At 47.6% G+C, this 243,793-nt stretch overlaps 9 protein-coding genes and 1 long non-coding RNA gene across 15 annotated transcripts; 3 read left to right on the top strand and 7 right to left on the bottom strand.

Annotated features, from left to right (window-relative positions):
* Positions 1-54,112: 54,112 nt before the first annotated feature.
* Positions 54,113-64,805, bottom strand: MRPL23 (mitochondrial ribosomal protein L23). Of its 3 annotated transcripts, none has more exons than XM_051621561.1 (5): positions 64,705-64,803; positions 64,437-64,559; positions 63,538-63,620; positions 61,941-62,014; positions 54,113-54,475 (listed from the first exon to the last, which is right to left on the bottom strand). In XM_051621561.1, exons 1-5 carry the CDS (start codon positions 64,728-64,730, stop codon positions 54,311-54,313), a joined length of 471 nt encoding a protein of 156 aa, XP_051477521.1. In that variant the 5' UTR covers positions 64,731-64,803; the 3' UTR covers positions 54,113-54,310. The 3 variants fall into 3 exon arrangements, with proteins under 3 accessions (XP_051477521.1, XP_051477523.1, XP_051477522.1); XM_051621562.1 differs by lacking the exon at positions 54,113-54,475 and adding an exon at positions 54,482-56,852 and having other exon boundaries at positions 64,705-64,805; XM_051621563.1 differs by lacking the exons at positions 64,437-64,559; positions 64,705-64,803 and adding an exon at positions 64,152-64,244.
* A 9,861-nt stretch (positions 64,806-74,666) lies between these two features.
* On the bottom strand, positions 74,667-88,343 carry TNNT3 (troponin T3, fast skeletal type; the record flags this gene model as incomplete). Its single annotated transcript, XM_051621564.1, has 10 exons — positions 74,667-75,051; positions 79,830-79,870; positions 80,544-80,634; positions 81,495-81,604; positions 81,808-81,921; positions 82,157-82,234; positions 82,575-82,691; positions 83,475-83,520; positions 84,168-84,186; positions 88,250-88,343. Coding segments are annotated over 10 exons (759 nt in total), but the record flags the coding sequence as incomplete, so codon positions are not given.
* An 8,163-nt stretch (positions 88,344-96,506) lies between these two features.
* On the bottom strand, positions 96,507-106,060 carry LOC127385646 (uncharacterized). The gene is made up of 4 exons (XR_007889717.1): positions 105,855-106,060; positions 100,865-100,899; positions 99,020-99,734; positions 96,507-96,524 (listed from the first exon to the last, which is right to left on the bottom strand). It is a non-coding gene; the product is annotated as an uncharacterized LOC127385646 (long non-coding RNA).
* A 12,707-nt stretch (positions 106,061-118,767) lies between these two features.
* LSP1 (lymphocyte specific protein 1) lies at positions 118,768-172,245 on the bottom strand. 4 transcript variants are annotated; one of them, XM_051621557.1, is made up of 12 exons: positions 157,441-157,543; positions 156,959-157,126; positions 141,772-141,924; positions 138,445-138,534; positions 135,508-135,703; positions 134,880-135,005; positions 131,988-132,031; positions 131,728-131,809; positions 131,206-131,346; positions 130,335-130,415; positions 129,495-129,606; positions 118,768-120,103 (listed from the first exon to the last, which is right to left on the bottom strand). In XM_051621557.1, exons 2-11 carry the CDS (start codon positions 157,015-157,017, stop codon positions 129,520-129,522), a joined length of 1,059 nt encoding a protein of 352 aa, XP_051477517.1. In that variant the 5' UTR covers positions 157,018-157,126; positions 157,441-157,543; the 3' UTR covers positions 118,768-120,103; positions 129,495-129,519. The 4 variants fall into 4 exon arrangements, with proteins under 4 accessions (XP_051477517.1, XP_051477515.1, XP_051477518.1 ...); XM_051621555.1 differs by lacking the exons at positions 156,959-157,126; positions 157,441-157,543 and adding an exon at positions 171,467-172,245; XM_051621558.1 differs by lacking the exon at positions 157,441-157,543 and having other exon boundaries at positions 156,959-157,166.
* A 107-nt stretch (positions 172,246-172,352) lies between these two features.
* TNNI2 (troponin I2, fast skeletal type) lies at positions 172,353-174,309 on the bottom strand. The gene is made up of 5 exons (XM_051621560.1): positions 174,181-174,309; positions 173,753-173,881; positions 173,275-173,364; positions 172,962-173,138; positions 172,353-172,649 (listed from the first exon to the last, which is right to left on the bottom strand). The coding sequence occupies exons 1-5, from the start codon at positions 174,292-174,294 to the stop codon at positions 172,551-172,553; spliced, it is 609 nt and encodes a 202-aa protein (XP_051477520.1). The 5' UTR covers positions 174,295-174,309; the 3' UTR covers positions 172,353-172,550.
* Positions 174,310-181,654: 7,345 nt separating this feature from the next.
* LOC127385361 (uncharacterized) lies at positions 181,655-184,919 on the bottom strand. The gene is made up of 3 exons (XM_051621055.1): positions 184,832-184,919; positions 182,752-182,936; positions 181,655-182,545 (listed from the first exon to the last, which is right to left on the bottom strand). Exons 1-3 carry the CDS (start codon positions 184,917-184,919, stop codon positions 181,694-181,696), a joined length of 1,125 nt encoding a protein of 374 aa, XP_051477015.1. The 3' UTR covers positions 181,655-181,693.
* A 5,314-nt stretch (positions 184,920-190,233) lies between these two features.
* Positions 190,234-194,645, bottom strand: SYT8 (synaptotagmin 8). Its single transcript, XM_051621431.1, has 9 exons — positions 194,605-194,645; positions 192,951-193,085; positions 192,427-192,584; positions 192,192-192,287; positions 191,786-191,953; positions 191,401-191,568; positions 191,119-191,236; positions 190,562-190,695; positions 190,234-190,467 (listed from the first exon to the last, which is right to left on the bottom strand). The coding sequence occupies exons 2-9, from the start codon at positions 193,066-193,068 to the stop codon at positions 190,234-190,236; spliced, it is 1,194 nt and encodes a 397-aa protein (XP_051477391.1). The 5' UTR covers positions 193,069-193,085; positions 194,605-194,645.
* A 2,725-nt stretch (positions 194,646-197,370) lies between these two features.
* On the top strand, positions 197,371-205,286 carry LOC127385801 (cytosolic 5'-nucleotidase 1A-like). Its single transcript, XM_051621921.1, has 7 exons — positions 197,371-197,494; positions 199,150-199,208; positions 199,911-200,078; positions 200,452-200,581; positions 201,137-201,259; positions 202,350-202,528; positions 203,072-205,286. Exons 2-7 carry the CDS (start codon positions 199,164-199,166, stop codon positions 203,372-203,374), a joined length of 948 nt encoding a protein of 315 aa, XP_051477881.1. The 5' UTR covers positions 197,371-197,494; positions 199,150-199,163; the 3' UTR covers positions 203,375-205,286.
* A 7,803-nt stretch (positions 205,287-213,089) lies between these two features.
* Positions 213,090-228,869, top strand: CTSD (cathepsin D). Its single transcript, XM_051621087.1, has 9 exons — positions 213,090-213,299; positions 213,747-213,903; positions 216,119-216,242; positions 217,777-217,895; positions 221,697-221,896; positions 223,019-223,141; positions 224,219-224,363; positions 225,346-225,444; positions 226,104-228,869. The coding sequence occupies exons 1-9, from the start codon at positions 213,229-213,231 to the stop codon at positions 226,263-226,265; spliced, it is 1,200 nt and encodes a 399-aa protein (XP_051477047.1). The 5' UTR covers positions 213,090-213,228; the 3' UTR covers positions 226,266-228,869.
* Positions 228,870-232,780: 3,911 nt separating this feature from the next.
* Positions 232,781-242,171, top strand: IFITM10 (interferon induced transmembrane protein 10). The gene is made up of 4 exons (XM_051621060.1): positions 232,781-232,869; positions 232,990-233,106; positions 234,252-234,666; positions 241,272-242,171. Exons 1-4 carry the CDS (start codon positions 232,781-232,783, stop codon positions 241,419-241,421), a joined length of 771 nt encoding a protein of 256 aa, XP_051477020.1. The 3' UTR covers positions 241,422-242,171.
* Positions 242,172-243,793: the final 1,622 nt, after the last annotated feature.

Consider the following 243,793-nt stretch of genomic DNA (forward strand, 5'->3'; position numbering starts at 1 on the left):
TCACCTCCGTTTCTCTTCAGAGACAAGAATGCAGCATGAAGACGGTTATATTTTCCTTTAAACAATCATCCCTTTTTAGGGAGGGTGGAAGAGAAAGGGGAGGGAGAGTCATTAACAAACTTGGAATTTGGTTACAAGGAAAAATGTGCCTGAAAAGCGACTTTCCAAAGCCAAGAGTTTCATAGGATTCAACAGTTCTTTCAGCACTGTGGGATATACAGCTACGTACTCTCATGGTAACATTCTGCAGGCTCCAGACTCTGCTGCATGAGCAGGCTTTCCGACAACTGATGAGGGTGCTGTCAAGTGTTTAAAACAGGCCACAGTGACTCCTTCCAATGCAGCCTGCAGAGGTGCAGAGCACATCTGCATACTGCGAGGCGGGGAAGAGTGAACTTTGTTTCTTGTATGAAACGAGAAGATAGGAAGACCAAGGGAACAACATGCCGCCTACTCCTTTCTGCATGAAGTGAATACAAGAAGTAATGAAACACAGTGTTGCAGGCTCACCCCTGCCTTCAGCTTCAGTGGGAGAGGATTTCAAACCTTGACCTCAGATGCTTCAGTGGTGATGGATGTACCAGATCCTTGGCAGTACTTTGCAGCACTTTGGCTCATTAGCAACACAGGCACTACCCAGGTGAATCCATGGGAAACCTTAACTAGACTCAATGCAAAAAAAAGAGAAAGAACAAGGGCCCACTTGGGTGCCATTCTGCACATGGAGATGGCACCAGGGATACCCCAGTTAAACACCCAGGTATGGTGGTGAGTCCCATCCATGTCTTCACTGGGTATCCATTTCTTGTAACCAGTCGGAAGAGAATAAGCTGTATATAACCTGGAAAGCCAGCAACATTCTGGACACTTCTGAATGCCACCAGACAACACCAGAAAGCTTTACACATGCCTCGCCAAGCTAAGGCAGCCCTGATCTTTAAGAGCAGCCACCTACGAGCTGCTCTGGCAGCCAAAACTCAGCTCCCAGCCTTCTTACCACAACAGCATCAACCATACTCATTCATTAGGTAGCCCTCCTCTACAAGAAAGGACACCCAACACCATAACAGGGGAAGCTGGAGAGGCTAGGAAATCCTTAGATGCTGGCTCACAGCAGGTTTGAGATACTTTTGCTTCACAATAACAGAGCCAGAGGAACAGGTGTGCAGCTGAAGGTCCTGAGACCCATGTTGGGTGAAAGCAGTAGGTGCCAGGAAGGCAGAGATCCACTGATAAGACAGGCTTACATGTAGTAAGACCTTTGGATATAGCCTTTATCAAGAAATCCCTTTTGGAGGAATAAACATGTTCTGTTCACAGCCTTCACCTAGCAACCTTGGCTCTAACCTCTATGGCCACTCCAAAGCATTCACCTTGGAAGATGTGGCCTTTGACAACCAAAATACGAGACACTTCAGGTTTTATTGCAAGCCCTTCTGCCTTGGAAAGAGCTGATTAAGTTCTCTTTGTGCTCCTGGGCCTGTAAGCTCCAAGACCTCATGTCTGTGGCTTGGTGGTACATAGGTCTGTCTATAGCAGCCACACTCCTTTACCTCGCTCCTACTACCCGCAATCCCAGAGCCCTCTGACTCGTGGCAGACACATTTGGGTTCTTTTTTCCTTCTCCCTCTCTCTTCTTTCCCTTTCATAGTTTGCTTGCTGACATCCAGAAAAGGATTTTTACCTCCCAGAAAACAGACAAGGCAGCCCTCAAGGGCTGCTGGCTGCAAGCAGTGGATGACTTGCCATCCCCATCTTGTGAACCAGTGACACAGCTTGAGATGGTTTTTTTGAGGTTTGGGGACAGGGTGGAAATGAGGCACTGGGATGCCACAGCAGTTGTTTAGACAGTGGGGCAAGGTCTCGCAGGCTGTGCCTGGGAGGCACATGCAAGTCCTCATGGTGGGATTTGGGAGCTGACCAACACCACAGTCACAGGGAGGTTGCCTCTGAATCACAGCCTTCATGGCACCCTCCAGGGCAGTACTACCCTACCTCCTTCCCGGGTCTGCTGGCCAATTTCCTCTCTGACTTTGGGATACATGCAAAAAGGCTAGATCACCATGACCCTGCTCAAAGACGCTGTTAGCTCACCTAGAGGTAAGCCCAGATCTCCCTTCACCATGCTGTAGGAGTTGCCTGGAAGGCACAGGAGCCACACGCTTTGTCTACATCCTACTATTTGACATCTTTAAGCCTTCCAGTTCCAGCTCTGCCCCAGCTTTCACCTCCTCCTACGGTTTCCTGCAAGGTATTGCCAGTTACCCAAGACCAGGGAGCTGTGGGAAAACCAAACATATTCATTTACAAGAAAATTGCCTTTCAGTGTCTTTTTTCTTTTTCTTTTTTCTGGTTATCACTCCAAATTCCCCTTTGTATCAGTTCTGGGGTCACCGTCTGCCTCCTGTGCAGTGCTGAAGTCAGGGGACCCTTCTCACCTCCCAGAAGCTGTTCAACTGGCTCCTCACACCCACATCAGGGAAACTTGTCCAGTTGAGTGGACACAAGTTCAGTATTGGCAGAACTGTCACAAAGGGTGGGTTGCCAAGCTCCATCATGAGTGTCACAGGGACAGGCCACTGTCCTGAAGATCATTCTTTGGTTCTGTTCCATCAAAAGCATATGAGCTGGATGCAGAAGGAGCTCTCCCCTCATTCCAGTGGCAGTTTCATTCCAGTCCCTGCCCTACCCTACTAGAGGAGCACAGGCTGCATGCATGAGAGGCTGTCAGGAGAGGACTGACTCCCCAGCCCTGTGGTATGGGCATCCTTACCACAGGGAGGTTATCCCTCCTAAATGACAACCATCCCCCCCCCAAAAAAAAGTAATTTTTCTCCTGCTTCTCCTCTCCTCTTCCCCCCCCTCCTTCCAGAAACTCTTGGTTTTATCCCACCATGGAATGAAAACAAATGCCCTAAACCGCAACATTTTTCACAAACCGGAATTTCTTGCAGTCTAGCCAGCCTTGGTGGATCAATACCAGGCATTTCTTTCCTCCTCTGCTCTGGCCTTTCCCTTCCAGCCTCCTTCCCCCCCCTTACTCACCGAGGGGAATAAGGGAGCCGGAGGTGTTGAACAGAGGAGTCGGGAACACTCCAGCTCAGTTTCAAAAAGGACAGAAAAAACACTGGCGTCAGCTGGAGCACCAGAGCAGGCACTGAGACCTTGTTTTGGATTTTGCAAAGCAAAGACTGTCCCTGAGGAGAGCTGTCTTTTTTTCTCTCTCTCGTTTTTTTTCTTTCTTTTTTTTCTTTTTTTTAAATGCATGGTTTTGTTTGTAAGTTAAAAGTCTCAGGATTTACAGTCTTTGAAGCATAGTCAGCCTGCCAGATGGAATTAGTCAGTGCCTTTTGGTCAGAAATCCCAAGCAGATGAAGAAGGATGGAAGGACAGTGTTTTTCTCATTTACCAGGAAACCCTCTGTGTTGACCCCCGCAAATTCATCTGGAGAGCTCCTAGGACCCCAAAAGCAGACAGAAGGCAGGACAGCAAGTAAAGGGCCAAACCTTTCACATGGCATAATTCGGTGTGGCACTGCTGAAGTCAATAGCTCCCAAGCAGATTTGTACTGCCCAGATCCAGCCCAGATGTTTTTGCTGGTATTTGCCTGAAGCTGTAAGATGTCAACAGAGTTTCCTCTGCTTAAAAGCAGTGCTGCATTTGGCTCACCTTGCCCCTGACTTATACCATCTTTCTCTCTCTTCCCATCATGGTCTGTCTTGACTCCTTCTACTTATGGACTCCTCAGCACAAGTACTCTCTTGCCCAGATGAACAGCCTCCTACTCCTATGTCCCTGACTGAGTCTTTGCCTTCCTTCACACATACTATCATCTCACATCCAAGGCCAGGAAGCCAAGTGCCATCTTTGAAGTTTTACTGATGTATTTTCTCCTCTCTTCGTCTTTCCCTCTTTCCTGAGCTCACCCTTAACTGCTCCCTGTGTCTCTGCTAAAAGTTTCAGGTCACTCCTCAGGCAGTCCCCTGACAAACTTACACTTAGAGAACATTCACTTATTTCCACATCATCCAAAACACCACCCAAGAGGAGAGTTAGTACAAATTGATCCAAGCATGCAAAGTATGGATGACAGCCCATCACAAAAACAGAGTGACACTATTAAATGTGGGAAGAGCTCATAAGTGTTACATTGGAGCTCGCAGCCTCCTTGAAAGACACCAGTGCTAATCACTCACCAAGACCTCAACTTCATTTCTCATGAGGGACGGAAGGGGCAGAGAGGCTTAATGTGGAGTTTGTGCACTGTAGTGCTATTAAAGTAACCACACAGTGCTTATCAAAGCAGTCATACAGAACTATGCACAGAAACAGTCCATTCTACCTTTGGACTCTCCAAATCTCTCAGTAGCACAGTGGTTACAGCAACAGGGAGGTCCAAGCAGCACATCACTAAAGTGACCATGGTGCTCAAATACTTGAGGAAAGGACTTAAAAAAGAGTGATGGATCTCTGAGCAGTTTTTTTTAACAAGGCAACAGGCAGTATCTCAAGAGCAATAAGCATGAGGCAACAAGCATCTGCAATTAGTACTGGTATATTATCAGCAACTGAACAATCAAAATCAAGGCCAGTTTTTGAAGCTTTCTTCAAAGGCCTTGCAGTCTGCAAAGGCAAAGGTAAATGGAGAAGCATAGAATCGTAGAATGGCTTGGTATTTTGGGCTAAGGTTCTTTCTGAATCTTAAAATCATCTAGTTCCAACCCCCCTGCATGGGCAGGGGCACCTTCCACTAGACCAGGTTGCTCAGAGTCCCATCCTCCCTGGCTTTGAACACTTCCAAGGAAGGGGCAGCAACAGCTTCCCTGGGCAACCTGTGCCAGTGTCTAATATCTAAATGATATCTACCCTCTTTCAGCTTGAAATCATTACCCCTTGTCCTATCACTACAAGCTATCACCACTACCCTTGTAAAAAGTCCCTCCCCATTTTTCCTGTAGCCCCCTGCAGGTACTGGAAGGCCGCTATGAGGCCTCCCTGGAGCCTTCTCTTCTCCAGGCTGAACAATCCCAACTCTCTCATCCTGTCTTCATACAAGAAGTGCTCCAAGGAGAGAGAGGACATAACCATATTGCAGGTGGGTCCTAGCTCCAAGAACACAGGCGGCACACTATCACCCTAGAGAGGTAGCATACCCAAGGGGCAAACAGCACAAGTTTGGGAGAGCATTCAAGCAATGGCTGTGAGACTTAAGGCCTGGCCTGACAAGACTGTGGAAATTACTGCTTCAGGGTTTTGGCTGAGTCAATACAGCATAAAATGACTCCCAAAGGATTAGTACTTCAGATTAATAGGAGCACAAGGAAAGAGACACATGAAGCCCAGCCACCACATGTGATAATTGCAGAGAGGCTAGTGTGCACCAGACTAAGAAGTGCATATGCACTCGCAGACTTGCAGACTGAGCAGGGTGTACCAGTTGCATTAGACTGTGTACTTTGCCAGCTCAACTAGTCAGGTGAAGAGGGATCTTCCTTTCTAATACCAAATAACTGACCAGTGAATTGAGCATACCCTTCCTAGAGACCAGCACCCTTCTTCACAGAAGAGGCACACCAGACGTGTACTGCCATCAAAACTTCCATGTTCCTGAGCAGATGGACATGGACACACAGCAAACCAGAAATCCTAAAGCAGATCTTCTCTTCCCTCATCCCCTGATGACAGTCCCTGTAGAAAAGACTCACCTTGCTAACATGTGAACCAGGATACTGCTTATCTCAAATAAGAAGAGCTCAAAATAGTCACAGAGGCTTATCTACAAAGATAAGATTTTGCCCATCTTGTCTGAACTTTAGTATCAGCTAATCACTGACAAACATCTCCACTGTCATTCTAGCAGCAGGCCATCTGTGGGATAAATGCTGCCTATCTGCAGGGATGAACAGCTTCCAGCTCCTATCACACTCCACAGCAGGTCCCCAGAAGCTGCTGGCACATCCACACAGTAACACTGCCCTGTGATGGCTAAATGCAACTCCAGCCAGACGAACCTCCAGACCACAAAGTCACCTGTACCCCTGAAAGGTAAAAAAAAAAAAGCCAAAGAGCTAGAACCAACTCACAGCCATTGTCAGCACCATTCTTGCTAGTGGCAAACATAATGAAAACCACTAGCAATCAAGATCAGTCAAAGAAAATCAAGCTTATTTCCTCTGCTTAGACTATGTGACAACTCAACAGCTCCATCCACCTGATCCCATTAGCTCTATCTATGAGCCCAAGCTGATGATTCTTCACTTCCTTGCTCCTCACTGGGCTGTCTCTAGGACCCTGTTGTGCCATTGCTCAGGCCCAACTAGTTCTGGATCTCCAAATACTGACTCCAAGGACAAACAACTGTCTTAAGAAACCTCAGTATTTAAAGAAGCAAAAGCAGATTTCCAAAAGAGGCAGCAGCACGCATCTGGCAGCTCAGCTATTTGTACAGGAGTAATCATTGAGGCTCACTCAACTGACCAAGCAGTGCATGCTCAGGATGGCTAGAGCAGAAGCTGGACTCCCACCTTTTGACTACATCCGTGCTGGTCAGAAAGATAAGACATCACAGAGCTTAGCTTCTGGCTTTCACCCACCTCCCACCTCCTCTCCACCCTGCAGCCTCTCAAACAGCCCAGCCCTACCCACACAAGGAGTCCGTGTTTGTACAATGAGGAAAACCATGACTGGGCAGGGTTTGCCCCCACCAGCCAGTGCAAGGGCCCACATGAGCTATGTTTTGCCACTGCAAACAGAAGAGGACCAGGGAGAGCAGTGGTGATATTATTTACTGGAGATCTGGCCCCACTATGTACTATTTTGTGCATATTTAAGGGATGCTGTGAAGCTGCCAACATGGCCCAGGGCTCGGCAGAATATTAGTAACCCTGTTTTAGAGGACGAGGCAACAAAAGAACCTAAGAGAAGTCCAAAACCAGGAAAACAGGCTTGTTTATGAAGCCAAAAAGAGAGTGCAGCATATTCCAAGGCCAAGGTAATTTTTCTTGCAACATTACTTTGCCTTGGCTACCTGGCCACTCTCACATAAACAATGGAGACACACCAAGAAAGGCAGGAGACTTCACAGAGGTTATAAAAATATCACTTGTGTAATTATACTGAATCAAAACTCATGACATTCTGGCTGGAAGGAATTTGTGTGTTTCGCTTCTTGTTTCTTTTTCTCCTCCTTTTTTTCCTCGTAAAAATCTAGATAAACAAAAGCCTAAGGATATTGGATGTTTCCTTGCATATTGTTTTAAAGCAGAAAAAACAACAGCAAGCACCGTGATGAAGACGGGTGCCTGTGATTGGTGCTGTGTAGCCCCTTCTTCCCCTCTATCTGCAGGAGCTGTTCTCATCCTTGCACTGCTCCATGCAACATTCATCCACACGTCCCATTCTAGGACCCAATGAGGTACTATCACCTTGTTAAGTACACCCCTGCTTCTCCCAGAACCCCCAGATTGCTTTGTCAGTGGCCAACTGGCTTTACATACCTCTCTCCTCGGCTTCAGGGGCAATTTGCTTATTGCTGCCTAATAGAAAAACAACTGAAAACAGGAGAAGGGAAAACCCATGCTTTAGACACCCTTGCCTCCCATGACTAGGTCATGAACTCTACCAGGCAGGGACTGTGTGCAGCCCTGCACAAGGACTCCACAGGCCTGTGAGATGGTACTCACAATATCACCCTTGCACACCCACACTCATGATAGCCACTAACACACTTTGTAAAATCCTTTGGATACAAAACATGAGTGTTACCAGCTTTCAAGAATGTTGTGTGTGGCCCTAGAACAGAATGATATAGACTTCAAAAACTGTAAGACTTAACCAACCCAAAAGTATTTGGAGTATTTTCAATCTTTTATTTTTATTTATTTATTTTCACTTGGACCCTTGAGGCTTCATATTTTCAAGTGAAGCTGTTTTCTTCCAGGATCAAGAGAGCTGGAAATGCTAGTTTAAAAAAATAAAAATAAATAGAAAAGCTGAGAATCTCATTCAGCCTCTTGATTCCAGGAGCTCAAATAAAGACCACAAGTCTCAAAAAAAAATCCACAAACATCACAAGCTTCGTGGTGATATTCAACAAGAGATGGCACTGTTCAGAAGCATGAAATGATAATTCCCACCTTGCTGGATCTGGTTTTATTTTCTTTTTCTCACCTCAGCTTCTGTGGTTATTTTTATCTTCTATAGGGTCTCTATTTCTGGGCAAATGAAACTATTTCTTACTATACAGCAGAGGGTGTAAACCTATCTATCTGTTAATTGTTTTAAAATTTCTTTATTCCTGGAAATTCCATGAAAACCAGTGAATCAACAGAGGGGAAAGAAAAACAAAGTAAAGGTCTTAATGAGAAAAGCTGCATCAAAAGTCTTATATTTATCCTTTCTGTTAGTTTGCTACTGCTCAGTTCTTGTGTGTCCCTAGGTGTTCTCCTGAGACAGCAGACGATAGGTATAGGGACAGGGACTGGAAGGCAGGCTCTTAGGAAATTATTAAACCCTGAGAGGGAGGAATCACAGGCTTAGTACCACCTTTGGGGGCTCAAAACAAGACAGTGGCTTTAGTGGGAAATGTCAGGGCTCTCAACCAGCACCATAAATCTTTTTTTTTCCTTTTTATTTTTTTTCTTGTTTTTGCCAGACCATCATAGACAAAGATAAAAAAAATATCAAAAAGCCCCACATTTAGGACAAAGACCTTCCTTTGTTTCTGTCATCACAGCAGCAAAAAATATTTTCTCTTAGAAAAATGGTGATTCCTACCTCCCTTATGGCATTTGCCCTAAAACCAGTTTAAGATCATGCTATGTCACATCAAGGCACAAACCTCCACTGAGAGGGACATAAAGACACACATTTCAGTTGGGTGACTGTGTAGACATATCATCACTGCCTTCTAGAGGTGAAACCAAGAAAAGATAGCAGGGTGACACACTGTCTCCAACTATTCAAATACAAGCAGCTTTAACTGCTCTCAAAAGGTGTTGATCCAACAAAAACATTAAATAGAAGTCAATTGATCCGAGTGGAAAATATTATAGCAGCGAAATAGGCTGCTCCAATAACACTACCTCTACCCACAGGTATGTTTGAAGGGGATGGGAAGAGAACGGAAAAAGAGAAGGTTCTGTGCTGAATATCTGAGAAGTTTAGGCTTGTTTGGGGATAAAGGATTTTTCTACAGAAATCACACCCACCACTAGGGAACTGTGCAAGTCCCAGAGTGCCAGAGACTGATGGGTGATGGAAATATCCACCATGAACTGCTACAAGCAGCCACATTGTGTTCCCTCACTGCAAACTCAAATAAGGGTCATTAACACACAGCAAAATAACAGCCCAGACATTGCTGAATGATGATGGCAGAGCTGTGATGAGTAAAGTCATGCAGGACCATGCCTCGCTGCAAAGTTATCTATGCTCACCAACCTCCAGCCTCTTGCCAGGGGGCAACACTGGGTAAAACAGTCAGTGCAAAAATCTGTGTTGTTCCACAGAGTTTTATGCCTAAGTACTTGGTTTACAGGCTCTGTCACACCAAGGAACAACAAAATAAATGTTGCAACCTGTAGAAGTCCCCCTCTTTATAATACTCTCACACACATACTTGCACAGAGACATCCACTTCAAGCTAGACAACCCCCGGCATATGCCATGTGTTTGCATGAAGGTGACCAAAGCACAGCCCTAAAACAACCTCCTGGATCCACTGGCCAGCAGAGACGGCTAAGAGACGCTTCACGAGAAGTTGAGCTCTGCTTGTGCAGCACAGAAGCACAGCTGCTGTGACAACAGCGTTTTAGCAGGTCAGATCCAAGTCTGAAAAAGAGCCCTCTCTCTTGCCTTGACCCATCCTTTCCTGCAGGGTTAGCAGTTCGTGACAGACTTTGTAGAATGAGACTACAATAGTTGTGCAGCACATCTGCTCTGTTATCTCAAAATGTGGACAGCTCCCACCAGTACAATCCATCCGTTATTTTTACATGGACCAAAATGCACCAATATCCTTCCTTCCCCCTTTAGAAATCCAGCACTGGCCTAGCTCATCATGTCCCTGTTGGACAGCTCAGTCCTGCCAACGATGGTGAGAGATGAAACCAAATCCTGGGGCTCTACAGCCAAAACCTGGTCCCCTTCCAGGTCCCTGAGAAATCCTTTGTGGTCACAGAGACGTCACTGCTGAGGTGGGCTCTACCTCAGACTGAGGAGGTCTGCCTCTGGTTGTTATTAGCTGTACCGAGGATTTGAAGGAAAAGAGGGCATTAAGCCAGCGTCTACTCCAAAATGTAGTGATCCTGTGTTTGAAGAACATGCATCTGGCCTTCATTAATTCTTAAATGGTCCAACGTGGGCAGAGGAACTGGAGAGGGGTGGGAAGGGAGCTAATGCACTGTGCATTGAACAGGGCGGTCACAGCAGACGTTTATGCAATGGGCTCTTTTGTTCTGAACATTTCAGATCAGAGCATGTCTTATCCAGCATGTGGACGTCATAGCACCAGCAGGACTGTGCATGGGCCCAGGCCTGTGTGTGGGACAGACAGCCTACAGTAAGGGCTTGGCCTCAAAATTTCTCATGATGGTCATCACAAATGTTATTACGATAGCCTGGAGGGGCAGGCCAAGAAAGGACACTAGGAATGACAATGAGATGGTCTTTCACCCCACCAGAAGAGGGCACCTGAGTTGAACTTGCTGGAACCCTTCAAGAGCAGATCTCAGAGCATGGGAAGGCTGGAGATATGAGGTGTCAACACTCACCCTTTCTCTCCACATGGCTGGAGACATCACTATCTTTTTCCCATGGCCCTGATAGTAAATGGGTGGTTGAGTAAACACACTACAAAGGTCTGTGTTTCCTTCAGGGGGCAAGAGTATCTCCTTTCTTGAGGACATAGGGGTAGCAGATTGAAAGAGAACTTCAGTCTGGCTCACGAGGATCAGAGTCCATCTGCAAGCATGGCTATGAGTATATATTGAAGGGTGAATCAGCATGTATGAATATTAAGATAGGTGGGTCGCTGAGCACGCAGCTGAATGTGCTTGTGTGGGCAGTAAAGTACATGGCAGAACAAAAGCGTGCAGGCAGCCCATGGAATAAAAAAGTGTTTCAGAAGTGAAAGGACACAGCAGGGCATGGGACTTGCTCAGAGGGACAAGTCAAGACCTCTGCCAACTTTTCTCTCCCCTTAAACCTGGGAAGTCCCATCACTTTGCTGTGGCATGACAGCATACATCTAATGGAGGGGAAGTGGCCAATAGCCTGTATCTTCTAGGTGGCATCAAATGGAGACACTTGCACTGATTTGGAACTCAGAAATGGGCCAGACCTTGGGTTGACCTGACCTCTAAATGAGCAGAACGGGAGCTGCAGGAAATGACACTGTAAACAGGAAGGCATGGGATAAATAAGAGATGGCGAGGAAAGAGTTTTATTTAAAGTGGCAGTTGCTTTTTAGCTCAATTTCCCCCTTTCCACTCAGCTAGAAGTGAAGGCTCCCACCTTTTTCTGCATGCCAGCCAAGACAATATACACCTACCACCTACAATTCTCTCCTAGCCAACGCAAAGCTCGCCGCACACCCCTGCTAACATCACTGCTGAGGCTGTCCAGGAAACTGTGGAGAACATGTCCACATGCTTCAACAACTAGAAGACTGAGTGTGAGGTTTCCAGCCAGCTCCTGCCTTACAGAAGCCAAAGCTGTTATTTGCAACATCACAATGCCTGCTGATCTCCGCCTCCTCAAGGGGAGCCTGGACTAGATGCTGTGCAATCATGCAGTGTAAGACGGTGCTGCCCCTAAGCGCTTAGGGTGGTTAGAAGCTACAAAGCACATCAGAGAGAAGTGACCAACTCCAAGTGATGAAGTGCAGTGGAACAGAGGAGACAAGAGGGAACAAGGCTTGGTGGCTCCAGGACATGAACCTTGCTCAGCATTAGTCCAACCTCAGCTTCTGCAAACTCTAGTCTGTGCCCTTTAGAGTACTACTCTGACCCAGATGGTCTCAGAACAGAAACCAGCCTTCAGCTTCTGCAGCCTGAGGCAGCTCTAATCTTAAGCTACTTTAAACAAAGCAAATCTACATTTAGATATTTGACATCCGCAGTTCCGTTCTCCCACTCCCAGGTCACAAGCACACATATCACCTATTCTGATGCACTAACAAGTGAAAAAAGAAGGGGGAAAGAATCTTTTGGTTAGTATAAGAATTTCTGTTGCATTCTCAGGACTGGATGTTCCCTGCCTAAAATGAGATTTTAGCCCCGCAATTTCTGATCACTCCTGTTGGCAACTGTCTTTCCTTTTATTTGGCTCTCCCCTGATTTCTTCCATTAGGGAAGTGGTGAAGGCTGTGCCCTGCATTTCCAGGGCAAAACACAGAAGTGCTCCAGGACAGTTCCTGTGTAGAAGGGATTTGCCCACCACCAAACACAGTCCTGTTGCAGAAACCCAGTTAAGTAAACAAGCTAAACAAAATACAATTAGGTTTCCTTTGGCCAGCCTGGAACATATGGTATTCGTCAACCAGTCATGTTCCTCTCTCAGTTCTGGCAGGAGATAGGTAACTTGTTCCAAGCACTGAGAAAGCTCCTGGAAAGCCAGCGTGCTGAGCAAACTTTTGGAGGGGGGCTAGCTGGGGATATAATAGCTCACACAGACACAGATTTGACAGCATTTCTTCCACATTGTTCAGCATGGCTCTAGGTTACAATGCCTCTGGCTTTAGTACATTCCTGGTTCCCTGTGGTATTGCATTTGTAAGTCCTCATTTGCTAAGCACACACACTGAGTTCTGGGGTTAAGTAGGCAGACAAAGGTGTGGAAGAAACAGAGGTTCCTGTGGATTTAGGCTCATAAAGAAATCCTAAAAAGACAAATGATGCCAGTGAACAGCTCAGCAAGTGCTTTATTATGTTAACTTTCTAAGGCAGGCTGAAAAAGGCTGCTGCCACCCCAGAGCAGTGAGAATCTCCCAAGCAAGTAAATGGCAATGAGTATCCCAGTGTGATGGAGATCCATTGCTGCAGAAGGGAATAGCCTCTGAATTTGGTCATCAGCCAGAAAACTGTGAGGAGTCTGGCTCTGCACTAGGAATATTCTGCTCTGTTGCAGTTTGCAGAGAAGTTAGCAAAGAGCTGATTCACAAAGAAATGAGTCTGTGTTTTAAGAGAGGGAACTGGAAATGGTGCTGCCATAGAGTAATATTGGAAAAAGAACCTTCCCATCAAATCAGCTATGTCTATGGGGAAAAGGAAGATGATAAAGAACTACTGATTTATTCCAGTAACCACAGAGGCTTCAGACTGGAATTGAGTAGAGTGCTCCCCACTGCACACTTCAGGCCTGCGTGAGAGTTTCAGCTGCTTTTTTGAGTCCACATAGTTCAGCCTCATCATTGCCAGGTTGGGTCTGACATCTCTTGCATAGGTTTGCCTGGTTTGCTATAGCCCTTTTCTCAGCAAGGAAGCCAATTTATTCCCTTCACTGCAGTTACAAGCCAGCACTGCCTCCAAGTTTCTGCAAGTTTCCTTTACCTTCCCATACACAGTCGGCCTTATTGTGTATTTGTTCCTCCCCTATCCCTGCTAACAGACAGCCTGGCTGGCTCAGACTACTGCAGCCTCACCCTAGTTTTCCTTGGGCAGTGAAAAAGTAGTAAATGTGATTGTAAAAAAGACCAAGAGGATTTCTTCTGATTGTTCCTGTGCTACTCGGTCCACCTGTTTGCTGCCACAGTCAGGCTTCCTCCTTATTTTCCTTCCTCCTTTTTCCTGAGGGAGGTAGGGTTGTTCAGCCTGAAGAAGAGAATACCCTGGCAGGGACCTTATAGAAACCTTCCAATACCTGAAAGGAGCCTATAAAAAGGCTGGGGAAGAACTGTTCACAAGGCCATGTAACAACCAGACAAGGGGTAATGGTTTTAAGCTAGAAAAGGGTAGATTTAGGTTGGACATTAGGAAAAATTTCTTTAATATGAGGGTGATGGGTCACTGAAACAGGTTGCCTAAAGAGGCGGTAGAGACCCCATCTCTGGAGACATTCAAGGTCAGGCTTGATGAGACTCTCAGAAATCTGGTCTAGTTTGAGATGTCCCTGCTTATTGTAGAGGGGTTGGACTAGATGATCTTTATAAGGTCCCTTCCAACCCAATATATTCTATGATTCTTTTACCTGCTAGGCACAGTTGCTCTTGTACCTTCATTACAGAAGACCAGGGTATTTCAGCCTTTGTAACACATGGCTCTTCGGTGACATTCTTGACACATCAGTAACATTTCAGAATACCATGACATTTTTTAATCTCTCTATGTAATCCTCTGCTCTTGGTAAGATGCTGCTGCTCTCTCTCTTCGTTTCCAGCTTTTTGACATCCAAGGTCTGGCTCAGGCAATAGGCTTCTCTGTATGTCCCCACTGCATCCATTATAAACCCGCTCGTCAGGTTTACCAGCATTAAGTGCATTGGGAAAGCATTTCCCGCACTTCTGGGTTGCTATTATGAATCAGCAAAACTTGCTGTGATCACCAGCAATGTGCTTTAGTACATCAAGGACTGAAAAGCTTGCCAAAAACCTTTGCATCTGTTTCTACTCCTGGAATACTTAGCCCCATTGAGGTCCCATGTATGCACTCAGTCAGCTCCCCTCTTTCACACACTGGCCTATCAGATGCGTTATTCTTGCTCTACTTTGAGATGAAGAGGAGTGATTCTCCATCAAGGTTAATGGGTGTAGCACACTGCTCACAATCATTTTTGGCCCCAGCTGCACAGCTGTGCTCAGACAAGCCGCCTGTCCTCCGCAGAGAGGGACAAGCTGAGTTTTGCTTTCAGGAAGTGAAGAATCAACTGTGGCTTCATCCTTCGGGGACATCATCCATCACCCAACCAGGAGCTCTGCAGAGCAAGGCAAGAGCACGTCATCATTCCCTCCCCACAACATGGAGCTGAGTGTGCCTTGCTTTTGTTCTTACCCACATCACATAGACTTCAGTGGAGCCTGGTCACTGAGAGCCATTCATCTCTTTTGCTCTCAGGTCCTGCTCAGCCGTACCCAACTGGGCTTTCCTCATCCATCATTACTGGCAATTTAATCTCTCTCTTACTGGGCACTTCCTTCCCAGGCCTTCGAATCAGAGGGGCTTTTTTCCTCTCTCAAAGGAGCTTATAACATTTACTGCACGGTGTTGGAATCTCTGGACTGAACTGACTCATAGTTCAGCAAAATAAGACTGGTTTCATCTTCCTCACAGTAGGAAATTGGACATACTGCAGCTGTCTTTCTGTTCTCCTGTTTAAACTGTCCCATCTTCCTGCAACTCTGTCCTTGGTGGCAGAGTAGCTGAGGCACACGGCTTCCAAAACAGGAGAAAAAATGGCTGGTGCCAAAGGTTGTTTTCAAAGCCATTCAAAACAAGAGGGGACTTCACAAAGTTTCCAATCATTCAGCAGAGTTACAGCATTTGGCTCCTTCCTGCAGTGTCCCAGTATCTCTCATTAACACTGGTTTACTACTGCTCTTCTGGGAGTCAAGAGTGAAATTTCCACTGGCTTCCAGGATGAAGAATGGATCTTTCTAGAGCAAACCCTGTGCAATGTCCATGTGTGTCCTATTCTGGGCTATGTGACTTCACCAGAGACCACAGCAGATGACAGCACCCCTCCGTTGTGCTGCTTTTAGCACTGTACGGCCCCATGCATTATCAAGATAATTTTATAAGCTGGAAAGTATCATGCAATACTTTAAATATCTTCAAAACCATGAAACAGATAAACAATGAAACCAACACCTACAGAGAAATCTCAAAGAGCACAGTTATGTTGCTTACACCTATCCCAATGGTTTCCAACCTGCCACACATCCAGGATTCCTCCCCTTCCCTGTTAGTTCATTGAAGCCATATAATTTTAGGTGAAAGAGCATAGCCCCAAATATTCAGGGCTGCTCATCACGGGTTGCCTGTTGGCATGATCCAGAAAGACACACGATACAAACTGCTCTTTCATGTGGGGATCCACATTTCTCTGCAGCAAGCAAGGTTTGCTTTCAAAGACTGGCATGAGCAAACATATGCCACGTTTATTTGTTTTCTTGTACCAGCATTACTCAGTAGCATGAGCTCCAAGAAAAGCGCTTATATTCTGTGAAAACACCTAAGCAAAAATATTACATTTATGTACACTAAAAGAAGAATTTGAGTGCTAGCCACTTGTAAATGACTGTGCTCACCTCACTTTAAAAACCAGTGCAGCACGCAAGTAAATGTAAGCATAATAAAAAATAATAGGAAACAGACAGGCAATAGAACTGAGAGCAGCAGCCAGCTGGGATCTTCTAACCAGTGACATCAAGGGATTGCTGAGGTAATACCCTGATGGGTTTTAAATTAACTGTAACCACTCAGGAAAAAGATCTAGGCGTCACTGTGGACAGCTCAATGAAAACATCTGCTCCATGCACAGAGGCCATAAAAAAAAAAAGATTTTAAAAAAAAAAAGATTAAAAAAAAAAAAAAGAAACCAAATCAACGACACGTTCATACTTTGAGAAGTGAGCTGCTGAAGCCTGCTCACCCTGTTTCAGAGTGGGGAGAGCAAGAACAGAGGCCAGAGAAGAATGCCAACAATCGTTAGAGGCAGAGAAAGTTTTCCAAGACCATCAGGAGGAGAGATGAAGGTTCAAACAATTCCAAAAAATAGTTTGTGCTAGAAGTGTATAAAATGATGAGTGAGAGAGTGAAGGTTTTCCCATTTTCCCATTCTAACACTAAAGAAATAGTGGCAACCTAAACCACTCCAAGAATACAAGGAGTAATGGATACAAATTGGAGCATAGGAGGTTTAAGGTGAATATCAGAAAAATTTTTTTTACTGTGAGAGTGACAGAGCACTGGAACAGGCTGCCCAGAGAGGTTGTGGAGTCTCCTTCTCTGGAGACATTCAAAACCCGCCTGGACGCCTTCCTGTGTGATGTACTCTAGGTGACCCTGCTCTGGCGGGGGGGTTGGACTACATCATCTTTCGAGGTCCCTTCCAACCCCTATGATTCTATGATTCTATGATTCTGTGATTCTATGAATACTATTACAACAGGAAAAAGAAAGCTCACCAATGTTTTGCAGATTCTCCAGTTAACACCTGGAATTTGCTGCCACAACGTGCCACGCTGAAAGTTAAGCCAATACCCAGAGAGGGATCTTCCATCTCTCACCGTGCTGCCATCACACAAAAATGAGTGATATGTGTAAGTTACATACATGCTTGCTGGCTCAGGTACCTGGGCAGGTACTGAACTCCTGGGACTACCAAGAGACAGAGTAACCAAAGGCAATGAAGAAAGCCAAGTAGGAACCTGATACTGCTAGAAATGTAGGGACAGGCTGAAGAAGAAAAAGACAACTGGAAGAAGAAAATGTGAGACAAGATACTTGTAACAATCTGGATAAAAGGTAAGGGAGGCGTTTTGTGGGGTTTCCTCCCTCACTCTCCACATGAGAGACGGGAAATTAAGATTCTGTTACGCTGCGTCAGAGCATGTACCTCAGTGCTCTGAATAAAAGAAGAGATGGCAAACACTGGCCACAGGTGAATGTTTACAACCACAGTGAGCTGGGCTGCAGACAGACTAATCAAGCCATGACAGAGCTGTCCCCTTCAACACTGCCATGCCACACTCCAAACATGAGCATCCAGGTCCATCCTCTGGCACCACATCCCCGTTGCATCCCAGTTCACTGTTCAAACCTCCAAAATAAACAGGCAACATCTGAAGATCCTGCAGATGGTGAAATTTCAGGCAGTGTTGCATATTTTCAGTCTACAGCTTGATTTAGGCTGACATAGAGACACCAGGGTCAGCACTTGGCCAACAAGAAAGGGCAGCCAGCAGTAGCAGTACACACTTTGAGGAGCATGTGAGAGAAATTGGTTTTTTAGGTTATCCACCATTCAAGAGCCTCAGGGTCTTTGAGTGAGCCTGATGAGTACAGAGCAGGGTGTCTTGCCACCACACAGGGGACCACGATAGGACAGAGCAGCAGCAGGTGCCTGCAACTCAGCAGATACAACTGTTATGGCAAAGTCTGCACATCACTGTGTGGAGTCCTAGCAATAACCTAAGTACAGGAGCCAACAAACCTCTTCAGCTAATGGGCTCTGTATTTGCTATAAGGGTCAGCCTGAGGTACATATGACTCTGACCCACTTTTCAAGAAAAAGAGTACGGGCAAGGGTGCCTGAAACATTCTTGTGGACACTGGAATAGAGCAATTTTTGCTTTGTGCTTAGGGATTTCCCCTAAGTTCTCCCCAGCTGCAGTAACAAGAGAAGTCAGGATGTTACTGTGAACACATGGGAAGCATTAAAGCATGACACTAGGCGGCACTTCGCCCCATCCACATGTATTACAGAGCACAAGGCTGCCTGCTCCTCTGTCCATGCCTGTAGGATGTCCATGGCAGGGCTTTCCTCTGCTTATGCAGGCCTGTCAGTGAGCTTTTTTGCTCCACTGTGCATGCCTAGTGATGTGGATGCCCTCTCAGGAACACCACCACAGGTCTGAACTGGAAACATGTCACCAGGCAAGCCATCATATATATGTATGGTAGTGGATTTACAGCACGTGCACACTGGGCAGTGGTCCAGGTCCTTGACTGAGACCATCCAACCCAGAAGGGATGGCTCTTGTCAGTCTTTCCCATTAGAAAGAGCAGAAGGGTAAGAATTTGTCTTATGGTCCTGGGACAGTGGGACCTTCTTTCTTCCTTTGTGTTCACCTCCACCTGCTCTTCCCCCAAGAAGCACAGAGCCTTGCAATCAGAATAAAAAACAACACAAAACCCCCAAACAACCCCACAGCTACTTCAGCATTGAGCTGCCTGCTGCCAGCTTCCCCTCCCAGCCTGAGAAACAGGAGCCACAGCACAATGACCCACAGCACATATCACTGCCCAAGCCCCTCTCCTCCACACCTCCGACCGCTCATCCCACCTGCCCTTCCTACCTACCACGAGGAACTGGTGGCAGTGAGGCACCTCACCACCAACATACCGTGCACACAACATAATAAAGCAACAGAGTCCAGTGTTAAGCAAGACTGTTATGCTCAGGCAGCATTTCAAAAGGCACAGTACATGCTGTATACTCAGTGCTGTCAGACTCCAAGATTGAATTCTCCAGTGTTTTAGGAAAAAGGTAGGGTGGGAAGAAAGTGTGAGAGAGGGGAACAGACCAAGCTTTGTGGAATTCTTTTTAAGAGTGTATGCATGACTGTATAAAAGGACATTTTTTTCCCTGACCTCAAAAAGACAATATTATTTCACACAGACCTATTTCCAGGAGTGGCCAAGCTATTTCTACATGAACCGGTGCCTGGTTGAGGCAAAGGCTGTGAAGGGGAAACCCTCTCTCCAAGTACGACATGGAAATTCCTTGACCTTAGCTGTGAAGTCAATCCACACACATGCAATGGGCCAATGAAAAAGAAATTAAAATACCAGAGTGGCCAACACAGATGAGGGCAGGTGTGTAAGGGAGAAGACACAGCCTGCTTTTTCCAGGCAAAGGGCCTGACAAAAAAAAGGAGACATGCCAGGCAGGGAAGAGGAGGAAAGCAGAGCAAAAGCAAAGGTATTGAGACATTGGTCAGAAAAGCAAAGACTTAAAAGGCCAGGCAAACACGTTGTGATTCATATCCTACAGCCTGAAGGTAGAAAGGCAGGGTGAACAGGCATGGAAGGCAGAAATAAATATTTGTTTTAGGCTATGCTATCATTTGGTGTGCTTCATAGAAAACATTGAGTGTTCACTATAAGCCTAGACAGAGGTAAATAGGTTCATCATCAATCTAGACCTGGTAACACCAAGCAGTGACTACACCACAGACCTGTACCCTCCTCTAAAGCTGTGTTTGCTTCCTCAGGAAGCCACCAGAGAAAACAGCTCCACAGTGAAACTACTTTTCCTGATGGGCATTGAGGAGATGCCAACCTACTGTCTCCAGTAAGAGTCCCACAGACAAGCCACCACTGGATAAAAAGCTGCACAGCAACAATTGACTGGTGTTAACTTTCCCACTCAAGGGAGACAGAGCCCTTCAGTTTCTTTCTTGGAGGACTGCGTATCTAGAATTCATGCATCCGAGCCCTAAAAAACACTTGTGATCCAGGCTGAACCTTCAGGTTAGGCAAAGTGTGTAATTTTTTCTCCCCGTGGCAGAAAACTGGCACATACCACAGTCCCCCCCATGACTGTGTAACAGGACTAGATATGCTGCACAGCCAGGTCACTCTGTGTGTAGGTGAACTTGCAACACCTCTGTAAATGCACCAGGTGCATAGTTTGCTCTCTCCCTGGGACAGATGTCAGTCAGGAGGGATCTCTCACTGCCAGAATCATTTGTCTTTTTCTTGGCCCACTCCCAAGTTAACTGCAAGGAAGAGGACTGGCTGTAAGGTCTGGGCTACAGACCTTCCAAAACTCCAAGCAATCTGCATGAAGCAGAACAGCAAATGCAAGAAGCTCTAGTGGCATACATAGGTCAATTTAGGTATACACACAAAGACAGGGATACCAACTTTTGTCAGGGATGTGAGCCTCTTCTAAGATCAGCTATGGCTGCAAGCCACAGCTACAAGCTTTATTACAACTGTGCTCCTATTTAGGAGAAGTAAGTAAAAGCAGTTGTACTTCCATCCTTTTTAAAGTCCCAAGAAACTCCACTTAACAAAAAACATTCACCCCTTAGAGAAAAAGTGACATGCACTGCAGGGAACAAAGTTTGCTGGGGCTTATGTACTCTGCAATAAGAATAAAAGCAATCAGATCCAATGAAACTAGGCCTGTGCTCTGGGACATAAAATTGGGTCAAAACCCAGCCCATCTTCAATGAGTTATCACAAACCCCATCAGACCGCTCTGCTGCTCATTAGCTGTAGTTTCAGCACCTTCTGGGTTTCTCAAGTGAAACACAAGCCCTTGAAAAACAAGAGTGACAACCAAGGAATTTGGTTCTTACTCTTTTAAATGCCACAGCTATTTGAGATATATGGCCTTTCCCATTAGGCATCTAAATGCATCATGGATACCAATCCAGTCTCTCCTCTTCTCCCCTGATCACCTGCCTCTCTTCTGCTAAAGTCAAACTTTCCAAGGTCCCCCAGAGCTCCTAGCCTAGGACAGCAACGTATTTATTAGGGTAAAATGAACAGAGCGTGTGTGAATTAGAAAATGAGTCCAGTCTGTTCAACTAGGGTTGGGCAAGCTTGTTTTGCCTAATTTAGAGGCCATTCAAACATTGTGGGTTTAAACATTACTGCACTAGTGTTTCACTTAGGAAAAACTGTGAAGAGAAAAAAAAAAGGGTGAAGAGAAGGGGAAGAAAATCCAATGGAAACATAAATAGCATATAACGTATATAGGGTACCCACTTGTGCCAACACAGACCTTCTAAGCCCTAACAGACTTCCCTTCAGCTAGAAGTTCCCTTTAAAACTTAAAAAAAAAATAATAATCCCAAATCACCATACAGAGGTGGAAGAGGTCAAAAGAGATGGATATATATGCCAAGGACAGCTGGTCCTAAATCCTGACCTGCTTTCATTTACACTTTGAAATCAAGGTCCTGTAGATGAAGAACAGAAAGTTAATTTGCAAAGCTCCAAGCACCTCAAACCGTCTTGGGTGAATCGCAGCAGCCCTCTGTGTCAACAGAACATGCTGGAAACTCTCCATGGATCCTGAGGTTGGTTCATTACACCTCAGCTGCACTGGGTTGAGTGGAGGACTCCCCACAGCCCAGCTATCTGGAGATAATGAGAATAGGTCATTTTATAGAGCTCTTTTTCTTCTGTTGTGTCTTGGTTGCAATAATTTGTGTTAGGTGACAACTAACACATCAGGAGCCCCTTCCTCAGGGTAAATAATTCATTTTGGTGACATCATATCAGTGGCTTCTGATTAAAGAGTAAGGCATTCAGGTTCAAAAGCTAATGCTATCTGAAGGGGCTGCTGGTCTCTTCCCAAACTGCACCTTGAAGGCAGCAGTTAGGAAAGATGTGAGGCATCCTTAAGGCAAGGAGTAAAAACAGAGGACACAAGGTGAAATAAAGAAAAGTGGGTGCCAACAAAGAAACTTAAGGCACTGCAAAGACAAGGTTCTCCTCACCAACCTGAGCCCAGTAAACCACGTCCTCTTTCACACATCTCCATTTCAAAAGCCAAAAAATCCAAAAGAAATGAGGTTGAAGCCCAACTGAGAAGAGTTGCCTACCTCCAGAGGCATCTTCTTTCTCCTCATCCTGAAGGTTGCTTTAGGTAAAAAAGACAAGGAACAAAGAGATTGGGTGAGGGTTGGCTGGCTGTAGACACTGCTTACACACCAGTGGGCAAGATCCAAGGGCAGAGAGCATGGCCTGACTGAGAAGCATTCCCATCACCAGCAATCTGCTGCCCTTACCACAAGATCTGTCAGCCCAGGACAAACCTCCCTCAGGTGATCTAACTCCACATAAAACACCACTCCTTCTGCATCCCCCTTCTTCCCAAAGCTCTTTAAAGCCCCACCACATGGGTGGGTTCATTCCCTGCTCCCATTTAAACCAGGACTACACCTTTCCTAACTAGCAAGTCCCATAAGCTCCACCACTTGGAAGAGACGGATTGTTTTCATCCAGAAACTACCAATGAGATACAACCACCATGTTACATCTTACACCATCCTTTCACCCTGGTTCCAAGCCCTTTGTGCCCAGGGGATGCCTTCAAGGCTGAGGTGTGGTCACACAGACGTCAATGGGGCTGCCCCAGCCCTGCCCTTGTCTGCAGTGCAGAGAAGGTGCCCCAGCCCTGTATGGTGATAAGCCCACAGAGAGGAATCCCTTTTCTCCATACCATCTCTGGCTTCCCCCCCACCTAATCTAGGTTTTTTTCCGGCCTCGTGTATACTTTCCAGCTCGTTTCCTCTTGCGGTTCTCATTTCCCGCTCCTAGGAGGTGAGCTCATGCGTTTCTCAATTACCAGCCAAAGAAAGGGAGAGGGAGAAAGCAATCTTATGGAAACAGATGAAGTCATGCCTCTGTAATGCCATATTACGGCTCATGCTCACAGAGCCACCATGCAGACATCACTGGCCCCCAAGCCTGGCAGGGCAGCTCTGCCTCCCAGTCACTGGCTCAAGTTGTTCTCTTTGCACCAAGGGAAGATGCTCAAGTGACATGTAGGGAGAGCAGAGCACGTTTGTCTTGCTGGCTTTTCCCTCTCGTCCCCCCTCCACCCCAGCTTTCGATCCTCCCGCCCTTTTGTCCACCTCCAGCAATCCCCACGGATCTTTGACTCACTCACAGCACACCACTGAATCAATAGCAAGCCCACGGACCACGTGCAAGGCTCCCAGCGCTGCGCGCTCTGCCTACAGCTACGCGGATGCTGGAGAAGTGACACAAGGGAAATCTAAAGGCAATTAAAAGCATAATACGAGTGGTTGTTTAGAAAAGGTGGTGGGGAGGAGAGAATAAAATTAAAATAAATAAAGGAATGTTTTAATGAGTGCAGCAGTGAAAGCAGGATTAGAGGTGTCTGAATGGCATCTCTGTATTTCCCGTATGGAAGGGAGGGCTGCCCAGTGCAACCAGAGCCAACAAAAAAATTAGCTGGGCCTCAGGCTCAGAGAAACATTTGACTAGAAAGGAAAGAAGGTAATTGCTGCAAATGGAGACTAATTCAGGAAGCAGCCAGCCCTACACGGGGCTGGTTCTCATACCATTAGAGAGCTATGGGTGCTTCATGAACACTTGGTTGAGGGACGGAAAAAAAAGCACAGGGAAACCTTAGGATAAAAACAAAGCAAGACAGAAAGACAACAAATCTTTCCTTCCCATAGTTCCCATGTGCTTAGTGTTTTTCTTGTTAAAAAGGTCCCTGCACACTGCAGGGGGGATGGACTAGATGACCTTTAAAGGTCCTTTCCAACCCTATATATTCTACGATTCTGTGATTCTTTTCTTCCTTTGTTCCTTGCTCCCCAAAGACACTTAGGACCTGCTGAGGGTCCTACTCAGCTTTGCCTTCATCAGTCTGATGACCAAGGAGAGAGCAAACTTAGTGGCCCCCAAAGCACAGACGATACCTCCCCTTTCCCCTGCCCCAGGAGGAGAGCAGGCTGGAAGGTGAGGCACAGGGCACGGAGGATGTGTTTACTCTCATAACACCCCTGTGAGGTGGGGAAGTCATAGTCTCATCTGACAGATGAGGAACAGAGGCAAAGCAAGATTAAAGGATTAGCCCAAGGTCACACAGGAAAAGTTTGTAGCAGAAGTGGAAATTAAGCCCAGGTCTCTTAGTCCAAAATCAGTGCCTTAAGTGCAACAACAGACTTTCCTAGAGTTGGTCAACCTTTTATATTTGATAGTTTGTTTTATTTTCAAACAGAGTATCAGCTTATTTTCTAAACACACATTTTCATAGAAAAGAGAGATGGTGGAGTTCATTTCCTGGGGGGAGGAGCTGCTTAGATCTTATTTATTTCTTTTTAACTTAATTTCTGTATGGTATTAGCATTTCTAATGGGAAAAAAAAATGCTGAAGAAATTTCAAAGCACAGGAATAGGTTTATTTTCATTTATAATTAATCATAGGAAATATTTTCCATTCTCCAAGCAGTTCTGCCTGCTTCTCTTTGCCTTGCAAGGTTTCTAATACCTTTTTGCTATTATTTTTTTATAGACTTCACCAGCTTAGAAAGCCCACAGAGACCTTTGTTGGACAGTGCTACGATTACTAAAACCTCACTGATCAGAAAGGTACTTTACAAATGAATACAGGCAACAGGTCCATGACCTGACACATGTAAGTTGCAGGCAAAGCCTGAGTTAGACCTAAGTTGCTGCAGATCCTGCTCATATGGTCCCTGCCCAGTCAATGCATCCCTCTGCCACTGGCTCTGAAACTCCCTATTTTCTTCCCTTTATTGTGCCACCAAGACGAGTCTTTCCCAAAACACATCTCAACCTTGGCTCCGAAAGCCCCTTGGCAAAGGAAGGCAGTCCCACTCCCCTTCACACACAGCCAGATGAGGTCCACAGAGAAGCAACTACTTGTCCATTATCAACCAGGAGATCAACAGCAGAGACAGAGAAAGAAGATGGGTTTCATTAATACAGAGCATCCCTCCATTTAGACATGAGAAATCCATCCCTCACAGAGACCCCTAGGAACTTACCAATGTACTATCCAAAATGGGAGGATTTTTTACCCAAAGACACTAAGCAGCAAGAAAGCCATATCAAGTGAACGAAATCTCAGGCTGGCATATTTAAAGGTGACTTAAGGATCCCGACACTCAATTCCCATGAAAATATATAGGAATCAGTAGGCAGAAAAGGGCTGATTCATATTCATGCTGACCAAATGGTTAAAATTAGCTACAATCAGTAAAGCATTTTGAAGAAAATGTGGAACACTTATATAAAAACTGAGGGTTGCACAGAAACAAAGATCTCTTTTCTTGTAATTGTGTTTAATGATCTTTGAAGAACAAGAAGACAATCCACAAGAATGACTACCACCATCACATTTGTTCCTGTGACAATGGGGGCATTAGACTGAAACAAAGACTAACATGCTATCCTTACAAGGCAGTTTTCACTCCCAGTGTGCTTCCCCTTTACTTAAAGACTTATTTGCACCGGCAGGCAAACTTCACGTATTAATGAAGTATTTCACCAGCAAAAAAGAAAAGCATGTTATAAACTTACAACCAGTATCAGCACAGCTTATTCCATGTCCTGAAGACACCGAAATACTCACCTACCACACACAAGTGTTTCAGTCCCATCTGCAGCTCCCAGCACAACTGGGCTGTGTTTGGCCCACAGGACATACCCACCACTCTCCTCTGGGCTGAGGAAGGCTAACCTAAGGGCAGAGTTTCAGCACCACTGCAGGTGCTGAAGGCAGGTCTCAGATCTTTTAACTGACCTTCATGCACTGAAGACTGTGCTATGAGCTCCAACAAAAACAGCTTTTGTGACTTATGTCCAAGGGAGAGCAGTTTGTCCCCTCTGGGACACACTCCTTGAAGCTGGCTGACTTCTGCAACAGCCCAGAGCACCCTGAATTGCCAAGTGAAGAGCTTGGTTACACATTTTCACTCACCTGAGCCTGTGCAGCTTAATTAACAGTGGGTGAGAAACTAAATTTACTAGAACCCATGTGCTCACAGGCAGGTGGCATAAGGGCAGGGTCCTTCCATTGGTTGTTGTCTGTTCCCCGTCTGTTCAATGTTTGTTTGCTTCCTGAGGATATGTCAACAAGGAAAAGATGCAGTGAGACCTGAACACACTCACAGGATTGCCTGGGAGAGATCTGAGAGCAGCTGGTCTGGGGACACAGACAGGTGCTATTTTGCAGGCCAGGTCTTGATCTAAGACAGAATTACCTGGAGAAAAACTTCGCAATCCTGGAGCTAGCACTATAAAAGCTGACTGTGGTTTTCACTTCTTTGTCACAAGTTCTGGGTAAGATGAAGTAAATTCCTGGAAATTGAAGGGTTTGGACACTAGAGTTGCAGACTTGGAAAAATACTACTTCTGGCAATGATGATTTATTTATAGTTGCAATTAAGGATAAAAAGGCTCTTCAGAGATGCAATATGAAGTGCAAACAAGGCCAGGCCTAGGAGCCTAAGACTATGGGGATTCCCAAGGCAAAATTAATCAGGGGATTGAGTTGTTTTCTTCTTTCTTTCTTTCTTTCTTTCTTTCTTTCTTTCTTTCTTTCTTTCTTTCTTTCTTTCTTTCTTTCTTTCTTTCTTTCTTTCTTTCTTTCTTTCTTTCTTTCTTTCTTTCTTTCTTTCTTTCTTTCTTTCTTTCTTTCTTTCTTTCTTTCTTTCTTTCTTTCTTTCTTTCTTTCTTTCTTTCTTTCTTTCTTTCTTTCTTTCTTTCTTTCTTTCTTTCTTTCTTTCTTTCTTTCTTTCTTTCTTTCTTTCTTTCTTTCTTTCTTTCTTTTTCTAAATAGTTTTATCTTTGCTTGGCTTTCTGGCCCAGAGCTTTGCAACAACTACACTTCTGGCCCGTTCTCATGGGCTTTGGAGCCAGGTGAAAAACTGGAACTGAGATTGGGGCTGTGTCTTAAATTCACAAGAATGGCTTGTTAGACCCCAGCCAGAAAAGCTGCTCTTACCTTAGCACTGGAGCTGTTCTCTGCTTGGCCACAGTACAGGTATTGATGGCTTTGGACATGGCAGTGGAGGGAAAGAGCAGAGCCAGAAATTACCAACTATACAGAAGAGTAAGCAAGTGCAAGAAGGCAACAAGGAAGCCAAAAATCCTTGCATCTACAAAAAGAAACAGGCAGTGCACAGTAGGATTTTCTCAGTACAGGACTTTCGAGTTACAGCCTACCAGGCTACATACTATTCCAGCTCCTGAAAGAGTGGGTGTGGTGCAAACCCCCACATAACCTTTTGAGATGGAGCTCTGTAGATGTCCCTTCATTTCTCTTAGATCCAGTTTTTGACCCTGTAAATATTGCCTGTTGAATAGAAGATCTGGTTCCAGCTACCATGACGGGGATAACAAAGGAGGTGGGGAACTGCAGAAGAATTCAGACACAAAGACAAGTCAAAGGAGGTGCTCTTTGCTGCCCCAATGGTTAACAACCCCTTCTGATCAAGGGGTCCAAAATAGACCTCCAGGCTGGACAGGACCTCCAATCACTGCAGTAATCAGAAAAGTGGTCAAGCAGATCAAAACTAGGGACAATCTTTCCCCTGGGAAAAGTTTCAGAAAAAGCAGGACAGTTTTACATCAAGAGACAGCAAGGTCACCTCTGTTTATCCACCCCCATTCTGCACTCTCATGCCTCAACATCCCTCTCTGGCCTGGAGTAAGAGCCCAACAGCCTCACAGGTCACTACTATGTGTAAGTGCCTTCAGCTAAAAGCCTACTACAGGTTCTTCCTGCAGTCTGAATTTTCGTTGTTTACTTATAGCATTCCAGACAAGAAGAGGAGGCTGCTATTGGCTGTTTACATATGCTTTCCTCCAAGAGAGGTTTCTTTGTCTGTTATTGTTGCCTGAATTCCACACTGTGACAAGGAGCTGCACTGTCTCTGTGTGACTTTTCATGCAACTTTCTCCCCATGCTGCATCCATGAGACAGTGAAACATGCGTGGACTTCTATCGCTAAGCAGATACAAGAAGCACAGCTAAAACCAGTGGCAGAGGTGCACTACCTCAAATTAAAATGGGGAAGGAGCAGGACTTGATGAACTTTAATTCACAGGATTTAGAGAACTGGCTGAAACAATTAGCAATTACCAATGCCTTTCTTTTTGAGCATGGCTGAGGTGCACAACAGAGAGAACAAAGCAAACTTCATGCCCTAAATTAAGTAAGATCATGGACTGCAGAAGAAAAAGTCAGGTTAGCTATGATTCCCAGAAAAAAGTCTGAAACATAAAGAAATAATGAATAAGTACCACAAACTATTTGTAAGCACAGAAGATAATAAGGCAAAGTTTTAGGCAAACATGGATTTAATCAGAAACAAATTGCATCCAACTAAGCTAATTTCCCTCTGTGACAGGCTGAGTGGATAGCAGAGAGGCCATTGATGTTACATGCCTTCACTTGTAAAGCTTCAGATATCAAATAAATGGTCTCAAAACTTTCACACAGCATGGGAATATCATACTTGGATACAAACTATCAATGGGTCACTGTCAAAATGGAGGGATAAACCCAGTGGAGTTTTGTTGCGTTTGTTATGAGTCCAGCTTGCTTCATAGTTTTCTCTAAGAACCTGGGCCATGAGATAGATCGCATGCTTGTAAAATATGCAGCTGCTATGTAGCTGGGAAGGACTGCCTGAACTCTGATCTTGGCAGTGTGGGGAAAACGTCTGGGAAAAAAAACTGGATCCTGTTCAATAGGGCTAAGGATGGAGAAAAACTGTCCACAGTTCCTCAGAAAATTATAGAGGGACCAGAGGTAGACTGCAAGCTGAACATGAGTCAGCTACATCACACTGCTACAAACAAAGCATAAACGTTGCCCTGGGTTATACAAAAATGAGTCCACCCTGTAAAACCATGTGGAGTAACCCTTCTACTCTGGTCAGCATGGCAAGGCTAGCCAGAGCATCCCTTCTAGTCTCAGATTAGTAAACTTCAGAAAAGTTGTGCACCAATTGGAAACAGTCTGGAGAAAATCTGGAACCTCCAGCATAAGAAGGACATGGAGCTCTTGGAGCATGTCCAGAGGAGGGCCACAAGATGATCAGAGGGCACCTCTCCTACAAAGACAGGCTGAGGGAGTTGGGGTTGTTCAGCCTGGTGAAGAGAAGACTTCAGGAAGACCTCATAGTGGCCTTCCAGTACCTGACAGGGCCTACAGGAAGGTTGGAGAGGGACTTTTTACAAAGGCAGGTAGCAAGAGGACAAGGCATAATGGCTTCAAACTGGAAGAGGGGAGACTTAGATTAAACATCAGGAGGAAATTCTTCACTATGAGGGTGGTGAGACACTGGAACAGGTTGCCCAGGATGCCTCTCCCTGGAAGTGTTCAAGGCCAGGTTGGATGGGGCTTTGAGCTATGATTCTATGAAAACAACAGGGACAACCAAAGGTTTAAAAAAACCTCACCTACAAGGAGAACTTGGAACTAGGTTTGACCATCATAAAAGAGAAACTTAAAAGGAGACATGCCACAACAAGAGTCAGAACCTTGAAAGTCTCACCTGCCTTTCTAAGCACAGGCACTGGACAACCTTCACCTCAGGAAGATGCAAAAGGCAATCAATATGCACTTTAGGAAAGTATGCCATGTGATTGAGGGTGGTCTAGTGGAGACCACAGTGTAAGCAAGAACTTTTGGCCACTGCTTGCAAAAAGCAGAAGCTACTGATGCCCTTTGCCTCTGACAACCCACCCAAAATACGTCACAATGGAAGGCAGACTCTGCATCCTGCAAGAGCAGCCACGCTGGAGTGCGTGTGAAACCTTGATTGGAAGCAGGTTGCTCCTCATCTTTCAGCTCTACTTCTGGCAATGTGTGAGAACTTCCTCATTCCTAGATGGTCTCCTTATCCCAGATGAGGGAGCTGGTGCCTAGGGAAGACCTTTAGTATTAATTACAAAAATGTTTCCACCCCCTCATTGGTCTCTCTTCACTTCACATAAGCATGCAGACAATCTTATTTTACAGCAGGACCCACCAGCTACCCCTTGACTGGCTCTGGCACTGCTATTCAAATGCCTGACTCAATTCCTATCACCATCAAAAGACTTGCATTAATGGAAAGCACTCCACTGATTTCAGTGGGACCTGAACAGGACCCCAAAGAAAGAAAGAACACTGAAATGTGAAAAACCCAGGTCTTCTGCAAGTGATTACTGGATTTGGGAGTAGGGAGAAAATCCTGAATACAAGTGGAAGAGCATTCCACTGGACTAGAATAATGCAGAAGGCACAGCAACACTGAAGCTGCATTGCTCTGTGGGTTTGGGAGTGATCTTCCCTCTTCAGAGGCCCCAAAGAGTGAAGGCAACACGGATGCTTTCCTGGGGAAAGGATGAAATGCTGGTCCCCGGCAGTGCTGCGGGTTCCCGTCCCCAGTTGCAGCGGAAGGAGCACGCCATGCTCCCAGCTGGAGGGAGAGAAGTGTCTCCAAACACGGAGGGAGGGCCGTCTCTGGTGCTTACAAAGCCTAGAGGAGGGTCCAGACGATGAGAACAAAAACCAACAGCTAAAACCCCGTGGAATATGAAAGGGAGAAATAAGTAAAAGCAGATGGAGTTGTGCCACAGAGGGCTCTTCCCTTGCATTCCTGGCATACCAAGAATGGTCACCTCCCCTGCCCAGATTCTGTCCTCACTGAACTGGACAACTCTGCTTTAGCACTGTCTGGTAGCCCTCATCCACAGGGAATGCTAAACCTCATAGGCCCAACACACATATTGCAGACAAATTTTTAACCATCTGCCTTGCTCCAAAGGAGAGCCAGCTGCACTGGGATCCCAGCAAAATAAAAACACAACACAGGTAGAAAACTGAACAGATCACAACCCTTCAAAATTTGATATAACACTTTGAATCTTCATTGTTTATCCAGGCAGGTTCAAACCTGGTTATACATATTCTGGTGTAACCATCAATTTAAATACCACTTAATGCAGAATTTTACCATGATTCAGTTACCTCAGGGCAAAGACCTATCTGAACAGGATCAGTTTGGCCTTTGTCACTTCCTGATTCATCCACAGAGTACTACACAGGGATTTAACTTAGTTCTTTAACAAAACTTTAATTTAACAAGTACAAGTTTGTGTATAGGTCAGTCCTAACCAGTGCTTGGTCTGCACTGGAAAGCTGTCTGCACGTTGCATAGCCTGGCATATGACATCTCAAGCACACACAGACAGCGTCCATACTCTCAATGAGATACTGGTGTCATTTCATAATGGTGAGAAATCATAGCTTTAAAAGCAGCAGCCCAAATAGAGTGGTATAACTTTTTTGCACAAACCATCACACTGTGTCCTGAAAGCAGGAGTCAGCAGTTACTTCTGAACCAAGACAACCATGCAACAGTGACACTGGATTGTTTGTTTTCTGGAAAATGCAACATTTGAGCCAGGCCAATAGAAGTGATGTGGTACCCAAGGCAATTTTACCATTTGTTATAAACGCCAAATTGTCTTTCCAGCAATTGTCCCCCTGTACTCGGCACAGGTGAGGCTGCACCTTGAGTACTCTGTTCAATTTCCAGCCCCTCACTACAAGAAAAACATCAAAGTACTGGAGTGGGTCCAGAGAAGGGTAACAAAGCTGGTGAAAGGTCTAGAGAAAAAGTCTCACAAGGAGTGGCTGAGAGACAGGAGTTGTTTAGTCTGGAGAAAAGGAGGCTGAGGGGAGACCCTACTGCTCTCTGCAACTATCTGAAAGGAGGTTGTAGTGAAGTGGGTGTCAGTCTCTTGTCCTTTTTAACAAGCAATAGGACAAGAGGAAATGGTCTCATATTGTGGCATGGGAGGTTTCAATTGGATATTAGAAGAAACTTCTTCACTGAAAGGATAATTAAACACTGGAATAGGCTGCCCAGGGAGGTGGTTGAATCACCATCCCTGGAGGTCTTTTAAAGACATAGATGTGGTGCTTAGGAACATGGTTTAAGCACTGGACTCAGTAGAGTTAGGTTAACGGCTGGACTTTATGATCTTAAAGGTCTTTTCCAACCAGAACAATTCTGCAATAACTTCCAGTACATTGTAGTTGCTGGCTAATTAGGAGAGATCTTACTGGGCCTGGGCCTTAGGCCTGCTCTGAAGCAGGAAACTAACAGAAGTGGAAAAGACAAACAGGGCTTTGCAGATTCAGAGCTGCAGCAATCAAGGAAAGACTTCACCACCATGAGAAGTCTGGCTGTACTTCACTGACAAGTCTTTGGGAGTCCATGAAGAAGCAAGTGCACTCATAAATGTAAATCCAAGCAAGTCCTTGGCTAGCTGAAGGTGAAGAAGCTCTGCTGTACACTGTACAGCTGAGGATCTACTTCAAAGAGATCATTCCCTGGTCAAATATTTTAAATGCACACACAGTATTTCCAAAGTGTCACCAGTAAAAAGAAAGGCTTGTGAGGGATAAAGATGCAGGTTCAACACAAAACACTAAATGCTCCTGCCTGTATGTTAATCACCTTGCATGGAAATAGAGGCAAAATAATTTTTAGATTTTAGGTGACAATAGCTATATTTCTTCCAATCAGAACTTAAAATATGCATTTTCCAGAATTTCTAGCAAGGACCAATTGGTGTTGTTCCACCATCTTTGGTGATGACCTCCATTAACCATCAATAAATCCAGTGATTTTATGTAGCTCTGTACAGCCTATGCAAGTAGCTGCCCTAGATTTGACCAAAGCTTTCAAAGTAGGCATACAGAGACAGTTCAGGTATGATTTATCACTATCATGTCACTCCCTTCTGATGTTGCTCTCTGCTACACAGATGTGGTGAAGATGAGTCCAGGTGTGTGAAGTCTAGCACATAGACATGTCTGGAAGACTAAGCCAAGAAATGGACAGTCCAGGAGAATCACCTACCATCTTCTGGCCACCAGGGATTCACATGCTCAGCTCACAGGAGCACCAGTGCCTCACAGAGATTCCCTGAGCTGACTCCAAACAACCTGAGACATCCAGCCAGTGTGATGGGGGCCTGTATGGAGAGACTAGATTATTCTGAAGAGCAGGAGAACCACATCTGCATGGTGTGTGGCCAAGCCCAGCCAGCCTCCCAAGCTGCTTGGCTCTGCTGTGGTATCACACTAACACAACCAGATTCCTCCAAGCACTTCATCTACCTTGGGCATCTCCACAGGGCACTGCATCATGCAAAGTAGAGGCACTCAGAGGGACCACAGTCTAAACAGACAGAAAACAGGAAGAGGAACATGGAGTTTCTTGCCTGAGGTTACACTGCTGGTCAGCCACAGAGCCAGGTACTGCACCCAACTTGAGCCTGCTGTCCACTTGACCAAATTCTCAGTCTGCCAGCCAAGAGTGCAATATACAGTCTAAGCAGCTCACACACATACAGTTGCTGGCATTTTGCTTAGGAGGAGGAAGACAATAACAGGCCATCTCAGGATAACACAACAATGTGTATCAGATAATGTTGAGAGGGGCCCAAGCCAAGTGTGCTTTTTAGTTCCTTTCATGGAATTTTCTTGTGTATGCAGGCTTTATTCTGAAGAAGACTTCTGTTTGCCTAGGAGAGGAGACTATTCTACAGACTAATTCCTTTAGAAAAAAAGAATCAGATCACTAGTAATACTTCCTTTTTTTAACAGGAGAGACCAAAAACAAGAAAAGCACAAGATGACAATAAAGTGAAGTAACAGAAATAACGGGAAGAAACTTATCCTTAAGGCTTGCAGATGATCCTTTAATTTGCTCAGCCATGTTCAATTAAAGTATATTTTAATAATGTGGCACTCTTCTGCATCCAGGTTGGCTTGGCCTCGTCAGGGAAGTTCATTTCATGCTTCCCCACTGATAAAGTGAAACTGAAACAGCAACAAATGAGTCTCACCAGTAAGATAAATAATAAGAAAAACAGAAGTGCCTCACCTATAAGACAAACAGCCCTGAGCAGCTTTCATCAGTTTTATGTTTACAGCCAAGATCATATCTTCTGCTCTTTCATCTCAACTGTCTGTTCCCATAGTCAAAATTCAGACCAGAGGCTCACCAGGGAGAGATATGTTAATGGAAAAAAGTACCTTCTTTCTTCTGTGTATAAGAACAGGGTCATTCATTCTGTCATTCACACCATGCTCACTGTTTCCCAGTCTGAAGAGTCCTACTACATGTTTCAGCCCTTTTTTTGGCTCTAAATGTTCTTCCAGCAAGACACACCTTCTGCACAGTAAATGGAAACCTGCAGACAATACCTTTACTTTTATTATCAACCCTTCACCCCTAAATTGTATGTTTTACAAACACTGATCAAAACCTACTTATCTAGTTCCTCTCTTTCATATCATTCCATCACTCAAGCTATTTAATCCTATTCATCATGCTCGTCAACTATCCCTTAACTTTTTATAACTTAGCAATCATGTACTATTTTCAGTCTCATCACATTCTCCCCCTATACCTCAAAAATTGGTACACCTTAGTATCACAGACTATTTCAAGTTTCAAAGTACCTCTGGAAATCATCTAGTCCCACCTCCTGGTCAAAGCAGGGCCAACTCAGAACAGGTTGGTCTGGGTCTTGTCCATTGAAGTTCTGAATATCCCCAAGGATATTGATCTCACAACACCTGTGGGCTCGTAATCATGTGTTCCACATACTTAAACTGATGGTGGTTGGTCTTTTTTTCCTAATATATAATAGGAATGGCCCTAACTGGAACTCCTGTCCATTGCCAGCCCTATCACTGTCCATCTTTGACTCAAACAGCCTGGTTTTCCAGGTACCCAGGTATTGGGTACTTCTAACGAGTATAACTGATCACACAGCAATTCCAATATAAACTGAAAACAAAGGTTGAACTTTGTCTAGGAAATGAGAGCAGTTCATTCCACATCAATACTTTTCATTACTTTTAGCAAAGGAAAGCTGATTGCTGGAAGGACGGTGCAAAAGAATTCCTAACCAAAAGTCAGTGCTAAGTTTTTGAAATTTGTCCCTACATACATGCATTGTGTAGCAGACCCCTTTTTACTTGCAAAAGCAACAACAAAAAATCTCTCTCAGAAATATCATTTGGTACTCAAGGAATGCTTGGTGTAAATTAAGGACGATATTGAGTAATGTTTAAGTCATGCTTGAAGTGCAAAATTTAATTTAACTTTAATTAGAGAGGCATCACAAAAGCTCTTACTATGATTTTATAGGCCACAGAGATCAGATAAAATACTCAAGTTATGCTGAAAGGAGCAGAAAAGTTGAAAAACAGATTACACAGAGGATGATTCAGCAGATCACACTCTGCTAATTTGTGTGTTATCATCCTACTTTACCTGATCCAGGAATGACTACTCTTTAGGGATCCCAGGTACTGGCTGCAATGCTACTGCACAGAAGAGCTTTAAAAGCACTGTTGCCTGGCCTGTTTGAGAGGAGCTGGGGCATGTTATGCCAACTCTGCTAGGCTGTTACACTAAGTATGATCAAATACCTTTCCAGCTACAGCAGCATCAGCTTTGCTATAGTTTAAGACTGTTGGTACACATGCCTTGTTTTTTCTCTCCACAAAACACTAGCCACACTTGCATTAGCATAATTACACAAATATGGACACATAGTCCTCCATAGGCATCATGATGAGCCAATTTCCAGTAATAATGCAGCAGATCAACCAGCAGAGTGTAAGCATGTGAGTGTAAAACAATCAAGGTGGTCCTCCAACATGTAGAGGCAGAACTCCAGCAACTGCAGCCAAGGGAAAGATCCAGTAATTATACCACAATGCACTGTCTGGATTGTTTTACTCAGATTAGAAAATATTATTACTGCTTAGAAACAGAAAGCTGGGCCCACAGGGACACAGCCACAGGTATGACATCACTGGTGACCCCCAGAACATGTGTGTTAGAGGGAGACAAGGTTCCACCATTTTTCATTTCTTCTGCCACGTATGGCAATAACTCATCTCTTAACTCCGGCTGAAGACACACAATTTTATGGGAACCACAAATCAAGGCCCTGCATGTTTTAAAAGGCTGACAGGATTACTTTTTTAAATAAGATTTCTTCTTTGATTAAATAGTTTTATTTTGAAAAAGCGGGTGGAGAGAACTATCATGTTTGCATCAAAACAGATAAGTAGTCACAGCAGGTCCTACAATAATAGTTGACAGTTGTGCACTTTTTTTTTGCATGTGTTGCAAGAATAACTGGAGAATAGGAAAAAAAAATAAAGGTAAAAGAAAAAGAAAGCAGATAAACATAGAGTAAGACACAGAAAACAGGAGAAAAAGTATATTACAGAACATACAAGTCAGAGGAAATATTGGACAGCCAGAGAAATGGCATCATGCAATACTGGCAGCAGTCTACAAGTGTTTGCAGCACTGTTGTACCAGTAGGTGTAATAGTGACCTAATTAGGCCAGATGACAATAGGAAACCATACCTTGGACAGGGCCCATTAAAAATAGAGAGGTTTATGTTGCACAGGCCTATTCTGGAGTTCTTGAGAAGTCAAGCAGCCAATTAGTCTCTCCCTGGCTCCTGGGCTCCAAGTGGCACTGAACAACATGCAATAGGAGGGCTGAAACAAAATTAAGGTATTCAAAAGGGAAAAATGGTGAAGACAGACAGAAAGACAGAAAGACAGACAGACAGACAGACAGACAGACAGAAAGACAGACAGACAGAAAGACAGACAGAAAGACAGAAAGACAGAAGCAAGCCTTCTGGAAAAACAGAGGTTTAGACAAGTCTTTCCTGAAGATCTGCCTATTTGTGCAAATCAAGAGGAAGTCAAGGCCTTAAATACCCAACTTGTAATAGTAAGGCTTCAGCCTCTGAGAAGAGTCTTATGACTTGCACCTGGAACAATCAGAGAAAAGTACCCTGGTAAGGTGATTAGCAGTCAGCCAGCCTAATACAAACTCTGTGACTGTCAGACAATGCTCACACGCTACTGACATGATAGAAATCAAAAAATATGCCAAAGAGAAAAGCAAGGAGGCAATAAGGCACAGGGAACACTAAGCTAGAGGCCACTGAAACAACACCAGGAGCAGGCAGGAGGTGTGAAAGATCAGAACAGTATGCGGTTTTGGAAAGTGCCTGCAGACATAGGATTTTGGACCGGGGGGACAAAAGGTCCACAGAAAGCTGAGCTGCAGCCAAAACCAAATGCCTGCCAGCCTGAAACACAGGCCAGGATAACAGAATCATTGAATAATTTCAGTTGGAAAAGACCTTTAAGATCAAGTCCAACCTTTAACCCTACTCTACCACGTTCACCCTTAAACCATACCCCCAAGCACCACATCTATGTGACTTTTCAACTCATCTAGGGATGCTGACTCAACCACCTCTCTGGACAGTCTGTTCCAATGCCTGACAACCCTTTCAAAAGAACAACAATTTTCTAATGTCCAGCCTAAACCTCCCCTGATGTAGCTTTAGGCCATTCCCTCTTGTCCTATCACTGTTTACTGGTGAGAAGAGACCAGCACCTACCTTTCTACAATGTCCTTTCAGGTAGTTGTAGAGAATGATGAGGTCTCCCTTCAGCCTCCTTTTCTTCACACTAAATACCCCCAGTTCCTTCAGCTGCTCCTCATAAGACTTGTTCTCAAGTCCTTTCGCCAGCTCTGTTGCTCTTCTCTGCACCTGCTCCAGCACCTTGATATCTTTCTTGTAAGGAGGGGCCCAAAACTGAACAGAGTACTCAAGGTGCATCCTCACCAGTGAGGAGTACAGGGCAGGATCAGCTCCCTAGACCTGCTTGAAATACTGTTTCTAATATAAGCCAGGATGCTTTTGGCCTTTTTGGCCACCTGGGCACACTGCTGGCTCATATTCAGCCACTTGTTGATCAGCACCCTGAGGTCCCTTTCTGCCAAGCAGCTTTTCAGCCACTCTTCCCCCAGCCTGTAATGTTGTACGGAGCTGTTGTGGATATCAGCCCATTTCCCTCTTGTTGCTGTACAAAGATATCCAAGCCAAGGAAGTACCAAGAACCATAGTGCTATTCAGATACAGAAGCCTGCAGGCAAAAGAAGATTAAAAGCTCTGACAATGCTCACCAAAGACAGACATGAAATATATCAGGGAAAGGGCAAGCTTGAGTGGGTTGGAAAGAAGTTCTTTGATATTAATGCCCCACAAGATACTACATTAAGAGGGGGAATTATCCACAGGCAAAATCAGGGAATAACAGATTAAAATCTTTCCCTTTATGGCAAGTAAGGACAGACTACTGGTAGCAGTATGTCGTGGTTTGGGCCTAACACCACAACAAAGAACCAGCCACGTGGCCACTCCCTCAACTCCCTGCCCACACACATCCATGCACTAGGATGGGGAGGACAAAGGCCAACTAGAAGCCCATGGCTTAAGACAAGGACAAGAAGAGGTCACTCACCATTTACAGTCTCAAAGCACTCAACTTGAGGAAAAATACTTCAGTTTCCACTAATCCGATCTTCCCCCTCATTCTTTCTCAACAACGTCGGGATCTTCACCCCGGCGCTGCTTTCAGCTCTCCAGCACAGCTCTTTCTTCTGCTTGTTCTCTGCTCAGGTCTTATATGAATTATTTCATAGGTTAATCATGGAGGCACATCTATTGTCTTTCTAAGGACTCAGCCTTGGCCATCTGAGCTGGAGGAACTTTCAGTAGCCTCTTACAGGTGCCACTCCTGGGGCCCCATCTCCTGCTACCAAAACCATGCCAGAACCAAACCAGCACACAATAGTAATACTAGTATGTAATATGAAGAGTCTGGACAGAAACATGTGTGAGGGGATACAAGTAATTTATTGTGCATATAGGTCCAACCTGCAGAATTATGTCCACTATCTTTACTTGGAAGAAGCCAACTACAAGGTTAAGAAACTGCAGAGCATTATCATAGCAGGAAGGACAAAAACTGCATCCAGTTCTGGGCTCCCCAGTTCAAGAGAGACAGGGAACTACTATAAAAGAGTCCAGTAGATGGCAACAATCATGCTTGGGGGATTGGAACATCTCTCTGATGAGGAAAGGCTGAGAGAGCTGGGACTCTTTAGCCTGGAGAAGAAAAGGCTGAAGGGAGACCTTGTTAACATCTGTAAGTATCTAAAGGGTGGGTGCAAGAAGGATGGAGCCAGACTCTCTTCAGTAGTTCCCAATGACAGGATGAGGGGCAACAGGCACAAGCTAGAACATAGGAAGTTCCATTAAAATATGAGGAAAAACTTCTTAACAGTGAGGGTGACAGAGCACTGGAACAGTCTGCCCAGTGAGGTTGTGGAGTCTCCTTCTCTGAACATGCTCAAGGCAGGCCTGGATGCAGTCCTGAGTAATGTGCTCTAGGCAATCCTGCTTTAGCAGGGGAGTTGGACTGGATGATCTCTAGAGGTCCCTTCCAACTCTGACAATTCCATGATTCTGTGAAAAACTGTTGGATATTTTCCTTCTGTTATTCCTCCTTTCTCATCACGTGCCTTTGCAATTACTGCTTGCTCAGTTGCAGAATTCCCAGCAAGTGCTGGCAGCAGTGTCGATTGGGAGGCTTATTCCCACAAAGCTTTGCTTTGGAAGACACTAGTCTATCCCCATGCTGGAATTGCCATGTCCCTTTCCACAAAGAGAAGAAGTTATGCATGTGTTGTGGTCCAAGATCAACGGGGCTAGAAAACTCAAGTTGAATCCCGGATCGCCCCTTCTCCTCAATTAGAGGAGGAATAGCCCCAAATTGGCTGGTTTTACTTTCCCAGTGGGTTCATCCCTAGCTTGGGCCCAGCTGGCTACACTGGGTGTGTCCCTAGAACACAAAACTCTGCCCAGATGGGCGTGCACCAGCACAAACACAGAGATTATGTGTTTAAAATACCACTTTAACAGTTTTCAAAGAGTCTGTGGGGGGAAACAGCATATGCAAATGTACCCGGTCGGTAAAGAGAAAGACAGACTGTTATAGCTGGGGGTAGAGAGAGCCCTACACCTATCCCATATAGGGTCGACGAGGTGCGTGTGTGTGTGGCCGATTACTTTTGCCTGGGGAAGAGAGTGCAGGAAAATAAAAGGTTTCTCAGTTAGTCTTACAGTTCCCAGCTTAGAAACACTGACAGGAGTAACAGCGATGGCTGCCTCGGGAGCACGGCTCTGCCTGCTGGGCCTTTGGGGTTGCTGCAGTGGTTTGGAGCCCAGGGGACAGCAGGGACATGGCTGGAGCTGTGGCTGGAGCTCAGGAGCGCGGCTGCCAGGGCAGGAGCTTCGGCTGGAGCTCGGAACTGCTGCTGCAAGGGCTGGAGCTGTGGCTGGGCATGGGAAGTGCGGCTGCCAGCGCTGGAGCTGTGGCTGGAAGTGCTGGAGCTGTGGCTGGAGCTCAGGAGCACGGCTGCAAGGGCTGGAGCTGTGGCTGGAGCTCAGGAGCGCGGCTGCAAGGGCTGGAGCTGTGGCTGGAGCTCGGGAGCGCAGCTGCCAGGGCTGGAGCTGTGGCTGGAGCTCGGGAGCGTGGCTGGAAGTGCTGGAGCTGTGGCTGGGCCTGGGGAGCACGGCTGCAAGGGCTGCTTTAGGAGCACGTGATGACAAAGTGATTTGGGGAGCGAGCAGTGATCCCAGCTTTTTCAGGGTGCTCCAGCTCCCTTCTTCCGTTTCTTTGGCTTAGTTTGTGTAGCTCCTGGACGAGCAGGGTCCACGAGAAAAAGCAGAAACAAGTTCCTTTTTCCAGCCACACAAGGCTCTCTTTTATCTGGTGTCCCATTCCTCTTTCCTCTGTCTTCCTTTTTTTCTCTTTTATATCAGCAGCAGCAGCGGACAACATGGCCCTTAACGACCACTCTTCTTGTCCGCTCAGCTCCCAGTCCCAAGGTGGGTTCCTGCAAGGGCTGGGTCCTGGCTGCAAACACAGCAAGGTGGGGCTGTCCCTGTCCTTCATTGTGTGAGCCCCCGCCCACAGCCCCCTCCCCGCAGACGTATCTCTTGTGGAGGCCGGTTCTGCACAGCATGTTCAGCACGTTTCCTTGGCAAATTAAAGTCTGCACATTTTGCCACCAAAACAGGTACTAAGGCACCAGATGCTATCGTGCACCACAGTCAGAAGTCAGTGCTTTGATCCATCTCGCCCATTTCCTATCCTATTGCAACATTCTGCACTCCATGATGCCTTCCTCCCGTGACCACATAACCCATTTTCTGCTTGGTTACACACTGTGCTCTTACATCCCCTATCTGCTTGCTTAGATGAGAAACCAGTTATTTAAAACAATCCACTGAAATAAATAGACAAATTGCTCATGTAACTCAAGAGATCTGACTAGTAAAAAAGAACTAAAATCTCTAGAGAGAGGCACACGTCAGAAAGGTCACGTTTCTTAACCAGCTTTTTTCCTGGGATCAGAAAGTAAGGTTGTGAAACATATCAGAATTCTGTTTTCCTGTTTCCTTTCCACAGTTTGTGTCTGAGGGCTTAATTTTTATTGGGATGGTGTTGCAAACAAGCCAGCCAGGGGCTTCAGGAAATGTCTCTATCCCCGATCCTTCACAAGTGAGTCCAAATATTCTCCAGTTGGTCTTTGGAAATTATCTGGTGCAAAGAGGCTCTAACTCTGATGCAGACATGGTTAAAAGCTGTAAGAAGCTCCCTAGGCTGGTGTGGCACCTACAGGCTTAATGTATTTACATTAATCAAGCTTCAATCAAAGGCTTATTGGAACTCTCAGTTGGTGTGCCTGCATTACAAATAGCAATAGAGATTTGTGAGAAGGTTTAGTCAAGGCCTTAGCATAACTTGCAGCTACAGTACAAAAATACATAAACCATATAAGGTTACATACTTCATTAAATGTTAGCAATACACTTAAAACTAAAACTACGGCATGTACTTTATATACAATTTTGATTGTCTATAATCTGTGTCAACACAGCTGTGCTACAGACCTCCTAAGTCACTGTTAGAAGTCCATCTGCTTCACTGAATTGTGTCTAGTTTTCAAATAATGGCAATTTCTTTAACATTTTATGATTCCCGACTGTGAAAACTGCCTCTTGCGTGAGCCAGTGTCAAAATCTGACTAATGTTGCAAACTGTGTGGTGCAATGTGATTTTGTTGGCAGTTGGAGAAACATAAAAATGTTAAGACACTTCACAAAAGTTTCAAGGAGTCACTGAATAAAGCTTTTAATCTCAAGTAGCACGTACTTCATTACATCAGCATTTTTCAAGGAATGTTCCTATTGTCAATGAAAATTAGCTCCAAGAATTTGAAAGCATGAAGGGAACCAAAATCCCAGAATTACGGCTTTTGTGTCAAGCATTCTGTAAAAAAACAGACTTCTGAAAAGCTGGATCTTTCACTTCACAAACACAAGCTTTTACTATGCCAATAAGGCCAAAGTAGATAATCTCTACAGGAAGATTTCTGATAGCTCTGAGTTAGAGAAACGTCATTGCGCCCATCTGTTTTGCTCTATACTAGAACCATGGAAACTTCAATGGAAAAGAGAGAACAGGACTGGGTTTGGGGCCTTAGCTCCCAGGCTAGACTCCCTACATGCTCTACAACAGTAAGTGTTCAAAATGGTGCACAGGTTTTTTTTTTGTACTCTCCTCAAAATAAGCTGCTATCCAAGTTATTAAGGAGATTTAGCCATACAGAAACTTTGAAGAGCTGGTGATAAGTTATTTCTAAGTGGAAAGAACACAAATATCAAAATTTCAAATCAAAATAATATTTCATAACTTAGTGACTGACAAGCACACTGACCAGTTTTTTTCTCTGCTGACTTTATTCAACTGTTACCATTTGCTTTCAGAATAGTCTATCTCAAATCAAACCTGGTTTTCCCAAGGGTTGCAGCTTGCCTTACAGAAAAGCATTTCTCCATAACAAGAACTTTAAATACCAGTCATGTAAGACAAGCGGCCATGTAGCTGCCATCCTTACAGGTACCCTTTATATTACAAACTAAACAAATCTAACCTGTTTGCAGACTCAGCAGTGGCTGTGGACATTTGTCCTGCCTTCTGTCTGAGCATTAGCCAGTGCTGTAGGTGTGCTGTCAGAGACAGTCTGTTGTACAAGTTGCTGTATGCTTTTTGGATTTCACTCTGTTTCTTACAGGAAGCCCAGACATTTATACTTTCAGTAGACATCTCAGTAATTATTTCAAGTAAAATGAATAATATCTGGCCAGCTCACTGCTCAACTAAGGGAACTAAGAAAAGTGATGCGAGTGAGTCAGCAGCTAGGTCTATTGCTCATGAGTGGATAGTAAGTTTATGTTTGAGATCAGTGTAACACATACCCAGAGGTCTGTTTTCCTGTGCCACGTGCATATTGGACTAATAATTACTAAAAAGGCTTTTCTCCTGGCCAAGAACTAACCCTCTCCTCTTGGTGTGAAGGGCCAAGACCATGCTAAAAGGGCTTCACAGCTTGGGAGGTAGGGATACATAGGGACCATCACTCACAGAGCATCTCTGAGAAGAGGGTGTTTCAGTCACCTCTCTGTTTTCTCCCTGTTTCCTTGTCCTAAGGAGAAAGGCTCAATTGCTTCATCCTCTCAATGCAGAACAACTCCCCCTACCATGGCCCTCCACGTTTCTCCCTGGAAAAAGAGGGGTAAAGCAGCCAGAGCAGAGGCCTTCTTCTCCACCCACCTGACTCAGTGGTTGGAGACATCCTAGCCTCCAAGCTGTGCTGTGACCAACCTTGTGCTCAGAGTAGGAAAGCAGAGGTAGCTACTCAGGCTTGCTTCATGCCAATACAGCCTGCCGCTACATCTGCTTTGTTGCACCCTGATTGCTTTGCTGAATGCACACAGAGCCAAACTAGACCATTAAAAAGGACAGACCATTAAAAAGGGATAACTGAGGGAAGAAACAATTTAAATGTCCACTTCTGCTCTTCTACTTTGTCCACTCGTCCCTCCCATGGGAATAAATCTGTCTGCAATTTCCTTAACACTGACACTCTGGATACCCAAGGCAAACATCTCCTAGTCAGCTGGGGAGATCCCTGTACGGCTGCTGCTGTGCATGGGGAAAACACCAAGCACCCAAATCAATCGCAAGCCATAAAGCCACTTCACCAAAAGGCTTTGGCAGTTCTCAGAAGACAATGTACTTGGAGTAACTGGAAAGACCTTGACCTGGATGCAATAGCCCAGTGGTACTGCTCAGGCTGGGATCAGAGAAAGGCAGAGGCAGCACTCCAAGAGGGCTGCGCTGTGAGCCAAGATACACACTGAGACTTGGGACCTGTTTTAATTATTGTTTCATTTCTTTCACTGCTCAGGAACATGTAACAAGCTGAAATGTGCGTTGTGCCTGTAAACATTTACTTTCTTTTGGTCTTGTGCAATGCTGTGCCTCACTCTCTTGGATGATGCCTGGAATGCAAGAATAGCCATAACACATCCATCGTACAACTGTGGACTCAACTGTTTGTCTCCAACAGTGACCAGCACAAGCTGCTTTGAAGGAAGTTGCTCGAAACCCCACATTGGGCAACTGTGGATTACATTGCCTCAGAGGGAAGCTTCTTCCCTCTGCTTTGTGAGTTGTGTTTGAATTCTGCCCTAAAAATCAGGAAAGTCTGCCTGTCCATCTAATACTTATCTTTTTCCCATGCCAATTCATGCATTCAGAGTGCTTTCCACTTGGGCATTTGCCAGTTTCTTTGGGTGGTGTGCTACACAGGGCTGCAAAGGTCAATCATACCCTGTATGGAGGACTTTGCACAGTGGGGCTGCGGTTGCTGTAAGCTGGATGGCACACAGACATCTGAGTCAGTGTCAGCACACTCTTTGCAGATCACAGACACACTCTGGCCCTTTGTACCCACAGCCTGTGAGCACAAGGCACTGGGGATCCTGTCCCTCTCACTTACAATGGTCATTTTTTAACAAGGCAAGTGAAGGGGCATGCACACCATCAAAAATTTATTATCTTCTCCAGGCCTTCAGCAGAGAAATTATCTCACAATTTGGCAAACCTCACCAGATGCACAAGGCTAGCTGGGGTAACAAGGAAGAGTTGGCTAGCCTGGGACCGTGCGGCCTCTCCGACCCCTCCGGCAAGGCCGTCTGCCTTGCTTGGAAAAGGAAGGGAACCTTTGCTCTGAAGGAGCATCTGCAGGACTGAAACCAATAAAAGCCAGCTGTGAAAAATGAAAAGGGAGGGGAAGGCAGGGAAATACTGATTATTATGACTAGGAAAAACAGTATTAAAAAAAAAAAAAGGAAAAGAAAAAACTGATCCCATATGGGAGGCAAATGAAATACAAATGCAAAACAGGCCATTACGCAGTGTCTGTTGTAAGGCTGCCACATGGGGGGCTCTGTTCATGTGTCAAGATGTAGTGTCCCTGGGACCTCTGGAGATGCCCCTCTGCTCTGTGGCAGGATTAGAGTTACCTTGGAGCATCCTGGGCTGTGACCAGCACTGGGGCAGTTGATTAGACAGCCTCTACAGGATGACCAAAAAGTTATTCCACTCCCTCTGCAGATGCACACAGAGAATAACCTCAGGTCTGCCAGACTTAATCATCCCACTAACCCTTTTCTGCCTCAGCCACTTATTCCAGGCAATTTTGCAGCTGGCCCCTTGCTGCTTTTGAGGTAAGGTATTGTCCTCCTCCACTTCCAGAGGTTGACCCACACAGCTGCCCTTTTGTTATTCTCCTTCTTACTCCACAGTTCTCCTTCTTCAGCAGATCATCTCCATCACCTGCTCCATCTGCCTACCCAACGTGTGCCCTTCAAGCTGTACCTGAGCTACAGCCAAGCCCCTGCAGCAAGCCTCTCTGGGGCAAAATGTCTTCAGCAACAAGGAGGCTTTTGGGGTGCAGACAGCAAGCACAGTCCAAGCTCAGTCCCTCCCAGGAGGAAGGGAAATGCCCACTCTGTAACAGTTATACCCTAAGGCTCACTCAAGATGTGACTGGACCAACAGGGCTGAATGTCAGGTCTCGTTCCCTTCTCAGCTGTTCTCCTGCTGCTCTCAAAGCACAAGGAGTCAGTAGAATGGGGGCTCATTTGGTGATGGTGGTGATAATCATTCTTCCACAGAAGGAAAAACTGGAGGACAGCAACATGACTTCCCACGTCTGTAGGCTGTGCTCCCCAGAGATAAACGTTTTTCCAGATCTCAAGGGACAGATGGTTAAAGGGTGGGTGGCTCATTCTGCCCTGCTATTGTGATTCTGTCAAAGATTCACAATATTTAGTTCTTTCTTTTTTAAGAGGCTCCTGCCCATATATGAGTCTCAGTGTCTATGTAAAAGACAAAGTAATTTCATGCATACTATAACAGAGAGAAAACATCCAAAAATCTGAACTTCAGAGTTCAAACCACAGAAAGAGAAAAGAATCCCTTCAAGAAAATCCATAGGAAACCCTCCCATTAAAAGCCAGCCTCACTTTTTTGGAGTTCAGCTCAGCTATAGTAAAATCCTTGTACCTGCTTATGTGAGGGCTTGAGGCACTTCAGCCACGGACACTGATCCCAAGCCTGGCTTCTTCACCCACCCAGTGCCAGGGCAACTTGGACCTGTTTTTTGAGAATTATCTCTCTGATGTCTGGATTTGGGGGAGAAGCAGGAAGAGAGGGGGCCCTAAAGACACTCCACTTTGCAGTACAAGCATGTTCCACAACACGCCCAGGGCCACAGCCAAATGCACTAGACCACAAGCACTCCCAGATCCTACTCCAGAGTCTTCATAATTCCTTCTCTGAAGCCAAGAAAAACAGAGCAAACAGAAAACAAGTTACAGTGGACAAGCAGGAGTATTTGTCCCTTACTACAATGGCCTTAAGGAATTAGAGAGGTAGGGTTGATGAACCTTTAATTACTTGTGCAATAACAACCTCTGTTTCCAGCATTCCTTGGCAGGCAAGAAGAGGCTGAAGCAGTCAGGGACCTGTTATGCTCTCTGCTCCACAGGCTTGAAATCGATACGAAGGCCCCTCACCCAGCTGGTCACAAGTTTCAAGACACATTCCACACAGAGGTTGTTTATAGCTATTAAAATCAGTGAAAAGAAAATACAATAAAAATAAACAGCTCTTTTTCTAAGGAGTTGTTACTGAACTCTACAGCTAAGGTATTCAAAGCTCTCATACTTCTTTTTCCAGATAGTTAAGAGTGATTAAATAAAAGCAAATTATTAGACCAGCCTTCAGGCTCAGTATATCGATATTTTGTGTCACGTGTCATCCTCTACCATAGACTGAAGAAGAGGGGGCACTTCTCACTAAGGACCCCTAGATGTAACAAAGACAAGTGAGGAGCTGAGGAGAGTGATCATCCTTAATTTCTACCACACAAAATGAAGGCAGAAAGAGAGATTAAGGAATTGAATACAGTCTGGAAGTAAATTTCACTCTCCTGATTCTCAAGCCACAGAAGTGACCCTTCTTCTGGGAGGAAAATCATGACGTTCACAACTGACAGCTGAAGAATGCAGAAGGTGCTCTACCTTCCCACAAGGTCTAACACACATCTAGATGTACTGTACCTGCAACAGTTGCCCAACTTGCCAACTTTCCCAAGCTCCATCTCATCTGGGATTCTGCAACATGACAGAGGCTGACCCAGAGGTCACAAAAAGAAACCCTGCAACAGACAGCTTGCAGGCTATTTTGCTTCCTTATTTCCTAAGTCTCTTCCTATCCCCACCTCCATCTACTGGAGTCAGCTTGTGTCTTGACGCATATGGCACTGATGACTTCCCAAAACTCTTGTTCTTTTAATGTTACCATTAGCTCTTTGATATCTTGGTTATCCACAGAAATAGCCCCTGTGTCTGCATCCAAAGTTCTTGGCCCAGATATTTTGTGGCAAAGAATTGCACAACACTAATCTAACCCAACGTCAAGTGAAAATATTTCTGAGTTAGTTTATATCTTGCTCTCTTTTTTGTTTAACTGACAGTCCCCACTCACACATATGGTAAATTTAGGGAGGTGCTTCTGGGTAGCCTGTCTCTAATCATGTTGCCTCTCACTTCTCTCTTCTCCAGAATTAATATTTACAGGCTTTTTAATCTCTTTTCAAAAGAGGTCCTTTTCTGTTTCCTTAACTACAATCATAGCTGGCTCCTGAACACCCTCTACTCATTTCGTAAGACATAAGAAAGATCTGGCTGGACAAAACTGCTTCATCCACTGAGATGCCAGCAAGCACAAGTAATGCAAATCTCCACTTCCCCTCCTTCTGCTGGATCACCAATCAGGTCACAATCACTATTAAGCCCAGCTGGAGAAACCAAAGCATTCAGAAGTTGACTGAGTCATCTAAAGCAACAAAGATCAGCAGCAGCAGGCTGCCACACAGCTCTGGCAAAGACCCTTTAAAACACTAGATCCCTGGAACGAAGGGCTTGCACTGGCTCATCCATGAGAGCACCTTAATGGCATGAATGAATTCACCCCTAACTTCAGGGCCAGTTCATTCAGAAGGGTTAATGGGGAGAGAGGTGGGAGACAGCAGCGCCACCTCTGGTTTGAAAGCAACCTACCAGAAGAGATCCCACTGGCAAAGTGGGGGACAATGTGGTATTAAGACAGCTACTCAGAGTGTCAACATCAACTCTTAGGGCTTCTCAGGCCTCCTCACCTTCACCCTGTAGAAATTTGCCTGATCAGCCCATAATAGCAGGACCCATCTTTGAATTCCATCGCCAGCTATGTCTGTATAAGCAGTAGCAACACAGACCCAAGATGTATGGGGCAAAGAAGCAAAAGAGCCCACAAATGCTTTCAGTTCTGTTTCAAAGGCTTGGAAGTTCCTCCTCTTCTCTTCCCCTAGACCCTTCCATAAAAGCTTTGCATGCAGAGTAGTGTCTCTTGGGTCCCTCATTCTCTTGAGCAAAGTAAACAGACCTCCCGTGTAGTGACAAATGAACAACAAACAGAGGAGGAAGAAGAAAAAAAAATCTTGCTGCCAACTTGGAGATTTTTTTTCCCAGCATGTTTTTCTAAAAAAAAAAAATAAAATGTGCAAGCTATGCCCCAAGGGTGACCCTGCACAAAGTTTTCTGGCAGCTCCAATGTCCTCCATTCCCCCCTCACATCACCACAGACACCCCATCTTTCCCCATGCTCTTCCCTGACATACACATGCACATACAGAGCCCTAAGAATCCTGGCACCCAGACGGCTTTTTCTTTTTCAAGCATGCCAAAACAAGCTAAGCTCCTAAATCCCTTTTAGAATCTAGCCTTGTGTGGAAATCTGTTTGCCTCAATCGTGTGTTTATTTTCTTTTGTTTTCAGGTTGGTTAGCCCAAGGGCAAATGTTGTTCCTAGCACCAGTTTTGGGGTTGGGTGGTTGGTTTTTTTTGGTATTTATCTTTCAATCAAGTGTTCCTCCTTGCAAGGATAAACAGGATGTTTAGAGACTCTGGGTATGACGACCAGTCTTTGACAGCTGTTGTGACACACCACACACTGGGTTTGCCATGTGTGCAAGCACTGGCACAGCTCAATCTGCAGCAGGCTCTCATCATTTGAGGAGATGGACTATATGACCTAAGAATACTTTGCCAGGTCTGTTTTCAGCACAGACTCACGGGGGAATATGCCACACCATCCAGAATGCTCCCTGGCCTCTCTCTCCACTTACAACAGGAACACCTGCCCATCCCAAAGTAATTCCCTTTCTAGCCAGCTCATTTCACTTGCTTAGCTACACTAAACCATGCTCTGCCTCAGAGAAATTTTTCTTTTCCAGGTACATAGAGACAGACAACAGTCAAAATACTTTTAAACCACAGTGATTCAACAGAGGGAGTTTCCCAAGCCTTTTTTCAGAAAGGGAGTTTTCCAAGCCTTGAATCACTGACATTGGTCTGACTTCTGAATCAAGAACTTTGGAAAATGAAGTGTAGATAGCAGTAACTGAGGACTAGGTCCCAACCAAGACCTGCCTACCTGGAATACTGTGTGTAGCCTCAAGGTGCTCTGTAAACTCCCAGTCACCAGAGAATAAGATTCTCAAAAATTTTAATCACTTTTCATTTGCAACATTTACTAACAGCTGAAGGCAGGAAAGGTTAAGAGACTGATAATTAGTTCTGCCTTATAATTAAAATGAGTTAGTTTTGCACCAGGCCCTAGCTAGCTACTGTGTTCTCCGGCCACTAAGTGTCTGTGGAGTATCTCCTGAATCCTGCAAACTGGGCGTGTCCACAACAGCAGCACACACTTTGATAAGCACATTTAAAAATAATTAAATTATCTCTGAACAGCTGTAAATCACTCTGAAAGAAATGGCTCAGCCAGGCTGTCATCTTAGCTCGTCTAAAACCTTTCACTTTTGAAGAAAATAATTACCCCTCTTCTCCACAAGCACAATTCCTAAACAGCAGTGCTCAGTTTTCCCCATTACAACTGCTTTAAGAAATTCACAGGACAGTGACAACGTGTTGCTGACTTTCACAATGTTTGGGCACAGTTTATCCAAGGAAACTTACTTCATCCTGCAATGCTTGTCAAGTTCAAGCCTTAAAAATCCATTCCAGGTAACATTCAACCGCAACCTTCTGGACTGCACACAAACTACAGCATGAAACTTTATGGTCTGTGTTATTCAGAAGGTCAAGAGGGATTATCACAATATTCCTTTTTAGCTGTGGTACCTATGAGCCTTGGCATACAAGCCACCCTGGAAAACCATTCTCAGACTACTGTTTTAAATTGGACTCTGAGCGGTCCTTGAGCTCTACTTCAGGAGTTATAAAGATAACTGGTTTACAGTTTTCAGTTCTGCTAGCAAAAATAGCACTGGCTTTCTGTACCTTGCTCTGTTTCACAAACTAAGCAGACATCCTCTATCAAACCTTTAGTGCTCCCTGCAAGCTATTCCACAAACATGCCAGAGCTGAAGAAGCAATAGCCTGTCCTACAACCTAAAAATTCAAATAAGTAAAATAATTTTCCTGAAAAAAAACCCAAAACTTTGATATAATTGGGATAACCTGGAAGGACTGGGCACTCCCCAGTGATTAAGACATTTTCCACAGCAGGATGGCCTTGGACAGAGGAAGCAAAATTTTCCTACTGCCTTTCCTTTGCACAGAACAGGAATATTTACTAAATCAGTTAGAATATGCCTTTTCTGGAATCCACCACAAGGTTATACTTACTTCTTTCCTATAATTTATTTTATTTAGCCTTCTTTCTTTGCTTAATCATCAGTAGACTGACAAACAGGGAATAATGCACAGGATCATAAAACTGGCCACTGGTGTGCAGGCAGTACTTAATCTTTGACATAGTGTGGCTTACACACAGGAGCAGCAGCTACTGCAACTTTGTGTCTAACCACATACCAACTGAGCTGCACTATATGCCTGTCTGCTTCAAGGGAACTCTGAAGACAAAGTATTTGCACTCTCGAAGGTCACATAGCAAGGCTCAGGTGACAGCTGGTTATGAGACACCATAATTTTGTCACCTTCAGACATCCACATTCTTATGTGATCTACTGCAACCAACAAGGAACCTGTTTATAACACCCAAGCAAGCAGGACTTCCAACACAAAACTCATTTCAAAGCCATAATGTTAGGAAAACCATTGTACACGGTCACTTTACTGTCTCTGCAGTTGTACTTTGGCTTGTTTTAAAAAATAGTAAATACAAGTGAACAAAAAAGAAATAGCACATTCCCTCTGAAGTGTACTGGTGTTACTGGGACAAAGCTCATCATAGCTGGATGCCTTTCTTCACCAGAGTGGCTGACGCAGCCAGTTGCGCATCTGCAGACCGTTCCAGCGCATTACTCTCTTTGGGGCATTGCACGTGTTCAGGGGGGAAAGAACCTGCCTCCAACATCTCCCTTGCACATCAGCAGCTGCAGAGCCGTGCACGCCAAGTGCGGGACGTGGCTTCTCCTGTACCACAGCAAACATCAGCCTCTTCAACTGAGTCATTATTTTCATCTTTGGAAAAGTTATTCATACGTATATTTAAATCCTTGGCCTGCAGGTATGACTGCTGACATAGCCAAGGACAGCTTGACACTTCTGACAGCAGGGCTAGATGTGACCTCACAGGATCTGCCAATCCCTTGCATCACACAAAATAAACATCAGGATGCGCTGGAAGGAGAACCATTTAGTGAAAAAAACCCACACCATTCTGAGTTCTCATCCTCCTTTGCTGTACTTCTCTCCGGTACATTATATAACCTCTCCCTTCATATTCAAGTATCATCTCTGTTATCTTCCAGCCTGTAGAGTTTGGGGGATGGGATTTGTGAAGCACCAGATTGTATTAAGCACTGACACTTCCACAGAAAGATCCTTGCATCTAGACAAATTCAGTCATCCTACTTTAAAACTGCAGGCCAGCTCCTGATTTAACCTGGAGTTTCACATGTCACTACAAAACTCTGGAAGTGCTGGCTTTGCAGATATGCCAAGCATAAGAAGTGTTTTCAGCAAACTCAGTATTTTTCCACATCTACTATGGTGACTCTGCTGGCAGGCTGGGAGTAGCAAATCCTCCCTTACCTCCCTCGCTCTCAGAGCATCTCCCAGTTTAAGCACCAGCTACCTTAGATCATCATGCACAATCCCCCTTGGAGAATGGACAAAGAGGTGGGGAGGGAGACCCACCAGGGTCCCCTTGGAAAATGTACAAAGAAAGGGGGAGTGGGAAAGTCACCAGGGTCATAACCAACAAATCACAGAAGGAGATGGGCTGTCGTGCAGAAGGGAAGTAGCAGGGGGAAAGAGGCGACTAATGAGCAGAAGGGGGTGCGTAAAATTCTACTTGGATTGCCTCTCTTGGGAACAGCTGTTTCCTTATAAACATCTTGCTAGCTGTCCAAACAAGAAGTTCAGACACAGAACAATAAAGGAGAGCACCCGGGTAGAAGCATGTGAGGCATGGGCTCATTCACTACCCTGCCAGTTGCTCCAAGTGGCAGAATTCAAAAGCTGAGGAAATGTAAACCATACGTTTAACCTTGCATATGCTGGTGTTACAGCCAATGGCCTGCAGAAACACATCCTTCTCCATCTGTGGTGAAGTCCTTCCTAGTCCTCCTTTACCCCTCACTGTTTCTAACACACCAGCAGAGCACATTACTTGACAAAGCAAAAGAGGAAATACCCTCATCAAAACAAGCACAAACAGCAGCAGAGCCAAGAAATTAAAAACCTGAATGTGACAGCCCTGAAAACCTGACGCTGACCTGGCATCAGCAACTTGGAAGTAGAGCGAGTTGCAGCAGAAAAAGTAAAAAGAGTCTTCTTGTTAGTCCTGAGCACAAAACAGCCTACACTGGCTGAAGTATTTCTATGCCAGTACAACTGTGTCCACATGGGACTCTTGCCAGCACTGCAAGGTAGGTAGCTGTGGGCAGGAGAAGGAATACTAGCACAGCCACGCCAGTGAACATTCCTAGGGCAGGCTAGCCAAAAGCAGGAAATTACCTGCACTGCACAACAGCAAGCAGAGGCTGTGCACCACTTCTGTTCATTCCTTGATGCTTCTGGGGATCAAACGCATGCACACCTGGTCACAAGCCTATCCAGTAAAGCCTGTTTCCAAAGTGCCACCATTTACAAAGGGGGGCAATCAGATCACACACACATATCCAGGAAAGGGGGGGTCAAATTGCAAGGAAGGAAATTCACAGGATAGTAGGACACCATAACTGACAAGGGAGCACTATGTCCTGAGCCTACAATCTAGTTATCTACACTTTCATGTCCACCTCTGACTGATCTATCTTGACTTTTACATGTTCTAGTCAATGCAAACTAGTTACACTGGGAAATCAAATGCCTCCTACTTCTACTCAAAACAACCCACAGAGGCAGGAAGAAAGTAAGCAAGCACAATGACAATCAGTCAGAAACAAGAAGCAATTACACATTTTAGAAACAGTCCACAAGTTCAAAGGAAAGATCTGATGCAGACATATTTATTTTACCTTTTTATTTCTTTAGGGACATTTTGTCGTAGTTGTGCACAAACAACCAGAAAAAAGACACTCTAGCAAGGGCTGCTCAGGAATAAACATTCAGTCATTACAAGAAGGGAGGACTGCAAGTTCTGCTGATCAAAATCCCTCTGAGCCTAAAGAAACGCAGCTGGCTTGTTGCATCAAAGTCCAAACCAATCAGGGACTCCACCTCGTCTGGGGTCACCTTTCTCCCTCTGCTTCTCTTTCTCCATATATTTATTCCTGAAGTCATCAAAAGAGTGAGTTTCTGTGTCTTGTTCTTTCTCTGGAAATAGGTTGGGAAACTGAAAGGTTTGTCCTTGGCCCTAAAGAGAAAACAAATGGTCAGAGAGACATTCCAGCCTTTCTGCAGTACCTATGATGCATATACTTACAATGAAAGACCACCCTGAAGCTTCAGCTCAGGTAAAATGGTACCTCTTACCTCCCAGGATCTCTTTCCACTCCTGTCCTCAAGACTCACATATATCCTTCCCCCCCCAAAAAAAGCCTCTGCTCTTTTGTGTGCTAATGAAGACACTGACATATTTTTTTACAGATGAATGGTTAGGAGATGGACAACTTTTCAAAGACTTTGAACCAGCTCAAAGATGTTGTATGAGTCATACACTAACAGCAAGATGAGCAAAATAAGAGATTTTGTTAAAGTAACACCACCAGGAAAACACATGGAGGAGCAGGCATTCATTATGTTAACACTCAGGATATGGGTAGTGGTTATAGTTGTTTAGATTGCAGCTAAGGATAAGAGAGAACAGTCCGAGCAGCTGTTACTGTAGGGTGCAAAGTGGAAATACAGAATAACAGGTATTAGAGGTCTCTTATCAACAGGAATAAAGACTATAGTGTAAAACAATTACAGTGGGAACAATTTGTCTAATACATCATTGACAAGATTAAAGAGATTACATCTGCATTAGTCATTCTGCCTAACAGACAAGTCATTTTACTATAAAACATCATCATCAGATCTATGTCTCCCACTTGGAAAATAAACATTTGTTTGGTCTCTCATTTTTATGTAACAGCAGGAAACCATTAATCTGTGGAAATGTTCTATCCCATTAACATTATCTACTCACTTTTTAGTGGCACGTGCACTAAGCACAACTTCATTAAATGCAAAAAGACCAGCCCTTCCATTCCATATGGGACTTTGCATAATAAAACTCATAACCGATAGCTCATAACTCTGAAACTACTCTCCAAAATGCTTACAAACCTTACCATACATTAACTTCTTTGGCAGCATACCACATACAGAAATCTCAACAAAGCCATTTAATTGCTTCAGATGAAACCTGGTTTGTTTTTTTCAGATTAGCCATTCTTTACATTTGTCCAATTAATATAATCACACAAGAGGCCCTATTATGGAATGGTCCCACAATGGACAAAAAAAGGAGCCTTCCACAATACAGCTACCTACACTACATTTTGGGATCACAAACGTGACAATTAAAACAAATAAATCCACAACCATGCCCCTGACCCAGCTGAATGCGCACTATGTTTCATTTAGCCATATACACTCAACTTGCTAATTTACAGGTGTGAAAGAATTTCAATCTCAAGCATACACTTTGGAAAGAAAAAGCATTACTTATCCCAGTTGAGCTTAACAAGACTAGAATCTAGGAAATACCAACTCATACCCATCAATGCTCCTGATGTTTTCATACTGCATATTTCTTAGGGGTTTCCTAAGAGCCTGACCATACTACAAAAACAAGAAGCAAGCTGCTGTGTACATTGCTCTGTCCTCAATTCTAGCCTGGATAAGATCAACTGGAACAAATCAAGGTTTTCCTTTCCACTGTGTACACTCCATGCTTTCAACTCTTTTGTACCTTTAAATTACCAGCAGGTATGCTTATAATAGCTGTCCTATGACAGTTGAAGCATAGTTCCATTTCAAGGCACATAAACTGGCCTTATGAATGTCCTTGAGCAATCCCAAAGCCTACTGAAACTCTTCCTGTAGCAGGATCAGCAGCAACCACCCTTGAGGCCAAGCACTGCCCAAGATTTCAGCACACTGAATCACTTGGAAAATAATTTGTTTATATTACAAAAAATTACTATGCTTTAATTGCACTGCAGGTGGGTCATTCAGCCTTGTGGTACCTATAGAACAGACACAGCCAATTGTAAGGGTTCATCTGCCCTGGAGTGGAAGCCATTTTAATTAAACAAATCCAAAAACAATTCAGGCTAACATGATAGGCATACCACCTACACTGAAAATTTGAGAACTATTTATAATGGTAACAGTGTAGTAAGGGACTGTTCTTGTTATGCAGCACTTCCATTCTGGTATCCTTCCAACACCAATGTACTTCCCTTATTGGAGAATGAAGGAAAGTTGTCCCTAAAGCACACTAACAAGATCCACGGTAATTCACTAAGCATTGCAAAACAGTTATTATTTTAAAGGGGGGTGGAACAAAAAAAATATATGCACAGAGCATGTAGTGAAACCAGACAAACCTTTTAGTCATTTGAAGACTGGAGAAAGTCAAATATTAAGCTGAAAATGTCAATCTGTATCTGGAGTCTTCTAATAAATCAAAATCAGCGTAGACAACTTGGTTCTTTCCAGCTCTTGTTTTGTGAAGAAATTCTGATTTTGGCTGGCAGCCAGACATGATTCAAAACAGCCAAGACATTACACCCTGAGAACTGAAGGTTGATAAATCTTAAGTAACAATACTATGCAGTAATACTGCACTGTAAGACTTTGAAGTGATGAAAGCTGTATGAAAAATAGCTGTTGTGCATGCTCACTCAGTAGCTAGTTTTGAGAAGAAGCTTGTATCCTGGGTATTTCAAAATTTAAAAAATACCAAAAGGCATCAACTTACATAAAGGATTGTGAGTCTGTCCAGGCATGTTTACGTTCAGTGCATCTTCCACACAATGCCAAAGGCTACTGAGTTTCAAGCTCATACCAAAGAAACTGAGAGATTGTCACTCCTTTATGCAATGCTGGTTTTTCTTACACTTTTTCTTTGTAAAAGTTTTCCCTTCTGTACAGAAACCACATGACAACCATACGATAAATGCATTCTCAGAATGAAATCCTAACTGAAAAAAAGCAAACTAAATTTCTATCAGGTTCAACAGGGTTTTATCTGGTTTGCAAAATGCTAGAACATGAAATGTTGGCCTATTCAAGCAGAAAACAAAACTTTGGCCTACATCTAAACCTTTCATTTGTTCACAGTTTTACCTTTTGCAAGCCATTTAAACAAGGTCATCCTTTTAATCACTGTATTATTGAAATTCACATAAGCTGAAATGGGTTCTAAAAAGGCTACGGTTTGGTTCTCCGTTAAAACTTCTGTCAGCATAATTACCTTAGTTAGAAGGACAGAGAAAGAGGGAAAATAGAACATCTTTCTACCTGACATAGTTGTGCTAAAAGAAAAGCCTGTATAAAAGACAGGCACTGGCAAAAAAAAAAAAAAAAAATTGCTTGGAACTAGATGCTGTTCTGCCAGCATAAAAACTTTTTCACCAATATGAGGTGATATACTCTGGAGTTTGTCAGGAGGAGCTCTACCATCACACACTCTTGTATCTAAGTAAGCCCTTACAATGTTCAAAAAAGAAGAAAAAAACAGACAAAGCAAGTCAGAGGCAGCATTAACACACCTAAAAAATAAAGGCAACGTGATGATTTTACACAGTGCTGTTCTCAATTTAGGGTCTTCCCAGAGGCCTCCCCTGTTTCCTACAAATTCTAGGACTATGTAAAAGTGAGATGTGTAGTCCAGTGTTTAGACTACAGAAGTGGGAGCCATTACATTTCTACTCCTGCACAACTCTAATCCTTGCTTCAGCATTACCCAAATTTAATACTTACAGACAAGCTCTTATGAGTATTCATTTCTTAAATGCTAACAACCTTCAAGACAGAAAAAAAGACCTAGGAATCAAAAATGCATTCTCCCCTTAGATTTCAAGTCTATTTTGTTAGAAAGACTGAAAGCACATCTTGCTCTCTACATCTGAAGAAAGAGTTATCACATCGAGTGGTACAAATTGCCTCCACTCATTTTAATGAGAGGTTAAGTGACTGTAATTAGGCCTATGAAGTCAAGTGTTAGCCTTTCCACTGCTAAGCCTCATGTCAGAAAATTACTGGAAGGATTATCCGGCACAAACTCACTTAGACTTCTCTGACCTTTGCATCCCTTGAAAAGTTTAGGAAGGGAAGGTCAGCACAGATATCATGATGTGGGAATGACGCAGCAAACACTGATCATGTAAACAACTGTGAGATCTTCTGATTATTTAGATCACTGAAGTACTTACTACTGTCCTTCAGAATTACGAGAAAAGTGATGTTTATAGTATTGTTAGCTAAAAAATGTTGGACTCCCAGCAGCACGGGACTCAATCCAGCAGTAGCAGAAAATGCTAAAAAGTTTAATAACCCAGTGCATTTGAACAATTCTCCCACTATTGCAGTGGCAAAATCTGATGTTAAATTGTATGGCAAAACAGCACAGAAAGCAGCTTAAAAAATGAACATAGGAATGACAACGTACGTGCATCCAAGTTTCCTCTGAATTAACTACATGTCAAAAGAAAACTGCTGTCACATTGGAAGTGCAAGTGGGTTAATGATTATGAATGTACCAGACACTGTGAACAGGGTTTGAGGATAAAACATTTGTAAAAACGTTCCCACCGATGCCATCATTCACGCAACTAAATAGGTGTTAGTCCTAATGTTGACAAGGTCAGACTTCTTTTTACAGCCATATCCATTAGATTTCTCAAAACAGGTTTAATTAAAAATAGGTCAAGATTCCAGAGGCTTGTCTACAGTTATGCTCCCACGGGTGCCAACACCTGTTGAGCTAAATGAGTAAGAGCACTGAAGGAGGAGGAGGGGATGCTGTTGGTCTTTTTAACTTCCCTGATGTTGATGCAACTGTAAAGTTACACACTGGCTTTCTCTTCTTTTTTTTTTTTCTTTCAATAACATTAAGATAATTATAACTGCACTGGAGTAAGGAGAAAGGTTGCTGTCTAACATTCATTTTATCTACTCCTCAAAGATATATAGCTTTATTTTTAATTAAAAAATAAAACCAGTGTAAAAAGGTAGCACTCGATACCCAGAGCTCTAAGTCTCTAACTTAAACCTTTCTCACCACATTCTAAAAGGGAAAAAGAGGCAGGCAGGCTCTGGAATGGCAAGATATTGTTGATCCACAGCCTTCTATGATTTGAGATATTTTTTCAGTGTGAAAATATTATGCTTGGACAGATCATGTATTTGTCCAGTTACAGCCTGAGAATAAAGTAAACAGCTCTGAATCTCCAAGAAATAGTATTTGGAAAAGAAAGGACAACAATTCTTACATGTGGAATAGCTGGGGCATTAATCAGACACCTAAGGGTATGTTGACTATGACTTCACATACCTCCCGGCTTTGAGACCCTTGCAATAAGTTAATGGAAATGTATGTTATGCAGGGACGCATAAGGTGATGTTTTATGAAGCAGAGAAGCATAACTGGTCATGAGATTTTAGACAATTTCATTCAGGTAAACCACACCGCAGTCATGCTGGAAAGAGGCATACTTCCACCTAGTGGGGAAGAAAAAGATCAACCCAAGACCTTCCAAAAACACATCCTTGTTTTTCCAGTCATAAGCAGTTTCAGCTTGAAACTGGATTAATGAGAGAAAACACAGCTGGTAAAAATGGTGGGAAAGCCCAACTACTCTGACTCAGGGCAGATGCAAACTAATTTTCATTAAAATAAAGATTTTACAGTGGTTAACCGAGGCCTTCCTAAGTTAGGCAGATATTAACAATGGACAGCATGGGGCCTGTTATAGCCTGAATCACATTATGAGTGGTAACTAAGGCAAAACCTTCAGTTTCAGAAATTACACTGGGTTTCAGGCCTCAGCCACTGTTTAAAGCTGGTGTGAACACAGAACTGGAAGCTGTCTGAGACACCAGAGCTAGCAACAAAAAGCAAAGGAAAAAAAGGAAAACGAGAAAAAAAAGGAAAGGAAAACCTAAATGTTAAAGGCATTAACACACACCAACAATAGAAAAAAAGACAGCAAAGAGACTACAAATGAGGTGAGGGGAAAATGCATGGACAAAGCTTCACTGATGAGTTTAGTATACAGTCAGGACTCTGTCACTCAGGGTGAAGTACACCACCAAAAGGTGGTCCCCTAATCCTGTTTATGCTTGGCTTTCTTTAAAAAAATCAGGTGATACTATAGTACAAGGGAATGCAGTAAGGGACACTTGCTGTCTTATGTGCCAAGACCTCCAGTACCACAGGACTCTGGTGCAGGCTAATTTGCCCAGCAGACAAAAGAAGAGGCTGGAGGAATGGCCAGTTAACTGCTGTCCAACTGTCTCCAGTACCAAGCTAGTTTGGTAACTCAGCTCTCCACCACAGAGCTGCCCTTATGGTAAGGGCAACTATCCTAGGTTCAGAGGTTTGATGTGAAATAAATGCACAAAGGCACTACCTTAAATGAGTGACTTGCTCCACAGAACAGTAGCATTTTGCTTCCCACTCCTTCCCCTGAGTATCTATGTAAACTACCTTCTTCTCAATTCAGCAGACAAAAGAAACAAGACTGCATTAAATACAGTCAAATAACATTTGAGAACTGACCACAGTTTGCTAAAGATCTGTGTCTGCTTCCATCTTGGGTAACAAGTCTCTAAAAACAAGTCACTAGCCATGACAATGGAAAGTGTTTGCTAAGGAACAACACTCAGAGGCACCAACTTGTAAGACACATCACTCCTGGAATTCTGTACTTTATACTGTTCTTTTAAAAGGTATGGGCTGTCTAGAAAACAACAATCTCCTCACTTTTCTTCCCACTCTCCTTCTCAGAAGGGGCTCAGAGAAAAACTAAGCCCATTTATATTTTGAAAAATTAAAAAAAAAAACATCAGATTTCCCATTGTTTGACCTCAAATCCATACTCATATTCTTATGTAGTCTTTAAGATCACACAGCATTCCCCTCACACTGAATCCTTGTCCCAGGATGGAGTAACACTGAGGTTGTGCTGCCAACAGCAATTTTGAGCTTACGATTTTACAACCATAAACAGCATTCCTTTAATATAATTTTGGTATGTGAAGGGCTTTTCTGTCACTGGTTGCCCTTCTCTTTTACAAAGAGACAGGTGACCTCAAGAGAAGTCTTAACTATAATATGCTCCTGTTACAGAAGAAATTCGTAAGAACATGAAGCTCCTTTTCCACTGGGCAACCAACATACGTTTCAGAACCCAGTTAAGCCACAAAGTATGCTCATTAGACATGACTAAAAGGTCTCCAAGGAATATGCCTAGTCTGCTTTGAAATCCAAAAGAGCTTTGATAGGAAGTTCTTTACCCTTACAATATATTCTTTCTCTTACTGGACTTTTCAGCAATCAACCACACAAGTAGTGAACCTTCAGCACAGAGTACAGGGTCAGCTGCAACTCACTGTCAAAACAGCACCATATGACATCAGACCATGACTTACATACAGATATCAAACAAATGAAGGACTTGAAAACTAAATTTGTTTGAATTTGATTTTTAGAGTAACTCATTTAAGTATCTCTATACATCCCAGAATGTATTAAAGAAAATGTCATTATTAGAGGATTGGCAGAAATATTCAGCCAACTAGACAATTCACTGAACATTACTGCTAGCTTGGCTGGTTAATGGTCCTTTCCTCTTTCCCCACAAGTACCTGTATTAACTCACCAGTTGTACATAGGCGACCTTGTAATCTGGCTTTTTCACTCTCTGATTCTTGTGATTCCTCTTGTTATTTGCACCTGCAGAAATGAAGAGAGTCCCACTTTTTACTTCCCAGGACTTCCAAGCTCCTCAAAGCAAGGCCAAGCTGAAGGGAGGACTTTACTAGTTCTCATTTATTGTTAAGAGGAATACTCTTTCTTCAGCACCAACACAGTATCACAGTTATTAAAATGTACTGAAACTGGTAGACACTACTCTCTTCATTTACAAGGAGGGAGCTGAGGCATCAGCAGACTCAGGTTGCTGAGAGCCATTGTGCCTTCATGCCACACAAAGTCTGCAAAGAAGCAAGGAGGTAACTGTCCTCCGAACATCAACAACTTCAAGAAAACCAGGAAGAAATTACCACTAAAGACAAGCATGCATATTTTTCAGTGCTATTTGGAACTCCATGTGCTTGGTATTCGAGACTTTATTTAATTCTGTTTTATACGTAAGCATTTTACAGATGGTCTGATTTCTTTTTCTTCTTTTATATGCTCTGAGTTTTACAACCTTATTTTGAAGCTTTTTCTTTCATTCTCCATTTTTCACTATTACAGCTCTTTTTCCCTTCTTCTTTAAAATCATTCCTACTCTTTACCACTATATACACATCTACAAATTTCTTTGCTAGAGTCACCGCATGAAAAAAGAAAAACCTAGCTTTCACAGACATCCTAACCAACAAGTCACTCTTGATTTGATTAATGCACCGCCTGATGATCAGAACAGTAAATAACATCAAAATCATACTCCTGACTTTGCACTGCATCCAAACTGCAGTCAGAAAAGCTCTGGGGAAGGAAGCATTCATATGTAAGGCAACCTTCTATAAATTTAGCTGATTTCACATAGAGATGGGTCCTTTTGCTTCAAGTCAGAGTTCAGTATAATTTAAACTACCAATGTTTTTTTCTTTTTCTCTTGGGTTGGTTTCATGTTGTTTGGTTTTTTGTAGGACTGGCACAGGGGAGAAACACCACGAGTGGAAGCATACAAGTCTGTAGCAGAAACATGGTAACAACAGGTGATAAAAAATTCAAAGTTTGCCAAAATGTTTCGATGTTTTTCTGACATTATCTTCTGGTCTAATAAGAGTATTTTTGCTCTACAGACTCCACCATAGTTGACAGACTACAGAAGCTCTGGCCATAACACCTTCTCCGTGTGCAGGCCAGGTAATCTCAACTCACATATATATTTTTTAAAAGGGTATTAGTGAAATTAAGTCTATCTCTTAATTTTATTGATACACACAAAGTAGTTCCTTCTAAAGTGAGACACTCTTGAAAAAGAGGTACCAACTACAAAGCATCCAGCACAAGCTAAATAACTGTCAAGATGATAAGGCTTTTTTAATTCAGATTTTTAAAACTCAACTTGTGTCATAATCTAATCAGAGGATTAAAATATGAAGTGATGCATATTCATCTGAAGGGAAAAATCAACAACTAAGCACCTGTTTGCTGAAAGCTAATGGATCTTTTGAGACCAAAAGCCTCTTCTGGCTATGTGGGGATGCTACACTCATCCCTCTGGATTACTCCACTGCACTTACCATACTGTATCCTTGTTCTCACAGCAGCTACTGGCACGTTGTATATTTTTTCAAGGTAATTCTTGATATCCACTTTTGTCATTCTACGCAATGCAAAAACATTTTGGGGAAAGAAAGAAGGAAAAGTATAAATGTTCAAATAAAATAAAACAAAGCCAGAGTATTTATAGACTTTTTGATACTCTAAAATAAGTAAGCCTTCTCCTTTCAACCAAAGTAACTGTACAGCACAAAACCATAAATTCAACATAAGTCACACACTGCTACAGCAATTCATTACCATAAACTGTACAATGACAAATATTTTATGCTCTGTAGACTCAACAGTCAAAAACTCAGATATACACTGCATTCAGCAAGAGTGGGTAGGCCAAGGATTGTTTCCCATCTTCTAAATAGCATTTTCTAATCTCTCCAGGACTTGCCATAGGTTTGTGGGCTTCAGTATGTGCAACCAGACCAGCCAGGATGAGACTGCCCTGGCAAACACCTGTACATCACCCCGTTTTCTCTGAACCGTTTTCATAAGCACGTCCTGCTTCCTAAGCCTGTCCCACGGAAGCCTGAGCCCCAGTAACACTCAGGAAGAGCAGCCAAGCAAACCTGGTACTCACCTCAGCGCCCCCGCAGCCCTCTGAAAGGCCTCCCTGACGCAGAAGCCACTTTCCCCAGCCCAAAGGGCGCTACCTGGCACCTCGCCTTCCCACCCCTCGGCTCAGCAGGGCAGCCCCGAGGGCAGTGGCAGGAGCAGGCGCGGGGCGCTGCCAGGCCGGGGCCCCCCGCACCCCGGCGCTGCGCTGGGCCCCTTCCGCCGCAGGGCAGGCTGCCGAGCCCTGCCGAGCCGTGCCGAGCCCTGCTGAGCCGTGCCGAGCCCCGTTCTCCTCCCGCCCCGCACTCACTCCATGGAGACGCGGAACTGGACGGTGTCCTCGGGCTGCGGCACGCCGGGCCGCACCGCCAGCATGAAGAAGTTGGGCCGGAAGATCCGCAGCTGGGGGCCACCCAGCTGGAACAGCGGGTACCTGCGGGGAAACGACGCCGCTGACTGACTTACCTACCGACACGCACACCCCCCGAGCCCGCCCCGACCCGACCCGAGCCCGCCCGCCCCGGCCCGACCCGAGCCCGCCCGCCCCGGCCCGACCCGGCCCGGCCCGGCCCGCTCACACGGCCTTCCTGGCGCGCGTCGCCATGGCCGCGGCCCGGCCCGGAAGCAGCGCGGCCAGCGCAGCTCCCGCAGGGGCGGAGGAGGCAGCGCTCGCCCCCTCCCGGCGCGGAGGAGCGGGGACCCTCGCCCTGGCGGCCCCTCCTCCCCTTGCCCCCTCCTCCCCCTGCCCCTTCCTCCCCACTGCCCCCTCCTCCCGCTGTCCCCCGCAGCCAAAGCCCACCCCAGGGTCCACCTTCCCTCTGGGCCCGCTGGGAGGGGACACAGCCTTGGGCTACGGGAGACTTCCTCAGTGGGAGAAGCACCTGCAAAATGGCACCTCAGTGGGAATTTGCGGCCTTCGCTGCCTTTTGCACAGTCTTTTCCTCACGGTTACAGGAGGGTAGTGATTCTCCTGCTCTGCTCCGTGCTGGTGCTGCATCCAGCTCAGGGGTCCCCAGCACAAGGCAGACATGGGCCTGTTAGAGCAGGTCCACGAAAACGGTGGGAGGGCTGGGACACCTGTCGTGTGAGGAAAGGTGTGAGCTGGGGTTCTTCACCCTGGAGAAGACAAGGGTCTGGAGAAGTCTTATTGCAGCCTTTCAATATACAAAGGGAGCTTACAAGAATGACAGACTTTTTACAATGCCTATAGTGACAAGATGAGGGACAACAGCTTTCAACTGAAGTATGGTAGATTTAGACTGGTGTCGCGGGCCGGTACCAAGAGCTACCGGCTGTCAGGATATTTTTGCAACTTCCCCCCCCCCCAATGTGGAGAGGTTTATGAATGAGCCCTGAGTGTGGGATCGTTTCTTAGAGGGTAGATTAAAGTACCCCCCCCACCACGCTCAGAAATTGTTACTGAGACCAATGTTTAGTTTGTAAATTAATCAGTTTATTAAGGGATAATACACACTAAGGGATCAAGGTTCAGGAGAGATGTAAACCAATGGAGTGAAAGGGCAGGAGTTGAGCCCTGTAAGAAAGTAAAAGTATGTGTGTGTGTGTGTGTGTCTGTATATTTACCTTCCTTCCTTAATTTGATCGTCAGAAGTGCTGGCAGGCTCAGTTGGAGATCTGCAAGGGGGCCGGCGTCCCAGTAACCGGGGTGACCCCTTCCTGCTACTGGCAGGCAAGGCTCCGGTCCCGTGGCAAGTGGCAGACGCAGGCTGGGCTGGCTTCTTTGGTCCGATTCGGTCCGGGCTAGGCAGGCAGAGTTCCAGGGAGCGGGCACGACCCCCGCGGAGCGAGCACAGGCGGCGCCCCCCTTTCTCTCCGTCCCTCCGAGCGCGGGAGTGGCGTCCAAGCAGGTCCAGGTGCTGCAGCGGGGTCTGTCCAGAGCAGGCAGAGACGGCGAGCAGAGTCCTAAAAACCCCGCAGATTTTTCTCTTTCTTCTTTTTTATAGACCAAAGACCATTGTTCCAAAAAGGTACCACTGTCTGAATTAGCCAATCACCATTGGCCATGTATATTTATGTTTTTAATCTATTGTTTTTTCTTCTGCCAGTCATCATAACCTTTATGTTGTTCCTTTGCTATGCCCCTATCTCGCAGGGCAAGAGGCCTGCTCATTCTGTCCTTGAGTGAAAGCGTCACTCCTGTTTTGCTGGCTTGAAAGGCATCTTTTGTTTAGTCTTATGTGGGGTAAAGAAGATAGGGCGTTCCCCACATCTCACCCCGTGGCTTTTAAGACAGCAATTATGTAGTGTCTTTACTGTCCATGAATATGTATGTGTGAATCAGGCTCTTGTCCATACCCTTTCCTCACATTAGATTTCTCCCCTCTTCGGGCGTAAAAACAAAAATAAATATAAAAAAACAAACAAACAAACAAAAAACAAATAAAATACAATAGTCCATAATGACAAGCAAGGGAACAATTCCCAAACAAAATATACAATTATACAACTTCAATAAAACACCAATGATATATATATAAAAATATATATATATATATATACATACAACAATGTACAAACAAGTTCAAACACGTGTAAAGGCTCCCTCTTCCCTCTCTACCCCCCCCCCCCCCAGCTGCAAACAGTTCCGAAGAATTCCAGTCTGCCGGTGGAGAGAAGCAGTGAGTGGTGAAGATTAGGAGAGCTTAAGTCTGAGAGTCGTGAATGGACGGAGTTCTCCTCAGACGTTAGCCATGGTAGGAAGAAAAAAAAAAAAAAGGAAAAAAAAAAAAAGAGCAGGAATTTGGCTGTCCGTTTGTTTCAGCCTCCTACAAGGAGTCATAAATTTCTCTGAAGTGTTTGAGCCGGCAAAATAAAAACGTTACCTTGAGGATCCAGTAGTTAGGAAAACATTTCTTTCTTATCAGTCTTATTTAAAAAGAGTAAAAGTAAAAGAAATAGAATAATTGCATTTATTATAATATATACTTAATTTTCAATTTTATTAAAAAGAAAAAGGAAGCAAATTACTTGGAAGATTCCCAAATTGAAACAAATTCTTAATATTTCATTGAGTTCTGTAGCAGTATTTTTAAGTATTTCCATCTAATACAATACATTGCAAACAACAACAATTCAAAGGTGAGTATAAATATGGAAGGAGACATTGTTATAGAGCACCTTGTTTAGACCATGGGGTGATCAGTCCCACAGCGGTCACAAAGTAACTCCTCCGGTGTTCAGTAACAGGTTGATCAGGCCTGGTACTGTCATCGGGATGTCTCTGGCTTTTATGCTGTTACAATTTGCAATGTATTAACTAACACCACTAGTACAGGTATGCAGAAATAACTGATTTTCCTAAAGGAGATATCGTCTTACTCAACATGGATTATCCAATTTGTACTGATTTTATGTTGTCTGTCATTTAAATCAGTTGCAACCCACATATTTGAATTCACCGGTGTCTGTAAAGTAAGTTTGACCTTACCAACGTTTGGCAAGTTTGCCAAAACAGTTTGTCCAGGGTGGAGAGGAGTTTTAGATTTGTTATGAGGTCTTCTGTGCTTGTCACCATCCTGAGTAGGTGATGTAGGGAAAAAAGCATTTAGGCGAGGGCACCCATTCACCCCCCACCTATTGTTTACAGTAGAGACTGCATATCTCAATCTTTCATCCCATCTGGAATCCTGTGGACGAATGAGACTTTTAATTAATCCATTAGTACGTTCTACTAACCCGTTAGCTTGTGGGTAGTATGGGACATGAAATGTCCATTTGATACCTTCTCTTTTGGCCCACTGTTGTACTAGGTATGATGTGAAATGAGTTCCATTGTCAGATTGAATATTTGTGGGTTTAGGGAGAACCCCAAATACCTTTTCCAAAAAAATGAACTGTGTTTTCCCCATTTGCTTTAGAAACAGCTTCAGCACAGGTTAATCCTGATACTACCTCCACAATCACAATGATATATTGTTTATTTCCAGATTTGTGGAAGGGACCGATGTAGTCCACCTGCCATGTGGACCACAGGGGTTTTTCTTCCCTGATATGCAAATGATCAGATGTCAGTGGATGTTCCCCAAGTCTGATTTTGGAAAGATCACATGAAGAGATGACTGTTTTACACTGCTCACGGGTGACAGGCCATCCACGGGCTTGTGCCTCTTTATATAAATCAAAGATTCCCGAATGGCCTCTTTTACAGTGGAGCCATTCTAATAATTTTTTCCATTCCTGGTTTTCTCCTTCTGTGATAGCTAATCGGATTTCTTTCACATTAATTCTAGCTAGTTCATCAACATAGTTATTCCACTTACTAGCTTCATTTTTCAAATTAGCCTGGTGAGAAGGAATCCACCCTACATGAAAATTAGGGTTCCTTTTGGCAATTTTCAATATTTGTTGCCATTTCTCTTTACGCCAAACCAGCACCCCGTTAATTTCCCAATTATTCTTTTCCCAGAAAGTTATCCACTCTACACAGCCTTTGAAGACTGCAAATGAATCTGTGTAAATGTATACTGTGTCCTTGGAGGCTCTTTCTTTTACAAAAACATTGAGAACAGCATTCAGCTCCCCCACTTGGGCACTGCCCTTGTCATGATTTATTATTTGCTCGCCTGTGGAGGGTTTAATTGCAGCAGATTTAAACAACCAGGTTTTTCCTTCTCTTTGTGAGGAAGCATCTGTAAACCACGCATTAACCATTTCACTTTTGTATTCCGGGGCTTCTTTAATAGGACTGGGAGTTTTCATTGTTAAACCTTTCTCATCTGTCGATTCAATTTGTTCCTGAATCTTTAATTGTTTGTCCGGACCTTCTTCAAGTTTGAAAAGGCCAGAATAGTACTCAATTTGGCTGTACCACTTCCTAATTGTACCCTTCTGGGATATTCCTTCAGGAGGGGCTTTTCCTGACAGCACTTGGTTAACTACTTTGAAAGGGCCTTGAAGAATTACCCTTTGTTTTTTAATGATTTTGCTGACTTCTGTCAGTGCTGTGCACACAGTTAACAAACCTTTCTCCAGAATGGAATATCGCTTTTCTGAATCCTTAAATGATTGAGAATAAAAACCAATCGGTCGAGTACTCCCTTTAGGCCCTCGTTGCCAAAAGTGATAGGACAAGACGCTGGTTGAGAACCCCCATTCTATTATTATTGGATCTTCTGGGTGAAGAGGTCCCAGAGTTTGGAAAGTCTGTGCTTCCAATAATAATAATTCAAGGGCCTCATCATGAGATTTATTCCATTCCCAGTGGTGATTCTTTTTCAGTAAATCATAAAGAGGACGTGCTATGATAGATAAATCCGGGATATGCTTTCTCCAGTACTGAAGGGTTCCTAGTATTTCCTGCAATTCCTTTTTATTAGAGGGCATCTTTATTTCTTTCAGGTGGGACAAAGTATCAGAAGGAATATTCCAGGTTCCCCCTTTCCACTTTATTCCCAGAAATTTTGCTTCTTGGGAAGGTGGTTGTCTCTTTTCCTCTGGGATTTCTATGTACATGTCAATTAGATGCTTAATTATAGCATCATAAACTACTTTTACCTCCTTCTCACTTTGGCCCCCTATCAGAACATCATCTATGTACTGATAGACTTTGACATTGGTGTTATTCTTGATTTCTGGAATGTTTTCTAGTTCACACGCAAGTGCGTGATGGGCCAGTGTGGATGAATGCTTATATCCTTGAGGCAGCCTTGTGAAAGTGTACTGCACCCCTTCCCAAGTGAAGGCAAAATATTTTTGGTCCTCAGGATCAATAGGGATTTGGAAAAACATATCCTTTATATCCAGCGAGGCCAGCACTGGGTGTGCTGCTTCCTGGATTTCTAATACCAAATCAGCGATGTTAGGTACAGCAGCTGTGAGTGTGTCTGTATTGGCATTCAGTTTCGTGTAATCAACAGTCATCCTCCATTTACCATTTGGTTTTCTTACAGGCCAGATTGGGGAGTTAAATGGTGAATGACAGGGCACAATAATGCCTTTTTGTTTTAAATCAGCAATTACTTCTCTAATGCCTTCCTTTGCAGCAATTGGAATTGGATATTGTTTACATTTGCTATCCTGCTTTGTGGCAGGCGCAGAGCACACTTTAACAACCTTATCTTTGGTGTGGATGTGCCAAAATTCCAGTAACGGCCTTCTTCATCTCTCCACCCTCGGCCCGTGAGAACATCCATTCCTAACAAATTGAACGGAATGTCACCCACAATCATTTTAACCGGAATCGGTTTTACTTCTCCTGGTAGATTCAAAGTGACTTTAGCTGTTTTTTGTAAAGCAGAGTTGCCAAATGCTCCACTTACATATATTGGCTTTAAAGATGGTTTAATACCACATTGTTCAGCTACATCAGCTTTCAGCGTGGAGATTTGTGCTCCTGTGTCTACCACAAATGTTACAGGATAACACCTTGGCCCAACAGCACAGGTAAGTTCTAAGTCCCCACTTTTATTTTGAACTAACCTTAACACATTTTGCCAATCTTTTGGAGGACTGCAAGTTTTAGGGCCTGATTGATTACTGTTTGTTTGCCAATAATTTTCAGTTCCTGTATCAAAATCCTGTCTTTTTCCCCTCCTTCGCTGTCTTTTAGCTTTTCCTTTCTTTGCAGTAGGAGGGGTATTTAGTTTCCCGAACTATTGGGTCTTTCTCTCGAATTAGAACGTGAGTTAGACCTTCCAGATTGATTTTCTCTTGAATTAAACCTCGCATCAGGCCTTCCAGACCAGGCTTCTACTAGGTCTTTCAGGTGCTGATAAGAATAATTCTGGGAGAAAAGCCTCGGTGGGATACCTATATGCCTGGCTTCCTCCTTAAGCTTAGCGTACGGCCCCTTATCCTTTTGTGATGAATCACTTTGATTTGGGGGGTGTCGGTTTCTGTATGTGCTATTTGGATTTCTGTTTTGTTTGCCTCTATTCACAACCATCCGGTCACCCCGTGACTTCTCTTGTTGCTTAGGAGGAGGAGGGTTCCGGGGTGGCCTAGCAGCCACATCAGCATATGAAGATCGAGTGGCTTGTCTGACCGCAGAAGGCTTGCGGGGTTTTCCAGAGATATCTATACCGTACTCCTTACTGTAATTAGTCAGTTCTCTGGCCAACTCAGACCATGTTTTGTTTTGTATGGTTCCATTTTTTATTTTTTCTTTCATTTGGATGACTACCCCTTGAAGTTGTGTAGGGAGTCCCCTGATTAGAGCATTCAGTCTTTCGGGTTTCACTCGAAGTTTCATAGGACCCCTGTCACCTGCTACTAATCTATGTTCATGAATCATTTGAATTACAGCAGCCTTTCGGATGTTTGCCATAAGATTAGAGTTTTCCCCACTCAGTGTCAATGGCTCTCCTCTGGCAAGGAGATTACTTGAGCCAACACAATAAGCTGCACGCTGAGTTAGACTCCAGGGGTGTGAATCATCATCAGTTGTTAGAATGATTCCGGGTCCCCAGTAATCGTCAGCTTCTTCCTCAGTTAACATGATACGGTCTCCTCCAGTGAGGGACACTCTCATTACATATTCAGCTTCTGTCTCAGATGGGAGCCTGCTGTATTGTTTTCTAATATTTGTCAATTCCATTGGAGTGTAAGGTATTTCTTTAGTTACTACCTCCTTTGTCATCTCATCCCCAAAACTACATGGAGAAAATGAATGGATTGAAATGTCTTCCTCCCTAGCAGAAAATTGATCATATTTTTCTTCCAGGGCATGTATTCTTTTAGTAAGGAGTTCACACAGCACCCTTATCTCAGCTGCTGAGCTCTCCCGCTTGCTATCGGCCGGAGAGGAGGAAGGGAGCAGCTGCGCAGGGGCTTGTTGCTTTTTTGATTTTGAAAGGGAAGGGTTAATTATTTCTACAGTATCATTAAAAGATAAATGCTTTTTAACCGACTGATCAGATAGAGGTACCTGCAACGAACTTGCAGGCTTGTATTTCTCCATTGTCTCATAGCAATGGTGAAGCTCATGGTTTTCACTATCTGACTTTGAGGAATTTGAGGAGTTCCAGGCATCCCCAAAGTCCTCCTCCCTTAAAGGGGAAGCATCTTTCTGCTCTAACTGCTTTCGCAGTTGTTCAATCTCTAGTTGTAGTCCCTCATTTTCTTGTTGCAGCCCCTCATTTTCTCGTTGCAGCCCCTCATTTTCTCGTTGCAGCCTTGCAACCCCTTTTTCAAAACGTCGTTGCAGCCCTTTAACCTCTTGCTGCAGCTCTGTAACCTCATGCTGTTGCATTTCTCTATCCTGCCACGCAATCGTGGCCAGAATAAAGAAACAGCGAGCATTAATATAGTCTGGCCCGTATTTCTTATTCTTGATACCCATTTTTATTTCTCCAGGAAAAGGGAAATCCTTATCCAGATTTATAATGTTATCTGCTATGATATGGAAATCTCCCTTCATATAGTATTCATGAGCCCACATAAATTCTTCAAAGGTTGGAATGTATTGGTGCTTTTTAAGGTGGTCCCAAAAGGGTTGTACAAACACATATTTGCGCAGTTGTTCCTCAAATATAGAAGATGCTGGAACCGACCCGTCCTGAACCTCGGTATTTTCTGCATAAGCGGCCTCAGTATTGATATTTTCACTGCTCATTTTGATACCAATTAGATTAGTTTGACTTTGTTAATTAGCAATTGAGAGTGTGGTATGGGGCTCCAAAAGACCCTCAATATCCCCTTCTGACACCAAAAAAGTCGCGGGCCGGTACCAAGAGCTACCGGCTGTCAGGATATTTTTGCGACTTCCCCCCCCCCCCAATGTGGAGAGGTTTATGAATGAGCCCTGAGTGTGGGATCGTTTCTTAGAGGGTAGATTAAAGTACCCCCCCCACCACGCTCAGAAATTGTTACTGAGACCAATGTTTAGTTTGTAAATTAATCAGTTTATTAAGGGATAATACACACTAAGGGATCAAGGTTCAGGAGAGGTGTAAACCAATGGAGTGAAAGGGTAGGAGTTGAGCCCTGTAAGAAAGTAAAAGTATGTGTGTGTGTGTGTGTGTCTGTATATTTACCTTCCTTCCATAATTTGATCGTCAGAAGTGCTGGCAGGCTCAGTTGGAGATCTGCAAGGGGGCCGGCGTCCCAGTAACCGGGGTGACCCCTTCCTGCTACTGGCAGGCAAGGCTCCGGTCCCGTGGCAAGTGGCAGACGCAGGCTGGGCTGGCTTCTTTGGTCCGATTCGGTCCGGGCTAGGCAGGCAGAGTTCCAGGGAGCGGGCACGACCCCCGTGGAGTGAGCACAGGCGGCGCCCCCCTTTCTCTCCGTTCCTCCGAGCGCGGGAGTGGCGTCCAAGCAGGTCCAGGTGCTGCAGCGGGGTCTGTCCAGAGCAGGCAGAGACGGCGAGCAGAGTCCTAAAAACCCCGCAGATTTTTCTCTTTCTTCTTTTTTATAGACCAAAGACCATTGTTCCAAAAAGGTACCACTGTCTGAATTAGCCAATCACCATTGGCCATGTATATTTATGTTTTTAATCTATTGTTTTTTCTTCTGCCAGTCATCATAACCTTTATGTTGTTCCTTTGCTATGCCCCTATCTCGCAGGGCAAGAGGCCTGCTCATTCTGTCCTTGAGTGAAAGCGTCACTCCTGTTTTGCTGGCTTGAAAGGCATCTTTTGTTTAGTCTTATGTGGGGTAAAGAAGATAGGGCGTTCCCCACAACTGGACATAGGGAAGGAGCCTTCTATGATGAGGATGGTGGGACACTGGATCAAGTTCCCAGAGAAGCTGTGGATGCACCCATCACACTGAAAATGTTCAAGGTCTGGTTGGACGGGGCTTTGAACAACCTGATCTATAGAAAGTTATTCCTGCTCACAGCGGGGGAGTTGGACTAGATGATCTTTGAAGGTCTCTTCCCACCTAAATGACTCTTACGAATCGATGACACTGCAGCATGTACTAACAGAGAGCCAGAGTGTGAGCGTAAGCCCCAGAACAGCTAGAAGTTTGGAAACACAGGGAAGAACCACTATCCCTGGTGGTCTTTCCTCCAACAGGGTGCATTTCAAGGGTTGGCAAAGAGACCAGGCCCTACAAAATAGCTCACATCCCAAATTTAGGAACATCTTTTTGTGTTTTGACATCCACACTGAATTAACCAAGTAATTCACACTTCCGTTTTGGGCTTTGACATTATATGTAGAATAACTGCATCAAGAAACATTTAATTGAAATATTTGAAAGAATCATTCTCTATAGTGCATGTGACTTACCTGCTTGTTAGAAATGCTGTGTGCTGAAAAGTACCATTTCTATGGATTTGTTCCTTTATTCCCAATTCTTTTATTTCTGTCATCCCGCAGCCTTTAAGTAAATTTAAACTACTTTTGACTCCCAGATTTTGAGCTCCCACAGAACAGAGCTGGCTTTTGTTACCTGCTTGTGTGATGGCTGTAAAACAGGACTCTGACCCTGGGTCTTTGTTGATGACATTGAACCTCATTCCCAGGTGTAGAGCTGGATCAAATTGTATGAAATAAGGATTTGGACCAACTCCCAAATCCTTACAAAATGGTATGCCATTAAAAATAGTATGAAACACCACTCCAGAGAGCTGTCATTGGAGAAGGTACTGGTTGTGCTTTATTTACAAAATCCAGAGATTTGTACACAGCAATCTACAGGACAGCATCGGGCTGATATTGGCACAATGAAGGACATGCTCAGCAGGAATTGAAGATGCCAGCAAGGAGTTTCACAGGGAACCTGTTTCCTTTTGACTGAGGAAGCCACCAGACCCCTCCAGAAAGAAAAAGAAGAAAAGCAGCAGCAATAGCCAACCCAGGCTGATGTTGTGATTTTTGTTATCGTTGAGATGTGGGAACACAAGAGAAGAAGAAGGAAGGGAGACCAGCAGGGTTTTGGCATGCCACTAAAAGCCATCCTGCCTGGTTCTTTACTTCCAGCGCCCGCCAACCTTGCCCTTGGCTCCTGCCTTCTTGCTGCTACAATGCAAAAGGAAAGAAAAAGACGTCACCATAATAGAAGCAGTAGGGCTCTGTGACCGCTGCACATTTCTGACTCTCAGATTTGGATTGATCTGCTTTCACTTCTCACATGTTGGGGCACATCTGCCATAGAGGCACATCCTGAGAAAAATAGTGTCGATATTGTGGAAACAGGTTCCTCCTCAGACTCTTAGTGAAAGGCCAGGATGTGCATGCCTGAAAGAAGGAGGTGGACCCATCCAGATTTCTGCATTATCAGGACAGAAGTCTCAAAATGGCACAGCCTTGATGTTTCCTGAATTCAAATCTGCCATGATCTGGATTTTAGGATTTAGGGCTGTTTCTGGAGAAAATTTCCTCATTGTCCTGGAGCTCTGGTCAAATTCTCCAGACATTTTAGCCATCTAGTTGTAGAGGCAAAAAGATGAGCAATAATTTAAATATGACTAAGAATTGCTTTATTCTAGCAAAGGCAGAGTGGCTTCTGCCTTATATCCTGAGAGCAAGAGTGTGCAAAACAGTCAAAACAACTTTTTAGGCCTTGTATCAGTATCCACATCTTGCTCAGGGTGTGTGAGGCAGTCCAGCTATACTCCCCAGGCAAAGCACCTGAGGCAAACTCTCTCCAGTGTCTTTTGGCACACAAGAAGGGCAATCCTACATGCAAGCTACTTACCTTCTGACTGATAAGCAGGTGTGCCTGGTGCCAGAGAGGGGCCAGGCATGTAGTTAGTTGGGTTAGATTCTGCATCCACTCCCGTAGACAGCACCTTGGATTTTGAGGCTTGGCACACCACCAAACCTTTCACACACATGATTATGAGGCTGCTTCTTGAACGAGAGCACATGCAAACTGGAGGCAGCTCTTTGACATAAGAGAGCCTGGGGTTGGGGGCCAAGCACAAGATGGTGGGGCCTTTCTACGAACAGAGAGGCTTTCTTCAGAACCACTGGTTCATGCAGGGAGCAGAAAACAATGTGGACAACACATCTGGGGAGGTTTTTGTGATCCTGCCCCACAGATTGGTTGGAGAGCACTGGCCGTATTTACGGAAGGTTGTAGCACAGTGACACAGACATACACATTGGATACTTTACCTTTTGGCTAAGGTGGACTTAGCCTATTCGAAAAATTGACCTTTTACACATGAGAGAGTAGAGTGTTTTCTGCTCATCTTAAATTGATCTCGGTGTCCCTTTTGCCAGCCTTTCCACAGATTTAAGACCCAATAACAGAACTGTGTAGATCTTACAACGAAGGCAGTCTTTTTATCTCCATAAGCACCAGTGGTGTTTGATGTTATGCCTAACCTTTAGAGTGTGCTTAAGGTGATAATTGAAGTCTAAAGCAAAGGGATCACTTGATCCTGGTATAAGACATTAGCAGACTTTGCTTTGGAATGATACAGTCTAGTGTGGATAGAAATTTAAGTACACAGAAATCTCACAAGCTGTGGGCTTCTCAGTGCAATCTTTTTAAGTGATGTCCTGAGAAAGTATCATGTCTTTTGGGGGAACAAACGTGCAGTAATGGTACTGCCTGTTGTGGGCGGTGTGATAGTGCCCCCCCACATGAGCAGCAACACCCAGACATACCATGGCTTCCTTCTGCAGCAGCACATTCTGCTGAGGTTTATCAGCCTACAGCTCTGTACAGAAAATTCCACAGGAATGTCAAGCCTTATGTTTGGCGTCTACAGACAAGTGAGCCCTCAGTGTTACATTCATCTGATAAGGCTGGGTGGCTTGAGGAAGTGGGAAGGCAGTATCTGGTCACTACTATCATGCAAAGATGTCACCAAAGACCACCACTTCATTCCTGACATGACTTTGCTGAGAAGATAGAGAAGCACAGTGAAAATCAAATCCTACCACTGCAGAGCTCCCCTCCCTTGCCTCCCTGCAGCTTCTTCTCTGTGTCTGTTAGTTTTCTACATGTCCTAGCCCCCAGGCTTTGTCTAGCCCTGGTCTCTCATAGGTTCACTGAAAACACCTAGAATTGTTAGAGATATGACTCGAAAAATCTAATTAAATAGAAGTCTTGTGGGGAAGGAAGAAAAGATGATGAGTGAGGAGCACTCACAACAGTAATCCCATGATGTTAGTCTTATTACACAACATTCCTTATAATCTTAGCAACCACTTGTTTACCCTTTGTAAACAAGGGCTGTATTCCCTGAAGTATTCAAAGCACCTCCATCAGGTGTTTGAAAACCCCAGCAATAAGCAGATGGAAATTTTGCAGACGTGGTATGAAGAAACACTATTTTTTCTTGTTAGCTGTTATGTTCACTTCAGTTTCCCCTTCATTTTCTCCATATGAGGCAGGATGGGAGCTGCCCTTCCATCTCTAGCCTCATTTCATTGCAACAAGAAAATGTCGGTGTTGAGGCTGAAGCAACTACTTTGAACACTGGGAAGATATCCCCAAGCCAGGAGCTAGGAAGGGGATATAGGTACTTACTGCTTCTGAGCCTGATCGATCCGGTTCCTGAGGGTGACAATCTGCAAATAACATACATGACCAGGGTTTTTAGAGATAAAGAAACCTTTTTCTCTCAAAGAGAGAGGAGTTTTACCTGCTGAAGTGCTGGAAGCAGTTGCCTGTGGTAGGGATTAATTCTTCCTTTGAATTAAAAACTCACCCTTGCTTGAAGGAGAGAAATGTTGCTCCTTGACAATAAATCTGCAAGCCAATTTCACATGTCAAGGGGAAGAAGACCTAGAATTTTATAACCCTTAATAGAAGAGTTCCCATGTATACAAATTAATCTCCTATGAACTCACATATCAAACTGCAGGCAAGTGAAGTGGAATGAACATCACCCTGGCCAACTGAAAAGCTCTTGCATAGCCTCATCCAGCTCAGTGTGTCAACCTCACCTTCTCACTCTTTCCCTACTCCTACACATTCAGAAGCGTATAAGCTCAAGCAGCTTTGGTGGACTTTGGATGAGGACCTCAAGAATGGAAAATGGATCACACATTCTGATGGAGTACCTTTGCTGGTTGGGAGAGGAGTTGGTTAAGAGCTTGCAGCAGTCACCACCTTCCCAGCCATCTACTAAGAGAAGAAAACTTCCAAAGGGGCTGAAGAATAAAATACTAAAGAAGAGCTTGAGCAACCACAGAGGAAAAGGTTGGGGTTCTGAACATCTTCCCATGCTCTGTTGATGACTGGAAGCTACTAGAGAGTCACAAAAAAACAGAGCATCTGTTTAGCCTTAGGTAAACTGCATATTTCAACCTGATGCATGGAGAAGCAAACACCTACCTTGCACAGGATGAGAACCTTGTGCCTGACTTAGGAACTCAGTCAGGGCCCATAGGCCTGAACTCGCTACTGAAATCCTGGGACTCAGAAAGTGGACAAGCCCACAGGAACTAAGGTGTGATAGTGAGCCTGCTTTTGTCCCTTCACCATCTCATTTGTAGCCAAGTCAAGGTTCTACCTAGTCTTCCTGGGGTGGAAAAATGCTCTTGCTAAGATGTATGCTTTCCTTCTGCTTCTGGTGTAATTCAAAGTTCTCTAATGTTTCTGTGGGTCCAAGAACTGATGACCCAACCTGTGAATATTTAAAGAGGCACTTGACATTCCCCACATGCAAAACAAGAAAAAAATGTTGGACATTGAGGTTGGCCCAACAGCCAGTGTTTCCTGGCTCATGTCTTTCCGTGGCAAACAGAAGCAAAATAAGAGACTGAAACATTAGCAGGAACAGGACAACACAAGGAAGGAAAGGTAAGCAGATCAGCTTATTTTGTACTTACTCATGGAAGTTTTAATATCTGCAGCAAGAGTTTAAATTATTTTTTGCAATCAAGTATTTTTCCCAAGTGTGGAGGAGAACCAGCTGTCTTCAATTTGACCCAAGGACTTAAGACTTACCTTCACTGATAACCTTGTGATAGTGACTGTAACACTCTCCAATGAAGCACCAAAGAGCAACACACTAGAGCTAAAGAACAGCTCCACTCCTGTGTGTCCCAGTTCCTTCCTTTGTCTCTCCCTTGTATCCTTGCTTGTGTCTCCTCCATTCCCTTTGCTGTTTTCAGTTACCTTCCTCCTCACTTTTTTCCTCTTATCATCTTCCCTTTTTTATTCCACTTTTCTTCTCCCAACCCAGCTTTGCATTTTCCATCTATTTTGCTCATTCTTTGTACTTTCTCTCCCTGCTTTTCAGCAGCAGCCAACCATCTCTTTGTTTATGCAGAGGTTTCACTACTATAGCATGTACATCTCCCTTGGCACTGCCTTAATTCCTATTATTCCACACCCAGTTGACCTGTTATCCTTCACCCAGCGCTCTCTAATATTTTGGATCTGGATAAGCATGTGGCCAGAAGATGGAGAATCTTTCCAAACTCCATGCCATTCCTTTCTGTGAAGTCCAAGCTACTACACATGCATCCTTAAGGTTCTACATGTATCCCAGGTGCATCAGGGTGACTGATCCATGCACATAATACCAGAGGTTTGGATATGGAATTATTTTAGACATGGTCTGAGTTGATTCCATGCTCTGTCCTTTAGCCATGTCCCTGTTGGACCCCAACTCTTTTTCTAAATTACTCCCTTGTCTCTTTTTGAAGAATGGAAGGAGAGAGAAAAAGGAAGTGAAAGGAGAGACACAGGATCCATTTTTCTCTTTTCTCTCTTCCCTTGGAGCCAAGTGCCAGTTTCTGCCTGGCACCTGCCCTCTGACCATGCGGCAGGCTCATGCATTTGGTAGCCTTTGCTGCTGCTGTTACACAGGCAAGTTCATTGTACTTACAACTTGGAAAGCTCCTGCAGCCTGCAACGCATTGTTAAAATCTAAGAGAGATTGAGATAGTTACATTGGTGTTGCTCATTCCCTGTCAGCATGTGTCTATGTGATTGGGAATGAAAAGGAGAGTGAGACAGAGAGAGATCCAGTAGGATTTCTCAGGCACTAAAACCTGACACAGGTGAACACAGCCCTATCCTGTGACTTTGAAGGAAACACGTCCATTTTCTGTCACCATATGACAGCTCAGTGAGATGCACCTGTCTGGAGATAGTTTTCAGTGACTCCAGAGAGCACAGTCCACACGGAATCTGTCTGGGATATGAATAAAACTTACAACGCTCTAGTGTGAAACAAAAAAACAAGTTTAAATATATCACTTTGCAATGGAGATGAGTGAATCGAGTTACTCATTTTTCAGGCCACAGTTACCTATACATAAACACAGATGTGTTTGGGCAGAGGGTGGAGACTCAGTTTTCTGTTGGGATCCATGGGCACTGAAAACCTTGAGAGTGGTATATTCAATTTCAGCCTTAAATGTGAAATCCAGTCTTATATGTATGTTAGGGGAATGCAGTTCCAACTGTCTTACTGCTTCAATATTTAAAAAGGCATTAGAGACTCAAATGATGTCACCATGTGGCTTTTGCCGGAGGACTCTCAGAGATTTTTACATTCTGGACTCAGTGTGATTAGCAAAATGGCTTTTCAACTCACCTCATATTTTTTCCTTTTGATCTGCTCTGTAAAGTCATACTTTTCAGTCTCCAGCTGGTATAACCAGTCCCACAGTTCTTTAGCCTTGTCCCTGTGTGTTTGTGGGGAAAGGAAGATGGGAAAAAAACATCATATAAAGTATTTTCTACTGTTTCCACATCACTAGTAATGAGGCTTTTTACATTTTATTTAATGCAGTTCACACATCTTGCTTCAAACTCTTTCCATCCTCTGAAAGCTGCTTACTCTTTTCAAGGTCACATTTTTCTCACCTTCTCACCCGAGAACCTTTTAGACTTGCACTTTTGCATGTGTCACACACTAACATATTTCCTACAGATTTAATTTTCCCCTTAACTCTTAATGAAAGTAGAGAGTCTAGAGGAATCAGAGAAGAAGGAAGGAGCACTCTGGAGGCTGCCCAAATGAATGGTGTTACTGCCATAGCAGTAACATCTGTCTCAGGGCTGACATGAGACAACCTCCTCTTTCAATCGTGTAAACTCCAACATGTCTAGTCCAGACTATCATGTGATGACTGCTGTGCACCAGAGCACTCAGCTGCCAGGCCTCCAGCCTCCATGGAGATCCATACTTACACCTTAGCAGCCCATCTCACCCCTGAAAATGCTACAGATACCAATCTGTAGTTTGCTCAACTAATCTCAGAGCTGGATTTAAAATTTGCACTGGTCCCATAAATGACTAATCCTAATTAGCAGGTGAATTTAATGGAGCCATGCCAGGAACATGGCTGGCTGGCTACCAAACCATTTCAACAGTTCCCCACAGCCCCATTTCCCTTACATTCTCCAGATCAAGAAAGGGCACAACTAAACATTGTCCTGTGAAGAATTTCAAGGAAGGCTCTCTCCTCTACCTCATTTTCTCACTAGATGAGACTTGAGATTTCAGTGGATTACATTAGGCAAGTTAGGATAAGCATGTTACCTCAGCTTGTCTTCACTAAGGTGGTCGATGTTCAAGGGCTTGCGCCTCTCTGCCAGGACCTTCTTCTTCGTCTCTCTAGCTGTTTGCTTCTTCCCTCTCTTCTGATCAGCCTATTTTCAGAACATCAATTAACATCAGACTGCAGACATTCAGGCCGAATGAAACTATTTCAGTGGCAGAACATGTAAGACAAGTTGCTAGGGATCCAGAAGAAGAAAAGGTGAGCTGTTTTCTCAGCTTGTAGTAAAGATTGTTTCCAGTCCACCCCATGGTTTAATACTTCTGTATTTCTTCCACAGATCCATGATTTTACCTTAGCCAGATAGCTGCTGTATGTGGCACCCATGGAGGACAGAGCCTTCTTCTTCTTGAGGTCATCCTCAGCTTTTCTCTTGGCATCTTCCTCCTCTCTCCGTGCCTTTTCCTCCTGTGAAGTGTGACACATAATTTACTACAGCATCCTCAGCAGCCAGCGTCAGTGCAGGGAGTGTGATCAGATAAGCATTTTGAGAATTGGCAACTCCTGCTTCCTTCTCTTGCTTTAACAGGGTCGTCATTTATTTTCTGAGCTGAGACAGACATAACCTGTATCTCTTTTTCTGTCTGTAGAGATGTCTTCCAATCTGATGCTGAGACAAGGAGAGAGATTTAAAGCCACTTACCGCAAGCCTGGCCTGACGCTCCTTCTCCTTCTCAGCTCGGATTCTCTGTTGCTCTGCTCTTTCAGCTCTGCGCTTCTCCTGAAAGAAGCAGTGGCACGGGCTTTCAGTCATCATTATGGCCTTATCTACATCCAGTATTAACACCCCACTACCAAGAGCTTTGGTTTGTAGAGAGTGAGCCAACTACTCCCTTGCCAGAACATGCAGAAGGGTCTCGTACAATTCCCATATGGAAAACAAGAGATTGAGAGAGGATACAAATGTGGGAAGAAGGTATTTAGTGGTGACTTGAGCAGTCACTTCTGTACATTGTAATACAGCTTTCTGCCCAAATCCAACTGTGGACTATTGGATTTGACTTCTCATCTACAGAGAATCTCTCGATTTACTATGGGGAAATGGCAGTACAAGGACTCACAATCCTCTCCTTGAGGGCAACCAGCTCTTCCTCTTCCTTTCTTCTGGCTTCAAAGTGGCTATCAATCAAGGCCTGCAGTTCAATCAGGTCTTTGTTCTGCCTTTTCTTTTGGATGTCCTAGAAAAGCAGGAAAATGCATTAAGCTAGCCCATATTACTCTAGGAACATGCCCTGAACATTTCCAGCACCCTGCCTACACAGAGAAACAAAAGCAGAAGTGCCTGCAGATATCCACGGAATTCTAGGGAACTGGCTGTTGTTGAGACAGTCAGTGAATCATCTAGGTGACAGTCAGGAGCCCAGAAAGGAACAAAATCCACATCTCCTACACCATATTTTATCCATAGCTTTGCTTAGCTGCCTCTTCTTCACTTAGGGATATGAATCTTACTGAGAAAATGGTTTTTGGGCAAAGAAGGTATTTCTGTGGAGATTTTTCAACACCAGAGTTTCTTCTTTTTTCTATCAATTTTCTAGGAAGGTATTTGGATCTCTATTGTTAAAATTCTGCTGTCATTTTAGGTAGTGTTTCTTAGCAATAGATGAGTATAGTCCTGCTTTGTTTCAACCTGCAACTTTCAATCCATTTACAACAATGGGACAGGGGATCTGAAAGCTCCTAAAACACTTACTTTCTCCTTTCTTCATATATTGGCTTCAAAGGCTCAAGGAGGAAAAAACTAAATACATGAATTAACATTTTAGCTTAGTCACATTAGCAACAAATGGATCCAGAGAGTTTCAAGGAGCAGAGAGTAACCTTTCACTGAGAAGAGCCTGCAAAACATCCATACTTTTGTCCTTGACTTTATCCTCAGAAGTATCCAATAGAGGAAAAGTTATTTAGGTTTGCACACGTGTATGGCCTGAGTACAGACAGTCAGTCTCAGAAATACTTACATCAAAATCTACTTTCTCACCCTCTGGTATTTTAGGAGCAGTTAGTCTGCAGAGAGTCAAAAACAAAAAGAACAAAAAAAGAGTATTTTAATCTTAAAGATCAGGTAGCTCTTCAAATAGCATGTCCAGACCTTATCTGCTCTGAAGAATGATGATGACAAGAAGAAATATTGCTGGAGATACAGAGGGGTGAAACAGCAAATCACTGGAAAACTATTCCAGAATAGCACTAAGGACCATTGTCCTTTGTGAGAGCTCATGCAGGACAGGGAGTTACCCCTAAAAACTCTTTTCACTCCCAAAGCCTGTGGTCATTCCCCACCACACAGAAAGACATTGTCCAGTGAGGCTGTCAGCGCGGTGCTGCGAACTCCTTTCTGGGCAGCTGGCAGAAAGGGAAGGAAGGAGCACCCATAACTTGGGGTATTGTGAGATGACTGTGTCTTGGACAGTTTGTGAGTCCTCTGACTCTATCAGTAGCTGGTCTTCAGACCCTGACCAGTAACTATTGCTAAGGCATTCTCAGGCAGAAGCAGACATCCTGGAAAGGCATACAAGAACAGCTGGATGTCACACAAGGGAGGATTGAATAAAGGCTTCTAGTGGCAATTTGCCTAATAGACAATCTAAAGGCTTCTGCTAGATCAGGAAAATGATCCCACGGTTTTGAAACTCCCTGCCCGTCGTACTTACTTGATTCTGGGCTTCTCCTCTTTGTTTGGTAACATGGCACAAAAGAGGAAGGGAAAAAGAGGGAGAAAAGTTAGAACAATAGAGATCATGCAGCTGCTAAAGTAAAAGGAGGGAAGGGAAATTCAATCTTAAGGGAAACATCCCAGATAAATTGGTTAAATTTCAAGCACTTACAAAAGAAATACACACACTCACACACCCCTTTTTTTCTAGGAGTGAATCTGCTTTTACCACTGAAACAGAATTTGGCAGAAAAAAATTAACAGACTGTATAAAAGTCCCAAACATAGCATCTGGAAGGCAATTGTTTCATGTAAATGCTAAATTATTTTTCTCAAACCATCCTGACCAAAGCTCTAAGTAGGACAGCTGGGCTGGAGGGTAGAAGAAAATGTTGCCTATTTCAGTCACTACTTCTTTTGCTAAAGTAACCTGAATTTACAGTCGTGTCAATGATATCTGTGTTTCACCAGTTTTGCTCAAATGCCTCCCATGGAGGCCAGAGGGGAAAAAGCTTCACGACACATTTTCTCCAGGTTTACTGACTCCCAAGGTAGCTTGAAGCACATGTCCCTGAGATGCCTTGGTGCCCTGGGAAAGACTTATTTTTCTGCACTGTTCCTCAAAACCAGCTTGGAAAGGTTATCCTCTCTTAGCAAGCATCTTCTTCCAAGGTACATGCAAAGTTCCCATGGGTTTTAACAGCAATGCTCTTTGCATCTCCAGGAGACGTATAATGCCCTTACAAGCAGGCTAGACCATGACAGAGCTGTCAGCTTTGGCCCCCTGGCAGTCAGAAGTGTTCCCCTACAACAAGTGACACCTTTCCCTGGCTCTCAGAAATGGGCTGTCTTAGGAGTTACTTGCTTAATATTTGTGCCTGTGATCAATTCCCCTCTCTGCTATGCACTTCAGTTCTTAACTCTAGTGTAACTGCAGTGAGTTCAGCACTGTTATTCTCACTAAAGGAAGGAAATTAAAACTGTGGGGTTTTTGGCCCCATCTCACAAGGACCCAGGTTGACTTTCATAACCACGTTTGAAATTTTAGGGATGCTGATGGATGCTACAGTCCAAGACTGCCTGTGTTGGTTCAGTGGAATGAACTGAGGTAAAAAGCTCACAGCCTGCCGAATCTGTCAAAAAACAACCTGCTTTGTAAAGTAAAAGTAAAAACAGCCTCCCTCAGGAGTGGGTGCACAAGCCCTGCTATCCATATCATGATACAGAAAGCTTTTATATTTATATTTTTTCAAATGCTGATTTGCATCCAGATGGTTTGGAACTGATGGAGGAAATTAGCAATAGCAAATGGAACAGAGCAGGATAAAATTAAATGGAACATTATATGAGGGGAAAAAAATAGCAAAATCTGTTACTGAAAAATATTTAGTGGAGACATCACTTAGAAGGATGATGAATAATTTTAAAAAATCATGAAGCAGCTGGAAATGGGTTTTTGAGATAAGTAAGAGAAAAGTTATGAAAGATCAGAAACCAGCTTTTCCTTTCTCTCACACTTTCTCATACCAGTTTCAGTAATGAAATTTACATGAACACTGCCTACCAAAACGTATCTCAGCTGAAGCCTTGAGGTGCTACAGCAATGCTAATAAAATAAGCAGCATGTAATTAGAAAAGTATTCTAGAGCACTCGCATAAAGGAAGCCACAAATTGCTCCTGAAGAAAACTAACATTAGCCAACAGTGTACTTCTGTATTTCTCCAGGTATTTGTTTCAGTTGTTTTGTTTTCAAATAGCCAGTGAGCTTCTTAACACATTAGCTAACTCATTGTTTTTTATCTGGAGAGTGGAAGAGTAATCACGATTAACCAGTCTATCAGGGATGTTATTCACACAGGATTTCCTTTCCCAGTGACATACCCAAATTATTTTGAGAAACATTCCTGTTAAACTTAAATGTGCCAGTTAGTGACATTTCAAAGGGGAAGGAGGAGGGTGGGAAGTAGAAATGAAATGACTAGTTTTGTTTGTTGACCTTGGTTGCCAGGATTGACACCTGTCTGTCAATAACTGTGAATTTGGTTTCAGCTGCTACCAATCAGTATTTTAAACTTAATTAAACCAACAAACAATTGGAATAATAATAAAAAGGTTAGTTTTTCTTGAAATATGAAATTTTAGTTAGAATATTTAAAGGTACCTCCATAAAAACAGAACATTGGGTAACAAAGAAATAGGAATTTTTATTAAAAGACAAACAGTAATAAATCTGTCTTTTGCAGTGCATGACCTAGCATGGTACATACTGTATGCACCAAAAGCAGCCCAGGATTGTGATTTATTTTGAAATGCCCCTTCTTTCAAGACACCAAATCAAGGAACTGGGCCAAAATTTGTTGACAAGCAGGAATCATTATAGGAAATTCCTGTTCCTGTGGTGGATTTTGACTGACATTCTGGTCATTCTGCTTATGAACCATGGGGCTATGACAAAATCCCCACATACAACCCTGCCAAAAGAAGGCAAGAGCCACTGGAAATCCAAGTTCACTGCCCTGGAGATGAGAAATACTCTGAGTTTCTGGTTTCCAAAAAGGCTAGCTAGCACAGGGAGAACCCACACGACCGTAAATACAACCTTACTTTCTCCTGCCCACTCTATGAAATGTTCACACATTGCTCCCCTTTTCTGTGAATCCATCTGAACTGTCTTCATTCAGAAATCCCTAAACACCCTCCATTAGTCCCACTTTTCAGAAGTAACATCTCAAGCTCACAGTGTGTCCTTGAAAAAAAAAGTAAAAAAAAAAAGAAGTCAAGATGCTATTAAAAATAAAAGGAAAAAGAGAAAAAGGAGGAGAGAACAAGGCTCAGAAAGGTCCTCAGGATTATTTCCCTAAATAAGAAAAAAACCTGAAAGTGAGCAAGAAAATGAAAACAAGTGAACAAATCTATGAAAACAGAACTAGAAAACACAGAAAATGCAGGTTGGCTTCAAGTGGCATTGGGCTTTGTCTTTGGAAACAGCTGGCCAGGTGTTCTAGGGGCTGAGACAGTCAGAATACAATGAAGCTACTTCAAAGGCCTATAAAAGTCATGAGAGTCTTTCTGTACATTTGAGCTGGTTTTGAACTTGGCCCAGGGGCTTTAAGTGATTTGCCCTCATGCAAGAGGAAAATTGACACACACATTTAAGATTTGGTCCTCTGAGTCTTGTCCTCACTCATGTGCTAAAGTGTCCACTCAACTACCTACTATGAGCACATCTGTTGTGAACACTGTCTTAAGCCAATGGCTCACCCCACCAGTATGAATAAATCTATGCACATACTTGATGTTTAGTACAATTTTAAGTGCATGGCTGAAGCAGAAATTTAAATATCTGTTGATTCAGGCCTGGAGACCATGACCTTCTAAAGGTTGGGTGAGGCAGGCATGTCTGTGTACAGCTCAGCTCCAATTTTAGGCCTGCCACTGGGATTTAAGAGATACTTTCCTTTCTGGCTAAAAGACAAATCCAGAGCAAGCTTCTAGAGCTTGATTTTCACCATGTGCTATCCTAATGAGAGTGTAGAGGCTTCTCAACACAGCAGTGAGATGCTCCAACCCGCGCCCAAGGGTGATTGGATATACACAGTAAGCAATTCTTTGCGGCAGAGATGCTTTGGCCCAGTTCCTGAGTTTAGAATCAAATGAGGAACAAAAACAAATACGGGGAGGAAGACATTAGAAAGATGACTGTTGTCCTAAGACAACACTGAGCTACTATCATTGTATTCGCCTTCTTCATCAGCTGTAGGTTGAAGGATAAAAGCAAAAGAGAAAAAGCACAGTAGTCAATCCACAACAAGCACTGTTGTCTTAAAAGCAACTGTCCCCACTCTGTCCCTGCTATGCTGGGAACCTCAGACTCTCTGGAGATTGAATAAGAAGAAACACCTTTTGGTGATTTGATTTGGCAAACATACAGCCCTTTTCTTCATGTTCATCCAAAGCCATCCAAAGAGACCGATTCCCTCCCACGCTCTCTTTGCTCTTGAACAAGTTCACTGTTTTTAACGCTGTTTCCCCATCACTGAAAGAGAAAAAAAGTGAAAGTCTGTAGGTGCATCACATACCTTCCTCAGGGGCTTCCTCTGCTGGTGTTGTGGTACAAGCAGTGTTGGGAAGACAGGAAATTGGAAAAAAGAAACAAACAAGAAACAGAACAGATATTTAAAGTTCTTGGACACCTGAGAGACTAGGGAATGCATGAAGGGGGGGGAAAAAATAAAGGAATTAGTGAATTAAAGCAAGGAAAAAAGGTATCTGGAGAGGCTGTCAGGAGTTAACAATGCTGTAAGGTTAAAGTAGTAGTAAGCATGGAGATTAAAGGAGAAAAGGGCTGCAAGTGATCGTTGTGGTTAATATTTTTTTCTCATGTTTTGTTCTCTTCAACCAACCCAAGACTCCTGTTCTCGGCTCGTGCTGTCACTGTCTCTCTCTCACACAGACACGCACACACTTGCATTGCAGCTAGCTGGAATACATCAGAAGTCATGTCACATACCTGGCTCTTGAGCTTCAGGTGTGAAGTGTCATGGAACAAGGTGCAATGGAAAATAAGAGAATGAGAAACCTGTTATTTCACACACCAAAAAAACTTTTGAACCAAAGGAGAGGAGGCGCAGATAGGAAAAGGGGACAGGAGGACCAAGTTAAAGAGTAAACCTGAGATAAAAGAAATTAATTATATTTGAAATAGCATATAAAAGAAGTCACAGGACAGGAAAGGAATTCAGTCAGGTGAAAGCGGCAGATTTACAATAATACTGCAATGCTTAAAAAAAAAGAGCATTATATGCCACGAGGTACAAACTGACAGCATGGTGTACCAAGGCTTATCTTGATTTGAAATATGCCATGAACACAACACTCCCAAAGCATTATTAGAGCCATCCTTTCCTATAGCAGTATCTCAGACACTTAAACACAATGTGGTTCAGAAACCTACTGAAATACCTACTGTAACTCAACAATGTGCAGCTGACTTCCAAAGAAGATCAGTTCTTTTTTCTAGATCTATGGCTAAAGGCCATTTTGTTCCTTGAAGACAACTTGGATGTAAATAGAAGTCTAATGTTGTTCTTCGTATCCATTTGCAATGAAGAATTACAAATGGTTACTTCATAGGAAGAAAATGTTCATTAAAAGTCTCTGCAGGTCTACATTTCATTCTTCTGGGGTTTTTGGCAAAACAAGAATCAATCAGCAATGTGGATTTGTGGAGCAGATTTTGCTTTTTAGTCATACACACACTACTGAATATTTTGCAACACAAGCATGAAAATAATGCAAAATCTCACAGTATTTATATTCCCTGTATACAGTCAATGGGTCAAATTCTGTCCTGAGATTTGAAACTAAGATTTCACTATAGGAAGAAACATTCATTTTCCCATCACAGTCCATAATTTAACCCATTTCACAAGGACACTTTCTGCTGAGCTGCTCTTTCACAATCATGTATATGTTCCCCTAGTTGTTAGTAAAATTTTCATGCAAGAGGTAAGTTTCTTCCTACTCAGTGCTGAATACATTTTAATGAGAAAAAAACCCCAACAAACTATCAATAAAACAACCCCAAAGGCATGCAAATTAAAAGCTATCATTGATAGATAGGTTGTATCTCCTGTCACCTTGCATTCGCTTCCCACACACACTGTCCCACCAGCCAGACACTGGGGAGTTTAGAAGTTAAATCACATACCTTGAGGGGGGGCTTCATTTAGTAGGAAGTGTCAGGGGAAAAACATAGGGAAGGAAGATAAAAGAATTAGAAATAAGTTATTCAGGAGGGGATCACCTCAAACTTTGGTAAGATTGGGTTGAAGACTAGGTTATAGGAATTGAGTGTTAATGAGTGGAAAAGGAGAGTAATTACAGTGGAGCATGAAGTAGACAGGGAGGGAATGCCATAAAAATGAAAGATAAAAGGAATTTGGATGCTGATGAATTGCAACAATTTAAATCATGCAAATATATAAACAGTGGGCAATTGTAGCGGTGCTGGTGATGCTTAAATTTGAAAGGAAACACGCCCAAGGAGAGAGTTTTGCAAGTGTGCAGTGTAACTTGTGTCTCAGCTATGCACGTGGCCTCCTAGCTGTTGGAGCAGCTGTGAGGATACTGCAAGGAAAGAAGGCTTTGAACGTATTTCTTCATTGGCATCTGAAGCTCCACCATCTCAGATCCTCCACTGGCAAACGTGAGGCTTAGTTAGCTCTGCAGAACTAGAAATATTCCCATCTACACATGGCTTGTCTCTGCTGCAAACAAGTAGAAACCGCTCGAGCCTGCGTGCCAGGATCCTGCTGCAGGTGACACCTGCGAGCAGAAGCAGCTTGTGTTTCTGTAGCTCAGGTTCCTGCTCTCTGCCCTGGCTGCAGCAGAGTCACAGCCCTGAAAGTTTTCAGGGGGACTAAAATGTTTCCTCTAAGCTTAGAAGGTGACTTTCCAGTTACAAACAGCAATTATCCTTGTTCAGTAGGGAAAATTAATTTTAGGGAATCATAAAAATAGATTGATTCTTCATGACTTTGGTTTTCTTCAACATCTTCAAATTCCTATGTACAGGAATGGTTCAGATTAATGCATAGGAATTTGGATGTCACATGCATGTGCTTGGTTAGGTGGAAAGTGTCAGCAAAGAAAAATAAAGGAATTAGAGCAAGAATCATACAACAGCAACAACTCTGAAGTTGTGCAGGCCAAGGCTGTGACTTCGAAGATGGATCAGACAAAGACAGTATTAATAACAGAGAAACTAATAATAATACAATTACTTGAAAAGCTGGGATGGTCTCCCTCTCACATAAAAGTTTTCTTTTAAGTTTGTTCTATTTACCTCTTCTTTATAAACTTTCTTTTTGTTATGCTTTATGTTACTGAGGGAAAAGAAAATATGGGGAGACTGTAGGTTTGGCTTTATTGTTAATCAGATTACACTACTACCTGGTGTTTTGCACAAATTTCAAGCACATATGAATGGTAAAGCTTGAGACCAACACTCAAGTAGTGAGTAGCAATTCAATATATACCGGGGGAAAGAGATACAGAGGCAGACAAAGCAGCTGGAATGGTAGCAATGAACTTTAACTTGTGCAAACCAAGGTCAGAAAAACCCTAGGAGCAAGTAACAGACAGTAATGAATATCATTAAAAGGAAAAGAGAAGGATATGAGATGAGAAGCAGCAAGGACAGGAGGGAAATGAGAGGCAGCACACAGATGAATGTTGAAGTGTTAAGTCATGCAAAAATCAATCAGACAGCTTTCACCTCACTCACTCCAATCCTAGTGAAAGTACTGATCTCCTGTAAGCTAAGAAGCTGTTCTCCCTCTGTCGACAGCAGACTGAAATAGCTGGGATGGGAAGCTGCTGAGGTATGACTGCTTTAATAAAGCTACTCCAAATGGCACAGAATAATTTTCACAGACCATTTAGAGGACACTGCAAGTTCATCCTCTGCTTTTCTAGATCATAAACATTATAACATTCCCATGTGCAGTATAAGGATGGCTCTGACTCCAGTGTCTATAATTACAGCTTATATGTTGGGATATTTGTTTACAAAAATGTTACTACCTTTTTCATGCAACAGTTAGCTCTTATCTTCATTATTATGCATCACAGAGTAGAGGAAATTATTACTGGTGGAAAGTGTAAGGAAGCTGAAAGTTACAGTTTGACATTAATATTTGATTTTTATTTGCTGTCTTCCACCATCTTTGAATTCCTGAGTATAATTTTAGAGTTACTTGTACAATTTTCCAACAGAAACTGTAGTTTCAATTAAATTTCAGTATTTCAAAAGTCATGTAGATTTAGCTAAGATTTGTGTTAAAAAACAGATGCACTTTAACAACCATTAAAGGTTGCATAGATATTAACATCTTTAGAACAAAACTTTCATTTTTTGCCATGTAAAAATCTGTTATTGCAGATTTGTTCTTGCATTACACTATATATACTCCACATAATCAATAAAATAAATGTCTCAGAGACATCTAAAACAGAATTTTCATTCAAAATTTGGAAATCTTCCATAAAGAAAAGAAAAAAAATGTTGGAACAAAATGTTTTGTTTCCAGTAAATAAAAAAATAATTTTCATCAGCTGCCAAACAAGGTTGTTCCTCCTTTTTTCTTTTTTTGTTGTTGCTTTAAAAAGTTTCCATGTTGTCCCAATTCAGAACATGACCCAATTGTAAAATTGCCAAGTGCAATTGAATTTCCAGCACACAATAACCCTTCAGATTGACGCAGAGGAATTCAGAAGTCACATACCTGGTTCATGGACTTCTTTAAGAGGGAGGTAGCAGGGAAGGAGATGCAAAGAAAGATAAGAGAATTAGAGCAAGAAACAAAGGATGATTAAAAAAAAAAAACACCTTACAATATTTTTAGCCAGTGTGAAGGGGTTAAAGGGATAAAAACCATTAATAAGATTAAAAGATGAATAGAGGGCATATATGGATGTCAATCGTGGATAGGAAGGACAGGGGGTGTTGGGAGATAAAAGGTGCAGATGACTGACATATCTATTCATTAAGTTATAAATCAAGTGCCATCAGTAGCCTTTGGTTGATGAGTGTATTTACTTGTATCTAAATCAAGTCCATTACCCGTAAGTTTGCATGCACAAAAAGGGTATGGACAACCTGTTCTTATTTATGTGCATAAAAATCCCAGCCTCTGCAGAAATCAATGGGCGTGGAGGAGCTGGCATTGATTTTCTTAAGGCCCAGGATTTCCCCAGTGGTGTGTAGGACTGCACCCGAGGTGGGAAGGTGATTGCAAGCACGTTACTGCTGTCCAACCTGCGGTGTAAAGTATCCAATGAAAGCCTAGCTGGGCATGCAGAGAAGAGAGGGCAGAAGGGCAATCGAAAGGTAAATGGGTTTGGGCTGGCAGGCTGATGCTTCAGTAAGCATGTCCTACTATTTTTCTAATCACACAGGTTGTCTTACTAAATCTGGACTTTAATTCACATTATAAAATCAAGCAAAAATGCAACCCTGCTACCCCATTTTTGCATAATGTGCATTAACCCAGAAAAACATCACTAGTTATGGGAAAAGCATGCAGCTACATTTTTTCTTTGACTTGGCATTTTCTAGAAACACATTGCAGTCAAAATATCAAAAATATAAGTCCAATCCTTAGACCAACAGAAAACTAGGTATGACACAGTGTCACTTGTTGCTTATGACTTCAGATGCAAATCTGTCCACACCAGCAGACATTGCTGCCAGAGCCAGTTTTGTCTCTGTGCAGTGGCAGGGGAACAGGAGGAAGAGGCACACCTGACAAGGGACATAGCATTGCCACAGGCCATGGCTGTCCCACCTCCAGCCCTGGGGCATGATCTAGAGGAAATGCTTTTGGGACCACTCTTTCCATATCAACTGGCATCTGTACCCATAGTTTAGTTAGAGAAATCAGAGTGCTGGGGAATATATAAGCCGTGCCTAGCCTGTGCTTCTGGCATTGCCTTCAAAACCGCAGTTAGTACTGATTACTCATCATGCTGCTTATCCTACAAGAATGAAGCAGCCATTGATGAGCATGCAGAGGATGGTTTTGCATCCTCTCCTCTTCAGCTACCTCCAGAATTCCTGCACACACTACCACTTTGGACAGAAACAGAGGAATTTGCAGGTCATGGCACATACTTTCCTCATGAGCTTTAGCAGGTGAGAAGAGCCAGAGAGCAAAATGCAAAGGAAGGCAAGAGCATTAGAAATATCAGGACAGCCTTTCACTCATACAAAGGGGAGGGGGAGGGAAAACCTGAGAGTATATTGCAAGGAAATAAAATTAACATGGATATGAAAAGGACTACTAGAAGTGAGGGCACAAATGGTCTGAGATATTAATTACATAAAGCTGATTTAAGTGGCCATGACATTTGTCTTGTACGCATATTCCTTCAGTCCTGCATAAAGCCAGGAGCAGCATGCCATTTTACAGCCCTGATGCTCGCCCAAGTGGATTTACAACCGGAGGCCAGCACGTTTTTGGTGGCACATGGCTGCTCGTACTACCATGAGACAATGGCCTAGACACTCCATTGCATGAAGAAGTAAACCATCTTTAATCATCTGCAAAGCTAAAGCATCGAAAAGACCACCAGTTGCTTTAAACAATGGGGTTCAAGCTGGAAAAAAAGGCATGTGGAAAGGCTATGGTAAGAACATCAGCCCAGTAAAGGAGGGCAGATCCTCTCTGCAGCTGCAATGTCAACAGCTGCTGTAGCAGCAGACTGATTGTGGGCATATCTACACATTGTCCAGAGCCCCAAGCTGCTCTGAATGGTCCAAAATAAGCCTCCCAGGGAGACCCAAGCAGTCTCGGAGAAAAAGCTTTTCAATATTCATCCTTTTAAGAGGTTTACATTTCCCAGCAGTTTTCATACAATCTTTTTTTTTCATGCAACAGTTACCACATAGCATCACAGGTGCATTCAGTGTCAAGACAGAACATAGAGGAAAAGAGTACAAAAGCCAAAATTGTGGAGAGCTTTATTCTGTATTAATATGCCTATCTTTAACTGCTGTTTCCTTTTACCATCTTATGGCTTACTGGCTAAAGCAGAGCTTACTCTGAAAGATGGGAAATCAGGACTCATGACACATACCTTCCTCCTGAGCTTCTTTAGGTGGGAAGAGCCACAGGACAGGATGCAAAGGAACATTAGGAGAAACACATTATTACATGGGCTGATATTACATAGGCTGAATGTTCTGTTAAGTCAGAGGGAAAAGTTTCATCCCAGTAAAGGATGGAGTAATGCCCAGAAGGGAAAGGGATTTGAGGCATGTAAAAGGAACAGGGAAAAATCTAACAATAAGCTCAAATAGCACATGCTGAAATTTCCCTCTAATTCCAGTTTTATAAGATCAACCTCCTGCCATTGCCCAGATGGGCTTTATGGCAAGCTCTGCACATGGCAGGAGAGGCTGGGTTACCACCAAGCCAACATCTGCTGGACCTTTCACCGAGACCATTCCCATATGTTAGCTTGTGGCAGGGCCAGTCATTGAAGAAAGGAGGAAAGCAAAGACAACAGAAGAAACAAAATGAAGTAACTGGGTGCTGCTACTCTCACCACCCCTAAATACCCCATCACCATCAAGGAGATGGTAGGAGCAATACAGAAGGCAATGACACATACCTGCTTCTTGAGCTTTGTCAGGCAGGACGTGGTAGGGAGCAAGAGCAATGAGATGGAAAATGAGAACAGTTAGATTATAGGGGATATGAATGCAACAGGGGCTCTAAAAAACACAAGAGGCATGAAATTGAGAAACACAGGAGATGAAACAGAGAAACAGAGGAGATGAAACAGAGGAACAGAGGAGGAGATGAAATGGAGACAAGCAACCAAAGCACGCACAGGTACAAGAAATGTAAAACCTTCAGGATCTGGATGCTGTAAAAACCCTGCAAACCACTCAGAGTGGGTGTCCCACACTGTTATAAATAGGTTTGCACTTGTTTCAAGTGTGGCTGGAGCACAAAGCTTTGCAAATGCAGAACCAACACACCCTTTGGCTCCTTCTACCTGGAGCACTACATCCCAAACCTCTCAAGTGCAAAGGGTGGGTTTCTGTTCTATCCTCTCATCTGTCCTGCCTGTCCTACTTTTCAAATGCCACGTGCAGTGCAGGGAGCCTGCTGGGGTTACTGAGCATCTACAGGGATATAATTAATAAAATCTGAAGTATTATTGTTCATATCATATATAATAATATATATTATAGTCTATAAACATATATCCCTTGTACTATATATAATATTACATATAATATGTAATATTACCATCTATAGACTTACATATATGATATACTCTCTATTATATTAGGTACTGTAGAATATGTACTATGTAACATATGGCTACACAGATATCTTACCACAGATGGATTTTTATTTCAAAATCCATCCACTCATTATCTGTCAAGCTACATAGAAGAAACCAGTTGACATCTGATGGAAACCCTTCTAGCCAGATCCCAGCAATTCCACAACAGGTGTTACAAACATCCAGGGCTAAAAACCAGCCTTGGAGCCTGCTGTGGCTTGGATGAGGGGCTGGTATCCTTATTTCCCCTGCTGTTCCCTCCCTGAAAGGGAGCAGAGGTGTCAGCAGAGATACACGAGGCTACGGGCACCATGTGCAAAGGACAAGAAAAGCCCTGTGCTTGCAGATCATCTGTCCCAGCATCTTCCTCTTGCCTCTTGTTTTCTTCTACTACCTTGCAAAGTGGAGGTGCACAGCAGCTCCAAGCCCTGCTGTGCGGGTAGAGGGGGGCTGAGAAACTGGTGCACATACCTTCTTCTTGAACCTCTTCTGCAGGTGGAAAACAGCAGCAAAGGGAACAGGAGGAGAAAATTAAAACAAGAATTATCTTTTTGGAACATTCTTGAGGTTTGCCATGCTCCCAGGCCATTATGGAGAAGAATACACAATGATGGAATTACAGGGTGAGAAAGAATTAAAAATAACATGTTTTTATGAGCATATTATGGGGTTATACATGTTACTGAAATATGGGAATGTGACCACAAGTGAAAAACACATTAAAAAAGGCATCCACTATTTTATTCTTTATTAGAGCTGGCTGAAATTTCCTAAAACTGACTTTTGGTGAAGGCAAAACAAAAAATAAAATTGCCACATTTGTTTTAAATCTTTTTCTGAAATGGTGATATTTTTTTGCCAACATAAATCTATTTTTGAAATTTCAAAGAAATTCATTGCTGAATTTCAACAGGTGGATATAAACTTTGCAGGGTGTTGTCTTCCCTTTTTAAAAAAATCTAAACTTTTGGTGTGAAAGAAAAGGACTTGACACTGTTGTGACCAAAAAAAGGCCAGTAGTTCAGTAAGAATGGTAGGCCAAAATAAATACATGTATTTGTTTTCATATGCATATATGCATATACACATACATGTATATGTATTTATTTAAAAATTATATATGTGTATTTGATATATATTGTTTTATATATTTTTGTTTGTTTTTTTTAAACAAAACATCAGGTCAAATTTCCTACCAGCTCAATAAGTTACATCAATGTCTGTTATTGCATTGATGTCTGTGGCTCAGGACCACATCCCGGCCACTGGGAGTGAACCATTTGCTCTGGATTTCTTCACACACATTCTTCCTCTACAATGAGAGAGAAAGAAAGCAAGAGCCATGTCACATACCTTCTTCCTGAGCTTCAGGTGGCAAGTGTCATGGAACATGAAGCAACAGCAAGCAGGAAAATGAAAATAGAAAACTGTTAGAGAATGGTATTGGGGTGAGCTCAGGCCTGGGGAAAAAATGTGGTTAGAAAGTGATGGAGAGAAGTTATATGGAAAGGAAATTGATGACTTGGGAAGATAACACAAAGGTCAAGCAAAAGTGGACAGTGAGAAGATACACCTCAGAGGAGATTGTCATGCAGATTAATTAGGAAGTTACCTGCCTATTAATTTCATATTAATCATTAAATTCTTGAAACCCAAAAGGAAACAGTTAAGAAGGGAAGGAGAAAGAAAAGAAGAAATGCTTCTCCTTTCAGGAAGACTTGTCTGTAGGCTTAACACCCTTTGCTTGCTCTTTGGACATTTGACAAGGCATGAAGGATGGAGCATGAATACTACCTTCACCTCCCTGGCTCTGCCCCTTCAGGCAGGACTACAAACACGTTGATGACTGAAGGCACCTCTGCAACCCATGTGGCATCACTACTTTTCTTTTTTTGAGCCCTTTATCCCCTTGCAAGCAGTACTGGGGAATTACAGACATAAGGCAGAGGGGAGACTTCCTCTCCTCAGGGGAGGAACTACTCTGGGCACGCCCACAATCACATCTCTGTTACCACCACCACTGATGAGAATTAACCAGTTGCAGCAATTTGGGGAAATCTGTGGCGAAAAAACCCCAACAACACACTCAACTGCTGTATATAAAATCCTTAAGCTGGACATTTCTGCACAGGGGCAAGTCTCTGTCTCAGAGCTGGCCTCATACCCTTCACATGCAAATATTCCACCTCCCAGTGAAGGGTTTTGCTCTTGACCCCTTAGAAGCTCTCTTGGATACCAAGGGCAAATTCTGGGAGAAATCCCAGAGTTTGGCCTTCACCTCTGTCCCAGACATCTTGGGAAAACGGAGGATGACAACCAGCAGCTACACTTGTCTGAACTAAAGCCAGTCTGTTTAAAGTGCCCAGCAAAGACACCCATACATCTTCAAAATCTTCCTCTCCTTGCTGCCTACAAAAGCTGAAACAACTCAGGTGAGAAGGGCTTTTCATGCTCCATCTTTCCAGATCTGCGCTCTGTCTCTCACAGCTTGTCAAATCACCTTTTGCCAGCTAAAAGCACATTTAAACAATTAATCTTCGCCAGTCGGTTCTCTCCTTCACCTTTTCCAGGCTTTGACAGGGCCTTGTTGGGTGCTCCGCAGGAGCTGGGCAACCTGCTCTTCTTTTCAGTTTCAAAGTTTAAACTCAAGACGTGGCCATGGCCCAAATGAGGATGGTAGGATATGACCAATGATACGATGTGTGGGCTCTGTGCCAGTTCCTGTTCTGAAACGCTCTGAGTTTACAGCCATTCCCTGCAGCTCACACAAATACTGAGTGTAACCATAACATGAAGGCTCAGGCACATCACGGCCCCAACTTGGGTGGTTTTTTGGTTCCCTATTGATTAATTGATCAAGTGTTTCAGATCACCTTTAGTGGCAAGCGCCAAAGAGAAGGGTGAAACACAGACAAGGAAAAAGCAGGACCAAGAATCAAAGAAATATAAATTACATTCCCAGGTGGTTTTGGGTTTTTTTTTACCTTCTTCTTCGTATTCCTCTGCATTGAAACAGGGGAGGGGGGAAAAAAAGCAGACAAATCAACCATCAGCCTTGACATGTTGGCAGGACATTACCCATGGCAGAGCCCTGTGCACTCACAGGGATGCCGAGCAAGATGGCCTCTGAGAGGACACTTCCCATTCAGCAAGTAAAAGAGCAAATAAAATGACTTTGAGAAAAAAGAGGAAGTATAGAAGGGGAGGAGGTCACTATCATTTTTTTTTTTTTCCTTGGGCAATGGGAACTCAGGCATATATGCAGGTTAGAAGGAAATAGGTGACAGAGGGACCCTTTAAGTAAAAAAAAAAACAAAACAGCAAAGAAAACAAACTTGTACATTTCTGTATCGATTTTTTTGTATATATTGTGGGTTTCTATGTTTTTTTTAAAAAACGAAATATTTAAAAGCGGCAAAATAATTGCCAGCAGATGGCAGTGCCCCTACAAAAACCAGCAGCGATCCCCACAATCACGGCATCAGTTTGGGGCTACAAGTAGTGGAAAATCAGCGGAAGCTGGTGACAGTCAGAGTCACATGCAAAAAAAAAAAGATATTTCAGATGTGCCTAACCGGATCAGCAATTGCTGTTAAAATATCAACAATGGGCAGAAAGGAAAAGACAGACAGAGCCAGCAAATGCTGCAGGTTTGCACAGAAGCAGAGATGGATTCAAGACTTACCCTCTCCTTGTTCCCTGCAAGAGAGGAAAAAAGATTATAGAAAGTAGATAAATATTTGTTCCACTTCATATTGTCACCAGGCTTTAAATCACATACTGAAGCAGCAGAATGCACTATAGAAGTCTGTTGTTTCTTCTCTCCCCCATTCTTCCTTTGCTCTTCTAGCAGCCATTTGGTTTCAAGACTAATAAAGTGAGTGGGTTTAGATTTTATTTTAAATATTGCTCCTCATTCTGGTGGTACATATGGCTCCATGCCCAGGAATAATCCTACTGCCACGGGGCTTTAACATGACACCTATACATAAGCACTGTACTGATGAAGCTGGACCTCAGCCCTGGTGTGCCAGGCAAGCCAGTCAATGGCCCACACCAACCCAGATGTGCTACAGGCTCCCTGAACCTTAGACTGTCTAATAAAAATTTTGGATAAGCCAGCTGATGCTCAATATTTATCCTGTGGCTGCAGCAACATCAGTGTTGTGGTCTGTTCCCATTCCTTGCCCCCACTTGCTTCTCCTGCTCTACCATCACCTCGCATGAAACTCAAAGCCCAGAGCAGCCCTTGGGCCAGACCCTAATCAAGGAACATGTTAGTTAGAGATTGCTTGAAAAAGGTGCCAAATCTCATCTTGGGAAACTTTTTTTTTTTTTTTTTTTTTTTAAACAGCAGGCAGGACAAAATTACACAGGTTGAGCTGAGCCTGCCTCGTAGCAGAGGAGGGGACCAAGTGACCATTGCAGGTCTGTCCATGACACCTCTGATCCCATGATTGCCCTACATCCCTGTACCTACTGATGCATAAATGTCAAATCATCCCGCTCTGTTTGGTCATATCATTCTAGATTTCAAGTGTGTGTTTAATTCCCCCTCCTCCAGGTGTAGTGCCATGGCCACTGAGGACAGGCTGAGCTGGGTGGAGGTATTTGGAGGGCATCCCCTGTTGGACAGGGAGGGTGTCAGCTGAACTTTCATGAACCCTTTGACATCCAAAATCCAAGATGCTTCTTCCCCACTGCCTCGGGGTGCTTTGGACCATGCATCGAGTAGTACCCAGCCTCTCCTCCTGATGGGGATACCCTCCCTCCTCTGCATGAAGCCAAGCTGAACAGATGAACATGCAGGCGGCTTTCTCTCTACTCACACTTCCTCGGTATCAGACATGTTTGCAGTGAGTTCCTAAACAAAAGATGAAAAGAAGAAGAAGAAAAATTGTGTTATTCCTGGGAGTGCCTCTTAGAAAATGCCAAGGCAGGAGCAGATGGGCATTTGAGGACAAAAAAAGACAGGCACCTGCTTTCCCATGCAGCAGCCAATCCCCCCCCAACACTGCCATTTTGGGAGCAGCACAGACCTTTGCCAGCAGGTCAGAGGAGAAGAAGAGGGGAAGAGGGAAAGATCATCTGGAAAGACATGCACTGTCAACATGGCTTTAAGTTACAAATGCTCCAAAGTTCAGGGAGATGGGTGTCCTCATGCACCCATCTAACATTTCCAGCACTCCAGAAAGATCAGAGAATTTTTTCCTTCTGTTACACTACTGCAAGTGGGAAGGTGCCAGCTCCAAAGATTTAATCAGAGCTAAAAAAACCAGAGTAACTTCAATTTACAATCTACGCAGAGATAATTACTTTTTGCCAGCACCCAAAAGTGCCTTAAGTAGTAATGTCTGGCTTATTCAGCTGATGAATGAATGAACTGTTGATTAGTTTAGGATAAGAACTCACCAAATGCCTGGTTAGGCAATTCCTATTGATATAACCAGGTGTATTAATCACAACCAATCCTTGCACTGTGGGGCAGAAGGGAACCCACCCCTGGCATTGTCACGGCTGGCATTTCTGCACAGCCAAAGTGGGGCTGCATGGAGACCACAGCCTGCAGAGAGCTGCAGCTGGGGGAGTGCAAGGGCTGGGTACAGCCACTCTGCTGGTCTTTGCCAGACCCCCTGTGTGTATGGGAGCCTCAGCCATGGTCAGAGGGAGCAGTGCTGCTCTTTGGGGAGCATCATGGTAATAGCACACACTGCACCAGGTTCAGTGATGGCAGTGATGCAATGCTATGGCTCACCTAAAAGCATCAGCTGCCCTGAGGCAAGGGGGAGGAGGTGGGGAAGGGACCCCAAAACTTCCTCCAAATCCACAGCGGGTCTTAAATTAGAAAGCCAGGCTCCTCCTCACTGGGAAACTCTAACTGTGACTTTCATGACTTCATTACTCAGCTGATATATGAGAGACATCTTGAAGGAGCAGGTGGGCTGACTTAAGTTCAAAAGGAACAACTGCAGCTCAGCAGCTTTCTATTTCAGAGGAAGGCAATAATTCCATAGGCTCCAACCCTGCCCTATAAGGGATCCTCTCCATTCCCCAGCAATGACCTTGCACACCACACGTTAACACCAAAAGGATTTAAAACCCTTATGTTCTAAGCAATGATAAACAGCCAGCATTTTTATTCTTCTAGTTCCTTATTTATCCTCCTCATCAAATTCAGCATTGCACTGGAAGTAGTGCCAGCAATGGCTGTGTTATGACCTGATGAGTAGCTGGACAGAAGTATAATCCACTGCTAGGACACATGAGATTTGTGTTTTGTGATCTCTTGGTCCCAGGCTGCTTTTAACTTGGTAGCTGTGATTGCCCACTTCTCAAGTACAACAGCCACCCCAAGGAGTACTCTGGGGACTCAAACCCCACTAGGCAGGAGGAATCTGGGAGAATTTTCATGTTTTGGAGGAATTTCAGCTTTTCAAAATGCGTATCTGCTGCATCAATCCCTACTGATTTTTCTGTTAGTTATTTGGATGCTACAACACCTCTGGTCTCTCTCCCCTGGTCTTTTTTATCTAGATTGTCAAATCTTCAGGATAGACTTCCACTTGCTATCTGCACAGTAGCTAGCAGTATCATAGGTTTACAATCTCATTTCAGCCTCTAAAAAATTATTCAAGCTATTAGCAGTAACACTTGACATTATGTTGGTTTATGCAGTGGGGCAGCAGAGCTTCTGGCAAAAGCCCACAGAGGGAACCTACCAGATGGCCAGTTTTTGGCTATTTCCAAAATGCATGATCTCTAAAGGCTCAAAGCAATGGCACAGATTTTGCCTTTAATTTATAAACCCAGGTTTTCTCCTTCCAAAGGTGGAGGGGAGGGGAAAAAAAAAAAAAAAAGAAAAAAAAAAAAAAAGAGGACTTTTAAAGATCTATGGGCTAAATTCTTCTTCCCTCTCATTCCAGTGACAAGAGGAGCAATACTGCTCAATATTGGAGAAGAAATCAGCTCAAGAGCCCTGGGTGTGCACACAGAGAGCAGACATCTGTTTGCTGTAGGTTAGGCATGCAATGCAGCGCATGCTGATCTTTCCAAGGCAATTGAAGTCAATGGGAGTCTTTGCAATCAGGATTTCCATTAACAGTTAGTGGAATGAGCTCATCTAGTCTCTAATTTAGCTCTAAGGACCTCTTGCTGAGGGTTGTCACATAGACCATTCCCCTACACTCTTCCATATTTGTTTATCCAAGCGCTAGAATGCGAATGGGATTTTGCCTGGCATCTGGCTCTGTGCTATAAAAGCCAAGCAAGAATGCCAGCACCCCTGATACCATAATATCCCAACCCTGAGGGGTTTTCTGGGCCCTGGATAAAATGAGTTAATAACAAATGCATTGGCAGACTGTGCAGAGATGAGCTAGATGCAGAAACCCCATAGGCTAGGGAAAAGGGGACAAAAAAGTCCAGGGGGAATTGCATATTTCAGCCCTGCAAGGGGCCAAGTTTGGTCACTTTGTCAGGAGATGTCATTTAAGGCTGTAGCTGACTGATACTGCCCTGGCTGGAAAATCAAGGTTTTGCCTCAAGAACAAGATGTCTGTCCCCTTTGTGCCATTCAAAAGCCATCTGGTCCCTTCAAACCGGGGCAAAACATAGACCATCAGAAGAACAGCCACCTGAGATGAGAAAGGCTCTTGGATGCCCAACACTGCTGTCCACTTAACTAAGTCTGTCATCAGAGCAGCCAACAAAACCAAACTGTGTTTGCCTCCAAAAGGCAATAAAGCAAGCAGTCTGCTAAGAGCAGTATATTTTGCTATAAGGATTACATTCCATGAATGCAAGGGAAAGTCTCCAGCTGGCTTGGGATTATCCTTTGGTGGAAATTACTTTATGCACAGTAAATGCAGCCTAAGAATAAGGCTGTTAGCACCTTAAGGCAATAATAGGGTTTTGTTTGTACCATGGCAGAAAAATGGGCTCTGGTCTTGACTGAGGTTTAAGGGTGTAATAAAATCAATTAGTTAATACTGCCCACCATTTAGAAGGAAATCAAAACACACAGGAAACTTCTGTCAGACCTAAAACTTCCTACCTGCTCCCACTCCTTAAAGGTGAAAGCAAAGGTTATTTTCTGTATTTTGCTCAAGCTAAGCAGGTCACAACTGGAAGGACAAATACCCCAATCCTTATTAGCCCCAAGTCAGCAGGAACACCACATCCCTTTTGGCCCCAAATGCTCCTGCCCTTGGCTGAAAGAACAGAGCCAGCACATCCCAAGAAGACTCTTAGCAGCTGAGAATGCACCCGGGAGGGGGAATGGGCTGCCATGCACCTCCAGGCTATCCCTGGAAATAACCCGCCTGTCAGTCATCCCCTCCCAAGCCAGGCCATACAAGGGAGGCAAGGTAGAAAGAGCCAAAAGAGAAGGGGACAAAAGTGGCCATGCTCAGGGAATGGGACCTTGCAGGGACAGCTGTCAGGCGAGGACTAGGGGTAGGAGCTACCAAGCACCACACAGCCACTGTTTCCCAGCAGGAGCTGCTGCAAACCTACTGCATCCATCTTTTTACATATATACATATATAAACAAAAACTTTATGTCTTACATATCTCTATTAAAAATATAAATATATTCATACACATTTCTATATTAAAAGCATATGCTTATACTTTTAAAAAGGTATGTTCCTTCCATCCTTCTCCATCCTCCCATTGTTTCTGAACTGCTGGGTAGTTTCCAGCAGGAAGCATTTCTCTCCCCAGGGGCTGGAAAGAAAAGTGCCCACCCCAGTGCTGCTGCAGCAACAGGGTAGCAGGACCCAAGTGCTGCTGCATGCTCCACCAGCAAAAAAACAAAATCCCCATTCCCTGCCCCAAAATGTGCCCTTTACTCTTGTCTTTGGGTTTTTAAGATCTGTCAGATCCCTGCATGTGGTTTGCTAGGAACGAGGCTGAGACAGAGAACTAAAAGGCAACAACCATGTTTAGCTCATAGTCCCTGCCTTTCCCCTCTTCTTGTGCCCACAAGGGACATCTGCCTGCCCCAGTAATCACCTACAGCCTGGATGGAGCTCCCCCACACCAGCCACATGCCTCCCATCCAAATCATTGGCATCAAAGCCACCCATGCTGGTGACACTCCTGCTTTTGGAGGGTACCCCCCACTTTGCCAGTGAAGAGCTCTGCCCCACCGGGCAGCCACAGGCTGGTGAGGATTATGCCCCCACACAGGGGGGGAATCACCCACACTAGGTGGTCAGGCCAGCAAAGAGCAGGGGTTTGAAGCCAGGCATACAGGGAGCACCCCATCACCCCTCTCAGTTTAACCCACTTCTCCTGCCCCTCTGTGCATATGGGGGGATTCTCATTTTCAGAGGAAGGGAACAGTTTTCCATGGCCACATTTGTGTTTATAAAGTCTCCCTAGAGCACCACACTCCACAGCCCTCCTCATCAGCTCCCTAATGGTTCTGCCCTTCGTCCAGCCTGTCTCTGCCATTTCTTTCTCCAGCTGACAGAAGACAGGAGATCAGCATTTCCCTCCAGCTGCTGGATTGTGTTTTCCAAAATGCCCTGTGAGATGCCACTTTGTTTCTTCATTCCCAGCCCCAGGCCTTGGTTTGGGAAGAGTATTTTCTCTCGCTGCTGATCCTTGAGAGTTCAGAGCACTTGAATCTCTGCAAGTGACATGAGCCTCACACAATGCCCAGAAAAAGTAAGGAAGGAAAAGTGCTTTTTCCTTAGGATCCTGAATCCTGTGGACCCCAGCTCTCCTCTGGGGCTTCTTTATTCAAACCAAGCCTCAATTCCTCTGCAGTTTTACCCCCCAGCAGCTCACCTCACCAGCATTCCCACTTACCTGGGCGGAGTGGAGAGAAGCAGAGAGCTCCCTGCTGAAGGAGACAGGCAGGCTGAGATCTGCAAGCGTCCCGAGGTGATGCAGCTCTCAATTTATAGTGACATTTGATCGTCTGGAGAAGCCGATTGGCACCAGACCCCCTGTGCTGGGCAGGGAAAGGAAGGGAGCAGGGGGAGTTGGAGATGGAGGAGGGAGCAAGGGAAAGGGGAAAAAAGGTCATACCATGTATAGGAGCAGCTGGAGAAACTGCACAGATGATGCTAAGATGGGAGGGACATGTTTGGAGGGGAAAAAAAAAAAAACCAAAAAGCAACACCTCCAGGGCTTATGTTTCTATATTTACAACCACACCAGGCAGGCAGAGCTCAAAGAGGGGTATCTGAGGCAAATGCACCTCAGAAAGAAATTTCACGAGCGCTGCAGCTCCATGGTGTGTGGTCACTGCTTAAAACCTGGTTGTGGCACCCTGGCTCTTGCAATCGCAGCACCCACAGAGGCCTCTGCCCTTCCAGCCAGACAGGAGCTCTTCCCTGCTGCCCTCTGCGTGCAAATGGCTTTGACTGTGCTGCAGAATTAGAGCCTGTGAAGGGCTTGGAGACTTTCTGCCATCCGATGCTCCTTGAAACAACCGGTCATGAGGCATAAGAATTCAAAAGCACATAGCACATGTGTCATATGTGTTCGTGTGTGGGTGCTGTGTGGCCTGCACTTGCCTCTTGCTAAGACTATCAGAGCTCTGCTATGCATCAAGAATTGAGGAAGCCTGGAACAAAAAGCAGGAGAGCAAGAACGCAGCCTTAGAGCTTGTCTGACCTCAAGCCACACTCAGAGCCATTCTTAGCATGATAAGAAAGCATTATTTAAGAAAGGACATCTTAGAGTGGGCAAACCCCCAATACCTGGACCTAGGATCCACCTAGGATCCCCTAGGTGCCTGAAAGGGTTTTGCCAGCAGAGCACCCTCTGCAGTTGCACGGCTATGCAGACAGACGATTGCCGTGCCTCAGACAACCCCCTGGCTCACGGTTTCTGTTTCACTAAACTTTACAGGCTTCAGCTCTTCATCCCCTCCCTCCCACCCCCTCTCTCCTTGGCAGGGCTCCCCGGCGGTGCAGAGCGTGCCCTCCGGTGTGCCTGGGAGCTCCCGCACCCCCCTCCTCCCAGCCTGTAGGGACAGAGAAAACCTTGAGGAGCTGCAGGGCAGGCGATATTTTTGGCCGAGGTCGCAGATTGATCCCTGCCCATTCTTTCCCTGCCACTTGCAGGAAAGAGTCCCCAGCCGAGGATGTGGAGACAAGCTTTTAAAGCTGTGGAGCAGGAATACAGCGGTGCAGCCTCCCATTCACCAGGTAACATGCATGAGCCAAAATTCTCCCTCCAGCTTGTGTGTTCCCTGGCTGCCTGGCAGCTTACCCCCTTGCCTCTCTCCCCTACCCCAGCTTGAGCCAATCACTTTTGTCAGTTGGGAGGGGGACAGTGCCTCCATCCTCAGCACCCTGCCTTTGGCTGCCTTGAGTTTGCTGGGTAGGGGTGCAGAGGTGGGCCCCCCATGCTGCCAAGGAGAGTGGCACATGCAAGGGGACATGCAGTCAAACCAGGTATTGTAGCCTCTGCTCCCTCAGCCCAGGTCAGCCCAAAGTGCTAGTGCAGCAAACCTGCCTTCACGCTCTGTTTTCAGTGCCATCAAGCATTTTTGCTCTCTTCCCCCAGCTTGTTTTCCTTAGGCACTGCACCAGCTGGGCATGTCTCCAAGAAATACTGTATTTGCCCAAATGGGCAGCAGAGTAGGGGGGTGTGGGAGGGGAGTCCCCCAGCTGTTTCTCCTTTTATATTTGCCACGGAGCCAGTTTGGCAATGCTATTCACCAGTCCCCTTGGCCTGTCTGCCAGGTTTAAACTATTTCTAATTCTGATGGGGCATTGTCAGTCAGGTCTCCCACAGCAAGGATTGGATCAATCAGTTAAAAAGGAAAAGTGGGTGTATGCAAGCCCATAAGGAGCCTGGGCTTACACCGTGGCAGCTCTCAGCAGATGTGGAGCTGAACACTCCTCTGGTCCTGTCTGGCTTGCTTGTTTGCTGCCAGCCAGTTGGCAGGAGCAATGTGAGCATCTTGCAGGGTTGAACAGCCACTGCCAGAGCAGTGCTACTTCTGCACCAGTGGCAGGAAAGCACTCCATATTACTCAAATTCCCCTCCAAGCATCTTGGCAAATTATATTGATGCAGGCTACAGGAGGGACAGGTAACCAGATGTTTTTACCTGCAGCAGATCTATTTTCAAGTAGATGAGATGCCATCATTGCTCCCTGCAGCACCCTCTTAGTTCATGTACATGTGTCAGTTCAGTTCCTGATATGGACACATTGGGCAACAGCTCCAGACAATGTCTGTCTTTACATTATGCCTCATGTCCATGCTCTGGGAAACATCACCACCACCTGGGCTTATGGCCCATCTGCTTAGTATTGTCCCAAAGGAAGTCTGTGCATCCTATGGGCTGCCTCCATCAGAGTGCTCATGTCCATGTCACGCCTCTTGTCTACAGTCTTAGCATCATCCTCTTCCCACAAGATTGAGAGGATCTGTTCCACCCCTCTGGAAGAGGGTTTATCCAATGCACACGTCCTCCATTTGCTCTGCTATCATCTGGTGCAAAACCAAGGCTCATTCCCCCCAGTCCATTTTATGTTTGCATTTTCTTTGCTTTGTGGATCTCCCTGTCTGCTTCAACATGCAACTATAGCACTCCCATGTCTTTGTTTCATGCTTTAGCCACACACCCTATGCTTTTCATACACACCCTACACCTAGTCCTTATTTCATCTCTTGATGCCATTGCACAACACTTTCATTCATAGCCTGCAATATTTTGTCATCAGCTTTACCTTTCTTTACTGAAGATGGTCCTGCTGTAGTATATATATTTTTTGATGACTTTACATTATCTCTGTGTCAGTAACAAGGTGCACTTGGACTTGCCTTTTTGCTGCTGCAGTGCAGCCACACCCACCTAGAGAGCAAGCAAAGCACCACTAACTACCTCGTGCTCTCCACTGATCATTTAGAAGACAGTACCAAGGCCAAAGAGACAATGCATGCAGGTCACAAACATGAACTATGCAGGTCACAAACATGAACTAAGGTCTCAAACTGCATAAACTCCCTCCACCTGCAGACCTCCAGCCAGAGCCTGGAGGGCATTTAAAGTGACAGCAGCTTCATCTGGGAGAGGATAAAGCAAACCAGTGTTCCTCCTTGAAACAGAATTAGAGGCTGAGACATAGACCTAGAGAAGTTTCCACTAGGTATCCTACCCCAGTATCACATTCTTTTTTGGTAGGTAGGAGCCCCCAAACTAGTTATTTGAGATGTGCCACAGGAATATACAGCATAGCAGGGCCACTTGCAGGGGAGCTGAAATCAGCTCTTCTGATCTTTTCTGGTTGTTGGCTGACCTATTGCAGCAGCTAGTGCACTCAGCAGGACATGCCTTTGAATAGAGTGTTCACACATTACCCCCAATAATTTTACAATTTGCATAAAGATGGGCACTTTGGCCAAATGCTTGCTTTTAAATAAATAAATAAATAAATGTATATATGTATATAAAATACCCTCACCCCTTGTGATTATTGTACACCAGTCAGTGGGCAGCATTTCCAAGGTACTCTGCCTCCTGTGGCTGGATGGTGCCCAGCCAGTGAGCTGAGAAAAGTCCTCTAAAAGTGTATCTAAAACCTCTACAGCCCTGAAAGTCTGAAATCCCACCTGCAGCTTCACATTTATTACAGACTACAGAGTTTGTAAATCAAATCAGCTACATCCTTCCCATAAAACAGGTGCTCTTTTACAAGCCAGGAGACACCTAAATCTTGAAAAGAAACATTATCTATCCTTTATTCACCAACTCTGATGAACACTGAGCAAACTGATGCAATATGGAAGCAGATGTTGCTTTGGCATGGAAGTTGGGCCTCCTGAGGTCCTAACTCATCCATGACTCTGCAGTTACAGGGGAACTTGTGCTGGCACCTTCTTTCATCCAAAAATGGTTATATTATCCAAAGTGAAATTGCATGCCAGGAAAATGTGTTTTCCTTGAGTTGTTCCATTATTCACAGTCTGAATGTTTCTACTTCTTTTTCCCCATTCTCTGAAGTCACATTTGAATGCTTTCAAAGCAACTTTTTATTTTGCATGATACAGCTATTCTGGTTTTGATGTATTTGTCCACTTACACAGATATCAGCACTGAAACACTTGAAGAATCTGAAACCACTCAAATGGGCTGAGCCAAAACCAGGCTTCCTCCTCAGCTCCTCTAATACGCCCTCTTAGCATTTAGGCTTGGGATGTTGGTGCTTGGCTTGTCTCTCCATCCCCAAACTAGGAGGGACCTGGTGCAGCGATGCCCCTCTTGCAACAGCCACTCAGATACAGGGGAGAGCAAGAATGGACCAGGTGTGGGTTCACCTGCCTGAATCCTGGAGGGTGTCTTTGGAACCTCAGGGTACCAACACCTTCTCCTGATAGGGCTCCGTGACATCTCAGAGGTTCAGGGGCATAGCAAGGAGGGAAAAGGGCCACAAAATATCTTTCTGTTATTATCTAATGACCAAATTACTTAATTACCTTATTACCAAATTACCTAGGTAGGCCTCCATCCAGCTTCCCAATACTTGCTCTTCTCCTTGCATCTGGAGAGAAGGAGCATGTGGAGGACTCTAGTGTGTTGTTCCTTCTGTGAAATTCAGTCAGCAGTAGAATCTGCCCCTCTCTTAACCCCTCTTAGAATGTAAGAGGAGAAACTCTACACATTTGCACAAGAAGTGGGGAGGGATCTGAACACCTCCTACTTCAGCATCAGATGCAAACATGCCAGCCTGGTGTGTCATTCAGGCAGTGCCTGTTGCAATACACTCACGAGGCTGATGCAGGTTTGGTAGTAACAGAGCAGGATACAACGTGTCCTTGGGCATTTGTAAATTAGGATAAAATTTTCTTATCCGTAATGATTTTTTTCTGACTTTCACAGAGTGTTATGGGTTGGAAGGGACCTCTGGAGACCATCAAGTCCAACTGCCCTGCCAGAGCAGGACCACCACAGAATCTAAGGCAGGTTAGGTTCCAGTTAGGTTGCTGCAGTTGTCATCATAGTATCATAGAATCAAAGTTGGAAAAGACCTTCAAGATCATCAAGTCCAACTGTCTGCCCTACAATCCCTAACCACTAAACCTTCTCCCAAAACACCATGTCCACCTGTTTTTTTAACACCTCCACCACCTCCCTGGGCAGCCTGTTCCAATGCCTCAGCACTCTTTCTGTGAAGAAGTTTTTCCAAATATCCCATCTGAACTTCCCTTTGTGCAACTTGACCCCATTTTCTCTTGCCCTATCGCTGGTCACCAGGGAGAAGAGGCCAACACCCGCCTCACTACAACCTCCTCTCAGGCAGTTGTAGAGAGCAGTGAGGTCTCCCCTCAGCCTCCTCTTCTCCAGGCTGAACAGCCCCAGCTCCCTCAGCCTCTCCTCATAAGACCTGTTCTCCAGACCCCTAATCAGCCTAGCTGCCCTTCTCTGCACCCTCTCCAGCACCTCAATGTCCTTCCTGTACTGTAGTGCCCAGAACTGCACACAGTGCTCGAGGTGCAGCCTCACCAAGGCCAAGTACAGGGGCAGGATCACCTCCTTGGTCCTGCTGGTCACACTATTCCTGATGCAGGCCAGGACACTCTTGGCCTTCTTGGCCACACTGCTGGCTCATGTTCAGCTGGCTGTCAATCAACACCCCAGGTCCCTTTCTACTGAGCAGCTCTCCAGCCACTCCTCCCCTCACTCTATCCCCTCATCCAAGTCATCCATAAAGATGTTAACCAGGAGCAGCCCGAGCACTGAGCCCCGGGGAACACCACTCCTGACCTGCCCTAACTGGATTTAACTCCATTCAACACAACTCTTTGGACCCAGCCATCCAACCCATTTTTTATCCAGTGAAGCGTGTGCACATCCAAGCCAGCAGCAGCCAGCTTTTCAAGGAGAATGCTGTGGGAAACCTTGTCAAAGGCCTTGCTAAAGTCAAGGCAGACAACATCCACAGGCTTTCCCTTGTCCAATAAGCAGGTCACCCTGTCATAGAAGGAGATGAGGTTAATCAAACAGGACCTGCCCTTCATGAGCCCATGCTGACTGGGCCTGACCACCTGGTTGTTCTGCATGCACTGCATAATGGTACTCAGGATGATCTGCTTCATCAGCTTCCCTGGTACTGAAGTCAGACTAACAGGCCTGTAATTTCCTGGATCATCCTTCCATCCCTTCTTGTATATGGGGGCTACATTGGCTGACTTCCAGTCTGCTGGTACCTGCCCAGTCAGCCAGGACTGATGGTAAATGATAGAAAGAGGCTTGGTGGGCACCCCCACCAGCTCTTTCAGCACCCTTGGGTACATCCCATCTGACCCCACAGATTTGTGCTCATTGTTGTGGTGCAGCAGGTCACTGACCATCTCCTCCTGGATTGTGGGGGGATCGTTCTGCTCTGGTCCCTGTCCTCTAGCTTAGGGAGTTGGATTCCCTCAACATGACTGGTCCTGTTATTAAAGACTGGGGCAAATAAGTCAGCCTTTTCCTCATAATCAGTCACCATGTTTCCTCCTGCATCTAATAGGGGATGGAGGGTCTCCCTGGTCTTTCTTTTGTTGTTAATATATTTATAGAATCTTTTCTTGTTGTTCTTTACCATGGAGTTCAGATTAATTTCCAGCTGGGTGTGGGACCTTCTAATTCCCTCCCTGCAGAGTCTCTCAGCATTTTTGTAGTCATCCTGAGTGGCCCGCCCCTTCTTCCAAAGACCATAGATACTCTTTTTCTCCCTGAGCACCAGCCAAAGCTCCCTGTTTTGCCAGGCTTGTCTTCTATGCCACTGGCTCACCTTGCAGCACATGGGGATGGCCTGCTCCTGAGCCTTCAATACTTCCTCCTTGAAGAGCGTCCAGCCTTCCTGGATTCCTATACCCTTCAGAACTGATTCCCAAGGAATTCTGGCAATCAGACTACTGAACAAGATAAAGTTTGCCCTTTGGAAGTCTCAAAGACTATGGGAGTTTTGAGTTGTTCAAGTCATCAGTCAAAGAGGAATTAATTGCATTAGGGTATCTGCATGAAAAACTGAGCCCCTACCCCTCAATCCTTTCACAGGTCAGTGCTGCTCTGAGGAATGTTTCCTGCAGGGCCAAGCATGGTCTCATCAGCCATGAGGGAGACAGAGAGAGAGAAGGGAAATGGAGAGATCGCCTCTGACACCAACCCAAAGATGCATCTGCATCCCTTATTCCATAGGAACTGGCCTCCTCAGACAGGCCACAACTCTGATGGATGTGGGAAATGCTTTGCTATCTTCATCTATGACAGAGTGACTGAGAATCAGATTAGAGCCCCATCACCACGCAGGGCCGATGAGCAACAAGGCTTAGCAGGGTGGTACTGGAAAAGAAGAAAGAATTTGCCTTCAGAGTTGGCTTTCTGGGGTAGCTCACTTGCCAAAAGCCAGCTGGACCAGACCAGGTTTAACCTGGGTGTAAAGCTGCTTTGGAAACCTCCAGAGAGACTGCTCTTGCATACCCCCATCTGCCTGTGAGCACATTTAACCTACCAGCTGTCTTGGCACCCACACTAAAAGGCTCCTGAAAATCTGTGAAAAAGCAAAGCCCAAACTGGGATGGCTGCTGAAAAAGGGGATGAGACGCCAAGAGGTGCTAAAAACTGCATGGTGTTTGAGCAGCTCACACATTCGGTGAAGCCCGGTATTGGTCCCATTCTTACCTCTTACTTTGGCAGTCCCAGCCCCAGTCTTCAAATCCAACTGCCTGCAAACCCCCAACCAAAATTCACCAAACTCATCAAACTCCCTCTGCTCCCAGCACAGCGTTTTCCACGCTTGCATGCTCCACATCCCTCGCCAGGAACAAGCAGAGATGGAGCCAGAAATTGCCCTCATCCTCTCCAGGGATGGCAGCAATCAAAGCACAGCTCCAGATTTGCATTTTGCAACCCTGACTTTTGCAAAACAGTAAATCTGACTGGCAGACTTGAAAAGGTTCCAGCTGGTTTAATTGCCTGGATCTACTCTGCTAGAATATCTGTCTTGGCAACATCACCATCATCTGCCCTTCACCTCTCCAGTACTTTAGATGCTGGACATTGCAGGGGCAAAGCTGGGAGTGTGCAATGGTGTTACTCGATCACCCTTCTTCATGCTAATTTTAGTTGATGGAACTTTTAATGCTTTTTTTTTAATTTATTTTTGAGAAAACTCTTGTACTAATTAGCTAGTGGAAATACTTCTTTCCATCTGATGCTTTGAACTTATCTACAGGGCTCTAAAAATCACAAGAAAACGACACTGAAATTTTCTCAAAGGAACCAGTAGATGCTATAAACCAAACCAAGTAACACAATGCACCCAAGATGCCAGTGATTGCAGATGGAAACAAATTACACATCAGTAAGTACTCAGTTTCATCTTTCTTCAGTCAATTTTGATTCCTGATTTTTGTGGTAGACTGTTGATCCATCGCTCATCTGTTTGCTTTGGGAGATGAGTTTGCTCCATCTGTTTGAGGCATTTAAGACACAATCCCTGAGGGATTCAGGAGAAATCTCTCTAAAGATAAGGGATCAGGCTGGATAACCTGAGACATAGCCAGGGGCTCATACACAGACTATTTACACCTAGATGGACACAACAGACAGTGAGTGCAAAGCCTGTACAGCAGGATGTGGGCCAGGACTGGTCTCTGAACCTGCTGTTTTGGGCTGTCCCCAGCGAAGATGAACAAGGCAGGAGAGCAGCTGAGGTGCTCACAGCAGCCAGAACAGCCTTTCCACAACTTTGGGGAAGAACTACTCTGAAAACTTGATGCTTTCATGCTTTAAAATGCTTCCTGATACCAATACCAACAATATTTTCCCCTTAGTTTACTCCTTTGTTTTTCCCATCACCCTGAAAAGCTCCAAGCCCATTACACTTTTTTCTCTTTATTTGAGGGATGAAGACTGTGTGTCTTTTGCATTGCTAAATTATTAGAGTTATTGTGAAGAGATTAAGCTTCTTTCTGAAATTTATTATCTAAATAAAATTGTTCCACTCCAGAACCCTTAGGGGACACAATGCAAAAATCACAGAGAAATCACTTGTGGTCTGTTTCATTATCATTCTCAGGATCCTTGTAACAGGCCCATATGAAGCAAATACAAGCTCCAGTTGTACTTCTTGTCACTGTCAGATCCAACTTTTTACCTGCTTTAAAATGTGTGAAGATATGTATACATATATATGTACACACACACACCAGCAGTAGCAAAAGTGTGTTGAGCTGGCAAGAGTTAACAACAGACCAACCTCAGAGCCTCGTTCAGTAATTTATCAGCTGCCACCTCATTATTTATAGCTGTTCCACTCTTCAAGCTTGTTTATTTTCCTTCCCTAAGGTGGTGGTGGCAGGAGGGGAAGCTCTGACATTCAGACCCAGGTGTCTCCAAGCCTGACCTTTCATTCAAAGAGCAGAAACATCAGACACATTTCAGGGAAGAAAGTCATTTGGCAACTTTAGACTCTCATGTCCACCAGCTCACTGGAGGCTCAGTGCAGAGCTGCAAGCAAGGGTTGATCAGATCTGTTAACTACCCAGCTCATGTACATGAAGATAGTAATAAAAATGAGCCTATAATTATTCTATACCTGAAAAAAGAACCAGAGTCTAGCCCCCAATCACAAGGTACAAGTGCTATACAAAGACATTAAAGATATAACATTCAAAATGGACTTGAGTTTTCCAATAGCTAAGTTTTCCCCAAATGTATATAATGCTGGTTTATCAAGAGCAGGAAACAAGGCATTGCAATGGTCCTGGGCCATGTTTTTCAACCTCGTCTCTCATCCACTCATATAGAATCATCAATTAAAGCTTGTCAGAAAAAAGCAGTCCTGAAGCTTGCTACAGAAAGACAAAAAGCCTGTAAGTCCCACAAGGATTTATTTAAGAGTAAATGCTGTACAAAATGACATTCCATTTCTGCATAATCTAAACAACCAGGACAGGAAAAGAAGAAATTGGAAAGAAGCAACACCTTGAGTTGTGCCTCAAGGTCAGAGCACTGAGAGCCCACGTGGGAATTAATGTCCAGCTCTTCAGGCACCACTGACTTGCTAAGGGGATGGTAATTTGGGACAGCATAGCAGCACAAAGAAGACAGGTAGCCAAGAGACACAGGACCAGAAAAGCATTGCTTTTCTCCACCAGTCCTGCAGCAATACACTCTCAATGCCTCAGTTTATCCTTGTTACAACAGTCAAAGAATCATAGAACCATTCAGGTTGGAAAAGACCCTTGGGATCACTGAGTCCAACCATCATCCCTACTCTACAAAGTTCTTCCTTAAACCATATCCACCAACACCACATCCAAATCACCCTTAAACACATCCAGGGATGGTGACTCAACCACCTCCCTGGGCAGCCTACTCCAGTGTCTAACCACTCTTGTTGTAAATTTTTTTTTCCTAATGTCCAGTCTAAACCTCCCCTGTTGCAGCTTGAAGCCCTTCTCTCTTGTTCTGTCGCTAACTACCTGTGAAAAGAGACTAGCACCCACCTCTCTACAACGACCTTTCAGGTAGTTGTAGAGACTGATGAGGTCTCCCCTCAGCCTCCTCTTCCTCAAACTAAACATTCCCAGCTCCTTCAAGCATTCTTCATAAGATTTATTCTCTAGGCCCTTCACCAGCTTTGTTGCCCTCCTCTGTACTCACTCCAACACCTCGATATCTCTCTTGAATTGAGATGCCCCAAACTGGACACAATACTCCAGGTGTGGCCTCACCAGTGCTGAGGACAGGGGGACAATCACCTCTCTACTTCTGCTGGTCACACCATTTCTAATACAAGCCAGGATGCCATTGGACTTCTTGGCCATCTGGGCACACTGCTGGCTCATGTTCAGCCGCTTATCAATTAGAACCCCCAGGACCTCTTCTGCCAGACAGCTCTCCAGCCACACTTCCCTGAGGCTGGAGTGTTGCCTGGGGTTGTTGTGGCCCAAGTGGAGGACCCAAGACTTGGCCTTGTTGAAGCCCAGACCTTCAGTTAAGATCTTATCATGAGTCTCACAGATGCCACCACTGCAAAAAAATGAGTTAATATTGTGAAAAAAGGATGTCAGAAAGACAATGAACAGTTAGCTACTGAATAAGACCAGGCCAGTAACTGCTGTCAAGAGGCACAACCTGCTCTTTTACTCAGATGAGCACGAGTGCCCAGGAGCACTCTTCACATCCCTAGGAGAGAAGAGGTCCCCAGGACAAGCAGCCACTCAGTAAAGCTGGCAGGAGGCTGGCTTTGCAAAGGCTGCAGCATAACCACCATGCACAGTGGTTTCTCCACAGCAAATTTGCCAGCAGGAGCTGTTCATTTTAGAGAGCGATGACCAGAAGCATTACACAGCTGCCATATTTTCATCTGAAGTAAGTAACAAAACCAGCCACAATGCCCCATGCTTGCTGCTGAAGGGAGAAATGAGCCTTCGTACCCTCTGGCCATTGTCCAAGCTACACATTCAGAGAATCCAGGCTGCAGCATCTTTTTTTTTTTTTCCCCCCATCCACCACATGCACACCATGTTACTTTGGAAGGAGAAGCAGAGCTTTGTAAAGTTAATTGTGGAAAAATTTCCCCAGGCAGAAAGTTTCCCCTGTAGCTCATAAAGAGCTACACACAACTGCTCCAAGCCAGGTCTTTCCTGGTTCCTCACCACCACTAGAGTGCTCTAGTCTCCTTGGAGAGCTTCCACATAACCTGCTCGCTTCTGAGCTGCAGCCAGAACTTGGCACTTGTTTCTGTCAAAACTGTATCTAGGTCCACATGGGCTTTAAGTGGAGAAAATATGCTCTGCAAATTAACCCCCCTTAGAGAAATAATCTCACACAAGCTGCCTTTGGGTCCTTTTCTGCACTTTCCAAGCTGATAGAGCACAGGAACAGTACCAGAGGCACACCAGGACATCTCTATACACCCCATTGCTACTGCTCCGGCCTCTCTTGAAAATCCCAATCCAGCAGACTAAGGGCTGAAGCGAGGAAGGTAGAGTCAGAGGTGTCCATGCTGTCCAGTGCTCTCTGAGGAACACAGACGCCTTGAATTCCTTCTTGCAGGAGGAGCTGAAGCAGAGGATGGAGAGCACAAGGGTATCAATGAGGAGAAAGATGGCAGCAAGTGATATCTGAAAACCTTCCTCTTCCTAACACTTTAGGAAAGCATAGGTAAGGATAGGACAAACTATTTGCTGTCTCTACTTTATAGAAGTGCTCAGAAGATCATCTACAGATGATATTTTCATTTTTTTTTCATTGGTTTTTCATTGGAGGTTCCAGATGGGGTAGTCAGCTCATTAGAGTGCTGGGTTCCTATCCAAACAGCTACATACACTGACCTCATCTCAGCTGTTGAAGCAGCTTATAGAGGATTTTTTTTTTATATATAGCTGACCACTAATGATTTTGATCAAAGGCTGTGATGCTGCTTGGGTCTATTAGCTATGGAACTAAGCCCTCTGCTTCTCCTAGCTGATCACTCCATAGGAAGTCTTCCACATGCTGCTCCATCTCATCCAAACACCAGTCATTCTCATTTTAGAGTTAATTACCCCTGATAACAATGATGAATGTAGCAAGATGACAGAGTGGTCCTAAATGGGACAGGCACATGAAGAGCCCCTTTCCTGCATGCATCAAGCTACTTTTCTTATGACTCAGCCTGATGTTTCTTCTCCTCCACCTTCTACTCAAGCAGAGAGCTGCAAGGTCTTGGAAATTAGCTTTGCTGCAGGAACTCATATCAACAAAATCCTCAGAGATACCATTGTTACATCTTCCTCAAATTTTATTAAATGCTTACAAAAAAAAAAATCCAGAACGCAGTAAATTTAAGCAAAAAGCAAACTGAGGCAGGAAAAGAGAGAAGTTGCTCTCACTCCAAAAGGACAAAAACAAGTTGCAAAATTATCTTGACATGGGAAGAGCATAGGAATGAGACTTTAAAGAAAGGATGAGGGACATGTTAACACCATGAAGTATGAAGATGTGGGAGAGCTCAGAAACAGCCCTGGGAGCCAGTTTACAGATCTCAGGTCCAAGATCAGAGTGCCATGCTTTAAGAGCTCAGTTTCCCCATGTTCACAGCAATCCCTGATCTCCCCAAAAACTCATTACAATGCATTTTTACCAAGACAGCTTCCAGCATAAGAGAAGCAGCCATTTCCCAGATATCCTGTCCACCTCCAGGAGCCTAGCAGGCAGGTTATCAGCATGCCCACCACCTCTGACATTCAGAAGCGTTTCAGTCATTGGCACTTAGGGCCACAAGTGAGAGAACAAGCAAACCCCTTTCCCAAAGAAGGGAGATAATGCCAGTGATCAGCACTCCTTACCTGGGAAAGGAGACCTCCCACCCATGTTAAACAGGGAGAGGAAGGAAGCAGCTGAGGCAAAGCTGTTATTGCCACTGACACACAGAAAAGTGGCAGGAATATCTTGGCGAGTGCGTAACTGTGATTAAAGGATGATCTGGGAACTAAAGAAAAACAGTTGAATGTGATTTGGTGTACACAGTAGATGGAAGTCCCTCAAAGTAGATGTTGTAGAGGGACAGAGGCTGCATTGTAAACAGGGGAAGACTTTACCCATAGCTGGTATCAACAAGGTAACAAGTCCTTGCAGACCCCTCATGCTCAGGATCTGCTTATTGCCCTCCTTTCAAACACTGATCCTTTCACCAGGTTTCTGCTGAGCTCTCTCTCTGCCACCACCCAGCCACTAAGAGCCACGCAAGTAGAAATTCATCATGTAGCAAAAGCCCTGACAGCTCAGCAGGGCAGTAGACCCCTCTCTTCCAACACTTGAGAAAGAAGAGAGGGAACAGAGCCACAGGCTCCCATCTCCATAGCAGAGCCAGATAAAAAGTTAAAAAAGCCAAGAAGTCATGTAGAAGGTTAAAACAGGAATGGGTTTTGCCAGCTGATCTATTTCCTTTCATCCAACTGGAGGAAGCATGGGGTATGGCTCACACCCTGAGGGGGTCAGGTTGTACCCAAGCAGACTGACATCAGGCAGGAGGAGAGAAACATCCTTCAATTATCTTCTGTGAAGCAGAGGAAATAGTAGCATTGAGTGCTGCATTGAGCCAGGACCATCCTCAGCTGCAAGACAAAAAAAACAAGTTTATGCATATTGTTTGGCCTATCATGAGCAATACCCAAGGCTGTACAGGGGCATCATCTAATCTACCAATAACAGGTGGTCTTCTCCCACCCATTTCCAAAAACCCTGTGAATCAGCCCATAAAGCTTGAGAGATACAGGACAGCCAATGTGTTACATGCTCATGACAGAGGTGCTGGGGGCTGCACACCTGGCAGACGTCACCACTGCCAAGGCAAAGGGAAAGATATGCTCCTGCCCAGCCATCTCCTCATGAGGAGGAGATCAGCAGGTTTCTTTCAAGCCCAAGAAAGCCACTAAAGCAGAGAGTGTATTTCTACAGCCTCCAGCAGCCACAGCTCTCTGCCTGGGACCATCTGTAGCGGTATCGGGTTCCTGCAGCTCTCGATCTGCTCTGTGACAGCTGGTGCAGCCAAGGAACTCTAGCACACAAACGACTTTTCCAGGGTGTGATAAATTACACTCTCCCCACCATTCCCAGTTTGGGGTTGATTGCAGATGGAGCAGAATCCAGGAGAACAGTTGAGGTCCAAGAGGGGGTGACCCACAGGCACTCAACCAGAAGCAGAGAAACTTAACCCTTTGAAAGCCTCTTGACTCAGCTTTTAGCTCAATTTCCTTCCAGCTTATGGCAAGCCCACCCAAGTTTCTCAGGCAGTGTTTTCCCAATTGTTTCTGGGTTTTCAGCTCTAGCCTTTCTACTGGCAAAAACACAAGTCCATTTGTCCTTTGCTTCATTACACATCAAGGAGCAAGACACTCACAAATCTTGCTTGTTGCAGAATTTCTCCTGAACACACAAAGCTTTGAAAGAGACTCAAACTAAGCCAAGCATGACAGGGAAGGCAAATAAATTAAAAGCTGATATCCTTTCACAGTCTCTTAGCATCTCGCTGCCTCACCAGTCAAACACAGACTCCAGCACAGTCACATAGTGTGATGGTACCACCCACAAGGTTTCCAAGACCCACAGCACAGCAGGTTTCACATCAGATGGGATGCTGAGATAGTAGCAAGAGTGATTTTTAAGAGCACAGACTATTTTAAAAGACCACAAATCTTGAGGTTATGTGGTACAGAACAGCCTTTAACTTTGGGAACAGAGGGCAAGTTTTCTTGGTGCGTGGAGATTATATTTAATCTTCCCAGTCCATCAACCCCCATGCCCTTCTCAGTAACATCTGACAGCTCACAGCAAATCCCAGGCAAGATCCTGCTCTGGCCCATGTGGGAAGCTGCATTTTGCAGCCATCCATAGGACAAGGAAAACACTCAAAGGGCTGATCAGTAGTTGGGAAGTTCACTGCCCTGCCTCTTTAGTATTCTCAATACAACAAACCTGAAGCAGGTCCAGCTTATGATTCTGTCTTATCAGTGCTGCTAGACCACAGCTCATCTTGTAGTACAGGCTGTCTGTGGGACCACATTAAACAGGAGCAGATTAAATCATTCCACAATCCTAACATCAGATGCATGTACTCGTTCACCCTGCAGCAGATAAAAATCACCCAAGCAATTACCAGTTCCTATACAAACAGAACCAGAGTAGAGTTGCACAAGAGCAAGTATGCACCTCTCCAACTGAGGCATTTTATCTTTCTGAACCAGGAGAACCTAGAATACCCACAGGTCTGGGGAAAAGAGCAAGTATATGATGAATGGTCTCTCAGCCTTTTTTTTTTTTTTTTTTTGGGGGGGGGGGGGGTGGGGGCAGTGTGGACTTGTTTCTAGGAGTAGCTCTTGGAATAGAGCACGTCCTAATCCCAAACTTTTGCCTAAGGCATGAAGCTAATAAACCACTGGGAATGACCAACAGTTGTCACTCCCAGCTGGTACAAATCCCCTCCAAGCCCCTCTCCAAAGCAGTGGGAAGTTTCCATTCCCTGCAGCCAAAATAAATGCGTCAGTTGATAGCAGTGTAGCACTTGCTAGACACTGCCCAGACTCTGCTCAGCACAGCCTCTGCTCTGGAAGACAGCTTGTTCACCATGGTGAGGGCTGGACCTTGAAGGCTTTGTGCCCCACATGCCACGTCTTCAGTGCTTCCGTTTGCTGCTGCATTTTTATGTTTGTGGAACAATCACCCTTCTCTCCCTAGTCCACAACCAGCTTTGGCAGCTACCCCACCTGCTTGCTTGGTACAGACCAGCTTCCCAACCCAGTGCTAAGAGCAGTGCTGCAAGCCCAACACTAGGAACTCAAGTGCAAGTAACTGTTCTGCAATTGTGAGAGTTTTATTCAAAATCATTTTCTGGCACAGCAGGTATTATCCTACCCACCCACATTAACCAGAGTGAGTTGGGAGCCACAAGAAACTGAGAAAAGCACAGGCAATAGCCCCTCTGGGCAAGTCTGACATCACCCCACTTCCTTGCTTCAGGATGCTCAGTTGCATCCAGCACCAAGGATAAAAGGGCTCAGTGATTTCAGTCTCATTTAATAGCAAAGCTCCACAGCTCTGTGCTGAATGGCAGCCAAGGCAGAGTCAGATTTCTTTTAGGGGGCTGCCAAAGTGTCATGGCAGGTCAGAGGCTGGATGCTTGATGTTCCTCAGACTTTCTCTTCCTGAGGAAGAGATGAACTGAGAGCAGTTTCATCTTTCTACACCCAACACAGACCCCTAGCTCAACTGAAGGAAATCTGGCTGGTGCTCGTCAGAAAGAAGAGATGATGGTGATTTAGCAACACAGAGCAGTAAAAGCAGCTGTACATCCTCCCAGGAGCAGCACAGTGTTGGCCAAAAGGGGTTCAGATGCAATTGCTATTGGAGATAAGACCCAACTCATACCACAACCCATTTCTGTTTCACTGAAGGATGAGTGATACAGGGAGGACAGTGGCAATGCTCCCCAAGAGCAAACCAGGTTTTATCTTAGTAGAGTACAGGAAGAGAAGGTTCCCACTGTGCCTCATGCAGCAAAGAGCCACCAGTCAGAGTCAGTATTGTGACAAAGCACTTTCTCTTCAGATAAATGCAGCTTTTAAGTTTCACAAGGATGTTTTTCTGCCAGCTGAAATCGATCAAGGCCAGTGTTGACTTTGACTCACCCAATACATGTAGATTATGGCTGTTCTGTTGTACATAATATTGTATTAGAGTATTAATAACTGGAATTTGAAATGCCAGCTAACATTCCTGATTTGGCCTCTGGAGAATGTTTTGAAGTTTCAGAATTTCAGACCCGCTCTGTCTCTCTTGACATCTTCTTCTAAATCCTGTTAGGACTTGCCAAGACATGAACATCTAGGGTCCCAAAGAGCTCTCACTGGATTTTGCACTAATGCCAGGAGCAGGAGGGGCTCCAGGTTTGGCAATAGAGCTTCCTCCCAGTACATCTCTTGCCTGCCACATCACCTTCAAGACTGGCTAAGGCTACCTTGAGAGACTAACAAAACAAAGACTGATGCTCTTTTCCCACAATACTGGCTCCATGCTCAGCTTTTGGAGAGAGGAAGAGGAGGCCTTATGTATGAACACTTCAACACCTAGCACAGGGCTAAACCCACACCAACTCTAAGCTTTGTGTTTTCTTTCAGGAGATGACAATGCTGGTAACAGTAACATCCTCCATCCAGCCTGCTCCTATCCGCCACCACCTTTCTCCCCCTCCCACCCTACCAAAACCTGGGAAGGACAATCTGCGGCTCCAGCGGCTGCTGAAAAAGGCAGCCAAGAAAAATGCTGTCCTAGCTTCAGAGCAAGCCAAGTCCTTTCGGTCCAGCCTCTCACCTGTGAATGAGGCCAGCTCTGATCTAGAGCACGACGAAGGCGCTCCCCCAGCAGAGACCCCTGACACCACAGCAGCCCCCTCCACCAGCCTCCTGACCCACCTCTCTGTCAAGCCCGTCACCCACCGTGTCCCCTCCCCTTTCCGGAAGAGCAAGCCTTTCACGCTGAAGGTCACGGAGCAGAGGCGCATTGCCGAACACCTCAGGCTCACAGCCTCCCCAGCCATGCCCATGCTACACAAGCCCAGTGGTCCCAAGACTCCACAGCAGCCTGAAGGTATGGACACTGACCTTTCTTCTCCAGGTGACCCTTCTATATTTGTTGTTCCTCAGCCTCCTCCTTCCAGTATGCCCAGTAAAGAAAGGGCACCAGAGGTTACCTATGTCACCAAGGTGCACACTTATTTCCACAGTGTCAAGCCACCCAGGGCTAAAACACCCATATCAGATCAGATCCAAGTAACCACCAGCCATGAGGACAAAAGGCCTTCTTCTCCATTAGCTGAAATAAGCTACTCTGAACCATCTCCAGGGCAGAAACTCACCCCACTCAATGACAGTAAGGCCACAGTTCCCACACTGGAGCCTCCGCTCCTTTCTCCTGCAGAGGCAGAGCCTCCTAAGGAACCCAAGTCTGCTCCTGATGCAGAGTCCATCAGAGCCCCTTCACCCAAGCCCAGCACCTCTGATGCCCACACCAGTAAGCCTATGACCCATGGAAATGACACAGAAATATCTGTATCAAAGACAGCTTCTGAATTACCTGAGCAAGATGGCAACATCCTAAAAACATCGACACCCAGCACTCCTTGGAGGCAAGCACACCCTGACACAGCAATGCCAGCACAAGCTGACAGTATGTGGGCCACCTCTACAGACAGCGAGGCAGAACATGTCATTCAACCACATATGACCCCCAGTTTATCAAACACCAACCCTCCCCACAAAGCTGAGCCAGAACTACCACCACCAGTGGAAGCAGCAAGACCTCCTGGAGCAAATGCTGGTGGCTGGCAACGCCTCAGAAAACATTTGATTGTGCAGCCAGAAGCACCCAACTTCCCAGAGCCCAAACCAAAAGAGCTGGGACAGGAGGAAGGGAGCAAGGAAAACAATGGCTCTCAAGCAATCACCAGTCAAGACTGCATGCTGTTTAAATCAAGGGCCACAAGAATGTGGGATGCTATTTTATATCAGGTGACAATCAACAAAGGGGAGAAGCAGCAAGCAGAAGAGAAGAAGCTGCATAAGGAGGAAAGCTGCTCTCTTCCCCGCCGCTTACCCATCCTTCTACACAAGCCACGCTTTGATGCCCGGAAACTGAAGGAGCTGGCTGCCAAACCCATCACAAAGATCACCACCGTGTTTGAGGTGGGAAGGTTTAGACCAAAAGTGGCTGAAGAACACACCAAGAGCTTTAACAGAACAGCATCAGGATGGTCAGTCAACTGAAGCCAGGCTGCTTCACCAGGCCCGCATCTCTGGAGTTTCCTACAGGGTCCCAAGCAGGAGAATCTATGCAGAGGTCTACTGCCCAACAGAGCCAAGTGTAAGGAAACAAAATTAAATAAAACCCCTCCAAGGCAGCAGCCTCATGCTGTGGGTTTAAGGATTACTCTCCATATGTCTATAAGCTTAAACGCATAACACCCCACATCCACAGATCACGAGCCAGGAAAACAAACATGCACTTGTTCTAAAAAAAGCCAATAACAAACACTGTGTGGAGCAACATGGGGAAGAGAAGGGATGCACAGAGTGAAGAGGACAAATTGCCTGTAGAAAAAGCCCAGTTTACAGGAAGATAATGGAATCTGAATTTATTTTATTGTGTTTATTTAAGACCAAAAGAAATCCTAGAAATAAACAAAGCCATTGCACATGAGACCACATGAATGAAAGTGGGTTGCTCCACATCTCTAGAGATTCTTAGAAACTGAACTCAAAGAGAGTACACATCATCTCTAGCTTCTCCACTGAAAGTACTGTGGAGGGCACCTCACACCCCTTACTGGGAACAAGGTGGAATTTCATCCTATCACTCAAGGCACTGACAAGGGACAGCAGAAGATATCCAAGCTGCTTACACATGGCAGTTTCCCTGCCTAAAAACTGGACATTACCATCTGATGTCCTCCTAGGTCAGTCTACTAAATCATAGCCCACAGAATGCTAACCTTATTGCAGTTATCAAATTTTGTTATGTATTTTACAGTGCATTTTAAATACTGTTTGGGGATAGTGCTTTCATGATAACCAGTAAAAGCCTTCTCCAGCATGTGGGCATCCAACTGTGTATTTAACAAGAAGCTGTTTGCTCCTGCTAGCCACATGTAGTCCCATTTTCAGAGGCAACATAATGGTTGCATACCTACTGGTGCCTGATGTCCTGAAAAAAAAAAAAAGAGTACTTAAAATCAAGTCCACGATTCTGTCCATCCGGAGAGACAACTGTGCTTTCCAGCATTAGTCACCCTTTGCATCTCCATCACCACCAAGCTTATAAGCATGAAAGCTGGAGATCAGCTATTTCTGCTGCTCAAGGGACTTTGTCATATGCTGGGATATTCCTACAGCTAATGTAGGATTGCTATGTTTAGTCCAAATAGGAAATTTGATACACAACTCTTTACGTTTTCTTTGTGTGCAAAGGATATGGAGCCGACCAAGATTTCCCCAAGCCAAGCTGCAAACAGACTTGGAAACAAAACCAAAAGTCCCATTTGCCTTTTTGAAGTGTTCCAATTTTGTAATGATGCAATCAGGAGAGCTCAGTTATAATCAAACCATCACTGAAGTTTTCATTTTGCTGGTCTTATCCTCTCTCTTGTAACCCCTTCTCTATTTCAAGGGAAAAAAAAAAAAAAATAAGAAGAATAATCCAAGTGTCTAAAGCTTGGATTTCTCTGATCTCAGTTTTCCAGGAAAGAGCTGAGAAGAGGTAGGTTGGAAATTAGTGGATCCCAGGTAAGCCTTTGCAGGAAAATTCAACATACTCCAGGAGAAGGCTATGAAGATCCATGCAGCAATACAAAGACAAAAGTGCAGCTTAAAACATGTAGAATGTCTAATGCAGATAAAGATGGCCTTACCACTTCATGATGAAGTGGCACCTTACTGTAATGCAGATAGTTGGATGCTCATGCATAGGAGTCTTCAAGATTCACAGCAGTCACAAGATTCACAGCATTAGGGTGAAGCAGAAGAGCCAATATTGATTAAACCTGGGAGACTAAATTAATCTGGCCAGGGAAGATGGTTTCAGAAGCAATTGTACTTTAATCCACTTTGTCCTGCAGCAAGGACAACCACCCAGGACAAACCAGCGACTCACACACGGTGATGAGGAAAGCCTTATGTCCTGCATCTGCTGGTCTTCACACTGGCCTGCATCCACAGCCCAGCCCCACTGCACAGGGACACAGGATGAAGAATTGTCATGGGGAGAGTGAAGCCCACAGTGGGAAGCAGAGGAAGGCAAGCCTGGCTGCATGGTTTAGCCTTTCTGCCCCAAGACTGAAGGGCAGAGGTATACATCAAGCATGGCAAGTCCTTCAGAGACAAACTTGGCACAAGAGCATTGCAGAGGAGAGAAGAAATGCCTGGAGGCAAGAGAAGATTTCTACCAGCAGTTGGGAGCCATTGCAGCATGTCCCAGCTTGAGGCACCATGCTGAGTGAGGGAAGGGGAATGCTGCTGAAGACAGAGCTTGGTTATTGTCCAATGTCCAACAGCCTCCAGCAGTTGGTAAGAGCCTAAATTGCCGCTTACAGAAAACCTCTTGCCCCACAGCCTGCTCAGAGATCCTGCAGCTCGGGAAGGGTGAGGAGGAAAAAAACACTACCTGTGCTTAAGCAATGAGAAAGCTGATAAGGTGGTGTTGAGCAAGTGACACAGGGGTGAGCCAGAAGGGTTTGGGAGCAAAAAAGCAATCACAAAACATCCTGAAGTAGGGAAAAGGTTGAACGTAGTTCAGGGGGGTGGCGAGGAACTGGAAAGCAGGGACCTGTCAGCATACAGAACAGCCAAGATCCTCCAAGAACAGAAACAAGGCAAGATCCTCCAAGGTATCAGTCATTTTGCTATTCAGTCAAAAGAAACCTCCCTTGTGAATGAGCCCACAGGGAAACAGCGCTGTGCAGTGGTTCTTTGGAGTGGTAGGTGGATCCTAGAGGACATTCTGTGACAGTCACTGGCCCTTCACAAAAGGATGCTGGAAGAAAGATCAGAGATGAAGGCACTTCGCTTCAAGCTGCTTGCAGACTCCCAGGTCTCCCTTTGTTTGCCCAGGTAGGGCAAAAAAAACTGTGGATAACCTAGCAAAACCTGTTTCCTATAAAAAACTGATGCTCAGTAGGATCCCAACTGGTGCATCAAAACAACCTTTAGGGGAAAGAAGAGGACTGATTAAAGAGGAGACCTTAAAATAGGTTTCTGGAAATCACAGGCAGAGATTAAAATTGAGGATATAAGTCCAGTGGGTTCATCCGTGTTTACATCTAAAAAACATAGCTTTGGGCAGGCTTGGGTTTCTACTGCTACCCATCTCAAAGTGGCACTCAAGAGAGCTTCTCTTATAAATGAGCACCATGAAAGAGAAAAAAAACCCAAATCCACAGAACAATATGCTGCACTCAAAAGCCAGGTCCTTGAGGGGAAAAACAAACAAGCAACAACAACAAAAAAGAAGAAACACAGCCCCTAGAAGAATTCAGAAACAAAAGGTGTATTGTAGCAGACAGAGCTATTTATAAACTTGGTTATGAAATAAAGCTTTTTTTTATAGCAGGAAAAAAAAAACAGAAACAAATGAATGAGCTTATTTTCACCCCGACAACTTCCTCTCTTCTCACAGTGCCAGATGCTGCCTGGTTGGATCCAACCAGTTATCACCTCCGTCTATGCCATTCCTCCTTATTGCTGCTACCCTGTACTATCAGCCACTCATGGTAACACCAGGATATCTATTACATAAACACAATACAAGCACAAGATCCAAAGACAGTTTCAAGAGGGCACAAACAGCAACTCAACTCAGCCTTCCCACTGACTACACGTTAGAGGACAGTCCCTTCTGCTCTTTTGGTCTACCCAACACAGCAGATGTTCATGTCTGCCCTACTACAGACCTATTAGGGACTGGTTCCAAGAGGTTACTGAAATAATTTAAAGTTTTTTTACCCTGATTAAATCAATAAATTGGGGAATTAGACCTGAGAAGTATGTGAATTTCAGCAGTACATCAGTTCCCATGCTCAGCCAGAATGACCTCCAGCTATCTACTTCTCCTTGCAACATAAGAGAGCATAAGAAAAAATAGCAAATAGATTGTTCTTCAAACTAGCAAAGGCAAACACATCTTCACCCAAATGGCAGTAGCTAAGGGACTTATTCTGCAGATTAAACTAACACAAGTGCCCAGTTTCCTAGCAGCATCTGAAAGTCAAAGACCCAAGTAAATCTCCACCATACATCCACTCCCTCCCAGCTCAGAAAGTCAGGTGTTTGCCCAGCAGCAAGGCTCCAGCTGTTACCTCCAGTACCTTCCAACTCACCCAAAGTGTAGCTGGCAGAAACAGCCCCAATGTCTCACCAGAACAGCATGATTTTGTTACACAGTGCAAGGTCATACCTCACCTACCTGATTAATGAGTTCTCCAGACCTGCTATTGCTCTGCAGCATCCTCTAGCAACACCTTCTTGTACTGGCCATGGCCTGTTGCAACAAATTTATACTTTTTGCCAGGAGTGGACTGAGAGGGAAGAGAAAGAAACAGCCTGAGCATGTTTTCTCCCTTAAATAGACAGTCAAGATAAAACAACTGAAGCCAGAGAAGCATCTGATACAGTTATCTATTATCCCAGGGGACTTGGAGACGGCCTACTCTCTACTCCCTTCCTGTCCTTTCCCCCTCAACTTTTTGCACAGACTGACCACCAGTTTTTGTAAGTGTAAGGTAACACAGCAAGGGTGAGATGTGTGGTAGGAAAGGGAAGATGCAATGCCAGGCATAACGAGGGAGGGCTCCTCCCAGAGGAGCCCCAAGCCAGGGTTGGTTGCACCCATGGCAAGAGCCAGTTTCATTTACCACATACTGGCAGCAGTACTGATCCAGGAACAAACAAGGTATTTCAGTCTTCCTCTCCCAGCCTAGACAGTTTGAGCAGCAGCTGCTTGCTGCATTTTAATAGGCATTCCCACAAATGTATCAGTAGGCACAAGATCCCAAACATTGATACTGTCTTAGATTCAGTTCCACTTAACTTTGCATGTTTTACTCTCCAGACTAAGAAAGCAAAGTAACTCACATCTGCAGTACAATTTTTGCCTTGAAGTCTGAGGCTCCCAACCCACAGCCTGAGAACAACATACTATGCAAGAGCCCTTTTCATCTTCTCAGTACTTCCAAACCCAGCTAAGAGCTCTTTTCTTTTTCACAGCAGAGGAAGTGCTTTCATACTCACACAGATACTAACTCACCTTGATGTTGGTCTCAGGTTTGGGATTGCCCTTCTGTTCCCAAAGGCTTCTTTTACTCACAATGTCTCCAGCCACAATATCCTGGGAAGATTATGTTCTCATTACCCTTCACTGCTACCACTGCTGAACACACCTTTGTTCACATCCCTTTCAAACCCACATATCCCATCTCCTTTTTCTTTCCAATATCACATCGCATGACATACGACAGCTGCAGCTAAAACCCTCGACTCTGAAAATATCTTCCTATTCCACGTAGATCCCATATTTTCCTCTTTCTCACTCTCTTCAACTAGAGCTTGGATCCGAAATACAATGTGTGTGTTTTCCTAAGTCTAACTATTTAAAACATACTAACATGAAGGCTTTTTTATATGGAAGGTATTCTGCTCACATAAACACAGGCTTGCAACCTGTGTGTTAAACAATCAGCTTCACTGACAATGACCAGAAAGTGAAATTAAGTGCAATACATAATACTCTCAGCATTTTGCCATTTTACAAAATTTATCACCTTAGTACAAGATCCAGCTTTGTGCTCAACAACTGGAGCTCAGTCCTAGCCCCTGCAGAACACAGACATTTTCCACACCAGCTCAATCTATCCCCATTTCAATGCAAGGCTTCAATCAGTATCAGAGGCATCCCCAGCTGTACCACCATGAAACAATTTAGGACCCTAGCACAGATGAAGCAAATCCCTGAGGTCTTGGCATTGTATGCTGGTGAAGGAGATGGAATCTCTAACACAGATGCCTTTAGATCTGGTGGGCACCACCAATGAGCTATCTCAACAGGCTTACAGGAGTACATCCCACAGGTCAGCCCCTCTCCCCACGCATGAGCAAGGCAGGTCCCATCAGTGCCATACCTTACAGGATGAGGACTTTACAGCAGACTGAGCTGCCACCTCTCCAGTCTCCCAGAGGCTTTTTGTGCTGGCTACCATCATGCTTGTGGTGGGAAGGTCCAGAGAGGGCTGTCGGACAGGTTTTGGAGCCTTTGTGGATGTCTGGAAATACATGGAGGAAGACCACTGTTAGGGAGCGTGAGCTTTCTTCCCCTGCCCCCCCCCCCCCACCTCTGGTAATTGGAGGTTCTGGAGGATGACGGGTTATAAAAGGAGACTTGTAGGGTCTTTCTAGTTTCTGCTAGATGCTCCCACCCTTTAAGCAAGGAACATGAGGAAACAAGGATGGGGCAGGTTGCTAAAGAAACCTACTTTATGCCATAAAGGGAGATAGAGTCAGGAGAAAGGGCTGCTCCCATCCAAGGGGAGATGACTCGGTTGTCACCTCCCAGATAATGAGGCTAAGAGGTCTGGTAGGAGAGCAACACTTGGCAAAGAGGGCTTCTGGGAGAATGGGGACAGACAGACAGTACAGCAGCCCACCTCAATAGCCTGTGTGTACTGTTCCAGCCTATCATCGATCTTGGACACAGGGAGGGGAGGCTGGGTCTTCTTTATGCTGTTACTGGAGAAGTAAGGAGAGCGTTAAGGTGATCCCACACTACCTCAGGCAGAAGGAAGGACTTTGAGGGCCACAGGCAGCCTGTCGCTTCTGTCCATACCCAAAGCAGGGTCCTCTGGCATCCTCCATTTGGAGGAAGGGACCTGCTTTACCCCAAGGCCCACACCAACCCTAGAGATACCTTTTCTTTATTGAGCGGTTCAGTGACTCGGTCCTGTCTGTGATCTAAAGTAGGAGAGAAAAGATAATTACTGTTGTACATGGACCTCAGATGAATGTAGATCACCTTGGCTGACCATAGTTCAAACATTTCTCTTCCCTGCTCCCTCACCCAGAGCTTGGTTAGAAATGCCTCACTCAGTTCCATGTTCTCACACCGAGCAACCCTCTTCCTTGTCCTTTCCAAGGCAGCTGAGCAGAATCCCAACCAAAAGCACTAGTGCACAGTAGCAGCCCAAACAGTTTCAAGGGCAAGCCAAAAACATGCAGCTTAACTGACAGCTGAAACAGTAACCAATAGCATTTTCCCTGCTCAAGGTATCTTTCTCAGACACAAGAAAGTGACAAGTGTGGAAAAACAAGGGGGGAAACTAGAGGTGCTGCCAGCCACATCTGCACAAGAGGAGCCAAGCACAGAAGGAGCACAAGCATGAGTTCCATTGCAGCCAACCTGCACCAAAGAAACACAAAGACAGAGCAAGTCAGCACGTGGAGCTACCAGCTAGGCAGCCCTTATGGGCAAGTCATCAGAAAAGAGCATTTTGCACAAGAGGCTCCTGTGCAAGACAGGAACGCAAGCAAACACTTCATAACCACTGAATAAAGGAAAGCTGAAATGTTGCTAAACTCACAGCTTTTTCATGCCCCAGAAAGCAAGAACACAGACAAAAATCACTTTCAAGTCAAAAGAGGGAGGGAGGCACTTCTTAACAGCAGCTCCTAGAGAGCAGCAACCAAGTAACAAGGAGTCTTCTCCCTATGTATACTGCTCCTCATGCCATGGGAAACATCACCTACCAAGTCAGCAGATAAAAAACAGCACTAAGTGCTCATTTTAAGACACTTTCAGGATGCTGGTGCTAAATTTTACCTAAGCAGAAGACAAGACAGTGTCACAGAGAGGACAGATTTAACAGCTGCACCCTAAAGCACAAGGCCCATTAAGAGGAGACCACAGCCACCAACAAACAGTGCAACCCTGGCTAAGGGAGGTGCACTAGGGAGAGTCCCTCTGCAGAGTCCCAGCACAGCAGTGTGACAGGTATCCCTCCAGCAGCAGGAATCAAGGGGTTTGGTGGTACTGGTGGAAGAAATGGTGCTGGAGGAACTGGTGCCTGCCCAAGCCCTGACTTCAGGGATTGGGTTGCCCTTCCCTCTGGGACACTGATGGGCAGGCTAGAACCTCATGGAGTGTTAACAGCACCCGAAAAGGGAATCAGGTAGATGCCTGCCCATGACTCAGCTTTTCAACAAGTAGATAAGATATCAATAGGAAAAACCTTGCCAACCCTGCCAGAGAGATGCTGTGCAGACCACCCATAGGTGCAAACCACCCACAGGTGCTTCCAAAAGGTCAGAAATTAGCATCAAGTTAAACATAGAAGGGCCTAAAAAGAAGACATAGGTGACAATAGATCTCAGCATGACAATCTAGGTGGGAACAAACTTCTAAGCTATTTGAAGATCACCTCTGCCCTGTAGGGCAATTCCTTGCAGTGAGTCATGCATTTCTCTAGTCTCAAAGCACTTTCTAAAGGCCAGAAGAAGCCACCATTGCTCACTTAGCAAACCTCAAAACTTAGAACCCACAAGCAGCCTGAGACAAAACCAGGGTTGGTGCAAGGCTTCTCCCTGCCACCAGACATCCATTTCAGCCCCCAGGCCACACTGGCCCTCTGAACCCCAACCACCCCATCACACTGCACCCCAACATCTGCCTGCCCCAGATGTGCATCTGGCCTCCACGAGCCACAGCTGTCAGGGGAGCTCACTGCTCACTGTAGAGGCAACGTTTCTGCTAAGCAATCCCATGCCAAAACACCTTCTTGGTAGTCAGTGTGTTTCATTCTGAGTGTTCACATAAAGCCCTGCTAGCTGGGGTGTAAAGAGCCCCCATCCTGTGGCAACATCCCAAGTTCACATTTTTCTTGAACAGCTTCACATTCAGCTTTGTGAGCTGGTGAGCTCTGACATCACCACAGAGACTGTATTTCTCAATCTTTCCCTTGAGTAACCATAACAGCAGCAGTTAAGTTCAGGTCAGCAAGCTATACATGTTTTAGGGTTGTAATAATGACAATTTCAGCACTGGAAGTGTGTCCCACATTTCCTCACTGGTCCCACTCCAGGGATATGCTTTGGCCACCCCCACACCACTTTTCAAATCTAACACTAGCACGTGGCCTGCATCCAAACCCACCCTTTCTCTTTTGTATGTTTTTTTTAAAGATTTCTCCATAAACAGCAAGAATCTGATGGTTGTAGATGATGAAACCTTCCTCTTGTGAACTATTCACATCCGGGAAATATTGGCTAAGAAGCAAATAGCACAGATACAAATGCCAAAAAAATAAAGATAATACCCATAGCAGGTTAAGAGGGTGCCCAGGCTCCTCATCATGTCCCTCACTGCTATGATCAACAAGTTTAGGGCTTACATGATAAAAAGCCATCTGCTACAGAAACCACTTCTTTGAAGCTATTGTATTTAATAGCACATGCACAAAAGTGAAGATTTGTAACAGATGCAACAGAAGTCACAACATGCAAGTCACAGGTGGTGTTAAAAATGGATGTTTCACAAGAGCATCGATGCAGACAGATGTGATTGGGAAGTACATAATGCTTCCATTACAGCCTCCAACAACTCCAACAGGCAAAGCAGGAGTAGAGGAGGCTGACAAGGAAGATGAAGGAAACAGATCAAGTGATTTATCTCAGCCTGTAGCAGGAGTGGGATAATAGGATTCACACCCTATGTTACTACAAGCTCTGGGTCATCTTTCCTCACCACTAATTAGGTGCTCTATTGTGATAGATGCCACTGCCCCCGAGGGGCCCCAGGAATACAGACCTTGGTGGAGCATCCTGCCATGTGGTCAGAGCACAGCTCCTCCTCTACCAGGCTGGCAGGGCTTGGGGCCTTCTGGCGTTTCTCTGGTGTTTGTTCTTCTTCTTCATTTCTCCTTCGCTTCTTTTCCTGAGTGCAGAAAATTAACAAGCCAGGGAGTGAGCTGGTCAAAATGCAACCAAAGGGATTTTCCTCCTGTCTCCCAGGCTTCCTGCTTTACACTAAACAAACACATGAGCATAGAAACTTTGAATTCATATCACCTAATTTTGAAAGATCCAGGAAGAAGCTCATGTGTTGATTTGGGGAAAAAAAAAAATACTAAAGATTTTAGCAGCTCAACCACCCCAACAGACCAACACACCACTCAAGTTCCAGCTTTGTCTCTTGTTTAACAGGAATTATACCTCATCAGAAGAGCAAAGAAAGAAAACCTCAGCTGGGAGAAATGCAGGATTTAGAGATACATCAAGCCGAAGTGCTCCAAAGGTGCATTAAAGTATGGGGAGAGGAAAACAAGGAGCAACATTTCAATTTGAGTTCTGAAGAGCTAGCCACTGCCCACAAAACCACAGGAGAAATAATAGCACTTTCCCTCTCAGCATTTCAAGGACATGACTGGTGATCCCACCTCTTGCTTGGCTCTCTCCTCATCCTCCTGCTCTTGGACCTGTTCTTCCTCTCGGCTCAGCCTTTCCTCCTCCTCAGTAACAACATTTTCCTCCCGAATCTCCTCCAGGCTTTCCTGATCCAGTTCGATCTGCTCCAGTTTGACTTCGGCTTCCCTCACGCCACCGTCCTCTTCTTCATATGACTGTTGTGGAAACCTAGAGGTAGGGGAGAGAGGTCAAAGAAGCAAATCATGTTATTATGAGCCTACAGACACCATCAGGTGCCTCAGACCTCTAGAAATCCTGTTTTACCGCTACACCAAGCCTACAGCTTGCTATGTGTTTTACACCAGGGTTCACAGCACTTCCATTGGTCCCATACAGTTCCAGGCATCCAGACGTAACAGCAGTCACATCACACCCCCAAAACTCTGAATATCAAGGATATAAATCAATTAAGAGTTGTGGCAGAGCTGAAGGCATCTGCACCTTTCCAGCCTCACCACAGGCAAGACACACAGGACAACAGAAATCAGACAGACTTCAGCACGGGGTCCTGACCTCTGCTCAGGAAAGACAGGCAGAAAGGACATTGTCACCATGATGTGGTGCTGGCTCAATTCCTTGCTCTGCTACAGCCAAAATCCCAGGGCAACCAGCATGTTCTGTGATCCTGGTGCACAAACACAGATCTGACACTCCCCATGGTTCACAGCATCAACTTAACATGGAGCACCAAATACAGGTTTAAAACAAGACAACAGGGTTTGTACAAGAGGATTCCTTCAGGTCTCCAAGGCTGCAGGGAGGAGGCCCAGGGGTGTTTTAAGTCATTAGCTTTGCAAAAGCAGAGGAGCCCTTACCTTTGGGCACAAAGTTGATGGGAGCACGTAACCCCAGAGTTCTTCCTGGCTCACAGCTGTGCACCAAGATGTTATTGCCATCTTATTTTCCCTGGCCAGAGAACAGATTTCTCCTCCCACCCATTTCTTAGAAAATCACCTGGCCTGCAACAGCAAGGCTAGAGAGCTGGCTAGAGGGCAGCTGCCAGAGTGCAAGGCTGACTCACTAGTTCTGCCTGAGCAGCCAGCACAAAAACACACAAAAACCTCCTCAAGCAATGCTTTTCCACCCACATCTCTGCTGCTGGGAAGGCAGCTCACAGGACAGCCACTGTCCAGCCCTCCCAACCTACCACAAAGGGAAAAAGCTGATGCATATACTGGCTCACTTGGCTTGCCACTAATCCTGCCAAAACACCACAGTTACCCACAGCTAATGGGTTCTGAAGGTTTTATAGCCCAGGTAACTAGTTTCTTTTAACCAGGATGCCAGCAGTGCCTCTAGCTAAAGTGTCAAGCTCATATTAAAACTTTAGGCCACCAGATATGATGCAGTCTGTAGGATGCCTTTCGCTCCACAGCCCTTTTGTATAGGAGACAGTCAGTCTGACCCAGCTTCCACCCTCCTGCATGCCACTGATAGCTGTGGGGGCACAGATGTCCCCCACAAAGCAGGGAAACAGAACCAAAAAGAAAACATGCCTCAGCACCAAAGCCCTCAGGGGATGCACAAGCTGTTTTAGCTCCATACAAAGGGGAGAGCAATCACTCCCACCCCCTCAGTTAAGTCATTATCTAAATGCATTCAAAAAACCAGAATTTGCTCCATATTCAGCTAAACAGGAGAGAGGGGAGCTAGCTACAGCACTGCTTGTCCCAGCATGGGATATCCCAGCCAGATACACAGCCTACCTGGGCTCACACCACACTCCAAGCCTGTCCTTTGAGTGAGGCAGGTAAGCAAGGAGGAAAGGAAAAGCTGCTCAAGGGACTTTAAAGGGCACTACCAGCCACTAGCAGGTGGTCCCAGCTTTTGTGAAAAGCCTGCTCCCGGCAAGCACCACCCTCCTCTGATGGCTTTCACCTGTTAGGGGTGCCACTGCCTCTGCTCAGCACCCTCCTGCCCTACTACAGAATAAACACTAGCATCACATAAAAATCAAAGGAGCAATTTCTAGAGAGGATAACGCTCTCAGTTAATTCTCTTTTGAAGGCCAAAAGAGAATAGCAGTAGCCTTTCTCTCTGGACAAGCCCTTTGAAAGGGGTGTGTAAAAAGAGGCAGCAAGCTGAAATGCAGATGGGGATGATTTCTAATTCCTTGCAAAGATGTGATAAGCAGTGCTTTGGTGAGGTGCTTGAGTGGTGCTTGTGGGGTCAAGGCTGGGAAGATATAGCTTGCAGAGTGGTCTAGCTACAGCGTTTGGGAAAAAGTAAGAAAGAGGAGAGCTCTGTTTGTTAAGTAGTAAATATTGAACTTGGGCATTTTTTCAGTCTCGTGGGTAATGAAGAGGCTGTGTTATCACAGGGTAACATCCCCTATAAAGTCAAGCTGCCAAGAGAGCTGAGTCACAGCATTGACATGCAGGTAGAAGGTGTCCAAGGGAAGTGGTTAATGCAGGAGTTTGGTTCAGCTCAGCAATGGGAGAGTGATAGGAGATAGGGATTATACAGCTGGCCCACAAGCACGTCTAAGGGCTTTTTGCTGCCTGTTTTCCACCACTGAAGGAGTCACACACAAGGTGGGCTGGAGTCATAACACCCACTATGCTGCCATGAGCCAGAAAGCAGCAATAACTTCGAACTTTTTAGGCTGGCCTGGATTATGTTAAGACGCCATTTCAGTCCCTGCAGCAGCTCAGGTGGCTTAAATCCACTGTTGCCACTCCTCCAGATGCAGGCATCTTGGCAGACTGCCATTGCTTGGAGCGCAAAACTCAATCCAAACATCCCTGCAGTCCGAGGCAGTCCCTGAGCCTGTTCCTCCCCACCAGCCCAAATGGCAGGCCGAGAGCACCTGTCCCAGCAGCACAGGACCCATCCTGCCCCTCCTTGGGGACCATCCTCTTGCTGCGCACACTGGTCCCCTCCCCTTCTTACAACTGTGTCCTACCCACCTCTGTTTGCGCTGCTCAAGCTTCTGGGACCAGTCACTGAACCCCTCATCCTCCTCCAGCTCTGAAGTCCCGGATGGCTTAAAGTCATAGCTGAAACACAGCAAGAAGGAAAATCAGAATGAGATGCAAAAAACCCCAAACCTGGCCTGAAAAAAACCCAGCCTCATACTGTCCTTCTCTCCTCCCAGTTATTGTATCTTCTGTCTTCTCACTGCTCCCAACTCCCACTTGAAGCCTTATCCTCCCTTACAGAAAAGATGCCTTTTCCAAATGCTGAGGAGCACCCTGGCGCAAAGGGATCACTGCAAGATGGAGAGCAAGAAGGAGCAGCAGCTCCATGTCTCTGGCAGGAGCATCCTGTTGCCTGCTTGGTCTCTGGGGCCACATGCAGACAAGCAAAAGACAAGCAGTGCATCAAAACCAAAATATCCATGGTATTCTTCTGCACCAGAGCTGGCCCTACTTTGTCTGGACCAGAGGTTTTTCAAACTCAGTTGCTGCTTGTCCTGTGCTTGCTTATACACAGCCCCATAGAAAAAAAAAATCAGCAGGAATCAACCTAAACAGACTGCTGGATGAGGAAGGCATGAAGACCCAAATATTAGAACACTGGCTCAAGTTCTAGCTTGGATCCTCACATGTCCCTGCAGCTCTGAGCCTGTCACATGCACTTGCATGACTCTGGATCCCCACCTGTGAACACCCAAGTGCTGTTTGGAGCTGCAGCCCTCCGAGACCACACAGTTGCCAGGATCAGATGTAGGTTGGCCATATACTGGGACTGTTGGGTTTTTTTCCTGTTTCTGTCCTTGCATTTGCAAGGAGAATCACCCCTCAGCAAGTGGTTCTAAGTGGGCAGCCATGTTGCAAGCACTGGCCTGAGGATGTGGCTTGAGAGATGTTTTTTGGATGCAGGGCAGTCGTGTCATCTGGGAATGTCAATTAGGATGTGGGGCCCACAGATTAGTTTAAAACTCAGGGATTCAAAATACATAATAACTGTGAGTCTTTTCTTTGCCTATCTGGGCTCTTAGGAAGTGTCAGGAGATGCTTAGCCTCCTCTGTGATCTCAGTGGCTTGAAACATGGGTAATTTGTCTGAGATTCAGGAGTCTCATATTAAACTGACTGCAGGAGCTGAGGGTTTGCAAAAAACACATGCCCTTACCAGGGTCACCAGAGAGGGTGGTAGCCAGGAGTGCACACCAAAAATGGCTGCTCAGCCACAAGATTGACCAGAGCCCAGCTCCTGCCTCTCTTCAGCATCCCCTTCCACTGCTGAGTGTGATAATGTGTTGGTCTAAGACATCACAGCCCAGACTGGGTTATTTTCCACTGTGTGTGTAGCAGCAACTTATGAATGCCCCAGGACAACACTCCGGAATTCAATGCAGAGCCAGGACCATGGCAGAATCACTCTGATGTTTGTGGCCCTGGCCACAAACGTGTGCTCAGGCTATCAGAAAAGCTCCCAGGGAAACAAGGGAGATTGGCCAAACACTGTTTGAAAACTGGTTGCTTTTCTGTGCCCCTCTGCAAACCTGGCCCCTGTGGAAGAAATGGGCCAGCATAGCCCTGTCAACCTAAGCTGATGCCCATCCCTCTGGTTCCCAAGGCTACATGTATCTTCTCTGAAGACCCGCTGTTCTGGGGGTTATTTATGTTTGGGTTTTTTTTAGTGGGGAAAGGGAGGAGAAGAGTTTCACTCTGTCCTCTTGGTGCAAGAAAATGCTGAGGGTGAGTTTGCACAAACAGGAGTGACATGGATGGGGTAAGTCCTTGTGCAGGAAGAGACAAGGGAAGGAGGGAGCAATGTTTTACACAAGAGAGGAAAGCTTTTAAGAAGATTAATAGCCAGGACTGAGCCTGGCTGCATGAGCAAGCCCAGGTGGCTGTCAGCAGCTGCAGAAGAAACCAGAGGATGGACAGAGAAGAAGCATCCTTCCCAGTGAAGCCTGGTAAAGCAAACTCAAGCATTGTAGAGCAGGGAGCAAAACCCCCTCATTCTAGGAGTTCTTGTCATTACCCCCTTGGTGATACTCCGTTTAATTTTGGCACCGCTAACAGTCCCATGGGGTCAGCAGCTTCTCTGTGCCTTTGTCCACAGGACTGGAGCCTGCAATCAGGGTTACTGGGGCTGCCACATGCTGCCCTGTGCCTGAGACCACTCACAGAATCTCCTGCTAAAGCAGATCTTGTTGACTGTTTTAAAGACTTTTGAGAATTATTTTCCAGACTCTGTGTGAAGGGGAGTTTGGAAAAGCTAACAATTATTAGTACTTTCCAGATCTTCTGTTTGCTTTCAGAGCAGACTGCAGTGGGTTTGCCTGTAGAGCATCACAGGGTGTATTGCCACAAAATATTTTGAAGCATCTTTGCAATGCTTTTAGAAAAAAAAAAAAGGTCTGGGTAGTTTTGAAAGTATCTGAGAAAAAAAACTGATCTTTTCCTAAAAATAGAATTTTATAGGTTTTACTATTTTTTTCAGTAAAATGAAGGTGTTGCTTCTCTCTGATTGTAATCCCAGATCCTGCCACCACTTTCCCATTGTGTTTAATATATTTAGGAATAAGTTCAACACAGAAGTAGTGGGAAGACTGGAATCTTTAAGACAGAGTTAGGGTGACACAGAGTGGAGACTGGTTTTTGTGGCAGCCCCAGTGCTGCACAGCACCTGGGCTGCTGAACTGTGGACACCGGGAGGCTGCAGTGAGATGCTGAGGTGGAACACTGGGGACAAGACTGGTCTTGCTATCCCTCCTCCTCTGACAGCAGATAGCTCAGCATCTCCAGAAATGCCTTCTGAGCTATGTTCATTTAGGACCTGCATCAAGTTAACTTTAACTCTTGGAGCTGTGAAATGTACTGAAGTACACTACTGCTGTACACCACTGCTGTGACCTGACCAGGTTAAGCATCATCCTCAGGCACATGTCTGTCTCTGCACATATCAGGAATTTCCATTACTTTCAGCATAGGATGATTCACGAGCTGGGATTTAACCAAGCACTGAATCCCTGGCAATGGGGACTGCGCCGGAGCTCAGCCTTACCCAAGCTGTCCTAATTTAAACTTGCAGGGCAGTAAAATGTCCAGCCTCCAGCCAAAGGGAAAAAGCGCAAAGCAAGGATTCTGGCTTTTTTTGCCTGAACTAGAAACATGCTGTTTGTTAGCCTGGGTGAAATCCCCCAGTGCAAATCTGTTAAGGAACTTACCCACCTTCCCAAACCACCCCCAACAAAAGAGACACATGCTCCATGGATGCAGGAAGGGTTTGGTGCAAGGACAAAGTGTGTCACTGAAGTATTTATCTGTGGGCATTTCTTACTGGTTTTCCTGTGATGGACCCACACTCTCCGAGCAGGATCCAGTGCCATTTAAGCCCTCTTCTGCCTGGGACCTCAGCTGCTTCTCCCGCTCCCGCCGCCGCCGCTCTCTTGCTGCCTCCTCCTCATCTTCCACGCTCCACTGTGCTGTCAGCCTGCCAAGCCAGAGGGAAAAAACCATCCTTAACACCATCAGGCCCTGCAAAACCTGGCAATACCCACTCTTGAGGTGCCTGGGCTCCCCCTCAGCAAGTAAGATATTCCTGCAGAGGAGTGCTCCCACCATGAAGAGTGGTGGTCCTTGAAGCAGCATCCCTGCCTCCATCAGCACAGCTCCACAGCGGGACCTACCAGTGTGCAAGGATAAGGTGGGGCACATAGACTGGGAGAGAGGTGGAGGACAGCCTTTCCCACCTACATGAGGAAGATGTGGTGCGTATCCCCTTCCTCCCAGACTATCCACCTCCCTGCAGGCTGGAAGTCCTCTGAGATGCACCATTCCCTGCAAAGCAGGTTTGCACCCCAGGGGGAGGTGTAAAGGATCTTGCAATGCTGCAAGAAATCCACAGCTCCATCTCAAGCTTTGACCCACAGAGGGTGAGATCTGCACCCTGGGAGTGAGTTTCCTTAAGCAGTTGAGCTGCTTCTGCCTGACCAGGTGCAGAAGGACCAGCAGTGGAAGGTAGCAGCTGTGTCCCAGTCTGCCCTGCTGAGCTTCCTTCCTCACTTGCAGAGGAAAAAACACTGCCCTGATTTCTCCCAGGCATCTCAGCTGCTGGATATTAACAGTTCTGTCAGCAGAATGGCCTCTCACATCCCCAAGGAAGTGATAAGGCAGCTGCCACATTCCTCCTCCAGTGATAACGTTGGTCTCCAGGCAGGATTGGCTCCAGCTTCACCACTGGCGGCACCAGCTGAGATGCAGGCGCCACGGTGTCAGGGTCACCACTAACCCAAAGGGCCTGCAATGGCAGCTGGGGCAGGGCAGGGCATATCTGGGTCACAGCATCTGGGACTGATGCCAGGGCAGATGCTGGAGCGGGTGCTGGGGCAGGTGCTCCCTCACCCCATTCAGCCCTGGCTCAGCCAGGTCCAAAACAGATCATGAGGGCTGTTTTGCCTGGCATTTGCCAGCCTATTTACAGAGATCCTCTTGTGCAAGGCGCTCACACGGGAGCTGGGAAGGGGATCTCCCACCAGCCGCAGGACCCAGCCTGAGCTGTCCCTCTGCCCCGTTTGGGCACACCCTGAGGACTGCAGCCCCTACAGGATGAACATGAGCAGCAGATACAGTGTGACAACAGTTCAAGAGCTTGTAGAAAGGAAAAGAAAAACAATGACACAAAGAAAAATGCCTTAGTTGAGACTTGTTTCAGCCCAGTTTGAGTGAACGAGGGGCAGGTTTCAGCTGACCCCAGAAGTGCCACTCGGCCAGCCTGCCTGGCTTTGCCCACAACCTGGAATATGAACTACACAAGAAGGTTTCACTTCATCAGGGGCCTCACTGAGATTGTTCTCACTTGAGGTTCAGGACAGATCCCACTCCTCCCAGAAAAGGAAAGGAAAAAAAAAAGAATTAACTGAGACACTTTGTTCAAGAAAAACTTAGCTTTTCTAAGTACACTACAAACCTTTCCAGGGGAGATCTGCTCAGAGCCTATTGTATTCCGTGGCACCACAGGACCGCAGAGCTTAGCCCTGGTAGCATCTCTTCACAGAGTGGTCCCACTGCCATGCTGGCAGGAAGCTGGGAGTGCTCCCACATTCCTGCCCTCCCAAACTCCCATCTCCTCCAAGAACGCAGAGCCAGAATGTGGACCCGGATGGAGACAGGACATCCGTCCCCACTGAGCCCACAGGGTAGCAGGAAAAGCACATCCCGGACTTGGGCCAAGAGACTGCTCCACTGCCATGTAATAATTATTGCCTGCCTTATTTTGAGTGAGGTCTTTCTGCGAGCAGCAAATTCAGCCACTCTTTCCCCTTCCCCCCTCTGCTCCCCCTTGCCACCTCACTCTCCATGAGGAACAGAGCAGACCCAGACTAGAGTCCAGGCTCCCCTCTTTCCATCCCTACTCGTCCCACACTCCTATTTATTGTTTTCCCTCAGGTTCCCATAGAAACCCTTGTCTGTGGGCCTGGCAGGAAGCCACCATGTTGTTGTGTATTTATTTTTTTTTAATATATAAATGAAGTCATTCATTAAACTCTGCCATGATCTCTCCTCCTTGTGTGACAGCTCCAGACAGTCTCTGATTCAGAAAGGTTCTTAACCCCTGCTTGCCCAGATCACCCCTGTTCGAAGATGCGAGCTCCACATCTGTGCCAGAATGAATTAGATTTAAATCTAATTCCCTTGCCATCTCCTCCAGCTCCTCAGGAAGGCCCTGCTGAGGCTTGGCCAGATACCTTGGGGAGCCCAGAAGGGGTCCCCTCCAAACTACACAAGCTTACCACAGTGCAAGAGCAATGCTGGTTGGCAGCCCTCTCCCCTTCCCAGTTGGATGTGACTAACTCTCTCCCCATGACCTCACCGGCTTGCTATTCTGTCCCTGCATCATCCAAACAGGCTGAGGACAGCACGGGGTGGGGGGGGGGGAACATTCTGGGGAGAAGAATTTATCTGCAAAAGCAGGGAAATCTCTTCCCCATATTCCTTTGCTGCAGAGCAAACCAGCCTCTGAGCTGCCACTCTGGGACACAGCTCAGACACCCTGGGAGCTCTATACCTGCTCCTCTCAGGAACAAGGGCTGTGGGTAAAGCCCCCACTGAGCTCCCACTCACCCTGGGTTCAGAAATATCACCACCCTTCAGCAAACACTTAAGACCAGTTTATTAGCAGATTCAGAGATCTCTCTCATGTGCAAACAGGCTGGGGGCACAGCCTCCAGGGTTTCATAAGAGGTGCTTTGGGGTTCAGCAGTCACACTAACAAGCAGAGGGAAGAGAACTACTCTTTTTGGACTGATCTACTAGCAGCACAAATATTTGTCTCCAGTGAAAACCAAACAACAACCAAAAAAAACCAAATACATGAGAAACTAAACTTTGTCAAAGTCCTTGCTTTTGGGTCAGCTACTAGCATTTGTTGGACCACAAACCGAATGTGCCATTTCAATTTGGACAAGCCCAAGCCTTCCTAAGTGTGAGGAGGCGGTCAGCTGGTAAATTGCCTTTCAAAGCAAAAAAAGTGGAAAGATTTAATTTCCAAACGGTTCCATTTTCTAAGAAGGGGCCGCAGTCTCCATTTGCTCTAATTGCTTGCAATCACATTCGGTAACTCAACATGCTCAGCCCACAGCAGTATTGCACAACCATCTTTCCCATCTCTAGAAATAATTACTCAGTGCTTCAGGAACAGGCTGATACTGTGTACCTCTGCCTTCACCTCTTCACCTTCTTTTTGGGAAGAGACAGACTCATAAGTGTCGGTGGGACTGAGAGCTCTCTGTTTCACTCAACACAGTACAGGGAAATGGAAAGCAGGAAGACTTGAAGATTGAAGAGTTGCAAGATGAGCTACAGCTACAATCCTGTACCCAGTCACCTGCCTGAATAGAAAGGTTTTCCTGCAAGGTGAAAAGAAATTAATCTTCTCACAAAAACATAAGGGGGACTGGAGGAGGAAGGGAGGGTGCAGAGATTGCTTGCAAGCCATGGGCAAGGCTTGCTCCATCAAGACCTCATCATGTGGCCAGGTCATTTCTCTTACGCAGTCCCTACATCTCTGCCAACAGATTTTGGAGGTCTTGGTTTGGGGCAAAACACTCTTTTTGAAAGGAGTTTATCCCTTTCTGAGAGAGGTCTAGAAAAGGGCTGAAAGCACCTCAGTTCAGCTTTGGCCCCAGAGCCACAGCTTGCCAAGCGTCTGGGATGCTCGGACTTCTGCTCTGACCAGGACTGGTTGCCCATTTCAGATCCAGCTCTTGACTTCACCTCCCTCCAGACCCATGGCTAAGAGAGAGGTTTTATTTCCATTTGCCCAACAAAACACCTTTTCCTCCCACAGAACAACGATACAGGCTACACTGTTCCCCCCAGCCTTGGACACCCACTCCAGACAAGCCAGCATTGCTGGAAAGGTCACGTTTCCTTTGAGCAATTCCTCACCAGCACTTGAGAAGTTTACAATATTCAGGCAAGGGAAACTTCTGGCACCACATGAGCTGTGTTTAAGGGAAACACTGCAGACTTGGGTAGTCTTTCACACAGCCAATGGCTCAAAGGAAGCTTTGCTGGCCCAAACCCAAACTTGAGCACTAAAGCTAATTCCAGAAAGGAAAACGAAATGCCTCCCAGAGGCTTTGGACTTTGCAGACCTGTGCCAGAAAAACCCAGGAACCCTCTACCAGCACACTAGACATTCCTGCCTCCTGAGCTTGATAGGGTATTGGGCCAGGACGGTGTTGACTTTGGTCACTGATTGTGTTGGGTAGGCTGCCCTCTCTTCCCCCTTCACAGGGGAAGAGGTTTTGCAAAGAGGGCTTAGGAGGAGCCATGCACAACACCTGGCGTGAAGGCTGCTGTTTTCCCGAGGGCATATAGCCCATTGACCCAGTGCAAATCCTACTACCATCAAGTTTAAAGCTCCCATCACTTGCAAAGGCAACAGAGTCTACCACTGCTGAAAGTATCTAGAGATATTTGCAAGCAATGGGGCTGCATAAACTAAAGAACTGGGAACAGTACCCTGTATCAACTAGCCATCCTGTTGGCCTCTCTGTTGAGGCTGGGGGAAATAAAGATACCAGAAACCTGTGCAAGGGACAGGGAAGTCCCACGTAATCCATCACAGCCTTGTCACAGTGCCAGATACAGTATTGGTGCCTTGCTGCCCATCGGGGAGAGAGACCCCTCAGGGTAATTCTCTCTCACTGCCATCCAGCAACCAAAATTGGCTGAGCAACATAAACCAGAATATGGCCTAAGACAAGAGCATCATGCAGCTGAGCAGAGCTGCTGGGCTTTATTTTGTATTGTATTTATCACCCTGATGTGCAGCTCACCCCCTCACATGAAACAGAAGAGGACAGTCTCCAAAGGCTACAACGAAGCAACTCCCTCACCCACTTCACCTAACACAAACAAATCAATCACTTATTAATCTTTTATAAATGCCATACCATGGATTTGTGTGACTGAGTCAAGTATGCTAAAATAGCCAGATAATGCCTGCCTCTGCTCGTGTCATTCAGGACAAGCTGGCATCAGGCCTCTGCAAAATTCATGGCTAAGGATGCTTGCATGCAACACATGGTCATGCTGACATGGCTAAGTTTCTCTCCTTCCCTGCAAGCCACATGTTCCCTGGCTCAAAGCAGTGTCCCAGGAGATGCTTCACACTGCAGGCACCAGTGCTGGTCATCAGAGTGCTCAGCATCTCCACCCTTTCCAAAGATCCCTCTAACACCCAGGCTTACCTCCACCTATCAATACACCTTAAGAAACCTGTCCCTAAGACTAAGGGCTTGTCCAAGGTCATCACAAAGCCAGGAAGATGTAGAGAATGGAGCACAAGTCCAGGTGGCATCCCAACTCCCTGATTACCGCTCTGCCAAGAGGCTGCTGCTGAATGCCAGCAACCATGGCTGGAGACACCAGGAACATGGGGTGAAAAAGCCTCTACAGTACAGCCATCACCAAGCTAGAGAGCAGCCAATGGTTATGCCTCTTGATAGAGGAATTTCTGTGACTTAGGAGTAATGTGGCTTGATAGCAAAGACTACAGCTGGGTAATCATCCCATTGGATAAGGACGAGGGTGTGGATAGCAGTACGATATAGGGAGACAAGAAAAAGAAATAAAATTTAAAATTATTATGTCACAGCCTGGAGTTTATTGCAGCCTGGTCTCAGGGGAGATGGTTATCCTAGCTCTGAAAGATAAGCTTGCCAGTCAAAGGCAGCCAGAGAGACACAAGCCTCTCCCTCCCATACATTCATGCAATTCCACAGCTGCATTGCTCTGTTCAGAGTCCAGGCTACAGAGTTTAAGAAAAGGCACGGGGGGAGAAAAAAAATATGCATATATGCTTCACCTTCAACCTTTTTCTCATACCAAACTTCCCCACCCATAGCTGTGCTGCCTCAGCCATGTCTCCCTGTTCTTCCTATAAATCATAACCATCCTTCAAGATGTGAAGAGCAGGGTGAAGCCACTTCACACCCAGGGGCAGCTGCAGAGCCTGTCCCCACCAACCTGCTGGTGCCAAGGCATGTGGAAGGGCATCACGCCTGCAGCCATAAGGGCGCATCAAGCAACTCTTGCATAAAAGCAACTCTTTTTTAGATTAATCCTGGGTTTTCTCCACAAAAGCATACCCTATTTCTGGCCAAAGAAAGATGTGCAGATGTGCAGCCATGCATCCACATGTGCCAGGTATAAAATTCTGCCTGCTTTAGCCTTCATTAAATTCCCTGCAAAGATTGACCTGTCACTGCAGTGTGATGGGTAGGGAAAGCCCTGAGCTGGTAATTTATAGCTTCCACAAGCACAATGAGAGACATTTGAGAAAGCTGGTGGCAAATGGTAGGAGCACACCTTGGAGGAGGATATAGGCAAGACTGGTCTTTCAGCATGAGCCTTGTCTGTCCCCCTGCATCTCACAGGACAGCAGCTTCCGAAAAGCACAGGGGATGGTCTGCACTTCCAGATGCCACGGGTGATCACAGGCCACTCGTAGAGGCATGAGGCAGCTGATTGGAACGACTGCTTCTTTTTATTGTTAGTGGTTTTATTCATGGCAGACAGAATCCCAACGAATCCTTTACAAGATGATGGATTGCACCCCCAAGACCGTGGGTCCTTAGCATGGAGATAGGCTGCTGCAGTAATGTATTAACATCACCGGTCAGGAATTTGGCAGGGGGGAGGAAAGGGCTGGAGTTCGAGCACTCCCAGCGCTCCACGGTATTCAGGAGGTGTGAGAAATTGGTGCCGTGTACGACCCTGAACCACAGCCCTTTCTCACGGTATCTTCATCTCAGCCCTAAGGTTCAAAGAACTGGAGGTTTTTCTCCTGAAGAGCAGGAAGGCTGGTTTCTGTTTTTGCAAGGGATAAGCATGCCTGAGGAGAAAATTAAGACTTGTCCAAGAGGCTGGGACTGGCTTACCCAGCTTTTGCACCTTATTTTTCCTCTCTCTCAGAGGGAAGCAAGCCCATGTAGCCTCCCTGCCTTGGCTGCAGCCAGCCAGCATCCTCCTTGATAGACTCAGGCTGGAAAACAAGGAGGTGAGCAATAGCCTCAGCCCTGCTTAAAGCCCAGGATTAAGAGTGAGATTCCTACCAGGCATGCTGCTTTTTGTAGCACTGCTGGCTTGACCACAAATCCATTTTGCAGTCCTCGGGGTGACACAGTCTCCCCAGTCCCCGCAGCCCCCAGCAGCAGGAGGGAGTTTGCTACCCAGGCACTGGCAGGAAGCAGTAAGGAAGCCGTGGGAATGTGCTCCTCTGCTCCCTGGGAATGTTGAGCCATTCTTCATTTATGGCCATGGCTGATGAGTTGTGCTGCAACAGGAACAGGAGGCAGCAGCAAGCCTTCAGTCCCCGCTGCGCTAAGACAGCATGTCTTCATGAGAAAAAACACTCTTTGCCCCAGAATACTGATTGCAATTCCCATGCATGCAAATGAGTGAAGTCATACTGACGGCAAAATAAGAAGGGGAAAAAAAATATAGTCTGGAAGCTGAAAATTTGTTCTCACACACCACTCCAGCTGCAAAGCCTCTGACCCCAGTATCCCCAGCCAGTACCCTTTCTAGCTGAACCATGCTTAGACACATGATTGTGTCTCACCAGAGCATGTGGATAACCTGCAGCTAATGCCCCAAGGGGCTCAGGGACTCCTTACAGTTCCCCAAAATTTCCATGAGTTCAAGTTCAGGCCCTAAATATTCAATTCCTTGAGAGCAGGTAGAAGTCAGAGAAAAGCAAGTTTAAAAGCAAACAAAACCAATCAGTTGGCTTCTGGGGAAAGTCAACAGTAGGTGGAGTGGAGGGTTTACCACCTTTGGAAGAAGGGACAGGCAAATCAAGAGGAGTACAGAGATCTTGTGAGGTCATACAGAGAGAAAATGAGGAAGGCAAAAGCCCAGCTGGAGCTCAACTTGGCCACTGACATAATGGACAATAAAAAAAGTTTTCATAAATGCATTGACAATAAAAAGAGAACCAGGGACAATCTCCATCCCTTCCTGGATGCAGGGCGTCATTGCAACCAAGGATGAGGAAAAGGCTGAGATACTTAATGCCTTCTTTGCCTCCATCTTCAATAGTGAGATCAGCTACTCCCAGGGTGTTCAGCCTCCTGAGCTGGGAGGTATGGACAGAGAGCAGAACAACCCCCCCATAATCCAGGCAGAAGTAGTTAATGATCTGCTTCTGCACCTGGACATGCATAAGTCCATGGAGCTGTAAGGGATTCACTCAAGAGTACTGAGGGAGCTGGTGGGGAGCTCGCTGAGCCTCTCTCCATCATTTATCAACAATCATGGTCAACAGGGGAGGTCCCAGATGACTGGAGGGTGGCTAATGTGACACCCATCTACAAGAAGGGCTGGAAGGAGGATCTGGAGAACTAGAGGCCTGTCAACCTGACCTCAGTACCAGGAAAGAACATGGAGAGGCTTATCCTGAGTGAGCTCTCATGGCAAGTGCAGGCAGTCAGGGGATCAGGGCCAGCCAGCAGGGGTTTATGAAAGCGAGGTCATGCTTGATCAACCTGATCTCTTTCTATGACCACGTGACCCAACTACTGGATGACGGGAAGGCTGTGGGCATTGTCTACCTGGACTTTGGTAAGGCCTTTGACATCATCTCCCACAGCATTCTCCTGGAAAAGCTGGTGAATCATGGCATAGACAAGTGTACTCTTCAGTGGGTAAAAAACTGGCTGGATGGCCGGGCCCAGAGAGTTGTGGTAAATGGGGTCAAATCCAGCTGGCAGCCAATCACCAGTGGTGTCCCTCAGGGCTCAGTGTTGGGGCCAGTCTTGTTCAACATCTTCATCAGTGATCTGGATGAGGGCATTGAGTGCACCCTCAGTAAGTTTGCAGACAGCACCAAACTGGGTGGGAGTGTTGATCTGCTTGAGGGCAGGAAGGCTCTGCAGAGGGACCTGGACAGGCTGGATCGATGGGCCAAGGTCAAGTGTATGAAGTTCAATAAGGCCAAATGTCAGGTCCTGCATTTTGTTCACAACAACCCCAGGCAACACTACAGGCTTTGGGAAGAGTGGCTGAAGAGCTGCCCAGCAGAAAAGGAGCTGGGGTTGCTGGTGGACTGACAGCTTAACATGAACCAGCAGTGTGCCCAGGTGGCCAAGAAGGCCAACAGCATCCTGGCCTGCATCAGGAAGAGTGTGGCCAGCAGGAGTAGACAGGTGATCGTGCCCCTGTACTCAGCACTGGTGAGGCCACACCTTGAGCACTGCGTGCAGTTCTGGGCCCCTCACTACAGGAAGGACACTGAGGGGCTGGAGTGTGTCCAGAGAAGAGCCACCAAGTTGGTGAAGGGTCTAGAGAACAAGTCATATGAGGAGTGGCTGAGGGAATCAGGGATATTTACTTTGGAGAAGAGGAGGCTGAGGGGAGACTTCACTGCCCTCTACAACTATCTGAAATGAGGCAGGTGTTGGCCTCTTCTCCCAAGTGAGTAATAACAGGACCAGAGGAAATGGCCTGAAGTTGCAGCAGAGGAGGTTTAGATTGGACATTAGGAAGAATTTATGTACTGAAAGAGTGGTCAGGCACTGGAACAGCCTGTCCAGGGAGGTGGTGGAGTCACCAGTCTTGGAGATATTCAAGAAACGTGTAGATGCAGAACTTCAGGGCATGCTCTAGTGGCCCATAACGTAGGTTCGGTGTTTGTGGTTGTGTGGGGTTTTTTTTTTGGTTGTTTGCTGGTTTGGTTTTGGGTTTGGGTTTTTTTTATCGTTGGACTCCATGATCTCAGAGGTCCTTTCCAACCATGACCATTCTGTGACTCTGCGAGTGCTCCTGACGAAAAAAGTCCCAGGGCTGTGAAAATCTGGGAATAGATCCACAGGGTACTCAGAGGGGATGGATGTGTCACTGCCACGAGAGAAAGATGAGCTGTCCTCCTTGGAGTGAAAGCAAAGGGCAGGATTCCCACAAGGCACTCAGGGATGCAGTGCCCACCACACACCAGCTTGGCCCCTTAACCCATCTTGCTCCACAGCTCAGCAGGGCTGCAAGGCCTGGGTCCCTCATAGCTTGCAAAATGCAGTGACATCACTCTGCAAGCAGCTGGCATAACCAAACCACGCTGGAACATGGAAAGCCCCCAGGCATACCTCACCAGCACCAGGCAATCAGTCTAGCCCAAAAGGCTTTCCTAGCTGCTCCTCCCCGCCAGCCGCATCTGGTCACCTCTCCCTTCTCATCTGCCCTCTGCTCATGGGGCTTGCAAAGGTGCCCTGGCCTTGGCAATGGGATGCAGAGGGATAAAACAAATGGTCACCAATAAAAACATCAAAATGTTTCAGGATTAGGGAAGGGGAGCATTGTGGTGGGTAAGCCCTGCAGGGATCAGCAACTCCTCATGAAAGGCTGAGGTGGCATTGCAAAGTATGAATTGCATGATGAAGGCCCCGTGTTCCCTGCTATCCTCATGCCAGCATCCTTCCCTCCTCTCCTCAGGCAGCAGCAGTGCTACTGGCTCACTCCTACATGTTTATCTCCCCCATCTTCCCCTAAAGAGCTTCCCATTTGAGGCAACCTTTCCTCACTCCTCATACCTATCCACAACACAGGGACACGGATAAAGAGGTGCTGTAGCAGCTCTTGGAGGCAGTAGTCGCTACCCCCCAGGCAATAAACCATGCCCAGACCATGTCTTGTCATTAACCACCCCCAAAAAATTCATCCTGCCCCTTCAAACCACCACCCAGCCCTCCTAGGCATGTCAAGCTTCTTGTTCCCAGCTCAGCACTCAGGAGGTCAAGACAGAAATACTGGAGTAGCATCTTCCCTGCTGAGAAACATCCTGGCAAACTCCAGGAAGCATTGCACACAGGCAGAAAGGAAGGCATCCCATGGAGGTTCACCATCAAAGTAAACATTACACTTAGACATACACCAAAATTCAAGGAGTTCAGGGAATTTTAAAGCTACCCCTAATGCTGGGGGGACTCTGAGCATGGCCGGGGTGTTGCTCAATGATGCAGCAGCATGTTTCAGGGAGAAAGAAGGGGCTGTGCAGCTGCCTTGCACAGGCACCAGGACCACAAGTGCTGGCACTGGCTGGTAGCAGAAAGCATCTCACCACGTCTGGCATGCCAAAACACAGGGGCATGCAAGGATGATTTCACATCTCACAGTTTGGCTTCCTATGTTAATGACTCCACAGAAGATAAAGAAGCAAAAGTTCCATCCTCCAAAGGAAATAATTAGGTTTACCACCCAATCTAATATTCTGACTCATTTTCTTCCCCCACGCTTTTTCACCCTCAAGATTCAGTCCCCCTTCTCCACAGCATTATTTGCACTTCAGACTCCATGGCACTGCAAAGACATGTAATTACAGACACTCATTTATTTGTTGCCTGTGCAGCAGCCACACTTTGGGCCGTCTGTTCTGGGCCAGGTCCCCTGTTGTGCCAGGAAGCATGCAAGCAGCAAGCTTGGAAACTGCCCTTTCTCCCCAAGAACAGATCACAGATCATTTCCTAGCGACACACGGGATTCACCCACATGCTGGATAAAAAACAAACCAGCTGAGACAAAAGCAGCAGCTCTTCTAATGCATATCCATCCATGCTCACACTTCACCCCACAGCTGCCCACCCCAGACAGGCACCAAAAGCTCAGCCATGGGGAGGCAACCACAGCAAGCCACTGCTGTGCTTAGTGGGAGCTGTGTCAACCAAGAGGCCTGATAATCCAGTTTCAAGGAGAGGCACAGCTGATTTACACAGAGGCTGATTTGTAGGTTAATTAAACAGCCATATTCTTTTGTGAAACACTCGAGGCTCAATAGACTGAGAGTAAAATTCCAGCAGGAGCAGATAACAAACTGAATGAATCAACATGACACGGGCTGGATCCCTATCTTATTTATAGGAATTAATTAGAAGGATAAGGAAAAATAGACCATGATAACACGATAAATTGTCTCATGTTTGGAGAGGACTTTAAAAAACACAAAGTCTTGTGGGCACATGTGAGGGATCACTCCTGTTAACATGTAACAAAGGAAGAAATCTTTCCAAAGAGATATTCTGATAGAGAGACTATGCAGGACGAGGGGAGTGCCCAGGCACTCCAGGCAAATGAAGTAGATAACCCTGTAATTGCTCATTCTTCCCTATGCCTTTCCTAGGTAATTACTCAGCCCCTTGTGCTCTTTGGTCTAAGGTACAACCCTGGGCTCTTTTCAGCCTCCAGCCTTACTGATGTAAAGGGCACATTCCTTCAAAGCCAACAGTGTCCCACTGCTGGCAGCCAGCAAGGAACAGTGAAGGATGTTTCCCAAAGTACTGATTCAGTGCTTCAGCCTGCGATGTCTCTGACATGGCCCACTGCTCTTAAGCACACCCACCCACCCTGGAACCCTGCACGTGAAACCCTGTCAGCACAGTCCTTGGAAAAGCCATTTCATGCAAATTTGGTTCCTGGGACCAATACTTAGAGATGGCAGCCAGGCACTCCTGCTCTGTACACAGACATGGGTCACTTTGTCTGATATGCTGGGGTTTTGTCTTAAGCACAAGGCTGGATGTTTAAGCACTGGGACTCAGCTCTTCAATCCAAAATGCACAAGACTTTGACACTGGTTTCAGCTCAAGATGTCTTAACAAGGCCATAGAACAGCCTGACAAGCAACTCCCTTGGCTAAGCAATGCTCAGAGAAGGTAATTCCCTGGTTATGGGTGTTAATGCTCTGCAGCAGAAGTGGCCAGGTTGGTCTTGGCATCACACTGAAATCCTTGGTGCTGGTGAGCAGGGCTCTGAGCAGCCATTTTCACTCTTCTGCTCCAGGTCACTGATGCACTTGGGCACATCAGAAGAGCCTAGGACTTTTGCAGTGTAACCACTCTGTCTGTGGTCAGCTTGGGACAGGTAAAGACAGAGCACTGCAGTCTTGACAGCAGTATATCTTCAAGCCAGGAGCCTCAAGCCATCTACCAACTGAAGGAGCTTGTGACTGCACCCAGGCTGGCAGGGCTTGCAGAGCCAGCCCTATAGTCAGGCTTAGGAAGGAAACTGCTCTCGGAGAAAATACAACTGCAAAACAGGCTGTGATGTGCATGAAGCAGATGCTGTCTATTCTCCTGCTGACTCCTGTGAGCATTAGTGGGGTTATTTGGGTGCAAACCATAGAAGAAATCCCTCATACATCTTCACACCCCACCTCCCTCGTTGTCTGTAAGCGGGACTGGAAAACACCACCACAAAACCAGACCTCGGCTAAATTAAGCCTAACCCACGCAGGACAAATGCCATCCCAAAGTTCCTCTGGCAAAAGCCCCTGTGAGTCTCTAGGCCACCAACCTTATCCACAGCAGGAGGAACTTGGAAATACCATTAAAGAGAGGAAAACAACTCTGGCTTGAGCCATGCCAAGAATAGCTCTTTGAACACCCCTTTTCTGTGTATGAGGCACATGTGCCTCCCCTCCTATCTGCCATCCTGCAAAACAAGTTGCCATGCAGCTGTAAGCAGGTGACTCCAGCCCCTGTTCATTTGCCTGGCCCTCCTCAGTACAAGCTGTCTCCAAATCTGAGCCCATCCTTGCCTACTGCACACCCACATGGAGGTTTCTGCACCCCTCATGAGCCAAGCCCTGTTCTAAACCAGGGATCAGTAACCAAGATCCTAGTCCCTCTGGGCTGAGGCCAGGGAAAGAGAGCAATGGGCTACACAGGAGATGAAGAGAGCGGAGGCAGCTCCTCCTCTCTGCTTGTTATCCCAGGGGTCTGTGCACCCAGTTGGAGCTTTTCTACATCCAGAATGGGCCCCAGGAGAAGGCAAGAGGGACCGCATGTCTGTAGGAGCCAGTTTCCCTTCCAAGGCATGAAACTCATCCAAGGAGCGAAGTTTAGAGGCTGCATTACCAGCCAGGGAAATCCCAGGCTGACTGGAAGATGCCTGTCCAAATAAAACCCATGACCCCACCTCGACATCTTCTACATGCAAGCTGAAGAAAAGCAGGTATTGGCAAGCACAACGGAGCAGAGAGGTGCCCAAGACACAGGATATAAGTCCAGCACACTCAAGTTCCATCTCTCAGCCATCCAGCTCCTCAATTAAATACAAAGAAGTGAGGAGCACTTCTCTTCTTCCTGGTCAGATGCATCAGCATGGCACAGAATACGGTCCCCCAATATCAGCAGCCAGAGGAGGGTCTTGGAGACCCATAGAGGAAAGCAGCATTTCCAGCCCTCACTGAAAAGCAGTATTTCCATCCCCCAGGGAAAAGCAGAGTGACCACATGGAAGGGAATCCCAGCGCCAGCAGACAATGTCGCCATCCTCCCCAGCTCAGCCCCGGCTGACAAATGGGAATAAACCCAACTGAACTGTGCACCCCCCAGCCCTGACAATCATACTCCAGGAGAAAGGTTCAAAGCACTACTGCCATGAATTAAATCCAAACAGCAATGTCAGCTCACAGCCCAGGGAGGACCTGGCCCTGTACCGATTTCTGAATTGAAAATGAACATCACAGCATGCCCAGAGTACATTTCCCACCAAATAAAAAAAATAAAATAAAACAATGTAAAAAAAAAAAAATTACTTCTTTTAGGCAGAAGCCTTCAGTGCTCAAGGGACACAAAAAGACACCTATTGAGACATCCCTCGCATGGGAGGGGGGGAAATGGGAATGGAAATCAGCCGGCTCAGGTGAATGTCACAGCACAGTTGCGCTCAGTTATTTCAGTCGCGTGCTCCTGGAAAAGCCATCAGTAAGTTAAAATCTGCTTTTCTCATGCTTCTTTTGAGGACGAGGGGGGTATCTGTTTCCCTGCCTTCCAACGTATCGCGTCTGCTGGAGAACCGGAGTGAGAAAAGAAATTCAGCTGATTTAAAGGGACACGAAGATGGTTGATCCGGAATAAATTCCCTTTCTCCTCCCGGGTTCCCAGACCCGCCACCCGCGGGCAGAGGCGCGGCCCCGGGGTAGCAGCCACCCGGAGCCGGCTCCCCCCGCGGCAGGTGGGCTCTCACCTGATGAGATTCTGCAGGCCCTGCTTGCTGGAGTTCCTCCTCAGGATCGCGCTGGTCATGGTGGCCGCGGCAGAGCGGCGGGCAGGGTCCCGGCAGCCGCCCCTTCCCCAGCGCCGCAGGCAGCTGCCCGCCCGCCCGGCTGCGCGCTCCCGCGTCCCCCCTCTCCGCCTTCAGGAAGTTCTGCAGCTGGTTTCCTTTTGTTTCTGCTATCCCCCCTCCCCACCCCACCGCTCCACACCCCCGACTTGTCTCCTCCACCTCCTCCTCCCCCTCCGCCCCGTGGAAGTGTCACGGCAGAACCTCCCGGAGCGCAGCCGGCGGCGGGTCCGGCCGCACAAAGCCCTGCGCTCCCCGGCAACGGGGACTTCTCCCTCTTCTGCTTTCACCCTCTTCTCTCCCTCCTTTATCTTCTCCAGTCCCCTCCTCCTTCTCTTGTTCAATCCCTCCCCCCATATTTCTCCCCCTCCCCGCCTTTTTTCTACCTTTACCACTGCTTTCCTGATTAGACAAAGCAAACTTGGGAGCAGAAACCCGGGCTGGCAACTTGCGCTCAGGGAGCTGTAAATCACTCCTGGTCTGTCCGGAGCAGAGGTCTTCCACGAAGAGCTCACTTCCACGTGGTCTAGGGCACTGGGCTGAAGCCCTGGACAGGCCAAGCTGCATGCAGCCTGCTCTGCTCTCAGTCCCACCCCCCAACACTGTCCCCTGCCTCAGTTACCCCAGCCATCAAATTGAGAGCAAGAGCAAAAAAAGAAAAACCTGGCTTGTCTCCATGAAACTGTGACACTTCAAGAGGTTATAGAAGTGCATGAGTGTCTGATGAGGGCTAACATCATTGCCACCTGCTAAAACAAAATGCCATCTGCCATGCATTCAGATGGGTGCTACCATGGGAGCAGTTTTGAGGAAAAAAAAGTCTTTTTTCCCTAACCTGTATCTTCTGGTCCACATGTACCTTTTTTAGGGAAGAGATCTTCTGCTATGTGGGAGGAGTTATGATGGGACTACCGTGCTTACAACCTCACCTTCCTTCTGCTTTCAGTCCCTCTTACTGCATTTACACTATTCCTTTCAATCACTTCTGCAGAAGTGTTTCTCATCACCTTGTAAATTGAAATGGGGAAGTTGCCCATGAAATGCACCCAGTAAGAAGGAAGTGCACTAAAGCCAGATCAGAAGGAAGTGCTTACCCTCCTCCCCATTGTTGCTTCATTTCATATATTTACTAAGGATTTCCTAGGTGAGCAGGAACAACAAAATACCACTAAGCACAGACATCATATTGTCCTCACTCTGTAGGCTGCTTAGATGCTGTCATGCTGCATTTTTTCCTGTCTAAATTTGGTAAGAAGATGCAAGTGGTCCACCACAAAAGCTATCGGTTTGCTCAAAAAGAGCCTGTCCCAGCCCTGCGATACTTGCAGGAGTAATTAGGTTTAAGCATGTGAACACTCCTGTTGACTTCACCAGAATTGCCCACAGTCTTGAAATTAACTATTCACCTATAGGGTTCTCTTTCTTTATGGAGAGAATCAGTCCAAGCCTGTCAGTGATTCCCATAGTCTGAGCCAGCCAAGGATGCAAAACAGAGGAGCTTCAGCAGGCAGAGACACAGCTAGCAGCCATGGGCCAGCAACAACTGAGGGCTGAATAAAATAATAGCAGCGTTCTTATTTCAGGCAGAGATGCTGGGCAATCCACAGGGAGCTGAGGAGGGGCAGGGAGGAATGCAACCACTGCCACCAGGAGAAAGCAGGAGGCTGCTGGGTGTGGGGAGGTGAAGAGGCGATAGCACACCACTGGCTACTGGAGGCAATATCCTGTGTGTAAAGGGGCAGGAGGAGAAGCTGTTGATTCCCCCAGCAAGAGCCTTGCCTTGACACCAGAGTTTGTCTCCTAGAGGATGCCATTATGAGTTCCTCATCTTGCAAGCACTTGTCAGACTTCTACCCCAAGCCCAAGACTGCCTGCCTCTCAGAGACAGGGGTCTTCAAAGAACAGGGGGGGTAAAAACACCGCTGGGTGACAAAATCCAGAACCAGAGAGAGTCTGCAATATGAGCTCTCACTGGTCTAGGGTGCTAAGATCAACTGGGAACACCAGAAGTGAAGCAGTGAGGAAAGGGGTCCCTGTATCACAGCAAGCTGAACTCTGCATTGCTCCTGGGGAGAGAAATTCCCAATACTGAGCTCTGCCTGGAAAATCCTCTTGTCTTCACAAGGTGGCTGTGCTACTCCACCTCTGGGGAAGGTCTCCTGCCTTTTCCCCTGGCTCTCATCTTTAAGACAGACAGCAGATAAAAGAAAACTTATCCTCCCTCTGACATCAACAGGGTCCTGCAGGACCACAGGAAGAGGAGTGCAGCACAGGATCCTCTTTCTAAACTCACGGCTCACCAGAAGGAGGGAACTGTGCAACACTGATGGGGTCACTATCCCCATCTCTGTGGGGCAGAGAGCACTGAAACCCACTATTCAAAAGCACAAAGGCTGGGCTTAAGGGACCACAGAGAAAGAGCAGTGCAGGAGAAATCCCACACCGTCACTCCATAAAACAGAAGCACCTTCTGTCCCCTTCCCTCCCTCGCTTGCTGCCAAGCCCAGGTGCATCAGGCTGACTCACACCATGTGTCCAAGAACAGTAAGGTCAGCATCAGTCCCACAGCTGCATGTATACTTTCACAGAAACAAACCTCCTGGTCCCACCAGGAAGTGGGTAGGAGTACAGCGGACACAGGAAGAAAAACAAACAATTCATTAATCTGTTATTTTTTAGCATGGTTTAAGCTAGAAGAACCACCATAAGTCCCTGCAGCAAAACTACACCCTGCTATATGAGCAAGGATGCCTGGAGCACCTAGATACATACTGCAGGACATCAGAGAGCTTCCCAGAGCTCTCCCCTGCAGCAGGGGAAGCAGAGAAGGTGAGGGGCCGGGTGGGAGGGAGTTTGGCTCCAGGGCTGAGGGAAGGAGGGCGGGAGTCCCAGAGAGATAGGGCTGCACCAGTTCCCGTCAATTACACAATCACTCTGCTATGTAGGACTAGTTGCAAAATCAGTCAGAGGCTAACACATGGTCCAGGAAAAAAAGAAACAGAAAGACTCCAGTCCTGCTATCAAAGAAATGCAGCCCAAGCAACTTTCTCCAATATTACTGGGATGCAAAGAGCTGTCAGAATAAGCCTCAATGTACAGTCATTTTGAGGACCAGTCCTTTAAAGGTGCCATAAACCATCAGCATGGTTTCCAGAGGTCCATGCCTGCATGTCAGTGGTGGGATCCCACCCAGAGAAGGTGTTCTTGCAGAAACAGCCTTGCCTCGTCAGCAAGGACTGAGCTGCCCTATCTCAGCAGGAGATCCTGCATTTCCACCAGCTAGCCTGCAAGGGTGATGGATCAGATGGGGGTCTCTTTGTTTTGCCTTTGAAGTGGTGCATCCTTCTCTCTGCCATCCCACACCTTTCACCATAGCCCGACACCTCCCCAACCCCTCTTCATCCTGCACATGCACACACCACTTTGAAACCAGCCTGGCAGACACCAGCACTTGCCCAGCCCCCTGGGAATCCCAGTTCAGTGAGAGGGGCACATGTGTTGGTATGTTAGCTGTGTAGATGGTGTGGTTTACATGTTAGCATGATGGATAGGGTCTGCCCATCTCACCTTCATCCTAGCTCTCAGTTAGCTCAGTCCAATTTATTATGCCAGCACTCATTTTTGGGCAGCCAAATACAGACGCCAAAACTGGCAGCCAGAGATAATCCCAAGGAAACAGAGTGTCCAGCAGCCAAAAGCAGCACGTTGTCTTCTTCACACCAGTACAGCTCCAGAAGTGTGCTGTCAGGAAGGCAGGGCATCTCAGAGAAGGCTCTGCAGAGATCTTACAGCAGCCTTCTAGTATCTGAAGGGGCCTACAAGAAAGCTGGAGAGGGTCTTTTTACAATGGCAGGGAGTGACAGGACAAGAGGTAATGGCTTAAAACTGGAAGAGGGTAGATTTAGGTTAGACACCAGGAAGAAATTCTTCACAATGAGGTGGTGAGACACTGGCACAGGTTGCTCAGGAAAGCTGTAGATGCTCCTGTCCTGAAGTGTTCAAGGGCAGGTTGGATGGGGTTCTGAGCAACCTGGTCTAGTGGGAAGTGTCCCTGCCCATGCAGGAGGAATGGAACTAGGTTATCTTTAGGGTCCTTTCCAATCCAAACAATTTTATGATTCTATGATCTGTGCAATTAGCTCAGGGTGCAGGGGAAGAAGTCCAATCCAAACAATGCTTCCCGAAAAGGCTATCTCTGCCCTGGCCATGAGTCAGGAGGGGACATCAAGCCAATGTGTGACCCCATGGGAGGAGGTGCTGTAGGCGGGAGCTGTCTTGGCTCAGACCTTTTTCCTGGCCCATGCACTCAAAAAAAGCACCATGAAGAACATGTATAATTGTGGGCTGGGTCCAAAGAGTCAAAAAACACTGTGTCATACTAAGCCTGAAGTACTTGGCTTGGAATCAGTGATTACTTTCTTCCTATGACATCCAACAAGGCAGAAATGAGAGGGAGAGGAAGCCAGGCCTAGGAGTATCCCTCTTCCTCTGCTCCACTGCTGCTCTTCACCCTTGTGCAGAGTGGAAGAGGGACCCTCCCTGTGGGACACTTCACAGGTACTCCTATAAACCCAAAATCCCAAGAGTTTGTTTCATCTCCCAGTGAGAGTGGAGACACAAGTTTACAAGCCTTGAAAGAAAAGATGCTTTTGATCCAGGGGTGATATAAACAGGGACAAGGCTAATAAAAAGGATGAGGGGACTGAGGGATAAAGAACCAAAAGGAACATCGAAAGTTGGATTCAAAAAAAGGGGAGAAGGGAAGCAAAGAGAAGTGTGTGAGCATTAACCAGGCAGCCCAGAACAGTTAAAGGAGATCAGAGCCCCTCTTGCACTACATGCTGTGCAAACAGAGAGAGATACCACCTGAGCCACTGTGGTGGGCTACCACTTGGTTTTTACAAACCAGGGTCAAGGACAAGTGACCCAGCCAAGCCCTGGAGAAGTGCAGCACATCAAGCCAGCATGGTTACTGCAGTGCGGACAGTATCTATATACTAGGTTAAATGAACAAAGACATTGGGAAAGAGACAGGAAGACAAAACAATGGCTGCAGATAAGACACTCCCAACCCAACCAGGAGGGTCATTACAAGACAAGAGATTGGCTCCATCTCTTTGGGATGCCTCTCCACCCAGAGCCAAAATACTTCAGGACAAAATACTTCAGCCAGGATGAATAAGCCATAAGCAACTGCTGCCAAGAAGATGTCCCCCCACTGGCAGACACTGTAGGAAATGTCAAAAAAAGGCCTTCTTACAGCATCACATTGTCTTGTCACTAATTTTTGCTCACTGAGGTTTGGAAAGCTGCTGAATAAATTTAAACAATGAATGTCCATTTAAAATAAATGAAGTGGCCTTTGCTTTGGCTAGGTGGGTTAGATGAACAGTGGACACCAAAGACACCTTCAAACACCTCACGTTTCACGTAAGAGGGCCACAACCTGCAATAGACGCACCACCTTCTTTCACCAAGTGGCATCTGTGTGATGTGTTCAAGTTTCACCCAAAGCCAAGCAACACATTTTGATGATAGGCTTGTAGGATAGTACTCCTGTGTGAGTACAGCCCTGTGCCCAAGTCATGCTGCTCAGCTGACCAGCACAGCTTTCAAAAAATCAAATACAGCTCCTCCCTGATATAAACTTATTCACTCCTCTGCACTAGCTCTAGGCTGTGATGTAGCACCACATCATGCAACACATGCAGTTTTAGCAACCACTAATATCTGCCTCTCACTGCCAGACTGGTTGCTCCAGCTGGAGTCAGGGTAGTCTAATGGATAAAAAGGAACCCCCAAGCATCATCTGACATCATTTGACAGTTCCTGCTTCCAAGCTATACCCTCATTTCAAGCTGTACCTTGTCTTGAGGAAAGGCATCTATCTCAGCCTGCTAATATTCACCCGTGCCTCTCTCACTGAGCTGGGCAAAAGGTGGGAGCTGTTATGAAAGGGCAGGCAAAAATATCATAGTGAATCCAAAAAGCCTGAAGACCGATGTATGGCTCCATCCGAGGGGAGGATACTCATTCATGCTCCAAAGTAAGGCCCAATGAAAAGTTAAGATGAGCCTTTCTGCACAAAGGGTAGCTAAGGCTGTATGGAGGAAAATGGCAATGGGACCAGAGAAGCAGGAGCAGAGTCAAATGCCACCCAAGGAGGGAGAAGCCCCGCCAGAGCAGGGCTGCACAGCCTGTATATCACATTAGTCTGTTCTTGAGCACAGCTCAGCTCAGCCACACTGCTGTCAACTCCTGTTATGTGAAGCTAAGTGACAACTGCAAGGAAGCACTTATTTTAAGAGGAACTAATTATTGCCATCCATTTTATTTGGGAGAACTTTGTCCCTCCCAAACGGTTGGCAGTCATGATTGTTTGGGGTCTGTCAAGAGTTCAGGGTTTGTCAATGATAATGGCTCTGGAGCAAGCTTTCACTGGAAAGGAAACTGCTTTTGCAGCAGAAAACCACATGCATGCAGAAGCACAGAAGAAATCATTTTTTCCAGCTGTCTGCCAAGGACTTGATAAAAGGCACTGCTCATACTGTCTGTTTGGCTGCAACAAGCAAAGGTACCTAGAGCTGGGAGAGAGGCTTCTTGGTAATGCAGAATCAGTCCCTAGCAAAGGTTCTATTTTCAAAATGAGCATGTAAGGAACAGAACCGAAGACCTGCAGCTGGTGCAAACTGGCACAGCTTTATGGTAGACAGTGGGATAGTGCTGGCAAAAGCATTTGGGCCTACATATCTGTGCAATAGCAAGAGAAATCCAAATAAACTGAGCCCCAGATAAACTGAACCCCAGATAAACCTAGTCATACTCATTTCAGATCAGGTGCTCCCAGGTGGCTCCAAGTTTTTAGACCACGGGGTGCAAGTCACCAATCAAGCTAATAATAGAAGCCCACTGACTGCCATTCCCATTAATTAATAAATCCAGCTGGGTTTGCTTGTGTGTTTTCCTATTTAGCCATGTATTCCTTGGATGGTTATCAGACACACCAGGCTTATGTGAACTATCCCTGCAAATTTGAGATACAGTGAACTGAAGTAGCTCCAGGACTTAATACTCACTCCATATGACTCAAGGTGGAGTTATCAGCATCATCTCTGCTGCCAGCCCAAGCAGCCCATCCCAGGAGTGACTTGTTTGAAGCAGCAAAAACCAGAAGATATTTCATCCTGCCTTACTACAAATTCTCCTGCAGAGGATGGGGGTTGCCAGTTCCTTTGCTCAGGCACTCCACCAGCAGCAGTGGAGCCCCCATAAAGCTGCTACAGACCTGCCCCTGAGAAAGACAACTCTGAGTGCTGACACCTGGGATTAAGACACTCCAGTGGCTGCCTCACACATCTGGTCTGTGTTAGGACTGATACACTGGCAAAGAAAACACACACTGCTCCAAGCAGGGATGGTTAACCCACTCGTGACTGAGCCTCTGTGGAGCACCTGGCCAGGCTGAGGACTGTGAAATACCTGGCCAAGCCTCAGCAGAACTCAGCTCAAATCTCAGCAGTGGCCTGTGCTTCCTAGGTGAAATCAGGGAGCAATTCAGGTGCCTAAATGTAGGTGTCGAGTGCCACTGAGGATGCCTCAGGTTATGCAAGATATCTGCCAAAGCCTGGCAGCTGTTACATGGCTTCAATAGGAAATTGCCTCTTCTGGGTGGAGGAGTGCTATGGTTAGGGCATCTCTTTTCTTTCCAAAATATCTCAACCTCAGTTGTCTGGCCTTGCAGCAGAGACAACCTGTCCTCTTTGCTCTGAGACAGCAGGCCATTGGAATAGCCACACAGCACCCACCACAATGACACCCTGGACCTTGGTTTGGAACTGTAGGTACTGCTCTAGTACTGATCATATTGCAGTCCATGAGGACAGCTGCCTTCCCAACATGTGCAGCACCTACTAGAACATATTTTTGACCCATATACCAGATGACCATGATCTAGTGCACAACCTGGGTAAAGAGGTCCTTTAGTCCCTATAATACAAATACACCCTTATGCCTTCCCTGTCCCCTCATTGATGTACATTGTCAAGGTTTCTCCTTATGAAAGGTTTGAGGCAAACCCACCCCATGAGAACCCATTCCTCAGGCACTTGGTTTCAAAGGATGCCAAAGCACCTCCTCTGTGAGTCCAAAGACCCAGCCTGATTATGAACTTGTTAGATTCCTATTGAGGGCACAGGAACTGCATTTACTGGTCAAAGCTCCTGCAGAAGTTGGGTGTTGCTTTGGGCAGAGCAGAGCCCTCCCTTGCCTGCACTGGGTGAGCAGGCATCATCCTTCCCAGACAGGTTCATGTGGCCAGACTGTACCAGGAGGGCTGCATATGGAGGATGAAGTGAGAGCAGCAGACCCTTGTGGTGAGGACCACAGCAGGTTTACACTGTCAGTTGGAGACAGATTACAGTCCCAGGAGCCTGGCAGCTACCAATCCCTGCTGGAGCCTGGGCAACAACTTTCTTTGGGCCAAGATCACCTGAAAGAAAAAACGGTGCCCAATGAAAACACATGAGGCCTCAGAGCACCTCCCAGCCAGGATGTCTGCCCAAATGTGAGTCAGTGTTCAATGGAGGCAGCAGCCAGGGTGGATGGGTGCCTAGCTGGGAGCAAGCCCAGATCTGGGGAGAGCAGCAAGAAGCTGCCCAGACACCACACAGACCCCACAGCCAGGCAAGCGGGTCACAGAAGTGATGGATGCAAAGAGGAGATGCAGGCAGAACATTGGCCAAGGCTGGATTTCGGGTATGTGTGGAGGACAGAGCAGAGGGGCCCAGGATCCTGAGGCCATGTCAAGGTTAACCACTTCACTGCAATGGACCCAGCCATGATGTCCTCTCTACCCTTCCACTTACTGCTAGAAAAAGAACTTTCAGATTTTGGGAAAGGCCTGAAACTCCCTTAAGCAGTACACTTGTAGGGTGTACCCACAAGTTCAGGGAGGATGCCTAGACCAGAGGAGATGGAAAAAAGTCTTTCTTTTCTCCCTCCTTCCTTCCACGCATTTTGTGCACCTCTAAGCTTAACTCAGCTGTGCACATGGAGCAAAACTCATCCTGTCTCAGCTGCAATAAACATGGAAAAGCCCATGCAGATGAACTGTGGGCACCACAGCTGCAAACAAACCTTGAGCTCTCCCAGTCTCCATCCCAAAGCCAGGACACCACCCTGTCCCAAAGTACTCTGACAGCCGCTCTCCCCTGGGGACATTTCCACCCTGGGGGTTGCCCACCTACTCCATGCAAATAGTAAAGTCCTGCCATGCCCCAAAACTCTGCCTGGACATCTCCACTTTCCTCATTGCCACAGGCTGGTCGGTACTGTCAGACAAATCAGGCTGGGCAGAGCTCGCCCCCTCGTGGGGGTGCAGCCAGGAGGTGCCCAGGCCCTCCACAGCCAGAGGGGTTGGGTGCCCCAGGGGTGCAGGCTGGGCTGTGCCTCCGCCGCCTCTTCCTCCAGAGGAGCAGGAGCCCCAGCACCAACTTAACCAGCAGAAGTGCTTTTTCACCCCAGCAATGCTGGCCTGGCAAAACTTCTTCACTATATCCCCCAGAATGGTTCCTGGGAGAGCCAGCCCAGCCTTCCTCACAGCAAGGTCTATCCAATATCCAGGGGCAAAGGGATTCCCACAGGCTTCAGAGCCAGACTTCACCCCAAGAGTTTTAAAACAGCCAGCCCTCCTGCCAGCACAGAGTGGCTTAAAAGAAGTAAAATTCAAATAATTTTCAAATCCTCTACTTGAACACATGCCTCCAAACCTACAGCTTTACATTGCAAGATGAGTTCTGAGGTAAAGCAAGGCAGGTTTGCTTGTTGTTGGGGGGTTTTTGTTTGTTTGCTTTGTGTTGGGTTTGGTTTTTTTTTCAAGGAGAAAGGGGCAGTGAAGGCACCTGATACCTCCCTATAATTACAAACAGTTCCTTATCCTTAATACCACTGCTAGGGCACCTATATCCAATCTGGAACTGCTGAAGTATTGCCCAGCTTCATTAAATTATCCATCTGGTGCTCCCCTGCTCATTTCCCTACTATTTTTCCACTTTAATGAGCCCAGCTGGGTCAAATTGACCAGTTACTCCTAAACAGGGATCAGCCATCCCTCCCTCCCCTAAGGAATCCAGTGTGCCAAGGGGTCCAAAGATTCTCCATGTATCAGTTTTCACAGACAACCTCCTTCCAGTCATGGGTATACTTAGCAACAGCAGTCATCCTAGCAAGGACCCTCAAGACTCCTCTAAGGATCTGGAGAATTCAAGACAGCTGGGGATAGACATAGCAAAGAAAAGCCTGGGGCTTGCTAGCACAGCACAGCCTCTTCTCAAGTGGTGACCATACATGGGCTGCCAAGGGCTCCTGGTGGCTCATGTGGTGGGAAGCCCCAGAAGGAAAGAGATGGGGCAATTTGGGAGAAACCATTCTCTCACCTCAGATCCCATAGGTGAGAGAAACCTGCCTTGTGAGCCATGGTGCTGCTCAGGTGCAAATATCCTGCAGAGCACAGCCCAAGCTGTAGGGACATGCACAGCAATGGGTGTAGTAACTAAGGTCAGACACTGCCTGAAGTCTCCAGAGCTCTACAGAGAGTGCTCTGAATAACACACCCAATGCATATTCATAGAATCATAGAATGGTTTGGGTTGAAAAGAACCCTAAAGATCATCTTGTTTCAACCATGCATGAGTAGGGACACCTCCAGCTAGACCAGGTTGCTCAGAGCCCCATCCAACCTGGTCTTGAACACCTCCAGGGAGGGGGCATTCACAGCTTCCTTGGGCAACCTGTGCCAGTGTCTCACCACCCTTACAGTGAAGAATTTCATCCTTATGTGTGCTGGTTTTGTTTGATGGGTTTTTTTGTAGTGGGGGAGAGGCCCCACGGGTGGCTCTGGTGAGAAGCTCCAAAACCAACTAGCCAAGGAACCATTAGAAAGACAATGGATGCACCACTGTGATTAACATACAAAAGAAATTATAGAAGACCTGAGCAGAGTCAGCAGCTGGGAAAGAGCTGAGCTGGAGAGCCATAGGGTGCTGAGGTGAAGATCCCATGATTGGTGAGGAAGAAGGGGAAAAAGGTGCCCAAGCAGAAGTTCCCTGCAGCCCACAGGGAGATGGCAGCTGTACTCCTGCATTCATGGAGGAACGTGGTGGAACATTCCCTGAAGGTGCCAGGAGGGTTGAATATGGATTTGCTGCCAGTGGACTGATTATACAGCTTTGGAAGACCCTGGTGCCAGGGGAGGTGACTGTTCCCGAAGCACCTGTGACTCTGTGGGAAGCCCAGGCTGGAGCAGCTCTGGACCTCATGGGAAGGACTCATGAAGGAGAGGTTCATGGAGGACTCTCTCCCATGGGAGGAACTCCATGAGGAAGAGGGAAGGACTGTAAGGAATCCTTCTTCCTGAGGAGGAAGAAGCAGCAGGAACCACCAGCCTGTGAGCTGACTCTAAACCCCATCCCCTGTCCCCTGTGCCGCTGGGGGGAAGGAGGGAGAGAAACCGGGAACAAAGTGATTTGGGCCCGGGAAGAAGGGAGGGGTGGGGGTAACATATGTAAGCTCTGCTCTTTGTGTTGTCTGTGTCCTGTGTGTTTGATTAGTGTGAAATTAAATTATTACTTTTCCCCAAGCTGAGTCTGTTTTGCCCGGGACCTTAATCAGTGAAGGACCTTCCTTGTCCTTTGTCTCAACCCGTGATCTTCTAGTTGGCCCAGTGGGGAGAGGGGGAGTTGAGTGAGTGGCCACATGGCTGGTTCTTTGTTGTCCTGTTAGGCCCAAATGATGACAAACGTCTAACCTAAATCTACCCTCTTCCAGGTTAAAAACATTACTACTTGTCCTATCACTGCCCTCTCTGGTGAGAAGCCCCTCCCCAGCTTTCCTGTAGCCCCTTCAGGTACTGGAAGGCCGGCATAAAGTCTCCTTGGAACCTTCTCTTCTCCAGGCTGAACAGCCCTAACTCTCTCAGCCTGTCTTCATAGGAGAGGTGCTCCAGCCTTCTCATTGTCTTCGTGGCTCTCCTCTGGGCTTGCTCCAACAGCTCTATGTTCTTTCTGTATTGAGGACTCCAGAACTGGACCCAGTACTGCAGGTGGGGTCTCACAAGTGTGGAGTAGAGAGGAAGAATCATCTCTCTTGACCTGCTGGCCACGTATTGGGTTATCTAGCCCCAGTGAAAGGCAGGCTTCCCTCACACCTCAGGCTCCCAGCATCCCACTTTCAAGGCAGGAGGGTTGGCTCCTTCATCCTGCACCATGTTGTCCCATCAGGACAGGATGACCCAAGCAGCCACCTCCCCAGAGCTCACCCCAGCTTCCCACTTCTTTTGGAAAGACTTGACATCATGCTTACACCACAGAAATTTTCTATATAGCACTTCCAGTTCACGGAAGAGAGCATAACATCAGTTTGGTTTAGGTGATGTTACACTGGTGTCAGGAAGACTTTGCCAACATGTCCCCATTAGTATGGGGAAACAGAGTATGTTATGTCCAAATTAGGATTTCTAGGACATTTTCTAATACAAGCTCCTCTTCTATATGCACTGGGCACAGGGAAATAGGTAAGTTTCATTGTCTAAGCAAACCCACCACCTTTTTTCTCCCCATATCTCCTCACTATGCTTTTATGCTTGGGAGCCTTGGGATTTACTTTCCTGGCAGCTCCATCACAAGACTCACTGCTCACATCTCCAGCATGCCTTAAGCTGTCTTAGGAGCACTGTCCTGACTCCATCCATACACAGATCAGCTTGAAAAGAGCTTTGTCCTCAAGGAGGGGAGATCAGAGAACTGAGCTAGCCACAGGGTGAGAAAAGGTAACCCCAAACAGCAAGAAAATGCTTCCTTCCTCCATTTTGTGAGGGTAAATCACCAGATCCCAGCAAACACTTAAATAGCACAAGTAAAAGCAGGAGAAGCTAAGAGCTGCACATGAAACTATTACACAAGTTGGAGGGAAAGAAATTCTCCATTTTTTTTTAAACAAAAAGGAAGTTACTTTCGCTTGCTACTTCTTTCCACCAAGTTTCATATGTCATTACAATTCTAAAATGCAGCTAGGCAAGAATGCGTTCAGCATTCATATACACATTTTTTTAAACACATTTCGGAAGGCTGCAATGCTTGAGGTGGTACAGAACAGACCCTTCCAGACAGCCTCTTATTTTGCTGAAACTCCAGCAAGAAACAGAAAAGAGAACAAGCTGACCCTGCCTCACCAGCAACCACCACCGCCGCCTGGCCCTGGCTGTGCAGATATACCTGCACCTGCAGCAGCAAAAGGGGACAGGAAGGCTCAGTTGCCTTGGGCTGCCCCTTGCATCTGCTCCTTGCTCCTGCAAGTTGAGCTGAGCCTGCAGCAGAGGCATGGCCAGCCTGGAGCGATGATGGGAATCCCACAGAGCAGGCTCAGAAATCCCCGTGCTCCCCCAGCAGCCAAGGCTTCCCCTTTGTTTCAGCAGTCATACACAGAGCCTTCCAGTGCCTTTTGAAGCTTGCAGTCAAGTCTTCAGCCAAAGCTAATTGCTGTCAGATGTCAGGCAAAACGCTTACTGCAACCATTGGTGCATTAGTGACAGGAGATGACACACCCTTCTCCTCTCATTGTCACTCAAGGTTTGTTGGGTTTTTTTCCTATCAGCATTAACTGGCTTTCAGAAGCCTTGGGGAGAAATGCTAATGCAAGCTTTGAAGCTGGAGGTGAAAAATCAGGCAATCCCCAAAGCTCCTGGATGCTCAGCCTGAATCCAGTCCAAATCTGAGCACTTCTGGGTGATATAATTTGGCTGAGCTTATCTCTATCTGCCTCCACCACAAGCAGATGTGGTCACTGCTACTCTTCTGTCTCCTTTTAACCCCACAGAAAGCTGTCCATGTTGGAGCAAAAAGACCCCAAATTTTACAATCTCTACTGATAAAACAACAAAGCAGAGTGGAGGCACAGGTAGATGCATAACCTTACAGCAACTAGCTTGACACATTTGCAGGTTAATGTACTTAGAGGCAAGAAATCAGATGCGCCCAGCAATTGCTGCAAGGAGAGGGAACAGCTGATCTCCACCCACTGGTCCTAAAGATGGGTCTGATTTCAACTGCGGAGCAGACCCAGGTTGCCAGACCCCTTGCTGAGGTTGCCTGCTGTTGGAGCTGTGGTTCCCCACTTGATCAAAACCCCCTTCCAAAGTCTTTGAAGTTCAAAGATGAGACCTTTAGGAAGTCTTAATTCTCTCCCTAGCTGGAGGAGCTTGTCAAAACTATATCAGAGCATCTGACCCATTCCAGCCTCATGGGTCATCATCATTTTAGCCGCACACCCTCTTTTCCCACCATCACCCCTCCCAGCCTCACAGTTTGCTGCGACTGGAAGGCAGCTGTGGCATTGGGGCACCCAGTCCCCAGGCCTCACCTCTCGCTCTCCCCAGAGGATTCATCTCCCACGGGGTTTATGCCTTCAGCACTCTCCTGGCACCCCTCTGAGTCTGACATCTTCTCTCCTGGCCGGCTCGGTGGCCCCACAGCCAGCTCGCTGCACGGGCGCTGCCTTTCCTGTGCTCGGCAGAAGTGAGCTGGGCCGGAAACTTCATGGGCTGAGGGTTTGGGGGGATGGGAGAGGGGCAGAGGGAATGCAAATTTGGGGTGGTTGTTGTTGGTTTTTTTTTCAGTTGTTTTGGGTTTTTTTAACTTTGGAATATTTTAAAGTTTTGCATCTGCCAGCAGCTCAAAACTGGACAGTGCTAGGGTAATTCAAAGGGAAAGCAGGGAGCACCGATATCCCCCCCCCATGGTGGGGAGAGGAGTGACCTGCTACTCCCCCATCTGCCCATGCAGCTTTGGGACAGCCCGCATCTCTGAACTGCAGCACCCTACTGGGGTACCAGGGTGCTGCTGCAGGAGCTGCCGAGGTTGTCCCGACTTCACATCTCTCAAAGGCTGCTGGAGCCAAAGGGTCTGCTTCTGCCCTGCAGCTGTCACCTCTCATGTGCCTTCACAGCTCTGCTTCTTCCCTATGGCTCCCCGCTGTTGCCACCATTGGTGGAGGTTCTACAGCTCCTCCTGGGGCTTCAGCTCTTATCTCTTCACCACTGGTGAAGGACATGGCTAACAGCCAGTGGTACAGGCTGGCAGGAGGATGGCATGGCCTCAGCCTCTCCTCCCTGCAATGAGGGGGATAGGCATACCCAGCTACATGGAGAGACCAACAGCAGAAATGTTCCCCCATCCCCATCCCTGCAACACAGACCCTGCCAAAGCCTCCCCATCCCAACCAGGACACCCACAGCAGGGGTAGACCCTTCTGGCACCATGGCATGGGTTGGGTTATTGCCCCCCAGGCAGGCAACACCCGCCTCTCCCACCAAAGCTTTATTTACACCACTGCTGCCCAGGTGCAGCTCTTCGCAAAACCAGAGAAACAGCACCCAGTCAGTGCCCTTGGGCCCGGGGGAGACAGCAGGGACAGAAGAGAGTGGAGGACGGGTGTAGAGAGGTGCTTAGGACTCGCCAGCCTCAAACATCTTCTTCCTGCCCTCCATGCCAGACTTCTCCTCGATGTTCTTCCTCCAGTCACCAACATCACGGAGGTCCTTCTCCTGGGGGAGGGATTGAGGTGTGGGTACAAGCAGTGCCCCCCATGGTAAGAACCCACCCAGGTGATGCCCTTCACCTATTCATTCATGGAAAACCCCATGTCAGTTAGAGAAACTGAGTTCCACCCATACATGTACATATTTTTGGCTGCTCCCTCCTTTTTCAACATCAGAGATGCCAGAGGAGGAAATATGAAGCAGGAAGAACATTATGGAGGAAGGTTCACCCTTAACTCTGTCTATCACACCAGGAGGTGTAAGCCTGAAAAATGGGGGCTGAGTTCTGTATGGGTACAGGGGAGAGGGAAGGAGTACCTTCTCAGTATCCTCCTTCTTGACTTGCTTCAGGTTGGCTCGGAGGTCCATGCAGACCTTGTGCTTGGAGCCCAGCAGGGCCCGCAGCATCGCGTCAGCAGACATGCGCACCCTGCGCAGCGGCGGCCTCTTGAACTTGCCCCGAAGGTCAAAGAGCTTCTGGCTCAAGTCTTCCAGCTATTGGGAGAGGAAATGGGGGGGGGCAGGGAAGAGAGAAAGAAGGGCATGGCTTTCATGAGACAGACCCAAGTGGCACAGAGAGGTATGAAGAGGCTGGAGACTCCCTTAAGGGTTAGCTCTGGCATAAACTCACCTCCTTGCTCGTCTTCTGTAGCTTCACCTCTGTGTCATACCTCTCCTCATCCACTGACTCTATCTTGGCATGAAGCTTTTTGCACAGCTCCTGGGAGAAAAAGTAGAGAGAGATATTGACTGCCAGAACCCACACATCTAATTCCTCTCTACTGACCTCTCTGACACAAAGACCTCAGTCCAGAATACCAGATTGTGTCAAAACTAGATAGCTAATGGTGGCTCACAGGCAAGCTCCTGGTCTCCATGACAATGTCTTCATGCTAATGCTGCCTCAACACATCATTAGCAATGCAGCTTTCCTGCTAGCCAGACCTCTTTCTTTTGCAGATTCCCCAGCTGTCTCTCAAGCAAATTCCACATCCAGTCAGGTCCAGAGCACCCACAAGATGGGAAGAACCATCTAGATTCACCAGGCTGACTGAGGGAGCCAAATGCCTTCTGTTCCAGCACAGTGAAAGCATTAAAGAAGTCTCTACCTGAAGTTCTTGCATGGATCCTGGGATTGACAGAGGAGGGCAATGCTCTGCCAGGTAGTTTTGCTTTTCCACTTCTTTAGCAGCTGCTTCTTTTTCTATTTCAGTGACAGCAAGCTGGAGCATAGCACTCTGGAAAGCAGCAGGAGGATGTTCAGCATGGAGCAGAGGCAAGGAAAGAGGGCAAGGGGTTTGATAAAGGAGGGAGAGCCCTAATGCCGAGGCAGCTTGGGGAGCTTCCCATCAACACCAGGGCCTCCAAGCAATGGGTACTGGTGGACATCCAGTAAGGAGTGGGGAAGGGTGTGGGAGGCTCCCAAGTGGTTCAGTATAGCCTCTTCCAGGAGGGAGAGTGCCAAGACCTGGCTGACTCAAAATGGGAGACAGGACAGTCAGGACACACCTCACCAAGCCCCAGCAGTGCCACATACCTTCAGGTGCTGCCGACGGGCAGTGGCTGCCCTCCTTTTTTTCTGCAAGAGGGAGGAATGAGAGAGAAGCAAATTATCAGGCACCCATTCCCCTTTCCATTCCCCCTTCCCCATACAACCCCACAGTCTGCCAAGGACCTGCAGCCACGCCAGGGAGTTGGTCCCAGCCCAGGATGTGTGGCTTGACACACAGTTGGTCCTCAAACCAGCAGCACTCAAAAAAGAGGTCCCCTGCTGCTCCCAGCCTTGCCAACCTCAGGTAGCTAAGACCTTCTAAGTGCCTCAGGAAAAGATAATGATGATTATGAAGATGGGCAAAAAAAAAACAACTTCAAACTTGGCTCCTTGGGACTTTTAGCTTTTTCTCTAATTTCCTTTTCACTCAGATGTGTGTTTTGCTTTGCACTCAACCACTCTGATGCCCGTGGGCACTCCAGAACTGTGAGGTGTCTTTCTGAGCAGTCACTAGCACACATGGTGAGAAGGATGGCCAGGCAGGTGAAAACACAAAGGCTGAATAATTTCTGGAGCTGGAAGACCCAGTGCAGGTGATGCTGAAGGTGATGCTGTGAGAGACAGAGACTCCTTTTGCAACTCTTCTCCAGCCTGGCAGCTACAGGTATTTTGATATGCTGTGATAGGGCAGTGAGGAGGCAGGTCCAGGGCATGGTGGGTTAATCATCGCTGGAGGACAGGCACAACCATGGGGTCTGCAGGCCTGGAGGCTGCTCTTGCCACAGGAGGGCCACGAGGCTGTGGCTGCAAGATAAAAACTAGCTCTGGGATGCCAGGTGAGCCTGGGAGACCAAGCCTGCCCTTCTGCACCAGTGACATGCTGGAACGGCAGCGACAGGTCTCCTATTATAAAAATATAAAAGAAGTCACAGCCTTGATGTGCTGCTGCACTGCAGCTCTTTCCTTAGCATTTTGCCCAGAAGACCAAGTAAGGCTGAGTGTAGCTGGGGCAAGGGAAGCACACCCAGACATCTGATGTGCTGTGGTGATGGAGGAAGAAAGCAGTGTTGGGTGTGTGTCTGTGATGCACAGGGGAGGAAGTGGATAAAGATCTGCAGAGCTAAATGTAACAAAATCTGACTTGTTTTACATACGCAAATGGTGCTAAGGCACCCCTGTCAGGGCTGAAGGATTCTAGAGGGGAAAAGCACTCAGAGATGCTGCATACCATTAACCAGAAGGATTTTGTTCATATAACTCTGGCTGTGGGCCACACGAGAGTGGATCCCTTGAGGACTGTTAGCCCAGGGCTTATTCTCCCTCTGACAATTGGTACCTGGGACAGAGTGCCCTCCCAGCCTTTCCTGGGCATGAATAAAGGCATCTGTTAGATATTATAACCTCATTGTGGAGTTTCTGTATGTCCCTGAAATCCTCATTTCTTCTGGTGAGGACAAGCTTGAGCTTGTGGTGCTCTGGACATGTGGAGAGGTGCCAAGTACAGATGCAAAAATAAAAGATGGAGCAACTTGCTAAGAGGAGATACAGAATGACAAAGCCATGCACAATTCTTCCACACCTTCCTTTGTGTTTCCTCAGCCACCCCCAGGCTTCAAGGCCAGCCCCTGTTCCAGCACAGCTAGAAGCCTGGAAGAACTTGATAAGGACGCAATCTCCACCCTGCTCACACTGCCCTGGATGCAGGGCTCACCAGATTGCCTTCTAGAAGCCATCTGACTGTGTTCGATGGGCAGAAAAAAAGCGTCTAGGTGTGGGGATGGACAAGAGGCTGCTCAGCCAAGGGCTGGGTGGTGGATGGGTGAAGGACAGGTGATGGAGGAGAGACGGCTCTGGACCACCGCCTTCCCAGCACCATCTCGTGGCCGGCTGGGGAAATAGGAAAGGAGGGAAGAGAGCATCTAACTCCAAGCCAGGAGGCAGAAAAGACCTTGAAAAGGGATTTTTTTTCTACTTCCCATCTTTACCAGAAGCAGTTAGGAAGAAGGCCCTACTATGAACCTTTCCCTCCACACACCCCACCCCGCCCACCCAATCCCCCCTTCCCTTCCTGCCACCCAGCCACTGCTTTTCCTAAGGAGGAACAGTGAAGCCAGGACTGATGTCATGAGCATTGCTAAAGGAAAAACCCCAGCAAAACACACTTACCTCTTCACTGTTCAGGATGAGCAGATGGACAAGAAAGGGAAGGAAGAGAAAGGGGAGGAAAAGGCAGTTAGCATCCTCATCAGAAACAAGCAGAGGAACCTTAACATGTAAAAAGTTGGCGATTGAACAAAAGCTTTTAAATGCCAACAAAATATTAAAGACAGAAAAATGGGAACTTACTCAGACATCTTGCTTTAGGTAGTTCTAAGCCTGCAATGAAAACCAAGGAAAAAAAGGTTCATCATTATTCGTGCTGGTGGTGACTTTCTTGGGTTTAAAAACAGTGATAGATTCCTCTAGGGAAAAAAGAACTAGAAGAAGATGGAGGAGGGGGTGGGGGGAAAAGAGGAACAGGTTTGCTCTCAGTCCCCAACTTCTCTACATTTTCATCATAGGAGGAAGTGGCTGCAGTTTGTGATTGAGAGCCAAATATTTGTCTCCTCACAGCCACACAAGCCTCAGCATCAGGGGCTTCTGGCCCAGCACCATTTGGTTTGGTCACAAAGAGAGATTTGTGGCAATAGCTCCTGCAGGCATGTTTCTTGCTTGACCCCCAGGAAACCATTTTATGCAACGAAGAAAAAAAGAGGGAAAAGTTATTTTTAGTGTACTGCTTCACTCTGCCATGCAGTCTTGCCCCGCTTCATGAACAACAAATATTCCAAAGCCTGAGGGTTAGAACACCCTGGGAACAGAGTGAGGCAGCAATCTCAGGTGACAAGGAAGGACTTCAGAGGATGCTGCTGCCAGTATGCGCATCCATTTTGTGGGGCAGGGGAACCTGTCTCAACAACCTTAGCACAGATGATGTAGAACGAGCTTTAAAGTTATTATTTGATTGGTAAAGGACAAAGAGTTTCTCCAAGCAATTTCTTGCATTTCCTTTAAGTGGAAAATTTACAGGGACAATGCAGCATGTTAGGGAAGAGATGGAAGAGCACCTTTGTTTTGCTGTAAATTATTTTCCTGTATATATAATTTTACTTTTCTAGCAGAGCAATATCTCTCACTTGTCTCTCCTAATCAAAGGAGGCTGGAGTGTTGGCCGAGCCCAAAACTAGTCCTTGCAGAATAGGCAAGCCTTTGAGATGCAGTCATCTGCAGATCTGGGAGGGTTTGTCAGGAGATGAAGCGTTAACAGGGGCTCATGCCCGAGGAAGAGGCACAGCTTGCAGGGCCAAGGAAATTTTATCCTGGAAAATGTGCAGGCCCATCACATTATTCTGAGGTGGGGGAGGGGAGGAAAGTGCTTCTAAAAATGGCCAGGGAGCTGCAGAAGGAGCTGCAGCTGTCTCCTCCAACAGCAGCCTTTCCCCTGTGCCAGCCCCCGTGACTTGGGAGGTCGGGGCGAAGCAAAAGCCACCACAGGTGGCTGGGTTACAGCTGAGGGACAGGGAGGCTGAGGAACAGCAGCTATTTTTACTTGAATCCCTGCCCCACACACACCCACTTTGGTCGCAGAATTGCTGCAAGCACTGAAGAAGCAAGGGGACAACACCAGGCTGTGGCTTGTTGCCTGCAACGTGGGCTCTAAGTCACCTGTTCTTGGCTGGGGGACACAGTCCATTTGGATGTCATCCTTGTCTGAGGGTGTTTTGGGGGGGAGGAAGGCACCGCAAAGACCGGGTTGGGCATAAGTAGGGAGCACCACCAAGTTACCACAGGCAAGGATCCCATGTCCTGTGGCCCAGGGGAGGTTAGTGTTTGGGAGCCCACGGCTCTGCTTGCCCTTGCCAATAAAGCCAGAAAGAAAAACCAGCCAAGAGAAGGGAAGGTATGAAACCAAAGAGAAAGAAGGTCCCTGGAAAAGACAAGCTTTCCAAAGCATGGACCCTCTCCCGCAGGCAAAGGATGGAGGAGGTTTTATTAGCACCCCTGTTTCTCCCAGCAGGTCACCCCACCTGGCATTTATCTCCATAAAACTCAGGTAGTCCATCTGCTTCCCATCACCCTATAAGAACAAGCTGGGTCAGTAAGAGACATGCAAAACGGCTCACCCAAGTCTGGAGGAGAAAACCAGAGAGTGCTGCTGGCCGGACAGGACGGACTGGCGAGCCGCAGGCAGCTGGCTGAGTAAGGAGGTATAAAAGGGCTTCTCGGGTGGCTCAGCAGAAAATCCACCTTCTCTTTAAGGGCATGGAGACTTTCTCAGACCAATGATGTGCAAGAGTCCCTTGTGTACCTCCCTTGGCTGGGGCAGGCCAGGCAGGCAGGCCCGGAGGAGAGGGCAGCCCCTGGGGAGGGGGAGGGCATCTTCTACCCATGGGATGGGGAAGCAGAGCCAACCCGAAGGAGCCAGGAGGCTTTTCCTCAGGAGTGCCGAGGAGGGAGCCTTACTCCCCCTCTTCCTCCCATCAACCTGTGCCAGAGATACAGCTTCAAGGTTGTGAGGAGCCCAGACTCCCTGCACACATCCATCTGCATGGCCTCTAATAAAACTTCCTGTTGGAAGCATTAAGTGGCTTTTCCATGGACAAAGGCACAGCTCTCTTAAGCTTCAATGGCTTGGGAGTAGCTCTGCCCTTTGGGAATGGAGATGGGAAAGAGCCTGCAGCCTCCAGCCCACTGCCAATAGCATGTGCAAGATCAATCCATGGCTAGCATGCTCTTTTAACCTCACCACATAGGAAGCATTTGCAGCTCCTCCCCATTTCAACACAACTAAGGTTTTTTAAAAAGGAAACCTGTGGAGCCACTGCTGGCAGCCTCGAGGCTCGCTGCAGTGCAAGGGCTGGGGAGAGGCAGCAGAGCATGGGGGGGCAACCCCCCCCCCTCCCCCATCTGCTGTCAGATGTCTCAGATCTGTATCTCCACGGGTCCGAGGCAGAGGCAGGTGGAAATGTAGCTGAAAATATTCACCATCCCCAATCCCAGCACGTGTGTGTGTAGGGGATCCCATGGAGACAGAAGTCCAAACAGCTCCTGTCCGCCTCCCCCAGCCCAGGCGCTGCCTCCCCTTTAAGCCAGGGTTTTTTAGACTGATTCAGACATGGCCCTGACAATATTTTCCAGGCACCACTCCGAGGTTATATGGATAGCAACAAATCTGCTGCTGCAGGCCTCCTGTTTCACCACCTTTAGCATGGTAGAAGTAATGCTGCAGATGCTGGTGAAGGAAGAGCAAGTCCTTGAGACAGGGCTGGTTGGCCCCATAACAAGTGGAGAAGGGAGAAGCCCTCAGTGCAGGCAAGGCTGGGAACACTCAGGATTTATTCCTCTGAAATGCAGATGGTAGATGGCTTGGGTAACGATTATCGCAGTGTCAATGTATGCTGATGTGTATATCTGACCTACCCTTTGCAGTCCCCAGTGTGACTCCTCAGCAGAGGTTTTGGCTGGTTCTGCCCCCAGCTGGGCTCCCCTACAATGGCTGTGGGTCAGCACCTGGTGAAGGAGCCAGGCTTGGGAACAGCTGTAAATATGACAGCGCCATCCAACCCTCCTCCTCACTCACCTCCTGCACATCCATGTCCCCAGGGTGATGAGCTCTAATGGAGACAGGGATCTACAGCTCCAGGCAGACCTAGTAAATAGGGAGGTTAAACTCCAGCATCTTCTCCCCCCAGGAGCATCCCTTGCTGCAGCTGCTGAGGAAGACTCATTGGCAGAGGCACCACTGCACCCAGCACCCATCTCCCATCTGGAGATGTCTGGCAGGAGGAATGCCTGCTTGTCCCAGCTGAAGCCAGTTTCTCAGAAAACAAAAAAAAACCAACCAGACCAAAGCAAGCACACTTGCAGACAGACAGTAGCCACCCTCAACAGCCAACAGCAGAAATCACCCAGTCAGGGACAGCTTAGCAGCTTCACTTCTCCTCAGTCCCAACTCACAAGCCACGGTTGACTCCAGAGTTAAAAGGACTCTTTATTATTCTTGCAAAGTCTCTACAGCTGTTTTCTTTAGCTCCCTATGCAGCTATGCACATTCCAGCCACTGCTGGCCCACTGCTGCTCCAAAGAGTAACTCAGCTCTTGGTGGAGGGATAAAAACTGGGTTATCCATTCAAAAATTACCCACACCCAAAGAATCTCCTTCAGTCCTGTAAAATTAAGGCTTTCTGAACTTCCTGGAGTTCAGGCATGGAGCACAGCAAAAGAGATCAGCTCTCAGTTCAAGGCTTTGGATTATCACCTTGTGATAGGGAAGTGTTGGCCTGAAATAGTTGAATAAAGAAATAAAAAAAAATAAGTCCCATAAGCAAAATTTTAGCTAAAACATGTGTGTTTGTAGGATATGGAAAAAGTGGACAGTGAGGTGTGGTAATAGGGTGAGCAGAAGTTCTAGCCTCCAAGTCTGCATAAGGCTTTCTTTAGAGATGTCTTGCACAGAGGTTAAGCTGTAGAGCAGCATTCCCAAAAAAACAAAGAGGCTCCAGGCCTAGAATGTCATGAGGAAGAAACCCAGTGAGGACCAGGAAGAACAGAAAAATTAACATGTCTCTAAGTAGGAGCTATGGTTAACACCGAGAAAGACAGAAGTAGCAGTTTAAGTGTTTGAGTGATAAATGAACCAGTTCCTTGCAGAAAAACTCAAGCAAGACATAAGGAAGCTCCAGACAAGTCCTTCAGAGAGGTGCTCAGCTCTGTGAATATGAAGTATAAGTGGGGGCATTGCACAGGGGCCAGAAGTGGACACACCATTCACACATGGGTACCTTTCCTGTGAAGCAGATGACCTTGTTCCCTTCTCTTGTTTCCCTCCACTCATTTGTGAGGGATGGGCCATGAGTATGGCTCACCATTTCCAGAGCACTTTCACCAGCCTGCAAGGCCAGACACAGAGAAGGTTCTACAGGAGGTTCTGCTCTGTGCTTTAGAGAGACTCAGGTATGGCACCTCTGGGCCAGGCTAACCACCACATATTGGAAGGACTAGGCTGATGAATCCATGCAAGCTGTGCCTCATGGCATCTCCTACATCGTTACACCTTGCCTCCTCTTCAACATCCTACAAGCATAGAGTGGACAGGCACTACGGAATAACATGACACTACATCTTATTTTCAAGGATGACACTGTTAGCAAAAAAAAAAAAAGCCACCGGCTGAGCAGCAATTGAGCTCATGGTAAAAGCTCAGGCAGGACTCCTGAGCTAACTAGTGCCTGACTTCCCTTTGCTTTCCCAAGATCACATCAGAACTAAACAAAGCACGTTCTGCCCAGAACACTCCCTCTCCCTCCAGTGTATCCCTAGAAGAGCTCCCCATGTTCTATTTTAGATGACACCAGCCACGAGGAACTGCTACAAAGGCAGGCCATGGCTTTCCATCTGTGACAGTGCTGTCTTACCTCCTCCACAGCTACAGTCACCTCATTCACTCCCAAGATGGAGTTAAAGCTTTTGGCTTTTCCTCTTCAGAACCACTGCCAAACAACACAACCACCCTGTCTATTTAGCTCCATGCCATCTTCCTTGACAGGGAGTGCTTCAGGCACGTGATGTTGATGCCTCCAGGCTGCAGGGACATCTCCAAACCCACCAGGAGGTCCTGATGACACTCCTGGATGTTCAGTGGGTACCGTGCCCTCACAAACTCATAGGCTGCCAGCAGCCTCATGCTGTGCTTGACCATCAGGTATTGAATGACGCAAGTAGGACCTAGAGAGTAACCATCCCTGCAGTGGATGAGGACACGCTTCCCTTTCTCCAGTGAGGCTTCAATGCACTCGTTGATGTCCCGGAAGCAGGGTTGTCCCATTTTGTGGTGATCCCCACGGAGTGGAGCCTGAATGTCGACTTTGAGGCGTGACCAGCTGTGCCTGAACCCTCCCCTTCGGCACGTGCAGGGGATGATGCTCAGGCTGTGGTCGCTGGGCAGGCTGCTCATGTCAATGATGCTGTCGATGCTGTTGGTGCAGAGCGCCTGCCCGCTGTAGGCAGCGTTGAGGTTCCCCAGATAGATGCAGTCAGTTATCCGAGCGATGATGGGTCCCGTGAAGGGGAAGCAGGCAGGCTCTCCTGGTTTTGGACAAGTGGGCTCCTCACGATGTGGGTTCTTCTTCCAGCTCCCCCTGAGGGATTTCTTGGAGCTGGCATGGGGCAGGAGGCTGGAATTGAGCTTGGAGCCCCATGATGGCAGCGAGAAGACAGAGAAGCAGCTGGAGAGCTTGGCCTTGGATGGGGAGTCCACTGAACAGGGCAGGGGAGCAGCAGGGGTGGGACTAGATCTGAGGGCACAAGAATGGGATGCCCATGCCAGGGACCCCATGCTATGGGCTGTCCCTCCACTCTCAGCCTCTTCTATCTGCCAAAAAAAATGGACAGAACTGGTGAAACCAGAGTAACTCAGCTCTCCAGCTGCATGAGCAAGGAAGCAGGAGCTGGCAGCTGTCTTTGCACATGGTAGCACTTGGAGACACTAGAGGCCCTGAGGACATCGTACACAACGAGTCCTAATACCCAGCTATCCTGTTCCACTGGGACAGGCACAAACACACCATAAAGGCTCACCTGGACCTGCAGACAGCTTCGCCAGTCCTGGGGTGCCGACTTGCTGGAGTGGTCATCCCCTTCTGTGGAAGGCACTAAGCAGAGTGACTGGTGTGTCCTGCCGAGCTGCACAGCTATGGACACCACATCCCCACCCTTCTCTTTGTGTGCTTCACTTTCACTCATCACCAAGTTTGGACAAGAGCCTGTAGGAATAAAACAACTCCATGTGGACACGCACAAGTTGTCACATGCAGGTGCTTTCGATATAAACACAGGCTTTGAAGAGAAACAAGGTGTTTTAATGATCCCTTTCACTCCAGAGGGACACACTTTGGTGTGGGCTGCTGGAGGGGTTTGCAACCGAAGGGGTGAAAAGCAGCGGCAGGTTGAGGGCAAATAATAGAAAACCCCCCTGGATTAAGGGCCCTCAGTCCACAGAAGCATCTGGGAGTTTCAGTCTCCAGGAATGGAGAGGCTGTGTTCATAGCCAGGGTTAGGATCACTCAGCCTTGGGCACAGATCTAACTCCTCACAGGAGCTTTTCCCACTTCCACACAGGACACTTGGACCAGAAAGTGCTTCAGATCCTACCAAAACCCAGTGCTTTCTCCATGGCCCAGGCTGCACTGGGAGGGCCTCTGGAAAGCAAACAGCCAATACTTCTGCCCAGGCCTTCAGCAGCTGAGGTGATCCCTCCAGAATTCCCACCAAGCCTGCCCCTGGATAGTATTACTGCAGTGACCTGACACCTGATCACAGTCTTCCATGTGCCTGCATGTCCTCAAACCCTGCTAAAGACCAGGACATGATCCAGAAAATGTCTGGAGAACAGGCTGAGACCTCTGTGTGCTCAGATGACTACAGCTGCAACATGTCTTTCCTCTCAAAAGACCCTTCAGCCCTCCAGGCTCTCCGTGCTGAAATTAGTTTTTAAAAAGTGTCCATAGGGCTAAAAAAAAAAAAAAAAAAAGGAATAAAGCACAAAGCTCTCCTCTCCCCAAGGTCAGTGACTGCCCTACAAACTGGTGGCCACATATGGAATCATTCTCCAGAAATTATCCATTTCAAGCTCACTTGCTTTTTTTATAAAAAAAGCTGGGAGCTGCAAAGTCCCTCAGCAGCTTCACCTACCTACCTGCACAACACTGAGAGTGTGCCATGGGAGAATACATCTGAAAGGCAATGGGCCTCTGGAAGGTCTTCTGAAGGTGCTTTGCCATCAGATCTGGGAAGGAAGGGCTGAGCTCAGACTAGGAGAGGGCTGAGCCAGAAAAACTCAAACCCCAACCCTGCTGAGCATTTTTCAACACCATCCCCCATGCTGCTTACTTCAGGGTGCATCTCAGACAGGAGTCTTCCCCTATGGAGCCAGAACTGAGTTTAGCACGATGTCAGGGGTGGTGTGAGATGAGTGCAACAAAAGCAGAGAGACTTTCAGAGGATTTTGTTTCTGGCCTTTGCAGATGTGAACACATCCTTTGTCACATTCACAGTAAAGGTCCCCACTAGTTTTTTACAACACCAAGGCCAACTGGGCCCTTCATGACATCTTTCATGCCAAAATTCAGGCTCCTATGTCAAAACTGCTCTGACTTTTAAGTTAAAAGGAAAACGCTCTCTATCCAGGGCAAACTCAGCTGCTGACTGGGCAGAAGCCTTCAGCTGAGCCAGCCACCTCCTTCACAGGTGATGAGCAGAACTGGCTCTTCCAAGGGAGCAATTCATCTCATCCTAAACAAACTATGAATGTGCCTGTTTTCCACTGAGAGCTTGTTGTCCCAGATAACTGCCTCAGACATGGACATCTTGAACATCCATGTTTATAGGCAGGGTGATGAAACACTTGTTTGCAAATCTACCATCTTTCTAGGCTCTGCTCACAGAACTTAAGATATGGGTTGGTGTGTTTGCCAGTCAAGACCTCATTTCAGCTCAGTTGAACTCCTTATTCCTAACTGACTTTGCGATTGTTTCCATTTAAATTGAACTGCAGTAAGTGCCCACAGGGGTTTAATCACCTTTGTGTGAAGTTAGCAAGGCTGAGAAATCCCCATCTTGTTGACATGCAGCAGGTCATCACAGAGGGGCATCCACTCACCTGTAATGCCAATTTTCCTGGGGAGGCACCTTTTGCCCAGCAACGTGACAGCGATGAAATCCTTGTGCTGCTTCTCCCCTGGCTCCATCCTGCCAAGACCTGAAATACAGAGAAATCTAAGGTTTGTGGATTTTCTAGGTCTGCCCACCGAGTTCAAATGGAAGGAGCCATCAGGGAGCATCTTGGGGCACTGTTATCAGCCCTGCTCCTTGGACAGGACTGTTTGGGGCAGGAGGCTACAACCCCACGAGGGAAACCCTCCTCCGTTTCTACCCACGGCAGTGAAAGTTGCACTAGCGTGTAAAGTGGCCCTAAAAACACCATGTCACCAGTCTGATCCAAAGGCAAAACAAGCCCAGTCCGGAGCAGGAACAGTCCTAGATGTGAGACCTCCAGCAGCAGCTGGGGCAGGGGCAAGGGGGCAGAGAAAAGGTTGCAAAGAGGTAGAGGCAGGGGAAAGGAGGTGGGGGAAAGGGAGCAGAAAAAAAGGGGGGGAAAGGTAAGAAAAATGGTTAAGGAAAGGAGAGAAGACTACAGCTCATTGCCTCTCTCTGAGAAACCGAAAGTGACATCCACAGCGCACTGGGCCAAGAGGAAACAGCCACCCCGCGAGGCAGCAGCCCACCAGCTCGGAGCCCCCTCCCGCTCCCAGCTCCAGCACAAAGCCCCCGTCCCCTCCCTTCCCGTGCACCTCCCCCAGAGACCCCAGCACCCAGGCACAACCTCTCCCCTCTGCCCCTTTCCCACCGGTGCCCAGCAGGGACGGGCTTTCCCGGCACCCCTTCCCGGCACCCCCCGTTCCCTCCGGAGTTTCCCAGAGGCCACTTGGCCGCCCGCAGCCGCCCCTCCCACCCTGCATCGCGCAGGACCCTTCGGCAAAGTTCCTTTCCCCCGCCCCGCGGTGCTTCCCGGCGGCGAGGGCAGCGAGGGAGCGCCGGGGGCTGCCCCTGTGTCCCCGGGCAGCGCTCCCCGGGAGCGGGCAGCGGGCTGGGCAAGCGGGGAGACGGAGTTTCAGTTAGATGCCGTATCTGGAGTATTGTGTCCAGTTCTGGGCCCCTCCGTTCAAGAAGGACAGGGGACTGCTTGAAAGAGTCCAGCGCAGAGCCACAAAAATGATGAAGGGAGTGGAACATCTCCCTTGTGAGGAAAGGCTGAGGGAGCTGGGTCTGTTTAGCTGGAGAAAAGGAGACTGAGGGGTGACCTCATCAGTGTTTACAAATATGTTAAGGGGAAGTGTCAGGATGATGGAGCCAGGCTTTTTTCAGTGATGTCTAGTGATAGGACAAAGGGCAGTGGGTGCAAACTGGAACATAGGAGGTTCCATGTAAATATCAGAAAAAACTTTGCTGTGAGAGTGACAGCCCAGAGAGGTTGTGGAGTCTCCTTGGCTGGAGACATTCAAAACCTGCCTGGACGCCTTCCTGTGTGATGTGCTCTAGGTGACCCTGCTCTGGCAGGGGGGTTGGACTAGATGATCTTTCGAGGTCCCTTCCAACCTCTAAGATTCTGTGATTCTGTGAAGCGTGGCCCCGGGCAGGCGGCAGGGCGAGGTTGGCTGTAGCTCCCGCCTCTCGCCTCGCCTCCCCCTGCTCCGGCTTGGGGTACCGGCTTTTCCCCCCTCCAGCTGGCGACCCTTGCTCGGGGCCTCCATCCGTCGTTGCCCGTTCTCCTCTTTTTGGACCCATGCTCCTTTGCCAGAGCTTGGAACAAGAGCCGAGCATCCCAGCGCTTTGCCTCTGGAGTTGGAGTCTGGAGGCACCCTGGTCTCACTTCCCCACCTCCTGCAGCGCTGGAAAAGAAATTGCTGCAAACCTGCATAAGAATCTGCAAATGCAGGAGCTGGGACTTTTAAAAAGAAATTGTTGCATGGCAAAGTACACATTTTGCCATGAAATAGCGAGACATTATGATGCTACTTATTGAATATTTATCAAATGGGTATGCTTGCTCCTTGTGAGAAAAGCTTAGACACTCTCCAGCTCTCAAAAACTGTAAGACTAGCCAAAAAATCTGTGGCTGGAGGACAGCCAAGCACATACCCAGGCTGAATGATGCCAGCCCGTAATAGTTTTTGTCTCACAGCAGATGACTGGCAACAAGCATATAAGCAGCTCAGCCTTCTCCTGGTGTGGCTCTCCTGTTTGATTTCCAGAAGTGCATGAATAAATACTGTAAAAATCACTGAATGAGGGAAAAATTCACTTTGGGAGGGACTTCTGGAGGTCAGAAGTCTTGGATCTGGATGTAAATAATTGAGATTATGAATCTTAATAATACCAAGTACCTCTATTTTATGTACTTCTTGTCTCCTGTAACAGACCTCAGCCTGGCCCAAGCCCTGCTCTTTTGTCTTGCCACAAAACCTTCAAAGCTAGTTGTAATTAAATGCAGAGGGACTGCTCCTTCTGTGAAGCAGAGGAATAAACTCCCTATTTGCTGCCCGGGTACAATGGACTGGGCAGACTGGCTTTGGACACCTGCTTTTGTCCCCTTCAAGCCACCTTTTGCCCCTATGGTGCAGGAACAGGCACAAGCTGGCTCCTTCCACCCAGAAAAAGCTACCTGGACACCCCCAGCATTGCCACACGTGTGTCAGCCAGCTCTGTGGCAATGGGAACAGGCTTTCACCACAGCATCACAGCTTTCTCTCCCAGTCACGCACATTCCATCTCCAGAAGCAGAAATCTTGGCTGGTGAAGCTCTTACAGAGGCCACAGACCAGATGACACAGACCCAGTTTGAAGCACGTACCGGCCCTGCCCTCTAGATGCAGACAGGGGAAATCAGCACAGACACAAACTGAGGGGGATTGGTTTCCCCCTCGTTGACTTCTCGCATCTTCCACCAGGGGAATCATCCTGCTATGGGCCCACGGGAAGCACCAGTCAGGCAAGAGATGCTCAGACGTTTCACCTTCGCAGATGAGGGGCAACTGGCCTTGTCAAGGCCAAAAAGAGCATGAAAACTACATGTTTGCATAAGAGACAGGGCTGTCCTCCTTCCATGAACAAGCTCCCAAGAGGGCTGCATTCACTTTGGGTGAAATAAGCCACAAAATGAAGCCCAGCTCCACCAGATCTGCTTCAAACAGCTACCAGCATATTCAAAAAGGATCCTGTAGGATCAGGAGGAGATCACTTAAAGCGTTGCTGAAAGACCATGAGGCAAATTTTGAAGGAAAAGCAAAGATGGAGGAAGAAAGCAGCCTTGGTGGTGCATTAAAAACTGGAGCTGGATGGACATCATCCACACCCACTTGCCTCTCCCTCTTGAGCAAACAAATCAGTTTGCTGTGTTATGTAGCACAAAGGCTCAGCCCAAGCTGGCTGGAGCTGGCCCACATGGGTACTTGCTTCCTGGTTCCCCAGCTTTGCCCCAAAAAGCACCACAGGCTTCCTGCACCAGCTCTGCTCATCCAGGACTGTGCCTGTGATACAGGTCTGAGTGGGGCCAAAGCTGGAGAGAGGAGCAGTGGTATTGGGAATAAAGTTTCTCAAGGAGGGAATGTCCCTGGACCTTCTTCAGTCACATCTGTTTTGCTACTTAAAATGCATGTGTTTTCATGCCTGGCTTCATAAATTATGCAGTGAACCTCAATGCCATGACTTCAAAAAAGGAACACACATACACACTGTTTCCCCCTCCTTCCCCAGACATCCAGAAGTCCTTCTGGGTCCTGCATGGTTCTATGTCACCACACAGTCTTACCAAAAAACAACTTGGAGATGGATTTGGGACCTCAAACCAAACTAAGAGATGTTCCCTCCCGCACAGCCCATTCCAACCTGATTTAAAGCTAAGATTGAAGGTTGAGACTTTAAAGCATCCCATTACAAGTCTTTTCTCAGGTGACTGATTTCTTCCTCCATCTCATTAGCAGCCTTCAGCAGATGCTATTTCCCCAGCACTTGACTTGTTAAAGCCATCTTGAAACTACCCTGTCATTTCTCCCCTCATCACGTCCACGGCGAAGCCTGGAGAATATTTTTCAGGAAGCAGATGCAGCAGCTTTTTATAGTTAAGCCTAGATCATTAATCTCTATGAAGAGTTTTCATAATCTTCCTCAGCTTCACCATGTTTGTTTAACTCTCAGATGGTCGCTCTGTGCAGCTCTGAGTAATTGCAGATTAACTGCTTTTCAATATTAATGTCTCTTCATTAACATGCCAGGCTCTCTCCCCTCCAGAGCCCAGGCAATAGCTATTATTATTATATTCTCCTTTTGTCTTTTGGTCAAAAATACAATTATATGAGCCCAAATCTTCCATGTTCTGTGGCTGCTTTGTAGCAGAAGTATTTCAGAGCAAGGTCAATTCTATCCTCTAGCCAAATGCAGAGAGCTTCCTCACATAGATGGCTCAGAGGAGCTGCTCCTAAGCCACCCCAAACTGCAGTGTACTCAAGGACAGGTAGGGATAGTGGCACCTCACCTATGTCCTCACCCTTCTCTTTACTTATGTACCTCCATCCCAAGGCCCCATGAAGCAGGGCAGGGCAGGACACATGGCCACAGAAACCTCCCAGATCACATGAAACCTGCCCAGAAGTGACGTGAGGGCTGCAACCCAGCCTTCATCAGAGTTGTGTGATCTGATCATGGCATGAAAGTGAGAGCCTCAGTCCCTCCACCCTGGCAGCACGTCAAAGTGCCAGGGGGGCAAACCTTGCTGCACCAGCACAGTAGAACCACACAGGGTGGATGGAGCCAACACTGGATTTCATCATCTGCATGGTCTGTGGGGATGGTCACTGGTAAGTCCCATCCTCTGAGTGACACGTTGGGGTGCACAAGTCAGCACAGACTGGGAATGGGCTAAGAGTGAAGCAAAATCAGCCATAGACAACCAGTGGCTGATTTTGCTGTCTCATTTAGACTCTAACCAGGACACATATCATGTTTATAATAGAGGCACAGGAGAGGTAGCCAACACCTTCCTCACCAGCTCATCCTCTTTCTCTCCTCTCAAGCCTCAGGCTGCTTCCAGATCTTGGTGTCATTTAAAAGTCTCCCCAGGACACATAAGAACTTCCTAGGAACTCACCCTCTGCAGATTTACACACAACCAAAGAAAATGCCCACCCCAAACTGCTGGCACATTAATTCTCTGCTTTAAAAATATCAACAGACTCAGTGTTTTTGCATGAGTTTGAAGCTCTGTGTATTTGTCCCCTCGGCCCACGAGTGGCTAGGATGAGCTGTCCTCTCCAGCATCCTCTGCTCTACATCCAGCCTTGCTCTGAGTTGCCAAATCAGGCATTACACCAGCAGCCAGATCATCTCTTGGCCAAAAAGAGCACCCAGTCCCCTATCTGCCAACAATGAGCTGGATCGACATGCTAGTTGCTTCTGAGCAGAAGCCACTCATCCCTCTGCAAGCCCTCAAGTCCTTGAGCCCCCAAACTATCTGGAGGGCAAGGGCAGCTTGAGGTGGGACTTCAGCCCCAGGGTTTTGTCGACCACATCCGGGGGCTGCAGGCTGTGCCACTGTGCGAGGGGCCGGCGTGGGTTGGACAGCATGTCAGACCAGTGCCGCAGCTGGTTGCCTGTAGCCCGGCAGCCCAGGAAGAGTTTGCCAATGGGCTCATTCTTGGTCACTCTGTCATGATCCCAGACGGAGATGACCACATCCACGTTCTGGGGTGGTGGAAAACAAGAAAGAAGAGGGTCAGCAGGAAGGGGCTTGCTGCACTGGGGACCCACTCTGCACTGGTGCTGCAGGGAAACCCACCTGGATCTGATTGAAAGGCACTTCAAAAACAAACTCCTCGTTGAAGTAAGGGCTTAAGGTGTTTTTCTTTATGCTTGTCATCTTCTTCTTCCATTTCTTCCTGTTCAGGATGAGATGCACCTTAACAAAAGGATCTGAGGAGAGAAAGGACATGGCTGGCACAAGTGACAATTTTCACTGAGGAGCTCAGCCACAAAACAGATTCCCTGGGCCATTCCCAAGCAGAGCAAGGCATCCTGCTTGTCACTCCCCATGGTGAATATCTACCCTTCTTTTTCTTGTCAGCCACCCCAGAGATCACTTCCTCCTGCATCCTCCTTCCACAAGCTGCCTATATCATCCAGCCATGACACCTCCTCCTGGGAGATATCTCCAGTTCTGCCCAAAGCTGGAGTATCTCTGCTGGGGAAGCTAGGAGCTGGCCACAGGCTAGGTATGGTGGTGGAACGCAGAAGCAGGTCTCTGCACCGAGAGCTTTCAAGGCTTTGCAGCTCTGGGTGCCATTGTCAAGGCCTGAGCAGGGATAGGGAGATCTGAGCATGAGCAGCCCTGCTGACCTGAGAGCCCATGGGAGTCCATCCGCTTCAGCTTCCTGGCTTCCAGGATAAGCACTGTTAGCTTGCTGGTGCTGGGGACGTAGCGCAGAGAGAAGCAGATTTCACCCAGCTGCTCTTCCTGATGGAGAGATGCCAGCAGTGAGCACCAGGCAAAGGAGTCAGCTCACCTGGGGATGGAGCACCAGGCTGGAACCCAAAGGGCTTCTTCTTGGGGTGGTGACAAGCAAAGCAAAAGCAACAGTGCATGCCTCCTGGCAGAGTTTCCCTCCCACAAGGACCAACCTCCACTTTACTGGCTGCCACAAGATCGCTCCACTGCTCAATGACATGCTGCAGGCTGACACTAGCCAGGGGTAGGCGGACCTCGCCAATGATGTCATGCTTGGTGAAGCGGTTGAAGTCATAGATCTGCATCACCAGTGTGGATTCAGGCACCTCTGCCTGGGGTACCTGCAGAAGAGGATCCAAAAGATCAGACTCACTCCTTGGTGGCCACCCAGCCCGATGGGATGGAGTAGCAGATGCAACAACAGGTCTTTCTCTCTGGTACTTCCCCATTCTGGTGGCAAAGGCATCTCCCTGCCTGTAAAGGCTTGTGTCTGGGGAGCAGTGGCCAGGCAACCATGTTGGCAGGACCATAAAACTATCATCAGCTGTAGTTTCCTACCTGGAAAGTAAAGCTCTCATTGAAGACAGGATTCAAGGTCTTGCGGTAAACCTTGGTCTCATACTTCTTCTTCACATCAGACGTCAAGTAGACAATCACGTACGGATCGGATGTGCCTCCGCTATCCATAGCCTTCAGCTCAGCTGCCTGCTTCACACCGACTTTCAGCTTAAAAGGAGTGATGCACAAGGTCACCAGGTGGAAGAGGATGGGGCCAGATGACCAGGGACTCAGTGGGAAGCAAGGGAATGCAGCAGGGAGGATGCTTCCATGCCACATGGGCAAGACAGGCAGTGGGGGGAGGGGGAAGTGCAAGAGGGTATGGTCCACCTCAGTGGGCAGCAAAGAGGGACCATGCAAGAGCAAAGCCTTTTCCCTGCTGTGCTGTGGCCATGAGCATCCCCACCTCCTGCACACGGAAGTTGTATTCCAGGGAATACTGCAGCTTTCCTCTTCCTGTCTGCCCCACATCCTGCTCTAGGTCCTCCATCTCGGGCTGGACCTGCAGCAGAAAGCAGCACTACTGTCGTGACATGCTCAGCCACATCCCTGGCTGTTCTGTGCTCTCCCAAAACCAGGCAGCACGACAGCAAACCTCTCAGGCAGGAGGGAGGTGGGGGAGAGAGGTAAGCAGGACATACCAGGCTGGCCGTGGTAGAGCCACTGACAGCATGCAAGCTGACTCTCTCCTTCTTCTTGGGCTTCTTCTTGCCACAGCAGCACCTGATGATGCAGATGAGGAAGAGGAGGAGGAGAACAGCCACTGCCACAGCCACAGCGATGAGTGCCCATTTGGGTACTGGTGCAATGTTCAGAGAGTGGAGATGGACAGAAGAGTTCAACCCAAGCAAAAACATGCAGAGTGCATTTAAACCCCTTTCTAGTGCTTCAGCATTAAGGAGTGGTACTTTCAAAATTGGCCCTATAATCCTGGACAGGTCCCATGCAGAGAGACTGCAGCTGGAGACCATGGCCCAAACAGGCAGCAAGGATGCCCTGCACTCCCTGAGTGGTGCAGTACCGCTCTGCAGCATCCCCAGCCCAACAGACCCCACTGGAAAAAGGGATTTGAATGGAGGAGAAATGGAAACGAAGCCTCATAGTCTGGCATCCCCCCCTTGGATAACAGAGCCCAAGAGAGTGGGGCAATCACAGCCCTACTCACGTGGAATCCGGCTAAGCCAGCTGCCCAGGAAGCCCTGCCGAGCCGTGGTGGTGACAGCCGCGGGGCTGCTGGTGAGTGGGGAGCCTGTCACCCTGTCTTTCCTGGCTGCCACTGCCATGGCTAAGCTGAAGTGACCTGGGGATGCAAGCAAAAGCAACAGGGTAGGGATTTCCTTTCCAGTAGTAGGTGTGCTGACAGTGGCCTAGGACTTTAATAGAGCAACACAATTAAAACATAGAGCCCAGAGTAAGTATTTAGGGCTTGGCCACTTGGGCAATGAAGTGTGAAATGAAGCTGGAGGGAGCCCCAGGCAGGAAGGGCTCTGCGCCAGCCAGCCCCTTGCCTATGGGCTTTTCATTTGGATCGTTGCAAACCTGCCTTCAGAAAGGGGAGGGAGTGGGGGAATGGATTAGGGAGTTTTCCCTTGTTTTTGCAAAGAGGAATAACTTGGTTGTAGGGGGGGGAAAAACAAGAGCTTTTTCTTCCTTGCTCCTCCCTGACCAGGGAGCTGACCTCAGCAAGGGTTTGCTCAGCCCCAGGCAAGCCCCACCTTTAGCTAACACAATTTTTCGGCTATTTTTCCCCCTGTCTCAGGGCTGAGGAGCAGGAGGGTTTGCTCCTGGGCTTGCAGTGCGACTGGTGCCCATACTGCAGGTGGCAGTGGTGCTGTCAGGCTGGGCTCACGCCGGCTCAAACTTTGCATAATCCCGACCCTGACAGGCTTAAGGCAACACTGACAAGCTTAAGCGACGGCTTCAAATTTAAAGCAGAATGGTTTTTCATTACTGCTGTCCCCATAGCAAGGCTCTTATTCTAGCATGAACGCTTCCTCATAGCCAAAACGTCCTTCTTGCCTCCTTTCAGGTGAGGGGCAGCAGCAGGAGAGGTGTGCCAGGAGCAGGGCTGCACGGCGCTGGCGCGGTGACGGAGGCTGGCGGGTATGTGCCTGTTTGCCTTGGCTGCCCCAGCCGCCTGTCCCACGTCCGAGACTGCTCCTGCCTCGCTCTGCCTTCCCTCTGCCCACAGTGAACCCACAGTGCAGGGCCATGGCTCCTTGCACGGGGAACCTCCTGGGTGAAACCACCTCTGTGCCTCCCTCTGCTGAGCCTACAAAGCCAGCAAGAGCCTTTAATTCCAACAGTGGGGTTTGCCACGTGTGGGAATACAGATGGAAGAATATGGGAATTGCTGTCATCCCTGTGTCATCATCGCTGGGGCAATGAGGTGCAGGTTAAGTGACTTGCCCAGGACCACCTGCAGCTTTAATGACAAGTTTCTCCTGTCACCACACATGGAAATTGGTGGCTGGTGACATGTCTATGATATTATGGAGGTGCTGGACTGCGGCTTTGGGCTGTAGCGGTGGATTAGGTGAATGAGTGAATTAGCACCTTTTTGCTGCCAGAGCTCTATGAGCTGTATCACATTCATCTGACATTGGCCATGGTTTAAAAAGGAACCTCACCCATGGGGTGACCTGAGCTGCTGTTCTGGGGACAATGGGGGCAGCCCTGCTGCAGTCTGGCAGAGGCAGCACAGCCTCAGTAGGCTTTGCAGGAAGCATTGGAGCATCCCTGCTCCTGGAAAAGGGGCTGGGGCAGCCCTGTTTCTCACTCCCACCTTGTACTGACCAGCCTCCCGAAACTGGACTTACCGATGCGTCTCCTTCCAAGCCTCAGTCTGCCTTTCCAATGGTGTGGGCTTCTGGTCCAGCCGTGCGTGGCAGGGACATCCTGCAGGGTGAGACGGGGCCCTGGCAGGCACAGAGCCGAGGGGGCAGCAGGGACAGTGGCTGCACAGCACAGCTGAAACAGGAAAGTCTGCTTTGCCAGCCCAGGAACCAGGCGGCCCCAGCAGCTCTGCTGGCCCCACCTTGCCACTGACCAAAGCAGTGCTCGCGCAGGCAGAAAGCAAGCAGGGAACTCCCTTGCCGTACCAGGAAGCAAAACCTGCCCTCCTGCCTGCAGGAAGCCAGCAGGCATCACTGCCCAGTTCTGTGCCCTAGCAAACTCACTTCTTCAAGTTATCTCTGCAGCAATGCTGGGTTGGACTGTGTGGCTGCAGGCACTTAGTACAAGGGGACAAAAACCTGCAAGGGGGTGGATACTTGCAAGTTAGCAGGTCCACGGCTGCATCTATTTCTGGTAAGCTCTGCACCCAGGGAGCCCAGCTCATTGGCCTGCAGGGCCATGTGGTGGTTTGATGCACCATGTGAGGGCCTGGGAAATGTGTGCAGTGTGGGGATGAACAGGGATGCTGAGCTCCAACATGGCAGGGAGGACAGATCAGGTGGAGGGCCACTGCTTGGGTGGCTCCATTCTCTACTGCCAACAGGAGCAGCACTGGGAGCATGGCCAGGAACAATTTCACCGGCATCCCTGTCACATTATATTTATGTTTGCACACTTCTTCCCTTGCTGACAATTCAGCAAAGTCAGCCCAAATTTTGCTTTGTCATTGCAGAAGTTTGGGGTGGAAGCAGGGAGTGATGCCACAGGTGCCTGATGGCTGACACTGATGTAAGGTGAGAGGGCCCAGAAAACAGACCCGTCCCAGCTCTGCCCAGCCTCTCCAGCTCATAGGCCCTGTCAGATTTTCCTGTGGCCACTGAGACACTGCTACATCAAGGCATGGTGCCCAGCCATGTGGGAGGTGCTGGGGCTGCCTCTCAGCCACCTGAAACACAGCCCCACTGCAAATGGCCTGCGCTCCTGCTGCTCAAAGGAAAAGCATCGCTTCCAGGCACAGGAGATGCCACACGAATGATGCTGCAGGAAATTCAGGCGAGGGTACATAGAAACCAAAACACTTTTCAGTGTTTTCAGTCTGAACTGGAAGTCCCACAGCGTGCACAGGAGAAATACATAGCAGGGGCAGGGGGAAAAGGGAACATGCTCAACAAAATCTCTCAGGGAAAGGGGGTTTGCGCACACATGCTAAAGGCTGATCTCATCGACCAAGTGGAGATCAGGGATGAGTGGTGTTCCTCAAGGGTTGGTAGCGCGACTTGCGCTGTTTAACATCTTTGTTGGTGACATGGACAGTGGGCCTGAGTGCACCCTCAGCAAGTTTGCTGATGACACCAAGCTGTGTGGTGCACTAGACACAGACACAGTGGAGGGCAGGGATGCCATCCAGAGGGACCTTGACAGTCTTGAGAGGTGGGCCTGTGCAAACCACATGAAGTTCAACAAGGCCAAGCGCAAGGTCCTGCGCATTGGGTTGGGACAATCCTAAGCACAAATACAGACTGGGTGGAGAAACGATCGAGAACAGCCCTGAGGAGGACTTGGGAGGTGTTAGTTGAGGAGAAGCTCAACATGAGCCAGCGATGTGCACTTGCAGCCCAAAGTCAACCGTGCCCTAGGCTGTATCAAAAGAAGTGTGGCCAGCAAGTCAAGGGAGGTGATTCTTCCCCTCTACTCTGCCCTCGTGAGACCCCACCTGGAGTGCTGTGTCCAGTTCTGGGGCACCCAACTTAAGGAGGACATGGAGCTGTTGGAGTGAGTCCACAGGAGGGCCATGGAGATGATCAGAGGACTCGAGCACCACTTCTATGAAGACAGACTGAGAGAGCTGGGGTTGTTCAGTCTGGAGAAGGCTTCAAGGAGACATTACAGCAGCCTTCCAGTACCTGAAGGCCTACAGGAAAGCTGGAGAGGAACTTTTTACAAGGGCATGTAGTGATAGGACAAGGGGTAATGGCTTTAAACTGGAAGAGGCTAGATTTAGGTTAGACATTAGAAAGAAATTCTTTAGTGTGAGGGTGGTGAGACACCAGCACAGGTTGCCCAGAGGAGCTGTGGATGCCCCCTCCCTGGCAGCGTTCAAGGCCAGGTTGGATGGAGCTTTGAGCAACCTGGCCTAGTGGAAAGTGTCCCTGCCCATGCAGAGGGGTTGGAGCTAGATGATCTTTAAGGTCCCTTCCAGTCCAAACCGTTCTGTGATTCTATTCTATCAGTAGCTCCCTTGGCAGGAGCCAGGCTGGTGGGGCTGCGGGTCTGGGCCCTCCTCCAGCAGTGGGGCAGGGACATGCCCCTGTGGGCAAGGGAAAACCTGCAGGCTGGAAGCCACCCCTCAGTGTCAGCCCCCTGCCCCCAGCTCTCGCTGTCGGGCAGAACGGGTGTGCTGGAACCCGCTGCGGGCCCGGGCCCGCGCCCCGCGCGCCCTGCGGCCGCTCCTCCACACGTTCCGGAGGCCCGAGCTGCCGCCGTACTCCAGCATCAGGAAACGAGAGGTGTGTGCATATATATGTTAATGCCTGTCTAAAAACGTGTATCTGTAAACACCCCAGCTCCAGCAGAAAGCGCGGCTGTAGCGCTTGCGGGGGAAGCGCGGCGGGCGGGCGCCCGCAGCGGGCCGGGCCCTCTCGCCCTCGGGCCTGCGCGGCGCCGGCTGCCAGGCCCAGCGTGGGCCGGGCCCCGCCAGCCCGCGCGGCCGCCCGCAGCTCCCAGCCCCGCCGGACGGGGAAATACAAGCGGCAGCGGCTGAGGGAGGGCGCGGGTGCCGGCGCTGGACGGGCTGCGCCGGGGAGCAGCGCTGCGGTGAGTGCGGGCTGCCCGCAGGGGGGAGCTGACGCCGCTGCGGGGGAGGTGCGGGGACCGGCCGGGGCCTCTGAAACGCTTTCCTGCCTCCCGGCATCGTGTCCGTGGGGGGCGGCTGGCAGCGGAAACGTGTGAACAGCGCTGCCGTTGTCAGAGGCCGGTGGGCGGAAAGGAGAAGGGAGGAAGCGGGTTTACAGCACTTGGAAGGGCAGAGCAGGAGTGAGAGGTGTTCCCCTTCCCGGAGGGGCTGCTGAGCGCTGTGGCCTCCCCTCGATGCATTTCCGCTTTTAGAAAGGTGCTTCGGCCAGGGGAAAGCTCCTGCCTCGGCCGCCGCCTTCTGCCCTGCTCTGCGGGAGCAGACCCCTTCCCAGCATGAGTTCTGGGTGAAAGAAACGGGGGGATGCTCAGCATCCCCTGGCTTTCCCGGCGGAAGGGCTTTCCACCCGGGGGGCAGCTGGGGGGGCCCTCATGCAAGCATTGGACCCCCGTGGCAAGGCTCCAGCCCACAGGGCTGGCGTCGGCCGAGTGCATTTCCCACCAGCCCAGGCAACACTTTGCACAGCCCCTGAATAATAAAAATGAATTCAAGAAAATCTGGGCAAAAGAAAGGTCGCCCTAGAGACCCTGACTTGCCCTTCGTACTTCATGTTGGCTTTGGTCTGTGCGTGCACAGCCCCCCAGCTAAGTAATCAGGTAGGGCATGAACTGGTAAAGGAGGTTTAACCTCCCTGCCGTTCCCAACACGTGTGCAGAGGCATCGTTGCTGCCTCTGCAATCCAGAGAAACCCCGCAGCATGCTCGTAGGAGCTGCTGGGTGGAAGCAACCCCTGTGGGATGCCCCTTGGTGGGAATGGGAACAGTTCCCACCCCTCAGGCTGAATCCTAAATGTCCACTTCTAACACTGACTAGTGCATAGAAATTAAAGAGTACAGGGTGGAGGTTACAGAAACCACAGGACCTGGATGCACAAAAATAAATGTGATTTCTTGTTCAGCTGCTAGGCACAGGCACACCATGTAACCCCCCCATGACTTTCATCTGCCAGACCTAACTAGGGCTGTGGAGGGGCAGACCAGCCCCCTCAGCACCATCCTGTCGTGCCCTCACCACACATCTGGACTTACTCAGTCCTTTTACAGCTGCAAATGAGCTGCTCACACAATGAACTTGCTTATTTGTGGACACAAATTTGCCATTCAAGCAAAAAAAAGTAGTAAGAGAGGCAGTATGGATGTGAACTAGAAGCTTACCCATAAGATCTGACCTAATTTTGGCTTTTTAGACCAAATCAGTCAACCAACCGCAGTTAAAATGCATAAAGGCAGACTTATTTTGTTGGGAAAATGGTTCCACAACCACTTTAAGCAGTTCCTCCAGAGAAAAATATTCTTTGGATTGGGGGGCTGGGGGTGTGTTATGTGTGTGTGTATCTGATCTGTGGTTGGAAAGCCACAGATGAAAAGCTTTTTCATCATATTTAATTGGAACTATTAGACCAGGTTTTCTCAGGGCACAGCTGTTGTCAGGAGAAACAGGTTCATTTGGGCTGCTCCACTTGGTGGATAGGATGTACCCTGTCTCTTTTCCACTCTTCCCTCTCTCTAGATTAGCTATATTATAGTGTATCAGTTTAATTGGACATTTTCTCTTTGAGGCTGAAAGTTGAAGATGGCAGAGCCTGAAAGCACAGTCATAAACACAGACGTGGAACAGGTAAAAGGTTGTTCATTACAAAATGCACATCCTGTATTTCTCAAGCAAGTTTTGAAATGCCACCACAGGATAGGATACACCACAACCTGGAGGTGTGGTGACCTGATTTGCTCATGCCTAAGTTTCAGCAGAAGTGGCCTGTCCGAGGGCTGCTGGGCACCTGGTCTCATTGAGGTCCACGCAATTTCCACATGGGATGAGGTTGCAGAGCTGAACCTCCAGTTACATGGGCAGGAATGGGTACATTGGCTCACAAATTTTGGAGTCATCAGGGAGAAAGCAGCAGCTTCTGTACATAGAGAGTTTATTAGACTCTCTAGAACAGATACAAATGAAGGGTAAAACCATGAGTATGTGTAGACAAACCCAGCAGTGCCCCACTCAGCACAGAAAGACAACCATGGCTGTGCTGTGCCCACAAACATCAAAATTATGAAGCAATGCCCTCTGGTATGTACTGTCCTCAGAGCTTGTGGCACTTACCAGACAGGTTAGGATTTCACAACTGCATACCCCATCCTTGGTGGCCTGAAAATTAAGATTTGGCTTAGTACCTCTTCTCCAAAGGCCCTCTGGCATCAAGAACCATGGGTGGTGCCTCCAGTGCCTAACCTCACCACCCTTGTCAGTAGAATTCACTGCTCACCCCAAAGGTGAGCTTCTTTGCTTTCCCCCAACCCCTCTTTCCTCCCTGTCCTGCAGAAAGACCCTAGTGAGGCACTGGTCATTGCAGTGACCACCAGAGCCATCTTCAACCTGGAAAAGGAGCACAAGCTTTACTTGGAGAAGGGCAAGGAGGAGTACACAAGGCACCAGCAGGCCAACCAGGACACACCCCTGTCACCAGGCACAGCTTTTGCCTTCATCCAGGTGAGCCCCTCACCTGGCCAGGTTCATGTGCATTCATAGAATGGGGTGCAAACTCAGTTTTCCAAACTTTAGGTCTCAGCTGTCATCATGGGGTGCAGATGTGCCTGTTCTGGCCTCTTGGCGTTGTTGCCGGGCATCAAGACCTGTGGTCCTCACCAGTCGCACATGTGAACCTCCTCCCTGCTGGGCTGTCCTGCTCCCTGCCTCCCTAGTCATGGCTTTTGCAGGATGGTTGCTCTGCCTGGCTCTCCATAACATGCTAGCCTTGCCATAGCTGATAGATGCAGCGAAACACTAACCTTGCAATTGCGAAAGAGCCCTGGCAACACCATTTGTCATGCCCCTCCAAGAAGGTCTCATCTGCTCCTTGCAGGCAGCGCAGTATGTGAATGAGAAGATCCTGGAGAGGAGCCCAGTGGAGAAGGACCTCTTTGACATCCTGGTGCTCTCCAACAACAGCCCAGAGAGCGGCATGCGCATCATCAACAGCACCAAGCACTACGGTAAGGGGGACCCCATCCCTGGGGGTGCCCACGTCTCCCTGGGATGCTGCAAAGGCACCACAGTGGAGAATCAGTAGCAGATACAGAGCCAGGGGATACACAAGAAGGGGTTATTTTGTAAACAGGCCCAATTCCTGTTGGCCTCATGCAGCTTGCTCAGTGTGCCAGAGCATACCCAGCATACAGGCTCCCTGGCAGACCCTGGCTCCCTTCAGCCACATCCTTTGCACCAGGGGGTCTGGCAGCATTTTCCACAGCCTGGGCATCCTCAGCTACTGAAGAAACAGAGTTCTTAAAAAACTAAATCCCAGGCCAACAGTCAGGAGTGGTCATTTAAGGGAGGGGTGAAGGGAATATTTAACTGCACTCTGTGGTTTTGTAGGAACAGCAGGGTAAGAAGATGCAGCAAGAACATGGGGAGGCTCCCCACACAGCACTGGGAAATAATTTGCTCCAAGCTCTGCATCAAATTACACTGAGATCCAGGGAGGGAAGGGGGGCTGCAATGACATTGTTACCCAATAACAGACTTTGCTCACATTCCCTGACCTGAAGGCTTGAAGATCTCCAAGTTCTGCTTTGTCAGCAATGAGGACTCCACGCAGTACCTGAAGTCCCACAATGTCAAGCTCTTCCTTTCAGCTGACAGGACAGATGTCTGCAATGCCCTCCGGAGAGGTGCGTTCTCCCCTCCATCCCACATCCCCAAACCCATATTTTTTCCCAAACAGTTTAGTGCCAGGAGGTAATTCTAGAGCATGTGCTCTCACAGAGCCAAGGGGGCAAAATGACACATTGATTATCAGCATAGTCCTGAACAGTTCAGTCTTCTGTCCCCACCAGTAGTCTGCAAACACCAGGGTTTCTTAGATGCCTTCACAAGTTACTAAATGCTTTATGCATAATTCTGGCCATAGCTCTGCCATGGGCTGGTCATTCCCTGCCTGACATTGAAGCCTTTTAACCAAAGATGCTGCCCATTGCTGCTCCCTGGACCAATGAGAGTGCATCAGCAATTCCCAGTGCTTTGTGATGATGTCATAGAAACTTGCTTTTTCTCTCTTGATCTATGCAGAGTTACCATGTGCTCAGTGATAGATACAAGTACATGCTTGGCCTGGATTGGAGGGAGTACAGTACTAATGGGGTTAATTGCCTCCTTATTAATTTGTTTGGGTGTAAGTACACTAGCTATCCAAGGTCCTTCAAGGTCAGCAGCAAGCCATCTGCAGCCTGGGCTTTCCTTCACTACGCAGCACATTCCTGGGCTGTCCTTGAAGAGCATCCTTGCTCTGAAAAGTGTCTCATCCAGGGGCCTGGGTCCATGGATGAGGGCAGGCAGGGAGGAGCTTATAGGAGGCGACCTGTAACTAAACCAATAATCCAAATCAAGTGGAAGTGCCAGTCCCTATTACTCACAGCAAGGTGTGCTAAATCTGGACATTAAAGCCAGGCTTGGCAGGGTGAGTGAGTACCAGGATGACTGCTCATGCCTACACAACCACCCATCCTCTCTTAGCAGACCTCAGTATCTCTCCAGATAGCAATCTGATCAGCAGCACTTTCTTGTCCATCCCCATCCCATGGGGTGATAACATAGACCTAGAAAAGCTGGCCTGACCCCCACAGAAAGCCCCTGGGCTTGGAGACCCCAACATTTGCTGTGTGGGACAGGGCTGTGGCAGACGCACAGGGAGGAGCTTGCCATGCACTGGTTGCTCCCAGGATGGGGTGTGCCTCCTGAGCAACACCTTGCTCTGTCTTTCAGGAGTCTCAGCAGCACTCGTCTTCCAGCAGGAGGTGGAGGCCCCCAGCACCCCACTCCGTGTGGTGTTCGACGGGGACGCCGTGCTCTTCTCCGATGAGACAGACCAGGTCTTCCAGAAGCAGGGGCTGGAAGGGGCAGTGCAGTACGAGCAGGCAATGGAGGCTGTGCCCATGGGAGAGGTGAGCAAGCCACCCCACTTTGATGTGCATCCACAGGCTCTGCACCCACCGTGAGCATCTCTCCTGCTAGGGCTTTGCCATAAGCAGGTAGAAAAGCACAAATCCTTTAAGATTCCCTTTGCATCCACCACTCAGTCCCTAGCATAGGTCTGATCTGGAGTCCCACAGGTGATGGATCTGGCCTGATGTCTGCTATAAGTGAGCATCAGCTCCCAAATATCCATGGTTGTGGTTACCTCCAGTGTCACCTTTTGTAGGCTAGGAGTTCTTCCTGTGCAAGTCCCTGCAGGACTTGGACTCAGAGGCGCTGCTTGCTTGGATGTATGTTCCTGGTCACTTTGGGACTAGGATGAACACCACAATGGTCACCTTCCTCCCAGGCATGCCAGTGCACAGGCCCAGAACTGCCCAGTCCTGCACCACACAGGTGTCCAGGTGCTCTTCAGAGCCCTGAGAAACCCTGGAAGAGGAACAAGTGGCTTGTACAGGCAGAGATCCCTCCCCATTTCCCATCTGCTCCTAAATGTCTTGCTGTGTTTCCAGGGTCCCTTGAAGGCTTTTGCCATGCACCTTGGGAAGATGCGCAAGAAGTTCAGCCAGGAGGAATCCCCCATCCGCACCTACCTGGTGACCGCCCGCAGCGGCCGGGACATGGGCATCCGAGCCATCAAGACGCTCCGGGAATGGGGTCTGGCCATTGATGAGGCTTTTTTCATGGATGGAGCTCCCAAGGGCCCCATCCTTGCCCAGATCCAGCCCCACATTTTCTTTGACGACAGCCTTCATAACATCCAGGGAGCTCAAGACATGGGTGTACCCTCTGCCTGGGTCCCTTCCTGCTGCTGATGGGCTGTAGGCCAGCAGACCTTTCTCCCAGCAGCACAGAGGACTGGGACATTTGAAGGCCAACCTTCTATTGGGGAGGGAAGGATTTCCTGACCTGCAGCAAGCAAATTTCCCCTTCAGGAAAAGTAGGAAAGGCACTGCATGAGAGCACAGACTACCAGGCAAGACTTGATGCTCATTTCTGCTCCTAATACACAGTCTCACAGGTCTTAGGATAAAGCCAAAAAATGCAGCTACTCCAGAAAGAAAGGACATCTTTGCTGTGGCATTGAGGGCCATTGCCTACATACCCAGTGGGACCCAGGGACTTTTCTGCAGAGAAACAAATGAAGCTATTGCTCCACACATGAGCTGAAGTATGAAACCAAGCACTAAAAATGTTAGCTTTGGCTGTGCTCAGACAGTCTCCAAGATCTATTCCCAGGACCTCTGTCCAAAGGAAGCCCTTAAGACCTTACCTCAGCAGACACATTCAGCTTGGTTTCCTGAGGAGACTGATGCGCTAGCAAGTCATTCAGGCAGCTCCAACCAAACTCAGCAGAGGGAGAAAGACTTCAAAGTTGTAGAAAACCTACAAGCGTTTTAGAAATGGGTAACCAGGTTGAAGAAAGAAAGCACAAGCAGTTTCCCCTTGCAGAAGATAATATAGCACAAGTCACCTTTCTTTAGGAATGCAGACTGCTCACAAAGTATCCTTAGGAGACCCAGACCTGTAAGACACTCAGCCCCTGGAGCTGCAAGACATGGGCTGCAACCCAGGTCCATCCAGCAGACAGAGCTACCATGTAGCTCTGATCACAGAATGACAGAATCTCAGGGGTTGGAAGGGACCTCGAAAGATCATCTAGTCCAACCCCCCTGCCAGAGCAGGGCCACCTAGACTACATCACACAAGAACTTGTCCAGGCGGGTTTTGAATGTCCCCAGCAGAGGAGACTCCACAACCTCTCTGGGCAGCCTGTTCCAGTGCTCTGTCACTCTCACAGTAAAGAAGTTCTTCCTGATACTGACGTGGAACCTCCTATGGTCCAGTTTGCACCCATTGTCCCTTGTCCTATCACTGGACATCACTGAAAAAAGCCTGGCTCCATCCTCCTGACACTCACCCTTAATGTATTTGTAAACATTGATGAGGTTTCCCCCTCAGTCTCCTCCAAGCTAAAGAGACTCAGCTTCCTCAGCCTTTCTTCATAAGGGAGATGTTCTACTCCCTTAATCATCTTCGTGGCTCTGTGCTGGACTCTTATCAAGCAGTCCCCTGTCCTTCTTGAACTGAGGGGCCCACACCTGATGTCTCACCAGGAGAGAGGACTGGAGGTGGGCTGCCTGCAGTACAAGCCATATAGGGCCCTGGGGTGCAGACCAGCACCCTAGGGACTAGGGCAGGACTGATTGCCCAAGTCTGAGCTTAAATGGGTCTTCAGGACTGGGTGGAGGACATGGGTGGGGGGTCCCAGGTGCAGCTGCTTAGGGCAGATGGGCTCTGCGGGTGTGCTCAGGACCCTGCCTGGCACAAAGCCACTTGGTGTGCAGGAATGCTTCTCTGGCAATTTGGTCTATGCTTCTAATTTTCCTGGGGAGGAAGAGGCCCCCAGGATTCATTTGCAGGTTTCTTTTCCAAGAGCTGCACGTGAGCAGTTGCCACTAGAGGCCACTGTGCTCCCTGGGGACACAGCACCCCAAATCCTTGGGAGCTTCCCAGAACAACCTCATAAAAAACACAGATTAGCTGCTGAGGGCAATGCTTGCTGAGTGGCAACGGAATTGTGGACGGAGGAGGCGAAGATGATGGTGGTTTAGGTTTTTTTTAATCTCAGTGTGACCAGAAGGTATTTTTTTAAAGGCTTCACAAGTGTTGCTCTCACCAGTGTTGTTTTGCCCCCAGTAAATGAAAAAATAAACATCTCTGTGTGATCTCTTGTCTCTCACAACCATGTTCACTGGGACACGAGGAGGACTAGAATAACTCCGTGCCCCTTTATGGACATTCAGTTCTTTTATCCATTCTTAGGCATGTGCATCAAGGTGGGTTAAATACACAATAAACCTTCAGTGGGCTTTGGATTAGGCCTCTGAACATCTTGAATCCGTGTCCCCAAGTCCACTCTCCCCTTCCTGCTACCCTGGGCTTGCGGACTCTTCACATCTCGCCCTAGCAAGGGAAGCTGCTGGCCCCACTGTGCCACCAGCTCCAGGCCTGTCCCTGCCACCATGGCATGTGGATTCAAACTTTGGCTGCCAGGGTAGGGCAGGCATGCCTGTGTGCAGGGCTTTGGTAGGAAAAACATAGAGCCCAGCAGGGTTTTGGCACTGGCAGTCTGGCTTCCAACCCTTTTGCTAAATGCGAATGCTGAATAGATGTCTTGAGGTAGCAACAACAGCTACTCATCATTTGCTAATAATGCTAAGCACCAGTCAGCCTCAATCACTGAGCAAACATTAATTATGGGATGTTCAAAACATGCTGGTGAACAGGTACAGATGTTTGTCCCACTTTTATGCAGGTCAGATACTACTGGACTCAGCGTGGGGATCCAAGTACCCATCTCCAGCTCCACTCACCATGCAGAGCCAGCTGCTGCAGTGGCAGCTGGTGGTGGGGACATGGACCCAGCATTGGTGGCAGTGGTGGTCCCGGACATCCTCTGCTGCTCCTGCCGATTGCTTTTGCTGATGCCTGGACCACACCAGCAGGAGCTTGGTCAACACGAGGGAAAGGGGAAATGAGCTGAGTCAAGGGCGGTGGGAACAGGCCCACGTGAGCCATTGCAGGGCGCAAGTTGCTGAGGCAGGGGGAAGACACCACGTGCCTTCCTCCAGCACTGTCAGCATGGCAGGGGATGACAGGGCGAAACATGCCCAAAATGGGAAAAAAGGAAGGAAGCACAGGGTTTGTGGGGTTGCATCATATGGGGCCAAGTGCAGCTGCTTTGGGCCATGGCTCAAAGGTGTAGCATCAAAACTGCCTCTTATTGCCCTACTCCAAAAACAACATCAAAACCTGCCTCTTTGTGCTGTGTTCCAAAGATGTAGCATCAAAAACACTCTCCAGCAAGGACTGCTGCAGCTCCACACCCTGCTGCAAGGGCAAACTTCTTTTTATTTTAAAGACATCTGTAATAAATTCATTAATGTTTGGGATGCTCCTCAGGTCTTGGCTTTCTGAGGCATCTTAAATTTCCCTCCCTCGAGGGCCTGCTGGTGCCCAGGGGTCTCCTGCTGCTGCTACAGCTCAGAGGAGGTTTAGCTGCTGGGGATGGTTGTGGGATGCTTCTCTGATACCCATCTCAGGCTTTGGGAGCTAGGGCAAGACAGGAGCAGGTCACACCACCATGCCACCCACAGGGACAGACTCTCTTTGGGCCCTGCCGGGTTTTACATCTTTCCATTCTGGGAAAAGTAATAAAGGGGTGCAAAGGGGGTTCCAAGGACATGCACTTGGCTCTGGCCGAAGCTGCCTGGAGTCAGGGTCCACCTTGCCTGATGCTGACCCACCACTGCTTGAGACATGCCCAGGACAGCCTCTCGATGCGGGGAGGGAAGCAGGCAATGCCCCTACTCCACTCTGCTGCTGCCTCCTCCACCAAGCCCAGCTCTGCCGCCGGTGCCAAACAAGTGGCTCTTGTTTCGAGGGGGAGCGCGTGACATCAGGGATCAGAGGCTGTGGCTGCCTTGTCCTGAGGAGCCTGCAAGAGAACTTTCCCCAGGAGCATGCCCCTAATCCCCTACTTATTGCACCAGTGCATTTAGTGTTGCAACACTAAAAACCCCCAGCTTAGCACTATGAGACAGAAAGGAATTTTTCATGAAACTGATGCTGCAGGGAGGGAAGATTAGCAGCTAACAGGGATCTGCATTAGCAATGTCTGAGCAGTTCAGCTTTACTGACTTCTGGCTGCAATGGGAGAGGATGATGGAGGCTGCAGGACCCGTGTGCAGCTGTGGTGTCCACCAGGGATGCTCCCACATCTTCCACCCATAACCTACAAAGACATATGACCACAAGCACAGGGAAGAGTATCTCCACATTTTTTACCTAACCCTAAGCCATACAAGTGACAGAGCTCCTTGGGAAGCACTCAGGGGTCCCCAGCCTGACAAGCTGACATGCCAATTCCCATGCTGCAAATAATTATAAACCAGGTGTTTTCCGTGGAGAAGCTCAGAGAGCAGGTGTGCAAAGCTGCAGACTGTGTTTGCCAAGGTGCTTAAATATGGTTTCAAGATCTTAACCCCAGACAGGCACATTGCTGGCTGTGGCAGCAAGTAAAGCCAGTGCTTAGGAGAAAGGCAAAAATAAATAGGTGGGAATTATGAGCCTTTATGGACATACTCAAACAGCAACACCTTTTCCAGGAGCTTGGGACTGATTCACCACAAAGGATCTGGGTGTTTGGTACCACTCCAAAGAAACACTTTGCCGTTTTAAGTCAATCTTTGGGTTGCTACGGGGTGTTGATCCTTGTCTTTCTGAGCCCACCTTCCTCCCAGGACCAGAAGGCTCAATTGCTTTGTTGCTTTGACACATGGAGAAGATGTAATTGCATAAATTACAGTCATCTTGACAAAGGAAATAATTAATCAGCACCTAGTGCTGGCAAAGAAAATGAGATTGATGGCATGCTTGAATGGGGCTGGAGGTATATCTCTGCATTGTACATGGAGATCCAACCAGTGAGATGATAGCCCCTACGAAAGGGGTTGCTCAAAGTGGGTGACAAGGTGAGTTGGGTCTCGGTGCTCCCTATCACATCCTGGCGTGGGAGGTGATGAATCGATGCCATCACCGCCACTAACCACCTCATCTCGTCAGCCACTGGTCACGCTGCCTGCTATCAGTGCCTGCCGGGGTTGTTGTTGCCTGTACACATGCACAACCCTAGCAATTTCAGCCTGCTGCAAAATAACTCGAGTGAGGCAAACACCACGAGATCCCTGCCCCAGGGAGCAGACAGGGCTGGCAGCCAAGGTGAGGCCGGTCTCCTCCTCCCCATCAAGGTGGATGCCAGTCATGTCCCCAGCCACAGGGGGGGACAGGCTGGGGGATGTGGAGGGGCATGCGACTCTGAGCAGGGCCAGATGCAGGCAGGTGGTGTGGGGGTGGCAAGGATTTGGGCAGGGCCACAGAGCATGTGGGATGCAGGGATGGGTGATGCAGAGTTTGGCAGCAGCCTGACAATGCCCAGCGGTGTACAAGTAAACCCTAGTGAAGACGACAGCACAGCTCATACAGCTCATAGGCTTAAAGACCATAAGCATTTTGCTGCATAAAACCTTTGGGTTTTTTTTTACTACCTAGAGGAAAGACTGGAAGAGCAAGGTATGATGGAGAAGGACCACTGGGCTGAAAGCACCCCATCCTCAAAACTGCTGCAAACAGCCCTAATGAGGATGGAGCTGCACTCAGGGCTCCTGCCATGACATTGGGCCACTTGTGAGCCATCCTCTCCTGCCATCAGGATCAGGGTTTGCGGCATGAGAGACACCAAGGGAACAATTACCACCCAGCTTAAGCCCTTTGCAACTCCACTTAGCATGTCCTCAAGGTCACTGCAGCCCATGCTGGCTGCTGGCCAGCTCTGCCTCCAAACCAGCCCTAGCCAGCTGGCACTAACAGACCAGGCATTGCCACCACCCATGATGCCCAGCACAACTCCCCCAGGGCCTGCAGCAGACTGGATGAATCCCTTTGCCGTGCTCAGTGCAACTCCTCCCCTGCTCCTGGGTTTCCCATTAGCCAGAGCTCCTATTAAAGCACCTTCAGGTTTGGTTTTGTGGGTGTCACCCAGAAAAAGGGTGTAATTTGGGATGAGCCAGTGCAACTGGAAAATGCACCCTCGTCTTGCAAACTGTACCTTGATTTAGGAAACAGCACTGGGAGGGGCTGAGGCCCTGGCATCTTGCCGGGAAAAAGTTACCACTGCTTTGCTCAGGGGCTCGGGGCTGGTGAATCAGGCTCTGCTAATTACCTGCATCCAGCAGTTTCAGACCAGCACCAGGACCTGAGTCGGAGTCTGCGTGTTTGCAACCAGTCTTGCCTGGGCTTGTGTGCCTGTAGGCTCTGCTCTGCTCAAACCAAGGAGCAGTTCTCTTTTTTTTCCTTTAGGAACAAACTGCAAAATCCCAAACACATTTTGCTGAATGTGAAGATGTTCATCCTGTAGAAATCCCACTTGCAGCTTTGCATTGAACACCTCTTGGCCAAAAAATAATTGGTGTTTCTGAACTGAAGCTTTCCTTGCCCTTTAGGTCATTGCAGTTTGGGGCACTGGCTGCCACTGTGATACATCAATTAAAAAAAAAAATCAAAACCAACACCAAAACTTGGAGGAAAGAGTGAAGGCAAATGCACAGCAAAATATAAGTAGAGAGAGGCTGCCATAACATCCCTGCCAGAGTGCTGCCAGACTGCAGGTGGGGAGCTGCAAGAGCCCCCCAGAAAACAGTGTTTGAAACTAAATGGCGTCAGGTCTCCACATAGCAAAGGGCAGGTGGTACATCCTGCCCTCACCCACAGAGGGTGGGTGACACTGGGGTGGACTGGGGTGACTCCCAGGGCTGGGACTGGGGTGCACCTTCCCCAGGGGAGCTACCAAGGCTGAGTCATCCAACTCCCCCCTCTTGGGAATCCTCTCCAGCAGGGATCAAGGTTGTGAAAGCACAGCCCACTCCCAGGGGCGCGTCATCTCACACCCATGACTGTGGATGCCAGGGACAGCACTCCAGCTCACCCTCTGGGGCCAGGGGGATGTGGTGGGGCAGGACAAGCAAGGAAAGGGGTTCATCCACCATGCCAAAAGTAGGAGTGAGAGAGACAGGTCCCTCGGCTGCCTCTCACACGTATCTCTGCCTGCTCCAGATGCTTCAGCTATGGCACTCTGGGTCTTGCTCCACAAACAGGAAAAAATGTGTAAAAACCCCTGAGCCCGGGCTCATACACATCTATCTTTTGAAGATAACATGGTGCAGCTCTCACAGTCCCAGCCTATAAATACCCAGACATGCTCCTAGCTCCTGGTTAAACACCACTGCACCTCTCAAGGGCTAGACATCAGGGCAAACATTGCACAGAGGGGCTGAGGGAGCCCAAATGCAGAAATCCTGGGTCCTTGCTGGGGCCGCTGGGCTCCCAACATGCAGAAACAGTAGTGTCAGCCCCAAAGCCACCAGTGGTAAGTGCTGGAGTCAAATGAAGCACTCTGGGGATAAGCCCACCATCCCTACCCATCCTGTTAGCACCCAGGAGAGGATCAGTATTGTAACATTCCCTGATTCAGCCCTGTCCTCCCTTTTTCCCAATAAGCAATTGGGAAGTGCCTGGACTCACCAGTGTGAGGGATGCATAAACCACTTCAGAGAAGCACATCTAAAAGCAGCAACTTTCTCGTGTTGGCATGAGAGCAGCTCCAGATGCAGACTCAAGCTCTGCAACCATGAAGTCCAAGCAAAGGGTTGTTCATAACAGCTTTGCTAACAGCAAAGCTTGCCCTTAATCCCTTGGAACTTAAAAGAACAGACATAGTTTGGGTCCAGACTGCTTGAACCTGCTGAAAGACTTTGGTTTGCAGTGCGCGATAGTATGGGACTAACAAGACATGCCTTCCTCACCAGCCCAGCTTTGCACGCCAGAGCCTACACTTTAGCCACAGGATGCTAGGAGAGACTAGCTGGACTGGAAACACGGAGAAGCTGCCTCAGGTGCACCAGCTCAGGGGCCAGGTGCATGTTGTCTGGCCAGCTACAGTTTCCCCAACCACTTCAAAGAGGAGAGGGGAGGGCGTGGTACCTCACCATCTCCGCCACAGGCTCTGGGAAGGCCTGAAAGAGTGTAGAGGATCGCCAGGCCTGGCGTCAGGACTATCCTTTTATCTGCAAAGCACATTTGCAAAGGGGTTTAGGACCCTTGGAGAGCATGGTTTTGCTTGAGTGGGACCACAGTCAGGTTAGTTTATGTCTGACCTACTCCCACCCACAGGCACTCAGTGCTGGGGCTGCCACACCCAGGGGGACAAGAGGAGGATACCCCCGAGCTGGAGCCCACAGCAACAGTGATGCCTCTGGGGTCAGGCTGCAGATGCTGGGACCCACTGCACGTCAGCCCCTTGCCCAAAAAGAGACACGTGGGGTTTTGCTGAGTCATGCAGTGCCATGGGGCCGGGAGGTTTTGCTGACTCAGGGTCAGTGGTACTTGCCTTGACCACATGCCCGCGGGGCAGGAGGGAAGCGAAGGCTGGCCAGCCTCCAAGGAGGCACCGCCAAGCCTGGCCAAAATAACGGGACCTGGTGGGCTCAGCCAGTGCCTCCAGCCATCGCTCCAGAAAAGCTTGTCCTGGTCAGTGCAGTGCCCCATGGAGAGGCAGCATGGGATTTGGACAGTTGTTGGGACAAGACACAGCCTAGGGCAGAAGTACCTCCTAAAAAACCTCGGCACAGACCACATCTGGGGGGCAGCGGGCACAGACCTAAGGCAGCATGTTGCTGCGTGAGGCCCTGGGAGGATGGAAGAGACTCAAGGAGAGAGGATGGGGAGAAGATGGCATGAGTGAGGTGCCACCAACATGACACAGTGATTTTTCAGAAGTTGCATGAACATGAAGGAGGCTGGTGAGGGACAGAGACCCTACCACAAAGCCAGGGATTCCCCACCCCAGCAGTGCCCGGCTCACCCCACAGGCCACTGAACTCCTGCCCTCAAGGCTGGGCACAGGCAGGAGCAGAAAATACCCCTGATCCCCAGGACATGGAAGGGAAAGCATCTGTAAATCTGATTTTATGTTTGTTGTTGTGGTTTTTTTTCCAGCTGGTCTTGTGGCCCTGTAAGAGCTTGATCAGGGAGAACAGAACAGAGATGAGCTCCATCGGTCACCTCCCAAGCTAGCAGGGTGGCACCTCTGAGCCCGGCCATGACACCCCGAGGGTGGCAAAGAGTCTGCTTTGGTGCACCCCGATGCTCAGGCCTGCATCCTGCTGGGGGGAACCTCAGGCTCTGCTGGTGGCCACTGGCCCCCCACGGCTCTGCCCAGCACCAGCACCATCCTCAGCGGCTGTAGGTGGCCTGTTACAACCACAGTGGCATTTCGGGGGGGGGGCACATCTGGCTTGGCATTCCCCAGCACCTCCCAAACAAGCTGTGGTCCAGGATGTGCCCGTCTCTCCCAGAAAACCACAGCCCAGATGGGTAAGGCCCCCTTCAAACCGAGAATGTCCTTGGGCCAGAGAGGAGAATGGGGCTGGGGGCTGCAAAACTAAACCCTGCGGGCCACAGTGGGTGGGTGCCCGAGGTCCGTGAGCAGCCACCGGCTTCTGGCAGGCGGAGTTCTTGCCATGCGGGGCTGGGGGGCCGGCCTGCACTCAGCAGGGTTTCGGGGGGCTGCTGGCTTGGGGGTGTCCCCCCACCTGCCCAGAGAAAAGCCTGAAAAGCGAACAAAACCACCAAGGAAAAGGAAGTTCAGAGGCGGCAAAAGCGGGCACGGCGGCCAGCCGGGCACCTCGTGATGCGTTTAGTGGTGTTTATTCCCCTTTTCCTGGAGGCTGAGTCACGGGCCGAGGCGCCGGGGGTCAGGCCCGCGGCCGGGGGGTGGGCGTGGGGAGGCACCGTGGCGCGGGGCGGCACCGTGGGGCGGGGCGGCACCCCGGCCCCGCACCCCGCACCCCGGCCCCGCACCCCGGGCCCGCCCCGGCTCGCCCTCACGTGACGCCGCCGGTGCAATTTTAGCCCGTCAGCTGACTCGAAAAATCCCTGGAGAGGGGCCGCCGCGCCTACAAAAGCAGGGAAGGCGGCCGGGAGCAGCGTCGCGGCCTCCCCTGCAGCGGCGGGACCCTCCGGCCTCCCTCCTCCTGCCGCCATCGCCGCCATGGGCTCCCGCGGCCGCCTCCTCCTCCTGCTGCTGCTCGCCCTGGCGGGGCCCTGCGCGGCCCTCATCAGGTGAGGCGGGGGCGCTGCGGGGTCTTGCCGAGCCCCCGGGACGGGCTGGGGATGGGGGGAAACACGGGCCGCAGGCTGCCGGTGCTGCTGCTGCGGTGGCGCCTCCGGGCTGCTCCCTCAGACACCCTCCCGACGGTGCTGCCGCGGAGGTGAGAACGGCTGGACCCCCCAGGTGGGGATTCGGGGCCTCGGCCCTGCCTGGAGGGAGGGGTTTTGCCCCGGCTGCTCTCATTGATGGTGGTTTTTGGTGGCCTTCAAGCCGCCATCCCCCCCCACACACACCCTCCCCTCCCCCCATACTCCGGCTTTGGGAAGAATGCTGCCAGGAGTGGCACAGCAAGGGGGCTGTTAGGTCCTCTGGCTGCAGTGGAGCCATGCTGCCTCCCTCCTTGCGATCCCATCCCCCAAGCCCCCATTAACAGGTGGGTGGCCTCCCTCTTGTCGCAGGATCCCCCTGACCAAGTTTCCCTCCATGCGGCGAGTCCTGAACGAGGTGGGGAGTGAGATCCCGGACATGAATGCCATCACCAACCTCATCAAGTTCAAGCTGGGCTTCAGTGACCTGGCTGAGCCCACTCCAGAGATCCTGAAGAACTACATGGATGTAAGTAAGCCCACCTTGCTGACTAGGCCCCAGCATGATGGGGCACACATCCCAGGGGGGTGGTAAGATGTGCCAACCTTGCCGTCCAGGAAGGTGAAGGAGGAAGAGATGTTGATTCCCTAGGAGAGATTCATGCACCCCCACAGCTTGATGGGTGGTTGCCAAATGTTGCTTCCTTCATTGTTAAACTAAAAATAAAACTAAAAATAAAATTAAAAATATTTTAAAAACAAAAGTAATAATAATAACAACCCACTGCAACTTGAGCAGGGGCTTTGCAGCTTCTGTGGCCTGTTTCCCCTTTGTCACTGATTAACAATTTTAAATAGAGGCTCCCTAGCTTGTGTGGTTCCTAAGCACCTTTTTCCGTGTTTGGGTTCCACTTTCTGCAAGACAGGGGCACAAAAATCATGCTCCACTCCTTGGGGCATTGGAACATAAACGAGAGAGCACAGGGCAGGAAGAGAGGGCTTGGACTGGGCACCAGTTTGCTATGGAACTGGGGATACAGGATCCTTCCTCTTGCTGTTCTTCATCTTCTGCGTGGCCTTGGGGAAAAGCTACCCTGCACCTTCTCAGCAGCTTAGGGAGCAAAGGGACCTTCATGATGGAAGCAGCAATAAAAGGAGAAGCCAGATAAAGCATGTTAGGTTTGCCCTTGCCCAGTTCTTGAACATGTGGGGCTTCCTGTTTCTGGGTTCTCTTCTGGGTACACTTGTGGCTTTTGGTGAGCGGGATGTGAGTGCTGGCTAGCAGAGTAAAGGTGGTGCCAGATATCTGGACATTAATTCAGGATATTCCCCTCTGCTCCCCTTCTTGTTACCTAGCCAGCACCATCCTGCCAGGGCTGTGCTGGGAAGGGCCACCGGTGTTTAAATTGTCAGTGCCAAAAGCTGGGGTGCCGGTAGTTGTGCCATAGTGTTGCCTCTTGTGCCTGTGGCTCAGGCTGCTGCTCAGGGAAGGACTCGGTGCCCTTGTCACAGGGGGACCAGCCCAACCTGCAGCAGGAGATAAGGGACCACTAGGTCCTGCCTGGCCAACAATGTTCTTGCTGCCTGAGGAGCTGTTAGTAGAAAAGGCACAACCTTCCTTAGACTGCCTGTACGGTCCCCACCAGCCCTTGGGACCCCTCGTGGGTCTACGTGTGTGACTTACAGGGCCCCTTTACCAGAGGTTAATTTTCAAGCTCCAGCAATAATTACAAAATCTCTGGAAGCAAGTGCTGCCTCCCAATTATGGCTAATTGCAATGGATTATTAATTACTCTGTGAGCAATCCCAGTAAAATAAGCGCACAGGAGGTGAACAGCTTTGGTAATCCTGTTTTCTTCCCCTCTCCCTTCCCCCCTTAATTAAGTACATGGGGGGTCTTGGAAAGGCCACTGGCTGACTTCCCTCGCTAGCAGACTTGTCTCCAGGGCTCTGATCCAGCTGCTTGCCAAGCACAATACAGCTTTCTGTGCTTTGGGAGGGCCGGGTAGAACAGGTCTGTCTGGGATCTGTCAAGCATTCCCCATTCATCCTCTTCCCTCTGGATAGAGAGATGCCCTAAAAACATCTCAGCCACTCAGGTTTCTTCCAGTCCCAGCAGAGGTGTGCTCACAGGGTAGAGATGTATCCGTAGAGAGGTATACCTGTGCTACAGGGACTTCTCCCAGACTCTCACCTCACAGCCCTTAAATATGTCTCTGGCAATGCTGCTGAAGTCCTTTTCTTTTGACATACACAACTGAGCATTTGTTTATTCCTCTCCAACCCATGGGCTCGCCAGCTCCCACTGAAAGCCCCAGTGACTTCACCCTCACCTGCAATGGGCAGAGCTCCTGCTTGCTGCTACCTGGCCAGTTTCAACTTTTCAATATTGCAAGCAATTTGTCTGGCTTCCTCCTGTCTCTTCCCTATAGTGAACTGCATGCCAGCCTGCAGGCCTTCTCCTTTCTTTTCTGCCCTGTCTCCCTGCCCCGAAAGTCCTCCCCCGCAAGTGCCCATCCTGTTTCTCCTCCCCGATTTATCCTTTTGCCACCCACTGAAAGGAGGTGTGGACAACAAAGGGGAGCCTCCCTTCCAGGGAACAAGTCCATCACTGCCAAAAATGAGAGAAGAGCAGTCTAGATAAGGAGCTGGTGCCCTTTTTCAGTCCTAAGAGATGTTTTTGTCTTTGATCCCTGCGTTTAGCCAGCCACCTCTGCTCACAGCTCCCTTCTCCTCCTTTGCAGGCCCAGTATTATGGTGAGATCGGCATTGGGACCCCCCCACAGACGTTCACTGTGGTCTTTGACACTGGCTCCTCCAACCTCTGGGTGCCATCTGTGCACTGTCACCTCTTGGACATTGCCTGCAGTAAGTGTCACTAGTGACAGCCAAGGCTCAGCAGCTTCTATTTCCCTGCAAAATGCAGATCCTGGCATTGCAAGAGGAGAAACTGAGGCAACAGCATGAAAGAGCTTGCCAGAGGCTGGTGGGATTTTTAGAACCAGAGTTAGAAGTGGGATCCCAGCCTCCTGTATATGGCCTTCACTACTCCTTTCCTGGTTTTTTTCCCTCTGCATTGCCCACGCACAGCTTCAGGCCTTCCCCAACAGCCTTGACCATGCAGCCAAGGAGCAGCATCACAGGTTGTGATGTTTCTTCCCCAGTTATAGGCTGACACTGCTATTTGCCCCATTGCGCAAGGCTGGTAAAAAAAATTTCAACCTCTTGCCAGATCTGATACAAACTGTCCTAGTTTCTGGTTTATTGCTGTGTGGAGCATGTGTGTGCATGTTTATGGATTCATAATTAACAAGAGCCAGGTAGACATGATGAGATAACATCCTGGGGATTACACATTTTTTTTCTCTGTGGCATTCCTATGGAAGTTGGAGATGTCAACTCTGTCTATGGCAAAATGCCATTTAAAAGCCTCTGGCTGTGCTGCTTAAGCAGAGCAGAGAAACCTGTGGAGCCAAAAAACACAACCATGAAAGGTGGCCCATAGTGCTCGTTGGGGGTAGGGAGGAAATTTGGGCTTCTTATACAGCCCTCTAGTGCGCAGAGAGATGGACCTTCTTGCATGTGAAATGAGATTTAGGACACCAGTAGAGGGGTGAGGTCTAGGCCTGATTTGTCCTGGGGATCTCTAACAGGCAGCTGATTTCCCAAGGCAGCGATGTGGGACTTGCTGGACCTGAAGGACTCATTTTACAAGCATTCAATGAGTCTAACCTCCTGCCAGGTTGGGATCCAGACTGCTCTGCCAGGGAAGTCCCAGTATAGCATGTTAGTTTCTGTAGGGCTCAGCTGATTTGTCCTCATCTGCTGTCTGCCTCACTCAATAAGCAGCCGTGGAGCTGTGCTGATTGAGCTTGCCACGTGCTGCTGCCCAACTCGTGACTCAGGAGGAATCTGCCCAGCCATAGAACCTTACAGTTCCCAACCCTTCCAAGGGGAAAAGCAGCTTGGACTAGGGCAAAGCCCTTCTTCTCTGCAAATAAAATAATATTTTGAGCCCTCTCTATGCAAAAACAATAACCATTCATGCCCAGAGCTGGCTGTATTTAAAGCCACCTTGCTTCTCCGTGGCATGAGGGGGAAGTTTTGCTTTGCTGTCTAATGGACTCTGACACACCAGCCACGTAGCCTCTAGGCTCTTAATACCTGGTGGCCAAATCCGATTTAACAGCCAAATTGGATCTACCTACCTAATTCCCCAGACATTAGAAATGCTTTATTAAGAAGTCTGGGCTTGGCAAGTGCTGGTTTCAGGCTCATCTTCACATTGTTGAGTTTTTGTATGGATGAGACATGCAGTGTGGAGTTAGGCAACATGAGGGGGAGCCCTCAGAATCAAGGAGCACTGATGTATCTTTCCATGTGTCCCCCTCTCTGGCTGCAGTGCTGCACCACAAGTACGATTCCTCCAAGTCCAGCACCTACGTGGAGAACGGTACCGAGTTTGCCATCCACTATGGGACGGGGAGCCTCTCTGGGTACCTCAGCCAGGACACTGTCACGGTGAGTAACAACTGCCCTTGCCCTGAGCTGCCCTGGCATGCTTTCAGCAGGGTGCTCTAAGCTATTTGATTTCAACAAGTTGTGCGTCTCCAGTGTCCTATTCCTATCAACTATGCTTCAGCACCATGTTTCCAAGTGCTTTGGTACAAGGTGGTTGTGATCACTAAGAACGTAATGTTGACCAAGACAGGCAGAGAAGGGGAAAGGTATTAATCAGCAGGCTAGGAGTGTGTACCACATGCATGGTGCCCTGCAAACATGGTCTCTGGCCATCCCTCCAACCCTCTTCCCCCTGACCCCAGAAATTTTCCAGCCCAAGCACACGTCAGCACCACTGTGCAGATTGCTGGTGATGCCCATCTGGTTCCTGGCTGATACCCATGCTGTAGTAGAAGGGCAGCTGCTCAGATACCCCCATCCTGGTCTGGTGATGAGAACAGTGCTTAGGTTTGCAAAGGTTGTGTAATGCCTATGGAGGGTTCCCCAACATCATTCAGGGCCCAGCTCGAGGTAGTCGAAATTGCTGGTGATTGCTTCCCATCATGTCCTGTTAAGTGAGCAAAGGCTGAGCTGTCTGTCCTGCAGAGGGTGAGCACCTTTCACGACTGCCTCCCACGTATAGATGCTTGTGAGAGTTTTCCAGCTGCTGAACATCACTGGCACGTATGCTAACAGATTACTTGGTCTCCTGGCAAATGATAAGGTCATATGTTTGCTTCATGGGGGGAAGTGAGTTGGCAAAGCTTTGAATAAACACATAAATCAGGGGAGTTGGGATTTTCCATGTTAGGTTCAGCTGGAAAGTATTGACTTACGCATTTAATTGGGATCAAAAGAAAAATATCCAAGAATAGCTCGAAGTGGGTAGCTCATGCAAGGGGCACTCTTTAGCCTCTTTTCCTTCCTTATGGCAGGAAAATTTCAGGCTTGCTTGGAAGCACCGTACCGTTGCCTCTGTGCTGGATCCAAACATGCTGTCAGGTCAGGCTGGGTGCAGGACCCTCTTTTGGGGTGGGGGCTTTTTGTTGTGCCATTGCACATCATTGTGTCCTCTGCCTCCTGCACCCACTGAGCTTCGGGACTGTTTCAGTTTCGTTTAATGCCATTTATTTCCTGCATCCCTCGGTTTGCTTAGAAGCACCCCACCTTCCTGCTGCTCTTGCCAAATGCAGGCACCCAGCATGTAGCATTAATGGGTTCTCTTACATTAGATTTGCAAAATACAGATGGAGCTGGCAGAAGTGTCTGCATTCATCCCAGTAATGGAGCAGGGCAGTGAAGCAAACAGTGAACTTCTATTGTCCTGTGAAAAAGTGTGGGCTGGTTTAGGCACTTTCTGGCTTAATGCAGAGGCTGAAGTGAGTCAGAAGGGAATGTGGAATGTGCAGCTTTTTATTTTTTGTTGTTGTTTCTTTGTAATTATGACCCTAAAACCTGCCTTTCTGGCAGCTCAGAGGAAGGATTTTGTGGCTGAGGTTGTTCAGGAAGTGGGGATGGCTCTTGACAGCAAGCATGGCTTGTAGCATGTAGTTTCAGTCTGGGAGGAAGAAAGGTACATCTCTTGCATGGAGCCTGAGCTGTGTCACACTTGCAGTACACAGAAGAGGGGTGCAACTCAGAGGGTTAAGGACCTTCAGCTTGGCCACCAAGATTCATCCTTTGATGCGCAGCATCCCGTAGGCAAGCTCCAAGTTGGGTGTAGTCTGGAAATAGACATTGAAACAGCCTTCAGAGTGACCCTCTCTGTTCCAGCTGTCCCAATGGGTAGAAGCAGCCACAGAAGCCTCTGATAGTACTGACATCAGAATGAAAAATGCTGGTTAGCAGGTGGTCCAGAGTCCTTCAGCCCTGAATTATTTTTCTTTTTTGAGTGACAAACTCATGTTGAACATTCTCTCTCTTTCTGCAAAGGAGCAGTGCCTCAGTGCACCACACACCTTGGTGCTGCTCACATTCCAAAGAGCAGCAGGTTCAGCCAGCCCTCTACTGCTCAGGCATCTCAGCCCTTTACCACAGCCTGACCTTGGGATGTCCTTCAAGGACAGCAGAGGAATCGTCACTGGCCACAGTGCAGAAGGTCTCTCCTGGGGCTGCTGTGCAGGTACAAGATGCAGGAGATGCCACTCCCTGCCTCTCCCATGTGTTGCTGCAGAGGGGGTCCCTGAGCCCTGTGCCACGGAGGCTGGGTGCGGTTCTGGGTGCTGACACCTGTCTGCCAAGTGCTGGAGGGTGGCCACCACACAGCAATCCACTAGTAGTGTTTTTTTGGTCATTCCATGTCTGGATGAGAGCCAGCCAAGGGATCGAGAGAGACAAAGGATCTGTCACTTGGTGCCAGGGCTCTGCTAAAGATGCTTTTGAGTTTGTCCTGCTGAGGACCAAGCACAGGCAGGGTCTGCAGAGACCCCCACCTCAGGGCAGATACCTGCCTCCCTCTTGGGATGTGCAACTGGGCACAAACCTGGTGCTCAGTTTTATCAGTCTGTTGCATTTTTATTTTTAAGTGGAAGCTTCATTGAACTTTCTGAGCTGCTGCAGGATGAGCTGTGCTGAGTGGTAGAGCTGTGGCTTTCATAAACCTGCAGCAAACAGCTGTGGCTGCTCCCCATGTGCTGCGTTGCTGTGAGCTGTTTAGTCCCACATTCTGCCCCATGGCTTTTAGCTTTTGCAAGGCTCGATCACCCTTTTCTAGCACGAGCCTTTGATACCATTAAAGCCAAGCTGCCCATCCTAGCCCTGCACTGTCTAACCCTGGGGGGATATTAGTAATTTACATGGATCGTTATCTGCCATCAGGTAGGAGAGGCCAGCCTTTTAGTCCAGCCTGATTCACTACAGGGCTGCTAGGTGCAGGCTGAGAAGCCTGAATTTGCCTAGGATGCTAAAATTGTCCATGGTTAGCCAGAAGCTTGGAAACCTCCTGAACTGCTAAAGTCAGGAGCCAGCAGACATGTTCTGCTCCCTGTCAGCAGAGCCATCCTGCTTTCTGCGATCCCCTTTCTGAGGATCTGCACTTGCGGGGCGTTTTAGCTTTCCAGTGGGGAATGCCAGTCCTTCTTGTGGCTGGCAGGAGAGGTGACCTTTGCATTCATAGTTCTCTGCTTGTTATTTTCATGCTTCAGGCTCAACCTCACTTTCCTGATGGGGTCTTCTCCCATCCCATGGAAGGTGTTTCCAGGCTAGACAGTCATCTGGGGGATGCAATGATATCCTGAGGATGTTTCTTAGGTAGGGCAGATCACAGGGGTCATTGGCAGAGGTGTAGGGATTTGTGCTCCCAGCTGGGCTTGAGTGCAGCACCCAAGGAGGTAGGACACAGAGATGACTTAGAATACATCTAGGTTGGGGAAGAGGATTAAAGGCCCAGCATAAGAGCCTTTCAGACTGAAAAGAAAGGATGAAGTAGGCAATAGGGAAAGGGATATGGGGGTGACAAAATGATACAAGGCCCTCTGTGCAAAGAGAAGGTGCAAAATGGCATGGCCAGTGCTGGGACCCAGCAAAAGGCTGAAAGTGCTGAAGGAGATGGGCAAAGAGTAAAGGGGGGTTCCTGCCTGTAGGGGTGTGCTGGTCTTTGCAGGGGCTCAGGAGGTGCCACTGTGCAGCCAGAGTGGCCTGCCCCACCCGTGAGGAGAGTGGCACCAGGGTATCTGGTTTCTGCAGCTGCTTTCTAATGCAACGGTGAAAGCAGGCAGGAGTGTGGCAGCACATTGAAGGATAGTTCTACAGCCAGTGTTCACTAAGATCCTGGTCCCATAAGTCAGTTTTCTTTATAATCTTTTCCCTCCCCATCTCGCTCAGCTTGGTGACTTGAAAATCCAGAACCAGATCTTCGCGGAGGCCGTGAAGCAGCCAGGCATCACGTTCATTGCTGCCAAGTTTGATGGCATCCTGGGCATGGCATTCCCGAGGATTTCTGTGGACCACGTCACCCCTTTCTTTGATAACATCATGAACCAGAAGCTGATAGAGAAAAATATCTTCTCCTTCTACCTGAACAGGTAGTGTTTGGTTTGGTGTCACACCTCTGGCAAGCCCACCCAAGCATTTCTTTGTGCTCCCAGCAGCACCTCTCGCTCGGTGCCAGTTTATGCCCTTGCCAGCATTACTGAGGAGATCTCAGCAAAGTCTCCTTGCTGGAGCAGTCAGGCCAAAAATCTCTTCTGTTTACTGCTTTGAAGTAAGAAGGGAAGAAATGCAGTCATTTTACTGATAAAAAGCTGGGTAGATTTGCTACCAGATTTCTTAACTCATGTAGAGAAAGAGGATGTATCCAGAGGAAAGAGAAATAAAAATAAACAGGGTTGTGATCATAAGATCATAAGAGATTGCACCCTGCTAGTGCAGTCCCTGTTAGGTGGGTAAACACAGCTGCAGTCTTGGCAAAACCCAGAAGCCATGTGGCCACCACTGTGTCCAGTCATGAGCAACCATGCCCACCACCAGTCATTGCTAATGTTGGGGCTAACACTTCCTCAACACCTGGGAAAACCTCCTGTGTGACTCCTTGGACCTACCGACCCACTGCTGTTCTCCTCAGGACACCCCATCCTCCTCCAGGCACCACAGGGGAGACTCTGAACTATGTCAGCCCAAAAAGTAGCACACCAGGAGCAGGGAGGGCAGAGAGCACTGCTGCTGGCAGCTCAAGCACCAGCCCTCCCCCATCCCTGTGTTTCTTCCCATCTGCTCAGCAGCAAGTTTTTAGCTGACAGTAACCTTGAGGATTTGGCTCAGAGGCCACTGGCTGGTGTGGAGTCAGGTGCAGATAACCTAATGCTTCATCAGCTGTGTCCCCCCTGCACATGTGCTTCTTACAGTCTGATTATTTGGGGGATCCCTGCACCAGTGCTCAGTTCCTCTTTGCTGTCTAAGTGTCCATGTGAAAGCACGAGGCAAAAAACTGCAGATGTTTTCCTTGGGCCAAAACGTTCTCATTTCCCCACCCCAGCATATCTCATAGTATCTGTCCTTGCACTGATACATTTTAGCACAATGTAAGTCTCTGTCTCCACTGTTGCTAATGCTGTGCTTCACCCCAAGCATGTGTTCTGGGGGCACACAGAGGGGTTTGTTCTCACCCTGCCCCTAACATTCATGGGTTTGGGTTTGTTTTTTTCCAGAGACCCCACCGCTCAGCCTGGTGGTGAGCTGCTCCTGGGAGGGACTGATCCCAAATATTACAGTGGTGACCTCAGCTGGGTCAATGTCACACGCAAGGCCTATTGGCAGATCCACATGGATGGGTAAGTCTCCCTTCCACCTAACTACATGTGTGGGGACACGTGCAGACAGTTCGCACTCAGGGTTGGGTTAAAGCCATCATTAAAAGGGAATCATCCTCTATCCCTGCAACACATCCATGCCAAAAAAAAGGCAGATTAAAATCCCACGGTAAGGCTGGGTCATTTGTTGCTGAAAGGGGAGGAGAGGCAGAGAACAGTAGCAGATGTTCTGCAAAATCCTTCCCTCTTGTTTACAGTTTGGCCCTTGAAAATGCCTGCTACACCCTTGCAAAGTGGGGAAAAAAGCTTGCGTATCCTCCTTGCAGGCAGGGTGAGCCTCACAGATTAAAACTTGGTGTTGCTCAGCTCTCAGTGAGGCTTGAGCTGTGTGTCTCACTTGCAGAAAGCTCCAGAGGAGCAGGATGAGGCCCCAGGAAGCCAGCCCTTGACTGAAGGGCATGGTGCTGCAATCAGTGCACATTGTTGGAGGCAGAGGGGAGGAGAGCGGGCTGAGCTGCCTGCCCATCAGCCCTGCAGTCTATTCTGAGCTCTCCCACGTGATGGGAACTTAAAAGCAGCCTGTGATCAGAGTGTGTCCTTATCCCGGGGACCACATCCCTCCCCAGTGCAGGGTTTCAATTCTCATCTTCCCCCAGCCCTGCTGTGTTGGCAAAGTGTGGCAGACCCTAGTCTGGAAGGCTTTGTCTGTCTGTGCAGCTGTGAAATGCAATGCAGGTGAGGAAGCCTAACCAGCTTCCCTGGCCCACAACTCCCTCTGCCATCAAACTGCCCATTTAACCCTTTTTGCAGTAGAAGGGTCCACAGGCAGCAGTCTGGGCTGCCTACAGAAATGCAGTAACCCACCAAGGCACTCGCTCTACTGGGAGCAGGTGAGTGCCCTGCAGGGAGCCAGGGGGTCTGTGCACTAAGTTGGTGCTGCATCAGGATTTCTGAGTGCCTGTCCTTCCTGGCTGTCTGTCACAGCCCTCCCTTGCATGCCGATGTGCTGCCCAGGCTCAGCTCTTCAGTTCTTTGCCTGCTCCTGCCTTCACTGGGAGGCTTCTAAAGGTTGTCTTCTGTCTGGTCATCTCTTCCCAGGTTGGATGTTGCCAATGGCCTGACTCTGTGCAAAGGGGGCTGTGAGGCCATTGTGGACACAGGAACATCACTCATCACTGGCCCCACCAAGGAAGTAAAGGAGCTGCAGAAGGCCATTGGTGCAAAACCACTCATCAAAGGCCAGGTGAGGCTGGGCTGGGGAAGCAGGAGTCCTTGATCATTGTGGCATCTGCGCTGATGCCCTGCTTTGCACCCAGATGCTTCTAGATACCTGTGTTCAGTTCCCTCGGCTCTCGGTTCCCAGCCTGTGTTCCTGGAAAAGCCCTGGCATAGCAGGGATCCCTCCATCTTTTGACCCTGGGTAGTGCTCAACACCCTGCTCATACTCTCAGTAAAGAGCACAAGTGCTCATGCTCTCAGTAGAGAGTCCAGTGAACTTAGGATGCTTTTGGTCATCTCTGCCACCCATCTTGGGAGGCAGAGAAGGGGTGCAAGTTGCAGTGGAGGGCAAGGATTCATATTCATGTAAGTCCAGAGGCACTTCAGATATATTTCATTCAAATGACAGCCCTTCCCTATCAAGTTTTTAACCGTTTTAACAAATCTCACAAGGTCATCTCTTCTCCCTGAAAGTGTGGAGGAGCAGGGATTATAAGAATCCTCTAGGAAGTATGCTCTGCTCTGAAACACCTCTGAGATTATGTGAGCACTTGTAGGCTTTTTATGCAGTATGGGCAAAACCCACACTGCAGCAACAACTGGCTTAGACCTGCCACCTTTCCCAAGACTTGCCGCTGTTAATTAAACCAGCTTTGTCCATTCACCACACTGTGAGTCCCAGTCTGTGCCTCTAGGCTGTATTAAGCCATGTCTCCCTCTCCTGTGGCAGAAGTACCCTGCTGTGTCAGGTGTAGGACTCAGCAGAGCCAAAAGCTGAACCCAGCATCCTTTGGCTCCATCCCTAAAACTCTCTGGCTCCTCAGCTTGCAGCCCTGGGCAGGAAGCAGTCCACTTAGGCAGCTTGAGCCTCTTTTGCACCCTGAGATAAGCAGTTCTTAAGGAAGACCCCAGTAAAGGTGTGGTTGTGTCTGAGGTCAGACCATGCCCTTTCCTGACAGTGTGGGAGCTGCAATCTAAATTTGAAACCTTTACTGTTTCTGTTTCAGTATGTGATTGCCTGTGATCAGGTGCCATCTCTGCCTGTCGTCACACTAACACTAGGAGGGAAGCCCTACCAACTGACTGGAGAGCAGTATGTCTTCAAGGTGCGTCCAGGCAGCATTTGCAAGCCCTACACTTCTGCACCAGGGCCTAACTTTTGCCTTCTTCAGTCAAATGTCAACTACAACATCCAAAATGCAAGAGCAGCAAAAGCAAGGCTGGAGCTGGCACTTGAGGAAAAAGTCTGAAAGGCTGGGGTGACAGGGTGGTGGCACTGGCTGATGAAGCTAGGCCACCTCACCCAAGTCCTGCAGGTGCAAACCCCCTGCATAATGCTCATGAGGGATAGCAGGGTAGGAGAAAAAGGGCAAGCCATTGCACTGCTTTCTACAAACATTTTGCACTTTCCTGCTGTAAAAAACAAAGCCACAAGGCCAGTCTTGTCATGGCAAAGGCCACTAGGCTGGCATTTAAGCCATCAGAATCAAACTTGCAGGGACAGCCTTGTGCAGAATTTCAACAACTGATCTAATTCAGAGTTGTGTGGGCTGAGAGGCTTATGGGTACATGCAGCATAAGGGAGGGTGGGAATCTGGGTTTGGGGCTGTGAGAGCAGAAAGTTGGGAATTACTTCTGCAAGCTATGGATCTCAGACTGGGAGAGGCTGAAGCTCAACTGGTCGTGGCAGGTATTATTGCTGAGCCTGTGAGGTTGAGGGAATGGGAGGACCTCCTTGGACTGAAGCTGTTACTCTTCTTTCCAGGTTACTGTGTCAGGAGAGACCATCTGCATGAGCGGTTTTTCAGGCCTGGACATCCCACCTCCAGGGGGCCCTCTCTGGATCCTGGGAGATGTCTTCATTGGCCCCTACTACACCGTCTTTGATCGTGATAATGACTCTGTTGGCTTTGCCAAATGCGTCTAAGCGCCTAACCCCACTGCCTCTCCCACACGCACTTACACACATGCACAGGAGCTGTAGAGAAAGATTACCAGGATTAGAAACCCAATGAGTGGAAAGGAAAGAAAAGAAAAAGAAATGGAGCTAAGTTTAAAATTACATGGAAAATAGTCCTTAGTGCCCTGCTAGCTACTTGTTCCCCTCTGTTGCATAGGTGGTGCTGGGAGGACTCTAGCTGACAACTCCAGCTGGAGTGGCCCCTTGCTCTACTCCTAGGTCTTTGTCTTTAAGAATTATTCTCAGAAGTGAACAAGACCCTCTTGTGTCTCCTAGCTCTGGTCTCCTTCCTGAGGGGACAGCTGGCTTGAGACAGTTCTTGGCACCTCTGTTCCTGCAGAGAGGTTGTGCAACTGCTCTTGGGTTTGGGCTTCTAGTCTCGGGGAGAGGGTCAGGGAAGGCTGCCCAGCACATTATTTACTTCTTGCTTTTTCTCTGCTGAAGTGGGTGAGTGAGATGTGGGGGAGAGTCTGTCTTTTTCACCCCTCCACAATGGGTTGAGGCAGCTACCACTCGGTCATTTCTCAATGGATTTGTGCTGGCTTGGTCCTAGGAGAGCATGTCCCAGGCTGGAACAATGGGGGATTGCCTAAGGGTTGAGTTGCAGAGCCCCAGGGCTTTGGTGGTGTGTTTTTGTGTTGCAGTGGCACTAGTGGGAGAGCTGGAGGCATGATGTTGGTGTGCCTGACAAGGCATAGGGAGGCTCCAGCCAGTGGGACTCCAGGGAGTGAGAATATAAAGGGGTCAGGATAGCATTTAATAGAGGTCACATCAGTTCATGGCCAAGAAGGCCTAGCTTTTTTGCTGAGTAAAGTCACGTGACAGGTTCTCTCGAGTTCGGTGAACTTCTTCCAGGTTCCCCAAACCACCAATCTTCCCAGCTTCATCTGTAGCCAGTGAGTTGACAGTAATGTTTCCTAAAGCAATTAAGTGATCTACAAGCTGAAATCATGCTGATAAAATCTGTAGGTGTTTGTCAGCCATGTAAGGCCTTTTGGAAGCATTCACAGTATCTTTAACTTCTCACAACTCAAGAGACAGTTGGCAGAGCCAGCAAGTTTCCCAAGCTGGAGGATGCCATGGCAGATGCTGGACTTGTATTCACTTCCCTGCTGCCCTGTCCTGAAATCCAACTCCCTTTAACACCTTCCTTATCTGCTTTCCACCTTACTAACTCTGGTGAGAGCTGCTCAGGTTCGCTCTGTGTTGCACAGTCCTGCTTCAGAGAGGTTGTAGCTGATTTAGCTGTGCTCACAGGTTGTCCCGCAAAGCCAAGGTCTGCACATGTGGAGCTGCTCACTTCAATGGGCTGATCTCAGTAGGCAAACACTGGTGGAGCTGGGAGGGTGATAAAATGAGGTTTAAGCAGTACTGGAAGGCAGAAGGGAGTCTGCCAAGAACCCCAACCTATGCTGAGGATAAATGACTCTTTGCTTTCCCAGTACATTGGATGAGGTCCTGAAGTTAGGGAGTGGCAGCAGGTAGGGGGCAAACCTGAGGGTGATAAGAAGACCAGATCAGCACCAACTGTGACACAGACCAGACAAAGCAGATGGTAAAATCCTGGCTCCCCAAAATTCTCTGATAATCCTGCCAGCAGGTACCAGAAAGATCCTCAGTCAGTGGATGAATAGATGGTTATGCCCTGTGAAATGCATATATATCATCCCCAGAGTTGAATTTGCCACAATCATCACAGGCGTATGTGGGAGGGAGGTCCCAAGGTGAGCTGTGGGAGGACAGTGAGCACGTAGCCTCACACTTCAGAGGGGTTTGGCCTGAGCAGTGGGGACAGGCCTGGGGGCACTTCTTGTGAATGTATTGTCCCTGCAACTCTGGATGTGATAAATGCTACTCCCAAAGCTTGCTTCTTCCTGCTTGTAGTCTTCACCTACAACCCTGCATCTGGACACCCAAGGACATCTGTTGTAGACTGGCAAGAGAACAGCTTGTTACAAAAAAAAATAAATCAGTAGGTATTCCCAAAATGAGCAGATATTTTAGCACCACTCCGGAGAGACCTGGTTTCACACAAGTTCAAGTGCCCAGAGCTCCTTCAAGTCCCACTGCACTGTTTCCCAGCAGCAGGATTTCTCCAGCACTGTGAGACAGAGACAGCCTCTCAAGTACCCTCTAACCAGACCTGATGCGAAGGGGAAGTCTGACATGGAGCTGGCGGTGGGTTTTGGACATTTTTTGGCATCAGACTTAAGTGGGAGCAGCCCCACAACATGCCATCAGGCTGTGGTTCTGCTTGGTGTGCAATGCCTTATGCCGACCATGTCATAGCCTCTGTGGTAACCCAAGGCTGGGCTGATGCCTGTCCTCAGGCAGGCAGGAGTCTGGGGAAAAAGCACAGCCCGAAATGATGCCCTGAGTGATGTACTTTAGGATAAGCTGGAGGAGCAGGTCATCATAGTCTTCCCTGAATGGATCTCCTCCCCTTTTTCTTTTACTTACATTTTTAAACCAAACTCTTAATGGTGTGACTGGGGTTTTTTAAATCTAATTTGCTGTTGGAATTCCTGTCTCATAGAAAATTGACATGAAAATACAGTATTTCCCCCCTTAGGTCTGAGAGTGGTCTTTCCTCAAGCAGTTTGAGATGCCAGACTCTTTCTTGGTGTGTAGAGACTGTGTGTCCTTGTCCTGTTGAGTCAATATGTCTAGTCACCCACTCGGGTAAACCCATACATGCTTCAGAAGGGCTCCTTCCCTTCTTTCTGAGAAGGAGACATGCAGACATGCTGGTGTTGGTTGGATTTGTCTTTTTTTAGTATATGAACTTGAGCTCTTCATGATGACATAGCAGTGTCACCTGCCTGATCCAACAACACTGGGGTGGCTGGCACTCCCAGCATCTCTCCTAACCTACAGCCTTCTCCTGGGGTCACATCTCCCTGTCTGAGTATTGCCAAGGGTAGTCCTCCTGCAGGATACTCATGCTGTCCCCTGGGCCAGCTAGAGCAAGCTTGTGTTTCGCTTGGGGCATAGAGTGGTCCTGTAGCAGCTAAAGTGGGACTCTAGTTTCTAAATCCAGCCTAAAACCCACTAGGATATGGAGTTTATGCTCCCAAGACCTGGTGATGAGGAGCATGGGCATTTTTTTCAAAATACAGGCTACTGCCTGGCTATGCAATTTTTGGTCCTGGTGCTGCGGTACAGAAGGCAGAGACTCTGATGCAGAATGAAGGCCCCGTGTGCCAGGTAGAAGATAAGAGCTAATCCCTACTTTGAAAAAAAGCATCATCTACATAAGCTAAATGGATGCAGCCACGTCCCATCCCATTTTCTGAGCACAGATCTAAGCACACAGAGAACCTGATGTCCCCACTGGCACATGCTGAACCTCTGTCCCCCAGGATGCCTTAATATCCTGATCAGCTGTTCTCCAATGTTAAAGAGATGGATTTAGCCCAAAAGGGCTGGCTTGGTCCTGAAAACCAGTCATGCAGCACACCGGTCCTCAATAGCTCAGGGGGAGAACAAGTCATCTGCTGCCAAATATTGACGGGAATGCGAGTGCATTGTTCCTGCTGGGGGGACTGTGTGAGCTTTTAATCGTGCTGTGACTACTGAACGTTACGTCTCAATGGGGCAGTCACAGGCTTGCCCCTGAGAAGCCAAGAGCCAGGATTGTCCACCCCTGCTTTTCCAGCAGGGAACAGAGCACACCCCAACCCGTGAGCCACCTGCACCTGGCCCCACGTTATCTTGCCCAGCAAATACCCAAATTTACACCAGCCACCCCATTTACTGCACTGTCTCTGCAGAACTCCATGCACATGACAATTTGATAACTCACTCTATTAAATGTCTCCACTGATGCAAAGAAGATAAAATTTTTCATTATATGTCCCCTTGAGTGGTAGGGTGCTTGGCCCTGACCCTCAGAGCCGTCTTCATGGGTCTGTTCCTTCTTCAACCAACTGTTTAGGTCTTGGCTTCAAGTCCACTCAGACAAGGATCTGCCCAAGGAGAGGGAGGATGAGACCCCTTGTTTATGGAGACAACTTCTTCATTTGGTGGCTCAGCACTTTGTTGCTTTGGGAAACTATTTTTACCCACCATCAATGACGAATAACATTGTTTTGGGGGGGTGGTGGCTTTTTTTTCTTTTTTTCCGCTCTTTCTTGGATTTATTTTTAGGTTCCTTTGGGAGGGAGAAGAAGTGGAGTGCAAATTGAAAGCTTAGAGGACAGGAGACAGAGATCAAGGGAGAGCAGGGAGATGGGATTTAGTTCTCTAAACCTCTGGCCACCTTACTGCTTATGGGGCTTAACAATGCATTGAGGAAATTTATAGGGGGAACAGGAAAGAGCATTCAGGAGGTTATGGGCTTTCTCCTTCAGAGAAATGCAGGGGAAGGTCATGCTAATATTCTTCCAGAGAGCTGGAGTAGGATTTGAGATTGGGAGACTTTCTCATGGGTCTTACAGCACTTGATTGTGCTACAGCCCACCTATCTTCAACACAATTACGAGACAACTGCTTTGGGGCAGGAAACATCTTTCACTTCTGCTCATCCAATGCTTAGCAATGCAGGCCTTGATGCCATAGTAATCCAGGTAATTATTCATGCTCACCCCATCTTTTATTTGAAAGGAAAATGGTCCTAGACCTTATAGTTGAGGGCTTGCATTCATGACCTTAAAAGATTCCCAGAAAATAGGCATGTTAAAATAATGCAGAATGCTGAGGGATTTTTATTCCTTGTGTCTTTTTTAAGCTAGTTCCCTAGTTCTGAAGGGTCATAATGAATGGTTTTTGAACTAGTGATGCTGCATATATGCCATTGTGGTCCACCTTCATAAGCTTCTCAGTGCTCACTTTTAGCATTGAGAAAGATGATGAATTACCAACCCAAAGACCCAAAAGTGCTCTGCCAACCATAGGGTCAGCCTGGCACCTGGAGAAGAGAAAAAGCAGCCATCCAACCTCCCTGACCTTTCAATCCTATTCACACCAGGGAATGCACCCACCTCTCTTGATCCCACATACCCCTACACCACCCTGCTGCCTCCTCTTACCCTCTCTTGCCTCCTCTTCCCCCCTGTTTGACTTTTTTATCTGCTCGCTCTCCATCCCTACTTGTCATTAAGGAGAGGAACAGTCACACCTACGCAACTTTCTCCCGACAAATGCAGGCTCATCCATAGCTCCCACAGCAGACAGCAATGTGCATCCAAGGGGTTTAATTGCTTCTCCCGAGCCTGGGAAGGATGCTCTGCACAACTGCAAGTTGCCCAGGTTTGCCCAAGACCTCCAGAAAAGCTGAGGAGAGCTGACCGTGGCTTTGCCTCTCCTGCAAACATCTTAATCCCACAGCAACATCACTCACCCTGGCTCTGCTTCTGCTCCTTAGCAACTTCTTGGAGAGAGACCTGGGTCTCGTTACAGACAGCTGTAGCACTAATAAAAATCTCTCTTTACTTTGGCAGGGCCCAACATCACTCTGGCTGTGAGAAATCCTAAACCAAAGGGCAACCTGTCCTTTTTTTAACCAGTGCAGGCACCTTCAGACAGATTAAACTGGCCTTCTGCAAACTGGAGCCCCTCCAGCCTGGGAGCGCTGTGGCTGCATGAGAAATCCCCTTGCATCACACCAACCCACGGGGATGAACACGGGGTGGATGCCACTATGCAGGAGCCAAACCTGCCTGAGAACAGCTGAGTGAATTACCATACTTATTTCTTAGCTCAGCACTTTGCGGGCAGGCTTAAGGCATTTCCAGAGGATTTCCCTTCCCCTGCAGGTACTGCTTGCACAAACTTTTGTTTTACCCAGCCTGTTTTCAGTACTCTGGGATTTCTCTGCTCCCCTTCCCCAGCACCCCAGCCAAACTGGATGCTGCCTCAAAGCCACCTGCAGTGGGCCAGGCTCTGCCACTGCAAGGTGACATGGCATGTCCTCATGTCCTCACCCTCTCCATGCAACAGCTGTGTCCTCCCAAATGACCTGCAAGCTGTTCCGATGCAGCACCAGCTGATCTCCAGTATCACATCCCTCAGGGGATGCTACCACGGCACCCCAGAACGGGTTATCATGCAGCTCCCAGGGCTGTTTGCAATGGGAGACAGCAAGCATTTCTCTGATCCTGTGCCAAGCCTGGGCACAGCCAGATTGTGACATCCCCCCCTCCTCCCCTAAAGTAGACACATGCCCTGCGTCCTGCTATCGGGGTGCCTGCCCTGGTGTTTGCTCAGTGCTGGCAGGATTTATTGCCCCACATGCAGGATTTATCTCAATTGCATCTACCTCCCACAGCCAGAGCACTTTTTTCCCCATGGCACTGCATCACTCCCACCTCCCCTCGCCACGCTGCCCCCATCATCCCTAAATGCCCCTGCCATGCTTGCTGGAGGTTTTTCTCCCAGACCCATGGGAGCAAACCCACAACAACACAGGCTGCAGCAAGACCCCACTGCTAAGGACTCTGTGGGTGATGCTGGGAAGAATGGGGCCGAGCATCCCTCCGAGTATGCCAGGGAAGCTGCTTGGCCGGATCTGGGAGATGTCCTTCTCAAGCGAGGTTCGTCCAGGATGCTCCAAGCAGGAGGTGACGTCCCTGTAGCGGGGACACGAGAAGGGACACTAAGGAGCTCTCCTGTGTGAAGCATGTTTGAGGGGAGAAGGGAGGCTGCAGGTTGACCTTCCCAGCCCCTAACTCTGCCTCTCGGGCACCCCTAGCCCATGGGTGCCTCCCCCCCCCAGCTCCCTCCCCTCCTCCCGCAACTCCAGCGCCGAGGAAGCCGAGCCGGAGGCAGCGCTGAGCCGGATATGCAGCGACTCCCCGCATCCCTCCTTGTGAGTATTCCTCGCTCCTCCTGATGTCTTCGGAGGAGACGGATGGACGGACGGACGGGCAGCCAGAGGTGGACTAGCGTCTTATATCTGCAAAGCTGGGGGGTGGGGGGGGCCTTCTTCCCACAGCCCCCTCCCCATCCTCTATCTTCATTCCCTCTTCTCCATCCTCCTCCTCTCCGGTCACGATATTCTCCAAAAAAAAAATATAGGCGGGGGCGAGAGCGAGGAGAGGAAGGGAAGGAGGGGGAATGGAACCTGCTGGCAGGTGGTAGAAATCGGGAAACGCAATCCCATCTGGAATCCCGCAGAGATGAGGACTCAGCCAAAAAAAATAAAAAAATCCAAACTCCAAAAAAACCCCCAACAAACAAACAAAACCAAAAAAGCACAGACTAAAAATCTAGCCACAACCAAACGAAATCCAACAACAACAAAATCCAAACCCGGGCGGGGGGAGGGCGAGGGGCCGGGCTGCTGTGCCGCACCGGGAGACCCGCTCCGCCCGCCGCCCGCAGCCCAGCGACCCGCGCCCATTCCGGCATGGGACAGAAAGCAGAAGGCCCCGACAGACAGATAAGACAGACAGACAGACCGACAGGAGGGCGGGGAGGGCTGCGGGAGGGGGGGCATGCAACGCGGTTAGCCGGCAACTCCCCTGGAGGCCCCCGCCTGGCTTCTCCCAAGTGTTTCTTTCTGCTTTTATTTGTTTCCTTCTTTTTTTAAAATTTAATTTATTTCCCCACTCGTGACTCGGGAACGGGTCACGCAGGACAGCTGGAGCGAAGGAGGAGGGGAAGATGAGGAAGAGGGGGAGGGATGCTGCCTGCTGCCGCCCGCTGCTGCTCGCTCCTCTGCCCCCAGCCGCGGGGCTGGGGCCGCTGGCAGCTCCGTGCCGAGGCAGCGGGTTTTTTGTCCCCGGGCGTAGAGGTACTTCCTCCTCCCCCTCCTGCCTGCCCTCCTCTCCTCCCTCTCTCTGCCCACTTCATCGCTCCTCTCCCCTCTCTTTCCTCTGTGTTCCTGTCCCTCTCTCTCTCCTGCCTTCCCCCTACCTCTCTCCTTTTCCGCTCCTTATCCCCTTCTTCTTCTTTCCCACCTCCCCATCCCCTCACCCCCGTTTTTCACGGGGGGGCTTTTCACTTTGCCAGGGTAGAGTGCGGTGACACCGCAGCAGCCACCACGGAGAGGACACAGGACCCCCCCTTGGGCCCACCGTGCCCCTTCGAGGGGGTGGCCTGGACCCCGAGACCACCCCAGGGCCCCCCACAGGGCTGCTTCACCTGCATCGCCAAGCCCCCAGCTCTCCAGCAAGCCTCGCCCGTCCTGTCTCCCTCTTCCGCCGTCTATCTCATGGAGAGCAAGAGCTGCAAAGGGGACAGCCTGCAGCCCGCGGTCCCGTGCAAGCACTCCGTGGAGAAGAAGACAATGACCAACCCCACCACTGTCATAGAAATCTACCCCGACACCACCGAGGTGAATGACTACTATCTCTGGTCCATTTTCAACTTCGTATACCTCAACTTCTGCTGCCTGGGCTTCATCGCCTTGGCCTATTCACTGAAAGTGAGTACTGAGTGCACAGGGGGGCAAGGGAGGCGTGGAGTGGGGGGGGGGGGGTGGCTGGGGGTTGTGCCTGATGTAAATCACATCTTTGCCACCCAAAAGAGAAGTTGCACTCACTGGGGCTGGGGAGAGCTGAGGTGTGGTTTGGATTTGGGGATATTGCTCTGGGTGGGGATGAGGAGCTTTGACTTGCTCTGGTACCTTTGGAGGCTCCGGCAGCATCGGATAGTCAGGCAGAAGCAGTAAGAAGCAGCCAGCCAGGATCAGATGGTGCCTGGCAAGTTACGGGGGGAAAAAGCTACCAAGGTGCTGGGCAATCCTGCCTATTTCCTTCTTGCCCTCTTCCTAATTATAACACCAGAGCTGGTGGCCAGCTCCTCCATCTCAGACCCTATAAATCCCAAGGGAAGCCCCAGAGACCTGCTAGCATTTTGGGAATGAGCCCTGAGTAGCTGAGGAGGAAGAAGTGCAAGGGGGGCTTTGCACTGTGTTGGGGCTGGGGGGAAGTAGAGCTGTGTTGATGGAGAAGGCAAAGGCACGGAGCACAACCAGTAAAGGGGATGGGACTTCCAGTAGCTGCAATGGAGAACAGCCCAGCAGGGATGATGCCCAGCTAAAAGGCAGCCCCTTGGAAGCCACCAGGAGAGAGGAGCCTGAGCTGCCCTCTCCCTCCCTGCCTGCCAGCCTCAAAACTAGCTGAGTGGATGTGCAGAGAGCCTGGGGCAGCTGGGTGGCCCAGGAGGGAAGCTAGATGATTTGTTTTGGCAGGCAGTGTTTAGAAGAAGGCCAGTGCACAGATGGGCTTCATCACACAAGCAGATCAATTAACCCCATCCAGCTCCCATGAGCTGGACTGTGAGTGCCCAGCACTGCAAGGAGGCTGCTCCGGAGCCTATCAGGGTCTCCAGCAGAAAGGCTCGGGGTCGAGTCTGTGGATCCATGCCCTGGGCTTGCCCAGCACTGGCCCTGTGGTGTCTGCCTCAGTTTCCTCTTCCCCAAGATGGGCAATGGACACCCATCTGCCACCCATGCTGCCTGGGCAAGGCATTTAATAGCTTAAATTATGCCAGGGCTGAGCATCACCAAAAGCAGGACTGATCCAAGGGCAAATCCAGGCAGTGGCAGCCTAACACAATTGGGGAGCAGGGAGTCCCTTAACACCCCCACTCATTTAGCCAGCAAGGGAAGAAACTGTCTTCCTTTTTCTGTTAGTGTGTTGTTGCTGATCAGAATTTGCCTCTAGTGATTAGCATCATTTCCATGCAAGAGGCGCAGTCACAGTGGGCTAAGAAAGGGTTTCACATCTTGGGGACGTGGGATCTGGGTAGATGTAGTCCCTCCACTGCAGCCAGCAGTGGGGGCAGGACAGCCTGAAGACTGGGCTGACCCATCCCCACAGGACAGGACAGAGTAGGGTCTGCCACCTACAAGCCCTTTAAAGACTGGACCCTTCACTGTCCTTGATATGAAGTGGAAGGGAGGGCAAAGCCCAAAGTAACCTGGGGCCGGGACCAGAGCCTGATGCTGAGGCAAAGGTGTGGGCTCAGCATCCAGATGCAAAGGTCTAGAGGACATAAACTCCAGTGTGAAAAAACAGAAGTGGTGCTGAGGGAAAGCAAATGGGCAAATATGTCCATATCAGGGAAAGGAAAATAGAAGGTGGCTGTCAAAAACCAGCCTGGGCTTTTGGACTGCAGGAGCAGTAGCTGATCAGTTGTAATGGTGGTACCCAAACAGACCCAGAGCAGAGCAGGTAGAAATAATTCTGCTCTGGTCTTGGATCTCCCCAGTGGCTGTGACTCTGTGGTAGGAGTGAAATCGAAACAAAATGTTCCTCAGAGGCACAGGACAGAGCTAGCAAGTGGCTGAAGGGATGGCAAATGCTCTCATGGGCTGCTGCTGGGATGGGTGGTGGGAGGCAATGGGAATGCTGGGACAGTAGCAGAAGATCTGTTCTCAGGAAGACCACTGGAATGTTGAAAAAGATCGGATCTTTCCTCACTCATATCTACTGCAGAGATCTTCACAACTTCCCAGCCAGGCTGGATGTTAGGGTCATTTTTCCAGAAGCCTATATTGTTTCCATCTCTTTAACAGTCCATCAGGTTTTTCCCCAGAAGATCAGAGAAAGCACTAGCAAGGAATACCCTGGGGACAGATGTAGCTTTAAACAGACTTCTCTCATTCCTCTGGAATTCAATGTAAAGACAATGTAGTAGCAGATAACTGAAGTTCCAGCCTTTCCAGGGTATATGTGCTCTGTAAAGACCAAGTAAGGTGCTCTGGGAGTGAAAGGAAGGAAGAAGCACCTTTCCCTCCCTAAGCCCATTCTGGGATTTCTGATGGCAGAACCCTTGGCCAGTGGAGCACAGGTTTCCTGGCTGAAGGGCCATCAGGGTGCTGGTGGCATTAAACTGTTTCCAGGTTACAGTTTTCCCATTTTCTTTAAATAACTGAAACAACTAGCAACCTAAAAAATCATCATTTTCTTTATCAGAAATATCATTTTCAGTACTCTGCCATAAACATCACCTGCTTTTGCCACATTCATACTGTTAATAAAGCAGTAGCTCCTTCATGCCCCAAGTCCATGAGATGTTTCGTTATGGACCTTTGCATATCCTAGTATTTTCACCAGTTTCAGAAGCACAGTGCCCACACTAGAAGCCAGATGTATGGTTAAGTACAACTTGAATATTACCATAAAGCTGTCTTCTTCCTCATTGTCACTGGTTTTGGCCACAGCTGGGGAAACCATATCTTTGTGTCTGCCTGCAGCTGAGCTGCAGCCTTCTAGATTTCTTTCTGCAGGGCAATTCTATTTCACGGTGACCACCACTTACTAAAAAATTCCAAAACCCCACCCCAGCACCAAAGAACTTACGCTGTTATTCAAGTAAATACATTAAGTCAGGTGAGGGCAAGGACTATGACATCCAAGCCAAGTACTCTGTGACAGACACACCAGCTGGGCACTCTGAAGAACAGTGACAGCATGCCTTATCCTTATTTACACCCATAGTGGGCCAGATCCTCAGCAGATACAGCTTGCTGAGCTGCAACGGAGTCACACTAACTCACATATCCCTCCAGGGGATATTTCTAGCATCTCAAGATTCTCAAGGTCAGCCTCCCAGATTGAAAGCAAAGCGCTCACATATAAGCATGCAGTGGTGCTGGGAAAGAAGAGATAACAGCAGGACCAGGGAAGTTAGAAACACTAAAATAACCTTAACCTTAGCCCAGCACAGAAGGGAGGGTCACTCCAATGGCAACTCTTTGTAGTCAGTTGGTTTTCATCAGGAGCAAATGCTCTGGCCTGATATCCCGCAGCTCCCTCCTCTCCTCTTTCGCAGCTCCAAGCAGTAACAAATGATGCATCAGCACCTGGTGGCAAGAGAACTCACTTCAGTTGTTAGGAGGTCTGTCTCTGGAGACCACCAGGGTAAGCCAAGTCCCTCTCAGTACCCATTACACCACGAGGTGGTAGATCAGAGGAGCTGGGATCTGAGACCAGCTGTGGTATGGATGCCGCGTTGTGTTGAACAGAGAGAGATGGCAAGAAGCCCTGCTGGTTTTTTAAACCCCAACAGCAGCACACAGGGTTACTCACAGAGTTTTCCTGCCTCTCGAGGGCACTGAAATTTGGGGTGTGATAGCACTCCAGAAGAGCTGAGCTCTCCTGCCCTCTCTCTGCCTGGCACTTAGCATGTGGCTCTGGGCACAGCTGTTTACCTTCCCCTCTTGCTGTGTGTTGACCTTCCCCATTTTGAGTGGAAGCTGACTAGCACAAATCTGTAGATATTTATTAACCCCAAGAAGCAGAGAGGCTGTGGCACTCAACTTCTAAAGCAGCCCCAGGCACCTCTTGCTAGAGATGCTGAGGAGCAGCATACCGAAGCAGAGCCAGAGAAAAAGCCACAGCAGAGGCAAGGGCAGAGGCTGCTGAAGCACACCGTGGGAAAGAGCTAAGGCGTCGGTCACAAGTGCGAGCTGGTGTCAGACCGGAGTGGCTGCTGGGAGTACTGGGAGAGGGCTGGGCACAGAAATGAGGGCAGCAGCACGCCCCGGGGACAGGAGGAGCAGGAGGTGAGGAGCAAGGGAGAGCTCCTGGGGCCCAGAGGCACTGGGCCCACAAAAGCAAGCAAACAGCTCAGCGGTGGGAGGTTGCAGAGCTCGGTGCACCGGCCACGCCGGTCTGCTGGAGAAACTCCTGCCTGCCTGCCTAACAGATGGCAGCCAGGGCTTGCTGCAGCAGAGAGCAGCCTCTCGCAGCCACTGAGCAGTTACCGGGCAGGAAGAGGTAGGAGGCATTTGCTCTGTGCAGGGTTTGCCTCCACCACTGAGAAGAGGGAAGTGCATGAGAGCTTAAAAGAATCTGCCAGGAGCAGCAGGTGGGATTTCTGGCCCAAATCCAGCATCCCCGGAGCTCTGGCTGCAGGGACCTCCATGCTACTCACGGGTGAGTGAGGAGGTGCTGGCTGCCCAGGGGTTTTCGGAAGGATGCTGAACCTACTGAATAATTTTGAAAGTGAGTCATCCTGTACACGCAACTGACACAAAAATGTGTGGGGGCTCCTAGGCTGCCAGCTTGCTGCCTTCCCAGAGGTCATCTTTGCTGCTGGGAGCACCAGCCAAGCACGCCACAGAGCCATGCACAGTTTGTGACCATCCTGTCCTCACTCCCAGAAGGATGCTCTGAAGCTGCTTAGCTCTCAGCAGTGAGGTGATGGATGGATGGCCCTGGCTTCAGCTGCAGGCTCCCAGAAGCAGGGTGTACCAGAGGCCCACAGCACGGCACAGGATTCAATACAAGGAGGAAAACAGAGCTGTCATTCTTGCCTATGTGCCTGGCTAAATGCCTGCCAGCATCAGCTCCTGTGGGCCTCATGCCAATAGCAGACTCCCTCCACACGGGCCAGGATTAATCAAGAGCAGGGAGTGCTTGTGCAGAGAGGTCCCCACTGATGTGATGGAGGAGGGGACATTGTTTGAAGGTCTGAGACATGGATCAGTGGGAATGAGGGGTTCAGCAATCCTTCCTCATATCCAGCAAGTCGCAGAAGGCTTTCAGGACAGACCCATGGGTAAGCACTGCAGGAGGGAGAGAGAAAATGTCACCAAGAGGCAATCTGAATCCATCACAGAGTCTTTTTAGAAAGGTCCTGGTTGATAAAAGCCTGTTAATATTTCCAGGTAGGACTTCAGGGCTGGTTTTTGCAGCCTGACATTGACCTTTAGTGTCCAGCTGGCAGGGCAGGTGGGCTGCCAGGGGCCTGGTGGGCTGCTGGGGCATGGGGCCCTGCTGCCTGCAACCCTCTGGCCTTACATGGGGCAGTGAAGCAGGCACTGCCACACCGTGCCAGCCCACTCAGTTATGGCAAAGGGAAGAGTGGCAATTTTTCCTGATCTTTTCTTCCCACATCTTTGGGGTGGAGCTGCCTGGGTCTGCTGAGTGCCAGTTCACACGGTGGTCTGGGGATGGGGAGAGATGGAACCTGACTATTCATCTGCTGGGCTCAACCTGCAGAGCTGCTGCTGGCAGGCAGTGCCATCCACTGCCTGGCTGTGCCATCACTGCCTGCTAGTGGCACTACCTGGTTGTGCAATTCACTGCTTCATAGTGCTATTCGTGCCTGCTAGTGGCATTGCAGCCTTGCAGTGCCATCTGCTGCCTGGTAGTGCCATCGCTGCCTAGCTGTGCCACCCATTGCCTGCTGGTGCCACCCACTGCCTGCTGGTGCCACCCACTGCCTGCTGGTGCCACCCACTGCCTAGCTGTGCCATCGCTGCCTGACAGTCAGTGCCTGGCAGCCTGGAGGAGGTAGAGGTGAGCCCATGGACATGCACAATCCTTACCCACTGCAGAGCTGTCCCTAGGCAAGCCCATGGAAGTTCCAGCCTGCAGGAAAATGGAGAGAGCAGACCACACTGTCAAGGACTGAAAACTGCCAAGGGCAGAGATGCTACACAAGCCGCATAAGACCTGCAAAAGGAACTCATTAACCTAGGACTGCTTAATATGCTGGAGGCTCATACACAGCCCTGGAGCTGCAGTAGGATGCTGTGCCAGGTCTTGCCCACTCAGTCCCTCAGTGCAGACAGAGGCACAGGGATGCACACCAAAACCACAGCCAGCCACCTCACTCATGGGCTGGGCGAGCCGAAGCCCAGGGCCAGGGGGCTGCAATATGGTGGGGAGGATGCCTTAGTGCCCACATGCATGGGGTGCAAGGCAGCACCTCAGTTGCCTTTTGCATTCCTCAGGCTCAAAATGGCACTGCCTCACTCCAGGAGCCCCAGGAAACCTGGTTTGCCTGGTTGGTAACAGCAACAGGTCACTCTTCCAGGTCTTCTCAACTCCCAGGGGTTTCCAGCCCACAGACATTACAATGCTTGGCTTCACAAGCTCAGCTCATAGCAGAGCTGAGGTGCAAACCTGACCTTGGGGAGTTTTAAGGCACCCCAAGTGTTCATATGCAAAGAGGCACAGCCCAGCCCTTGTCTGCTGCACAGGTACCCCACAGTATGGGTGTTGCTTGAAACAAGTTATGTCCTTTTTATATCTCTCAATTTGTTTTTTAAATTTCTTTTTTTGGTCTCAGGTCCGGGATAAGAAACTCCTCAATGACTTAAATGGAGCAGTTGAAGATGCCAAGACAGCCCGACTTTTTAACATCACCAGCTCAGCCCTTGCCACCTTCTGTATCATCCTTATCTTCATCTTCCTGCGATACCCCCTCACTGACTACTAGAGTGAGGCCAACAGCAGTGGCCGCTGCCAAAATGCCTCTATGCCAGAAGTGTCTGCAGTTGTTTCTTGTAGCAAGAACTCAAAAATACCCAACGTTCCACCTTGATTGCAAAAAAACCCAACAAACAAACCCAAAACAAAACAACAAAAGCCAATCAAATACATAAATAGAAATTGAATGAGTTGACCAGCCCAGCTGAGCATACCCTTCCTGCCCCCAAACAGTTTGTGGACTGCTGTAGAAAGGGTCTTGCTCTCACATGTGCACAGGGAGAAAACCAGACTAAGAAATATTTATATTGTGTCCAACAAGCTGTGTGACATGAGCGTGCAAAGCTGAGAGTGATGCGCTCCTGGCAGCAGAAAGCTGAGCTCTGGGGAGCAGCTGGGTTCTGCCAAGCAGGAGGTGCATGTTGTGATGGATGGTGACCACAGCAGGGCTGGCTCACAACATATCAGACATGTTCAGACCACCCATCACCCTTGAAGTACAGGGATTTCTTTTTCTTTTCCTCTCTTGAGTTTAATCTACTGGTTCAAATCCCTGGAGAGCTCAGGGTGCTAGGAAGTTCATGCTAGGGAGCCCCAAAGCCTCCAGAGAAACCCCAAAGCATTAAATGGCAGGTTTCTCCTCAGGATTTCCTGGCAATGCTGAGAAGGAAGGCACCTTCTGGAGAGCTTGCCTAAGCCCCCTAAACCGAGTGCTACTGTATTTCCGTAAACGGTCAATAAAGATACCTCTAATACCTGATGCTGCTGGGTTGATTCCTTCCTTAGGACGGTTGGGCTCCTGGTCCCTACAGGCTGGCAAGAGAAAAAGCTAATGTCACCAGCAGCTTCTTGGGAGAGATTTAATGCAGGAGTGAGGGATGCTGCTGTGGGTTGGAACCGCACACAGCCATCAAAGAGGGCTCAGATCCAGATTTAAGAGCTGAGACCTCAGCAACTCCTGTGAATGGCTGATCAATTGCAAGCAAGCAAATGCAGCTGAGTGGGCAGGTCCCCCCTCCCCTACTAGGACCACTGTTGAAGACAGGAATAAACCACCGCAGTCTGAACCTGCTGCTACCACAGCGCTTCCCAGGGTTATTACAGAGAGAATCTGGAGACACCTCACGTTTGCCACTGATCAAGGTGGGAGCTTAAAGCCCAACAGTTGCCTGCAGCTGCCTGCAGCACTGCAAATCAACACACCTTGACTTGAAAACACCACAAATTAATGGCAAGACCAGGACTAAAATACAGCTTTTCAGCTCCTCTGACCCATCATCTCATATGTTGCAGCTGCCTCAGGAATGATGCAACAGCATCCACCTTTGTGCCCACCATGAAAGGAAAAGTGCAGCAAGAGATGGGGAATGCAGACAGGTCACTGTGGGATGCTTCATCCTCTCTGGAGTGTGTGGTAAAATCAACGTGCTGTCTCTGGGCTGTGCTCAGTGAGGACTGTGCCATAGTGAGCCATGGGGACAGACCATGAGGATGCTTCCCTGAAAGCCTCATGAGATGTCACCCCTTCCTACCCAGGTCTCTACATCTTAACCCCAGCCTGGGCTTCATTTATGGGAGAAGCTATAGACAGAAGGATCTGCATTCCTACCTGTTCCCCAATTTCTGAAGGGCATTTCCATACTAGACCAGATCAGAGATCTATTAAGTTTCTGCCAACACTGCAGTATATGGTGCCCTAGGAAGTATCTTAGCCATTAACAGGTCTATGGTCACTTATCCAGAGGTGAAGACTCTTCCCGGCCTCTCTTGATTACTTCTTGCTCCTTTCTCTGAAGCAAGATCTTAGGGGTTGTAGTCATTGGCATTTTCATCCCAACATATCTAGGATCTGTATTCAGTCCTCGTCCCTGACAGAGGAAGGAGGTGGCATGTCACAATGGCAGTGCCTCCAAAGAAGGTGCAGCCAAAATTATTCACGTTGCAGCCACCCTAAGCTGTCACCTGATAATTGGAGCAAATTAAAGCCCTCTGGGACTGTGCTAGTTTAGGCAAGACCCTGACTAGTCACCCCAAAGTCCTCTGAGGGTTAGGAGGAGCTCACAGGTGAGGTTGCATCACCATTTTCTTCCCTTTGTACCTTCACTGACCTCATTTTGTCCATTGCAAATTTGGCTTGATATCCTTCACCATCCAGGTGCCCATTGTACCTCTCAAGCTTTTCAGCGCAAACACAAGCCTAGTTATCCCCCTGGCTTAGGGGATAACTCACACAGGGTGACCCCCGCTTGCAGTGCCAGGAGCTCAAAGCCACAGGTTTAGGTCACTGTGGGACCAACGTGTCTGATACCTCTCACAATAACAAGTCTGTTTCTCTCTGTGAGCTGGGACTCCCTGGAGCCACGTTGCAAGTGCTTTTGCAGT

Source organism: Apus apus, chromosome 5 (genome assembly GCF_020740795.1).
Source record: "Apus apus isolate bApuApu2 chromosome 5, bApuApu2.pri.cur, whole genome shotgun sequence".
Classification (NCBI taxonomy): Eukaryota; Metazoa; Chordata; class Aves; order Apodiformes; family Apodidae; genus Apus; species Apus apus.

Coding starts and splice junctions, on each gene's coding strand:
- MRPL23 (XM_051621561.1), bottom strand. CDS start 64,730: ATGGCGACGCGCGCCAGGAAGGCCGT. Junction 63,621..64,436: donor CAGTTCCGCGTCTCCATGGA/GTGAGTGCGGGG, acceptor TGCATTGCGTAG/AATGACAAAAGTGGATATCA. Junction 62,015..63,537: donor GAGAACAAGGATACAGTATG/GTAAGTGCAGTG, acceptor TCATTTCTGCAG/GTGCAAATAACAAGAGGAAT.
- SYT8 (XM_051621431.1), bottom strand. CDS start 193,068: ATGGCAGTGGCAGCCAGGAAAGACAGGGTGACAGGCTCCCCACTCACC. Junction 191,954..192,191: donor ACAACTTCCGTGTGCAGGAG/GTGGGGATGCTC, acceptor ACTCCTTTTAAG/CTGAAAGTCGGTGTGAAGCA. Junction 190,468..190,561: donor TGCCTTTCAATCAGATCCAG/GTGGGTTTCCCT, acceptor CCACCACCCCAG/AACGTGGATGTGGTCATCTC.
- LOC127385361 (XM_051621055.1), bottom strand. CDS start 184,919: ATGGAGCCAGGGGAGAAGCAGCACAAGGATTTCATCGCTGTCACGTTG. Junction 182,937..184,831: donor CAGGAAAATTGGCATTACAG/GTGAGTGGATGC, acceptor TTATTCCTACAG/GCTCTTGTCCAAACTTGGTG. Junction 182,546..182,751: donor GAAGCTGTCTGCAGGTCCAG/GTGAGCCTTTAT, acceptor TTTTTTTGGCAG/ATAGAAGAGGCTGAGAGTGG.
- IFITM10 (XM_051621060.1), top strand. CDS start 232,781: ATGCCAGGGAAGCTGCTTGGCCGGATCTGGGAGATGTCCTTCTCAAGC. Junction 232,870..232,989: donor AAGCAGGAGGTGACGTCCCT/GTAGCGGGGACA, acceptor GGGCACCCCTAG/CCCATGGGTGCCTCCCCCCC. Junction 233,107..234,251: donor GACTCCCCGCATCCCTCCTT/GTGAGTATTCCT, acceptor TCACTTTGCCAG/GGTAGAGTGCGGTGACACCG.
- LOC127385801 (XM_051621921.1), top strand. CDS start 199,164: ATGGCAGAGCCTGAAAGCACAGTCATAAACACAGACGTGGAACAG. Junction 199,209..199,910: donor TAAACACAGACGTGGAACAG/GTAAAAGGTTGT, acceptor CCTGTCCTGCAG/AAAGACCCTAGTGAGGCACT. Junction 201,260..202,349: donor CTGCAATGCCCTCCGGAGAG/GTGCGTTCTCCC, acceptor TCTGTCTTTCAG/GAGTCTCAGCAGCACTCGTC.
- LSP1 (XM_051621555.1), bottom strand. CDS start 171,546: ATGTCAGACTCAGAGGGGTGCCAGGAGAGTGCTGAAGGCATAAACCCC. Junction 141,925..171,466: donor TCCTCTGGGGAGAGCGAGAG/GTGAGGCCTGGG, acceptor CTGGCTTGGCAG/GCTGACAGCACAGTGGAGCG. Junction 130,416..131,205: donor TAAAGTCCTCATCCTGTAAG/GTATGGCACTGA, acceptor TAATCTTCCCAG/GATATTGTGGCTGGAGACAT.
- TNNI2 (XM_051621560.1), bottom strand. CDS start 174,294: ATGGGGAAGGGGGAATGGAAAGGGGAATGGGTGCCTGATAATTTGCTT. Junction 173,882..174,180: donor CCCGTCGGCAGCACCTGAAG/GTATGTGGCACT, acceptor GCTGCTTTCCAG/AGTGCTATGCTCCAGCTTGC. Junction 172,650..172,961: donor AGAAGGAGGATACTGAGAAG/GTACTCCTTCCC, acceptor TCCCTCCCCCAG/GAGAAGGACCTCCGTGATGT.
- CTSD (XM_051621087.1), top strand. CDS start 213,229: ATGGGCTCCCGCGGCCGCCTCCTCCTCCTGCTGCTGCTCGCCCTGGCG. Junction 213,904..216,118: donor TCCTGAAGAACTACATGGAT/GTAAGTAAGCCC, acceptor CCTCCTTTGCAG/GCCCAGTATTATGGTGAGAT. Junction 223,142..224,218: donor TGGCAGATCCACATGGATGG/GTAAGTCTCCCT, acceptor ATCTCTTCCCAG/GTTGGATGTTGCCAATGGCC.